This window comes from Bombina bombina, chromosome 1, assembly GCF_027579735.1.
Source record: "Bombina bombina isolate aBomBom1 chromosome 1, aBomBom1.pri, whole genome shotgun sequence".
Classification (NCBI taxonomy): Eukaryota; Metazoa; Chordata; class Amphibia; order Anura; family Bombinatoridae; genus Bombina; species Bombina bombina.
The window spans coordinates 1,246,179,484-1,246,467,841 of NC_069499.1; positions in this window are offsets into that span (position 1 = coordinate 1,246,179,484).

Genomic DNA, 288,358 nt, shown 5'->3' on the forward strand with positions numbered 1-288,358 from the left:
TTATTTTACAGGCAACTTTGTATTTATTTTAACCAGGTACAATAGCTATTAAATAGTTAATAACTATTTAATAGCTAAAATAGTTAAAATAATTATAAAATTAAAATATTACAACAATTTTAAACTAATTACACCTACTCTAAGCCCCCTAATAAAATAACAAAGCCCCCCAAAATAAAAAATGCCCTACCCTATTCTAAATTAAAAAAGTTCAAAGCTCATTTACCTTACCAGCCCTGAACAGGGCCCTTTGTGGGGCATGCCCCAAGAAATTCAGCTCTTTTGCCTGTAAAAAAACCCCACATACAATACCCCCCCCAACATTACAACCCACCACCCACATACCCCTAATCTAACTCAAACCCCCCTTAAATAAACCTAACACTAAGCCCCTGAAGATCTTCCTACCTTATCTTCACCATACCAGGTTCACCGATCGATCCTCGAAAGTGTTGATCCGAGCCCAAGCGGGGAGCTGAAGAGTGACGTCCATCCAGATTGAGCTTGCATTCTATTAGCTGTTCCGATCAGCCAATAGAATGCGAGCTCAATCTGATTCGCTGATTGGATCAGCAAATCGGATTGAACTTGATTCTGATTGGCTGATTCCATCAGCCAATCAGAATATTCCTACCTTAATTCCGATTGGCTGATAGAATCCTATCAGCCAATCGGAATTTGAGGGACGCCATCTTGGATTGATGTCATTTAAAGGAACCGTCATTCGGCGAGTAGGCGTCGGTTGAAGAGGATGTTCCGCGTCGGTTGGAAAGAAGATGGCTCCGTTCCGCTCCAGAAGAAAGAAGATTGAAGATGCGGCTTGATAGAAGACTTCATCCTGATGATGGACTTCCGACTTCAGCCCGATGATGGATTTCTTCAGCCGCCGCTTGGATCCAGACTTCAGCCCGAGGATGGACGTCACTCTTCAGCCCCCCACTTGGGCTTGGATCAACACTCCCGAGGACCAATCGGTGAACCTGGTATGGTGAAGATAAGGTAGGAAGATCTTCATGGGCTTAGTGTTAGGTTTATTTAAGGGGGGTTTGGGTTAGATTAGGGGTATGTGGGAGGTGGGTTGTAATGTTGGGGGGGGTATTGTATGTGTTTTTTTTACAGGCAAAAGAGCTGAATTTCTTGGGGCATGCCCCACAAAGGGCCCTGTTCAGGGATGGTAAGGTAAAAGAGCTTTGAACTTTTTTAATTTAGAATAGGGTAGGGCATTTTTTATTTTGGGGGGCTTTGTTATTTTATTAGGGGGCTTAGAGTAGGTGTAATTAGTTTTAAATTGTTGTAATATTTTTCTAATGTTTGTAAATATTTTTTTATTTTTTGTAACTTAGTTCTTTTTTATTTTTTGTACTTTAGTTAGTTTATTTCATTGTAGTTATTTGTAGACATTTTATTTATATAATTTATTGATAGTGTAGTGTTAGGTTTAATTGTAGATAATTGTAGGTATTGTATTTAATTAATTTATTGATAGTGTAGTGTTAGGTTTAATTGTAGATAATTGTAGGTAGTTTATTTAATTTATTTATTGATAGTGTAGTGTTAGGTTTAATTGTAACTTAGGTTAGGATTTATTTTACAGGTAATTTTGTAATTATTTTAACTATTTTAGCTATTAAATAGTTCTTAACTATTTAATAGCTATGGTACCTGGTTAAAATAAATACAAAGTTATCTGTAAAATAATTATAAATCCTAAAATAGCTATAATATAATTATAATTTATATTGTAGCTATATTAGGATTTATTTTACAGGTAAGTATTTAGCTTTAAATAGGTTATTTAATAAGAGTTAATTTATTTTGTTAGATAAAAATTATATTTAACTTAGGGGGTGTTAGTGTTAGGGTTAGACTTAGCGTTAGGGGTTAATACATTTATAAGAATAGCGGTGAGCTCCAGTCGGCAGATTAGGGGTTAATGTTTGAAGTTAGGTGTCGGCGATGTTAGGGAGGGCAGATTAGGGGTTAATACTATTTATTATAGGGTTAGTGAGGCGGATTAGGGGTTAATGACTTTATTATAATAGCGGTGCGGTCCGCTCGGCAGATTAGGGGTTAATAAGTGTAGGCAGGTGGAGGTGACATTGTGGGGGGCAGATTAGGGTTAATAAATATAATATAGTGGTCGGCGGTGTTAGGGGCAGCAGATTAGGGGTACATAGGTATAATGTAAGTAGCGGCGGTTTACGGAGCGGCAGATTAGGGGTTAAAAAAATATGCAGGGGTCAGCGATAGCGGGGCGCCAGAATAGGAGTTAATAAGTGTAAGGTTAGGGGTGTTTAGACTCGGGGTACATGTTAGAGTGTTAGGTGCAGACGTAGGAAGTGTTTCCCCATAGACAACAATGGGGCTGCGTTAGGAGCTGAACGTAGATTTTTTGCAGGTGTTAGGTTTTTTTCCAGCTCAAACAGCCCCATTGTTTTCTATGGGGGAATCGTGCACGAGCACGTTTTTGAAGCTGGCCGCATCCGTAAGCACCGCTGGTATCGAGAGTTGAAGTTGCGTTAAATATGCTCTACGCTCCTTTTTTGGAGCCTAACGCAGCCATTCTGTGAACTCTCAATACCAGCGGTATTTAAAAGGTGCGGCCAGAAAAAAGCCAGCGTTAGCTACGCACCCCTTTGGCTGCAGAACTCTAAATCTAGGCGTATGTGATGGATATACAAAAGAAAGGAACCTTCTCCAACAAACTAGACCCATAACCCAACTAGTTTCATTGGTTATTTAAGACATATATACAGGGAGTGCAGAATTATTAGGCAAATGAGAATTTTGACCACATCATCCTCTTTATGCATGTTGTCTTACTGAAAGCTTTATAGGCTCGAAAGCCTACTACCAATTAAGCATATTAGGTGATGTGCATCTCTGTAATGAGAAGGGGTGTGGTCTAATGACATCAACACCCTATATCAGGTGTGCATAATTATTAGGCAACTTCCTTTCCTTTGGCAAAATGGGTCAAAAGAAGGACTTGACAGGCTCAGAAAACTCAAAAATAGTGAGATATCTTGCAGAGGGATGCAGCACTCTTAAAATTGCAAAGCTTTTGAAGCGTGATCATCGAACAATCAAGCATTTCATTCAAAATAGTCAACAGGGTCGCAAGAAGTGTGTGGAAAAACCAAGGCGCAAAATAACTGCCCATGAACTGAGAAAAGTCAAGCGTGCAGCTGCCAAGATGCCACTTGCCACCAGTTTGGCCATATTTCAGAGCTGCAACATCACTGGAGTGCCCAAAAGCACAAGGTGTGCAATACTCAGAGACATGGCCAAGGTAAGAAAGGCTGAAAGACGACCACCACTGAACAAGACACACAAGCTGAAATGTCAAGACTGGGCCAAGAAATATCTCAAGACTGATTTTTCTAAGGTTTTATGGACTGATGAAATGAGAGTGAGTCTTGATGGGCCAGATGGATGGGCCCGTGGCTGGATTGGTAAAGGGCAGAGAGCTCCAGTCCGACTCAGACGCCAGCAAGGTGGAGGTGGAGTACTGGTTTGGGCTGGTATCATCAAAGATGAGCTTGTGGGGCCTTTTCGGGTTGAGGATGGAGTCAAGCTCAACTCCCAGTCCTACTGCCAGTTTCTGGAAGACACCTTCTTCAAGCAGTGGTACAGGAAGAAGTCTGCATCCTTCAAGAAAAACATGATTTTCATGCAGGACAATGCTCCATCACACACGTCCAAGTACTCCACAGCGTGGCTGGCAAGAAAGGGTATAAAAGAAGAAAATCTAAGGACATGGCCTCCTTGTTCACCTGATCTGAACCCCATTGAGAACCTGTGGTCCATCATCAAATGTGAGATTTACAAGGAGGGAAAACAGTACACCTCTCTGAACAGTGTCTGGGAGGCTGTGGTTGCTGCTGCACGCAATGTTGATGGTGAACAGATCAAACCACTGACAGAATCCATGGATGGCAGGCTTTTGAGTGTCCTTGCAAAGAAAGGTGGCTATATTGGTCACTGATTTGTTTTTGTTTTGTTTTTGAATGTCAGAAATGTATATTTGTGAATGTTGAGATGTTATATTGGTTTCACTGGTAAAAATAAATAATTGAAATGGGTATATATTTGTTTTTTGTTAAGTTGCCTAATAATTATGCACAGTAATAGTCACCTGCACACACAGATATCCCCCTAAAATAGCTAAAACTAAAAACAAACTAAAAACTACTTCCAAAAATATTCAGCTTTGATATTAATGAGATTTTGGGTTCATTGAGAACATGGTTGTTGTTCAATAATAAAATTAATCCTCAAAAATACAACTTGCCTAATTATTCTGCACTCCCTGTATAGATTACTGTTAGAATCCATAAACACTTCTACTGTTGTACAGGTGGCTGAAAAGTGGTCTAAATTGGTGGAGGAGGTAGTGGACACACCGCGTACAGACTAGCATAAAAACTCTACGTAAAGTAACTCTGTCTCAAGACTTGCAAGACTCACATTTTAGACTGCTACATCAAGCTTGCATAACCCCCAAGTTGTATCATAAATGGGCACCACAAACTGCAAACATTTGCCCAAAATGCCAGAAAGAACACCCTGACTTGATACACTTGCTGTGGTGATGTCCTCAATTGGTAAGATATTGGAAAACAACAGCATACTGGCTTAAAAATAAATGTAGTATTGACTTCACAGTAGACATTGAATCCATAATCTTTCTGAAATTACCGAAGGGTTTAAAAAGAAGAGATAAACTATTGGGAATGGTTTTATAAATTGCTAGAAGACTTGTATTTAAAACATGGAATTCCCCAACTTTACCCACTCTAACACAACTTAAAAATGATCTCCTTCACCAGATGACAATTGAATTATATGACTCAGTAGGTGACATGGCACATAGGACAGCTAGCTTTATGTATAGAACGGAATGCTATATACATAGTCTACATCAGCAATTACAAACACAGCTATTGTATCTTTTAAGAAATACAGAATTTATCCTAAACGCAAGACTTAGAGGAGAATGGTTGCTAAAATTTGATTAAATAGGTTTAATAATACGGATCCTAGAGAGGATTTCTTGTTTAAAAGGTTGCTATAAATAATAAAACATGGAATTCTCCAACTTTACCCACTCTGACACAACTTAAAAATTCTCTCCTTCACCAGATGACAATTGAATTATATGACTCAGTAGGTGACATGGCACATAGGACAGCTAGCTTTATGTATAGATCGGAATGCTATATACATAGTCTACATCAGCAATTACAAACACAGCTATTGTATCTTTTAAGAAATACAGAATTTATCCTAAACGCAAGACTTAGAGGAGAATTGTTGCTAAAATTTGATTAAATAGGTTTAATAATACTGATCCTAGAGACGATTTTTTGTTTTAAAAGGTTGCTATAAATAAATAATATCTCTGATATATCACTGGATTTCACAACTACTTGGTCAGAATCCTTTATTGTATTATGGTTTTATTTTAATTTTGTTTATTGTTTGAATTGTTTTGATTTGTTTTAAAAAAGTATAAAACTCAGAAGACATTGTTCCTTAAATATTAACCTATGACAAGGACTATTATGTACTTTACTGAGTACATGGTCACTACAAGCTTTGAGAACAGTTTCTAGTGTATGCAACATTAAATATTGTATTGTACTTAGGTGAATGTAATTTTTGCCAATGTCACTGAGATGATAAATAAAAATATATATATAAAAAAAGAATAGAATGGATTTGTTGGAAATAAGATGGGGAAAGGTGGATCGGAACCGTCTGCAGCAGATATAAAATGCGGGGTAAGATGGATATCTTTACTATTTGGTTTCTACCACACCATAAGAAGGGTTTAGATTTCCAAGTTTGGCAGTCTTTCTCTATATCTTTTAAGATAGGGGCATAGTTGGCCTGGAAGAGAGAGGACATTTTCAGAGTTAGGTTAACACCTAGATACTTAATATGGTTTTTAATTAACTGGTATGGACAAGTCTTAGAAAGCTCATCAAATCTTTTTGGGGTCATATTTATTTTTAAGATATTGGATTTTTGGTTGTTTATAAGGAAATGTGATAGGTCACTGAAACAGCAGAACTCCACGAGCTCAGACACGAGGGAATGAGCAGGATCAGTGATGGTCAATAAAATATCATCAGTATATAGACTTATTTTATAATTATTAGGCCCTATGGGGATTCCTTTGATATTATGGTTTGATTTAAGGTGAGCTGCCAGTGGTTATATTGCCAAGGCAAAAAGCAGTAGAGAAAGAGGGCAACCCTGCCGGGTTCCATTGTTGAGGGGGAGGGAATCAGATAGAATACTGTAAACTTTAACCTTAGCATTTGGGTTGAGATTAAGATTGAATATTCTATTAATTATCTTTGAGCCAAATCCAAAGTTCCTCAATGTCTAAGGCAAATTGAGCCTACCGAAGGCTTTCTCCACATCGGTAGAGACCAGGACCATCTCTATATTAGAGGTTGTCTCATAATCAATCATGGTGCACATGTACAACATAAGGTAAATGTTTACTAATACTCAGATTACGAGTTATGCGCGCTATAGGGTTTTTAACAAACGCAACAAAAGTTGTGTTATTTCACCCTTCAATAGCGCAGCCATTACAAGTTTTAAAACAGCGGCTTGTGCGTGCAATATGGGTGCGTTAAGCTCCATACCACACAAAATACAAGTGCTGCTTTGACGTTCTCGTGCACGATTTCCCCATAGACATCAATGGGGAGAGTAGGCTAGAAAAAAACACCTGCGATCACGGAATCAATATCTCCATAACGTAGCCCCATTGATGTCTATGGGGAAAAAGTAACGTTTAAGCACCTTAACATAAACCCTAAGTCTAAACACCCCTAATCTGCCACCCCCAACATCGCCGACACCTACATAATGTTTTTTAACCCCTAATCTGCTGCTCCCGATATTGCCGCCACCTAAATAAATCTGTTAACCCCTAATCTGCTGCTCCAGATATCGCTTCCTCTATACTAAAGTTATTAACCCCTATTCCCTCGCACCCCAACATCGCCCATACTATAATACATCTATTAACCCCTATTCCGCCGCTCCTCGAAATTGTCACCACTCAAAAAAAGGTAATTAACCCTTAAACCTCTTGCCTCCCCCATCACTACTACTAAATAAATTAACCCCAAAATCGCCAGCCTCCCACATCGCAACAAACTAAACTATTTTATCCAAAATAATAAAAATTATTCCTATTCTAATCCCCTTTAAAAAAAATAAAAAACCCAGCCCAAAATAAAAAAACCCTAATCTATAATAAACTACCAAGGGCCCTTAAAGGGGCCTTTTGTAGTGCATTGCCCTAAAGATAACAGCTCTTTTTCTACAAAAGTAAAAGACACACACCCTAACAGTAAACAAACACACAAAAATAAAAATAAAGTAAAACCATTTTGCTCTTTTATGAAATGCACAACCCCTAATCTAAAAAAAACACACCCCAAAACAAAACAAAAAATACACAAAATATCAAACAAATTATCCAAAATAATAAAAATTATTACTATTCTAATACCCATTTAAAAAAAACACCCCAAAATAAAAGCAACCTAATTTAGAATAATCTACCAATAGCCCCTAAAAGGGCCTTTTGTAGTGCATTGCCCTAAAGATATCAGCTATTTTTTTTAAAAAAAATACAAAGACTCACTAACATTACAAACCCCCACCCCTCCAAACTCACAAAATAAAAAAAAAAACTATCTAAAAAACCTAATCTACCCATTGCCCTGAAAAGGGCATTTGTATGGGAATTGCCCTGAAAAGGGTATTCAGCTCTTTTAAGGGTGCCCACCCTAAAAAAAACTCACCCCAAAAAAACCTTAAAAAAACTTAACACTAACACCACTTTAGGTACTTACAGTTGTTGAAGTCCTGCTTGAACAATCTTCATCCCAGTGTCTCCATCTTCATCCAGGAGGCTCCATCTTCATCCATCATGAGACCGGCATCTTCTTCATCCCTGCAGATACGGAGCAGCAATGCACGGAGGCGGAGGTCCAGGTGAAAGACCAAGGTGGAGGTCCAGGCAAAGGTATAAGGTGGAGGTCCAAGGCGGAGGTCCAGGCGGAGGTCCATCGATCTGATGTGGAGGTCCTCTTCATGTGATTGTCTACCACACACTAAGGATTGAAATGCAAGGTACCCCTTTTATACTGGGGGTACCTTTGCATTCCTATTGGCTGAAGAATTTAAATAAGCCAATGGGAGTTATGGCTGCTAAAAATTCTATTGGCTGTTCAAATCAGCCAATAGGATTTAAGCAGCTCTCATTCTATTGGCTGATTTGAATCCGCCTGGATGAAGACTTCTCGCCGCCTGGATGTCCAGATTCAGGAACTGTAAGTGGATCTTCGGAGGTTAGTGTTAAGATTTTTTAAACTTTTTTGGGTCGTTTTTTTTGTTAGTTTAGGGGTTGGGCTTTTCTTAAAAGAGCTTGTTAGGTGTTAAGAATTGTTAGGTGTTATTTTCAGCGGGGGAGTGTCAGTCAGCAGCCATATTCTAATCTACACCTTCACCAGGAACTGAATGGGTTACCTGATGAGATATCTCGGGAACAGAAATCAGACATGCAGCAAGTCAGTCTAATCACTGTTCTGTTTATTATAAGTTGTACAATATTTTATAGAAAATGGTTACAGCATATAGGGTTAAACAATGACGTATCATAAATGACACCATTTTACACAGCGGCCTAGATTTGGAGTTCGGCGGTAAAAGGGCTGTTAACGCTCCGCGGGTTTTTTTCTGGCCGCACCATAAATTTAACTCTGGTATCGAGAGTTCAAACAAATGCTGCGTTAGGCTCCAAAAAAGGAGCGTAGAGCATATTTACCGCAAATGCAACTCTCGATACCAGAGTTGCTTACGGACGCGGCCGGCATCAAAAACGTGCTCGTGCACGATTCTCCCATAGGAAACAATGGGGCAGTTTGAGCTGAAAAAAAACCTAACACCTGCAAAAAAGCAGCGTTCAGCTCTTAACGCAGCCCCATTGTTTCCTATGGGGAAACACTTCCTACGTCTGCACCTAACACTCTAACATGTACCCCGAGTCTAAACACCCCTAACCTTACACTTATTAACCCCTAATCTGCCGCCCCCGCTATCGCTGACCCCTGCATTACACTTTTAACCCCTAATCTGCCGCTCCGTAAACCGCCGCCACCTACGTTATCCCTATGTACCCCTAATCTGCTGCCCTAACATCGCCGACCCCTATGTTATATTTATTAACCCCTAATCTGCCCCCCACAACGTCGCCGACACCTGCCTACACTTATTAACCCCTAATCTGCCGAGCGGACCTGAGCGCTACTATAATAAAGTTATTAACCCCTAATCCGCCTCACTAACCCTATCATAAATAGTATTAACCCCTAATCTGCCCTCCCTAACATCGCCGACACCTACCTTCAATTATTAACCCCTAATCTGCCGACCGGAGCTCACCGCTATTCTAATAAATGTATTAACCCCTAAAGCTAAGTCTAACCCTAACACTAACACCCCCCTAAGTTAAATATAATTTTTATCTAACGAAATAAATTAACTCTTATTAAATAAATAATTCCTATTTAAAGCTAAATACTTACCTGTAAAATACATCCTAATATAGCTACAATATAAATTATAATTATATTATAGCTATTTTAGGATTAATATTTATTTTACAGGCAACTTTGTAATTATTTTAACCAGGTACAATAGCTATTAAATAGTTAAGAACTATTTAATAGTTACCTAGTTAAAATAATAACAAATTTACCTGTAAAATAAATCCTAACCTAAGATATAATTAAACCTAACACTACCCTATCAATAAAATAATTAAATAAACTACCTACAATTACCTACAATTAACCTAACACTACACTATCAATAAATTAATTAAACACAATTGCTACAAATAAATACAATTAAATAAACTAGCTAAAGTACACAAAATAAAAAAGAACTAAGTTACAGAAAATAATAAAATATTTACAAACATAAGAAAAATATTACAACAATTTTAAACTAATTACACCTACTCTAAGCCCCCTAATAAAATAACAAAGCCCCCCAAAATAAAAAATTCCCTACCCTATTCTAAAATACAAATATTACAAGCTCTTTTACCTTACCAGCCCTGAACAGGGCCCTTTGCGGGGCATGCCCCAAGAATTTCAGCTCTTTTGCCTGTAAAAAAAAACATACAATACCCCCCCCCAACATTACAACCCACCACCCACATACCCCTAATCTAACCCAAACCCCCCTTAAATAAACCTAACACTAATCCCCTGAAGATCTTCCTACCTTGTCTTCACCATACCAGGTTCACCGATCCGTCCTGGCTCCAAGATCTTCATCCAACCCAAGCAGGGGTTGGCGATCCATAATCCGGTGCTCCAAAGTCTTCCTCCTATCCGGCAAGAAGAGGACATCCGGACCGGCAAACATCTTCTCCAAGCGGCATCTTCTATCTTCTTCCATCCGATGACGACCGGCTCCATCTTGAAGACCTCCAGCGCGGATCCATCCTCTTCTTCCGACGACTAGACGACGAATGACGGTTCCTTTAAGGGACGTCATCCAAGATGGCGTCCCTCGAATTCCGATTGGCTGATAGGATTCTATCAGCCAATCGGAATTAAGGTAGGAATTTTCTGATTGGCTGATGGAATCAGCCAATCAGAATATAGTTCAATCCGATTGGCTGATCCAATCAGCCAATCAGATTGAGCTCGCATTCTATTGGCTGTTCCGATCAGCCAATAGAATGCAAGCTCAATCTGATTGGCTGATTGGATCAGCCAATCGGATTGAACTATATTCTGATTGGCTGATTCCATCAGCCAATCAGAAAATTCCTACCTTAATTCCGATTGGCTGATAGAATCCTATCAGCCAATCGGAATTCGAGGGACGCCATCTTGGATGACGTCCCTTAAAGGAACCGTCATTCGTCGTCTAGTCGTCGGAAGAAGAGGATGGATCCGCGCTGGAGGTCTTCAAGATGGAGCCGGTCGTCATCGGATGGAAGAAGATAGAAGATGCCGCTTGGAGAAGATGTTTGCCGGTCCGGATGTCCTCTTCTTGCCGGATAGGAGGAAGACTTTGGAGCACCGGATTATGGATCGCCAACCCCTGCTTGGGTTGGATGAAAATCTTGGAGCCAGGACGGATCGGTGAACCTGGTATGGTGAAGACAAGGTAGGAAGATCTTCAGGGGATTAGTGTTAGGTTTATTTAAGGGGGGTTTGGGTTAGATTAGGGGTATGTGGGTGGTGGGTTGTAATGTTGGGGGGGGGTATTGTATGTTTTTTTTTACAGGCAAAAGAGCTGAAATTCTTGGGGCATGCCCCGCAAAGGGCCCTGTTCAGGGCTGGTAAGGTAAAAGAGCTTGTAATATTTGTATTTTAGAATAGGGTAGGGAATTTTTATTTTGGGGGGCTTTGTTATTTTATTAGGGGGCTTAGAGTAGGTGTAATTAGTTTAAAATTGTTGTAATATTTTTCTTATGTTTGTAAATATTTTATTATTTTCTGTAACTTAGTTCTTTTTTATTTTTTGTACTTTAGCTAGTTTATTTAATTGTATTTATTTGTAGCAACTGTGTTTAATTAATTTATTGATAGTGTAGTGTTAGGTTAATTGTAGGTAATTGTAGGTAGTTTATTTAATTATTTTATTGATAGGGTAGTGTTAGGTTTAATTATATCTTAGGTTAGGATTTATTTTACAGGTAAATTTGTTATTATTTTAACTAGGTAACTATTAAATAGTTCTTAACTATTTAATAGCTATTGTACCTGGTTAAAATAATTACAAAGTTGCCTGTAAAATAAATATTAATCCTAAAATAGCTATAATATAATTATAATTTATATTGTAGCTATATTAGGATGTATTTTACAGGTAAGTATTTAGCTTTAAATAGGAATTATTTATTTAATAAGAGTTAATTTATTTCGTTAGATAAAAATTATATTTAACTTAGGGGGGTGTTAGTGTTAGGGTTAGACTTAGCTTTAGGGGTTAATACATTTATTAGAATAGCGGTGAGCTCCGGTCGGCAGATTAGGGGTTAATAATTGAAGGTAGGTGTCGGCGATGTTAGGGAGGGCAGATTAGGGGTTAATACTATTTATGATAGGGTTAGTGAGGCGGATTAGGGGTTAATAACTTTATTATAGTAGCGCTCAGGTCCGCTCGGCAGATTAGGGGTTAATAAGTGTAGGTAGGTGTCGGCGACGTTGAGGGGGGCAGATTAGGGGTTAATAAATATAACATAGGGGTCGGCGATGTTAGGGGTAGCAGATTAGGGGTACATAGGGATAACGTAGGTGGCGGCGATTTGCAGTCGGAAGATTAGGGGTTAATTATTTTAAGTAGCTTGCGGCGACGTTGTGGGGGGCAAGTTAGGGGTTAATAGATATAATACAGGGGTCGGCGGTGTTAGGGGCAGCAGATTAGGGGTACATAAGTATAACGTAGGTGGCGGTCGGCAGATTAGGGGTTAAAAATTTTAATCGAGTGGCGGCGATGTGGGGGGAGCTCGGTTTAGGGGTACATAGGTAGTTTATGGGTGTTAGTGTACTTTAGGGTACAGTAGTTAAGAGCTTTATAAACCGGCGTTAGCCAGAAAGCTCTTAACTCCTGCTATTTTCAGGCGGCTGGAATCTTGTCGTTAGAGCTCTAACGCTCACTGCAGAAACGACTCTAAATACCGGCGTTAGGAAGATCCCATTGAAAAGATAGGCTACGCAAATGGCGTAGGGGGATCTGCGGTATGGAAAAGTCGCGGCTGAAAAGTGAGCGTTAGACCCTTTAATCACTGACTCCAAATACCAGCGGGCGGCCAAAACCAGCGTTAGGAGCCTCTAACGCTGGTTTTGACGGCTACCGCCGAACTCTAAATCTAGGCCAGCATGAGTTAGAACAATGAAGCACAGTAAAACATAAGACAAATATTCATCCTAAGAAACTAATATTTTTTTAAGATAACAGTGTATCCGGGCACATCACCAAGGATATTTACAAGGCCATTCTCGATATACAAGTTTTCCTAACATCAGCATATTTCTTCACACCATAATAAGCTGTTATAATAAACTATAATAAACCATTCTTGACAAAATGGATGCCTATAGACAAAATGGTGTCAGTAATGCTAAGTATATTCTAACATACCACCCTTTTATTCTACCAGAATAACATACTATGAAAAGATAGAAAGAGAATATTTATGAATTTAAACAACCTTAGAGAGAGATTGCTGAGAAGTTGCATTGTGGAATAGAGAATGATGAGAAGCAGTGCTAGTACTGGTCATTTTGCTAATAAAACACACAATAAGTTTATATGTCAAAAATAAAGCAAGAATAATAAAAAATGAATGCAATACCCATTAAAACCTTCATACCAAGGGCTCCTAGGTAAGAACCCAAACCAAAGGACCAATCCATATCATTGAAGAGACATTTAGCTTGTTGACGTATTTGTGATTGAACTTCATGCAAATGATCAAGATCATAGTGTATTCTACCAGTGTTATTCATTAAACAAACACAGCAAGAAGAACCTTTGCACTTACACACTCCTCCTTCTACACCTAACAAATAATCTAGAGCCATTCTATTCTGGAGAGCAGTTTGAGTTATTAGTTCTTAGCACATAGTTAATGACTCTAGAGCATCTGAGGTGGCATTAAAAGCTGCATCTACAAGTGTTGTAAACAAATTAAGCTTATAATATAATTGCATCGCAGCTGCACTAGGAAACCAGGGCACAAAAGCTATTTCTGCATTAATAGACTTAACTGTGAGGCTGGAAGCTCTACGTGTGCGCAGTTTACCACTAGGGAGTGTTTCATGAATACTTAATGTTGGGGATATGTATCCTAAATAACAGGGTGACAGATGACTGCATGGTATAATTTTAACTGCCCATCTTTTGCAAAGCCAATAATAACCATAAGGTAACTTAATAAGGACAAGAAGGGAATCTTCTTCTTTTGGTTTCTGGAGAAGCACCTGTTTGGTTACCTATATTTCTATTATTATGCCAAAACCATTTACACATTTTTTTTTTATGTGGTTCAGTGTGATTGACAGTAAAGTATGCTGTATCTGGTGTGAGTACAACTGCCTCAGCTGTCACTGTCCACATTTCCCAATTAACATTGTGAGTAATCCAAGGTCTGTGAAAATCCTGTCACAATTTTATCAGGGTGTGAAGCATACTCAAACACTTTCTCCAGAGTCCGTAAGCTGTCAGAGTCAAGGTACAGTAAGGACAGGTTCAGAATCCGCTGCATACAGTGACTGAAAAGTGTCCCAGGGAGTGTCAACATGCAGTCCCCCCTTAGATTCTATGTTAACAGAAATTTGCATTTTAGCCATCAAATCCCGTCTCAAAAGGTTAACAGGACTATTGGGTATTATGCGGAAGGCATAAGTAAACCTTGTTGAAGGGCTGTCATTTGGATATACTTCTAAAGGGGGTGTTCTAGTACACATAATTGGGACTCCTCCAATGCCAACAGATTTTTCACATGAATTAGTTACTGGCCCATGGTACTCTCTAGCAGAAATGCTAGATTTTGTTGCTCTGGTATCTACCAAAATATCATGTGGGACACCTTGCACAACTAAAGACATTAATGGCAAATCTTTCCAATGGTAAGACAATTGAGCCATATAACATGTGAGAAGTTTCTTCTGCTGGCAATCCTAGAGGGTATTATTCTGATTATTGGAGGGATACTGAGTCCAGGATCTGGTATTGAGGAGCATTGCTGGGATTCTGGGGGGAGGTATTATTTCCATTACTTTGATAATTTTTAGGATGTGGGCAGTTTCGTTGCCAATAATCAGTAGCCCCACAATTCCTGCAAGGTCTGTCTGAAGAAGTGTTTACACCTCCTTTCCTATTACCTTTCCACTGAGATCTTCCTCTCCCTCTACCTCTAAAACATCTATTCTGTCCTCTTCCTCTCCTGTTAGCTGAATCATTAAACATATTCTCTACTCCTTTCTAATTACACGTACGGATGACATCTGCTTACAATTGCAATAAATCTCCTTGCATCTCCAAACAACATTCTTGTCTCCAACAGTCACTAAATATTTTTATAAAGTCAGACACCTGTTCACCTGGCCTCTGCTTACAAGCACCTGCCTTTGTGATATCTTTTCTATCACCATGCTGACTTTTAAAAAATGTCTCAATCGCCACCCACATTTCAGTCACAACTCTAGAATATCTCCACACATATTCAGTGCCATCTGGAATATCATACTTAGTGTCTAAGAATTTATACACATCAGGGAAATCTAAGTCTGCATATTTGGTAGTTACATTTAACAGAAACTGATAATCAGGACCACCCAGACACATATAGTTTGTGACCCTTTTAAGATACGTAATTGCTCCCATCAGGTGCTTCACAAGGTCAGGATATTTCAGTGCCCAATCCATCAAACGCTCTGAGTCAGGGGTCTAATCATGGTTTCTTTACCTATAGTTACAGAGCTTCTGTGACAGTTTCTGCTTTTTGTATGTCTGATCTCGTGTGTCAGGACTGACAGCTTGATCTTGGCTTCCCCCGTCCCCCTCCCTTTTAAGAGCGCATATTTATCTACCTGCACTGCTTTTGTCCTGAACAGAAACTGTTAACCCCTTCGTAGACACTAAAGATGCAATAGCATTCTCGTCTATCTGCTCTGCATCCCCTCTTTGTGCCTCTTTTAAAGCAACTAATGAGGGATACAGTACAGTCGGAGGAGCTTATGGAACCTCTGGATATGGAGGGGGCAAGGTGTTACAATCGGTCCAAAATGAAGCCAGTTTCACCCAAACCTCTCCACATTCTTTCATGTATTTCAAATCTCATAAGGGGTCTCCACCTGAGCCCTGATAAGCAGGATCCTTTAAACACATGCCCCTTATCATAGTAATATGCGGTTCACACAGAGAGCCTGTACAAGGGAACAGATTTATTTCCTGAGGATATACAGGGAGTGCAGAATTATTAGGCAAATTAGTATTTTGACCACATCATCCTCTTTATGCATGTTGTCTTACTCCAAGCTGTATAGGCTCGAAAGCCTACTACCAATTAAGCATATTAGGTGATGTGCATCTCTGTAATGAGAAGGGGTGTGGTCTAATGACATCAACACCCTATATCAGGTGTGCATAATTATTAGGCAACTTCCTTTCCTTTGGCAAAATGGGTCAAAAAAAGGACTTGACAGGCTCAGAAAAGTCAAAAATAGTGAGATACCTTGCAGAGGGATGCAGCACTCTTAAAATTGCAAAGCTTCTGAAGCGTGATCATCGAACAATCAAGCGTTTCATTCAAAATAGTCAACAGGGTCACAAGAAGTGTGTGGAAAAACCAAGGCGCAAAATAACTGCCATGAACTGAGAAAAGTCAAGCGTGCATCTGTCAGTTTGGCCATATTTCAGAGCTGCAACATCACTGGAGTGCCCAAAAGCACAAGGTGTGCAATACTCAGAGACATGGCCAAGGTAAGAAAGGCTGAAAGACGACCACCACTGAACAAGACACACAAGCTGAAACGTCAAGACTGGGCCAAGAAATATCTCAAGACTGATTTTTCTAAGGTTTTATGGACTGATGAAATGAGAGTGAGTCTTGATAGGCCAGATGGATGGGCCCGTGGCTGGATTGGTAAAGGGCAGAGAGCTCCAGTCCGACTCAGACGCCAGCAAGGTGGAGGTGGGGTACTGGTTTGGGCTGGTATCATCAAAGATGAGCTTGTGGGGCCTTTTCGGGTTGAGGATGGAGTCAAGCTCAACTCCCAGTCCTACTGCCAGTTTCTGGAAGACACCTTCTTCAAGCAGTGGTACAGGAAGAAGTCTGCATCCTTCAAGAAAAACATGATTTTCATGCAGGACAATGCTCCATCACACGCGTCCAAGTACTCCACAGCGTGGCTGGCAAGAAAGGGTATAAAAGAAGAAAATCTAATGACATGGCCTCCTTGTTCACCTGATCTGAACCCCATTGAGAACCTGTGGTCCATCATCAAATGTGAGATTTACAAGGAGGGAAAACAGTACACCTCTCTGAACAGTGTCTGGGAGGCTGTGGTTGCTGCTGCACGCAATGTTGATGGTGAACAGATCAAAACACTGACAGAATCCATGGATGGCAGGCTTTTGAGTGTCCTTGCAAAGAAAGGTGGCTATATTGGTCACTGATTTGTTTTTGTTTTGTTTTTGAATGTCAGAAATGTATATTTGTGAATGTTGAGATGTTATATTGGTTTCACTGGTAAAAATAAATAATTGAAATGGGTATATATTTGTTTTTTGTTAAGTTGCCTAATAATTATGCACAGTAATAGTCACCTGCACACACAGATATCCCCCTAAAATAGCTATAACTAAAAACAAACTAAAAACTACTTCCAAAACTATTCAGCTTTGATATTAATGAGTTTTTTGGGTTCATTGAGAACATGGTTGTTGTTCAATAATAAAATTAATCCTCAAAAATACAACTTGCCTAATAATTCTGCACTCCCTGTAATGATTCTGTCCAGCCGGACAAATGATCATAAATGGGAACAGTATAATATCCTCCTGCTATTCTAGTTACAAAATCTCTGGGAGTTTCATCTTTAACTGTCTTAAGGCTTGTAATACGTAAGGTATTCTGACCAGCCCTGGAAGGTACATCTTTAACAGTCTTGTACTTAATATTACATTTCTGAATCTCAGCATTTTTATTAACATTTTTGCTATGAGCAGACCCCATTTTCACAACACAATAATAGAAATAATTGCGCATTTCATTATTGCTGCTAAGCACAGCACAAATGAAAAAGCATCAAAGCATAAGCAATCAAGCAATAAGCATCAACAAGTACCAATTCAGCTCCAGTGATAGGTAAACTAAACTCTACTATATGGTTATATAAGGAAACTTCAACCCAGGTGAGACTTTAACTCACGCTAAAAAAATAGCGCTACCACTTTGCGCGAGGACTTGAACCACCGCAAATGTACGCTTACTTTTGCGCCTCAACTTGCGCTTCACTAGCAGGACTGAAACCTGTCTAGAGGAGTTTATACAAAGCAAGACTCAAACTTGCCACTTAATTGTGCCAGAACTGTAACCTATGCAAACCCTTCACCTCCACTGCAGGATAACTCCTTATACAAGGACTTTAACCCTTTATATATATATCACTAACACCAACACCATCAAAAATATTAGATTCAGATTCACAGAGGGAAAAGAAGAGTAAAAAAACACTTATCTACTTACCCAGTGTGAATCCCACGCTCTGACACCAGAATTGTTAGGTGTTATTTTCAGGATTTTTGCATTCTTCTACTTTAGGAGAGCAGCATGTACACTGCTTTGCAGCACCCATTTCTACTTTCATTACACAGTAGCTGCATGCAGGTAATGAGATGGGAAAGATTAAATACATAAAAAAAAACTTAACAATCTGGCTGTGGGTTTTTGAGAGGCCTGCTGCAGTGCTATTTAAATGGGCCCCCTTCACTTGGGCCTTGGTGCTACTACACCGGCTGCAACACTAGTAGCTCTTTCCCTGCTGGAGAATGGGTAATAAAGGGATTATCTATCTTTTTAAACAATAAAAATTCTGGAGTAGACTCTTCCTTTTACTTGGGAAGAGGAATAAAGTGATTTTCGCCTGTACATGTCAGAAATTTGAAGGTAAATTATCTTCTTTTTTATATAGAAATTTTCATGTGATATTTTTTTTATTACAGTGAGATTGTAAACTTTTGGTAAGAATTTAGAGGCTATAATCTTTTAATAAGGTAAACCTCATAACTTAGTGCTTTCATGATTTACAGTGTGTGCATAGTTAAAATCCTGATGTAGAAGATGATGATAAGTTGAGACTCCTTCTACGAGGAAATAATTTCCACACTGTTCTTGATTAGAGGAAAATGACACCCACCTTTTTTCTTTAATGATTTAGAAAGAGCATGCAATTTTTAACAACTTTCTTATTTACTTCTATTATCTAATTTCTTTCATGTAATTAGCAAGAGTCCATGAGCTAGTGACGTATGGGATATACATTCCTACCAGGAGGGGCAAAGTTTCCCAAACCTTAAAATGCCTATAAATGCACCCCTCACCACACCCACAATTCAGTTTTACAAACTTTGCCTCCTATGGAGGTGGTGAAGTAAGTTTGTGCTAGATTCTACGTTGATATGCGCTCCGCAGCAGGTTGGAGCCCGGTTTTCCTCTCAGCGTGCAGTGAATGTCAGAGGGATGTGAGGAGAGTATTGCCTATTTGAATGCAATGATCTCCTTCTACGGGGTCTATTTCATAGGTTCTCTGTTATCGGTCGTAGAGATTCATCTCTTACCTCCCTTTTCAGATCGACAATATACTCTTATATATATACCATTACCTCTGCTGATTTTCGTTTCAGTACTGGTTTGACTTTCTACAACATGAAGATGAGTGTCCTGGGGTAAGTAAGTAAGCTTATTTTCTGTGACACTCTAAGCTATGGTTAGGCACTATTCAAACATTTATTTGCCTTGACTCAGGATGTTCAACATTCCTTATTTTCAGACAGTCAGTTTCATACTTGGGATAATGCATTTGTTTCAATCATTTTTTTTTACCTTAAAAAAATTTGACTTTTTCCCTGTGGGCTGTTAGGCTCGCGGGGGCTGAAAATGCTTCATTTTATTGCGTCATTCTTGGCGCGGACTTTTTTGGCGCAAAATTTTTTTTCTGTTTCCGGCGTCATACGTGTCGCCGGAAGTGGCGTCATTTTTTGATGTTTTTTTGCGTCAAAAGTGTCGGCGTTCCGGATGTGGTGTCATTTTTGGCGCCAAAAGCATTTAGGCGCCAAATAATGTGGGCGTCTTATTTGGCGCTAAAAAATATGGGCGTCATTTTTGTCTCCACATTATTTAAGTCTCATTATTTATTGCTTATGGTTGCTAGAAGCTTGTTCACTGGCATTTTTTTCCCATTCCTGAAACTGTCATTTAAGGAATTTGATCAATTTTGCTTTATATGTTGTTTTTTCTATTACATATTGCAAGATGTTCCACGTTGCAACTGAGTCAGAAGATACTTCAGGAAAAATCGCTGCCCGGTGCTGGAGCTACCAAGCTAAGTGTATCTGCTATAAACTTTTGGTATCTGTTTCTCCAGCTGTTGTTTGTATTGCATGTCATGACAAACTTATTAATGCAGATAAAATTTCCTTTAGTACTGTTACATTACCTGTTGCTGTTCCGTCAACATCTAATTTTCAGAGTGTTCCTGATAACATAAGAGATTTTATTTTTTAAATCCATTAAGAAGGCTATGTCTGTTATTTCTCCTTCTAGTATACATAAAAGTCTTTTAAAACTTCTCTTTTTTCAGATGAATTTTTAAATGAACATCATCATTCTGATACTGATAATGGTTCTTCTGGTTCAGAGGTTTCTGTCTCAGAGGTTGATGCTGATAAATCTTTGTATTTGTTCAAGATGGAATTTATTCGTTCTTTACTTAAAGAAGTATTAATTGCATTTAGAAATAGAGGATTCTGGTCCTCTTGATACTAAATCTAAACGTTTAAATAAGGTTTTTAAATCTCCTGTAGTTATTCCAGAAGTGTTTTCTCTCCCTGATGCTATTTCTGAAGTAATTTCCAGGGAATGGAATAATTTGGGTAATTCATTTACTCCTTCTAAACGTTTAAGCAATTATATCCTGTGCCATCTGACAGATTAGAGTTTTTTGGGACAAAATCCCTAAGGTTAATGGGGCTGTCTCTACTCCTGCTAACGTACTACTATTCCTATGGCAGATAGTACTTCATTTAAGGATCCTTTAGATAGGAAAAATTGAATCCTTTCTAAGAAAAGCTTACTTATGTTCAGGTAATCTTCTTAGACCTGCTATATTTTTAGCGGATGTTGCTGCATCTTCAACTTTTTGGTTAGAAGCTTTAGCGCAACAAGTAACAGATCATAATTTTATAGCATTATTATTATTCTATAACATGCTAATAATTTTATTTGTGATACCATCTTTTGATATCATTAGAGTTGATGTCAGGTATATGTCTCTAGCTATTTTAGCTAGAAAAGCTTTATGGCTTAAAACTTGGAATGCTGATATGTCTTCTAAGTCAACTTTGCTTTCCCTTTCTTTCCAGGGTAATAACTTATTCGGTTCTCAGTTGGATTCTATTATCTCAACTGTTACTGGAGGGAAGGGAACTTTTTTACCAAAGGATAAAAAATCTAAGGTAAATTTAGGTCTAATAATCGTTTTCGTTCCTTTCCTCACAACAAGGAACAAAAGCCTGATCCTTCATCCTCAGGAGCGGTATCAGTTTGGAAACCATTTCCAGTTTGGAATATATCCAAGCCTTATAGAAACCTAAAGCCAGCTCCTAAGTACCCATGAAGGTGCGGCCCTCATTCCAGCTCAGCTGGTATGGGGCAGATTACGTTTTCTTCAAAGAAATTTGGATCAATTCCGTTCACAATCTCTGGTTTCAGAACATTGTTTCAGAAAGGTACAGAATTGGCTTCAGTTAAGGCCTCCTGCAAAGAGATTTTTTTCTTTCCCGTGTCCCAGTAAACACAGCAAAGGCTCAGCATTTCTGAAATGTGTTTCAGATCTAGAGTTGGCTGGAGTAATTATGCCAGTTCCAGTTCTGGAACAGGGGCAGGGGTTTTATTCTATCTCTTCATTGTACCAAAGAAGGTCAATTCCTTCAGACCAGTTCCGGATCTATCAATATTGAATCGTTATGTAAGGATACCAACATTCAAGATGGTAACTGTAGGACTATCCTGCCTTTTGTTTAGCAAGGGCATTATATGTCTACAATAGATTTACAGGATGCATATCTGCATATTCCGATTCATCCAGATCACTTTTAGTTTCTGAGATTCTCTTTTTAGACAAGCATTACCAGTTTTGTGGCTCTACCGTTTGGCCTAGCATCAGCTCCAAGAATTTTTTCAAAGGTTCTCGGTGCCCTTCTGTCTGTAATCAGAGAACAGGGTTTTGGTATTTCCTTATTTGGACGATATTTGGTACTTGCTCAGTCTTCACATTTTCGCAGAATCTCATACGAATCGACTTGTGTTGTTTCTTCAAGATCATGGTTGGAGGATCAATTTACCAATCAGTTCATTGATTCCTCAGACAAGGGTAACCTTTTTAGGTTTCCAGATAGATTCAGTGTCTATGACTCTGTCCTTGTCAGACAAGAGAAGTTTAACATTGATATCAGCTTGTCAAAACCTTCAGTCACAATCATTCCCTTTGGTAGCCTTATGCATGGAAATTTTAGGTCTTAGGACTGCCGCATCAGATGCGATCTCCTTTGTTCGTTTTCACATGCGAACTCTTCAGCTCTGTATGCTGAACCAATGGTGCAGGGATTACACAAAGATATCTCAATTAATATCTTTAAACCGATTATACGACACTCTCTGACATGGTGGACAGTTCACCATTGTTTAGTTCAGGGGGCTTCTTTGTTCTTCCGACCTGGACTATAATCTCAACAGATGCAAGTCTTACAGGTTGGGGAGCTGTGTGGGGGTCTCTGACGGCACAAGGGGTTTGGGAATCTCAGGAGGTGAGATTACCGATCAATATTTTGGAACTCCGTGCAATTTTCAGAGCTCTTCAGTCTTGGCCTCTTCTGAAGAGAGAGTTGTTCATTTGTTTTCAGATAGACAATGTCACAACTGTGGCATACATCAATCATCAAGGAGGGACTCACAGTCCTCTGGCTATGAAAGAAGTATCTCGAATTTTGGTTTGGGCGGAATCCAGCTCCTGTCTAATCTCTGCGGTTCATATCCCAGGTATAGACAATTGGGAAGCGGATTATCTCAGTCGCCAAACGTTGCATCCGGGCGAATGGTCTCTTCACCCAGAGGTATTTCTTCAGATTGTTCAAATGTGGAAACTCCCAGAAATAGATCTGATGGCTTCTCATCTAAACAAGAAACTTCCCTGGTATCTGTCCAGATCCCGGGATCCTCGGGCGGAGGCAGTGGATGCATTATCACTTCCTTGGAAGTATCATCCTGCATATATCTTTCCGCCTCTAGTTCTTCTTCCAAGAGTATTCTCCAAGATTCTAAAGGAATGTTCGTTTGTCCTGCTGGTAGCTCCAGCATGGCCTCACAGGTTTTGGTATGCGGATCTTGTCCGGATGGCCTCTTGCCAGCTGTGGACTCTTCCGTTAAGACCAGACTTTCTGTCGCAAGGTCCTTTTTTTCCATCAGGATCTCAAATCCTTACATTTTAATGTATGGAGTTTGAACGCTTGATTGTTGGTCAAAGAGGTTTTTCTGACTCTGTGATTGATACTATGTGACAGGCTCGTAAATCTGTATCTAGAGAGATATATTATAGAGTCTGGAAGACTTATATTTCTTAGTGTCTTTCTCATCATTTTTTCTTGGCATTCTTTTTGAATACCGAGAATTTTACAGTTTCTTCAGGATGGTTTAGATAAAGGTTTGTCCGCAAGTTCCTTGAAAGGACAAATCTCTGCTCTTTCTGTTCTTTTTCACAGAAGGATTGCTAATCTTCCTGATATTCATTGTTTTGTACAAGCTTTGGTTCGTATAAAACCTGTCATTAAGTCAATTTCTCCTCCTTGGAGTTTGAATTTGGTTCTGGGGGCTCTTCAAGCTCCTCCTTTTGAACCCATGCATTCTTTGGTCGTTATATTACTTTCTTGGAAAGTTTTGTTTCTTTTGGCCATCTCTTCTGCCAGAAGAGTCTCTGAATTATCTGCTCTTTCTTGTGAGTCTCCTTTTCTGATTTTTCATCAGGATAAGACGGTGCTGCGAACTTCTTTTGAATTTTTTACCTAAGGTTGTGAATTCTAACAACATTAGTAGAGAAATTGTGGTTCCTTCATTATGTCCTAATCCTATGAATTCTAAGGAGAAATCATTGCATTCTTTGGATGCTGTTAGAGCTTTGTGATATTATGTTGAAGCTACTAAGTCTTTCTGAAAGACTTCTAGTCTATTTGTCATCTTTTCCGGTTCTAGAAAAGGCCAGAAAGCTTCTGCCATTTCTTTGGCATCTTGGTTGAAATCTTTATTTCATCATGCCTATGTCGAGTCGGGTAAAATTCCGCCTCGAAGGATTACAGCTCATTCTACTAGGTCAGTTTCTACTTCCTGGGCGTTTAGGAATGAAGCTTCGGTTGATCAGATTTGCAAAGCAGCAACTTGGTCCTCTTTGCATACTTTTACTAAATTCTACCATTGTGATGTGTTTTCTTCTTCTGAAGCAGTTTTTGGTAGAAAAGTACTTCAGGCAGTGGTTTCAGTTTGAATCTTCTGCTTATGTTTTTCATTAAACTTTATTTTGGGTGTGGATTATTTTCAGCAGGAATTGGCTGTCTTTATTTTATCCCTCCCTCTCTAGTGACTCTTGCGTGGAAAGATCCACATCTTGGGTAGTCATTATCCCATACGTCACTAGCTCATGGACTCTTGCTAATTACATGAAAGAAAACATAATTTATGTAAGAACTTACCTGATAAATTCATTTCTTTCATATTAGCAAGAGTCCATGAGGCCCGCCCTTTTTTGTGGTGGTTATGATTTTTTTGTATAAAGCACAATTATTCTAATTCCTTATTTTATATGCTTTCGCACTTTTTTCTTATCACCCCACTTCTTGGCTATTCGTTAAACTGAATTGTGGGTGTGGTGAGGGGTGTATTTATAGGCATTTTAAGGTTTGGGAAACTTTGCCCCTCCTGGTAGGAATGTATATCCCATACGTCACTAGCTCATGGACTCTTGCTAATATGAAAGAAATGAATTTATCAGGTAAGTTCTTACGTAAATTATGTTTTTCTTCATTCTTTAGATATCCTTTGTTGGGAAGCATATATAGATAGGCTCAGTAGCTGCTGATTGGTGGCTGCACATAAATGCCTCATGTGACTGGCTCACCCATGTGCATTAAGCAAATCTAACAAAAATAAGCAAATTAGATTATATAAGTAAATTGGAATGTTACTTAGAATTGTATTCTCTATCTAAATCATGATTGAAAAAAACTTAGGTTTCATGTCCCTTTAAAGATGAAAATCTTGCAAAATGATGCAATGTGGGACCGATGGCTGAAAAAATAAATAATTATAATTACTTTTACAGTTGTAACAACTAAAATAAAGCCTTTGGAAAGCATGCCCAGAATACCCATTATGCCTATAATAAAATGGGATTACATGTTGTTTAACAAATATCACTGTGGTTTTGGAACATTATAGGTTAATTATATACATGTTAATTTGTATTAGCATGATACACTGTACAAAAATATCAATGCAAATAACTCAAATGTAATCTCTTGAGCTGCCTAATAGCCTTTCTATTTGCAAATTTCATTTGGATTATACATTTCTCTCCCGATAACATGGCTTTAAAAAAAAAAAAAAAAAAAATTCTGTATTTTTTTAAAAATCCTTGAAACACACAATGACAAAATAGGCCAAATCATAAAATTGAATATCTAGAGCAAATATGGGAAAGATTGTGATCAAACACACAGTGTTCTTAAAGTACAAGAATTGCTACATTTATCAAGCTGCAGAAGCTTCCTAACTTGTCCACCATAGAGATGATGGAGTTAAATCATTCAGAACTGATTTGTCCAAAATTATTGACAGGCCATGTTCTCTTGCTATTTGTTACTTAAAAACAGGGGGTGGGACTACACAAGCATATCAGAGCAGCAGAAATGATCCCTAACTAGGAACCTTGACAAATGTCCCTTAAAATTTTAGATATGACAATTTTTTTTGACCGATTTAAGCCTTCAGAATTGAAGCCATGGCCATTTTTGCTTTGTCTGAATATTCAGATAAGATTTTTGTACAGAACAAAATTTGTTGAATTGCTTAAAGACAACAGGAAACACATAAAACATTCTTTTTACAACAACAAAATCCCACTGCTATGTAATGCCAACAATTGAAAGATTCAGTGCTAACTGTGACATGAGAACATTCAGGAACTAGTGCAATTTTTAAAAGAGAATTTAAACAATAAATTGAAATTAAAAGTAAAATAAATTATTCATTACCTTTTTTTAAACACCCTATTGTTTCCCTACTTCTTACCTTTCACTTTCTACCAGAACAACCTTTCCATACCATCTTAATATTTTTTTCTTAAATCTCATATTCTTTTAAAACTCACTCATTCTAAAGTACTCACATTCCTTACTTTCAAACTCACCTGGTACATTCAAGTTTGTAGTTAATAGTTAATTCCATTGGACACAACTGCCAACAGTTCCCAATGATTTTTTAATTTAACTTATGATGACCATCACAGAGCAGGAAGGGCAGGAGCAGGAGTGACAGCAGCAGGCAGCAGACTTACTGAACTTGGTAGGCCTAACAGTACAGTACATATATAGTACAGTACATATACCTCATAAATACACCTTGAAGGGAGGAGGAGGAGGATGATAAACATGTGCTAGAGCCCCATGGACGCAGCGGCCAGCAGTTCCCTAAGGATTTGTCACTGACTGATGATGACCTCCACAGAGCAGGAAGGGCAGAAGAAAGAGTGTAGGCAGCAGGCGACAGACTTACTGAACTAAGTAGACCACACAGTATATAAACCACACAAATACACCTTTTAGAGAGGAGGAGGAGGACAACCATGTGCATAGAGTCCCTTGGAAACAGTGATCAGCAGTTAAATAAGGTATTGGCATTGGCAGATGATGACCACCCCAGAGCAAGAAGAGCAGGAGCAGAAGTGACAGCAGCATCACCAGCAGGCAGCATACTTACTGAACTAGCTAAGCTTCACAGTACAAAAACCTCATAAATATACCTACAAGGAAAGAGGGGGATAAAGAAGTACCTAGACTCCCTTGGACACAACGGCCAGCAGTTCCTTAAGGATATGACCACCACAAAGCAGTAAGGGCAACAGCAGGAGGGCAGTCAGGGGCAGCAGGCAGCAGACTTATTGAACTATTTAGAGCACACAGTACATAAACCTCAAAAATACACCTCCCGGAGTGGAGGACAACAAACGTGCTTAGATTTCCTTCTACTCAGTCGGCAGTTCCCTAAGGATTTTATATTGATGGATTATGACCACCACATAGCAGGATGGGCAAGAGAGGAGGCATCAGCAGGCAGCATACTTACTGAACTAGGTAGCCTTCACAGTACAAAAAAAAATACTTCTCCAAGAGAGGAGGAGGACAAACATGCTTATATTCCCTTCTATACAGTGGCCTGCAGTTCCCTAAGGATTTGGCATTGATGGATGATATGACAACCACAGAGCTGGAAGGGTAGCAGCAGGAGGGCAGTCAACAGCAGCAGACAGAAAACTTACTGAACTAGGTAGGTCACTGTCAGGATTCCCCTTAACACTTCCCCCTTCTCCTTTAAAAGCTTCTATTCAGCTGCAAACAAGTGCTTAGTAATTTGTTAGACAGACTAAAAGTGAGCTGAGCCAGAGCAGGTTAGAATCTTGATGCTATCTAGCACTTGGATTTCAACTGCATATATCTACCAGGAAGCTTGTTGTCACTATCTGGATTTACAATACATTCAAAGTCAGAGAAACAAGGATCTTTTACACTTGGGACTGTAAATCTCTTTTCTGTTCAGTGCAAAGCTTCAGCAAGCGTTCCCGGAGAATCCCTTTCCACTTTCACTTTGTCGGTTTATATTTAATCAAGCTCAATCTCCTTAATCCCTCCTAAGCACAGACTTGCTCATACCTAACTTACATTTCTGTGGAACTTCCTCCTGATCCTTTCTGTTTGTCTAAACCGGAGATCCGCAAACCGAGACACATGGGTCACATGACCCCCACTCTCAGCAGGTACTGAGCGGATCAGATGTTCCCTGCACAGATGGACTGCACACTGTATTGTTTGAAGCATGAGCTTGACACAGCACTCTGCACTTACCAGCTGACTAGACCCCCAGCTGTAACGGAGCATATCCTGAGATTGTACTTAGTCTCACAAACGACAGGCTGATAACCTACAGATTAGTTCACTCAGCCCTAACATCTCAGAAGAACACTCATGAGTAACATCTTAGCACACTTACTATATTTTAGTAGTCACCTTGATATACGCTCTCAAGCTATTCCTTAAAGGGCCAGTACCTTACAAACAAACACCTCAACCTTAATTAAGTGTCTCACTTTCCAGTGCATAAACTTCTCTTTTCCCTTACTCACTGAATACTAAACAAGTGTCAGTAATACTGAAGTATTGCTAATCAATCATCCACAATAATTTCACTCTCTGCTCATATCTGAACTTCCAACATTCTAAGGGAATTCAGTGGGCATAGTGATACAAACCTCATCTTTAGATCTACAGCTGTGTTCCAATCTTTCTGAGTTATTACATATTATTAAGCCATTAAAAAAATGGAACCAGTAGATCTTCCCCAAGTGGTTTACAGTCTTTCCCAAAGGGTTGATCAGCTTGGACAAAGTCTAAGGGAACTCCAACTTTAAAACCAAACGCTTTGTGATATCATAAAGGATACCATGACGAAGAAAACCACTGAAACTGAGATCCAACCAGAACCTCAGGTTTCACTACCTGACACTTTCTCAGAAAACCACAAATTATACAGGCAGTTTAAGAATTCTTGTAGTTTACTGTTCCAGTTAAAATCTAAGACCTACAGCACAGACAGAATCAAAGTTCTTACTATGATCTCCTTTCTGAGAGGTGAACCCAGGGTATGGGTAGATGATCCCATCCTATCATCTGTGGGCCAATTCATCCTAACCATGGATGAATTGTATCAGGATACCAACCTCCAACTAACGGCTGAGACCAACATGAGGAGTCTCCGTCAAGGTCGTCGTTCAGTAGAGGACTATATCACGGACTTCAAACAATACTCCACGGACTCCCTTTGGAATAATATTGCACTAAAAAAACAGTTCAGGATTGGCCTATTGGATGGCATAAAAGATGAATTGGCTCGAATCGACCAACCAGACACCCTAGAAAGTCTAATGAGACTTACTATCCAAATCGACCGAAGACTCCGCGAAAGGAGGACAGAACGTGGTAACCAGGATGCTCTCAGCTGACCACTCACTGCAAACTGAGTGAACCCTGTACCAAAGATTACTACAGAACCTATGGACATACAGTAGGTTTAATCCACGGACCCCTCACAGCGGAGGAACAGAACCGCAGAAGAACACAGCTATTGTGCATGTACTGTGCCAATCCAAATCACAATGTCAAAGACTGCCCAATACTACAGCAGAATAAGAGAAGTAAGTGCATACATATACATACTTCCTATCCCATACAAACAAACCCACTTACTGCCGTCTCTCTTTTATTTTACAGTGAGATCAAAACAGAGTGAAAACTGACGCCATTGTGGATTCCGGCGCCTATGGGAATTATTTACACAAAGATGTTGTAAATAGAAATAAAATTCCTATTGTGTGTAAGCAACAACCTGTATCCATTCGTGTAATTGATGGTTCTAACATCCACACAGGTCCAATCACACATCAAACTATACCTCTAAAGGTACTAACACCCACTGGTCATAAAGAGTACATAGCATTCGATGTTCTTCCCTCACCTCTGTTTCCCATAGTTTTAGGTCTCAGCAGGCTCCAACAACATCAACCCGTTATTGATTGGAAGGAGTTATCTATAGATCTCTCTTATGACTTCTGCAAGAGTACCTGCTATCTCCAATTACATTTGCTCCACCTCCCTGACTCAGAATTCACACTCCCAGAAGCTTACAGTGACTTTTCGAATGTCTTCAGTAAGAAAGAGGCAGAAACTCTACTGCTGCATCGCATATACGACTGCCCCATTGATCTCCAGTCTGGAGCTTTGGTACCTCACGGACATCTTTACCCTCTGAGTCAACCGGAGTTACAACATCTAAAGACCTATCTCGATGAAAATCTCCGAAAAGGATTCATAAGACCCTCCACATCCCCTACAGGAGCAGGGATGTTCTTCGTTAGGAATAAGGAATCGACACTCAGACCAATGATTGACTACAGAGAACTTAATAAGATGACAATAAAAAACAGATACCCCCTCCCGCTTATTCCAGAGCTCATGGAAAGACTTCAGCATGCAAAGATCTTCACCAAACTGGATCTACGAGGGGCATATAATCTAGTCAGAATTTGTGAAGGAGACGAGTGGCTTACCGCATTTCGAACAAGGTATGGTCTATATGAATACCTGGTAATGCCATTTGGGCTGTGTAATGCCCCTGCAACTTTCCAGTACTTTATAAATGACGTTTTCAGAGATCTTTTGGATGTTTGCATTGTGATATATCTCTATGATATTCTGATATATTCCAGGGATCTACCTGAGCATATCATACATGTAAGATGGGTACTCTCCAGGATTTGTACACATCAGTTGTATGCTAAACCAGAGAAGTGTGTTTTCCACACAGATAACATCTCGTTCTTAGGGTATCACATAAGTTCAGCTGGAATACAGATGGAAGAAAACAAGGTGCAAGCTATTAAAGACTGGACCCAACCAGCAACAAAAAAAGAACTTCAATGATTTCAAGGCTTTTCAAATTACTACCGAAAGTTTATAAAAAACTTCTCAAAGGTAGTTAGACCTCTTACTGCTCTTACAGGGTCCGCCCCCTTCCTCTGGAATGAAGAAGCCAACAAGGCGTTCACTGAGTTAAAAGACCGTTTTAACAACAGCACCAATTCTGCAATTTCCTAACCCGATGCTTCAGTATGTCTTAGAGGTGGACTCCTCTGACTATGCTATTGGAGCCATATTCTCACAACGGGAGACACCGGCTACACCACTTCATCCTGTAGCATTCTTATCAAAAATTCTATCCCCAGCTGAACGGAATTATCCTATTGGAGATAAAGAGCTCCTGGCAATAAAACGTTCCTTTGAGCACTGGAGACATTTGTTGGAAGGAACTAACCCCCCCAACGATCATCTACACTGACCATAAAAACCTGGAATACCTACAAAACAATAAAACCCTGTCTGCCAGACAGGTGAGATGGAGCTTATTTTTTGCACAATTCAATTTTAACATTATTTACAGACCAGCCAACAAGAACCGTAAAGCAGACGCTTTGTCCCGTAAAGAGCCTGTACCCAATTACCCTGAAGTAACTCAAAATATCATACCCATAGAACGATTCTTGGGAGTAACAACAGACTTAACTAAGGAATTATCAAAATCATTAAGAAATTATTCTGAAATACCCCATAATACAGTCACCCTTAAACATGATGGATTTTATTACCACAAATATAGGTTGTACATCCCAAGTATTCTCAGACCCCGGATACTACAACTTTTCCATGACTCTCCATTATATGGACATCAAGGAGTAAAATGTACCTTGGAGAAAACCACAAGGGGTTACTGGTGGTCAGGTTTGCATTCTTCAGTCAAAGACTACATCCAAACCTGTACCATCTGTACCACTTGCAAATCAGAGACTAAACAACCCTATGGACTCCTCATGCCTTTGGACATTCCTGAGAGACCATGGCACCAGGTCGGAATGGACTTTATAGTAGAGCTCCCTGAATCACAACATCAAAACACCATTCTAGTTGTTGTAGATCATTTCACGAAGATGGCTCACTTTGTGCCATACCACAAGCTTCCAACATCTTCTGAGACAGCAGATCTTTTTATTAAACACATTGTCAGGCTGCATGGACTTCCACCTATTCTGATTTCCGACAGAGGATCCCAGTTCACTTCACATTTCTGGAGACAACTGTGTAATTGACCATCAATTCTCAACATCATATCACCCACAAACTAATGGGCAAGTGGAACGTCTAAACCAGTGGTTGGAACAGTATCAAAGCTGCTACTGCTCTCATCACCAAACGGATTGCGCACAATATTTACCTATGGCCTAATTTGCTTTTAACAATGCCATAAATTCAACTACGAAAATATTTCCTTTGCAAATTATGGATACCACCCGTCCATAACTTTTGCTCCAGGGGTTGTTACCTCTTCCCCCCAGGTTGACTCAATGACCAATTAATTGTTAGAAAACTTCAAGATACTTCAGGAGAACATCCGAGACATGCATGCCAATCAAAAGAGGCAATACGATTTGAGAAGAAGAGAAAACCCTAAGTATACTATTGGTAGGAGGTGTGGTTGTCCACCAAAAACCTCAGCTTACACATACTGAGCAAAAAATTATTCAAGAAATTAATCGGACCCTTTTCTATAGCTCAAATAATCAATGAAAACACTGTTAAACTGGATTTACCAACTAATCTACATATCCACCCAACTTTTCTCTTTACTCAAACCAGCCAGAGACATAAGGGACTCCACTTTGGTACTGCCACCTATGCCAATTGCTGACCTGCCTGATGAATATGAGGTTGAAACCTTGTTGGATTCCAGATATCACAAGGCACAACTACAATACCTAATATGATGGAAGGGGTACACTAGCGAGGATGACTCATGGGAACCCTCAGCAAATATTCATGCACCTAAGCTGGTGGCTTTGTTCCATCATCATCATCCAGATCTTCCCCGGTCTCAAGCTGTGGGACAGCTTGCTTGAGAGGGGGGTCATGTTAGGATTCCCCTTGGCCCTTCCCCCTTCTGCTTTAAAAGCTTCTACTCAGCTGCAAACAAGTGCTTAATAATTTGTTAGACAGACTAAATGTGAGCTGAGCCAGAGCAGGTTAGAATCTTGATGCTATCTAGCACATCTAGTGCAAAGTTTCAGCAAGCGTTCCCGGAGAATCCCTTCCCATTTTCACTTTGCCAGTTTATATTTCATCAAGCTTAATCTCCTTAATCCCTCCTAAGCACAGACTTGCTCATACCTAACTTACATTTCTGTGGGACTTCCTCCTGATCCTCTCCGTTTGTCTTAACTGGAGATCCACAAACCAAGACACACAGGTCACATGACCGCCACTCTCAGCAGGTACTGAGCAGATCAGCTTTTCCCTGCACGGATGGACTGCGCACTGTATTGTTTGCAGTGTGAGCTTGACACAGCACTCTGAACTTACCAGCTGACTAGACCCCGGCTGTAACGGAGCATATCCTGAGATTGTACTTAGTCTCACAAGCAACAGGCTGATAACCTACAGATTAGTTCACTCAGCTTTAATGTCTCAGGAGAACACTCATGAGTAACATCTTAGCACACTTACTATATTTTGGTAGTCAGCTTGAGATACACTTTCAAGCTATTCCTTAAAGGGCCAGTACCTTACAAACAACCATCTCAACCTTCATTAAGTGTCTCACTTTCCAGTGCATAAACTTCTCTTTTTCCTTACTCACTGAATAGTAAACAAGTGTCAGTAATACTGAAGTATTGCTAATCAATCATCCACAATAATTTTACTCCCTGCTCATATCTGAACTTCAAAGATTCTAAGGGAATTCAGTGGGCATAGTGATACAAACCTCATCTTTAGATCTACAGCTGTGTTCCAATCCTTCTGAGTTATTACAGTCACACAATACATAAACCTCAAAAATACACATCCAAAGGAAGGAGGAGGACAAACTTGTGCCTAGAATGCCTTGAAAATAGCAGCCATCAGTTCAGTAAGGATTAGGTATTGACAGATTATGACCATCACAGGGAAGGAAGGGCACTCACTGGTCTTATTTTTTGCAAAAAATTCTTATATTTTATTCAGCATATTAGAATATACATTCCATCCACAAAGTTGACATTTTGGCTTGTAACTTAAGCCTTTTACAAGACCATATTATCTTATTCAGATAAAATCTGTTTGGCGTTCTAAATCGCCATTCTTGATGGAGCAAATGAGTGGCGATTTAGAACGCCATAGAGATTTTGCCTGAATAAGATAATATGGTCTTGAAAAAGGCTTAAGTTTCAAGCTGAAACGTCAACTTTGTGGATGGAATGTATATTCTAATATGCTGAATAAAATATAAGAAATGTTTTCAAATAATAAGACCTGTGTGTGCCCTCATATATTTGAAAAAGTTTGTGAATACTGGTATATAGTATATAGTATATACAGTAGATATACATATATATATATATATATATATATATATATATATATATTTATATATACTGTATATATCTAGACCTATATATATATATATATATACTGTATATATATATATATGTATATATATATATATATATATATATATATATATATATATATATATATATATATATATATATATATATATATATATATTGTGACAGAAAGTCTGGTTTGGTGAGTATATATTAGACAAATATTAATACATTTCACTTTACCATTTTGCTAAGAAACCCCAGGGAAGTGATTAGTGTTTTTTAGTTGTGAATAGCTTACAGCAGTTAAAGACAATTAAACTCTCCTAGGGTTTAAAAGGGAAGTATTTGGGACTTCTGTTTGGGGTGGAGCTTGGAAAACAGCATGCTCCAGGTCTGTGCGGTGACCAACCACCGCTGAAACTTCTACCCAAGCTTTTACACCACTTAACCCTGTGGCTATAGGGGGTTTTCGGTGTGGTGGTGCACACAGCCAAACCATTTGGCGGAGAGCTGGAAGTCCTAACTGGTTGCCAGGACGAATGCGTGACAGTTGAAAGTACCTGTCAGTGGCATAGACCCGGAGGCAGAATACCCGGGGTAGACCTAACCCTGTCACTGCGTACCTGTGTGTTGGCATCCCGGTACCGTTGGGCTACAAGCAGTTGCCGTGCAGAGGAGTGGACCAGATGCGCTGAGGACAGCTCCCTGAGGCATGTGACAGGAAGCCAGTGTAAACGTCATAGCCGGTGAGGTGGGAACGTTGCTTCGCGGAGGGATCCGTGTTGGGACCGACCGACTTCACCTGAATCAAGGCGAATTGCACAGCGCGGAGGGCCTGGCTCCTTTGGCCCGATTTGACCAAAGAAGCTGCTGGACATTAACCTTGGAGGGTGGCTATTGAGACGCAGTGAGGATATCAGAATTGGTTGCAGCCGCAAGTATTGCTTTCTTTTCTTTGCCCCCTTATTGCTACCTACATCTACAACGGGCTAGCTGGGCTGGAGCGGAGGAACTTTGATGTCCCAGGGGTAATTCATTACTACTTTGAAAAGGGGTTAATATTTGGTATGTCTTCAGAGAAATTGTAGTGCCCCTATATTGGTGTAGGTACTTGAAAGTTTGCTCGCTTGTTCTCCCTGGGACACTGCTTGTCTCCAGTATGATTGCTGGTAATTGTTTCACTTGGTAATGACTTTTCGCCATATCTAAATCTAAAGGGAACTTTAAAGAAGTTTAAAGAAACCAGAAAGTAAAGGAAAGAGGCAAGAAAATTGAAAAATAAAAAAGGGTTGGGAAATCCTGTAATGTGCTATTTATCTGAACAGGGTGCTATTTAAGGAAAATAAGAATCAATTTCCTCAAAGGTCGCAAGAATATCTCCCTGTTATATTTAAAAAGTGTATACTTTGACAAACAAATTCTATGTGTATGTATACTATTGCCATTTGCTAATGATCTAATCTATATAATTTATGTCTGCTAAGTTTTGGGTCAATTTAGAGTATGGTACATAAGCATTATTCCTACAAATGACAAATAACTGGCTATATTTATCTGTTCTGTTCTGGGCCTGGTAGGGATATTATACCTCTGTGATAACTCAGATAACTATCTAGCCTGTAAATGCTTTATCTGGCCTATTAGTATACAGGGGTTAAAAAAAAAAAAAAAAAAAAAAAGCTCAGCTATTGCTGGGAATAGCTTCTTAGCTACTTTGTTTAAAGGTCCTTGCTCATAAAACATTTCACTCAGTTTCTATATAAACTAGATAATATTCATTTTGGTTTTGAGAGCAAAACATCAACACAAAAAAATATAAAGGAGGGAGATCTTTTTTCATTGGAAGATTTTTCTTAGATAATCACATTGCTAGACTTATTTCACGTTTTTTCTTTTTTCCCCTAGACAAGGGGCACATTCTATATATTGGTATATATATTCACACACACATATATTTATTAAAAAGGGAAGCATTTATCTAGCTAAGTAGATTACAGCCAGGCAGGAGGCTGGCTGTACAAAATATGATGTACTAAGCGTTTTGCTGGATTTCTGTTTGCTGTTACGTTCTGTAAAGGGCATTTGTATTGCTGCAGACAATGCAGACAGAGATTTGCTGTTTTGGAAGCTTGTGCAAAGTCTGAATATGTTCCTTTTGCCTTACCTGTGAACAAACTGTATGCTGCTGTTAAAGTTACCTTGCTATTTTTTAAGAAAATAAACGCCTAGATTATGAGTTTTGTCGGTAAAGACCTGCGGGGCTAACAAGCTTTTTTTTTCCAGCGCTCCCTTAAGCCAACGCTGGTATTATTAGTTTTCTGAATGGCTTCGTTAGCCTCATAAAAGTGAGCGTGGAACCAAATCTAGCTCCACTTCAACCCTCAATACCAGCGTTGCTTAAGTCAGCGGTAAGCTGGAAAAATGTGCTTGTGCACGATTTCCCCATAGGATACAATGGGGCTGAGCTGACTTAAAAAAAAACTAACACCTGCAAAAAAGCAGCGTCCAGCTTCTAACGCAGCCCCATTGTTTCCTATGGGGAAATTAATTTTATGTCTACACCTAACACCCTAACATGAACCCGGAGTCTAAACACCCCTAATCTTACACTTATTAACCCCTAATCTGCCGCCCCCACACCTGCATTATATTATTAACCCCTAATCTGCCGCTCCGGACCCCGCTGCCACCTACATTATCCCTATGAACCCCTAATCTGCTGCCCCCAACATCGCCGACACCTATATTATATTTATTAACCCCTAATCTGCCCCCCCCCCATGTCGCCGCCACCTACCTACACTTATTAACCCCTAATCTGCCGACCGGACATCGCCGCCACTATAATAAATGTATTAACCCCTAAACCACCGCACTCCCGCCTTGCAAATACTATAATACATTTTATTAACCCCTAATCTGCTCTCCCTAACATCGCCGCCACCTACCTACAATTATTAACCCCTAATCTCCCGCTCCCAACGTCGCCGTTACTATAATAAAGTTATTTACCCCTAAACCTAAGTCTGACCCTAACCCTAACACCCCCCTAAATTAAATATAACATAAATAAAACAAAATAAATTTACTATAATTAAATAAATTATTCCTATTTAAAACTAAATACTTACCTATAAAATAAACCATAAAATAGCTACAATATAATTAAATAATTACATTGTAGCTATTTTAGGATTTATATTTATTTTATAGGCAACTTTGTATTTATTTTGGGGGTCTTTTTTATTTTATTAGGGGGCTTAGATTAGGTATAATTAGATTAAAATTCTTGTAATATTTTTTTATTTTTTGTAATTTAGTGTTTGTTTTTTTTGTAATATAGTTTATTTTATTTTATTGTATTTTAGTTTAGATAATCGTTGTTAATTTATTTAATTAATTTATTGATAGTGTGGTGTTAGGTGTATTTGTAATTTAGGTTAGGATTTATTTTACAGGTAATTTTGTAATTATTTTAACTAGGTAGCTATTAAATAGTTATTAACTATTTAATAGCTATTGTACCTAGTTAAAATAAATACAAAGTTGCCTGTAAAATAAATATAAATCCTAAAATAGCTACAATGTAATTATTAAATTATATTGTAGCTATCTTATGATTTATTTCATAGGTAAGTATTTAGTTTTAAATAGGAATAATTTATTTAATTATAGTAAATTTATTTTGTTTTATTTATGTTATATTTAACTTAGGGGGGTGTTAGGGTTAGGGTCAGACTTAGGTTTAGGGGTTAATAACTTTATTATAGTAGCTGCGACGTTGGGGGCAGGAGATTAGAGGTTAATAATTGTAGGTAGGTGGCTGCGATGTTAGGGAGGGCAGATTAGGGGTTAATAAAATGTATTATAGTGTTTGCGAGGCGGGAGTGCGGCAGTTTAGGGGTTAATACATTTATTGTAGTGGTGGCGATGTCTGGTCGGTAGATTAGGGGTTAATAAGTGTAGGTATGTGGCGGTGATGTTGGGGGGGGGCAGATTAGGGGTTAATAAATATAATGTAGGTGTCAGCAATGTTAGGGGCAGCAGATTAGGAGTTCATAGGGATAATGTAGGTGGCGGCGATGTCCGGTCGGCAGATTAGGGGTTAAATAATTTAATTATAGTGTTTGCAATGTGGGGGAGCCTCGGTTTAGGGGTTAATAGGTAGTTTATGGGTGTTAGTGTACTTGTTAGCACTTTAGTTAAGAGCTTTATGTTCCGGCGTTAGCCCATAAAACTCTTAACTACTGAATTCTAAATGCGGTTGGAGTCTTGGAATTAGAGGCACTACTGCTCACTTCTTCTAAGACTCGTAATACCAGCGTTAGCCAAATCCCATTAAAAAGATAGGATACACAATTGACGTAAGGAGATTTGCGGTAGCCTCGAGTCGCGGAAGAAAAGTGAGCGGTGAGCCTCTACCTGTCAAACTTGTAATACCAGCGTTAGATAAAAAGCAGCGTTGGGACCTCTCAACGCTGCTTTTTAAGGCTAACGCAAAACTCGTAATCTCGCCGATTGTTTTGAAAACTTTAACTGGATTGTCCTCTATTGCGTGGTTGCCAAAGATTCTTGTTACAACATATATATAAACAAAAAAAAAAAACATCAGGTATATGTAGAGATATGTATTTAAGAAAAAAAAGGACACCGGGTTTGTGCGATCTTTTGAGTGTTAGGATTTTTCCACTTTTTGCGCTCCATTGAAGTCTATAGGGGAATACGTTGATGCTGTTGCAATATTACAAGTTTGGCTTTTTACGTGCATCGGATTAGCACTCATGTAAGAACTTTTTACGTTCAACTTGTAATGTGCTTGTAATACGTACACTACCCGACACGCACAATAAGCTTATTACTAGAGGAGTTAACGCGTGAGCCGGAGAGATAAATAGCACTCCATTTATAATCTAGGACAAACCTGTTTGGCATTTAATGCCTGACTTGCTGTCCCTCACATCCATCATTTAGGAATACTCTGTCAGGATTGGACAGGGGAATTTGTACACATGAAAGGCCAGACTCCCTATACATTACTGCAAAATAAATTAGCTGGTTTGTCAAAAGATCTCAGCTCCTTCCCCCTTACGTGTATTTTTTGCCCCCTTTTTTGGTGCTAAATGTGCTGAACAAAAAATTAAACAAATGCCACTAACAAACATGAAAAATTTATTTACTTGGACATTTTGGTCCCCAGTCCATTCATCTAGTCTATGTGGAGGAATGGACGAAAGGGCCAAAATGAGGACGAATACGTATTCATCCAAAGCTGATTGAACATGTCTACTTGCTACAGATGTCCAAGCATTACCAGTGACACAATCAGGCATTATCATAATGTCTGATTGTGTCACTGAGCCACTGTAAATCATAGATGTGAATTTTGATTGTAATCCAGTTGTGATATTTTAAGGAGCATGTCTTCAATTAACTTTAATTAAACCATTTCACTCATCTGGACATGTAGATACATCATACAGTCATTGGCTCCTTGTTTCATTGTCTGTCAACCCTACACAGTGAACCAATCAGGAATTCTGTAACTAACCTAATACAGCATATCAAAAGCTATTCACAAAAAATAGGAAGGAGAATATAAAAGCAAGAGATTTTTTTTAAACAGATAAAATGTATGCTTAGTAAACATGTGGATTATCTAATTACATAACTGTAGATGTTGCTTTGACATTTTATGTGTATAGTTATATTTTAATAATTGATTTTATTATAAGCAAATACTATTAGCTCAGTATGAACAACTAGGACTTAGAGCACTTAAATTAAATGGAAAAACAACAGCACTGCTTTAGAAATCTAAATCATAAAATATATTATGCTGTAAAAGCAAATCCAGTAAATAAGCCTAATGTGTAGCTGCATGGTAATGTTTTATAATGTATATGTATGTTTATAAATAAAAAATCAAATAGTCCTTTTGCATAAAACAAATAGCTAGATCTGTCCTTCAACTCTTTGTTGTAATTATAGATATCATAAGCAAAACACACTTTTTCTCATTTGAGCAGAGGGTAAAATTCCTAGCATGTTAAGACATACAAGGAGCATATTCTCAAATGGATTATGGGAAATGTCTGTTTTAAAATTAGATTGATTAACATTTTGCTACAAAGGTTATATTCATGCAGAACTAGAAATCTGAAGGGCATCCATGTAAAATCGAAATTTGTGTAGTTTAAACACATATATGAGATGCACCACTAATTCTCTTCAGTATCAACACAAAATGGTGACCTTTGGTAATGCCCTTTGCTCTGTTTTAAAATAGAATAGAAATTTTACTCAAGCATGGATTCATACCCTTTAGAGAAGAAAATGCTTCAATGATCTGCCTCATCATCACCACCTGTCACCCATGAACATTTGCAGGAAATGTTGTGCTCTGAAAAAGGTGTAATTACCAATTTATCATTGTTATTTTATATTGACAACACAAAATCAATAAGCTGTTGTTATTAGAAATCATCTCCATTTTGAATTCCTTATTCCTAACACTAAAATTACCCAAATAATAGCCTAAGAAATAAATAAAATAAATCAATACAATAATAAATACCTAACTGTGTTTGTGTTTAATAAGTCATATGTTACCAAATACATACAATGTATAATAATGTTCTATAAATTATATAAATAGAAGAAATAATAATCTCAGTTAGCAATAGATAAAAAAAAATCCTAATAGTTAATTGTGAGGTGTTTTTGTTAAAATCATAAAATTGCCAAAATATATTTTTTCATTAACTCTTTTATCCTCAAAAACCCAAAAAGACAAATATTCTATACACCTGTTTGAGAATTCAGGGCACCATACAAAAGATATGCCCCTCTAGATTCCAAAAGCATTCTTGATTTATTGACTTTCTGAGTATGTCCTACTACTTACTGCTTTGGCTAGTATTAGATCTCTCTGCAGACATACCGCTAGATTTGGAGTTTTGTCGGTAACGACCCGAAAAACTAACGCCGGATTTTTTCTGGCCGCACCATAAAAATAACTCTGGTATTGAGAGTCCACATAAAGGCTGCGTTAGGCTCCAAAAAAGGAGCGTAGAGCATTTTTAACGCAGCTTCAACTCTCAATACCAGAGTTGCTTACGGACGTGGCCAGCCTCAAAAACGTGCTCGTGCACGATTCCCCCATAGGAAACAATGGGGCTGTTTGAGCTGAAAAAAAACCTAACACCTGCAAAAAAGCCGCGTTCAGCTCTTAACGCAGCCCCATTGTTTGCTATGGGGAAACACTTCCTACATCTGCACCTAACACTCTAACATGTACCCCGAGTCTAAACACCCCTAACCTTACACTTATTAACCCCTAATCTGCCACCCCCGCTATCGCTGACACCTGCATTTTATTTTTAACCCCTAATCTGCCGCTCCGTAAACCGCCGCTACTTGCATTATCCCTATGTACCCCTAATCTGCTGCCCCTAACACCGCCGACCCCTATATTATATTTATTAACCCCTAATCTGCCCCCCACAACGTCGCAGCCATCTACCTACAATAATTAACCCCTAATCTGCCGACCGCAAAGCGCCGCCACCTACGTTATCCTTATGTACCCCTAATCTGCTGCCCCTAACACCGCCGACCCCTGTATTATATTTATTAACCCCTAATCTGCCCCCCACAACGTCGCCTCCACCTGCCTACACTTATTAACCCCTAATCTGCCGACCGGAGCTCACCGCTATTCTAATAAATGTATTAACCCCTAAAGCTAAGTCTAACCCTAACACTAACACCCCCCTAAATTAAATATAATTTACATCTAACGAAATTAATTAACTCATATTAAATAAATTATTCCTATTTAAAGATAAATACTTACCTGTAAAATAAATCCGAATATAGCTACAATATAAATTATAACTATATTATAGCTATTTTAGGATTAATATTTATTTTACAGGTAACTTTGTATTTATTTTAACCAGGTACAATAGCTATTAAATAGTTAAGAACTATTTAATAGCTAAAATACTTAAAATAATTACAAAATTACCTGTAAAATAAATACTAACCTAAGTTACAATTAAACCTAACACTACACTATCAATAAATTAATTAAATAAACTACCTACAATTACCTACAATTAACCTAACACTACACTATCAATAAATTAATTAAATACAATTCCTACAAATAAATACAATTAAATAAACTAGTTAAAGTACAAAAAATAAAAAAGAACTAAGTTACAAAAAATAAAAAAATATTTACAAACATAAGAAAAATATTACAACAATTTTAAACTAATTACACCTACTCTAAGCCCCCTAATAAAACAACAAAGCCCCCCAAAATAAAAAATGCCCTACCCTATTCTAAATTACTAAAGTTCAAAGCTCTTTTACCTTACCAGCCCTGAACAGGGCCCTTTGCGGGGCATGCCCCAAGAAGTTCAGCTCTTTTGCCTGTAAAAAAAAACATACAATACCCCCCCCCAACATTACAACCCACCACCCACATACCCCTAATCTAACCCAAACCCCCCTTAAATAAACCTAACTCTAAGCCCCTGAAGATCTTCCTACCTTGTCTTCACCTCACCGGGTATCACCGATCGGTCCTGGCTCCGATATCTTCATCCAACCCAAGCGGGGGCTAGACATCCACTGAAGAAGTCCAGAAGAGGGTCCAAAGTCTTCATCCTATCCGGGAAGAAGAGGCGATCCGGACTGGCAACCATCTTGATCCAAGCGGCATCTTCTATCTTCATCCGATGACGACCGGCTCCATCCTGAAGACCTCCACCGCGGACCCATCTTCTTCCGGCGACGTCCAACTGAAGAATGACGGTTCCTTTAAGGGACGTCATCCAAGATGGCGTCCCTCGAATTCCGATTGTCTGATAGGATTCTATCAGCCAATCGGAATTAAGGTAGGAATATTCTGATTGGCTGATGGAATCAGCCAATCAGAATCAAGTTCAATCCGATTGGCTGATCCAATCAGCCAATCAGATTGAGCTCGCATTCTATTGGCTGTTCCGATCAATAAAAATTTTTTATTTTTTGTAACTTAGTTCTTTTTTATTTTTTGTACTTTAGCTAGTTTATTTAATTGTATTTATTTGTAGGAATTGTATTTAATTAATTTATTGATAGTGTAGTGTTAGGTTAATTGTAGGTAGTTTATTTAATTAATTTATTGATAGTGTAGTGTTAGGTTTAATTGTAACTTAGGTTACTATTTATTTTACAGGTAATTTTGTAATTATTTTAACTATTTTAGCTATTAAATAGTTCTTAACTATTTAATAGCTATTGTACCTGGTTAAAATAAATACAAAGTTACCTGTAAAATAAATATTAATCCTAAAATAGCTATAATACAATTATAATTTATATTGTAGCTATATTAGGATTTATTTTACAGGTAAGTATTTATCTTTAAATAGGAATAATTTATTTAATAAGAGTTAATTAATTTTGTTAGATGTAAATTATATTTAATTTAGGGGGGTGTTAGTGTTAGGGTTAGACTTAGCTTTAGGGGTTAATACATTTATTAGAGTAGCGGTGAGCTCCGGTCGGCAGATTAGGGGTTAATAATTGAAGTTAGGTGTCGGCGATGTTAGGGAGGGCAGATTAGGGGTTAATACTATTTATTATAGGGTTAGTGAGGTGGATTAGGGGTTAATAACTTTATTATAGTAGCGCTCAGGTCCGCTCGGCAGATTAGGGGTTAATAAGTGTAGGCAGGTGGAGGCGACGTTGAGGGGGGCAGATTAGGGGTTAATAAATATAATATAGGGGTCGGCGGTGTTAGGGGCAGCAGATTAGGGGTACATAAGTATAACGTAGGTGGCGGCGCTTTGCGGTCGGCAGATTAGGGGTTAATTATTGTAGGCAGGTGGCGGCGACGTTGTGGGGGGCAGATTAGGGGTTAATAAATATAATACAGGGGTCGGCGGTGTTAGGGGGAGCAGATTAGGGGTACATAAGGATAACGTAGGTGGCGGTCGGCAGATTAGGGGTTAAAAACATTTATTCAAGTGTCGGCGATGTGGGGGGACCTCGGTTTAGGGGTACATAGGTAGTTTATGGGTGTTAGTGTACTTTAGAGTACAGTAGTTAAGAGCTTTAGAAACCTGCGTTAGCCCAGAAAGCTCTTAACTACTGACTTTTTTCCTGCGGCTGGAGTTTTGTCGTTAGATGTCTAACGCTCACTTCAGAAACGACTCTAAATACCGGAGTTAGAAAGATCCCATTGAAAAGATAGGATACGCAATTGACGTAAGGGGATCTGCGGTATGGAAAAGTCGCGGATGAAAAGTGAGCGTTAGACCCTATTTTGAGTGACTCCAAATACCAGCGGTAGCCTAAAACCAGCGTTAGGAGCCTCTAACGCTGGTTTTCACGGCTACCGCCAAACTCCAAATCTAGGTCATATTTCCTTGTTTACATTTGTCTCTGACAAGCTTTCAGTCGAGTCTTCAAATAGTGATTGTCTTTATGGCCCCTAGAAAATAAAAAAATGAGGACATGGTAGGAAATATATCGACCTGCTAAAACAGAAATTAGTAAACTTCAAGGTAAAATGCAGAGGCAACTTCAATGTGGCAAATGCTGACTACTTCAGTTAGGCAGATATTGCCCATTTTGGGATAATAGAGCTTGCCATGTACTCTGTTCTCTGGAACCAATGGGTCTACAAACTGCAGGGGCAAAACTAACTACTTAAGGGTCAAAAAGTTTGGCTTGAGAACATAAAAAATGGCTTATTCATAAAGATAAAGCAGTAGCCCTCTTTAGGGAGTAGGAACTGGAAAAATGAAAGGAAAAAGAGAATACCTTTATGTTGCTTATTGCCTTTCTTAATTTAATGTTGTATAGCAGAGCTTAATGTCTAAAACACTGGACACATATTCTACATCACATCAAGGTTTGCCTCAAGTTTACAACAAAGTAGTTTATTTATGTAAGACCAATAGTTTTACCTATTTAAGAATCAGAATACCTGGACACATCTTTTAAAACTAAACCAAAACAATGATCCACTTCTGATATAAAATAAAGTACCATAACTAATGTGAACGTGTAAGGGGTATATTTATCAAGCAGCAGATGCTGCAATCTACCCCTGAAGTTTTAGGTCCCCTGGCCCTGAAACGTAAGTTAAGAAGCAGCGGTCGTAAGACCGCTGCTCCTTAACTTGTCTGCCACCTCTGAGGTGGCTGACAGCAAACAACCCAATCGGATACGATTGGAATGATTGACGCCCCCTGCTTGCAGTCGATTGGCCGCAAATGTGCAGTGGATGGTATTGCATAAGCGTTTCACACGAAATGCTTGTGCAATGATAAATGCAAACAGCGTGTGCTGTCAGCATTTTTTCAATGTACGCCCAACAGTTGATAAATCGGCCCCTAATCCTTTGTTTAGACTAAGATTGTCCATAAATGTACAGTGATAATTCACGTCCTTCTGCCATGCATATAGATTCTCATGCTTTAAAATGTTTTATTGGGAACTTTTTTATAGTAGAAAATGTACATGATTTTGTGTGTTTATGTGTAGTGTTTGTGTGTGTGTAGTGGTGTTTGGTGATTGTGTAGTGTTTGTGTGTGTGTAGTGGTGTTTGGTGATTGTGTAGTGTTTGTGTGTGTGTAGTGGTGTTTGGTGATTTTGTAGTGTTTGTGTGTGTGTGGAGTGTTTGTGTGGAGTGTGAGACTAGTGTTCTGTGGTCTGAGCATAGTGTTTGTATGGTGTGTGCCTGATGATGTGTGTACGTGTACACTTTGGGGCCGAATTATCAAGCTCGGAATGGAGCTTGATGCCCCTGTTTCCACTCAAGCCTTCAGGCTTGCCAGAAACAGCAGTTATGAAGCTGCAGTCTAAATACCGCTGCTCCAAAACTTGTCTGTCTGCTCTGAGGCTGCAGACATCAATCCGCCCGATCTTATATGATCGTGCTGATTGACACCCCTGCTAGCAGAGGCATTGCACAAGCAGTTCACAAGAACTGCTTGTGCAATGATGAAAGCCGACAGCGTATGCTGTCGGCATTTATCAATGTGCAGCAGACATGATATGATACATTGTATCATGTCCACTCGCACTTTCTTAAATCGGCCTCATAGTCTTTGGGTAGTGTATGTTTGTGTAGAAGCTGTAATGTTTGTTTGGTGTGTTTGGGTAGTGTATGTATGTATGTATGTATGTATACTGTTTGTTTAGTATGTATGTAGTATTTTTTTGCCTGTGAGTAGCTTGTTTTTAGTGGTGTGTTTGGTATGTGTAGTTATTGTGTGGTGTGTGTAGTGTTTTTTGTATTTTAGTCTCTGTCAATAAGCCCTATGCCTAAAGCAGCAGAATTTTTCTTGGGGGTGGAGAAGAATATTTTGAGAAGTAGTTCTATGACTTCCTACACCTATACTCTCCAAACAATGCATTTACTAAATTTATTTTAAAGTAATTATCTCTGGTTTTCTAAAGGGGTGCTTGAATAATCCATGTTTCACAGACAAATATAAGCTAAAAGTATTTGTTATGGAGTTTTTGGGGAAAAATGTTATGTAGTGTGTGTATAGTGCATGTGAAATCCACTGCAGTTGTTCAATGTCTTCTGACTACAAAACTTATTTATTTTAGCTGGTGGTGGGTTCCTACTGAGTATGCTAAGTGGATACCATTTATTAATTAATGAGTTCAGGTGTTTTACCACACCAATTGCTAACAGGTGGATAAAATTCAGCAAATAATCCATGACCATCCTGAGCCCAATAGTAGAAAATACACAAAATAATCAAACCGCACACAGAATAGTCAACACGCAACTAGGCTAAAAGCTTAAAAGTTAAGCGTTTGCTGCAATGGTAAATGCCGTAACAAACTCTTCACATTTGTTTTTAGTTGTCCACTTTTGGGTTTTATATAGGTGCATGGTAGTTAAACTGCTTTTTTTCAGATGCTAATAACTTGTTTAAATAATTTTTTGTCAAATTTGGTATTTTTGTGGGGCAGCTTAGTGACTGCAAATTGTCACTTTTTAAAGTACATTGGTATATTTAGCATTATTAATCGCAGAGAAAAGCTTCCTTTTCCTATCTCTTAACATTGAACATATTGCCTAAGATTTAAGAAAATCTGTTGAAGTTCTTTTTTTTACGTAAATTGGCATGCAGACAGCTTGTATTGAGAGGGTTTCTCTTTTTCATTTTTTGTAAAATTTGTGTGTTATTTTGGTGATAGGAGTTGTAGGTTAACTTTGCTGAATAAAGTTCAACAGTTGCTTAATAGACAATGTGTAGCCAATACAGCAATGTTTCATTAGGGAACTTAGGAAAGGCAAATATGACTTCTATGAGCAGAGCTAACTTTCAATTTGTAAGGGTGCAGGACAGTGGAACTTCATTCATGGCCAGAAAGCTAAGGAATTATTTATTTATTTTTAAAGTGACAGGCACAAACACAATGCACACAGACTTAAAAGAGACAACCCACAATGCACTCACACAGGCTTAGAGACAGTTCAACTCACATGCAATCAAATAAATAGGCACACATACAGGGAGTGCAGAATTATTAGGCAAGTTGTATTTTTGAGGATTAATTTTATTATTGAACAACAACCATGTTCTCAATGAACCCAAAAAACTCATTAATATCAAAGCTGAATAGTTTTGGAAGTAGTTTTTAGTTTGTTTTTAGTTTTAGCTATTTTAGGGGGATATCTGTGTGTGCAGGTGACTATTACTGTGCATAATTATTAGGCAACTTAACAAAAAACAAATATATACCCATTTCAATTATTTATTTTTACCAGTGAAACCAATATAACATCTCAACATTCACAAATATACATTTCTGACATTCAAAAACAAAACAAAAACAAATCAGTGACCAATATAGCCACCTTTCTTTGCAAGGACACTCAAAAGCCTGCCATCCCTGGATTCTGTCAGTGTTTTGATCTGTTCACCATCAACATTGTGTGCAGCAGCAACCACAGCCTCCCAGACACTGTTCAGAGAGGTGTAATGTTTTCCCTCCTTGTAAATCTCACATTTGATGATGGACCAGAGGTTCTCAATGGGGTTCAGATCAGGTGAACAAGGAGGCCATGTCATTAGATTTTCTTCTTTTATACCCTTTCTTGCCAGCCACGCTGTGGAGTACTTGGACGCGTGTGATGGAGCATTGTCCTGCATGAAAATCATGTTTTTCTTGAAGGATGCAGACTTCTTCCTGTACCACTGCTTGAAGAAGGTGTCTTCCAGAAACTGGCAGTAGGACTGGGAGTTGAGCTTGACTCCATCCTCAACCCGAAAAGGCCCCACAAGCTCATCGTTGATGATACCAGCCCAAACCAGTACTCCACCTCCACCTTGCTGGCGTCTGGGTCGGACTGGAGCTCTCTGCCCTTTACCAATCCAGCCACAGGCCCATCCATCTGGCCCATCAAGACTCACTCTAATTTCATCAGTCCATAAAACCTTAGAAAAATCAGTCTTGAGATATTTCTTGGCCCAGTCTTGACGTTTCAGCTTGTGTGTCTTTTTCAGTGGTGGTCGTCTTTCAGCCTTTCTTTCCTTGGCCATGTCTCTGAGTATTGCACACCTTGTGCTTTTGGGCACTCCAGTGATGTTGCAGCTCTGAAATATGGCCAAACTGGTGGCAAGTGGCATCTTGGCAGCTGCACGCTTGACTTTTCTCAGTTCATGGGCAGTTATTTTGCGCCTTGGTTTTTCCACACGCTTCTTGCGACCCTGTTGACTATTTTGAATGAAACGCTTCATTGTTCGATGATCACGCTTCAGAAGCTTTGCAATTTTAAGAGTGCTGCATCCCTCTGCAAGATATCTCACTATTTTTGACTTTTCTGAGCCTGTCAAGTCCTTCTTTTGACCCATTTTGCCAAAGGAAAGGAAGTTGCCTAATAATTATGCACACCTGATATATGGTCTTGATGTCATGAGACCACACCCCTTCTCATTACAGAGATGCACATCACCTAATATGCTTAATTGGTAGTAGGCTTTCGAGCCTATACAGCTTGGTGTAAGACAACATGCATAAAGAGGATGATGTGGTCAAAATACTCATTTGCCTAATAATTCTGCACTCCCTGTACAAAGCACATAGACAATGTACTTTCTTTTTAAAAGGACAACTCAATACAAACATAGTCTTAATGGTACAGATGCGCAAACACACACAGTCTACTTAGACTTAAAAGGAATAGCTCATATCATTCACATATAATCTTAAAATGGTTGTCACACACACATCTCACAGCCTTAAAGCACACCCAAAAAACAGATCATAACACACACAAACAATACAATTTAGTATGTGATATCCTCAATAGCTAAATGAATCATCAGGAAAAAAGATCAGGACTCCTACTGTCCTACATCTACAAATGGTGTGGGTCAATCTCTTTCTGTTAACGTTTGCTTCTAAGTCACACTTGTACTGTCATGATTGTCACTGTTAGTACTGTTAGTACAGGTGTCTTCATGACCAGGCTTTAAAATGGGATCTCGCAATCGTGAGTTCAAAAAGTTTCTAGTAAGACATTGTAAATTGGTGACATAATTCTAAGAAATGTACATATAGGTAAATGAGATTTGAGAGAGATTAGATGTCTAGTAGGTGCTACTGCTCAGAAAGCACAGGGAGTTAGATGTTGTTGTTCACCTAGGTTCAAATGATCTGGCTAGTAATTATGTTGTTTCTGGGCAAAAGGAACTTGTTTAGATTATGTGGCTTCATCTGTGTCTTATTCTGCTGTGTAACCTGGGAATGGACAGGAAGTAGGAAGAATGCAGCAAAGAACAGGATTTAACTGTTGGTTACAGATGAAGTGCAGAGAGAGAGAAGACATGGTATTGTTAGCCATCAAAGGTCTATTTAGCTTAATAGTAGAACCCTTGGGTTTTAAAGGGACAGGAGCACTGAGTACAGAATGTAAAGACTTAATAAGTGGCAATTTAAAATAGAGAAGGGGCATTGTATATATACTCAACTGCCCCCCAGAAAAAAACAAAATTGACATCCTAGTGTATTTAAGGATACAAAGACTACATTTAGGAGTAAGGCTGTGAATAATATAAGAAGGGGATGTATTGACTATGCAATGGATCTAAAAATCCAAGTAATGTTCTTTTTGCAATGTGAACAAATGCTCAAAGTTTAGTAAATAAATTACCTGACCTTACTGCAATAATGATTTGAGGTAAGTTGGATTTGGTATCTGTAACAGAGACATGGTAAAATTATTCTCATGACTGGGACACAGTCATACCTGGCTATCGCCTAGATTTAGAGTTCTGCGTTAGCCATCAAAACCAGCGTTAGGGGGTCCTAATGCTGGTTTTGGCCGCCCGCTGGTATTTAGAGTCAGTCAGGAAAGGGTCTAACGCTCACATTCCAGCCGTGACTTTTCCATACCGCAGATCCCCCTACGCCAATTGCATAGCCTATCTTTTCAATAGGATCTTTCTAACGCCGGTATTTAGAGTCTTGGCTGAAGTGAGCGTTAGAAATCTAACGACAAGACACTAACACCCATAAACTACCTATGTACCCCTAAACCGAGCCCCCCCCACATCGCCGCCACTCTAATACATTTTTTTAACCCTTAATCTGCCGACCGCACACCGCCGCAACCTACATTATCCCTATGTATCCCTAATCTGCTGCCCCTAACACCGCCGACCCCTACATAATATTTATTAACCCCTAATCTGCCCCCCCCCAACGTCGCCGTTACCTTACCTACAATTATTAACCCCTAATCTGCCGACCGGACCTCACCGCTACTCTAATAAATGTATTAACCCTTAAAGCTAAGTCTTACCCTAACCCTAACACCCCCCCTAAATTAAATATAATTTTAATCTAACAAAATAAAATAAATCTTATTAAATAAATTATTCCTATTTAAAGCTAAATACTTACCTGTAAAATAAACCCTAATATAGCTACAATATAATTTACAGGCAACTTTGTATTTATTTTACTACAAAACTAAATATCTCAAAACAGCTAGTAAGTCTAAATTAGTTATGGGTTTATACACTTACAGGTGAGATGAAATCAAGTATATAATTTTCCCCAATTATAATACCCATCAAACATAAAAATAAATTGATATCATCAAATTTAATATTCTCAATATTTTCACATTTTATATATATTTTTTATATATATATTTTATATACATAATTATTATATAAGTTTTCATTTCACATTAGTTAGTTTTCACTCTTATTTATTAATTAATAATTACACTGTCAAGATTAGTTATCACAATGTATTAAATTTATTAAATTCATTAATTATTTATTCGTTCATAATACCATTCAGGTCTTGTTCACAATATAGAGCACTGCTAGATACACACTTTTTTTTTTTTTTTTTTCCTTATAAATGATCTTTCACTAGAATGTAATATTTATTTATTTATATCTCATAATTAAAGTATTTGTTTCTGATCATTTTTTCATTTTTATATATGTTATTTATACTTGTATATATACTATATATCATTGATGCTTCACTTTTAATAAATGAGACTTTGCTAGAAATGGAGAGATAAGGATAACTTCAACAATAGAAAGGAGATATCCTTTTAAGAAAAAAACTGAGCACTCAACAAGGAGGAGTCCTAAACAATTACTCTCAATAAAAGGGGAACAGCAAGCAGTCTGAATCTATCTTAAAAAGGCTACATCAGCTGAAACGCGTTGATCCGCAACCTTGTGATTGTTTAAGTCAACATTTACATACAGAGCGCTCTGTTGATTTTGACTTGGGAACTTTTTTGACTACAATCCAAACTGCAAATGTAACATTGTTTCCTTTTCGGCTAACTGTGGATCTTAGAATCTGCAGATATCGTCGATACGCTTATCTACAAACCACCCAGTAATCCGTGTTTCCTATTGGATCAAACCATCACGTGACCCCGCACATGCTGCACATCCAAGCGAATCAGAGTACACGCTGGAGCGATACCGCTCATCTGAAAGGTAATCTCCTGTCCACCAAGGGTCTAAACGTGTGTACATCTTACTTACTACACTTGCACACGGAGAAGCATAACAGAAAATAGCTTCGTATTCTGGGTGAGTCAAACGAATTATCTATGACACAGATGTTTCTACTTGAATGCAGATTGTCCTTTTAGCCATCTACAAAGCTTTAACTTGAATGTTACATTGATTCAGCCAAACAGACTGACTTTGCTGCGCACCCTGCTTTTAACCGAACTTTTTTAGTTTTTTATCTGCATTTTCTACTAATTGAACTTTGTTCCTTTGGACTCATTATTTGAGCTCAAAACGGACTTTCTTTTCTTTTCAATCCATAATCCTTCATACCATCGGAGGTTTTATATTTTTTATTTCATATTTTTTATTTCATTTTTTACTCAACATATTATATGTTTTAGGCTAGTTACCTTGTATTAGGGTTTATTAAATATATATTTTATTTAACTTTCTTATTTTGTGAGCTATTCTTTGCTATTAGCATATGTTTATAATTACTAGCTCTATCCCATCCTCTATTGTAACATATTAGCAGCTTTCATTAGCGCTCCCTGTATTTGTGATTTTATAGCTATTATTTGGAGGTATCTTTGGAACTAACCTCTTTTTTTCAGGGTAGCCATATTTTGTGCTAATTTATAGACCTCCTTTTACCTTTTTTGTATTTATTTTAACCAGTACAATAGCTATTAAATAGTTAATAACTATTTAATAGCTACCTAGTTAAAATAATTACAAAATTACTTGCAAAATAAATCCTAACCTAAGTTACAATTAAACCTAACACTACACTATCAATAAATTAATTACATACAAATACCTACAAATAAATACAATTAAATAAACTAACTAAAGTACAAAAAATAAAAAAAAGAACTAAGTTACAAAAAATAAAAAAATTATTTACGAACATTATATAAATATTACAACAATTTTAAGCTAATTACACCTACTCTAAGCCCCCTAATAAAATAACAAAGCCCCCCAAAATAAGAAAAATGCCCTACCCTATTCTAAAATAAAAATTGAAAAGCTCTTTTACCTTACCAGCCCTTAAAAGGGCTTTTTGCGGGGCATGCCCCAAAGAATTCTGCTCTTTTGCCTGTAAAAAAAAACATACAATACCCCCCCAACATTACAACCCACCACCCACATACCCCTAATCTAACCCAACCCCCCCTTAAATAAACCTAACACTAAGCCCCTGAAGATCTTCCTACCTTATCTTCACCACGCCGGGTATCACCGATCCGTCCAGAAGAAGGTCCGAAGTCTTCCTCCTATCTGGGCAATGTCTTCATCCAAGCGGGGGCTAAAGAGGTCCATCATCGGGCTGAAGTCTTCATCCAAGCGGGGACTGAAGAGGTCCATCATCCGGCTGAAGTCTTCATCCAAGCGGGAGCTGAAGAGGTCCATCATCCGGCTGAAGTCTTCTATCAAGCGGCATCTTCAATCTTCTTTCTTCCGGCTCCATCTTCATCCCGCCGACACGGAACATCCATCCTGGCCGACGACTTCCCGACGAATGACGGTTCCTTTAAGGGACGTCATCCAAGATGGCGTCCCTCGAATTCCAATTGGCTGATAGGATTCTATCAGCCAATCGGAATTAAGGTAGGAAAATTCTAATTGGCTGATTGAATCAGCCAATCAGATTGAGCTTGCATTCTATTGGCTGATCGGAACAGCCAATTGAATGCGAGCTCAATCTGATTGGCTGATTGGATCAGCCAATCGGATTGAACTTGAATCTGATTGGCTGATTCCATCAGCCAATCAGAATTTTCCTACCTTAATTCCGATTGGCTGATAGAATCCCATCCATGAAGATGGAGCCGGAAGAAAGAAGATTGAAGATGCCGCTTGATAGAAGACTTCAGCCGGATGATGGACCTCTTCAGCCCCCGCTTGGATGAAGACTTCAGCCAGATGATGGACCTCTTCAGCCCCTGCTTGGATAAAGACATTGCCCGGATAGGAGGAAGACTTCGGACCCTCTTCTGGACGGATCGGTGATACCCGGCGTGGTGAAGATAAGTTAGGAAGATCTTCAGGAGCTTAGTGTTAGGTTTATTTAAGGGGGGTTTGGGTTAGATTAGGGGTATGTGGGTGGTGGGTTGTAATGTTGGGGGGGGTATTGTATGTTTTTTTTTACAGGCAAAAGAGCAGAATTCTTTGGGGCATGCCCCGCAAAATGCCCTTTTAAGGGCTGGTAAGTTAAAAGAGCTTTTCAATTTTTATTTTAGAATAGGGTAGGGCATTTTTTTGTTTTGGGGGGCTTTGTTATTTTATTAGGGGGGTTAGAGTAGGTGTAATTAGCTTAAAATTGTTGTAATATTTTTATAATGTTTGTAAATTATTTTTTTATTTTTTGTAACTTAGTTCTTTTTTATTTTTTGTAACTTAGTTCTTTTTTTATTTCTTGTACTTTAGTTAGTGTATTTATTTGTATTTATTTGTAGGTATTTGTATTTAATTTATTTATTGATAGTGTAGTGTTAGGTTTAATTGTAGATAATTGTAGGCAGTTTATTTAATTAATTTATTGATAGTGTAGTGTTAGGTTTAATTGTAACTTAGGTTAGGATTTATTTTACAGGTACTTATGTAATTATTTTAACTAGGTAACTATTAAATAGTTATTAACTATTTAATAGCTATTGTACCTGGTTAAAATAAATACAAAGTTGCCTGTAAAATAAATATTAATCCTAAAATAGCTACAATATAATTATTATTTATATTGTAGCTATATTAGGGTTTATTTTACAGGTAAGTATTTAGCTTTAAATAGGAATAATTTATTTAATAAGATTTATTTTATTTCGTTAGATAAAAATTATATTTATCTTAGGGGGTGTTAGTGTTAGGGTTAGACTTAACTTTAGGGGTTAATAAATTTATTAGAGTAGCGGTGAGGTCCGGTCGGTAGATTAGGGGTTAATAATTGTAGGTAGGTAGCGGCGACGTTGGGGGGGGGGCAGATTAGGGGGTAATAAATATAATATAGGGGTCGGCGGGGGTTAGGGGCAGCAGATTAGGGGTTCATAGGGATAACGTAGGTTGCGGCAGTGTACGGAGCTGCAGATTAGGGGATAATAATAATATGCAGGGGTCAGCGATAGCGGGGGCAGCAGATTAGTGGTTAATAAGTGTAAGGTTAGGGGTGTTTAGACTCGGGGTACATGTTAGGGTGTTAGGTGCAGACTTAGGAAGTGTTTCCCCATAGGAAACAATGGGGCCGCGTTAGGAGCTGAACGCTGCTTTTTTGCAGGTGATAGTTTTTTTTTCAGCTCAAACGGCCCCATTGTTTCCTATGGGGGAATCGTGCACAAGCACGTTTTTGAAGCTGGCCGTGTCCGTAAGCACCGCTGGTATTGAGAGTTGCAGTGGCGGTAAATTATGCTCTACGCTCCCTTTTTGGAGCCTAACGCAGCCCTTCTGTGAACTCTAAATATCAGCGGTATTTAAAAGGTTTCGGGGGGATAAAAGCACGTGTAGCTAACTTACCCCTTTAGCCGCAGAACTCTAGATCTAGCCGTAAATGTTTAAAAAACAGTAGGAAAAAATAAGGGGGTGGCTCTGTACGTAAAAAGAAAATATAAAAGTAACTGAAATTATAGAAACCAATGTCAATGTAGAAAAAGTTTTGGCCAACTATAGAAACTGAAGGGAAAACAGGTGTTTAGAAAAGAGGTAGTATTTAGGCCTCTATTGCTGGATGAAGGATTAGAACTGAATAAATTAAAATTACAATAAAGGGCAAGGTTATAGTAGTGGGGAACTTTAATATGCCTAATGTAGACTGGGAAGTACTAACAGTTGCTAAATCAACTTGATGTAAGCATATACTGGAGTCTCTTGAGCCAACACATAAATATGTATGTTTATAAGCATATACAAATATATTTACTGGGAACACACAGTTTCCATAGATCGCAATGTAAAGGCACTTTTAAGTGCTGTTTTTTCTAACACCCCCTACACGCTTCCTTTAGACCTCAAAAACTGCTTTTTGCAGTTATTTAAAAAAAAAAATAAAGATGCTATTATCATTATTTTTAAATAAAGTATATCACAATTGATTTTGGGGGAATTTGGTGGACATTCATAAAATTAACCAGAGATCTGATCTCTAGTTCATTTTATAAGGGCTAATTGCTACCGCAAGCTTGCGGTGCCAATAACCAGCCACTTGTAATGACTGTTTATTTATCGTGCTTCCGCAATTTGGCAAATTTGCCCATTTGTGGGCGCACAATAAATTTGCATTCCACTTGTAATCTAGGCCTCTATATCTAATATTTCGATAATGCAATATAAGATAAGTAATTCTCAATGTGCGCTAACCCGACACTGCATTTGACTTAAATCTTAAAACATTAATCACGTTACACATATTTTTTATTCCTATGTTCTTCACATAGAAATAGTTTTAATTTGTATTACTAAATATATATTTCTATACCTATCTGATAATGTTAATGTAAAATAGATACATATACCTATATATCTATAGGAATAGATATACAGGTATAGGTATGTACATTGATGCACAAGAAAGTCCGCAAACAGTTTGCTGAAGACAAGCAGACTAAGGCCATGGATTACTGGAACCATGTCCTGTGGTCCAATGAGACCAAGATAAACTTGTTCAGATGGTGTCAAGCATGTGTGGTGGCAACTAGGTGAGGAGTACAAAGACAAGTGTGTCTTGCCTACAGTCAAGCATGGTGGTGGGAGTGTCATGGTCTGGGCCTGCATGAGTGCTGCCAGAAAACACCCAGAAGTCCATTTAAGATACACAAAGTATAGTATTTAGCAAATCCCATAGACAATGTGGCTTTTCCTATCAATCACTGATTTCAATTAGGCATTGCTACATTGTTGTCCTACAGGTATGATCATCTGTAATGCACTACTTGAAGAACCTAATGTTAGGAAGCTGGTGCTACAGGACTCCCTTACCATAGGAACTAGCTCTTACTATTTAGTTTGGTGGAGGGCACAGTTTTCATAGGGCACTTTAAAGAGAGGCACATTTTGTACATTGAAGATGGATTAGTAAATTGAAAATTGAATGTGTCACTTTGTTTTATGTTTCCATTTGCTTCTTTTATTTTAATGTTTATCAACATTAATTTAATACCTCTCAGATACTTAGAGGAACAAACAGACAAAGAAAGAAAAAGAGAGACACACAGAGTAGGATAGTGAGATATGTTTTTTTCCTTCTCTGTATCTCTTTCTTTCTGGGGGTACTCCCTCTCTCAAATTCAAGGTTTCCCAGCTTTATTGGTATGTCAGCTCCTAGCTGTCCGGCAACACACCCTTTTTGCTGATAGAGTTTTTTTTAATCAAGTAATACACATAAATTCAATTATTTTGACTGATTTAAAAAAAAATCTATCAGCCATTAGAAAATATATATATATTTTTTTACTATTGGCTGATTAAAAAAAAAAATTCTGTTGGCCGATTTTAAAAAATTACAAAATCAGCCAATAGAATGCCAGCCCAGGCGGAAACTGACATCCTAAATTGAATGTGCTGCCAGACATCATGAAGATAGGAACCAAGAAAAAGAGGAGCCATTGTCGGAGGAGATACATTGCTGTTGAGTAGCTTTGCTGCCTGAGGGGACCCATCGCTTCCTCCAAGGAGTTATTGCCACCACCATGGAGGAGATATCGTTGGAGAGGACCACTGCTGACTTTGCAGAGACCCTTGTGGATTACAAATGTATTTTTCTGAATTTTTCTTTGTCCCTTTTGCTTTTGTTATGGTTTTATGTTGTTTTTTTTTTATTGCCAGGATCGCTGTGGCTGTACAGCTGATGAAGAAAGAAGAAATTAGTATATTTTTTTTGTCAAATTCCTCACCTAGATCAGTAGTAGATGTACAACTGATAAAGACTTCATAAATGTGAGCATAATGGCTTATGTCTGTAAATACATACAGGTATATAATACACATATAAATACATATGTACAGATATATAGACATATATTTATATATATATATATATATATATATATATATATATATATATATATATACATATTTAGACATGTATATGTATGTATGTATCTCTACAGGGAGTGCAGAATTATTAGGCAAATTAGTAATTTGACCACATCATCCTCTTTATGCATGTTGTCTTACTCCAAGCTGTATAGGCTCGAAAGCCTATTACCAATTAAGCATATTAGGTGATGTGCATCTCTGTAATGAGAAGGGGTGTGGTCTAATGACATCAACACCCTATATCAGGTGTGCATAATTATTAGGCAACTTCCTTTCCTTTGGCAAAATGGGTCAAAAGAAGGACTTGACAGGCTCAGAAAAGTCAAAAATAGTGAGATATCTTGCAGAGGGATGCAGCACTCTTAAAATTGCAAAGCTTCTGAAGCGTGATCATCGAACAATCAAGCGTTTAATTCAAAATAGTCAACAGGGTCGCAAGAAGCGTGTGGAAAAACCAAGACGCAAAATAACTGCCCATGAACTGAGAAAAGTCAAGCGTGCAGCTGTCAAGATGCCACTTGCCACCAGTTTGGCCATATTTCAGAGCTGCAACATCACTGGAGTGCCCAAAAGCACAAGGTGTGCAATACTCAGAGACATGGCCAAGGTAAGAAAGGCTGAAAGACGACCACCACTGAACAAGACACACAAGCTGAAACGTCAAGACTGGGCCAAGAAATATCTCAAGACTGATTTTTCTAAGGTTTTATGGACTGATGAAATGAGAGTGAGTCTGGTTTGGGCTGGTATCATCAAAGATGAGCTTGTGGGGCCTTTTCGGGTTGAGGATGGAGTCAAGCTCAACTCCCAGTCCTACTGCCAGTTTCTGGAAGACACCTTCTTCAAGCAGTGGTACAGGAAGAAGTCTGCATCCTTCAAGAAAAACATGATTTTCATGCAGGACAATGCTCCATCACACGCGTCCAAGTACTCCACAGCGTGGCTGGCAAGAAAGGGTATAAAAGAAGAAAATCTAATGACATGGCCTCCTTGTTCACCTGATCTGAACCCAATTGAGAACCTGTGGTCCATCATCAAATGTGAGATTTACAAGGAGGGAAAACAGTACACCTCTCTGAACAGTGTCTGGGAGGCTGTGGTTGCTGCTGCACGCAATGTTGATGGTGAACAGATCAAAACACTGACAGAATCCATGGATGGCAGGCTTTTGAGTGTCCTTGTAAAGAAAGGTGGCTATATTGGTCACTGATTTGTTTTTGTTTTGTTTTTGAATGTCAGAAATGTATATTTGTGAATGTTGAGATGTTATATTGGTTTCACTGGTAAAAATAAATAATTGAAATGGGTATATATTTGTTTTTTGTTAAGTTGCCTAATAATTATGCACAGTAATAGTCACCTGCACACACAGATATCCCCCTAAAATAGCTAAAACTAAAAACAAACTAAAAACTACTTCCAAAACTATTCAGCTTTGATATTAATGAGTTTTTTGGGTTCATTGAGAACATGGTTGTTGTTCAATAATAAAATTAATCCTCAAAAATACAACTTGCCTAATAATTCTGCACTCCCTGTATGTTAAAGCCCTTTGCCTGATTTTTTTTCTAACACCTGAGTCCTCATATCTTTGAGCCTTTATAACTTTTGTGTGCAATATTTTTTTAAATAATTTTTATTAGATAGTGTTATTTTGAGTGTAACTATACTTTGTAATTTATTTTTTATGTGTTTGGTGCAACTTTTTTGTTTCGTAAAACAGTTAACCAGAGCTCGGAAATCACGGCAATCATTCTAACGTGAATCATAACTGTGCTCAAGTGATTGCTTTTACTTTCATCTTGTCATAACAGCGGTAAGCCAGACGAGTACAAACATCCACAATAAACCCCTTATTGCTCGTGCGCAAATGTTTGCGCTCCACTCATAATCTGGCCCAAAATGTTTATTTGTGCATATATTTTCTGGCAAATGGGATTTACCATGGATTGGTGATACTAAGCTGTGCACTCATTTTTGCACGGTCCAGCGATACTGCTTATTGCTTCCCATGCTATCATTTGTGTGCTTCTTGTAATCTGGCCCTTAATTTGCATGCAGATATTTTAAAATACAGTAATTACTTTAAAAAACATATATATTAAAAAAATACATTATTATCCATTTAAATTTTAACTTCACATAGGGGGGCGGAGTCAACTGCCGTTCTGGAAAGTTGCAGTTGGTGTGGGCTCCGTAAAATTCAGTGCAAATTAGGCATATTTAAAGCGGATAAACGGTCCTAAAAGCATCAAGAGGACTCCCTGGGACAGCAACTACATTACTTGAAAGAATTCCTGTTGAGAACGAGAGGAATAACTGCAGGAGTGCCGCAAAAGTTTCAGCCGGAACCTTCTAATCGGCAACTACCAACTTACCCGGTCTGCTATCCACTACTTTAAGCTCCGGAGGGTTGGGGATCTGCTCCGGAGCTATACTTTTCGCAGAGGGACTTATCGGCGTAGAGAAAATACCCACAGCTCAGCACCTCACACTGACTTTCCTAAACCCACGTGACCTGTAGCCATATCTGCGACTGAATACATCGGCTGCGGGAAGGCCAGAGGTGACGTACCATTTGGACTCAGACACCGGTCTCAGATCAATCAGGTGAGAAGACAACCCACGCTACATCCACCTACACTGAGACGCACTTAGCCACCATTATAGGACTTGGGCCTAAGTAATCAAAATACCCTGAACAGACTGTGAGGCGGTTCTAGAGACTTGCTGACAAAACGCATAAGCACATAGCCTCACAGGGAGCATGAAGATATAAATTTCTCATAGCAGACCCTACACGGATCTTACTTGATTCTCAGGCCTCTGATGCCCGACTATTAAACCCTTGCTGCCACGGACACAGACGATCTCTGCTTGTCTCCCTAGCTGAGACTCAGAGGCCAGACTTATTACCTCATAGACTTTTGCTAAATAGGGATTCAGTACGACTAAACCAGGTTCCTGGTACCCAGAAGGACCACATAATACCCACGGAGCCAGTCCTAGTTGGTTCACCTCTGCACCTCTTCTATCTTTCAACAGGGCCCTAAGGCTTGGTAAACCTGTAACCTCACTGACCGCTAAAGCCGCGAGGCTAGTCTCTCCTCTCCCTTTCCCGCCGGCCCTTATTGCCTGCGGGTCATACTCCAGATACCCACTACCACATCGTCCATATGGGACAACTCCCTAGGGGAGAGACCCACAGCTCAGCAGCAGACACCTTTCCAGCTGATACAGATAACAGAGTCTTGTACCTTGGTTTAGAGAACTGGGGTCTATCAAAACCTGAGTCACCTCTTTCTCTTTGGAGAAACCAGACTACCACAGTATGTAAATTAATATATATAAAAGTTTTTACCCCTGCCAGTCCATGTGTTACCAGCAGCATACTTAAAACAAGCAGGTTCTCTCTGATAATAAGCAGATCCATTACAAGCTATATCTTACTGACCATATACTACAATGTCACAAGCTCATAAGTGAAAGCAGAAACCCCACACCACACCCAAAAGAACAGTTGTTGACCATTTTCAGCACCCAGTTAGACTGTCTCTCACGGGGTCAGAAGATGAATGCTCAGACACAGGAAGTTTCTCAGATAATCAGGAGGGCGCAGCTTTATCGTAACGGATTTCTCACCTGCCTGCAGCCGATAACCTTTCCAACAACTTGATGGACTCTATTAAATCACTATTGGCTTCTCACCATGACTCCCTATCGAAAAAATTTGATAGGTCCCATGCTGACTTGAAAAGAGACATTGGCATAATTGGAGAACGTACAGAAGCGGTAGAGCGCAAACAAGAAGATTTAACAATAGACCACTCTAACCTTCTCAGTTACTCACAAAACTTAGCTGGCCAAATTTCAGATCTAGAATTGAAACTGGCGGATCTGGAAGATCGATAACGCCGCAAAAACATCCATATTAAAGGGATTCCGGAGACGGTCCTACCAAAAGACCTAGAGACTTACATGCAAGACTTATTCAAGGCAATACTAGGGCCTACTTTGGGCAATGAAACCATTATTGATAGTGCACATGGGGTGCTTAAATCAAGGTCAGCAGACGAAGGAAAACCGCGAGATGTCATAGCCAGGCTCCACTATTATACATTCAGAGAAAAGATTCTCAGAACCCTAGCTTAAGATATGGCCCTGCCAGACAAATATGCTGAATTACAGATCTTCCCGGACCTCTCACCTCATACGCTTCAGCTTTGCAGGCACTACCAACCATACACCAGGATACTGAGAGAAAAGGGTCTTAAATATAGGTGGGGATTCCCTCTGAGACTTTTCATAACAACAGTCAACGACAGTCAACAATTCATAGCCTCCACCCCACAACAAACACGTGAACTACTTCAGAGATGGGAGTTAATCCCGACAGACCAAGAAGATCGCCTCTCCAGTTCTACCACAGATAGTGGCCTAAGGGCATCGGCACCAGCATGGAAACCACTCCCGCAAAGATCTGCTTCAATCTCAAAGAGATCTCTGGAATCCAGAGATCCACTCCAACCAGAGAACACATAGAGAAACTGCCCACAGCTTAGCATGAGACTTTTGACACTTATGTGGGGAATCCCCACGCAATTACAGTAAGAGACCCAGAATAACAGATGAAGATGGGTGAGATCAACAGAGTTTATATAGTATATAATGAATTGGTATCTTTATTAGATGCTGGAGAGCCTGGACACTGATTTCAGCCATATCTAGCTGTTGTTAACGTTGTTTTACCTACTGTCCACTATGATGTCACTATGCAATTAGTTGTTATCCACTGTAACCATATTTATTTGAAATTAAGAAATGTTTGAGATTTTTATGGATAGCTAAGAGATTCAGGGCAAACTGAATTCATTTTATTGTACTAGTTATTATTGTTACTGTTTAAACTGTTGACTACAATGTTATACCCTAGAGACCTGACTCAGCTAAATGAGGATTAAGTACCGACCAGCCTTCCCCTACCCAGAACCCGTGACTTTTACACAACCTCATGAAAGACATTATAGACCCCCCCACTTCTCTGAGATTAAGTGATACACTCCCTAAAGCCCCGACTTCAGGGTTCACATCTAACTGAAATAATACAGTACGGGACGTAATAGTAATAGATAACTGTAGTCTTAGAGGGGGGTCTGTACCCTGATACTGAGGATGTCTGACACTTTCTAACTGCTTTAAGCATAATCCCTCACTCACTTCTAAAAATAATGGTCCCACACAACATCCAACATCTGAAACTATGTCCCATAGAAGGCACCAGACTGTTGGAAGGGACTGAGTAACTAGGTTCCACTCTGGATCTCTCGTGAGAGATACTACAGCCCTAGCAGACTGGACAGAAAAATCATATAATTCAGATTTCAGTAAATAATGTCGACATGCACACTACAACTCATTAGCAACTGTTACTTAAGGGTAATGTCGACAGCTCTCTCCCCTTACCCCTCATCCTCTGTAATATTATAATATTACAATATGTTTTATACTTCCTTCCTGTTTAGACTACAAACTCTTACTTACTGCTCACTGTGTTGTTTATGTTATTAAGTATGCTATGTTTATATTATTGTTATTAGTATATAGGACTGGCGGGGAGCAAGGCTCCTCTCTGCTAATCTCTGCCCCCAACAATTTAGTTGTGCCCCTCTGGCTATATTCCAGATGGAACACTCATTGCGAAAGTGTATATTTATCACTTTTAAAATAGTCTTTAGGGCCCTCGAGACCCCTCCCTTGTGAGGATATTTGATTTATTAGATCTCCGCACCTGGCCACTAGAAGACCCTTACCTGATCTGCATATCCCCTTTTTCCTTCTAATCCCTACCCCCATTCCTACCTTTCACCTACTTTTAAAATGGCACCTGTTCGGTTGGCCACATTGAATGCACAAGGACTAAACTCCCCTACAAAAAGAAAGCTCCTAATGCACTACCTACTGACACATAAGATACATATCCTATTCCTCCAGGAGACTCATTTGCCTGGAAGTTCCCAGACCGTTAAGATTTTCCAGCACTATCCGGTATGTGAGATAGCATCTAATACTGAGGGGAAAACAAGAGGAGTTGCTATTTTAATTAGCAAAGATTTAACCTTTAAACTAGAGTATGTTGAAAGAGATGACGAGGGTCGATTCCTTATACTTGTTTGTTTACTCAATGAGACTCTATATATTGTGGTTTCTGTCTACACACCGAATTCTAGGCAAACACCCTTCTTGTGCAAACTAGTGACTCATGTTGACCAACTTAAAAGAGGACACTTGATAATTGGGGGGGACTTTTACATGGTATGGGACCCACTGAGAGACAAACAATCTACCCTAACGACACACGCAGACAGAAATATTTCCTCAACCTCCAATGCCTTCCATAAACTTATGTATTAGCATGGTTTATATGATGCATGGAGGTGCCTGGCACCCTCAGAGAAAGATTTCACACATTATTCTAAGGCCCACAATTCTTACTCGACAATCAATTATCTACTATGCGACTCGTGGTCCCTGGATAACTTTATTAACCCCAGCATCAAGCCATGTACGTGGTCAGACCACGATATGGTTTGCCTAGACTTCGTTAAACTACAGTCTCTGACTAATAGAACCCCTTGGAGACTCCCAGTGGCTATAAGATATTGAACTCCCTGAACTTACTAAGATCGTAAAAGAATTTCTGATGCACAACCATGATATGGGTGGCCCTCAAAGCTTACCTCCATGGGGACTTTAATAAAAAGACAGCACAGTATCGCAAGACGGGACACCAATCACTAGCTAAACTGTACGGAGATCTCCGTACACTCGAGAACTCCAACAAAGTACACCTTAGATCCCAGATAGCTCATCAGATAGGGCTTATTAGAGAGGAAATCTCCAGACGAGATACCCATTAAGTACAAGAGAACCTACACCGACTCAAACAAATATACTATTATAAAGGAAAAAGGGCAGATAGGCTATTGGCTAATAAGCTAATAAGCTTTGTAAACGTACACAACAGAGGAGTATAGCACTAATCAAAACTCACAGTGGGTCAGTTCATTCACCCAAGGAAATAGGAGCAGCATTCGCAAACTACTACTCTTCCCTCTATGACATTGAAGCCTCAGAGGCAATAGATAGAGCCATCCCTGATGACATCAGTAAGTTCCTAGAGGAACTAGCCCTACCCGCCCTATCTGAGGAAGCTAAAAGAGAGTTAGAGAAACAATTCACACTAGAAGAAGTTAAAGTAGCTATAGCTAACCTCGTGCCCCACAAAGCCCCAGACCCGGATGGCTTCACAGTCACTCTGTCTCCAATTTTACTTTGATTATTTGCGAGGGTAGCTGCCCAAGGTAGCTTCATTCCAGAATTCTTAGAAGCTAACATTATTGCAATACACAAAGAGAGCAAAGACCCAGCACTCTGCTCCAGCTATAGGCCCATTTTGCTCATCAATGTGGATGCCAAAATATATGCCACATTTTTAGCAAATAGGCTAAACAGACATCTGCAGACACTCATACATCTAGACCAGGTAGGATTTATCCTTAACAGACAGGGTTCAGATAACACCCGACGCTTCTTAAACATATTTACCAAAACCGCTGATCTGGGGCTATACCATGCTCACCCTGTCACTTGATGCTGAGAAAGCATTTGACAGGGTGACATTGGAATACCTGTTCCAGACTCTCTTAGCATTCGTTATACCAGACTTTTTTGGTATGGCGATTAGAGCACTGTATTCAAACCCTACTGCAGTTGTGAGGGGCCTAGGGTTCTGTTCTCCCAAGATAGAGATAAAAAATGGAACCCTTGCCCCACTCCTGTTTGTCCTGGTGATTGAGCCATTGGGGGCAGACATCAGGAAATGTACAGCTATACAGGGACTCCAGATACACGACACTATACAGAAATTGGCACTGTTTGCAGATGACCTTACGGTCTTCCTCACAGAACCCCTGAACTCCCTCCCTCCATTGCTGCTCCTTCTGAAGCGATTCGGTGAAATTTCTTACTACAAGATTAATGTAGGTAAAACGGAGGCATACTTCATTAACATTCCATCGAGCAAACGGGAGAAGATTCAACTTCTCTATTCCTTTAAATGGTCCACTAGAGGAGTTCGACATTTAGGTGTCTTGCTCTCTCATGTAAAATCTATAACTATCAAAGAAAACTATGAGACCCTACTGAAAGAGATTACCTCTGAACTTAATTCCAAGAGGTACGGAGAGATATCTTGGATGGGCAGAGTTGCAGCCCTCAAGATAATGATCCTCCCCAAACTTACCTATTTATTCTGCTGCATCCCCATCTCGATCCCAGCAGCCTTAATTCGGAAATTCCAAGCCCTATTTAACTCTTATACCTGGCACAACAAAAGGCCTTGGGTAGCTGCCCACATTCTTCAAGCCCCAATCGAGAGAGGGGTATAGGCCTCCCTAATATAAGGATGTATCCTGAGGCTGCAATGATAACCCATGCTTCAGCATGGAGAAACGACTTTCCCCTAACTATATGGAGAGATCTGGAGCAGGCTTCACTGCCAGCATATGTCACCTTGGAAGATCTGCTCTGGCTTCCCCTGCACTAGCAATCTAAAATCCACATTGCCAACAGTATAATTAAGGGATGTCAAGAGAATTGGGTTAAATTGTGGCACATCAAGCTTATTGCCCCACATCCCTCACCCATACATTCCATATGGGGACTGCTACTAGGACTACCTGACACACCTGACGGTTTCATATATATAAAGGAACAAGACAGGGATGCCCCCTATCCCCCCTTCTATTTAATATTGCTATAGAGCCTCTTGCAATTTTACTAAGAGAAACGATACAGGGCATAGATTTAGGGGATCAACGTATAGTACTCTCGCTCTATGCAGATGATCTATTACTGTTCCTACAAAATACTAAAAGAAACATCCCTATTGTCTTAGACATATTTAAACATTTTAGCTCCTTTTCTGGATATACGCTCAATTTGAGTAAGTCTGAAGTTCTATGGATAAATCAAAATAAAGATAGCTATAAGAAACTATAAGAGAATATAAAATACTTAGGAATTAATTTACATGCAAATCCAAATACCTGGTACAAGAATAATTATTCCATTTTTTTCTCAAACATAACTGAGAAATTACATAGATGGGTCTCATTTCCTATTTCCCTCTCAGCTAAAATTATGCTAATAAAATCCATTCTTTTTCCCCAATTAGTATATCTTTTTCAAAATTTTCCCCTCTTTGTTACCAATAAAGATCTAAAGTTTTTTAACAAAAATTGTACCACTTTTCTATGGAGTGGGAAAAGACATTGTCTATCTCGCACCAAATTACACCAATTACCAGAATTTGGAGGCTTTGCCCTCCCTGATATAAAATGGTATAATATTTCAATATTGGCTCGCTTCACCTTTGATTGGATTACAGATACCAATTACTTTACAAACCCTCTAATTGAGAGAAAACTAGTTGCCCCCCTCTCTCACTTAAAGCTGTTATCCACTGCCCGGTGACACAGTTACCAATAGATATTCAAAAAATATTGGTAATTCGCAATGTTATTTCAGCCTGGCAAAAATTGTGCGTTGCACTAGATATAGATTATCGAATATCTTCCTATCTTCCTATTAGAGGTAACAATCTATTTTTGCCGGGTCTGACTTCTGAAATTTTTATAAATTGGGAAGAGAAAGGGCTAATATATGTATCACAAGTGCTTGACAATTATTGTAAAATACGAACATTTGAATCTATCTTTCAAGAATACATTTTGTCAAATAAAAATTTTTAAGCATTCTTACAACTTAGACATTATATAAACGGATTTCAAAACATCAGACAAGATTTTAGGCAATTCCGTAAACTTAGAGATTATACTGTTCTCCATAAAAATGGCGTACATACTATTTCACTAATATACAAAATTTTAATGTCCAAACAGGGACAACTGGGTCTAGAAGCTGTAGTTGATATGTGGAGGCTCCACTTTCAGGAAATAACGTTAGAAAAAATTAAAGTTAGCATCAAACGTTTAAGAGAGGCCCCGATCCCTATCACCTGGAAAGAATCATACATCAAATTAATTAACAATTCATATATTACACCAAAAAAATTAGCTAAATGGACAGGTAATAAATTAGGAAATTGTTTTAAATGCAAGAAACCTAATGCTGATCTTCTACATTGTTTTTCGCTGTGCTCAAAAATTAAACAGTTTTGGTTCAAGGTAATTTATTGGCTTTCTAAGGTTCTGCATGAGAGACTTACTTTAGATATATATCAATTTTTTTCTTAAATCTTCCAAGACTATAGATACACTAATTATGATAGGTCGTAATCAAATTCTCAGGTACTGGAAAAAGAAGATAGCCCTGACAATTACATTGTTTAAACAAGCAGTTTAATCACAATGTTTAAACAACTAAATATAAATGTACTACAATATAACCAGGTTCAAAAAAATTTCAGTAAATGGCTTAACATTATCTTATATCAACCAAGTAATATACAATATTCGCTAACAAAATTTTCCATAAAACAGATACTTTTGAAACTTTGGTCTTGAGCAATATCTTCCCCCTTGCTTGGTACTAATAATGTGGATCTTATATATAGCGGGTGCAGTGTGGAGTGGGACGAGCAGGACCTCCCCCCCTCCTCCTTTTTTTTTTTCCTCTCTCTTTTCTTTATTATTATTATTGAAGACAGAATTGTTCTTGCTTTATTTTGTTATAAATGGTTAATCTCTCTTCCTTACTGTCGTTTCCTTCTGTATAAGGAGTTTTGTTAATGGGTAATCTTCGTTTGCTGAAATGTACTCTGTGCTCTGATATAAATAAATGATTTTAAAAAAAGGACTACCTAACACACACCTCAACACATGGGCCAGTACAGAAATAGTCTCCTTGAAATACTTTTACTGTAACAAACAGTTAAGACCACACACAGGTATGCTAATGCTGCCTATGCTGACCCCCAGGTTTCAGTTTGATCTACTGAGGAAACGGACCTTAATAAAGTCCTGGGGCCTCTTAGAGAACAAACTAAGATACCTTTCTCCCTGGGAATCGTGATGGGAGATGAATCTCCAACTGTACAAACCTCTTTCAGTATGCTATAAGTGCTTACTTGAGGAACTGATCCCCCCCAAACCAATACACATGGAGACCTGCACGCCAGAAACATGGAACAGGGCAATTAGCCTCACATAAAACACTACTCACTGCATTACCCTCTACGAGCTGTATTTTAAAATAATCACAAGATGGCACCTAGTGCCAACAAAACTACAGAAAATCTTCCCAGATCACTCACCAATGTGCTGGAGAGAGTGCGGAGAACTGGGGACCTCCCTTCATGTCTGGTGGACATGTCCAAAACTAGAAAGCTATTGGCACCGAGTGGAAAAAGCCTGTGATGATTTAGACTTATTGGAAACACTAAACCCGGCCCTTGCAATATTACACTTAGGGATAGACAAACTCCCCAAACCCAATCAAAGCTTACTCCTGTGCATCCTCACCTCCACCAAATTACTTATCGCTAGAAACTGGAAAAAGAGCCAACCCCCCAGATGGCAGGGAGTAGTCAGACTGGCCAATTAGACTGAAGGAGTAGCCAGGAGATGTGGCCCCCTTATTCCCTATTTCCCATGCAGTTTCAGAATTTAGATATCCCCTGATATGTGACTCTTAAACCCCCCTCCCCGCATAGATGAGCCAGGTGTGGAGGCAGCCAGACAGCCTCGCTAAGTAAATACATTTAGGTAGAAGAGAGATTTGTCATCTCCCTCCACTAGAGTTTGTAATACTGAACTGACAAGGTAACCTAGTAGACTAAACTGCTATTTCAAAGGTCATGCCTTCAATGTTTATTGTAGAACAGTCAGAAGGCCGAGTGAAAGAAAATATGTAAACCAAAGGTGACTTCTGTAAAAACAAGGTTTTTGCAAAGTTTATGTTTATCTGATTGCAACACTATGTCTCTATATTGTGTATTCTGTTTGTGTTGCATAAGATGTATAATTTGTATACAAGCTCAATAAAAAATGTTTAACTTCACATCTACGTTACTGGCATCACTACAGGGAGTGCAGAATTATTAGGCAAGTTGTATTTTTGAGGATTAATTTTATTATTGAACAACAACCATGTTCTCAATGAACCCAAAAAACTCATTAATATCAAAGCTGAATAGTTTTGGAAGTAGTTTTTAGTTTGTTTTTAGTTATAGCTATTTTAGGGGGATATCTGTGTGTGCAGGTGACTATTACTGTGCATAATTATTAGGCAACTTAACAAAAAACAAATATATACCCATTTCAATTATTTATTTTTACCAGTGAAACCAATATAACATCTCAACATTCACAAATATACATTTCTGACATTCAAAAACAAAACAAAAACAAATCAGTGACCAATATAGCCACCTTTCTTTGCAAGGACACTCAAAAGCCTGCCATCCATGGATTCTGTCAGTGTTTTGATCTGTTCACCATCAACATTGCGTGCAGCAGCAACCACAGCCTCTCAGAAACTGTTCAGAGAGGTGTACTGTTTTCCCTCGTTGTAAATCTCACATTTGATGATGGACCACAGGTTCTCAATGGGGTTCAGATCAGGTGAACAAGGAGGCCATGTCATTAGATTTTCTTCTTTTATACCCTTTCTTGCCAGCCACGCTGTGGAGTACTTGGACGTGTGTGATGGAGCATTGTCTTGCATGAAAATCATGTTTTTCTTGAAGGATGCAGACTTCTTCCTGTACCACTGCTTGAAGAAGGTGTCTTCCAGAAACTGGCAGTAGGACTGGGAGTTGAGCTTGACTCCATCCTCAACCCGAAAAGGCCCCACAAGCTCATCTTTGATGATACCAGCCCAAACCAGTACTCCACCTCCACCTTGCTGGCGTCTGAGTCGGACTGGAGCTCTCTGCTCTTTACCAATCCAGCCACGGGCCCATCCATCTGGCCCATCAAGACTCACTTTCATTTCATCAGTCCATAAAACCTTAGAAAATCAGTCTTGAGATATTTCTTGGCCCAGTCTTGACGTTTCAGCTTGTGTGTCTTGTTCAGTGGTGGTCGTCTTTCAGCCTTTCTTACCTTGGCCATGTCTCTGAGTATTGCACACCTTGTGCTTTTGGGCACTCCAGTGATGTTGCAGCTCTGAAATATGGCCAAACTGGTGGCAAGTGGCATCTTGGCAGCTGCACGATTGACTTTTCTCAGTTCATGGGCAGTTATTTTGCGCCTTGGTTTTTCCACACGCTTCTTGCGACCCTGTTGACTATTTTGAATGAAACGCTTAATTGTTCGATGATCACGCTTCAGAAGCTTTGCAATTTTAAGAGTGCTGCATCCCTCTGCAAGATATCTCACTATTTTTTACTTTTCTGAGCCTGTCAAGTCCTTCTTTTGACCCATTTTGCCAAAGGAAAGGAAGTTGCCTAATAATTATACACACCTGATATAGGGTGTTGATGTCATTAGACCACACCCCTTCTCATTACAGAGATGCACATCACCTAATATGCTTAATTGGTAGTAGGCTTTCGAGCCTATACAGCTTGGAGTAAGACAACATGCATAAAGAGGATGATGTGGTCAAAATACTAATTTACCTAATAATCCTGCACTCCCTGTAGTTTCATAGCACTGCCTCACTTTCTTCTCTCTCTCTCTCTCTCTCTCTCTCTCTCTCTCTCTCTCTCTCTCTCTCTCTCTCTCTTCCCCCTCTGTTTCTTTCCTCTCGATTTCTCTTCTCTGTCTCTCTTTAATCTGTCTCTTTCTCTCTTGAATCTCTATTTCTCTTTCCTGCTCTGTATCCCATAGTCTTTTTTGTATCCACTCCAAATTAATCTCTTCCCTTTCATGTGTATTTTCATCTTCTTTGTTTTAGTTACACCTCATACAAGTGTGTATGTGTGTCTCTCTGGTCTCATCAATATCTCTGTCTCTACTTCCTCCATCTATATTTTTCATTATTTTCATGCCTCTCTATTACAACCCGCTCAAAGTGACTTTCCCCCCCTACCCCAACTCTTCGTCTCTCTTTTCCATCTGGCCTTATGCTCTCTCTGAATATATGTCATCCCCTAGGATTATATAAAGTTTTAATTGCAGAGTTGTGTAAGAAATGTGAAAAGAGAAAGAGAACAGCACTCCTGAGATAGAACATAAGCTAGAATAACTTCCATGCCTGTTCATTTAAATTTGAAACTCAGGGTGCAAGTTCTTTTAGCCGTTCACTTTGACACTCCAGTTTTCATTGTCTCTGTTTTACCTGGGTTATGTTACCCTTATGTTGTTGCTTTCTGCACCATTTTTGTTTTTGTCCAACACTGGAATTTCAAATAAATGCACTAAACTGCTGCCGCTCGAGTGCTTCTCAAGTTTTTGTTTAGTTCTGATTGATCCGGGGCCAGAGTGAGCACGGAGCTTGCGGCAAAGGGCTGCAGTGGTATCTAGTCTATTGGAGCGCTGTTGGAGACAAGGGACAGGAACTCACTCAGACGGGGAGACGATCATGGAGTAGCAACACGTCTACTACTATAACGCCGTTGAAAACAAGAGGTATGATTCTATATCGAGTCTGGGGAGCTGTGTTACGGTCTTGTGTTTACATGCATACAGTGTGCTGTATTTAGTAACCCTAGGTCTGTTCTCCACTTATTACTTCACACAGAGGGGCGGAGGAACCCCGCTGTTGATTTAAGCGCCCACGCACAGGGGGTCAAGTGATTTGAACTTTAAGTGTCATTATCTGGATGGCTTTTTATCACTGCATAAGGAGAAATTAGGTGCTTTGTATGCCCTCATACTTTGGACATTTGAGCAGTTTGGATTGATACTTTTCCATCAGGGATTATTTCTGTGCAACACTTCTTTGATACTTATTCCCTCTGGACTGTTTCCACACCAAGCACTTTTTCCTCTTCACTTTTTTACTGCAAGTTCTTTTAGCACACTATGCCCCTTCACAGAGAAAAAATATCCTGTAGCATATCAGTCTGACCCTGCCCAATGACAGTCCAGCACCGAAATACCAGGCAATTCCTCTCTGAACAAGGGAAGCAACAACCCCAGACGATTGTTTCGGCCTTCTGTGGACCTCGTCAGTGAGGTTCAGTTGTATCTCTCTAAGGGCATGTGTGCATGGGCTCCACGTCTGGCTTACCCATTACTCTTAGGGAGACGCAAGAGTAATTTACATAAATGTGAAAAGAGAAAGAGAACAGCACTCCTGAGATAGAACATAAGCTAGAATAATTTCCATGCCTGTTCATTTAAATTTGAAACTCAGGGTGCAAGTTCTTTTAGCACACTATGCCCCTTCACAAAGAAAAAATATCCTGTAGCATATCAGTCTGATCCTGCCCAATGACAGTCCAGCACCGAAATAGCAGGCAATTTCTCTCTAAACAAGGGAAGCAACAACCCCAGACGATCGTTTCGGCCTTCTGTGGGCCTCGTCAGTGAGGTGCAGTTGTATCTCTCTAAGGGCATGTGTGCACGGGCTCCACGTCTGGCTTACCCATTACTCTTAGGGAGACCCAAGAGTAATTTGCATAAATGCGAAAAGAGAAAAAGAACAGCACTCCTGAGATAGAACATAAGCTAGAATAACTGCACCTCACTCACGAGGCCCACAATAGGCCGAAATATACGTCTGGGGTTTTGCTGTTTCTCTTGTTCAGAGAAGGATTGCCTGGTATTTCGGGGCTGGACTGTACTGTGAAGTCAGGGTCAGACTGATATGCTTCAGGAAAGTTCTTCTCTGCGAAAGGCACATGTTGAGCAAAAAGAGGCTGCTTCTAGGGTGGTAACTAGCCATAGAACAAGCTATTATGCTATTGTTTGTTCTCAGGTTGAGCGTTTCTCTCTTTTTATTTATGCAAAGAGTGGTGTAAGAGCCTTCATGCCTACCCCTGCCATCAGTCTTAAAGGGTGCTCCTAAAGCTGAAACTGAGGTTGGGGGTAGTGAGACCCAGAATGGAAGTGAGACTGCAACTCTTGATCAGGATATGGTGAACCATTCAGGAGCGTCATATGTGTATAGCTGCAAATCACCTTCTCACCTCAGAAACCTTAATGCCTTGTAGCTTTTGAGTGAATTTTAGCTATGTGATAAAACTTTTTGTGGAGGTAAAACACATATTTACAGGCAAGCATTAGCACAATAATAATATGCTCCAATCTATTATTTTTATTCCATTAGTGTTGAGATATAAACTGAAAGTTCTCTTACAGTGGTGTAGCCTATATACATTGTATGTTAACAGAAGTGTAAATAAACTTTTTTTATGCTGTTACCTCTTCCTGGCACAGGAAGCAGAAGCAGTGTAGTATAATAAAGACATAGGGGCATATTTATCAATATGGATGCAATCAGCCAATAGAATTGAAGTTCAATCCTATTGGCTGATCCAATCAGCCAATAGGATTGAGCCCGCATTCTATTGGCTGTTCCAATCAGCCAATAGAATGTAAGCTCAATTCTATTGGCTGATTGCATCAGCCAATAGGATTTTTCCTACCTTAATTCCGATTGGCTGATAGGATTCTATCAGCCAATTGGAATTGAAGGGACACCATCTTGGATGACGTCACTTAAAGGAACCTTCATTCTTCGGTCGCCGTCGGATGGAAGAGGATGCTCCACGTCGGATGTCTTCAAGATGGACCCGCTCCGCTCCGGATGGAAGAAGATAGAAGATGCCACCTGGATTAAGACTTCTGCCAGTCTGGATGTCCTCTTCTGGCCGGATCGGATGAAGATTTCTGCCCCTCTGGAGGTCCACTTGTGCCCGGCTGGGTGAAGACGTCTCAAGGTAGGGTGATCTTCAAGGGGGTAGTATTAGGTTTTATTAAGGGGGGATTGGGTGGGTTTTAGAGTACGGTTGGGTGTGTGGGTGGTGGGTTTTAATGTTGGGGGGGTATTGTAATTTAGTATAGGGTAGGGATTTTTTTTATTTTGGGGGGCTTTTTAATTTTATTAGGGGGATTAGATTAGGTGTAATTAGTTTAAAAATTTGTAATTTCTTTTTTATTTTCTGTAATTTAGTGTTTGTTTGTCTTTCGTAATTTAGTTTATTTAATTTAATTGCAATTAATTGTAGTTAGTTTAGGTAATTAATTTAATTATAGTGTAGTGTTTGGTGTAATTGTAACTTAGGTTAGGGTTTATTTTACAGGTAAATTTGTACTTATTTTAACTTGGTAGTTATTAAATAGTTAATAACTATTTAATAACTATTTTACCTAATTAAAATAAATACAAAGTTGCCTGTAAAATAAAAATAAACCCTAAGATAGCTACAATGTAACTATTAGTTATATTGTAGCTATCTTAGGGTTTATTTTACAGGTAAGTATTTCGTTTTAAATAGGAATAATTTAATTAATTGTAGTAATTTTATTTTTATTTTTTAAAATTATATTTAAGTTAGGGTGGTGTTAGGGTTAGGGTTAGATTTAGATTTAGGGGTTAATTCATTTAATATAGTAGCGGCGATGTTGGGGGGGGCAGATTAGGGGTTAATAAATGTAGGTAGGTGTCGGCGATGTTAGGGCCGGCAGATTAGGGGTTAATAAATTTTAACTAGTGTTTGCGAGGCGGGAGTGCGGCGGTTTAGGGGTTAATATATTTATTGTTTGCGATGTGGGGGGGGGCTTGGTTTAGGGGTTAATAGGTAGTTTATGGGTGTTAGTTTACTTTTTAGCACTTTAGTTAAGAGTTTTATGTTACGGCGTTAGCCCATAAAACTCTTAACTGCTGACTTTTAAATGCGGTAGGAGGGTCTACCGCTCACTTTTTCAAGCAATCGTAATACCGGCGTTAGGAAAATCCCATTAAAAAGATAGTATGCGAAAATCGCGGCAAAAAAAGTGAGCGGTACACCTTTACTTGCCTGACTCGTAATACCAGCGGGCGTTATAAAGCAGTGTTGGGACCCCTGAATGCTGCTTTTTAAGGCTAACGCAAGGGTCGTAATCTAGGCGATTGTTTGTTACAATTGGGGCTAAAAAGGGACACAGGGCCAGAGAGTGTTCAAACAATACAAATAAAGGTCAATCACTGTGGTGTAGCTATTGCAAGAGCTCAACACACAAAGATGCAAATTGCAGGAGCAAAAAGAGAGACAATGTCAGACAAGCAAAAGATGACGCAGACAACAGACACTCATTTGCTTTCAAAATTAAAGATAACCAACTAAATGGGATAATACCAAAAGGACTAATGGTTGATACAGGAGCAACATCCCATATAATTACTGATATTGGATAGTCTAAGAACTTTGACAAAACGTTTAAACCGGAGGAACATACAATGGAGCACGCACATGGGAAAAAGCAACAGGTGTGGCACTGAGAAGAGGCGATGCTGAGGTTTATCTACTTGACAGTGAGGGGAACCGAATGATGATCATACTGAAGAGTGCATTGTACATACCTACATACCCTTAAGTCATCTTTTCTGCAGAGACAGCAAAAAAAAGTGTAGCATCAGTTAACTTCCAGCAAGGCAGAAATGAACTCATTCATAAGAACAGTACCAAATACACAATCCAGAAATACAATAGACTTTACTATCTGAATACTTTTGTTGATAATTATGACAATTGTCATGGATGTTATTATATTCAAAGGTGGCATGAAATTTTAGGTCACTGTAATTATGATGATATTGCAAAACTACAAAATGTGGTAGAAGGAATGACAATTAAAGGTAAGATTGATAAGTCTAGTCTAAACTGTGAAGTTTGCACTCAAGGAAAATTTGTTCAGAGTAGGAACAGAGAACCTGATACCCGAGCCACAGCTACATTAGAGCTAGTACATACTGATTTAGCAGGTCCTATAGAACCACAAGCTAGAGAAGGTTTCAGATACACACTATCATTCACTGATGATTATTCTGGTGCAGTATTTGTATATTTTCTAAAAAAAAAAAAAGAGTGATGCAGTGTTAGCCACTGAAAGGTTTATTGTTGACACAGCCTCTTATGGAATCTTAAAATGTAGAAGATCGGACAGTGGTACTGAGTTCATGGCAAATAGTTTTAAGTCACTGTTAAGTAAGCAAGGCATAAGACATGAGACCTCAGCACCTTACTCACCTCATCAGAATAAGACTGCTGAGAGAAATTGGAGAACTCTATTTGAAATGGCAAGATGTCTGTTAGTTGAGAGTAAATTACCAAAAGACATATGCAGTAATGACTGCTGCTCATATTCGAAACAGATGCTTTAATAACCACTAAGCACAAACCCCTTATTACCTTTTGACAGGCAAAAAACCCAACCTTTTCTAAGATGAGAGTTTTTGGGTCAGAATGTTTTGCATACAAATATGACAGAAGGAAACTAGATTCAAAGTGTGAGAGAGGGATTTTTATTGGATATGACAAGAACAGTCCCTCTTATCTAGTGTTTTATCCAGACACTGGAAAGGTCCTTAAACACAGGCTCGTGAGGTTTATCACAAAGAAAGTTGTTTAAAGACAGACTGATCTGTTACATGGTGATGAGGATTGCCATAGGGAGGGCTATGCACCCACTAAACTAAAGACTAATCAGACTGAAATTAAGTACCTAGAGATAGTCCAAATATCTTTGAAGAGTGAGAACAATGGACAGGTAGGGAGTGACCATAGTACACGTTACTCTAAAAGAGACAGAAAAACTCTTCAATACTTGGAAGACTATGTTTCAGATTTTGAATGTGATGATCAGATACTAACAAACTAACAAACATTGATTATTGTTACAGAGTGTTTGATGTACCACAAACCTTTAAAGATGCTATGAGCTCACCTCAGTCACAGAATTGGTTTAATCCTATGACAGAGGAAATGGATTCACTGAGATAGAATGACACATTCACTTTGACCATTTTACCAGAAGGTAAACGTTCAGTGGGGGGGTCGATGGGTATATGCTTTGAAAAACAATGTTGATGGATCAGAAACACACAAAGCCAGATATAAAGGGAATTGATTACAAGGAAGTTTTTTCTCCAACTGCAAATATTACATCAGTACATATTTTTTTTTTCCAAATGCTTTATTGAAGTATATTCAAAATAAACAAAGTTGGTGAAAAGCGCATAACAAATAATCAACTAGATTACAAGTTTTGAGCGCTGTAGGGAAATTAACGACAGCCACAAAAGCGGCGTTATTTCACCTCCCTATAGCTCTGCTATTACAAGTTTGTAAAAAGCAGGCTTGTGTGGGCGATATGGTGGCGTTGAGCTCCATACTGCACCGAAATACAAGCACTGCTTTGATGTGCTCGTGCACGATTTCCCCATAGACATCAATGGGGAGAGCCGGCAAAACAGAAGCCTAATCCCTGTGATCGCGGAAACAAAAGCTCCGTATCGCAGCCCCATTGATGTCTATGGGGAAAGAAAAAGTTATGTTTATACCTATGATCCTAACATAAAAACCACGTCTAAACACCCCTAATCTGCCGCACTCGACATCGTCGCAACCTACATAATGTTATTAACCCCTAATCTGCCACCCTTAACATCGCCACCACCTAAATAAAACTATTAACCCCTAATCTGCCGCCCTTAACATCGCCGCCACCTACCTACAGTTATTAACCCCTAATCTGATGCCTCTAACATCGCCACCACCTACATTACAGTTATTAACCCCTAATCTGCCACCCTTAACATCTCTGCCACCTACATTACAGTTATTAACCCCTAATCTGCTGCCCTTAACATTGCTGCCACCTACATTACAGTTATTAACCCCTAATCTGCCACCCCTAACATCGCTGTCACCTACCTACACTTATTAACCCCTAATCTGCTGCCCCCAATGTTGCTGCCACTATACTAAAGTTATTAACCCCTAAACCTCTGGCCTCCCACATCACTAACACTACATAAATAAATTAACCCCTAAACCTAACCATAACCCTAACGTAAGCCTAAGCATAAGTCTAACCCTAACACCCCCTAACTTAAATATACTTAAAATAAAGCTAAATAAACCTTACAATTATAACCTAAATAATTCCTATTTCAAACTAAATACGAACTTATCTGTAAAAAAAAAACAAAGCGAGCTACAATATAACTAATAGTTATATTGTATCTAGCTTAGGTTTTATTTTTATTTCACAGGTAAGTTTGTATTTATTTTAACTAGGTAGACTAGTTAGTAAATAGTTATTAACTATTTAATAACTACCTAGTTAAAATAAATACAAATTTACCTGTAAAATAAAACCTAACCTGCCTTACACTAAAACCTACCATTACAATCAAATCAAATAAATTAAATTAATCAAATACAATTATCTAAATTAAAAAAACACACTAAATTAAACAAAATAAAACATAAAATTATCAAAAAAAAAACCCCAACAAATTACTCCTAATCTAATAGCCCTATCAAAATAAAAAAGCCCCCCCAAAATAATAAAACAACTAGCCTACACTAAACTGCCAATAGCCCTTAAAAGGGCCTTTTGCGGGGCATTGACCCAAATAAATCAAGCTTTTTTAAATTGGCAATAAAAATTACAAACACCCCTCCAACAGTAAAACCCACCACCCACCCAACCAAACCCCCAATAAAACTCTATCTAAATAAACCTAAGCCAATCATTGCCCTGAAAACGGCATTTGGATGGGCATTGCCCTTAAAAGGGCATTTAGCTCTTTTATGGTGCCCAAACCCAAAGCTAAAAAAAAACCCCACCCAATAAACCCTTAAAAAACCTAACACTAACCCCCAACGATCCACTTACAGTTTTCGAAGACCGGACATCCATCCTCATCCAGCCAGCTAAGTACTCATCCAAGCGAGCAGAAGTCCTCATCGAAGCCGGAAGAAGTCTTCATCTAAGAGGGCAGACGTCTTCATCAAAGCGGCCAGAAGTCTTCATCCAAGTGGGCAGCGGTCTTCATCCAGACGGCATCTTCTATCTTCATCCATCCGGCGCGGAGCGGGTCCATCTTCAAGACATCTGGCGCGGAGCATCCTCTTCTTTTGATCGTCGCTGGAAAATTAAGTTTACTTTAAGTGACGTCATTCAAGATGGTGTCCCTTACATTCCGATTGGCTGATAGAATTCTATAAAGGGGAAAAAATCCTATTGGCTGATCCAATCAGCCAATAGGATTGAGCTCACATTCTATTGGCTATTCCAATTTGGTTTGGTGGGTGGTGGGTTTTACTGTTGGGGGGGTGTTTGTAATTTTTATTGCCAGGTAAAAGAGCTGTTAACTTTGGAGCAATGCCCCGCAAAAGGCCCTTTTAAGGGCTTTTGGCAGTTTAGTGTAGGCTAAGGGTTTTATTATTTTGGGGGGCTTTTTTATTTTGATAAAGCTATTAGATTAGGAGTAATTTTTTTTTTATTTTTTGTGTAATTTAGTGTGTTATTTTGTAATTTAGATAATTGTATTTGATTAATTTAATTTATTTCATTTGATTGTAATTGTAGGTTTTAGTGTAATGCAGGTTTTGTTTTTATTTTACAGGTAAATTTGTATTTATTTTAGCTAGGTAGTTAGTAAATAGTTAATAAAATAAATACAAACTTACCTGTGAAATAAAAATAAAACCTAAGATAGCTACAATATAACTATTAGTTATATTGTAGCTCGCTTAGTTTTTTTTACAGGTAAGTATGTATTTATTTTGAAATAGGAATTATTTAGGTAATAACTGTAAGGTTTATTTAGATTTATTTTAATTATATTTAAGTTAGGGGGTGTTAGGGTTAGGTTAGGGTTAGGGTTAGGTTTAGGGGTTAATTTATTTATGTAGTCATATGGGAGGCCAGAGGTTATGGGGTTAATAGTTTAATTTAGTATATTTCGTTGTGGGGGGCTTGCGGTTTAGTGGTTAATAGGTTTATTATAGCGGCGGTGTGGGTGGTTAACAATATTTAAGTAGTGTTTGCGATGCGGGAGGGTGGCGGTTTAGGGGTTAATAAGTTTATTATAGTGGCAACGATGTCGGGGAGCGATGGAAGAGGGTTATTACATTTTAATAGTGGCGGCGATGTCCGGAGCGGCAGATTAGGGGTTAATAATTTTATTTTAGTATTTGCAATGCTGGAGGGCCTCGGTTTAGGGGTTAATAGGTAGTTTATGGGTGTTAGTGTACTTTTTAACACTTTAGTTATGAGTTTTATGGTACAGATTTGTAACGTTAAACTCATAACTACTGACTTTAGATGGTGGTACGGATCTTGTGGTTATAGGGTGTACCACTCACTTTTTGGCCTAACAGGCAAATTCGTAATACCGGCGCTATGGAAGTCCCATTGAAAAAGGACTTGTTTAAAAGTGTGGTACCGTTGTTGCGTGACGGCCAAAAAGGTGTTCGGTACACCTATACCTACAAGACTTGTAATAGCGACGTTGGGGAAAAAGCAGCGTTATGAAGCATAACGATGCTTTTTCACTCATAACGCTAAACTCGTAGTCTAGCTGATTGAGAGTTAAACATTTTAAAGTGGATCTTGCTGTACATTATTAGATAGTATATATCATACGCCTAGATTACAAGTCTTGCGTTAGCCTTAAAAAGCAGCGTTGAGGGGTCCCAACGCTGCTTTTTAATGCCCGCTGGTATTACGAGTCAGGCAGGTACAGGTGTCACTTTTTTTCTGTGATTTTCGCATACCGCAAATCCCCTTACATCAATTGCATATCCTATCTTTTTAATTTTATTTTCCTAACGCCGGTATTACGATTGCTGGAAAAAGTGAGCAGTAGATCCTCTCCTGTCCAGACTCCTACCACATTTAAAAGTCAGTAGTTTGAGTTTTATGGGCTAACGCCGTAACATAAAACTCTTAACTAAAGTGCTAAAAAGTACACTAACACCCATAAACTACCAATTAACCAATAAACCGAGCCCCCCCTACATCGCAAACACTTAACTAAAATGTTTAACCCCTAATCTGCCGACCGGACATCACCGCCACGTTAATAAATATATTAACCCCTAAACCGCTGCACTCCCGCCTCGCAAACACTAGTTAAATTTTATTAACCCCTAATCTGCTGGCCCTAACATCGCCGACACCTACTTACATTTATTAACCCCCAATCTGCCCTCCCCAACGTCGCCGCTACTATATTAAATGTATTAACCCCTAAATCTAAATCGAGCCCTAACCCTAACTCCCCCCTAACTTAAATATAATTTTAAAAAATATAAATAAAATTACTACAATTAATTAAATTACTCCTATTTAAAACTAAATACTTACCTGTAAAATAAACCCTAAGATAGCTACAATATAACTAATAGTTACATTGTATCTATCTCAGGGTTTATTTTTATTTTACAGGCAAGTTTGTATTTATTTTAACTAGGTACAATATTTATTAAATAGTTATTATATATTTAATAACTACCTAGTTAAAATAAGTACAAATTTACCTGTAAAATAAACCCTAACCTAAGTTACAATTTCACCAAACACTACACTATAATTAAATTAATTACCTAAACTAACTACAATTAATTACAATTACATTAAATAAACTAAATTACGAAAAAAACAAACACTAAATTACAGAAAATAAAAAAGAAATTACAAATTTTTAAACTAATTACACCTAATCCCCCTATTAAAATAAAAAAGCCCCCCAAAATTAAAAAATCCCCTAACCTAGGGTTAGACAGCGGCAGATTAGGGGTTAATAAATTTAATATAGTTGCGGCGACATTGGGGGGGCAGATTAGGAGTTAATAAATAAAATATAGGTTTCGGCGATGTTGGGGGCATCAGATTATGGGTTCATAAGTATAATGTAGGTGGCGGCGGTGTCCGGAGCGGCAGATTAGGGGTTAAAAATATAATGTAGGTGGTGACAATGTCGGGGGCGGCAGATTAGGGGTTAATAAGTGTAAGATTAGGGGTGTTTAGACTCGGGGTTCATGTTAGGGTGTTAGGTGTAGACATAACTTTTATTTCCCCATAGGAAACAATGGGGCTGCGTTAGGAGCTGAACGCTGCTTTTTTGCAGGTGTTAGGTTTTTTTCAGCAAGCTCAGCCCCATTGTTTCCTATGGGGAAATTGTGCACGAGCACGTTCAGCCAGCTCACCGCTGACTTAAGCAACGCTGGTATTGAGGTGAGATGTGGAGCTAAATTTTGCTCAACGCTCACTTTTCTGAGGCTGATGCCGGCTTGCAGAAAACTCGTAATACCTGCGTTGTCTTAAGTGAGTGGTGAGAAAAAATGGCTCATTAGCACCGCACACCATTACCGACAAAAACTAGTAATCTAGCTGATAGTTTGCATTCAAACTAATTTGATTTTTGCATTTATATATTTTTAGAAAATCTCCCTCCTTTCTCTTTCTCTCCCCTTTTTTCCTCTTTTCTCTAAATACTCTCAAAAGAGAGGAAAATAGAAAAAAAAAATCCTTTTTTATTTTTTAAGATTGCAGTGGTCTTTGTGTACACTAGTTGCATCATTGCTTCATCTTCTAAGGTGTGTATCTGGTTTAATTACTGAAGGGGGGTAATTATATCAATCTTTATGAAGGTTTGGGTGGGATAATTGGTGTTGTGTTTAGCTATCTCTGTTTGCGTTCAATCTCATTGTCATGTATTCATGTATTTCTATCTTACCTATTCTGAGAAAGTAATATCTATCTTGCGTAAGCAGGTTTTCTACTTATTGTTTCCATGATGAGATGTCTGGTACCTCGGAGGATTTCCATTTCTGTTGTATCAATATTTTAGCACTGTTGATCATGACGAATAGGACCGATTGTTTTATTTCATCGGATTTTATGAAATAACAATAAGCTTGGCTCTACTGGTATATCTGTTGATAGTGTTTTGTTGATGTATGTAATTATGTTTTGCCAAAAAGTACCAAATCTGTAGCAGCTCCACCATATGTGGAGCATATCCGCTGACTCACCACATCCCCTCCAGCAATGATTATTGGCGTTTTTATATATCTTTTGGAGGCGTACTGGTGTTCAGTACCAGCAAGATAGAAACTTGTAATTATTTTCTTGAATTTTGGCTGATACCAATGCTTTTTTGTGGATTTGGAATATTTTTGACCAATCTTTAGGGGTTATATCTATGCCTAACTCTAATGGCCATTTATGGCAGGATGAGGGAAGAGAGTCCGATTTTGTGTCTGTGAGAATCTTGTATAGAGAGGATATGGTGTGACAGGGGTAATGTGTTAGAGTGCAAAGATTTTTGAAAGTTGTTGGTGCAACATGTTGTGTTTTTGTTTGTGAGTATTGAGATTGTGAGTTAGCTGTCCCATTAGTGTATTGCCTGTTTTGTTTGCTACTTCTTGCTTGGTTTCCCTCTTGGAGCAATACTCTTCAATATTTAATCCCTTAGTTGTGGAGGGTCTGGATATTCCATTTTAAATTGCTGCAGAATGAGAGATCAGGATTATTAATAATCAGGATCAGAGGTGCAGGCCTTGTTGTAATGTGCGTACTTGTGTTCATTGTTGCATCTCATTGTGAAAAAAAGCTCTGAGAACAGTGGGTAATCCCGAATTTTGCCTGGCCTGTGTATTGGATGCAGCCAAGCCATCCATCCAACATTTTCTGTTTGTAAAATCTCCCTGTCCAATTGGATCCATTGTTTGTTATTTGAGTTATGGCTCCAATCTATTATTCTATGGAATAGTGTTGCCAATCTATATTGTGTTACATTTGGATTTCCCAAACCCCCTCTGTCTCTAGGCAAATATAGAGTTATTTTAGGATTTCTAGGTTTGATTCCATTCCATATTAATTTTCTATACATTACCCTGTAGATGATTGAGGTAATCTTTTGGCAGTGTTATAGGTAAAGTCTGTAAGACATATAGTATGCGAGGCAGAATGTTCATCTTGACAACATGAACTCTCCCTATTATTATTTTTATTATCAGGTATTTGTAGAGTGCTAACAGGTTCCGCAACACTATGAACATAGGCGGTATATAAAAACAATTACAGGGATCAAGTGGGTAGAGGGTCCTGCTGAGAGTTGCACTGTTGTAGTCAGCTCTTATGAAGGTGGACAACAAACAGCTGGGCTCATAGGCTTACATGCTATATGGTTTAAGGGGACAGCAGTGTAGATATGAAAGTTAGTGTAGGTTGTATGCGTCCCTGAATAGTAGAGTCTTCAGGGAGCACTTGAAGTTTTTAAAACTAGGGGAGAGTCTTGTGGAGCGAGGCAGATAGTTCCATAAGATGGGAGCCAGTCTGGAGAAATCTTGTAAATGGGAATGTGAGGAGGTAACAAGAGAGGAGGAGATTAGGAGATCATGAGCGGAGCAAAGGGGTCGGGAGGGAGAGTATCTGGAGACAAGGTCTGAGATGTAGGGGGAGCATTGCAATTGAGGGCTTTTTAAGTCAGAGTGGGAATTTTGTGTTTTATCCTGGAGGCAAGAGGAAGTCAGTGAAGGGATTGGCAGAGAGGTGCGGAAGATGAAGAGCAATGTGTAAGGAAGACCTAGGCAGCAGCTAGGGATACCAGAGAGGATGGAGTTGGAGTAGTCATGGCGGGAATGGATGAGAGAGTGGAATAAAATCTTAGTTGTGTCTTGTGTAAGGAAATGTCTGATTTTAGCAATGTTTTTTAAGGTGGAAGCAGCAGACTTTAGCCAAGGACTGAATGTGAGGAGTGAAAGAAAGATCTGAGTCAAGTGTGACCCCAAGACATCGGGCATGTGAGGTTGGGGTAATAATGGGGTTATCAACAGTTATAAAGACATGGGGTGTGGAGATTTTGGAAGAAGGGGGGAAAATAAGGAGCTCAGTTTTGGAGAGATTTAGCTTGAGGTAGTGAGAGGACATCTAAGATGAGATATGAGAGAGGCAGTTAGTGACACGGGTTAGCAAGGAAGGAGATAGTTCTGGTGCAGAGAGGTAGATTTGGGTATCATCGGCATACAGATGATAGTGAAACCTGTGGGACTTTATTAAGGACTCTAATGAGAAAGTGTAGATTGAGAAGAGAAGGGGACTCAGGACAGAGCCTTGCGGTACCCCAACAGAAAGAGATAACGGGGCAGAGGATGCCCCAAAGAAGGCTACACTAATGGTATGGTTAGACAGATAGGAAGAGAACAAAGAGAGAGACATGTTACAGATGCCAAAGGATTGGAGGGTATGGAGCAAAAGAGGGTGGTGGACAGTATCAAAGGCTGCAGACAGATCAAGGAGAATAAGTAGATAGAAGTGGCCTTTGGATTTTGCTGTAAGTAGGTCATTGGTAACCATAACAATTGCTGTCTCTGCAATTGCAGTGCAGTGGATCAAGTAGGGAGTGTAATGTAAGGAAATGGGATAGACGTGCATATACTAGTTTTTCAAGAAGTTTTGAGGCAAGAGGGAGTAGGGAAATAGGGGAGGTTGGATCGAGATAAGTTTTTTGAGGATAGGTGTGACTAATGCATATTTAAGAGATGTGGGAACTATACCAGTGCTGAGGGAGAGGTTGAAGATGTGTGAGTATAGGGGTAAGGGTAGAAGACAGGGAGGGGAGTAGTTGTGAGGGGATGGGGTCGAGGGGACAGGTAGTGAGGCGAGAGGGTAGTATAAGGGCAGAAATTTCTTCTTCTGTAACAGGGGCAAAAGAGCTAAATTTATGGCTATGTGGGTTTTGGATGATTGTGAGCTTTTGAGGGGGTGGGAGACCGGTAGTATGTTGAGAGCTGATTTCATTTCTGATGAAGTCGATTTTGTTGTTGAAGTAGCTTGCAAAATCTTGAGCTGAGAGAAAAGTTTTGGTGGGAGGTGGGGGTGGGCGAAGAAGTGTATTGAATGTGGAGAACAGACGTTTTGGGTTTGAAGAAAGAGTAAGAGATAAGAGTGGAGAAGTAATGTTGCTTATATAGATTAAGGGCAGAATAGTAAGAGCTCAAGATGAATTTATAGTGAAGAAAGTCAGCAGAACTCCGAGATTTCCTCCAGTGTCGCTCAGCAGTACAGGAACATCTATGTAGGTACCGCGTCAGAGCAGTATGCCAGGGCTGAGGCTAAGTGTATGTTTTCCGAGCTACGGTAGGTGGGGCCAGGTTATCAAGGGCCGATATAAGGGTGGAGTTATAGTGGAAAGGAATTAATAAGAATGGTGAGATATCCAACTCAGAGTTTAGGCCTGCTGGGCATAATGTATTACATTTATAAATATATTCTATTTCTTTCAATAGTAGATATTTATCTATGTTTTCTTTGTTTATATGATAGTAGGGGTTTTCTATCAGTATTTTTGCTCTAGTTACTGCTTCCTTAATGGTGGCTTCCTTATATCCTCTGTCTTTAAATTTATCAACTAATATCTCAATTTGATTTTCAAAATCTGACAACCTAGAACATTTTTTTCTGATTCTTAAACTTTGTCTAACTGGAATATTATTCTGACCCTATAATAGGAGATAAACTTTTACCTACACCAAAATTAATATTCAGAAAAACAAAGAACCTGAGATCCATGTTAGCACCGAGTGAATTCAAAAATAAAGTCAAACTAGGGAAAGCTAACAAGGATCATTTTGGGAATAAAATCTCAGGATTCTATTTGCCATGATTCTTGAATTCTTTTTATATCTGTGTCTAGAAGAGATATAGGTCTGAAATTTTAGGGTGGCGGGTAGTAGGGTACCGAAACGGGTCAGAGGATGTAGGCGCCCTACTACTCGCCACCTGCTTACCGCTATGTGAGTGTTCCGCTTGTTTTTACTATTTATTTCTAATAAATGATGAACTTTTAAATTGTTGACTCCTATTTGGGCTGTGCATGGTATTTTTGCATTAATACTCTACGGTGTGATTTTCAAAAATTTTACTCAGTTCCTCTTTTACCCAGGACGGCAACTGTTTAAAAAATTGAGAAAGGTGCCCGTGGGCATGTGTTAGCTATCAGGTTAGGCGTGCGTGTATTTATCCTCTTGTTTGTGTTTCTGAGGTGCTCTCCACCCAAGCATCCCAGGTTCTAAAGGTTGTGTGAGCTCTACGTATAGGGAATGGTGTTGACATTTTATCTTAAGGTTATGTTCCTCTGCTTTGTAATAGTATTCAGAGCTATTTGTAGTATTTTGCATCCCTATGTTTCTGTGCGATGTGTTAGCGATATGGGTGGTATCGGTAGGGTTGGTATTATTTTGTGTGTGTCCCTACTAAACTAATTGTAGTTTTTTGTGTGTTTGGTTGAATTCCTATAGGGGAACAGGTAATGAAAGTTGAGAAGGATAGAACAAAAAGTCTTTCAATACTGTTCATTTAACACCAAGACAAATTTAGAGTCTAATTAAATTGTTATACTCATCTGTCCAGCGTTAGATTAAATCTTCTTCTGTACAATGCCAGTTATAGCTGTGGGAGTCCATAGTTAATGGTTATGGTGCTAGGTAGTTGGAATGTCACCACTATGTCCCGTGGTGGTGCTTTTGTGGGTGGTTTGGCTCTAAAGGCTCTATGAGACCATTCCAATACAATGGCCTAGATTTGGAGTTTGGCGGTAGCCGTGAAAACCAGCGTTAGATCTCCTTACGTCATTTGCGTATCCTATCTTTTTAATGGGATCTTTCTAACTCCGGTATTTAGAGTCGTGGCTGAAGTGAGCGTTAGAAATCTAACGACAAAACTCCAGCCGCAGAAAAAAAGTCAGTATTTAAGAGCTTTCTGGGCTAACGCCGGTTCATAAAGCTCTTAACTACTGTGCTCTAAAGTACACTAACACCCATAAACTACCTATGTACCCCTAAACCGAGGTCCCCCCACATCGCCGACACTCGATTACATTTTTTTAACCCCTAATCTGCCGACCGCCACTTACGTTATACTTATGAACCCCTAATCTGCTGCCCCTAACACCGCCGACCCCTATATTATATTTATTAACCCCTAACCTGCCCCCCACAATGTCGCAGCCAGCTACCTACAATAATTAACCCCTAATCTGCCGACCGCAAAGAGCCGCCACCTACATTATAGCTATGTACCCCTAATCTGCTGCCCCTAACACCGCCGACCCCTATATTATATTTATTAACCCCTAATCTGCCCCCCTCAACGTCGCCTCCACCTGCCTACACTTATTAACCCCTAATCTGTCGAGCAGACCGCACCGCTACTATAATAAAGTTATTAACCCCTAATCTGCCTCACTAACCCTATAATAAATAGTATTAACCCCTAATCTGCCCTCCCTAACATCGCCGACACCTAACTTCAATTATTAACCCCTAATCTGCCGACTGGAGCTAACCACTATTCTAATAAATGTATTAACCCCTAAAGCTAAGTCTAACCCTAATACTAACACCCCCCCCCTAAATTAAATATAATTTTAATCTAACGAAATTAATTAACTCTTATTAAATAAATTATTCCTATTTAAAGCTAAATACTTACCTGTAAAATAAATCCTAATATAGCTACAATATAAATTATAATTATATTATAGCTATTTTAGGATTAATATTTATTTTACAGGTAACTTTGTATTTATTTTAACCAGGTACAATAGCTATGAAATAGTTAAGAACTATTTAATAGCTAAAATAGTTAAAATAATTACAAATTTACCTGTAAAATAAATCCTAACCTAAGTTACAATTAAACCTAACACTACACTATCAATAAATTAATTAATTAAAATACCTATAATTATCTACAATTAAACCTAACACTACACTATCAATAAATAAATTAAATAAAATTCCTACAAATAAATACAATGAAATAAACTAACTAAAGTACAAAAAATAAAAAAGAACTAAGTTACAAAAAATAAAAAAAATATTTACAAACATTAGAAATATATTACAACAATTTTAAACTAATTACACCTACTCTAAGCCCCCTAATAAAATAACAAAGCCCCCCAAAATAAAAAAAATGCCCTACCTTATTCTAAATTACTAAAGTTCAAAGCTCTTTTACCTTACCAGCCCTGAACAGGGCCCTTTGCGGGGCATGCCCCAAGAAGTTCAGCTCTTTTGCCTGCAAAAAAAACCATACAATACCCCCCCCCAACATTATAACCCACCACCCACATACCCCTAATCTAACCCAAACCCCCCTTAAATAAACCTAACACTAAGCCCCTGAAGATCTCCCTACATTGAGTCGTCTTCACCCAGCCGAGCCAAATTCTTCATCCAAGCAGAGCAAGAAGAGGTCCTCCATCCGGTAGAAGTCTTCATCCAAGCGGGGCAGAAGAGGTCTTCCATCCGATTGAAGTCTTCATCCAAGAAGCATCTTCTATCGTCATCCATCCGGAGCGTCCCTCGAATTCCGATTGGCTGATAGGATTCTATCAGCCAATCGGAATTAAGGTAGGAATATTCTGATTGGCTGATGGAATCAGCCAATCAGAATCAAGTTCAATACGATTAGCTGATTGGATTGATTGATAGTGTAGTGTTAGGTTTAATTGTAACTTAGGTTAGGATTTATTTTACAGGTAAATTTGTAATTATTTTAACTATTTTAGCTATTAAATAGTTCTTAATACATTTATTAGAATAGCGGTGAGCTCCAGTCGGCAGATTAGGGGTTAATAATTGAAGTTAGGTGTCGGCGATGTTAGGGAGGGCAGATTAGGGGTTAATATTATTTATTATAGGGTTAGTGAGGCGGATTAGGGGTTAATAACTTTATAATAATAGCGGTGCGGTCCGCTCGGCAGATTAGGGGTTAATAAGTGTAGGCAGGTGGAGGCGACGTTGTGGGGGGCAGATTAGGGGTTAATAAATATAATATAGGGGTTGGCGGTGTTAGGGGCAGCAGATAAGGGGTACATAGGGATAATGTAAGTAGCGGCGGTTTACGGAGCGGCAGATTAGGGGTTAAAAATAATATACAGGGGTCAGCGATAGCGGGGGCGGCAGAATAGGGGTTAATAAGTGTAAGGTTAGGGGTGTTTAGACTCGGGGTACATGTTAGATTGTTAGGTGCAGACGTAGGAAGTGTTTCCCCATAGGAAACAATGGTGCTGCGTTAGGAGCTGAACGCGGCTTTTTTGCAGGTGTTAGGTTTTTTTTCAGCTCAAACAGCCCCATTGTTTCCTATGGGGGAATCGTGCACGAGCACGTTTTTGAGGCTGGCCGCGTCCGTAAGCAACTCTGGTATCGAGAGTTGAAGTTGCGTTAAATATGCTCTACGCTCCTTTTTTGGAGCCTAACACAGCCATTCTGTGGACTCTCAATACCAGAGTTATTTTAAAGGTGCGGCCAGAAAAAAGCCAGCGTTAGATACGCGGGTCGTTACCGACAAAACTCTAAATCTAGCCGATAGTTTGACGAGTTTCTGGTGCCTTTTATGATTCTGAAGAGGTCTTGTAGATAGCCTTGTATTGCTGTGGGTTAGACGGATTTAGGTACTCCTCTTATTCGCAAGTTGTTCCTGCACCCTCTATTATCAAGGTCTTGCATTTTTTCTATAAGATTGTGGATGATTTCTTTTTGATTATAGGTTAACTGCGAAAGATGTTGGATATCCTGTGTAGCAGTCTTATGGCTTTCTTCTAGCATTGATACTCTGCGGTCAACTTTTTTAATGTCTTTTTTCATAATTGAACATGTCAAGCATGTCAGACATAGCGGTTTTTATGTCATCTTTTGTCGCTAGCAGTTTCAAGTCAGCTTTTGTTATTTTGTTGGAAGAGCAATGGTCTGCTGTGTTATGTATTTGCGCCTCTATTGTTGAAGTGGTCACCAAAACAGAGGTTAAAGGACAGGGAGCGATGGGTGAAGGGCCTTCAGCTTGTTTAAGGTATTGATTTATTGATCATTTTTGTTTTAGCTAGCATTTCTAGTTTTTGTTGCTTTTGTGCTGGCATAACTGCATGGGATTTTAAGTGATTGCTTCAGGTTACTTAATATTGTGGCTGCTTCTATTTGTATTATAAAGACCTCAATACTTCTTAATCTGGAATGATTGTATTTCAGATGGAGTATATTTTTTTGTTTCCTTTTTTCTTTTTTTTCTTTTTTTTTCTTTTCCCTTTGTCAGGCAATTGTGTCTTATTAGCCCGTGGAGTGAAATCTATTTGATGTTGTCACTTTTAGTGACCAGTATTGGTTGTCGTTTTTATAGTGACAGCTGCAGCAATGTTTCTCTATGAGAGGCCTTGTTTTAGTTATTTATGACTGCATCACACTTTTGTTTTTAAAACTTATGTTCAAATATAAGATCTGCCACAGTGGTTAGCGATATGGAAATTTTAAGAGAGTTATTTTATGTCTTGAGCACTCTGTAGATGTTTGGTTTATGGTTTGTCAGCCTAGATGTTTTAATCTGTGATTCATATACTGGCTAAATGACTTCATTGCCCCTTATGCGATCTGGCATCCGCCCTTATAGTTAACTTATGGTGCAGTCTACATTAATCTGTGGTTGCAAAGTCTCTTTTAGTCTTAGCACTATCTGGAGTTGAGTGCTGGTCATCCCGGGTGTGTTGCGCAGCGGTTTGAGGGTTTTTTGCGCCTACTCTCCTTCAGAGCGTTATGTTATTCCGTGTGTTAGAGCCTGAAACTAGTTGATGTGGGATATGGCGGACCGGCGTATAGGCCCAGCCCTCATGCTTAGCTCTGATGTGTTGCCTCTCGACTGCCACAAATACTTGCTTACTCGGTCTGTGGGTTTATTTTAGTTGAGGGAGCTCCTCTGCTCCGTTTGCTGTATTTTACTGCCTGATAGTTAGGCTGTAGATGCCGGTCGGGGGGATCCAGGCCTAGGAGCTAACTTGCTATGCGGCCATTACTCAGTGCAGACAAGCCCCGCCTCCCAGTACGTATTTTTATGCAACTTGCAGCACAGTATGAGTTACTTCTTCACCAGATGGATGTGAAAATAGCCTACTTACGTGCCTGAATTGATTATGAGATTTATGTGGAACAACCTGTAGGATTTGAGGTAAAGTGCAAACAAAATGAGAAACTAGTTTTAAAATTGAACAAGTCATTGTATGGTCTAAAACAATCAGGTAGAAATTGGAACAAGATGCTGCATGATTATTTAAATGAGAATGAGTTTGAACAAAATCCAGCAGACCACTGTGTATATGTCAAACAATTTGTACCTGATAGAGTAATACTGTTAATATGGGTTGATGATCTAATTTTCGATGCCAATGAAGAAACAGTACTCAATGATGTGAAGAAAATGCTTACGGCAAAATTTAAGATGAAAGATCTTGGAAGGATCAAACATTTCCTAGGTATTAATTTTGAATGAAGTGATGGTTTGGTAAAGATGAATCAAAAGAGATACATATCAAAGATTCTGGAGAAGTTTGAAATGACAGATTGTAAATCCAGATCGACACCATGACTACCCCAACCTTATGTCTCTGCACCCTAAACCTGTAGACTGTGAGCTCTCCGGAGCAGGGCCCTCTTCCTCCTGTACTAGATTTGTTTTGTTTTGTTATGTTTTGTATTTTATCACAAATCTTTGTCATTGTATACCCCTATCATTGTACCCAGCGCTATGGAATTTGGCGGCGCTATACAAATAAATGATAATAATAATAATAATAATAATAATAATAATAAAGTGAGCAAAAAGCAAAAACTGGACCAAAATGATCACAATGTTCCCATAGATGCAAGAAATATTGAGAGATGGTAGGTAGCTTGCGGTATGTTATGACCTGTACAAGGCCAGATTTAAGCTGGTTGATCAGTAAACTGTCACTATACTTATCAGTGCCAACAGAGCAACATCTAACCACAGCTAAGCATTTGATGAGGTACTTAAAGCATACTTTTGACTATGAGTTGTGCTACAGAAAATGTAGTGAAAACTTGAAACTCGAGGCATATAGTAATGCCGATTGGGCCTCAGATGTGAATGATAGGAGGAGTGTGACTGGATACTGCTTCAGTCTAACCAAGAATAGTCCACTGATTGCATGGAATTCAAAGAAACAGCCCACAGTAGCTTTATCTACATGTGAAGCTAAATACATGGCATTGGCTTCGACTACACAGAAAAGCCTGTACCTTATGCAGTTACTCAAAGAAATGGATAAAGGGTCTCATTATGAACCAATACAAATCTTTGGAGACAATCAGAGTTCAATTGCTCTTTCAAGGAATCCCGTTTGTCGTCAGAGATGTGAACACATTGATATCAAGTATTACTTCATTCGATCAGTGATCAGTGAAGGAAACATAGTTCTTGATTATTGTCCAACTGACAAGATGGTAGCAGATGTTATCACAAAGCCTGCAAAAAAATTCAAGTTAGAAACGTTTTTGAGTTATATGTCTGGAATGTAAGTCATGTAATGTATGAATATGTTTAAAAGGGAAACATGCATGTGATGTATGAATATGTTTAAAAGGGAAACATGCATGTGATGTATGAATATGTTTAAAAGGGAAACATGCATGTGATGTATGAATATGTTTAAAAGGGAAACATGCAAAATAAAACACTTGAGAGCAAGTGGGGGTGTTGAGCTATAAACTGAAAGTGCTCTTACAGTGTTGTAGCCTATATATATTGTATGTTAACAGAAGAGTAAATAAAGTTAATTTTATGTTGTTAACCTCCTCCTTCCTCCTGACACAGGAAGCAGAAGCAGTGTAGTATAATAAAGACATAGAAGCAAGAAGTGCCTTTGTGATTTTTCCTTCATCTTTATATACAATTAGTTTCTATATCTGATTATCCTACCCTAATAACAGAATTGCAACAATTAGTATGTCCATTTAACTTGCTAAAAAAAAAGTAGCTATATATTGTGTTTATTGTCTACATTGATAGTATTAAGGATTAGGCATTTTTTTATTTTTTTGCCTCCTCCTGAAAAAAATCCTGTGGATGCTTATGCGAAAGCTTTTTTTTCCTTATATATATTTTTTTCTTTATTAATACATGACAGGTTCTTTAAGAATTGGTTTAAGATTTACTGCTATTTATGCAAACACTGTAATGCACACATTTAAATGTTCCTTTTAATAAGATCATATGCATTTACAGACTCAGCTAGAGCACTTTCTTACAAGCTAGAAACAATAGCATAATTAGCAATAACTGAGAGCTAATGCAGAATGTTTCGATATAATTCTTTTTCATAAATAAATGTGACAACATAAAAATAATTTAGTGGTTGCAAACATATTATCCAAAATGATTTGCAGTCATATCATTACTGATACAAACACTGCATAAATACTCAAACGATACATTAGAAACAGTAATACTGTGGTCAGAAGTTTCAGAAGTTTCCAGCTATGACTCACTTTTACCCTAGCAGAGGAACAACACATTCCCTTGTGATTTAAATAGCTCTGCTTAGCCCTTATTGATTATTTGTCGGGGAAGCATAAAACAGATCTCTTTCTAGATAATACTTTATGGCCATATGGAGAGAAACTTTCAGTGCCAAAGAGACTGAGAACAAAGCTGTTCCTTAGGAACATAATGAGATAGAACTCTGATTTAATGTCAAAGTGCCATCTCCAGTCATTAGACATACGTTTGAGAGCAGAAGGATTGCATGTGTTTTAAGGGCTTGCATATATAATGGAAAAACTACAAGTTGGTGAGAGATAAGATCATCTAATAGTTTCTTTCCTAGTCTATAGCCTTAAAGTAATAAACATTTTTTAGTTTTCTTGTAGGTATTTGTATATATCTTTTGCATTTGTTCTCTATCTAATATTCTTTTTTTATGTACTATTTAACTCCAAAACCTTTCTTTCTTTCTTTCTTTCTTTCTTTCTTTCTTTCTTTCTTTCTTTCTTTCTTTCTTTCTTTCTTTCTTTCTTTCTTTCTTTCTTTCTTTCTTTCTTTCTTTCTTTCTTTCTTTCTTTCTTTCTTTCCTTCTTTCTTTCTTTCTTTCTATCTTTCTTCACAACATTTTGCAGTCACTATTTTTTTCACCAAATTGCATAATCAGGTCTAGTCAATCATACTATGGCCTCTAGTTATCAAGCCGTCGACTTTCTTGCATTCGACGGCACCAATACGTTCGCCTAAGATAGTCTAACATCGCTGCCGCGGACCTGAATACGTTCTCCAAAATTATCAAGAAAGCTGTCAAAAAGCCGCGTACCAAGTACGGAGTGATGAGCAGCGGACTGTTGTTAACTAAGAGTCATTGATCTTGCTGCTCTTCGGCTTATTCAAAGCTTTCTTGGTACCCTGTCACTAAGCACCCACACTATACTATACTGTTTTACCCACTATACCACCGCTCCCGGACCCTGCTGCGCCTAAATAAAGTTATTAACCCCTAAACTGCTGCTCCCAGAGCCCACCGCAACTCTAATAAAGTGTTTAGCTCCTAAACCGCTGCTCCCGGAGCCTACCGCAACTCTAATAAAGTGTTTAACCCCTAAATCACCGTTCCCGGAGCCCACCGCCACCTGCATTATATGTATTAACCCCTAAACCGCCGCTCCCGGACCCCGCCGCAACTAAATAAATTGTTTAAACACCCTAAATCGCCGCCACCTACATTATATTTATTAACCCCTAATCTGCCCTCCCTACACCGCCGCCACTATATTAAATTTATTAACCCCTAATCCTAAATCTAACCCTGACACCCCATAACTTAAATATAATTTAAATGAATCTAAATAAATATTACTATCATTAAATAAATTATTCCTATTTAAAAATAAATACTTACCTATAATATAAACTCTAAGATAGCTACAATATAACTAATAGTAACATTGTAGCTATTTTAGGATTTATATTTATTTTACAGGCAAGTTTGTATTTATTTTAACTAGGTACAATAGTTATTAAATAGTTATTAACTATTTAATAACTTCCTAGCTAAAATAAATACAAATATACTTGTAAAATAAAACCTAACCTAAGTTACAATTACACCTAACATTACCCTATCATTAAATGAATTACCTAAACTAAATACAATTAAAAGAAAAAATACCAAATATAAAGAAATGGTAATAGTGTGCGCCCGAAGTAAAAAATAAAATGAAATATATAAAATGTAATATTAGCAAAATCAGAACAAAATGACACAAGATGAACTCATATTATTTGATTAATCTTCATACAGTGTAGGATAGTGCAATTATTTGAGATGTGCCTCTAGGTGAAATAACCAAAGTAAAAAGTGTGTAAATTGCTTTGCAATATGTTTAGAAGACTCCTATGCATAAAAGACCAAGTTTATAAGAGATGTGTACGTGTAAGTGCACCTTTGTGCAGGGTGTCCAAAAAAAAACAATTATAAAAACAAAAATGGTTGAACAGCGAAAATCAAATCAAAACAAACATATATGGAACATATGTAGTATAAGCTCTAAGATATAAAAAATAAATATAAAAATAAATGGGGAGGCTTATCGTGATAAGAGTCCCAGAAGTGGTGATAGAAGTGGATAACTGAAGTCGACAGTGTATCTGGAATCAAATGCTGAGAATCTTTGTCAAATCAGTAAAAGTGTTCCAAAACAAAAAATGTTCAAAGTGCAAACGGCAGCTAGTCTTGGCGGTGTCTGATCAGGACCCAATATCTAGAAATGGTAAAAAAGAAGACAGCGCCTCATTGTGCAAGTAGGTTTCGTATGCAAAATTCACAGTGAAGATGAAAACAAATGGAAATATACTCACAAGAGTATTGGCACCCTTATTGAAAGTGGTGCGAATAAGCAGGCTGACGTTTTTGCAGCAGTCAGTACGCTGTGCCGGATGGCATCCGAGATCCCAGGTGGACGGCTGTGGGCTCTCCTCAGTGAATCGAATCCAAATCTTGAGTAGCTGTGCTGTCAGAAGAAACAGCGTGCAGCTGCTCTTTGTATGCAATCAATGCTGCAAGGTGGAAATAAGCAAAGAATCCTCGGCAGAGCCAAATTCAATGGAAATCTATGCTGGTAGTGAAATAAGCTTGGCAAGCTGCAATAAAAAAGCCAAAGGATACAAGGCTTTGTATAAAAAAGTAAAAACACTTTATTTGTGATGAGCTTTAACGCGTTTCTCGGCCATAAGCTCCTGGCCGTTTCATCAGAAAAGGTATATGACACAAATAGTACAACTCATTTAAAAAGCCTGCCAAGCAAAATGATTGGTCAACGTCAGACCAATCACAGACAATGATCAGATACATAAACACAATTGTACAAACAATAGTAATGCAAGCAGTATATAGAATACGATCTGTATCTAAAATCTATGTAACAGTTACAGATTGTATCCGGCCCTGAGTAACAATGTCTTTGTCCTAAAGGGTATATTTTGAAAACATTTTAGAAGGAATACACAATGTTTAATAAAAGTAGAATATATGATATATCCCATCTTCTCTTATGCTGGTAAGACAAAATTATGCAAGTGTTTAGTAAAAGTAGTTAGAACCAAGTTATGCAAGTTTTTGGTCAAAGTAAGATAAAGGATATATCCCGTATTCTCTTATGCTAGTAAGACCAGGTTGTGTCCTTGTGTACTTTCTATTATGTGTGTATTAAAAGCAACTTTATATGCCTTAAAATAAGCAAATATATATATATATACACACGCTAGCCTCACAAAAATGTTATTCCAATCTGTCTCATGTAGCGCAGACCAACATGGGAGAGGGCATTCCTATTTTCTAAAATGCATCCGGGGAACAGATGAGCTTTCACTCATGGACGCCGTATTAGACATCTCAGTGCGTAAGGAATCTGTAATATTATGTGATATGTTTTAAATGCAATATGTTCTAACTATACTAATGTATGTATGTATGGAAGAGATTATGTGTAATAACCTTGAATGAAAATAATGAATTTAGATTTCAGAAATGTAGATAGTTTGTATTCTAATGCAACTTGATACAAGGTACACTCTCATAATTGTAAATCCCAAGTGGTGATATAATGATCATGGGTATAGAAAATAATAATGGAGAAGACCATCTAACTGAAGACAGCTAAATCTAAATTTGAGTTCAGACCCAATGGGTGTAAAGTTTTCAGTTTATGGATCCAAAAAGTTTCCCGGATCCTTAGCTGGATAATTCTATTGTAATCTGTCGAGGGTAAAATATAATCAATAGGATAGAATTTAAAGATATCAGGATTTCCCTTATGTTTGTTTAAACAGTGTTCCGGAATGCTGTGTTTAATCTTTTTTTTGGGACAATTTTTACAATTGCGCCAATGCTCACCCCAGCGCACCTTGGCCTTCCTCGAGGTGCGACCTACGTACTGTATTCCACAACAGCACTCTAAAACATATACTACATAGGTAGAGTTACAATTCATAAATCTGTTGATATTAAAAATTTCCCCACTTACATAGGACTGGAAGGTCTTTCGCCCAGAAGTTATGACTTTGCATGTATTGCACTTCTTTTGTCCACATTTATATACTCCTACTCTTTTGAAAAAAGAAGAAAAAGAAGAAAAGGGAGAGATTTTTTGCTGTTTATTTGTAGATGGTGTGTTGGATATAATGTGTTTGACTTTTTTGCTAGGTGCCAACTTGCTTCTAAGTGTTGGTGCTCTAGTATAAACAATTTTAGGGTATTCACCCGAAAGAGTCTTTAAAACAGGGTCCCTCCTGATAATATGCCAATGTTTATTAATGGCCTTCTGTATTTGCATGTAATTCGAATTGTATTGTGTTATGAACAATGGTTCTGAAGAATAATTTTCCTCTTTGTTTATAATTGGTTTGTCCTTGCTCAACAATTTCTCCCTATCTAGATCTCTGACTTTGCTCAAACAATTATCTAAAAGATCAGAAGGATAGCCTTTTTCAGTAAATCTCTCATATATTATATGGCTTTGTTCTTCAAAAGAATTGGAATCTGAACAGTTACGTTTAATCCTTTCAAACTGACTGTACGGTATGTTGGATAACCATTTTTTATGGTGGTTACTCGTGTAATCTAAATAACTATTACTGTCAACTTTTTTAAAAAATGTTTTGGAGCACAGATTGCCATCTGTGTCCCAACTTAGGGTCAAGTCTAAAAAATCTATCGTTTCTGGATTAATGGTGGCTGTGAAAGTAAGGCCCATATTATTGTTGTTCATGGATTCTGTGAATGTATATGCTGATGTCTGGTCGCCCTTCCAAATAAAAATCAAATCGTCTATATAACGGCCATAGTGCACCAGATTCGCCCCTGCTGAGGAGTTGTAGATGTAAAGTTCCTCATAAATGCCCATGAAAAGATTGGCAAAGCTGGGGGCGAATCTGGTGCCCATGGCCGTCCCTTTTGTCTGCAAATAATATACATCCTGATAAATGAAATAGTTGTGTTTGAGAATAAACTCAATACACTCCAAAACAAATTCTCTCTGTATTTTTGGCATATATAAATCACGATTCAAAAAGGTAGCTGATGCTTGAAGACCCAATTGGTGTTTTATGTTTGAATATAATGCGCTAACATCACATGTGATCCATATGAGGTCACCTGTATTTTTGATATTCTTGATTTTATTTAGTAGGTCTGTGCCATCCTTGATGTATGAGGGCAGGCCTAAAACATATTTCTGCAAAATAATATCGACATAATAAGATAAATTATAAGTGAGATTATCAATGCCAGCAATGATAGGGCGACCGGGTGGGTTAATTAAACTTTTGTGGATTTTAGGTAAGTGGTAGTAATGGGCTACACTTGGGTTACTGACTTTCAGGAAACTGAATTCATTTTTATTGAGAATATTGTTTGCCGCTCCTTTATTGATTAGAGATTGATAGAGTGTGAGAAACTGTGCAGTAGGATTGTGCGATAGAACTTTGTAATATTCAGTGTCTTTCAAAATTCTATCTGCTTCTTTTAAATATTCTGTCAGATCCTGGATAATGATCCCTCCCCCCTTATCGGCATCACGAATGATAATATTGGGATTGTTGGCAAGGGACTGTATGGCTGAGTTGTCACTCTGTCTTTTATAGAAGCTCTTTTTAGAGTTCTTCTTTTTGATTTTTTCAAAATCTTCCAGAACTAGGTCCTGGAAAACTTCTATATAATGATTGTGCCCGGGAGGGGAGAAAGAGGATTTTGTCTTAACATTAGTGTGTATTATACTCTCGTATAAGTGTGTCGTGAAGTTGTCAACAGTACTGTATATGGTGGGAGTTCCATTTCCATAATCCATGGTGTCTGTAAGAATACAGACTGTGTTTTTTTCTTCTGGATTGTATTTTTTTATATTCTTTTGTGCAAAGTATTTTTGGAGTGCTAGTTTTCTAGTGAAGCGATTAAGATCGACAAATAGGTTAAAATTATTGTGTGGATTAGGTGGGCAAAAGGAGAGACCCTGTTTTAACACCCTTTTTTCATGAATGGTAAGATTATGGGATGACAAATTAAATATACCCTTTTCTAATTGTGATTCTTTTTTCTTGGTGGTAAGGCCTCGGCCTCTTGACCCTCTTGCTCTGTGTAAAATGGTCTTTTTCTGTTGTTGTAATTTTTCTGTTGTTTTACAACAACAGAAAAAGACCATTTTACACAGAGCAAGAGGGTCAAGAGGCCGAGGCCTTACCACCAAGAAAAAAGAATCACAATTAGAAAAGGGTATATTTAATTTGTCATCCCATAATCTTACCATTCATGAAAAAAGGGTGTTAAAACAGGGTCTCTCCTTTTGCCCACCTAATCCACACAATAATTTTAACCTATTTGTCGATCTTAATCGCTTCACTAGAAAACTAGCACTCCAAAAATACTTTGCACAAAAGAATATAAAAAAATACAATCCAGAAGAAAAAAACACAGTCTGTATTCTTACAGACACCATGGATTATGGAAATGGAACTCCCACCATATACAGTACTGTTGACAACTTCACGACACACTTATACGAGAGTATAATACACACTAATGTTAAGACAAAATCCTCTTTCTCCCCTCCCGGGCACAATCATTATATAGAAGTTTTCCAGGACTTAGTTCTGGAAGATTTTGAAAAAATCAAAAAGAAGAACTCTAAAAAGAGCTTCTATAAAAGACAGAGTGACAACTCAGCCATACAGTCCCTTGCCAACAATCCCAATATTATCATTCGTGATGCCGATAAGGGGGGAGGGATCATTATCCAGGATCTGACAGAATATTTAAAAGAAGCAGATAGAATTTTGAAAGACACTGAATATTACAAAGTTCTATCGCACAATCCTACTGCACAGTTTCTCACACTCTATCAATCTCTAATCAATAAAGGAGCGGCAAACAATATTCTCAATAAAAATGAATTCAATTTCCTGAAAGTCAGTAACCCAAGTGTAGCCCATTACTACCACTTACCTAAAATCCACAAAAGTTTAATTAATCCACCCGGTCGCCCTATCATTGCTGGCATTGATAATCTCACTTATAATTTATCTTATTATGTCGATATTATTTTGCAGAAATATGTTTTAGGCCTGCCCTCATACATCAAGGATGGCACAGACCTACTAAATAAAATCAAGAATATCAAAAATACAGGTGACCTCAAATGGATCACATGTGATGTTAGCGCATTATATTCAAACATAAAACACCAATTGGGTCTTCAAGCATCAGCTACCTTTTTGAATCGTGATTTATATATGCCAAAAATACAGAGAGAATTTGTTTTGGAGTGTATTGAGTTTATTCTCAAACACAACTATTTCATTTATCAGGATGTATATTATTTGCAGACAAAAGGGACGGCCATGGGCACCAGATTCGCCCCCAGCTTTGCCAATCTTTTCATGGGCATTTATGAGGAACTTTACATCTACAACTCCTCAGCAGGGGCGAATCTGGTGCACTATGGCCGTTATATAGACGATTTGATTTTTATTTGGAAGGGCGACCAGACATCAGCATATACATTCACAGAATCCATGAACAACAATAATATGGGCCTTACTTTCACAGCCACCATTAATCCAGAAACGATAGATTTTTTAGACTTGACCCTAAGTTGGGACACAGATGGCAATCTGTGCTCCAAAACATTTTTTAAAAAAGTTGACAGTAATAGTTATTTAGATTACACGAGTAACCACCATAAAAAATGGTTATCCAACATACCGTACAGTCAGTTTGAAAGGATTAAACGTAACTGTTCAGATTCCAATTCTTTTGAAGAACAAAGCCATATAATATATGAGAGATTTACTGAAAAAGGCTATCCTTCTGATCTTTTAGATAATTGTTTGAGCAAAGTCAGAGATCTAGATAGGGAGAAATTGTTGAGCAAGGACAAACCAATTATAAACAAAGAGGAAAATTATTCTTCAGAACCATTGTTCATAACACAATACAATTTGAATTACATGCAAATACAGAAGGCCATTAATAAACATTGGCATATTATCAGGAGGGACCCTGTTTTAAAGACTCTTTCAGGTGAATACCCTAAAATTGTTTATACTAGAACACCAACACTTAGAAGCAAGTTGGCACCTAGCAAAAAAGTCAAACACATTATATCCAACACACCATCTACAAATAAACAGCAAAAAATCTCTCCCTTTTCTTCTTTTTCTTCTTTTTTCAAAAGAGTAGGAGTATATAAATGTGGACAAAAGAAGTGCAATACATGCAAAGTCATAACTTCTGGGCGAAAGACCTTCCAGTCCTATGTAAGTGGGGACATTTTTAATATCAACAGATTTATGAATTGCAACTCTACCTATGTAGTATATGTTTTAGAGTGCTGTTGTGGAATACAGTACGTAGGTCGCACCTCGAGGAAGGCCAAGGTGCGCTGGGGTGAGCATTGGCGCAATTGTAAAAATTGTCCCAAAAAAAAGATTAAACACAGCATTCCGGAACACTGTTTAAACAAACATAAGGGAAATCCTGATATCTTTAAATTCTATCCTATTGATTATATTTTACCCTCGACAGATTACAATAGAATTATCCAGCTAAGGATCCGGGAAACTTTTTGGATCCATAAACTGAAAACTTTACACCCATTGGGTCTGAACTCAAATTTAGATTTAGCTGTCTTCAGTTAGACGGTCTTCTCCATTATTATTTTCTATACCCATGATCATTATATCACCACTTGGGATTTACAATTATGAGAGTGTACCTTGTATCAAGTTGCATTAGAATACAAACTATCTACATTTCTGAAATCTAAATTCATTATTTTCATTCAAGGTTATTACACATAATCTCTTCCATACATACATACATTAGTATAGTTAGAACATATTGCATTTAAAACATATCACATAATATTACAGATTCCTTACGCACTGAGATGTCTAATACGGCGTCCATGAGTGAAAGCTCATCTGTTCCCCGGATGCATTTTAGAAAATAGGAATGCCCTCTCCCATGTTGGTCTGCGCTACATGAGACAGATTGGAATAACATTTTTGTGAGGCTAGCGTGTGTATATATATATATTTGCTTATTTTAAGGCATATAAAGTTGCTTTTAATACACACATAATAGAAAGTACACAAGGACACAACCTGGTCTTACTAGCATAAGAGAATACGGGATATATCCTTTATCTTACTTTGACCAAAAACTTGCATAACTTGGTTCTAACTACTTTTACTAAACACTTGCATAATTTTGTCTTACCAGCATAAGAGAAGATGGGATATATCATATATTCTACTTTTATTAAACATTGTGTATTCCTTCCAAAATGTTTTCAAAATATACCCTTTAGGACAAAGACATTGTTACTCAGGGCCGGATACAATCTGTAACTGTTACATAGATTTTAGATACAGATCGTATTCTATATACTGCTTGCATTACTATTGTTTGTACAATTGTGTTTATGTATCTGATCATTGTCTGTGATTGGTCTGACGTTGACCAATCATTTTGCTTGGCAGGCTTTTTAAATGAGTTGTACTATTTGTGTCATATACCTTTTCTGATGAAACGGCCAGGAGCTTGTGGCCGAGAAAAGCGTTAAAGCTCATCACAAATAAAGTGTTTTTACTTTTTTATACAAAGCCTTGTATCCTTTGGCTTTTTTATTGCAGCTTGCCAAGCTTATTTCACTACCAGCAGAGATATCCATTGAATTTGGCTCTGCCGAGGATTGTTTGCTTATTTCCACCTTGCAGCATTGATTGCATACAAAGAGCAGCTGCACGCTGTTTCTTCTGACAGCACAGCTACTCAAGATTTGGATTCGATTCACTGAGGAGAGCCCACAGCCGTCCACTTGGGATCTCGGATGCCATCCGGCACAGCGTACTGACTGCTGCAGAAACGTCAGCCTGCTTATTCGCACCACTTTCAATAAGGGTGCCAATACTCTTGTGAGTATATTTCCATTTGTTTTCATCTTCACTGTGAATTTTGCATACGAAACCTACTTGCACAATGAGGCGCTGTCTTCTTTTTTACCATAAATACAATTAAATACAATAAAATACAATTAAATAAAATTATCTAAAGTACAAAATAAACAAACACTAAATTACAGAAAATAATAAAATAATTACAAGAATTTTATACTAATTACACCTAATCTAATCCCCCTAATAAAATAAAAAGCCACCCAAAATAATAAAAATCCCTACCCTATACTAAATTACAAATAGCCCTTAAAAGGGCCTTTTGCGGGGCATTGCGCCAAAGTAATTAACTTTTTACCTGTAAAAAAATACAATACCCCCCAACATTACAACCCACCACCCACACACCCAACCCTATTCTAAAACCCACCCAATCCCCCCTTAATAAAACCTAACACTAACCCCTTGAAGATCACCCTACCTTGAGACGTCTTCACCCAACAGGGCAGAAGTGGTCCTCCAGGTGGCCAGAAGTCTTCATCCTATCCAGGCAGAAGAGGACCTCCAGACGGACAGAAGTCTTCATCCAGTCGGCATCTTCTATCTTCATCCATCCGGAGCGGAGCAGGTCCATCTTCAAGACATCTGACGCATCCTTCCAGGCCGACGACTACCCGACGAATGAATATTCCTTTAAATTACGTCATCCAAGATGGCGTCCCTTGAATTAAGGTGGGAAAAATCCTATTGGCTGATGCAATCAGCCAATAGGATTGAAGTTCAATCCTATTGGCTGATCCAATCAGTCAATAGGATTGATCTAACATTCTATTGGCTGACTGGAACAGCCAATAGAATGCAAGCTCAATCCTATTGCTGATTGCATCAGCCAATAGGATTTTCCCTACCTGTCATGTCTCCAGGTACATAAAAAATAGATTTGTAGCTTTTTCCAATATTTAACAAATATAGCTTTGAATAAGTTAAACTCATGGAATAAAGCAACTTAATATTAGTAATTGAAAATGATTTGTGTAAATAAAAAATAATACAGAGTGGGAAATCTGAGGAGAAAGATTCTTGAAGTAAACTCACTCAGAATAATATTTGTCTTACAAGAAACAAGCTGTATTAATGACAAAAAATAATACACTCTGTGCGCACAAGAGAAAAATAGGAGACAAAATGGTGAGCAAAAAGATAGAAAAATAAGAATCCGCTATATATGAGATGTAAACTTGAATTAACAAAATATACTTTGTAAGTTACAAGATGATCTTATTTGAGGCAAAAACAGTTTATGAGCTGAGGAAGTTTGTACCTGATCGGAGACTGAAATGTATCGAAGACACAGCTGGGAAGCAGCGTTAATGATTATGCAGCGTTCACTGAACAGGTCAGAGAGGAGAAAGCTGCAAGATGTGAGTGCTGTACGGCTCCTGAGATACAGCGTGTGAGATGACGTCACAGATTCAGGCTGTAAATTACGGCAAGGGATAAATACCTTGGAGAAGTAAGTTTTGGAAGATATAATCACTTGAGATACACTTTGAAAGTGAAAACTTGATCCAACGTAGATGATTCTCAAAAATTAGTTAAAGGCTTGAAAAAGTAGAAACGGAGGAACAGGAAGTTCTTCAGAAACACAACTTCAATAATCAAGCATTAAACAGGTGTGTCTGATATCCTTTTATAGGTGAATAGTAAAGGTGGACAAAGGGATTTAAGGTGGAATCATGACAGATCCCCCGTCTCAAGGCGGACCTCCTGGGAGCAGAGACCCAGGTTTGGAAGGGTTGTGAAGATGAAATTCATGTAAGAGCTCTGGAGCGTGAATATCACGTAGAGGAATCCAAGAGTCTTCTTCAGGACCATATCCCAACCAACGGACCAGATATTCAACCCGTCTCCAACGTTTGCGGGAATCCAAGATCTTTTCCACCTCAAATTCAGACTGATCTGCACACAAATCCGCATCAGAGGAATCATTCCCGGGTAGTGAGTCTAGTGTACCAAAATAAGGTTTCAAGAGAGACACATGGAAGGAAGGATGAATACGTAGATGAGCTGGCAAATGGAGAACGACTGCATTAGGATTCAGGATTTTCTTAATTTTGAAGGGACCTATAAATTGGGTTGTCAATTTTTTGCAGGGAACTTTCAGTTTTATATTTTTTGTGGATAACCATACACGATCTCCAGGTTTATATGATGGGGGAGGTATATGTTTCTTGTCAAAATAAAACTTTTGTTTATCTTTTGCAGTCTCCAGATGTTTTTTCAATAAAGGTATGGAGTTTTTCAGTTCAGTAATATATTCGACAGCATAGGGAGAAGATGAGGTGATGTTAGAAGTAGGTATTGTTCTCGGATGATAACCATAAGAAGCATAAAATGGTGTCATTTTAGTAGAAGTGTTAATCGAATTATTATAAGCGAATTCCGCCATTGGTAGCCAGTCTGACCAATCATCTTGAACTTGAGATATATAACACCGAAGATACTGCTCTAATGTTTGATTTAGTCGTTCTGTCAAACCGTTAGACTGCGGATGAAAAGCTGTTGTGAATCTGGGGGTGATCTTCAATAGACGACACAATTCCCTCCAGAATCTGGAGGTGAACTGAGTTCCCCTATCTGTAACTATTGAAAGTGGTAGACCATGTAATTTTACGATATGGTTAATGAAACAGGTAGCAGTGGTTGTTGCAGAGGGTATCTTCTTAAGTGGAATGAAATGTCCGATACGAGTAAGGTGATCAACGACTACGAGGATACAGGTATAATTCTTCGAAGGTGGTAACTCTACAATGAAATCCATTGATATCATATGCCAAGGAGTGTCAGGTATTGGCAGAGGAGTCAACAAACCGAATGGTTTATGCGAAGGTCGTTTAGTTCGGGAACAAACTTGGCAGTCAGTGATATGGCTACAAATATCTTGTTTCATTTTCGGCCACCAATATTCTCTATTCAACAATTCATGGGTTTTAGTAATACCCGGATGTCCTGCTAATGGAAGATTATGGAAATGATGAAGTAATTGTTTTCTTAATGTTGGTGGTACATACAGAAGTTTGTGATAATGATATAAACCAGTCTTTGAATCTTTAGTACAGATTGAAGGGATTGTGGAATCTTTGAGTTGAGCATGTAGTAGATCAGAATGGAATGAGGTAATAGAGGCTAAGAATCTGTGAGTGGGTATGATATTTTGTGCCTCTTCCTTTTCAGGTACATTCTGAAAAGTTCTGGATAGAGAGTCTGCTTGAGTGTTTTTTGATCCTGGACGGTAGTGGATGAGATAGTTAAAGCGATCTAGAAAAAGGGACCATCGGACCTGACGTGAAGATAAAGTTTTGTTTTTCTTTAGGTACTGTAGATTCTTGTGATCTGTAAGTACTAAAAAAGGTTTGGATGTGCCTTCAAGAATATGCCTCCAATGTTCCATGGCAACTTTTATTGCCAAAAGTTCTAGGTCACCCACAGAGTAATTCCTTTCTGCTGGAGTCAAGAGTCGGGAATAAAAGGCAACAGGATGGTTAACTTGTGATCCAATACGTAGTTGAGACAAAATTGCCCCAACACCAACATTTGAGGCATCAACTTCCAAGGTAAAATCTGCATCTGGATCAGGAAGCTGTAAGATGGGAGCTGAAGTAAAACATTTTTTCAGATGTTCGAAAGCTTCTTGTGCTTCAGTAGTCCAACAAAATTTAATTTTTCCTGTCAATTTAGTTAAGGGTTGAACTATGGAAGAATACCCCTGAATAAATCTTCTGTAAAAATTGGAGAAACCAAGAAACTTTTGGAGAGATTTTAAATTGGTAGGGACAGGCCAATCCAAAACAACCTTTATTTTGTCAGGATCCATTTCTATGCCAGTTGGGGAGATGATGTAACCCAGAAATTTGATTGTCTTTACATGGAATTGACATTTCTCTAATTTAGCATAAAGATGATGCTCTCTTAACCTCATTAAAACCCATCGTACGTGTTTGATGTGATCAGTTATGTTCTTAGAATAAATTAAAATGTCATCTAGATATATCACTACGCAGATATCTAATAAATCCTTGAATATCTCATTTATAAAAAACTGAAAAGTTGCTGGAGCATTTGTCAAGCCAAAAGGCATGACATTGTACTGATATAAGCCATAACGAGTTTTAAAAGCTGTTTTCCACTCATCCCCTTTCCTTATGCGTATGAGATTATACGCACCTTTCAAATCTAGTTTGGTAAAGATTTGAGCATCAGTTAATCTTTCTAAGAGTTCAGGGATGAGTGGAAGTGGGTAGCGATTTTTTACTGTAATTTCATTTAAACCCCTGTAATCTATAATAGGACGTATAGTACCATCTTTATTGGTCACAAAAAACATTCCAGCTGCTGCTGGAGAAGTGGAAGTGGATATAAACCCTTTTCTTAAATTTTCATCGAGATATTCTCTAAGGTATTGTAATTCTTTATTAGACATAGGATATATTTTACCAAAAGGTATGGTGGAATTAGGTTTAGTGTCTATAGGACAATCGAATGGCCTGTGTGGTGGTAGATTTTCTGCCTCTTTAAGATTAAACACATCTGAAAACTCAAGGTATTCTGGGGGTAATTGAGGTTGTATGTGGTTTATAGAGATTGTAGGGTAGCAAGTACTGAGATGTTTATTGTATATTATTGGTTACCCAATCAATACTTGGATTATGCAGCTGCAACCAAGGGTATCCTAAAATGATAGGATGGATAGAGTTAGGTAGTATATCGAATGTGATATATTCAGTATGTCCATTACCTGTAGTAGTGAGTAGTGGAATAGTGTGGTGTGTTATTGGACCTTTTTAATGAGTGGAACCATCAATAACTTTGACAAGAATAGGGAATTGCTTTAACACTCTGGGTATTTTATTTTTTGTAACATAAGTTTGATCCATGAACATGCCAAACGCCCCTGAATCAATCATGGCCTCATTCAGCAGAAGATGTTGATCCCACTGCAAAGACAATGAAATGGTTAAGTGTGATATCATTTTAGAATTAATTTGAGGGTTAACTATCAATATCTTACCCCTCGTCTGGCGTATTAGAGTTGGACAAGTGGACACTGTGTGGTCTTTGTTTCCACAGTACATACAAAGATTTAAACTTCTTCTTCTTTGTTTTTCTTCATATGTTAGAGGACCCTTAATTGTGCCAATTTCCATAGGTACAGGACTTGAAGATGGTTGTTGTACATGTGGTTGATGGTACTTCTTTGGATATGGTTCAGGTGGTACCTTTTCAGCACGGCGTTCCCTGAATCTCCTATCCATTGAAATAGAGATCTTTATGAGAGACTCAAGTGTGTCTGGGAACTCAATACGAGATAACTCATCTTTCAAATGTTCTGATAGTCCCAGACGAAACTGGTTGCGTAGAGAGACTTAGTTCCACTGAGACTCCGTAGCCCACAGTTGAAACTCAGCGACGTAGTCCTCAACTGGCCGTTTGCCCTGCTTAAGTGTTCTTAAGTTATTTTCAGCAGTGAGTTGGGTGTTGCGGTCCTCATACAATAAAGCCATTGCGTTAAAGAAATCTTCCAGTGAACCTAAAATGGGATCATTAGTCTCAAAAAATTTGTCAGCCCATAATCTGGGTTCCCCACTTAAATATGAGATCACAGTACATACTTTTACTCTATCAGAATAATATGTTTTAGGTTTCATAGAGAACATGAGTAAGCATGCATTGCGAAATTCACGGAAGCGAGTGCGTACACCAGCAAACACACTTGGTGGGTTAATCTTTGGTTCAGGGTGTTCAGCTGCCTTTTGTGTAATAAAGTCATTCATAATACTTTTCAAAGTGTTGTTTTCATTTTTTAATTCTGTTAAACCCTGAGCTAATATCTCCACCTTTTGATTTAAACTGGTTATTTCATTTGCCATTGCTGCAGGATCCATGTTTAAGAGTAACTTTATATATTTTTAAGGCTTGATTATTCTGTCATGTCTCCAGGTACATAAAAAATAGATTTGTAGCTTTTTCCAATATTTAACAAATATAGCTTTAAATAAGTTAAACTCATGGAATAAAGCAACTTAATATTAGTAATTGAAAATGATTTGTGTAAATAAAAAATAATACAGAGTGGGAAATCTGAGGAGAAAGATTCTTGAAGTAAACTCACTCAGAATAATATTTGTCTTACAAGAAACAAGCTGTATTAATGACAAAAAATAATACACTCTGTGCGCACAAGAGAAAAATAGGAGACAAAATGGTGAGCAAAAAGATAGAAAAATAAGAATCCGCTATATATGAGATGTAAACTTGAATTAACAAAATATACTTTGTAAGTTACAAGATGATCTTATTTGAGGCAAAAACAGTTTATGAGCTGAGGAATATAATGTAGGGAGTGGTATACACAACTGCACACCACACCCTTTAGGGTGCGCCTCCCTATTACCAGAGATAAAAATAAAAATAAAAATAAAAATAGAACCTAGACAGATAACAATGTACTAAAATATTAAGCACTAAATACAAACAGTTGCACAGGATAGAACACCAGAACAGTGAACTATACAGTAGGTATAGGTATGTAAATGTCCATTCATCCAACAAGTCCCACTATATGGAGGCAGCACTCTGTCAAAGGATGGTCGTCCTGATGGTTAGAAACTGCAAATAGAAGAACACAGAGGCGCCACAATGGCCCAGTACCACCAAAACAGAGAGATAAGTGTACAGAAGGCACTATATATACTCACAAACATGGAGCACCCAGATGGTGCTAATGGAGCAGGCTGAAACTTCACAGTAGTCCAGCTCACTGATAGACCTCCAAATAGATCCAGTCGGTGTTCCCTGAAGGCTTAGGCCTTAGATCCTATGCCTAGAAAAGGGAGAGGCAAACCAACATGGCCTAGTATTGTTTGAGCCCAGGGAGAATAAAACCCTAATGGGTATACTCACAGGAGATAAAGCACCTCCAGGTGCAGTAACAGCAAGCTGGAACCACAAGTCGCCCAGTAGACAAACCACAGCAAGCAGTCCTCGACTTCCAGTAGTATAACGTTTTATGGGAGAGGGCTATATATAACCCCACAACATGTTATTGGGTCAAAATACCACACAAGCAAGTGTATAAAAAAGTAAAAATCTTTAATAACACAGCGACGCGTTTCTCAGCCGCCTACGGGCTGTTTCATCAGGCTATAATAAAACATTAAAATATACACTTGCTATATACCATATTGAAAAACCTAAAAAATTATCTAATTGGACAGTCAATTGAAGTTTCAGCCAATGTGTGATCATTCTCAATCAGTAACTATGGCAGCAATTTAGTTAGTATTCGGGTGGATAGGTATAGCCAGGTGTGCACCTAATTAGCAACCTGACACACCCCCTAGCTTCCAGCCCCTGTTACTAATTGTTACCATAGTAACCACATAACAGTACATACACATTCAAAGTTTGTCTAATACACATGACACATCTACATTTGATTAGCACAAAGGAATATTAACAAGTACCCAAATGTTCATTTGATACCCATCTCAAGAATAGTACTTGTGAGAGGGTAATGTGTAACCGGACACCCTGAAAAATAATCTGGAGCACGTATATGATCTATATGTGCCTTACCAGCATAATATTGATAGTATCACTAGCCCCACATGAGAACCTTTGTTGGATTCAAAATGTGAAAGAATGTTAAATCTGTGTATAGGAATAGTGATCATCGTATAGTGAGTAGTGTGTAAACAGAGAGCTTTCGTTATGAAATTCTACATATCTTAGCATGAATGCTTTCTTAACATGAATACCTTCTTAAAATTGGTAGATCTTGTAAATGTACTTATTTCCATAACGATCTTTTAGTGCTGCAAGACATCTGTTTGCCCGATTACTAAATCCTACTTGATATTTGTAGATGACCCGAGACGCCTTCAGTTGCGTCTCACACTCTCACTGTGTCATGTGACAGTGTTTGGGAATTACGGAGCTTCCTCCAATCGTTCTGGTTGCTCTAAAGGGAGTGTGCACCCACTCCAATGAAAATGCATGTTATGGGAGGGATTATCATCGAATATTAAATAACAAAGAATATTATAATATCCTCTGTGGTGACCCTACCCCCAGCTTTTTTGAACAATTAAATAACATTCTACAGAAGGGTGTCAACATGGGTATCATGTCCAAAAATGAGAGAGACTATTGTCTCCCTAAATATCCCTGCACTGCTTTCTACTATCACCTGCCCAAAGTCCACAAGGACCCTGTAAAACCTCAAGGCAGGCCTATAATTGCAGGCATAGGGAGCCTCACTGACTCACTATCAGCCTATATAGATCAATTTTTGCAAAAATTTGTGATTACTCTTCCTTCCTATATTAGGGATTCCACTGATCTATTGATCAAATTAGAAGAAGTCAGCCTTAATGAACACTGTTGGTGGGTAACCTGTGACGTAGGAGCCCTCTACTCAAACATCGAACATGAAATAGGTACTAGAGCAGTGAGGTCCTTTTTGGAACAAGATATGTACATGCCTGTACAACAAATAGACTTTACTATTCAACTGATCAACTTCATTCTCAAGCACAACTACTTTCTATATCAAAGTAGATATTATCTCCAAATCAAGGGGACGGCCATGGGCACCAGGTTCGCTCCTAGCTTCGCAAACCTATTTATGGGTTGCTTTGAACAAGCTTACATTTATGACACCCACTATGGAGCGAACCTGGTGTTCTATGGCCGTTATATTGATGATCTGCTATTCATTTTCAAAGGGTCAGAAGAGGACATTAGGGGATTTATAGATCATTTGAACAATAATACTTTTGGGATTTCTTTTACCCATAATATAAAAAAAGAAGAAATTGAATTTTTAGATCTTGTTCTGGGGAAGACACCAGATGGTAAGGTCTCCTCAAGAACTTTCTTCAAAACGGTTGATTGCAACAGCTTTCTCCATTATGAGAGCAATCACTATAAGTGCTGGAAGAACAATGTCCCATATGGACAATTTAGGAGAATCAGAAGAAATTGTTCCACTTTGGAGGATTATGATTCACAAGCCACAATAATTGGCGAAAGGTTTCTTGAGAAAGGTTATCCACAGGACCTAATAAATCGCGAAACTCTCAGGGTGAGGAATGAGGATAGGTCAGGCTATTTCATTAAGAAACATATACATCAAGAAGCATTCAAAGAATGCAATCCGCCTTTATTCATCACTAAATATAACTCTAATCATCACCAGATCACTAAAATTCTGAACAAACATTGGTCAGTTCTAAGAAACGACCCCACGCTTAAGAAAATTATAGGAATCAAGCCAAAAGTGGTGTTTAGGAGAGCACCTACTCTTAAAAATGTGCTAGCTCCCAGCAAGGTGGTTAGGGACAAGCACACCTCCACTAACGGTGGGCTTACCAACCCATGGGGTGATGTAATCCCCGGAAGTTCTGTTATTCCCAAAAACAGAATATCCAAATGTTGTAGGAAACGGTGTGGGATGTGCAGCTTCATATCCCACAAGGCTACTACTTTCACATCACATACCACGGGGGAGTCATTCAATATTAAAGGATTTTTGACATGTGAAACATCTTTCGTCATATACCTGCTGAATTGTAAATGTGGGGTCCAATATGTTGGACGTACCTGTCGCAAAATCAAAAAAAGATGGGGGGAACATGCCTATAACATCAAAAAGCATTCCAAGTCTCATAGTGTTTCTAGACATTGTTTAATTTATCATAAAAAACAAAAGAACCCTATGAGCATTGTACCTATTGAGGCGATTTCTAGATCATTCCCTAACTCCTTCCTTACTCTCAGAAAAAGAGAGACCTTCTGGATTAAAAAACTACAAACTTTACAGCCAGATGGTCTCAATGAGAACCTTGATATGGCGGCATTTTGATAACTGAACAAGCTATGGTGCTCCTGTTCCACAAGTATTCTCCTCTAATGATGGGTTGTGAGATTTGTTTCTATAGCTACCAGTATGTTGTATGCTTGGTAATGCAATAACTGCCATCATTCAAGGCTAGATAAATATTGACTCACAAATTGTCAATTCTCTGTACATATATGCTAGTTAATTCTCAAATCTCAAACATATTTTATTGTATTGATATAGCTAGATCACTACAAGCACCTTATAAGGTCTTATCACCAGTCATTCAATATATTTGTTTTCTCGTTTAATATTTTTTAGGCACAATGTTAGTTATAATGACACACCACCTATACTCACTTATTATAAGTATTATACACTAAGGTCTCCATTAATAGTTTATAGTGAATTTACTATAGGTATCACCTGAGGTATTATCCAAACTTTACCAATAAATATGTCACTCACTGGCACTGCACTACCTACAATATCAGATTATCACAGTTCACTAATCCCAACTTATTTGGTTAGGGTTTATAAATGTATATATAGATAAAAAGATTAGTTTAGAGGCCACAGAATGTCCAAGATTTTCGATTGTAAGGATAACTGAACCACACTGGTCACATACTACTGGGTCACTAGCATATGGTCGACACATTAGTATTTTATACACTACATTATAACACTCTCTCACTTAGAAATACACAAAACATAAAGTTTTATAATCACTTCCTTCTAAGCAATCACTATCACTATTATACGATTACAGTGGGATCGCCACTGTTAGGATCCCATTAGCAATCTATCTTTTCTTTTTTCACTTTATTTAATATTTTATATCTAGTAACAAGACACTTTTTCCTTCGTGAGTCCAACACGATATGGGCACTTTACTGAGGTCAGGACCTATAATGTCTTGGCTCATTGCAAAGGCTCTCTAGGGCAGGTAAGCACGCCGTACATGCCCACTGACCAATAGGAGCAGAGCAAATGGGAGGTGTGCCGTAGGAGTGGGCTGAAGAGATTTCTCATTTGCGTTCCCATCTCTGGGGTTAACACGCATGTCAGTTTAAAAGGAATAGGATCTGATCAGATGATAATCCCTCCCATAACATGCATTTTCATTGGAGTGGGTGCACACTCCCTTTAGAGCAACCAGAACGATTGGAGGAAGCTCCGTAATTCCCAAACACTGTCACATGACACAGTGAGAGTGTGAGACGCAACTGAAGGCGTCTCGGGTCATCTACAAATATCAAGTAGGATTTAGTAATCGGGCAAACAGATGTCTTGCAGCACTAAAAGATCGTTATGGAAATAAGTACATTTACAAGATCTACCAATTTTAAGAAGGTATTCATGTTAAGAAAGCATTCATGCTAAGATATGTAGAATTTCATAACGAAAGCTCTCTGTTTACACACTACTCACTATACGATGATCACTATTCCTATACACAGATTTAACATTCTTTCACATTTTGAATCCAACAAAGGTTCTCATGTGGGGCTAGTGATACTATCAATATTATGCTGGTAAGGCACATATAGATCATATACGTGCTCCAGATTATTTTTCAGGGTGTCCGGTTACACATTACCCTCTCACAAGTACTATTCTTGAGATGGGTATCAAATGAACATTTGGGTACTTGTTAATATTCCTTTGTGCTAATCAAATGTAGATGTGTCATGTGTATTAGACAAACTTTGAATGTGTATGTACTGTTATGTGGTTACTATGGTAACAATTAGTAACAGGGGCTGGAAGCTAGGGGGTGTGTCAGGTTGCTAATTAGGTGCACACCTGGCTATACCTATCCACCCGAATACTAACTAAATTGCTGCCATAGTTACTGATTGAGAATGATCACACATTGGCTGAAACTTCAATTGACTGTCCAATTAGATAATTTTTTAGGTTTTTCAATATGGTATATAGCAAGTGTATATTTTAATGTTTTATTATAGCCTGATGAAACAGCCCGTAGGCGGCTGAGAAACGCGTCGCTGTGTTATTAAAGATTTTTACTTTTTTATACACTTGCTTGTGTGGTATTTTGACCCAATAACATGTTGTGGGGTTATATATAGCCCTCTCCCATAAAACGTTATACTACTGGAAGTCGAGGACTGCTTGCTGTGGTTTGTCTACTGGGCGACTTGTGGTTCCAGCTTGCTGTTACTGCACCTGGAGGTGCTTTATCTCCTGTGAGTATACCCATTAGGGTTTTATTCTCCCTGGGCTCAAACAATACTAGGCCATGTTGGTTTGCCTCTCCCTTTTCTAGGCATAGGATCTAAGGCCTAAGCCTTCAGGGAACACCGACTGGATCTATTTGGAGGTCTATCAGTGAGCTGGACTACTGTGAAGTTTCAGCCTGCTCCATTAGCACCATCTGGGTGCTCCATGTTTGTGAGTATATATAGTGCCTTCTGTACACTTATCTCTCTGTTTTGGTGGTACTGGGCCATTGTGGCGCCTCTGTGTTCTTCTATTTGCAGTTTCTAACCATCAGGACGACCATCCTTTGACAGAGTGCTGCCTCCATATAGTGGGACTTGTTGGATGAATGGACATTTACATACCTATACCTACTGTATAGTTCACTGTTCTGGTGTTCTATCCTGTGCAACTGTTTGTATTTAGTGCTTAATATTTTAGTACATTGTTATCTGTCTAGGTTCTATTTTTATTTTTATTTTTATTTTTATCTCTGGTAATAGGGAGGCGCACCCTAAAGGGTGTGGTGTGCAGTTGTGTATACCACTCCCTACATTATAGTTTGTTATAGGTCAACATTAGGGGTTGCTGCATCCTTCACATCTCATTTATATATTTTATATTTTATATTTTATATCTTAGTTGGTCACTATTAGAGTTGTACATCCTAATATGTTATCCTCATCTGAGCGAGCCAACAGGAGGGCTACCTCAGAACTTACTGGTACTGACCCATCCAACCCTCCAATGTCTCTGCAATCTTCCTTTAACAAACTTGAAACCCTTTTGAAAACGGAACATAGACATTGGTGGGATTTGGATACCCTTAAGAAATATAAAAACAAAAATCAAATACCTAGGGGACTTAGGATGTTCAAAAACTGTTCATTTAAAAACAATGAAGAGGTACTTAAGGATTGGGAAAATGCTCTTAACACTTGCTCCATGACACTAATTGATATTTTGATCAAGCACAGACAAACACTTGTTGATGAAGTGGGGTCTGAGATTGATCAACTACAAAAAGATATTGATATATATAAATCATCTCCCCTATATGAGAACCTGAGAAAGGAAACATATGATAAAGCCGATGAATATCAACATCTAATTATTTCTAACAAAAACAAAAAAATGGAGAGGGATAATGAGGACTATTCTAAAGGGGAAGTATATACTTATAATCGGAACAATAGAACGCCCAGGTCCAATGTCAATACCAATACTACAAGTTCCAACAGATCCAATTCTAGTGGGGGCTGGCAAACAGTAGCCTATAAGAACCGGTTTGCTCCTCATTATTATTCACATGGCGGGGGACCACAAACTGACCATAGAACGAACTCAGCATCTAATTTCTCACCACATACTAACAATCATAGCTATAGCAATCAATCCCATCACCAACCATACTATAGGAATAGGGAACATATCCCTGCCAAACCTCACTTTTCCAATAGGCCTCATACACCTCAATCATCCTCATATCATCGCACCAGCTCATATAATGAACAGTTTAAGGATAGGAATAGTGAGTCTGGTGAACAGTTTAATCATAGAAATAGAGAGTCCAATTCTTCCACTTATCACCCTTACAATAGGATTAATAATACACACAATGGCACTACCAATCACAACACTTCCATGCCTACTATGCACTTTGACAAAAGAGGCCCCAATTCTAATATAGAGCCTCATGATACCGATCAAAGAGTACAACACAATTATGAACATCCTAACAGATACCAGGCATTGCAGAATATAGGTGATGTTAATAATACCAGTGGTACTAACACCAATTCACAAGTATCTTTTTTAGGGGTGGATCATTATCCGAGGGACCCCCCAGTCTGGCAAGGGCCTTTGGGACCACCCCTTTCACAAAGGCTAAAAAGACCATTCGGAAACGAGGAACAAGAGGCAAATCCATCGCCCGCAAAAAGGAGAAACTAGAAAGGCTCAAAAAAGGTATTTTTAACTTATCATCACATGTTCTCACAGAAGACGAAATCAGAGTCTTGGGAAGGGGTCTGTCTTTTAGCCCTTCTAATCAATTTAAGGTCTATGAAGTCTTTGTTGATGTCAATAGCTATATCAGGAAATTAGCTTTGCAGAAATATTTTGCAGACAAAAAAATCAAGAATGATAATCTCAGGCCCATCACAACAGACCTAATGGACTCCCATCTCAATGAAGGTTTGATTACCTACGAACCCCATACACTTATGGAGGATCTATTTGATGAGTATATTCATACTAATCTTAGGCCCAAATCTACCTTCATTCCACCTAAGAACAATGGTAATCACATTGAAATATTTGCAAACCTGGTGTTGGAAGACTTAGACAAATTGGCAAAAAAACAAAAAAAGTTAAGGTATAAAAATAATCTGAATCCAAATGAAAGAAAAGCTCTCGCCAGGCTAATGAACAGATCCGACCTGGTGATTAGACAGGCGGACAAGGGGGGCGGCATAGTCTTACAAGATATGCAAGACTACCTACTGGAGGCCAATCGAATATTAAATAACAAAGAATATTATAATATCCTCTGTGGTGACCCTACCCCCAGCTTTTTTGAACAATTAAATAACATTCTACAGAAGGGTGTCAACATGGGTATCATGTCCAAAAATGAGAGAGACTATTGTCTCCCTAAATATCCCTGCACTGCTTTCTACTATCACCTGCCCAAAGTCCACAAGGACCCTGTAAAACCTCAAGGCAGGCCTATAATTGCAGGCATAGGGAGCCTCACTGACTCACTATCAGCCTATATAGATCAATTTTTGCAAAAATTTGTGATTACTCTTCCTTCCTATATTAGGGATTCCACTGATCTATTGATCAAATTAGAAGAAGTCAGCCTTAATGAACACTGTTGGTGGGTAACCTGTGACGTAGGAGCCCTCTACTCAAACATCGAACATGAAATAGGTACTAGAGCAGTGAGGTCCTTTTTGGAACAAGATATGTACATGCCTGTACAACAAATAGACTTTACTATTCAACTGATCAACTTCATTCTCAAGCACAACTACTTTCTATATCAAAGTAGATATTATCTCCAAATCAAGGGGACGGCCATGGGCACCAGGTTCGCTCCTAGCTTCGCAAACCTATTTATGGGTTGCTTTGAACAAGCTTACATTTATGACACCCACTATGGAGCGAACCTGGTGTTCTATGGCCGTTATATTGATGATCTGCTATTCATTTTCAAAGGGTCAGAAGAGGACATTAGGGGATTTATAGATCATTTGAACAATAATACTTTTGGGATTTCTTTTACCCATAATATAAAAAAAGAAGAAATTGAATTTTTAGATCTTGTTCTGGGGAAGACACCAGATGGTAAGGTCTCCTCAAGAACTTTCTTCAAAACGGTTGATTGCAACAGCTTTCTCCATTATGAGAGCAATCACTATAAGTGCTGGAAGAACAATGTCCCATATGGACAATTTAGGAGAATCAGAAGAAATTGTTCCACTTTGGAGGATTATGATTCACAAGCCACAATAATTGGCGAAAGGTTTCTTGAGAAAGGTTATCCACAGGACCTAATAAATCGCGAAACTCTCAGGGTGAGGAATGAGGATAGGTCAGGCTATTTCATTAAGAAACATATACATCAAGAAGCATTCAAAGAATGCAATCCGCCTTTATTCATCACTAAATATAACTCTAATCATCACCAGATCACTAAAATTCTGAACAAACATTGGTCAGTTCTAAGAAACGACCCCACGCTTAAGAAAATTATAGGAATCAAGCCAAAAGTGGTGTTTAGGAGAGCACCTACTCTTAAAAATGTGCTAGCTCCCAGCAAGGTGGTTAGGGACAAGCACACCTCCACTAACGGTGGGCTTACCAACCCATGGGGTGATGTAATCCCCGGAAGTTCTGTTATTCCCAAAAACAGAATATCCAAATGTTGTAGGAAACGGTGTGGGATGTGCAGCTTCATATCCCACAAGGCTACTACTTTCACATCACATACCACGGGGGAGTCATTCAATATTAAAGGATTTTTGACATGTGAAACATCTTTCGTCATATACCTGCTGAATTGTAAATGTGGGGTCCAATATGTTGGACGTACCTGTCGCAAAATCAAAAAAAGATGGGGGGAACATGCCTATAACATCAAAAAGCATTCCAAGTCTCATAGTGTTTCTAGACATTGTTTAATTTATCATAAAAAACAAAAGAACCCTATGAGCATTGTACCTATTGAGGCGATTTCTAGATCATTCCCTAACTCCTTCCTTACTCTCAGAAAAAGAGAGACCTTCTGGATTAAAAAACTACAAACTTTACAGCCAGATGGTCTCAATGAGAACCTTGATATGGCGGCATTTTGATAACTGAACAAGCTATGGTGCTCCTGTTCCACAAGTATTCTCCTCTAATGATGGGTTGTGAGATTTGTTTCTATAGCTACCAGTATGTTGTATGCTTGGTAATGCAATAACTGCCATCATTCAAGGCTAGATAAATATTGACTCACAAATTGTCAATTCTCTGTACATATATGCTAGTTAATTCTCAAATCTCAAACATATTTTATTGTATTGATATAGCTAGATCACTACAAGCACCTTATAAGGTCTTATCACCAGTCATTCAATATATTTGTTTTCTCGTTTAATATTTTTTAGGCACAATGTTAGTTATAATGACACACCACCTATACTCACTTATTATAAGTATTATACACTAAGGTCTCCATTAATAGTTTATAGTGAATTTACTATAGGTATCACCTGAGGTATTATCCAAACTTTACCAATAAATATGTCACTCACTGGCACTGCACTACCTACAATATCAGATTATCACAGTTCACTAATCCCAACTTATTTGGTTAGGGTTTATAAATGTATATATAGATAAAAAGATTAGTTTAGAGGCCACAGAATGTCCAAGATTTTCGATTGTAAGGATAACTGAACCACACTGGTCACATACTACTGGGTCACTAGCATATGGTCGACACATTAGTATTTTATACACTACATTATAACACTCTCTCACTTAGAAATACACAAAACATAAAGTTTTATAATCACTTCCTTCTAAGCAATCACTATCACTATTATACGATTACAGTGGGATCGCCACTGTTAGGATCCCATTAGCAATCTATCTTTTCTTTTTTCACTTTATTTAATATTTTATATCTAGTAACAAGACACTTTTTCCTTCGTGAGTCCAACACGATATGGGCACTTTACTGAGGTCAGGACCTATAATGTCTTGGCTCATTGCAAAGGCTCTCTAGGGCAGGTAAGCACGCCGTACATGCCCACTGACCAATAGGAGCAGAGCAAATGGGAGGTGTGCCGTAGGAGTGGGCTGAAGAGATTTCTCATTTGCGTTCCCATCTCTGGGGTTAACACGCATGTCAGTTTAAAAGGAATAGGATCTGATCAGATGATAATCCCTCCCATAACATGCATTTTCATTGGAGTGGGTGCACACTCCCTTTAGAGCAACCAGAACGATTGGAGGAAGCTCCGTAATTCCCAAACACTGTCACATGACACAGTGAGAGTGTGAGACGCAACTGAAGGCGTCTCGGGTCATCTACAAATATCAAGTAGGATTTAGTAATCGGGCAAACAGATGTCTTGCAGCACTAAAAGATCGTTATGGAAATAAGTACATTTACAAGATCTACCAATTTTAAGAAGGTATTCATGTTAAGAAAGCATTCATGCTAAGATATGTAGAATTTCATAACGAAAGCTCTCTGTTTACACACTACTCACTATACGATGATCACTATTCCTATACACAGATTTAACATTCTTTCACATTTTGAATCCAACAAAGGTTCTCATGTGGGGCTAGTGATACTATCAATATTATGCTGGTAAGGCACATATAGATCATATACGTGCTCCAGATTATTTTTCAGGGTGTCCGGTTACACATTACCCTCTCACAAGTACTATTCTTGAGATGGGTATCAAATGAACATTTGGGTACTTGTTAATATTCCTTTGTGCTAATCAAATGTAGATGTGTCATGTGTATTAGACAAACTTTGAATGTGTATGTACTGTTATGTGGTTACTATGGTAACAATTAGTAACAGGGGCTGGAAGCTAGGGGGTGTGTCAGGTTGCTAATTAGGTGCACACCTGGCTATACCTATCCACCCGAATACTAACTAAATTGCTGCCATAGTTACTGATTGAGAATGATCACACATTGGCTGAAACTTCAATTGACTGTCCAATTAGATAATTTTTTAGGTTTTTCAATATGGTATATAGCAAGTGTATATTTTAATGTTTTATTATAGCCTGATGAAACAGCCCGTAGGCGGCTGAGAAACGCGTCGCTGTGTTATTAAAGATTTTTACTTTTTTATACACTTGCTTGTGTGGTATTTTGACCCAATAACATGTTGTGGGGTTATATATAGCCCTCTCCCATAAAACGTTATACTACTGGAAGTCGAGGACTGCTTGCTGTGGTTTGTCTACTGGGCGACTTGTGGTTCCAGCTTGCTGTTACTGCACCTGGAGGTGCTTTATCTCCTGTGAGTATACCCATTAGGGTTTTATTCTCCCTGGGCTCAAACAATACTAGGCCATGTTGGTTTGCCTCTCCCTTTTCTAGGCATAGGATCTAAGGCCTAAGCCTTCAGGGAACACCGACTGGATCTATTTGGAGGTCTATCAGTGAGCTGGACTACTGTGAAGTTTCAGCCTGCTCCATTAGCACCATCTGGGTGCTCCATGTTTGTGAGTATATATAGTGCCTTCTGTACACTTATCTCTCTGTTTTGGTGGTACTGGGCCATTGTGGCGCCTCTGTGTTCTTCTATTTGTATTATGAGCTGAGGAAGTTTGTACCTGATCGGAGACTGAAATGTATCGAAGACACAGCTGGGAAGCAGCGTTAATGATTATGCAGCGTTTACTGAACAGGTCAGAGAGGAGAAAGCTGCAAGATGTGAGTGCTGTACGGCTCCTGAGATACAGCGTGTGAGATGACGTCACAGATTCAGGCTGTAAATTACGGCAAGGGATAAATACCTTGGAGAAGTAAGTTTTGGAAGATATAATCACTTGAGATACACTTTGAAAGTGAAAACTTGATCCAACGTAGATGATTCTCAAAAATTAGTTAAAGGCTTGAAAAAGTAGAAACGGAGGAACAGGAAGTTCTTCAGAAACACAACTTCAATAATCAAGCATTAAACAGGTGTGTCTGATATCCTTTTATAGGTGAATAGTAAAGGTGGACAAAGGGATTTAAGGTGGAATCATGACACTACCCTAATTCCGATTGGCTGATAGAATTCTATCAGCCAATCAGAATTCAAGGGATGCCATCTTGGATGATGTCATTTAAAGGAATATTCATTCGTCGGGTAGTCATCGGCCTGGAAGGATGCTCTGCGTCGGATGTCTTGAAGATGGAGGGTAGGGATTTTTATTATTTTGGGGGGCTTTTTTATTTTATTAGGGGGATTAGATTAGGATTAATTAGTTTAAAATTATTGTAATTATTTTATTATTTTCTGTAATTTAGTGTTTGTTTTTTTGTACTTTAGTTAATTTTATTTAATTGTAATTAATTGTAGTTAATTTTGGTAATTAATTTAATTATAGTGTAGTGTTAGGTGTTAGTGTAACTTAGGTTAAGTTTTATTTTACAGGTACGTTTGTATTTATTTTAGCTAGGTAGTTATTAAATAGTTAATAACTATTTAATAACTATTGTACCTAGTTAAAATAAATACAAACGTGCCTGTAAAATAAAAATAAACCCTAAATTAGATACAATGTAATTATTAGGTATATTGTAGCTAGCTTAGGGTTTATTTTATAGGTAAGTATTTAGTTTTAAATAGGAATTATTTATTTAATGATAGGAATATTTATTTAGATTTATTTAAATTATATTTAAGTTAGGGGGGGTTAGGGTTAGACTTAGGTTTAGGGGTTAATAAATTTAATGTAGGTGGTGGCGGTGTAGGGGGGTCAGATTAGGCTTTAATAAATTTAATGTAGGTGGCGGTGTAAGGGGGTCAGATTAGGGGTTATTAAATATAATGTAGATGGCGGTGGGGTCCGGGAGCAGCGGTTTAGGGGTTAAACACTTTATTTAGTTGCGGCGGGCTCCGGGAGAGGTGGTTTAGGGGTTAATAAGTATAATGTAGGTGGCGGCAGTGTAGGGGATGCATATTAGGGGTGTTTGGACTCGAGGTACATGTTAGGGTGTTAGGTGTAGATGTTCCCATAGGAATAAATGGGATATCGGGCATCAGCGAACATAAGCTTTCACTGCTGTCAGACTCCCATTGATTCCTATGGCATCTGCCGCCTCCAGGGCCGGAATAGTGGCGAGCGTAACTGCTAGTTTTTTGATAACTAGCAAAAGTAGTCAGATTGTGCCGAACTTGCGTTCGGAACATCTGTAGTGATGTAGGGTTCAAAGATATGAGGTCTCAGGTGTTAGAAAAAAAAAATGCAAATGATTTAACTTTGTGATACATACATACTGTACATACACATGTCTAAATATGTGAATGAATATATATATATATATATATATATATATATATATATATATATATATATATATATATATATACATTTCAAAATAACAAGAGTACTGCATTGAGCAATGATACTTTTTTATTGGACTAACTATACATTTATAAGTTGACAAGCTTTTGGAAGAATGTCTTCCTTTTTCAAGACTGAAGCAAAACTGACCATCTACAGTATATATATATTGTTTTTTTTTTTTGCGTTTTCCATAAAGTCCATGTATGTTCTATGTATTTTAAATAGATATTCCTATATATATATGAATACATATCTATACATATAGATTATGTATATATATATATTCACTCACCAGCCACTTTATTAGGTACACCTGTTCAATTGCTTGGTAACACAAATTGGTAATCAGTCAATCACAAGGCAGGAACTCAATGCATCTAGCAATCTAGACAGGGTGAAGACGACTTGCTGAAGTTCAAACCGAGCATCAGAATGGGGAAAAAAGAGGATTTAAGTAACTTTGAACATGGCATAGTTGTTGGTGCCAGACGGGCTGGTCTGAGTATTTCAAAAACTGCTAATCTACTGGGATTTCCGCGCATAATCATCTCTAGGGTTTACAGAGAATGATTTGAAAAAGAGAAAATATCCAGTGAGTGGCAGTTGTGTGGATGACAATGCCTTGTTGATGTCAGAGGTCAGAGGAGAATGGTTAGACTGGTTCAAGATGATAGAAAGGCAACAGTAACTCAAATAAACACTCGTTACAACTCAGGTATGCAGAATACCATCTTTGAATGCACAACACGTTGAACCTTGAAGCAGATGGATTACAGCAGCAGAAGACCACACCGGGTGCCACTCCTGTCAGCTAAGAACAGGAATCTGAGGCTACAAATCACACAGGCTAACCAATAATGGACAATATAAGCTTGGAAAAACGTTGCCTGGTCTGATGAGTCTTGATTTCAGCTGTGAGATTCAGATGGTAGAGTCAGAATTTGGCATAAACAACATGAAAACATGGATCCATCCTGCCTTGTATCAACGGTTCAGGCTGGTGGTGAAAGTGTAATGGTGTGGGAGATATTTTATTGGCACACTTTGGGCCCCATAGTACCAATTGAGCATCCTTTAAATGCCACAGCCTACCTTAGTATTGTTGCTGACCATGTTCATCCATTTATGACAACAGTGTACCCATCTTCTGATGGCTACTTCCAGCAGGATAATGCACCATGTCACAAAGCTCAAATCATTTCACACTGATTTCTTGAACATGACAATGAGTTCACTGTACTCAAATGGCCTCCACAGTCACCAGATCTCAATCCAATAAAGCACGTCTTCACCCAACAGGGCAGAAGTGGTCCTCCAGGTGGCCAGAAGTCTTCATCCTATCCGGGCAGAAGAGGACCTCCAGACGGACAGAAGTCTTCATCCAGTCGGCATCTTCTATCTTCATCCATCCGGAGCGGAGCAGGTCCATCTTCAAGACATCTGACGCATCCTTCCAGGCCGACGACTACCCGACAAATGAATATTCCTTTAAATTACGTCATCCAAGATGGCGTCCCTTGAATTAAGGTGGGAAAAATCCTATTGGCTGATGCAATCAGCCAATAGGATTGAAGTTCAATCCTATTGGCTGATCCAATCAGTCAATAGGATTGAGCTAACATTCTATTGGCTGACTGGAACAGCCAATAGAATGCAAGCTCAATCCTATTGCTGATTGCATCAGCCAATAGGATTTTCCCTACCCTAATTCCGATTGGCTGATAGAATTCTATCAGCCAATCAGAATTCAAGGGATGCCATCTTGGATGATGTCATTTAAAGGAATATTCATTCGTCGGGTAGTCATCGGCCTGGAAGGATGCTCCGCGTCGGATGTCTTGAAGATGGAGGGTAGGGATTTTTATTATTTTGGGGGGCTTTTTTATTTTATTAGGGGGATTAGATTAGGATTAATTAGTTTAAAATTATTGTAATTATTTTATTATTTTCTGTAATTTAGTGTTTGTTTTTTTGTACTTTAGTTAATTTTATTTAATTGTAATTAATTGTAGTTAATTTTGGTAATTAATTTAATTATAGTGTAGTGTTAGGTGTTAGTGTAACTTAGGTTAAGTTTTATTTTACCGGTACATTTGTATTTATTTTAGCTAGGTAGTTATTAAACAGTCCCTTCCTCTGACAGAGGAAGGGACTGTTATTGTCCCGAAACGTCACTCGTTTGAATTAAAGTCTTTTGTCACAGTTGGAATCGTTCAGTGAGTGCTTCTTTGCTACAGTTTATCTATTATCTTACAGCACCCTGACAAGTTGCATAAGTTGGTGAGAGTGCACTTACACCATCACTTGAAATATATATATATATATATATATATATATATATATATATATATATATATATATATATATATATATATATATATATATATATATATATATATATATATATAAATATATATTCACATATACAAACAAATAATTTATTGGTATTACATGAAAGACAGGGGCCAGCAATCATCCACTCATTCAACCAAACAACATACACACTGAGAAAGAAGAAAAAAAAACATAAAAAAAGATAGATAAACCCCCAAGGCATCCTGAGGGGGAGTGACTGTCATCACCTATCATGTTGGTCATAAAATTAACATAATAACTAAAACGTTCATGACACTTCAAAAAATGTTCCAAAGATGAATTGTTGTCATTAATATAAGCAGGTTTATTTATATTCAAATGAACTCATTATCTGACTTTACAGTTCATGACATTTTATCCATATGTAATTCATGAAGGCACCACAGCTTCTTCACACATGAACTTCAGAAGCAACAATTAGTATATATTAAACCAGCTTTAAGATGCCTGTATTAATAGCACTCAGTCAGTATGCCTTCATGCACAATAGTTGAGGGAAATTAGACATTCCAGATGTGCAAATATTATTAGCAGTTAAACTGTTAATCCCCTGTACAGCATACAATAACGCTCTGCTCCAGAGTATATATATTCAATATGAAGCTTGTACAACTCCACTCTGCAGTGTGATATCATCCCCTTCTACGGAACATAATACCCATCTGAACTGGCATAAATGGCATAAAACATTCACATCAAGCACCGAATACTTGCTCCTGGTCCAATGAACTGCATCATCTGTATAATCCCTTAGGGATTCATGGGGGAAACCATACTGCCATACACGTGAGTAGCATCTCAGACCACTTGCTAAGGTTGAAGATGTCAGCAAAATTCTGACCCGCATTTCGGGACTCCACCCTTTCTCAAGGAGTATGATAGGTAGAATTTTGCTTAGGTGTTTATACAGATAGAAACAGAGTTTAATTGGTTCACACAAATGCACAGTCCACCTATAACTCACACACATGCACACTCCACCCATAACCACTCCATCATTAAGGTGGAATTGTAATATCCCTTTCATACAACGTTGTGTATACATTCCTAATACAACCTTAAATAATTTTAATCCATAATATAGCATAGTGACTAGATTATCATACATTTTCCATAATCACAAAAGCTTGTACATATTAAAATATATATGAATAGAGATTATGTTATAAAAAACAACCAACTCTCCACAGCCTTCCAATCTCATATAATGTTACCTTGGTTTAAGCCCTTGGTTGACAATGTGTCAAGTCTCCTAATCCACCGAGCTTCCTTTTTAAACAGAGGCTTCTGTCTATCTCCCCACGTCTTAGTGGGGGTACCCCATCCACTACCTGAAAGCGGAGTTGACTCTTATTATGTGGTACTATAGTAAAGTGATGTGCCACTGGAGCATCCTCATCCAAATTACCAATTGCAGCCTTATGTTGTCTTATTCTGTCCTTGGCGCATTGGGTTGTCTCACCAACATATACCAAGCCACAAAAGAATTTAGTCCATGCAAAGAAATGCACAACCGGGAGCTCGTTTTGTAAAAAAAAAACAGTATCCTTTATTTAACTGCATTAAAACAAGCCTGAAAAGCGTCTCCAAATCCAGACCATCTGCCGGCACAATCCAGATGTTTGTGGATCAGTGTAAGATTTAGAGACGCTTTTCAGGCGTGTTTTAATGCAGTTAAATAAAGGATACTGATTTTATTACAAAATGGACTCCTCGGTTGTACATTTCTTTGCATGGACTATATTTGCCTGATATCGGGTAGAGCTTAGAGAATACAGCAAACTGGGACAAGGGATATTTTTATAACACCGGAGAAGGAATTTGGCTACAACACCGGAGTCTACCCTGAGGAGGAGAGGTGAGCAGTGGACTGTTTATTTACACTTATGTTATTTCTCACTCTCTGTGAATCGTGGTCAGACTTATGTATTTATTTGTTTATGGTGACACTTGACTTTGGATGTTGATGATCCAAAGTCAAAGTTTCTATTTGAAAGGGTATACTTCTTGATTTACACATAAGCATTTAATCACATTCGCCTAGATTACGAGTTTTGTGCTAAACAGGGTGCGAAAATAACGCCCAAAAAGTTACATTATTTCACTCTCCATAGCTTTGCCATTGCGAGTTACTGAAAAGCCTCCTTCTGCTGTGCCTTATGGTGCGTAAAGCTCCATACCGCACAAAAGCCTAGAGCTGATTTGACCTGCTCGTGCCTGCTTTCCCCTCATAGACATCAATAAGGAGAGAGTGTTTGGAAAAAATATAAACACCTGAAGTGCGGAATGAAGATCTCCATAAAGCAACCCCATTGATGTGTATTGGGGAAAGAAAGTTATGTTTAAACCTAACACCCTAACATAAAACCCTAGTATAAACACCCTTAATCCACCACCCCCAACATCGCTGACACTATATAAAGTGAATAACCCCCTAATCTGCCGCTCCCCGACATCGCAGACACTAAATATAGTGATTAACCCCTAATCTGCCACTCCCAACATTGCCGCCACTAAATAAAAGTAATTAACCCCTAAACCTCCGGCCCCCCACATCGAAAAATACTAAATTAAACTATTAACCCCTAATCCTAACACCCCCATAACTTTAAATTCAAATTACAATATAACTATATTTAAATAAATATAAACGTACCTGTGAAATAAAAATAGACAACTATAACATTAAACTATAAATTAACCTAACCTCACTATTCTAATAAAATTAAAAAAACTACCAATTAAAAATACTAAATTACAAATTTTAAAAAAGCTAATCATACGAAAAAATGTAAAAAAATCTAACATTACAAAAAAAATAAACACTAAAATTATGAAAAATAAAAAACACTAAGGTTACATAAAATAATAAAAAAAATATCAAAAATAAAACTAATTACACCTACTGTAATAGCCCTAAAAAATTAAAAAAATCCAACCCAAAGTAAAAACACCCCCAGCCTACAATAAACTACCAATAGCCCTTAAAAGGGACTTTTGTGGGGCATTGCCCTAAGTTAAACAGCTCTTTTACCTGTAAAAAAAATACAAATAATACAAAGTCCCCCCAACAGTAAAACACAACACCCAACCAACCGCCAAAAATAAAAAACCTAACTCTAAAAAAAACCTAAGCTACCTATTGCCCCTTGCGTTTGTATTGGTATAGCCCTTAAAAGGGAAAAAACACCCCAAAAAATGAAAAAAAAAAACCCTTAGTTTAACCCCATAAAATCTACTCACGAGTCCTGAAGTCCGGACATCCATCTTCACCCAGGCAGCGAGAAGTCTTCATCCCGGCGGCGCGGAGCAGAGCTATCCTGGAAGCCGATGCCATCCTGCGTGGAGCGTTGGTCACCACCGTACACTGAAGCTTCAATGCAAGGTAGCGGTTTCAAAAGGGTGTACCTTGCATTCCTATTGGCTGATTTGATTCTTCAAATTCAAATCAGCCAATAGAATGAGAGCTTCTGAAATCCTATTAGCTGTTCAAAGCAGCCAATAGGATGAGAGCTACTGAAATCCTATTGGCTGTTCAAATCAGGTTTTTCATTTTTTTACAGGTAAAAGAGTTGTTTAACTTAGGGCAATGCTCTACAAAAGGCCATTTTAATGGCTATTGGTAGTGTATTGTAGGCTAGGGGGTGTTTTTAATTTGGGGGAGCTTTATTATTTTTTTAGGGCTATTAGATTAAGTGTAATTATTTTTATTTTTGATAATTTTGTTTATTATTTTTTGTAATCTTAGGGCTCCATGTACGAAGTAGATCCGCTGCCCGTGTGTAGCGGAGGCGGGCGGACAGCTTTGCGAGTTAAGAAGCTGTCCGCCCGCCTCTTAGTACATGGAGCCCTTAGTGTTTTTTATTATTTGTAATTTTAGTGTGGTTTTTTTGGTATGTTAGATTTTTTTAATTTTTTGTTGGATTAGTTTTTTTAAATTTGTAATTTAGTATTTTTAATTGATAGTCTTTTTTAATTTTATTAGACTTATAAGGTAAGGTTAATTTATAGTTTAATGTTAGGTTTATTTTAATTTCACAGGTAAGTTTTTATTTATTTAAATATAGTTATATTGTAATTTTAATTTAAAGTTAGGGGGGTGTTAGGTTTAGGGGTTAATAGTTTAATTTAGTGTTTTGCAATGTGGGGGGGCTGAGGTTTAGGGGTTAATAGGTTTATTTAGTGGCAGCGATGTGGGAGGACAGATGTTTAGGAGTTAATAGGTTTATTTAGCTGCAGCGATTTGGTAGGCCGAAGGTTTAGGGGTTTATAGGTTTATTTAGTGGCAGCAATGTCGGCGAGCAGTGGTTTAGGGGTTAATAACTTTATTATAGTGGCGGCGATGTTGTGGAATGACGGTTTAGTGGTTAAAACATTTTTGTTTTGCAAAATCCATAACTATTGGTCCCAGATGGTGGTATTGATTGTGTCAGAATAGGCTGTACCGCAAGCATTTTAGCCTGAACGCATAACCTGTAATACCGCACGCTATGAAAATCCCACACTCAAATTAATTTTTTTGAGTGCGGAGTAGACGTTGCGTTACAGGCTAAAATGCTTGCGGTATAGCTTATTCTGACACAATCAATACCACCATCTGGGACCAATAGTTATGGATTTTGCAAAACAAAAATGTTTTAACCACTAAACCGTCATTCCACAACATTCCACAACATCGCCGCCACTATAATAAAGTTATTAACCCCTAAACCAAAAATATTTATTTATAAAATAATTTACCAGGAAGGATACACTGAGATGTCTCTCGTTTTCAAGTATGTCCTGGATGAACTATATATATATATATATATATATATATATATATATATATATATATATATATATATATATATATATATATATATATATATACATATATTATTTTTACCAAAAAAATATATAGATGTTTGTATGAATAAATAGAACATATACTTCTATGTGAAGAACATTGGATTGTAAAATATTGATATTTTCATGTTGGGTTTGTGCTCTTGAGAAAATGTGATTGAATTTGCGTGCGAGTAAGGGTGTTGTTTTTTTTCTCTACTTTTTGGCTTTATTGAAGTCTATGAAGGATTTACAAATTTATATTGCACTTATGTATAAACCGATGACAATCTATTTTTTCCCTAGGGACGCCTAGGGAGAAATATATTTTTTATGTTTTTGCTGGATGTGTGAAATGAATGAGGATTGATGTCTATGGGGTGAAGAAAGTTATGTTTAAACTTAACACCTTAACATAAACCCCTAGTCTAAACACCCCTAATTTGCCACCCTCAACATCGCTGACACTAAATAAAGTGAATAACCCCCTAATCTGCCGCTCCCTGACATTGCAGACACTAAATATAGTGATTAACCCCTAATCCGCCACTCCCAACATTGCCGCCACTAAATAAAAGTTATTAACCCCTAAACCGCTGGTCCCTGACATGGCTGCAACTAAATAAAATTATTAACCCCTAAACCTTCGGCCTCCCACATCGCCTCTACTAAATAAACCTATTAACCCCTAAACCTCTGGCCCCCCACATCACAAAACAGTAAATTAAACTATTAACCCCTAATTCAAACACCCCCATAACTTTAAATTAAAATTACAATATAACTATATTTAAATAGATATAAACGTACCTGTGAAATAAAAATAAACAGCTATAACATTAAACTATTAATTAACCGAACCTCCCTATTCTAATAAAATAAAAAAAACTACCAATTAAAAATACTAAATTACAAATTTAAAAAAAGCTACTCATACGAAAAAATGTAAAAAATCTAACATTACAAAAAATAAACACTAAAATTACTAAAAATAAAAAACACTAAGGTTACATAAAATAATAAACAATATTATAAAAAATGAAACCAATTACACCTACTGTAATTGCCCAAAGTAAAAACACCCCCAGCCTACAATAAACTACCAATAGCCCTTAAAAGGGACTTTTGTGGGGCATTGCCCTAAGTTAAATAGCTCTTTTACCTGTAAAAAAAAATACAAAGTCCCCCCAACAGTTAAACACACCACCCAAACAACCCCCTAAAATAAAAAACCTAACTCTAAAAAAACACCTAAGCTACCCATTGCCCCTAAAGGGACGTTTGTATTGGCATTGCCCTTAAAAGGGCATTCAGCCCCTTTACTGCCCTTAAAAGAGCATTCAGCTTTTTTACAATTGCCCAAAACCCTAATCTAAAAAAAAAAAAAAAATTTATAAAAACCTAACACTTATCCCATAAAATCTACTCACGGTTCCTGAAGTCCGGACATCCATCTTCCTCCAGGCAGCGAGAAGTCTTCATCCAGGTGGTGGCAACTTCATCCATCCCTGGAGCATCTTCTATCTTCATCCCGATGTCGCGGAGCAGAGTTATCCTGGAAGCCGATGCCATCCTGTGTGGAGCGTCCTCTTCATACGGTCACCACCGTACACTGAAGCTTCAATGCAAGGTAGCGGTTTCAAAAGGGCGTACCTTGCATTCCTATTGGCTGATTTGATTCTTCAAATTCAAATGAGTCAATAGGATGAGAGCTTCTGAAATCCTATTAGCTGTTCAAAGCAGTCAATAGGATGAGAGCTACTGAAATCCTATTGGTTGTTCAAATCAGGTTTTTCATTTTTTTACAGGTAAAAGAGCTGTTTAACTTAGGGCAATGCCCTACAAAAGGCAATTTTAATGTCTATTGGTAGTGTATTGAAGGCTAGGGGGGGTTATTTTGGGGGAGCTTTTTTATTTTTTTAGGGCTATTAGATTAAGTGTAATTGTTTTATTTTTGATAATTTCATTTATTATTTTTTGTAATATTAGTGTTTTTTATGTTTTGTAATTTTAGTGTTTTTTTTTGTTATGTTAGATTTTTTTAATTTTTCATAGGATTAGTTTTTTTTAATTTGTAATTTAGTATTTTTTTGGAAAAGATCAGTTTTAATGATTGTAATGAAAAAAACATCACCTTTCTTGAAAGCTAAATAAAACATTCCAAAACCCCCACAGTTCAAACTAATTTTATGGCAAGGGGTTCTAGGGAAAGGACGAACAGAAGAGGGGAGAGTGGGCAGCCCTGCCTAGTACCGTTACGTATTTCAAAAGGCTCTGAGAGAGTGCCATTGACTTTCACTTGCGTGGTGGGATTAGAATATAAAGCCCAAATTTGATCGATAAATTATATGGGGAATAAAAAATTTAATAAGGGTAGTTTGAAGGAATGTCCAATCTAATCGATTGAACGCTTTTTCTGCGTCTGTTGAGAGATATATGGAGGGGATTTAAGAGTCTTTAATATAATCTAAGAGATTGATTATTCTGCTTATATTATCTTTGGCCTCTCTGTTTGGGACAAAACGACCTGGTCACTATGAACCAGGGCTGGTAGGAATTTATTTATTCTGTTGGCCAGTATCCTTGCATAGATCTTTGTGTCTACATTAAGCAACGATATGGGCCTGACATTTGCTGGTTTCTCTGGGGGTTTACCTGGCTTTGGGAGGACAGAGATATGCACCTGAAGCATAGTATCCGGGAAAAAATGTTTGCCTGATGTATAATTGAATAAAGTTAATAAATATTGGGTTAATTGAGTTGCAAAGGTTTTGTAATAACTGTTCGAGAAGCCGTCTGGGCCCGGGGCTTTATCAGGTTTTAAGTCTTTAATAGTATTTGTTATTTCAGAACTAGTGATGGGGGTTTCCAGGCTCTTAGCCTCCTCAGGTTTTAGTTTGGGTAGCAGAATGTCTTTTAGGTATGTCTCGCAGAGCAGCTTGTGCCGGGCAAGTGATCTTTTGGGAAAGAGATTATATAATTTATGGTAGAAGGACTGGAAAGATTTACTAATCCACGGTATGTCCTCTATCTGTCCCCCCTGCTCCTGTGTGAGGGCATGTATATATGTTTTTAATTGTTGCTTTTTTAGAGCTCTGGCCAGCATTTTGCCAGCCTTGTTTCCTTCTCCCTAATATTTCTGTTTCAGATATAATTGGTGTTTTTGGGTTTCAAGTTGTAGATGATTGTTTAATTTATTACGCTTATCCTTTAATGAGTCCCATAAGGACTGGTCAGAAGGGTGTAGTTTCAGCAAAAAATCCGCTTCTATTACTTCTTGGGCTAGGGTGTTGTATATACTAGCAGTTTGTTTACGCTTTTGGGCTTTCAATTTAATAAGTTCCCCTCTAATATAAGCTTTATGTGTTTCCCAGATCGTTGTCGTTTTCATATCAGGAGTGTTGTTTGCGGTAAAATAAACATCTAATTGCATAGAGATCTTTTCTACTAGCAATGGGTCCATTAATAAGGAGTCATCTAGGCTCCACATAAAAGGTTTTAGTGGAATTGAAGGCCAGCATATTATACATTCTACCATAGAGTGGTCGGACCACGAGGGTTGCTTAATGTTGACTTGTTTAATGAGTGATAAGGCCAGATGGTCCACTAGTATGTAATCTAATGCTCTATTGATCGCACTCAAACACACTGTGATAGCTTTGCACTTTAATACAGAGTACTCCTGTGATTATAGTTCAGATTTGAGTACTGCTCCAAACAATGTAACAATATAAGTGTAAACTTTTGTGTGTATGAAAACTCTAATCCACCTTTTAGTAGAGAACATATGAGCACGAATTCTAAATGTATATTGTGTCAATGGTTAAATGCTTCAAAAATCGGTATATTTATGTATTAAAAAGATTACCTTGTATCCGCTATATGTCTCTACGTGGATGGTAACGAGGCTCCTTGTAGTCAGAAATGGAGACACTCCTCAGTCTCTTGAAAAAGGAATCCTGAATTATGAAGAAAAGATCTGCTACGAGGAAAACACATTCAGCCGCAATAGTTGCAAGTAAAAGACGACTTTATTAAAAGTCTAAGTGAAGACCAGGTACATACAAGCTCGGGAGAGAGCACAAAGAATGAAACGTCCGACGCATTTCCTGCCCAGAGGCACTTCGTCAGGGACTTATGCAGAGTAAAACACTTGGTTCTTTTAAACATATAGCACTTCCTGTTACGTATGCTTACCTGTGTTACAGCACACCTGTTGTCATTCATTAAGACGGGCAGTTTGCGCTCTTGGTCTAATCGCATTCAGCTTGTCCGCGCATGCGCCACGGATAACCCACAGGCATATAACCAAATCTCTGTATATAAATCTTGTATCGCCAAGTGCCGCTGTCTGTCTATTAGCTGCCTGCGAGAAGACCAAGAAGCATCCACCTATTGCTGCCTATCCAATAATAGGACAGATAAAACAGATGAAGCAAATATGTGACAGTTCATTAGAAGTTATGAACAAGCTTATACGTTTATAGAACATCAAACAAAATGTTAAAAATTCTTTTGAATTAAATCAAAATGCTATTCTTTACTGCAATCTAGATCTAATTCCATATTGCTTATTAAATTTGTTAGATCATATACTGAGAGAAGAAAACTAACAACTATCCCCATGTATAGAACGTGACCAAAAACAATCACACTATATTATGTATGCATTATATCCCATCTTTAAACTATCAGTTCTATATTATCAATGTTTCCTCAATATTGAAGCTGCTCAATACAAGCCTTGATTGGTTTAACTCAGTATCACTGTATATATATATTTGTTTAAACTGTATCACATATGTTGTTATTCCAATCAACATTCCACCTGATGTTGACTCCAAACTAAATATCTAGCCTCTTATTTCATTTCTCATGTTTTATTTCTTTGGTTTTTTTTAAATTAATTTTTGTTTTTTATGTTTTATTTATTTATTGTTTAAAGTTTGTTTTTAATTTTTTATTTTTGTTTTTTGTTTTTATTTTATTTAAATATATTTTATTGGTTCCATTTTATGTGTTGTATCCTTCTTATCTTCAAAAAAACCCAAATATCCAAATGTTATGAACTATGTGTTACTTATATACTAATTCGTAGTGTGGTATACCTAAATCTCTTATTCAGAATCCATTTGTTCTGAAACTCTTTATTAATGTGAGTAAAAATAATAATAAGTGACCTAAATACCTAAAGTGTAAACAGTGATGGTTAAAGTGAACAATATTATACTATTATTATTATTGTGTGGAAAAAAAAACCTTAATTCATAAACATTTACTTCACCTACTGTTTCGAGCAATTGTGTCTGAAAACTTATTACTAACAGTTTTAAACTAACCAAAAAATTACTGTAAGTCAATATTAACGTGAACGTGACTAATCTAATTAGTAAATAAAGATGAAATGAAATTTCCATTTATGAAACAATGTTATTACTGATAGATGTTTGTCAATATTAGAAGTCAATATTGACGTGAACGTGACTAATCTAATTAGTAAATAGAGATGAAATGAAATTTTCATTAATGAAACAATGTTATTACTGATAGATGTTTATCTCACTGAAGAAGAAAGTTCCTAAATACTTGTATAATGTATGTCTCTAATATATTAATATGTACTTATATTTAATTATTCTCTCTTCTTATAAGGCTCTAAATTAATTGTTATTGTTGGTCTTCTTCGTTTTAAATTATATACTGATTTCCATTCAAATTTAGGTATTTGTGGATTGTCACATACATGGGGATATCAAATACTCGGAGTTTTAAGACTATCAACTTACTATACCAATACTGCTTCAATTCATAATCATAGATGATGCAGTAAGGTACATGGTGGGTTAGTTAATCCTTACTAGATCTGGACATATACTTTCCTACATAGGATTACCTTAATATACAAAATATCTAAGAGCTGTAATTTTATTTATCCCTAGTGGGACCCCTGTAGATAAATTAAAAATCCAAAAAGCCTCTTTCCTATTTAATACAGCTAATCTATCTCCCCCTTTGACACTGTTAATAGCTATATCAATACCTTGAAACCCTAACACTGTACCTATATTATTATCATTTATAGGCATTCCCATGGTACTGAAGTGTGCAGCAAAATGTTTCGCTATTGGTGTTTTAGGGGGGTCTTGCTTAATAGATAGCAAATGCTCACGAATTCGGTCCTTGAGTAATCTTGTGGTTCTGCCTACGTATTGTTTGTGGCATAAGTTGCATGTAATTAAGTAAACCACAAAATTAGAATGACAAGTCATCCTATGTCTGATTTCAAAGGTTTTACCTGTAACAGTTGACTTAAAATAATCACCTGAAATGACAAAGTCACAATTTTTACACGGTATTCTTTTGCACTTAAAAAATCCAGTTTGACTTTGTAACCATGTAGCTGTCTGTTTTTTGGAGAAATCCCTTGTTAATTGATTTCCAATCGTTTTAGCTCTCTTACTGACACATCTAATTCCCTGTTTCTTCACTACCTCTTGTAGGAGAGTGTCCTTTTCCAGAACTGGTATGTATTTTCTTATGATTTGATTTATATGTTCAAACTGTTTACTATCATTGGTGGTAAATGTGATTGGGCCCTCTGAATGATGTTTAAAATGTTGAACATTTCTTTTATTGCGATTCTTATTACTATCTTTCAATAGTTCTTCCCTACTCATATTTTCTACTGCTTTGCTGGTCTGTAAAAGGGTGATTCTATCATATCCCCTAATGATAAGACGATTAGACAGAGAATCAGCTTGTTCCCTGTACATATCTAAATGGGTACAATTTTGTCTGAGGCGCATATATTGCCCCTTAGGAATGGCCCTTTTTAAATGAGTAGGATGATGGGAATCAGCCCAAAGTATAGTATTCCCTGAGGTAGATTTTCTGAAAGTTGATGTGGTAATCTTATGTAGCTCAAAGTCTAATTTTAATTCAATGTCTAGAAAGGATATGTTAGTACCTGACACTGTATATGTAAATTTCAAATTTTGGTCGTTATAGTTCAGATATCCAATAAATTCTTTTATTAGATCTATTCCCCCTTTCCAAATAATTATCAGGTCATCAATGAACCTGCGCTATAATTTAATATGTGATTTAAAAGGGTTATCATCACAAAAGATTTTTATAAGTTCGAAATCCGTTAAATACAAATTCGCATATGAGGGGGCGAACTTTGCTCCCATGGCTGTGCCTTGGTTTTGAACATAATATTCCCCTTCAAACGAGAAACAATTATGGGAAAGCAAAAATCCCACCCCCTCACATACGAATTCAATGAATCTGCCATCAAAGTCAGTATACAATTCTAACATTTGCTCTAAAGACTTCAAACCCTGATGATGCGGGATACAGGAATATAGCGAGGCGACATCTATCGTTAGTAAGATGTCGCCCTCGCTTATCTGTATGGTATCCAGTAATCATAAAACGTGTTTCGTATCCCTCACATATGCAGGAGTTATCTGGACTATTGGCTGGAGTATAGTGTCTATGTAAGGACTTATGTATTTTCAGCAGGTGTTTAAAGACCCGTATCACTGGGAAATCTAGTTTTAAACTTTCTGCCGTCTGTGTTGTAATGATGCCTCTCCCTACATAAAATTTGAGAAATCTTTCTAGTTCTTGGGTGAACTTCTTAATTGGATTAAATGTAATTTTGCGATATGTTTCTGCATCACTCAACTGTCTCAGTGCTTCCTGAGTATATTGGGACCTATCCTGCACAACTTATCTCCCTTATCTGAATTTAATATGACCAACTTGTTGTTTTTTGTAGTTTCTTTAAAACCCTCTGTTCTTTTGTTGTACGTAATCTAATCTGGAGTAACTCCTTTGTGGGTTGGAAAAAAAGGTATAGTCCCTAGTATGGGGATGTGTGTATCTCCAAGCATCATGGAGTGTGAGGGTTTAAAAATGTCCCCAGATATTACGAAGGGCATTGTGGTTTAAACAAATAAGTGGGTTTGAACTGTCTACCTCGGGGACTAAAGCTATATTCAGGTCTCCTGCAACTACAAGAGGGCCTATAACTAAATCTATGATTTTATTAGTGATGCAGGAGATAAAGACTTGGCCTGCATTAGGGGCATAGATATTTATTACGGTTATCGGTTTACCAAACAGTAACCCTGAGATTCCCAGATAGCGTCCTTCTTTGTCTCTGTCTAAATGGATAAGTTTAAAAGATAAAGATTTATGTATCAAAATACTAACTCTGTTTGTCTTTTTTTTTCATTTGTGCTGTGATAATGTTGTGGAAAATGGCTGGTGAAGTACCTTGGAATCTTATGTACTTTAAAATGTGTTTCCTGTAGCATTATAATTTTTCCTCCATTTTTCCGGAGATCATGGATTCCCAGGGTTCATTTATTGGGGCAGTTAAATCCCTTCACATTTTATGTGATTATGTGAATATTTTGCGGGGAGTTGTGTGTCATCTTAATTGTGTATGGATGTGAGCATTATGTTGTACAGGTTTCGTCATACAAATAAATAACATTGCAGGAATATCGGTCTTAAAGGCAATCCCTCCTTGGAAAACAAATACATAAAGTAAGAAGATAAACATAACATTATTCAAAACTTGGTGTACACAACAGGTGTACAGATGAACATGTGATAACATCATTCTAAAAGTAGGGAAAATATCCCCTTTTGGGCAAAATTATTAGCCTAAGTATGATTGTCTCTAATAAGTCAGGCTATAACTTTGGCAAGTCAAGAACTATTTGTCAATAAATTTGGAAATAAATTATGACCAAAGATATATGCAATAATGAACATTAGTAACATGCAAAAATAACCTTTTTTTGAAACTCAGAGAGGAGCAACAAGGTCTGAACCACAGTTAAGCATTTGTACACAGCCCTTTACAGGGTATATTACCATCCTTCAGAAACAGGCTTAGTTTTCTTGCTGTCTCCTTGTGTAGACTTCTTTGCAGGAACTCTTTGCCATTCAGGCCTCTGAGGAAGAGGTGGTGGGTGGTGTTTTTCTCTGGGGAAGTTGTGTTGTGTTGGGTCCTGAATAACAGGGGGTGAGATGTCCAAATCATTGCATATTCTTCCAAAATCTTCTGGTGTGTTACAAACCCATCTTCTCCCTTTCCAAACAACCTGCAGGTTAAAGGGATGACCCCACCAATATGGGATGTTATGCTGCCGTAGTATGGACATCGACGGGCGGAAATCCCTTCTTTTCTGCAGTGTCCTCGGGGTCAGGTCTTCAAAAAGTTGTAGAGAGTCTGTCCTGAAAGTGACAGGGTGTTTTTCCCTTGCCTTCTTCATGATATTCTCTTTGATTGGGTAACAAGTCACCCTTACTATGATGTCCCTTGGCGGTTGGTCTCCTAGAGGTTTTGCTCGGAGTGCCCTGTGGAATCTGTCCAGGGCAATGGTGACTTCAGCATCTTCATCTGTCAGGCCCTGCAAGTAATCCTCAAGGGCATCAGGAGTGATGGTCTCTGGGACTCCCCGTATCCTGATGTTATTGCGGCGACTTCTATTTTCTAAGTCGTGAACTTTGTTCTCCAGCTGTATGATGGTCTCTGCCTGCTGTGATATCTGCGAGTGAATGGAGGTAAAATTGGCATTGAGTAAATCTGAATCTCTTCCCAGCTTTTCAACCCTTTGGCCAAACCTCTGCCAAATCCTTTTTTTATCTCCGAGATTTCTTCTCTGATACATTGCTTTACCTGGCAGACAAGTTCAGAAAGTCTTTTTTAGAGGGGAGAGATTTTAGAAGTGCTCTAGGTATTGATATGGCTGAATCTGTGGTGTCATCCTCTGACTCCGAGGATGGTGAGGAATCCCTGTGGTTGAAGACTGGAAGTTTTTTTGTAAGTTTTGAGGAGCTTCTATATGATTAAAAAAGTAATTCACTGTTGGTGTAGAGGAGGGAGGTTTTTTTAACTTGTTTGTCCGTTTTGTTCCCTTTTTTGGGAGACATGTTCATTAAGAAAATAAGTGAAGTGACCCTATGCCCACCTCCAGGCAAGGCAGAGCCCCCTGCAGGTTCCTATTACTGGAAAAAGAGTGGATCCGCAACTATTTCTGTGTTGGACTGGATCAATCTTGGTTTCAGATTAATGTTTTGAGTAAATCTCGAACAGTGAGAATGTTCCAGACCCATAGACCAGTGATTTCAAACCCCTCTGCCACTTGTATAGTTATAGTTATGGGAGACTATGCGTTATTTTCAGCAATGGGAGACAGTTTGATTCCCCTTTACCATTTGCTTTCAGTTTGTGTGAGTGACGTAGCTGCGGTTTTCAGAAGGCCAGAGTTGCGCAGTAAATATTTGTGGAGGCCTATTATGACATTTTTATGGTGCTTCATTTATAGTAGATGGATTGTTGTAGATAGCCAAGATCCCCCATTTCAGACTCAGCAGGTATGTACATTTTTGCAGCCAAGCCTCTGTCACCACAGACCCCCCCATAGTGTTATAAGTTATTGCACATAGCAATCCCCGGGCCACAAGTCTGAGTATCTTTTTATTTTTGGCATCTGGTGTTGCGTGATGAGTTCCTTCGATTAGGAGCTATGGTGATTGGTAGCTCTCAGTAATGCTCCTCCATAGCATGTTCTCATGCCCCGGACTGCATTCAGATCATCCACGTGTCTTACTCTGTTCTTTGGGAGGTCCGTGGGTTCCGGTCTCAATTTTTACAGGGTGATGGTCTCCTGGTTTACATCGCTGTACACTGCTATCGTGCCCCACTGCTTCATGCGATAGAAAACAGGGGGTCTACGGCCACAGAAGCTCTGAACTGTAAGTTTTGCCCGTTAGGGTTCCAGGAGCTCACTTGCGTGCAGCCTTCTCCATCGAGCGCTGGCTCCGCCCCCTGTAATTTAGTATTTTTAATTGATAGGTTATTTTTAATTTTATTAGACTTATAAGGTTAGGTTAATTTATAGTTTAATGTTAGGTTTATTTTTATTTCACAAGTAAGTTTTTATTTATTTAAATATAGTTATATTGTAATTTTAATTTAAAGTTAGGGGGGTGTTAGGTTTAGGGGTTAATAGTTTAATTTAGTATTTTGCAATGTGGGGGGCCAGAGGTTTAGGGGTTAATAGGTTTATTTAGTGGCGGCCATGTGGGAGGCCGGAAGTTTAGGGGTTAAAAGGTTTATTTAGTGGCAGCGATGTGGGAGGACAGAGTTTTAGGAGTTACTAGGTTTCTTTAGTGGCGGCGATGTGGGAGGCCAGAGGTTTAGGGGTTTATAAGTTTATTTAGTGGCGGCAATATCAGCGAGCGGCGGTTTAGGGGTTAATAACTTTATTATAGTGGCGGCGATGTTGTGGAATGGCGGTTTAGGGGTTAATACATTTTTGTTTCGCAAAATCCATAACTATTGGTCTCAGATGGTGGTAATGATTGTGTCGGAATAGGCTGTACCACAAGCATTTTAGCCTGAACACATAACCTGTAATACCAGCGCTATGAAAATCCCACACTCAAATTATTTTTTTTGAGTGCAGAATGGACGTTGCGTTGCAGGCTCAAATGCTTGCGGTATAGCTATACCGACACGACTCGTAATATGCGTTTCTGGCCATTCCAGCGTAATGTCCATTTTTTTCAGCGTTAAATGCCGTACCGCACCATAATGCAAAACTCGTAATTTAGGTGATTTACAATAAATTTAGAACTACCAGAAAATATTTATTTATAAAATATTTTACCAGGAAGGATACACTGAGATGTCTCTCGTTTTCAAGTATGTCCCGGATGAACTATATATATATATTTTAACCAAAAAATATATATACATGTTTGTATGAATAAATAGAACATATACTTCTATGTGAAGAACATTGGAATGTAAAATATTCATATTTTCATGTTGGGTTTGTGCTCTTGAGAAAATGTGGTTGAATTTGTGTGCAAGTAAGGGTGTTGTTTTTTTTCTACTTTTTGGCTCTATTGAAGTCTATGAAGGATTCACAAATTTATATTGCACTTGTGTATCAACTGACAATAATCTATTTTTCCCTAGGGACGCCTAGGGAGAAATATATTTTTTATGTTTGTGCTGGATGTGTGAAATGAATAAGGATTGCTTTGGAACCTCTCTTATATAGATTTTATTCACATGTAGTTAATAAATCTGCATTATAGATTATTGTGGTGTGCTGAGTATAATTGAAAATGTATACATTTGGGTATATTAGGTGATAACATTCTTGTGCACCCAATTTGAGATATATATCTGTATTGGATTCATATTTATATCACCTTGTTTGAAACTATTAGAGTGGTGCTGTTACCTTATGTTATTAATGAATATGTTAACGTGTTGACCATCCTTAAAGTTTTGCTTTTTTCACTCGTTGGGTAAGAGTGCAAGCGACAATTTGTTACTTTCAACTTGTAATATGATGTGTGCAAAAAGCCAAAGTCTAGTGGAGTTAAAGTGTGAGCTAGAGTGCAAATTACCACTGCACTCATAATCTCAAGTCAAGGAAATGTGTTCAGAGTGGGGTTGTTCCATGGAAACAGTAAGAGCTGGATAGATTAACAACAAATAGAAGTGCTCAACCAGGCACTAACAACAGCTCAATAGCTTGTCCTCTGGCAAATTGACACCCGGGAACAGCCTCTTTTTTCCCAATTGTGCTTACACAGAATAGAACTTTCCTGAACTGTTTCAGTCTGTTCCCACCTATACAGGTCAGTCCAGCCCCAAATTACTAGGCAATCCTCCTCTGAACAAGGTTTTGGCAACCCCATTTGATCATTTCGGCCTTTTTTGGGCCTCATCAGTAAGGTGCAGCCATATACCTCTAGGCATATTGGGCAGGGAGTCCACCTCTGGATTCCCCCTTGAAACTTAGGGAGACCCCAAGAATCATATTTAATATATAAACAACAAACAGAAGTGCTTAACCAGGCACAAACAACAGCTCAATGGCTTTTACTCTGGCAAATTGCCACCCGGGAACAGCCTCTTTTTGCCCAACTGTGCTTACACAGGAGAGAACTTTCTTGAAGAATATCAGTCTGGATAGAGTAACAAGTCCACAGAACCATATAGATCCTTTAAATCAAAAGATTTATTAAAGCATAAAACAGACAGACATGTTGCAACATTTCAGGATGACAGTTCCTTAATCATTCCTATTGCCCCATCTACCTGTGTCTAATTTATAGGTACAAGCCGCCAATCATTATCTTGTGTTTATTAACCCCTTAATGCATTATACATAGCATTATACTGCCACCTAGTGATAACATTAAAATCAACTTACAGAACAATTTCATTTAAAATAACACATTAATGTGTTAAATATTTCATATACACTATACCAATTACTCTAAATTAGAATAACAGCGTAGAAGACATAATGTTTGACAGAGAAACTGGAGAAACAGATGTAATTCATATACCTAAAGGAAAACTGATAGATACAATTCTCTATTTAAACCCTTAGGGTTCATTGTATCCAATTTATGGATCCAAAATGCCTCCCTTTGTTTTAAAAGGTGTTCTCTACTGCCACCACCCTGGGGTACTTCAATCTGATCAATTATTTGCCATCTAAGGACTAGTTTCCATTGAGGTGGTAAACTGTAGAAACTTTAAAAATCTCTATAGACGTTAATGGAGATAAATTATTTTATCACCGGTTTCCACACAATTTACCACCTCAATGGACAAAAGCCCTAAATTGGCTAACCTGGCATCAACATTCTACAAAAGGATATGCAACAGGGGCCTGTTTATCATTTTTTTCTAATATTAGACACTTGTGTTGGTTGAGTCTTTCTCTCATCTTACGTTTCATTTCACCTATGTAAATTTTTAAACAAAGGCATTTAATCAAACATATACAACATATTTCGACTCACATGTGTAATAAGACTTCAATTCAAATTTATGACCACTCCTTGGGTGAACAAATTCATGGCCCATAATGAAAGAGTAAAAATGACTACAACCTAAACAGGGATATCAACCAATATTCCTCTCAGTTATATACAGTATCTCACAAAAGTGAGTACACCCCTCACATTTTTGTAAATATTTTATTATATCTTTTCCTGTGACAACACTGAGGAAATTACACTTTGCTATAAAGTAAAGTAGTGAGTGTAAAAAACAGTGTTCATATATAACAGTGTTCAGAGAGGAAAAAGTGGTCTTTTTAGACACTGTCATATAGAAGCAAGGAACAGAATTAAAACTGGATATACATTGTAAACCAACTGATCGTAATACTTTGCTTAGATATGACAGTTTCCATCACTCCAAATTAAAAGATTGTCTCCCACTTAGCCACCTATTGAGAGTGGATAGGATAGTAAGTGATACAGAAATTTAAAAAATCTAGATTGTTTGAAATGGGGAAGAAGTTTCTGTCTAAAGGATACCCTAGTGAGTTGATAAATAGGGATACTTATATTATATGTAATAATAGGGATAAAAGGAATACTGCCAAGCCAGTGAATGAAGATAGATTAGTATTTTATTTCCCAATATTATATAAACAGTGAGAGGATATCACTTATTGCTAGAAAACATTGGCATATGTTAAGGGAGTGTAACAGAAAGATTACAGCTTTGCAAAAAAATTCCAATGATGGTTCACAGGAGAGTAAAGAATTGAAATGACATCTTGATACAATCTGATCTAGGTTCTAGATGTAGTAAAAAGGGTGATGTAGGAATCACTGAGAGGATGCAAATGCAGTTGCAGACAAGAGCTCACTGCTAGCTCTAAAGCATATCCAACAAACATTGTGTCCACAGCACTTGCTTAGTAATATTCACCTTTATTCAGGGTACAAACAAGCAACAATTCAGGCAGTACACCCTTAGCCATGCCAATGATGACATGACTAAGTGTGTACTGCCTGAAACGTTACTTGCTTGTTTGTAACCTGAAAATTACCCTTGAATAAAGGTGAATATTACTAAGCAAGTGCTGTGGACACAATGTTTGTTGGATATGCTTGAGAGCTAGCAGTGAGCTCTTGTCTGCAACTGCATTTGCTTCAATCAGTGGATACTGCTGGTTTCTACATATTGGATAAGTGCTATCCCTGTGTAGTTTGTACTAGTTTTAACTGTGTCATTAAGGGCAGTGAATTTGATCACCCAAGAAATGATCATGAATTTAAACTGAAGTCAAATTATGCATATGAATCGACATTTGTTGTATATTTTATTAAATGCCCTTGTTAAAAAATTTACATAGGTTAAACAACATGTAAGTTTAAAGAAAGACTCAACCAACACAAGTCTAATATTAGAAAAAAAGAAAAAAAACCTTGTAGAATGTCACTTTGTAGAATGCGCACACCAGATTAGCCAATTTAGATGGCAAATAATTGATCAGATTGAAGTACCCAGGGGTGTTGGCAGTAGAGAATGTCTTTTAAAACAAAGGGAGGCTTTTTGGATCCATAAATTAGATGCATTGAACCCTAAGGGTTTAAATAGAGAATTGGATCTATCAGTTGTCCTTTAGGTATATGAATTGTATCTGTTTCCCCCAGTTTCTCTGTCAAAAATTATGCTTCTACGCTATTATTCTAAATTAGAGAATTATGTATAGTGTATATGAAACATTTAACACATCACTGTGTTATTTTAAATGAAAGTGCTCTGTAAGCAAGTATAATGTTATATATAATGCATTAAGGGGTTAATAAATCCCATTATAATGATTAGTGGCTTGAATTGGCTCTATCAGTTGTCCTTTAGGTATATGAATTGTATCTGTTTCCCCCAGTTTCTCTGTCAAAAAATTATGTCTTCTATGCTATTATTCTAAACTAGAGTATTATGTATAGTGTATATGAAACATTTAACACATCACTGTGTTATGTTAAATGAAATCGCTCTGTAAGCAAGTATAATGTTATGTATAATGCATTAAGGGGTTAATAAATCCTGTTATAATGATTGGTGACTTGAACCTTTAAATTAGCCACAGGTAGATGGGGCAATATGCACGATTAAGGGACTGTGATCCCGAAACGTTGCAGCATGTCTGTCTGTTTTATTCTTTAATAAATATTTTGATTTAAATGATCTATATGGTGCTAGGACTTGTTAATATATCTTATGATTTAAGATGGAGGTCGTCAGCTGGTTTAATTTGCGCCATCCTCATTGAGGTGAGAATCTGATTGCTTTTAACTATTTGGATGTTTTAGTCTGGATTGGGCAGAGTTGTGCATGTTCTGTGGACAGAGCTGGGAGATCTGGGGTATGTGACATGTCTTGAAACAGCAGTTTTTAACATGTATTATTTACTTTTGAATGTGTGCTTTAGCATACATTTTATTGTGATTCACATGTTAAATGCTTTCTTTTCATATTTACTTCATTCTGAGCAAAGCTTTGAAATCTGTTCTGTAAAGCATTATTAGAGGAAAAATCTAGCTCTAACAATGCAGTAAATTGTCTTCCTAAATTAGAAAAGAAAAATGTATGACTATGCAGCAATCACAATATGAGGTTTCAAAAGCACTGAGATCTGCACCCTAAGTGTGTGCTCATATGTCTATTTTGAAGTTACAAACCTTTAAAAAAAAATATTTTTTACTATATTATGAAAATATTTTAAATATCCAAAAAAAATCACCTAAACTCATATTTTAAAATTGGGATCTTAGTCACACAATATGGCCATATTTTGCTTAAGCCAGTCACCAACTTACAAGGTGTCCCAATGTTGACTGGTCCTAACACTGCAAAGTGATGCCTTTCTGGGCTTTAACATTCCTGCTTTAATTATGCATCTAAGAATGAGCCTCTCTGGCTTTATACACACCTCCAATGTACTATAATGAGAGCACCTGAGCAACTTTTGTAAGGTGTGCAGAAACATTTGTATTTAAAGGAAGACTAACCATCTTCATGGTTTCTAGCATGCCACCCCACCCAGTTGCTCAGGTGCTGCCATTATAGTACATTGGAAGTGTGTAAAAAAAAAAGAGAGGCTCATTCTTAGATGCATAGTTAAAGCACGAATGTTACAGCCCAGGAAGGCATCACATTGCAGTGTTAGGAGTCGGACCAGTCAACATTGGGAGTCACCTTGTAAGTTGGTGACTGGCTTAAGCAAACTATGGCCATATTGTGTGACTAAGATCCAAATTTTAAAATACGAGTTTAGGTGATTTTTTTGCAATATTTGAAATGTTTTGATAATATAGAAGTGGATGTGCAGCAATATTTTTTTTTTTTTTGTATATATATATATATATATATATATATATATATATATATATATATATATACAGTATATATATATATATATATATATATATATATATATATATATATATATATATATATATATATATATATATATATATATATATATATACATACATACAATATCTCACAAAAGTGAGTACACCCCTCACATGTTTGTAAATATTTTATTATATCTTTTCATGCGACAACACTGAAGAAATTACACTTTGCTACAATGTAAAGTAGTGAGTGCACAGCCTGTATAACAGTGTAAATTTGCTCTCCCCTCAAAATAACTCAACACACAGCCATTAATGTCTAAACCGTTGGCAACAAAAGTGAGTACACCCCTAAGTGGAAATGTCCAAATTGGGCCCAATTAGCCATTTTCCCTCCCCGGTGTCATGTGACTCATTTATGTTACAAGGTCTCAGGTGTGAATGGGGATCAGGTGTGTTAAATTTGGTGTTATCGCTCTCACACTCTCTCATACTGGTCACTGGAAGTTCAACATGACATCTCATGGCAAAGAACTCTCTGAGGATCTGAAAAAAGAATTGTTGCTCTACATAAAGATGGCCTAGGCTATAAGAAGATTGCCAAGAACCTGAAACTGAGCTGCAGCATGGTGGGCAAGACCATACAGCGGTTTCACAGGAGAGGTTCCACTCCGAACAGGCCTCATCATAATCAACCAAAGAAATTGAGTGCATATGTTCAGCATCATATTCAGAGGTTGTCTTTGAGAAATAGATGTTTAAGTACTGCCAGCATTGCTGCAGAGGTTGAAGGGGTGGGGGGTCAGCCTGTCAGTTCTCAGACCATACGCCGCACACTGCATCAAATTGTTCTGCATGGTTGTCGTCACAGAAGGAAGCCTCTTCTAAAGATGATGCACAAGAAAGCCTGCAAACAGTTTGCTGAAGACAAGCAGACTAAGGACATGGATTACTGGAACCATGTCCTGTGGTCCAATGAGACCAAGTTAAACATATTCGGTTCAGATGGTGTCAGGCATGTGTAGTGGCAACCTGGTAAGGAGTACACAATCTAGTGTGTCTTGCCTATAGACAAGCATGGTGGTGGGAGTGTCATGGTCTAGCTCTGCATGAGTGTTGCCGGCACTGGGGAGTTACAGTTCACTGAGGGAACCATGAATGCCAAAATGTACTGTGACATTGCTGAAGCAGAGCATGATCCCCTCCCTTTGGAGACTGGGCCGGAGGGCAGTATTCCAACATGATAATGACCCCAAACACACCTCCAAGATGACCACTACATTGCTAAAAAAGCTGAGGGTTAAGGTGATGGACTGGCCAAGCATGTCTCCAGACCTAAACCCTATTGAGCATTTGTTGGGCATCCTCAAACGGAAGATGTGGGAGCGCAAGGTCTCTAACATCCACCAGCTCTGTGATGTCATCATGGAGGAGTAGAAGAGGACTCCAGTGGCAACCTGTGAAGCTCTGGTGAACTCCATGCCCAAGAGGGTTAATGCAGTGCTGGAAAATAACGGTGGCCACACAAAATATTGACACTTTGGGTCCAATTTCGACATTTCCACTTAGGGTTGTACTCACTTTTGTTGACAATGGTTTAGACATTTATGGCTGTGTGTTGAGTTATTTTGAGGGGACAGCAAATTTACACTGTTATACAGGCTGTACACTCACTACTTTACATTGTAGCATAGTGTAATTTCTTAAGTGTTGTCACATGAAAATATATAATAAAATATTTACAAAAATGTGAGGGGTGTACTCACTTTTGTGAGATACTGTGTATATATATATATATATACTGTGTATATATATATATATTTATATATATATATATATATATATATATATATATATATATATATATATATATATATATATATATATATAAAAGAAGCTGTTGCTGTACACAATGACCTTGGCAAGATTTTCTTCAGCTATTGATATGATATTAAGACAATCATTCTTTGTCAGATCTCTCAGTATCATTCTATTTGATTTATATATATTTATAAACAACCACATTCTGTTTGATTTATTTTCCTTTATCATTGTCTTTTAAAGTTTTCTGTCATGAAACACTGGACGCTAAATAATGTATCTGTCACAGAGAGATTACTTGCAAAGCAGTGAAAACCCACTGGCATCAGGTTAAAAAAATATATGTGATGTAATTTGAACAAAAGTTAATAAATATTTTATTTAACTTACATATTAATTATAAAACCAATATACTAATAGATATGTAAGAGGTAACAAGAGTGATCAAGACAGAGAGGTGACAATTACATTTTATCATGCAGTTAGAAGGACCATGAAATGTAATATGTACGTAAGAAAACAACTTCGTATCACACAATATGTTGTTATTTAACTTCTTTTTGCATGCTGTAAGTTTGATTAGATAATTTGACAGATACAGAGAACTGTGCAAGCATTAAAATATACTAAATGAATAGTAAATGCAGGCTCTTTTAATTATCTACATTAAAATCTCTGAATTAGAGGGGGGGAGGCTAACCATCGTGCTGAACAGACGCTTATGTGCAGAGCTCAAGGCTTCAGCCTACTACAAATTTAATAATAAGTTAGCTTTTTGTTCTGAAACTTCTCCATCCTATAGTGGGAACTGTTTGGGCACTTTATTTAGCATAATAGCTGAGCCTGGCAGCAATACACTGCTTCAAATAGCAGTTTGGCTCTCTGGGAGTGGCAACCGCCTAACGACCTACCAGCCTACAACGTCTACACCCACCTTCATCTGCCTACGGTCGCCACTCTGGAATGCTGGGGATCCGCTCCGAAGTCACAGTGGACAAGCCAGAAGGAAGGTGTGAGCCTGGAGACATGGAGAGCTGGGTGCTGAGGTTACGCCGCTGCCTAGCGATCCTGTGGCCTTGTTTGTCCGGAGTAGCCTGAGAAGCGGGTCGGATTCTGGAGGTCACCTGAGCAAATAATCTGCAACAGTTTGGACACTGGAAGGACTGTCAGTGAATGCTGCATCGGAATCTTGACTCTGCGGCCTACACAGAAACTCCGGAGTTACCGGACGCCAACTGCACAATCGGCTTGTGTCTGTCAAGAATAGGCCCTCTTCATTTGGGCTCCAGAGACCTCTCTGCTTTCCTTAGCTGGAGCTATCTAGAGAGCCGTGGTCTTCAGAGTGTTGGTAACTCTGATTACTGGGTGAGACATACTTCACCCTCAAGACCCTAACCAGAGGCCAGCTTCTGTAACAAGCTGTGTTCACATTCACTGCCTTCATATTCTGGATTAGATCTACTCCATTAAAGCTAATTACATGCCTCAGATGGTGTAGCTTTGGGAAACCTGAAACCAGTTTCTCCCCAACCTCGGGGGCTATATTTTACTGTCTTACATTAGGGTCTCACAAAAGCCTCCCACCTGGTTTTTAAAAATACAAAAGTTTGCTTTCTGGATTTACCTGCCTAAGTATATCACTTTATTTTAACTTTAGGGACCCATCACGCCCTGCAGCAGTTCTTGTTACCTGGGATTCTTCTCTTACATAAGCAGAACTGGTCATTCACAGAGGACTACCATTTCTGCTACATTTATTTATCACATGTTGTGTGCTGTGGAGATATAAGCTCTGCATGATAATTTATTTGCCAAGTTACATAGACTGTTATTTTTGGTATTGAGGTAAACTTATAATTATATTGTATTGCTGTTTATTTTGATCTGTAACACACATGGATCTGTCCCTACTGGGATTGTTTATAAGTAACTTAATTTCCCTCTTACTTGCCCCCCCACCTCCTCATTTTCCGTATAGCTTGTCTAGGTGGGTCACTTCCCCTTTCCTTTTCCCCTTCCGTTAGGGTCATATCCACCTATTTTCTGAGGCGGGGTCAGGCTCCAACCCTGGTCTCCTTCTACTTCTCTAACATATTTATATATTGCATCTCATGTATTATGTGTGTTACTCTTGGTTTCACCTCCCCATATGCTGGTCTTGAGCCAGGCTGGTTTGGGGAACTGAGCCTGAAATCCCCAACTATACCCCTCTTTTGTGTTGGATGTACTCTTGCCTTATAGTGTGGAGGTTGAACCAACGACTTATGTAAGCGAAAAAAACAACACATCATATACATTTATTGTAATTTTATGGTTTGTGCTCTGACCCTGGTTTGGGGTTCAGTTTCGTCCCCTAGCTTAATTTAAACCAAACTCACTAATTCTCAGATTTTTCCCTTCACGCGACTCTGGGTCTGCTTCATCTTGCCCCTGTAGTAAGTCTCTGTCCCACTTGAGTCCTTCTAATGTTTTTATGTAAGGCTTGTTAAAATAACATGAGGTAGAGGTACCAGAGAGATGCCATCCAGCCCTGCTCTAAAGTTATATGTGTAATTTCTGTTTTTATGCATTTATAGACCGGATTCATTGCCTTGACAGCTGTGTGCATACGATTGGAAAGCATCATAGTTCCCTGTGAGTTTAATTGCCTTGGAACTGGGCGTCCTTTAAGATGCCTTATTCTGCTAGGAAGTATCCCAAGACCACCCGTATGTCCAAGAAGACAGTTTATGACCACTTTACCCAGCCTATTAAAGAACCAAACATGGATGCTCATAGAGAACTGATCGATCTGGACTCACAAGAGGAGGAGTCCCAGTCTAGAACGCACTCTACCATTTCATCCCAACATTTCATCAAAGAATCTACACTTAAAAAAATGCTGGCTATGCAGACACGGTCCATAACCCAGGAAATCCAATGCAGCTCTGCTGAACTCAAGAAAGAAATCTCTGAAATTGGAGAGAGAGTGGATGCGTTGGAGTGCAAAAAGAATGATATTGCTGTGGATCAGTCAAGCCTGCTTTCATACTCAGATTTCACAACTGGAGTTTAAATTGGCGGATGTGGAAGACTGGTCCAGATGCAACAATTTATAATTCAGGGGCATCCCAGAATTGGTCTCCCCAGCGGAACTACATGACTACTTGCAAGGAACTTGTGGGCTCTCCTGAAGGTCTGACGGGCACCAAGGAGTGAGCCCACAGAGCTCTTTGTTCCAGAGCTGTGGCACCGGACAAGCCAAGAGATGTGATTGTCTGCTTTCATAGTTTTCTGTACAAGGATAGACTGATGCAAGCTGCCTTTAAGAAGCCATCCCTCAATGAGAGATTTAAAGATGTCCAACTCCTGCCTGATATCTCGGCCCATACCCTCCAACAGCTCCGACAGTTCCAGCCTGTCACTACCATTCTCCGCAAAGCCAACATAAAATACAGGTGGGACTACGCTACTAGACTTATCATCATTAAAGTTAACCAAACGTTTGTGGCTTCCTCCATCTCTCAGGGACTCTCTCTCCTTATGTCTTGGGGTCTCGATTCTGAGCCTCCACCTTCACAAATGTCTACTCACCCTAAACTACGCGGTTCTGCGCCAGAATGTATAGCAAAAGATCAAAGATTAAAACGCCCTAGGATGCACCAGCCTCAGGACTCTATCAGAACTCTAGGGGGCACTGCTTGATTCCTTCAGGTAGGGCCTACATCCTGAGTGAACTAATCCACTCCCCCACTTATTTGAGAGAGTAGTTTGATAATCTATTCTCTCTCCTGGACTTCTTTGTGTCTTTATTTATGTATGTATGCATTTGTTGTAAAGTTTAGTTTTTTCTCTTTTATCTTGAGGTTAAAATTACATTTATAATAATGTTTATTATAGAACGGGGCTGGCACTGCTGGTCCCTATCCTCTCTGCTCTTTGGCATTTTGTCCCCCCCCCCCACTTAGAAGCCCACACTAGGGTTCCTCTGAGGTGGACTATTTCCACCACACATTTCAGATGCTTTTCTAGTGTATTTGTTACCCCGCCCCCCCTTCCCTGTGTCCCCACCCCCCTCTCTCTTGCATAGCTAGACTTCACCTACATTTTCAGTTTAGTTGTAACCTAACATATTGATATGTCAACACTAAGAATCCTAACCCACAATTCTAGAGGCCTTAATTCTCCACATAAACGCAGCTTACTACTGAACTCCTAGCTCACAAGTTTAGCAACCTAATGTCCTACCCCTGGATACTATGGTATCTGGAGATCTTTCCACCCCAGAGACAAACATTACACACGCTATTCAAATTCACACAAACTGTACCCCAGACTTGACTATATTTTTTGTTCGGCTGACTTACTGAACTTAGTTAAACAAGCCAATATCTCTCTGTGTGCTTAGTCTGACCATGACTATGTCCTCGCTGATATCCTCTCAGCAAACAACTCACATTCTAGGGCCCTTTGGTGCATGCCTCATCACCTTCTGTCCGATGTCCTGTTTAGAGAAGAACTCCACAGAGACATCACCCATTTCATACAGACTAATGAAAACGCACTAGTATGAGATGACACTTTATGGGGGGCCGCAAAAGCCACCATCAGGGGACTTATGATTGGAAAACAAGCACATCTCAGAAAACAAGCTGGCTTTTCCCTGTCACAAGCCCACATAAAACTCAGAAACTTGGAAACACAAAACCGGAATACCCCTTCCACATCACTAATACTCCAAATTACCAACATTAAAAAACACATTTTCCAAATTGAACCCCGCAGAACACAAATCAATCTAACTAAAATAAAACAACTGTTTTATTATACAAGCAATAAAGCAGACACCCTGCTGGATAATAAAATTAGCAACAGAGTAGGCTTGTCACGCATTCACCACATACATTATTCAGATTCACTTCTCAAACTCCCATCTCAAATAGGCAGCACATTTGCTAAGTATTACTTGAACCTGTACAACTTGGAGTGGTCCGAAAAACCTCAGGCAACCCCCCCCAAAAAAAACATCTGCACATTCCTGGACTCACTTAATCTCCCCACACTTTCATGTGAGCAGCATGACTCACTGTTTTCTCTTAAGGAAATCAAACAAGTCATTAAAAATCCGAAACCTTTTAAATCCCCAGGCCCAGATGGTTTCCCGGTAAATTTTTTTTTTTTTTTATATATTATTTTTATTTATTACAAATCATTTGATACACATACACATGTATTCAGGCAAAAGAATGAAACATACAGTACAGAATCCCTAAAAGCACATTGCTAAACAACAGGTCTTAAGTAGTACAAATGCACTATATTGTCCAGTGGCTAGTACTTATTTCTTGCATATTCCGGATCACATAGTTGTAATTGTCTATATTTCTATTTATAAGCCACAACTATAACCTTACAGCCTGAACTACTTTATCAAGAATATACAAATACAAACTAAGATTGGTCTAACACATGGTTCTAACTGCAGTATATGTGCAAGAACTAACATATAAATGAAATAAGCATGGTATCCAGTAGTGTAACAACAACAGAAAAAAAAAAGAAAAAAAACAAATCATATCAAGACAAAACATGTGTACTCAGTATTAACATGTACCTTCATTTCTTGTGGCTTCAGGAGGAATGATCTATGTTGCCATTACCAAATTGTATGTAATATACTAATATTGATCATTTAATACTAGGAGACACTAAAGGGTTTGTTGCCTATTCTTTATTATTGTGTTTGTATGACTCCCATAAAAATAACATATCCTCATATAAATCCAGATTTCCAGCTTGAAGGTAATAAAATCTTTCAAGTATGATATTCTAATCTACCAATCTCCTCCAGTCATTGGTGCATGGAGTTTTGGGTGTCTTCCAATATCTGGGTATCATTTGTTTGGCCACATTTACCAGTATATGAAATAGTTGCCTCCTTATTTTGCAAGAAATTTGGGGGGGTTTTAGTAGCAGGGTTACTTCTGGGCTATGTATCAATTGAGTGTGTAGGACTGAATTTATTTCTGTATATATTTTCCCCCAAAACACATTGATCAGGGTGCAGTCCCACCAAATATGTTTCATGTTTCCTATGTGGTTTCCACATCTCCAGCACAAGTTTGAGCATCTTGTATATATAAATTTGAGTTTAGCAGGGGTCAAATACCACCTCATCATTACTTTGATATTCGTTTCTTTTGTACCAGAGGAATGCGCTGATTTCGTTAAATTTCTAAACCATTTATACCATTCCTCAGATGTTATGTTTATGTACGATTCCCTTTCCCAGCTCTTCGTGTATGTTGGAAGATTGGGAAATTTATTTTCTAAGACCATTTTATATAAGGTAGAGATTGACTTTTGGGATTTCCTGTTGTGTACGCATGTTTGTTCAAATTGAGTGAGGGGTCTAAGAAGGTCTGGTTTACACCTGTGTGAATAGATAAAATGTCTGACTTGGTGGTATCTAAACCAGGAGGAGAAAAATGGGAGTTCAAGATTTTCTATTTGCTGTTTGGTTTTTAACTTACCCTTCTCTAGAAGGATAAAGATTGGAATCTGGGAGATATACACTGGGTTTGGGGGTTGTGGAGGTTTGATGCCCGGGGGGGAATTCCTGGTTAAATAGAAGTTTTGTGAGCGGGGAGTATCTAGTAGATATTTTTTTGTATGATTTTAGAATGTGTAGCCAGTCCCTCCAAGTTTCATTCGATATTGAAAGTGCAGAAAGGGCCTCTTGTTTAAAAGCTGGAATATCCCAGCAGTAACTCCCTATGTTCTCTACACCTGCCATATAGCTTTCTATCTGGATCCAGCCTTTGGAATTGTCACCCTGGAAGTTGTACCACTCTACTATCCTCTGTAGGGAAATTGCCTGCTTGTAAGAGCCTATATGTGGCACCCCAAGACCACCCCTGGCCGGGATTGCATATATTGTGCCTTTATTAATTCGTGGGGGCCTACGGTGCCAAATGTAATCGTTCATGATCTTTTGTAAAATATCTATTTCTTTTGAAATGTTTGAGATAGTTACGGTTTGTAACAAATAAAGAGCTTTAGGTAAAAGGACCATTTTGGCAGCCTGGATACGCCCCAGCCAGGAGATGTTCTTCAACAACCAGGAGGAGGTCAGCGAGTGAAATTCATTAATCAATTCCCCATAGTTAAGTTTACGTGTACTATTTAAGTTAGGGGTTAGATAGATACCTAAATATCTCAAATATTGTGTTTGGGCTTTCATAGGACATTTTGCTTTAATTGCTTCCAGGGATTGCGTTATAATATTTATTGGTAGAAATTCTGATTTTGACATGTTAACTGAGAAATTGGAAACCTCACCAAATTGGAATAGTTCTTGCATGGTATGTGTTATAGAGTTTATGGGGTCTAGTAGGGTTAACAACAGGTTGTCCGCAAATATTGCTAGTTTGTGTATTCTTGTGCCAACTTTTATTCCATGTATACGAGGGTTAGCCCTGATTTTAATGGCAAGGGGTTCAAGGGATAGTATAAACAGTAGTGGGGAGAGTGGGCAGCCCTGCCGCGACCCATTTCTAATTTCAAAGGTATCTGAGAGGGACCCATTTACCCTAACCTGAGCTGTTGGGTTGGAATATAAAGCTAAGATTTTCCTTATAAAGGGGGTAGGGAAGCCAAACCGTCTAAGCGTCTCGTCAAGGTAAGTCCAGTCCAGTCTGTCAAAAGCCTTTTCGGCGTCCGTTGAAAGAAAAATAGCTGGGGAGTCTGTTTTTGTGACATATTCAATTAAGTTAAGAACTTTGAGGGTGTTGTCCTTTGCCTCCCTATTGGGTACAAAGCCTGCCTGATCTTGATGTATCAATAAAGGTAATATTGTGTTTATAAGAGAGGCTAGGATCTTAGCATATAACTTAAGGTCAGTATTGAGCAAGGATATTGGACTGAAGTTAGCTGGAGTGTCCAGAATTTTCCCTGGTTTTTCCAATACTGTGATTTGGGCTTGGAGCATAGTGTCGGGAAAGGGGAGATTATCCGAGATAGAGTTAAATAGTACTGTTAGATGGGGAGCTAATTGTTTAGCAAAGGTTTTATAATAGAGGCCTGAGAAGCCATCTGGCCCTGGTGCTTTATTGGGTTTTAAATGTTTAATAGCCTCAAGTACTTCCTTGATAGAGATGGGCTGAGCTAGAGTGTCCTTGTGTTCGGGGGATAATTGTGGTAGTATTACTTGGTTTAAATATTGGTGGCATTTTTGGGAGTGTGTCACAGCGTTCCTCTTTGGGAACAAATTATACAATTTGTGATAGAAGGCCTTAAATTCAGCTGCTATGGTGTGTGTGTCTTCTACATGTTTGCCTGCTTGGTTTTTAATCGAGTGTATATACGAATTTCTTGTCTTTTTTTTTAGGGCTCTGGCCAACCAACGTCCAGATTTATTACCCTCCCTATAAAATGTCTGGTTGAATGTCAATAATCATTGTTGAGTAGCAATTTGAAGCATCTTATTAAGTTGATTCCTTTTAACATTTAAATTGTCTAATATTTGGATATTGTCTGTGGATTTTTTATGGAGGAAATGTAATCTCGAAATTTCCTTGGCTATGGTCATATGTTCTTCCCTTTTTAGCTTGGCTAGTTGAGCTTTAAGTTTAATAAGTTCTCCCCTGAGAGTGCTTTTGTGGGCTTCCCATATGGTCGTGGTATTTACATCTGGGGTGACATTGATTGTGAAATATGATTTAATAATTTTCGCTAGATCTTTAACCCTTTTTTTCCCCCTAAGCAAACACTCATCTAGCCTCCACTGGAAGGGTCTAATGGGAGCTGAAGGCCATATCATTTTACATGAGACCAGGGAGTGGTCTGACCAGGTGGTGTGGATTATATTTGCTTCTTTTATATAGGAAAGAACCATATGGTCCACAAAAATGTAGTCCAACCTAGAGTAACACTTTTTTGGACTAGAAAAAAAAAGTGAAATCTTTTTTTTGTGGGTTTAAATACCTCCACGTGCCATGCACCCCCAGTGATTTGAAATTATGCCAAATATTTTCTAGATGTGGAGTTTTACCTCTTGTATCCAGGTTGGTACAGTCTAACGTGGGATTGAGGGAAACATTTAAATCTCCGGCCATAACCAAAGAACCTTTGGAATTGTCCAGTATTTTATTAGTGATATGTTGAATAAATCTGTGTTGGTGCCTGTTGGGGACGTAAAAATTTACTATTGTGATAGGTTTACCAAAAAGGAGTCCCGAGAGACACAAAAATCTACCCTCTTTATCCTGTTCAATATGGGTTTTAGTGAATGGTATAGACTTATGTATTAATATCCCCACTCCATTAATTTTTTTTGAGGGATGTGTGCTATGGAAGTGCTGAGGATAGTATGATGAGAAAAATTTGGGGATGTGATTGGATTTAAAATGGGTTTCTTGGAGTAGTAGGATGTGCCCCCCTTTTTTGTGTAAATCTAGAAGTGCCATTCTACGTTTGTTAGGGCAGTTTAGACCCTTAGTATTTTGTGTGATAAAATTTAGCACCTGGGGTGCGTTTCTACTCTTGCATGTCATTGACCAAGTTTCCTACAGCTACTTTCCTACCTGGGTGTCTGTATTTTCCTGACTTATAGTTTAAGTACAAGAACCTGAAAGTACACAGAAATAAAAATAAAAAAAAAATAGTAATACCAACATATTCTAATCCCTTCAAATGAAAGGAGAAATAACATTAGAACATACATCAAGAGAAAAAACATCTCCTAACTGGCTAAGAACAAAATTTAGCAATCAGAGAGTTAAACGTACTCAGTAACTTAGAATCACAATATCATTAGCAATATGTATTATTTTTTTTTATTTTTTTTTGACTAGCTGTTCGACATTTTTGTATTAGGTTTCAAATACAAACCATCAGATGTTATGAGTCCCTCAGTTGGGTTTACCATAAAGAGCATCTCTATGAGTGAGATGAAATGCGGAAAAGTCCCAGTCACCCCTTTTCGGATACTGCAGCCTGGCTGTTCATGGTGTTTCTTCTCGTCTTCCTCTGCTGAACCCGCTGCCATTCTTTTCTCTGTGGAAGGGGTGTGCCTCCCAACTCCGCCGTTCGATGCTTCAGGGTGGATTGACTCTCCCCCATCTCTGGAGTTGTGATATCCAGGTCTTTACAAACAATCGGAATGTCACTTGGGGAAGTGCAGAGGAATCGCCTACCTCTCCACATAATAGACAGCTGGAAGGGAAAGCCCCAACGATATGGGATATTCAGTTTTCGTAGTAATGTGGTTAGGGGTTTAAGTTCCCTTCTTTTAGTGAGTGTTCTTTGCGAGAGATCTGCAAATAGTTGGAGGTCTGAGTTTTCAAATTTGATGGGTTGATGTTCCCTGGCCAACTTCATGATCTCTTCCTTTATTTGGAAATTTGTGATGCGGACAATGACGTCCCTAGGAGGCTGTGAGTCAGCCGGCCTGGGACGTAGAGCCCGGTGTGCTCTGTCAAGGTCAATTTTAATGGGTTCATCATTTTTTTAGAAAATTAAATAGATCTTGTAGGTATTGCTCCAGGTCTGGTGTATTAATGGATTCTGGGACCCCCCCTTATTCTGATATTATGTCTACGTGATCTGTTTTCTGCATCATCAATTTTTTCTTCTAAATCATGAATTGCAGTGACTTGGCCATGTATAATGTTGTGCAGATCAGCAATAGCTAGGGAGTGAGTGTCCTGTGTGTTTTCTACTATTTCCACTCTGTGTCCAATATCTGTTTTTTTAATTCGCTGATCTCCTCCTTGATGCAATACCTTACTTGAGAAATTAGGTTGGTAAAGTCTTTTTTAGAAGGCAGTGACTCAAATAAGGCTTTGGGAACAATGATGTTGTCTCTTGTAGCTTCTGCATCAGATTCAGAGGAGGAAGAGGCCTCTGCAAAATCCTGTTCTTCTAAGGCATTTATTGCTGCAGATTTAGCTTCTAATGTCTTAAAGAAGTTATTTACAGATGGTGTTTAATGGCACTTCTGTTTGGGGCCATTGCCCTTTTTTGATGGCTTTTTAGGAGACATATCTAGCCTCTGTTGTGAGCAGGGATGTAAGATTTTTAGTGCGTAGTAAATTTGCACTATATTAAATTTTTTGGCCTCAGCTGCGTGTTATCTCTGTCTTGCGTGTCTAAAACAAATTCTCATTGTATGATGGGGAGGTCTGAGAGGTATATTGCCATGCAAGGCTATTTTAGTATGGGGCCCCAGAAAGAAAGGTGTGTAGAATTATATTGCATCTTGATTAGTGAGTTTCGCTTTGCAGCCACGTGTGCGGCGATAATGGAGGCTGTGATCTATGACCTTATATTGGTCTCACCAGATGTGCTGAGATTGTGTGGCCACTTAGTCCCCATCTGTCTCACCTTTTTGACTAGCTCCGATCTCGGCTCTTCATGTCTTTGAGCGCGGTGGATATAATGAGCTGCGGGACCACGTGACACTGTGATTGCCGAACAGGCCTCTGGTGCTGTAGCCTTAGCCCATCCGTTATTTACCGCTTTCTTGTCCTTTTTCACCTTCCTGGGTGTCTGCTGAGCTACTGATGTGTAGCGTTGTAGCTGATCGCTGCTGTAGTAGTTTTTAAGGGGTTCTTAGCCAGTCCCCAAACATATCTTGTTACAATTCCAAAGTGAATTGACAAAATACATTTGGCAAAGCAAACCACCCAGAGTGGCCACAAAATACTCAAAAACCCCAAAAATTCAGGGGGCTTGGCATCGCCTTCTGCGATTAGGTATTATGAGGGTGCTATGCTCACCCATGTTGCTCAATGGGGTGTTCTAATTTGACTCGGATGTAGTTTGACTAAGAAACAACTTAAGGCATCCTTGAACTATATTGTCTTGCAAGTTCAAGTAATTTGCCTAATTATAAATGTAGTCATACTTTTCTGCTATAGTTTTTGGCCCATTACTGATATCAGGACCTTGATCCAACGTAGCATCAGACATCTAATTATCCCAGATGCTATCATTGTCATATACTATTGCTATATATAATTTGTAAGTTACTATACTCCTTAATTGTTATGATGTTAATTATGTTTTTGTTGTCTATATTTAGGGTGAATTTATACTATATAATTTTCAGCAGGCCATGTTTCTAACACCCGCCGTATACCATGATTGTGAGGACATTAGTATCTAGTAGAGTGTCTGTATCTTTAGCTATTTAATACGATTTTATAAGGCTCAAGTACTGTACTGTTCATAACATTTTTACCCTTTTAATTAGTGACACATTGGTCATAGGCGATATGCATTACATAAGTTTGTCAAGTTTGTGGTGGTTCTTCATCTACAGTTGCAAGAAAAAGTATGTGAACCCTTTGGAATGATATGGATTTCTGCACAAATTGGTCATAAAATGTGATCTGATCATCATCTAAGTCACAACAATAGACAATCAGAGTCTGCTTAAACTAATAACACACAAAGAATAAAATGTTGCCATACATTGCTGATACTATGAGCCCCTTTTTCTATCTTAGTACCTTTAGTTTTTAACATGTGTGTATATAGGCCCTTAAAAATACCTATGACGGTCTTGATAGCAAATGGATAGCCAGCAAAAAATAGATTATTAGTCTCTGATAAGGTCTGTTTGTACCAAGTTATTCTCTGGCTTCACATTTACTATATACTATATACTATATATACTATATAGGTATAGATCCTCCTCCAAGATTTACAAGTTTGTAGTGCATTTAGATTTACACTAGCTGATTAAGGCTCCTAACTATCTCACTCAAATTTTGAGATATTACATATTCTTCATTTTACAGTAATTTCTCTTATGTGCACTAATGTTGGAGCAGTATTATAGAGATGTCCCCAGACACTCACCTAAATCTGGTGTGATCTGGACTTGGTTTTGAGATTTATTGACCTAAAGATTCCTGACTTTTGATACTTGTTATGTTATATGGTATGTTTTGCTCTCACTATGTTTGCCTTCTAGGATTTTCAATGTTTATACTGCACTATTAGGGTTATAGACACGTTGGATATTGATACCCACTTTTTATATCATGTCACTTAATATTCTTAGACATGGTTTAGTGTATATATTTCACCCTCATGGTGCTCAGCCACTATTATAATTAAGATGCACTTAACATAATAGTTTCCTCAGGGTATCTTTCTCATAACTACAACCAGTGTATATATTATTGCTGCTGCATGTTTAATGTGTTTTTATTTCACATACATTTAATCACTCTTCCACCTCCTCCAAGATCCAGCTGGAAACCTAGTCTTTTCTACTTTGTTTTGCAGTTTCTAAGCTCTCTTCATCAATTAAATACTACCCCCCTCCCTATATAAACATTCATTTATCACATGTCCTAAGCGGTGCTTACCCACTGTTAATTATTTGCTACTATGAAGCCCAAAAGCGGCTGCCAATCTGGCTATCATATGTTTTTAAAAAAATTTGTGACCAAATGTCCCATAAGCGGCCACCCAATTAGTAAGCCAATTAAGCTATTATATTTACAAAATAAAGGTTTGAGAAGCTTACTTGCTGTCATTCATTGTTGTGTCTTCTTTTAATTTTTTTTTTTACTTTTCTTATTTCTTTACAAATAACAATGTTTATTGCACAATGATATACATGTCCTTACTGTTATAAGGCTATCATTGTATGTTGTTTTTTATTGCAAAACCTCAATAAAAAATTATTTAAAAAAAAAATGTTCTTACATTGTATCACCGTCCTAGAAACTTATATCAAAATTCTTTTAAAAGGGCATAGGACCCCCGTCAGGCTTGCCAAGATGTTCCTGACATCCTCTTATAAATGCTGGTGACTTTGTGGGGAAATAGGATTCAACCTACATGTTTGGTGGGACTGCCTGAAGCGGGCACCTCTATGGAAGGAGATCACCACTCTACTTAACTCGCTCAACATTATATTGACTCTTACCCCGGCACAAGCTCTGCTGCATATTTTCTATGAAACGATCATTGAATCATCGGGCAGATTGATGATCTATATCTTAGCTGATACTTGACTCTCCATTGCCTGAGATTGGAAAATCTTTACAAATCTCAAGACAGATTGGAGACTTATTTGGAGAACTGGGATAAATGGCTACACAGATAAGTACATCCACCAGTTTCTAGGATTTTTAGGGACCCAACTAACTCTTAAAACAAAAGGAACTCTTTTTATATTCCCCTGCAGCCCCCCCCCCCCCTTTTTTATTTTCTCTATCTCCCCCCCCATACCCCTCTCAACCCTCATTACGTATCATAAATCATCTCTACTATAAGAAATATACTAATAGGCGAACACATAAACACCCCCATTATTTTTCAGATCTTGCAATCAGAATAAAGATCCTGGCCAGCAAAACATCAATCCGCTTACCATACCCAGACACCCTAGTCTCTATACTCTATTATCTTCTTGGGTACATCATTTTAGAGATAGATACATATGCTCATCTTGCTTCCCTCCCTACACATCAGGTATGTGTTTCCTATCCAACAGAATGTTACTGCATATATGACAGGATGTTACTAATATATGAAACTTGTATTGTTTTTCTTGGATTCTTCCTTTATTGTCTATTTATGATGATGTTGCAACACATACTGGAATTCTTTTGTATGCTCAAATCTGCTGTTTCTTATAAAAAAACGAATAAAGTTATTTGAAGGAAAACAAAATATATATTTAAAGTAATCTACTGTTACAGGTTTAATAAAAAAAAACTCACAATATTTTATTCACATAATTTCTTATGATTATAAAAAACACAAATTTTGAGCTCATAATCGCCCAAAAAAACAAGACGGAATGGCAATCCCATTCACGAAGATGGAATTGTAGGCAGAAAATCTTTAAAAACATTAAAGTATTGTAAATTAGTCATAAAAATACAAGTATGAAAAAAAAACAAGGCTAAGATTTTCATTTTCATGTTTCCTGCAAATCTTGTTTGCTGTACAAGATATCACGTATATGCTTATTAAAGGGACAGTCTACTCCAGAATGTTTATTGTTTAAAAAAATAGATAATCCCTATATTAACCATTCCCCAGTTTTGCAGAACCAACATTGTTATATTAATACACTTTTTACTTCTGTGATTACCTTGTATCTAAGCCTCTGCAGACTGCCCCCTTGTTTCCGTTCTTTTGACAGACTTGCATTTTAGCCTATCGGTGCTGGCTCCTAGGTAACTGCATGAACACAATGTTATCTTTATGGCCACATAAACTAGCACTGTCTGGCTGTGAAAAACTGTAAAAATGCAAGATAAGAGGCAGCCTTCAAGGGCTTAGAAATTAGCATATGTTTTTTGTTTAGCTTTCAACAAAGAATACCAAGAGAAAAAAGCAAATGTCATTATAAAAGTAAATTAGAAAGTTTTTTAAAGTTGTTTACCCTATCTGAATCATGAAAGTTTAATTTTGACTAGACTATCTCTTTAACTCCTAAAGGAACAACGACTTACAGGGTACGTCCTACAAAAAAATGTCCTTAGCGATCAAGGACGTATCCTGTATGTCATTGGTATCTTCAAGCAGTAGAAGCGATCTTGATTCCAACCGCTTTCCTGTTATTGCAGTGATGCCTCGATATTGAGACATCCTGCAATAACATTTTCTAGCCATCCGATGCAGAGACACTCTGTGGCCCTCTCTGCATCGGACATCGATGGCCACGATCGTTGGTGGGTGGGAGCCAATGTGGGAGGCGGGTGGATGGCCATCAATGTCGGGTTGTGCATCAGAGGGGAGAGGGATCAAGTGCGGGGCCAACGGGGGGCGCGCACATGCACAGGGCAGGGGGCAGGCGCGTGCACGGGGGCGGGAGCGGGTGGGAACCGCTACACTATGAAACATTTTTGCACACAAAGTGAGAGAGAGGAGGTAGGGGATTTTGATCTAAGGGATCTGGGAGGGGGTGGGGGTTGTTTATTGAGGGGGGGAAGCTAAACTATAGAAAAATATAGAAACCCCCCCAAAAAATGTTTTATTTGATTGCATTTGGCAGGGAAATGGTGGCATGAAATATACCAAAATGGGCCTAGATCAATACTTTGGGTTGTCTTCTAAAAAAAGTATATACATGTCAAGGGATATTCAGGGATTCCAGACAGATATCAGTGTTCCAATGTAACTATCGCTAATTTAAAAAAAAAAAAGGTGGTTTGGAAATAGCAAAGTGCTAATTGTATTTTTTGCCCTGTAACTTGCAAAAAAAGCAAAGAACATGTAAACATTGGGCATTTCTAAACTCAGGACAAAATTTAGAAACTATTTAGCATGGGTGTTTTTTGGTGGTTGTAGATGTGTAACAGATTTTGGGGGTCAAAGTTAGAAAAAGTGTCTTTTTTTTCCATTTTTTCATCATATTTTATATTTTTTTTTATAGTAAATTATAAGATATGATGAAAATAATGGTATCTTTAGAAATTCCATTTAATGGCGAGGAAAACTGTATATAATATGTGTGGGTACAGTAAATGAGTAAGAGGAAAATTATAGCTAAACACAAACACAGCAGAAATGTAAAAAATAGCCTTGGTCCTAAACGGTCAGAAAATGGAAAAGTGCTATGGTTTAAGGGGTTAAATACATTTACACAAGTTAGTTTCTGGCACACCCACTACAGACTATTCAATAGAGGTTTGAATATAGGTTTCATGGATTTAGACCATGTTTTCAAATAGTGTCTTTAGCTATTTTCAGAGTGTATTCCACATGCTAAACATAATATAATTATTCCAAATTGTCATGGAATACAAATATTTTGAAAATGCCAATTTTTCACTTTATCAACTACCATTAGTTGTCAAATTCAATAAGTGAAAAATAGTGCAAAGATACTGTTGAAAAGTATTGAGAAAATAGATTGTGAATGCTGATAAAGTTGGCTTCTTTTTATCCAACTTACATTCGTCTAGATTTAGAGTTCTGCGTTAGCCATCAAAACCAGTGTTAAGGGGTCCTAACGCTGGTTTTGGCTGCCCGCTGGTATTTAGAGTCAGTCAGGAAAGGGTCTAATGCTCACTTTCCAGCCGCGACTTTTCCATACCGCAGATCCCCTTACGCCAATTGCGTATCCTATCTTTTCAATGGGATCTTCCTAACGCCGGTATTTAGAGTCTTGGCTGAAGTGAGCTTTAGAACTCTAACGACAAAACTCCAGCCGCAGAAAAAAGTCAGGAGTTAAATGCCGGTTTATAAAGCTCTTAACTACTGTGCTCTAAAGTACACTAACACCCATAAACTACCTGTGTACCCCTAAACCAAGGTCCCCCCACATCGCAGCCACTATAATACATTTTTTTAACCCATAACTTGCCGACCGCACACCGCCGCAACCTACATTATCCCTATGTACCCCTATTCTGTTGCCCCTAATATCGCCAACACCTACATAATATTTATTAACCCCTAATCTGCCGCTCCCAAAGTCGCCGCAACCTACCTACACTTATTAACCCCTAATCTGCCGACCGAACCTCGCTGTTACTCTAATAAATGTATTAACCCCTAAAGCTAAGTCTAACCCTAACACTAACACCCCCCTAAGTTAAATATAATTTTTATCTAACGAAATGATTTAACTCTTTTTAAATAAATTATTTCTATTTAAAGCTAAATACTTACCTATAAAATAAACCCTAATATAGCTACAATATAACGAATAATTATATTGCAGCTATTTTAGGATTTATATTTATTTTACAGGCAACTTTGTATTTATTTTAACTAGGTACAATAGCTATTAAATAGTTATTAAATATTTAATAGCTACCTAGTTAAAATAATTACAAAATTACCTGTAAAATAAATCCTAACCTAAGTTAAAATTAAACCTAACACTACACTATCAATAAATTAATTAACTAAACTACCTACAATTACCTAAAATTAAATCAACTAAACTAAATTACAAAAAAAACACACTAAATTACAAAAAATAAAAAAATACAAGAATTTTAAACTAATTACACCTACTCTATCGCCAACACCTACATAATATTTATTAACCCATAATCTGCCCCTCCCAACGTCGCCGCTACCTACCTACACTTATTAACCCCTAATCTGCCGACCGGACCTCGCCGTTACTCTAATAAATGTATTAACCCCTAAAGCTAAGTCTTACCCTAACACTAACACCCCCCTAAGTTAAATTAATTTTTATCTAACGAAATAAATTAACTCTTATTAAATAAATTATTCCTATTTAAAGCTAGATACTTACCTATAAAATAAACCCTAATATAGCTACAATATAACAAATAATTATATTGTAGCTATTTTAGGATTTATATTTATTTTACAGGCAACTTTGTATTTATTTTAACTAGGTACAATAGCTATTAAATAGTTATTAACTATTTAATAGCTACCTAGTTAAAATAATTACAAAATTACCTGTAAAATAAATCCTAAACCTAAGTAACAATTAAACCTAACACTACACTATCAATAAATTAATTAACTAAACTACCTACAATTACCTACAATTAAATCAACTAAACTAAATTACAAAAAAAACCCCACTAAATTACAAAAAATAAAAAAAGAATACAAGAATTTTAAAATAATTACACCTACTCTAAGCCCCCTAAAAAAATAACAAAGCCCCCCAAAATAAAAATATGCCTTACCCTATTCTAAAATAAGAAGTTAACAGCTCTATTACCTTACCAGCCCTTAAAAGGGCCTTTTGCGGGGCATGCCCCAAAGAAAACAGCTCTTTTGCCTGTAAAAAAACATACAATACCCCCCAACATTACAACCCACCACACACATACCCCTAATCTAACCCACCCAAACCCCCCTTTAAAAAAAAACTAACACTAAGCCCCTGAAGCTCTTCCTACCTTATCTTCACCCAGCCGGGTATCACCGATCCGTCCAGAAGAGGGTCCGAAGTCTTCATCCTATCCAGGCAGAAGAGGACATCCGGACCGGCAGACATCTTGATCCAGGCGGCATCTTCTATCTTCTTCCATCCGGCACGGAGCGGGACCATCTTGAAGCAGCCAACGCGGAGCCATCCTTCTTCACCGACGGACTAACGACGAATGAAGGTTCCTTTAAATGACGTCATCCAAGATGGCGTCCCTCAAATTCCGATTGGCTGATAGGATTCTATCAGCCAATTGGAATTAAGGTAGGAAAAATCTGATTGGCTGATTGAATCAGCCAATCATATTCAAGTTCAATCCGATTTGCTGATCCAATCAGCCAATCAGATTGAGCTTGCATTCTATTCAGCCAATCAGATTTTTCCGACCTTAATTCGGAATTCGAGGGACGCCATCTTGGATGACGTCATTTAAAGGAACCTTCATTCGTCTTTAGTCCGTCGGTGAAGAAGGATGGCTCCGCGTCAGCTGCTTCAAGATGGTCCTGCTCCGCGCCGGATGGAAGAAGATAGAAGATGCCGCCTGGATGAAGATGTCTGCCGGTCCGGATGTCCTCTTCTGCCCAGATAGGATGAAGACTTCGGACCCTCTTCTGGACGGATCGGTGATACCCGGCTGAGTGAATACAAGGTAGGGAGATCTTCAGGGGCTTAGTGTTAGGTTTTTAAGGGGGGTTTGGGTGGGTTAGATTAGGGGTATGTGGGTGGTGGGTTGTAATGTTGGGGGGGGGTATTGTATGGTTTTTTTACAGGCAAAAGAGCTGTTTTCTTTGGGGCATGCCCCACAAAAGGCCCTTTTAAGGGCTGGTAAGGTAATAGAGCTGTTAGCTTTTTATTTTAGAATAGGGTAGGGCATTTTATTATTTTGGGGGGCTTTGTTATTTTTTTAGGGGGCTTAGAGTAGGTGTAATTAGTTTAAAATTCTGGTATTCTTTTTTTATTTTTTGTAATTTAGTGTTTGTTTTTTTTGTAATTTAGTTTAGTTGATTTAATTGTAGGTACTTGTAGGTAGTTTAGTTAATTTATTTATTGATAGTGTAGTGTTAGGTTTAATTGTAACTTAGGTTAGGATTTATTTTACAGGTAATTTTGTAATTATTTTAACTAGGTAGCTATTAAATAGTTAATAACTATTTAATAGCTATTGTACCTAGTTAAAATAAATACAAAGTTGCCTGTAAAATAAATATAAATCCTAAAATAGCTACAATGTAATTATTCGTTATATTGTAGCTATATTAGGGTTTATTTTACAGGTAAGTATTTAGCTTTAAATAGGAATAATTTATTTAATAAGAGTTAATTTATTTTGTTAGATAAAAATTATATTTAACTTAGGGGGTATGTTAGTGTTAGGGTTAGACTTAGCTTTAGGGGTTAATACATTTATTAGAGTAGCGGCGAGGTCCGGTCGGCAGATTAGGGGTTAATAAGGTAGGTAAGGTAGCGGCGACGTTGGGGGCATCAGATTAGGGGTTAATAACTATAACGTAGGTGTCGGCGATGTTAGGGACAGCAGATTAGGGGTACATAGGTATAATGTAGGTGGTGGCGGTGTACGGAGCGGCAGATTAGGGGTTAATAATAAAATGCAGGTGTCAGCGATAGTGGGGGCAGCAGATTAGGGGTTAATAAGTGTAAGGTTAGGGGTGTTTAGACTCAGGGTTCATGTTAGGGTGTTAGGTGCAGACTTAGGAAGTGTTTCCCCATAGGAAATAATGGGGCTGCGTTAGGAGCTGAACACTGCTTTTTTGCAGGTGTTAGGGTTTTTTTCAGCTCAAACTGCCCCATTGTTTCCTATGGGGATATCGTGCACGAGCACGTTTTTCAAGCTGGCCGCTACCGTAAGCAACGCTGGTATTTAGAGTTGAAGTGGCGGTAAATTATGCTCAACGCTCCCTTTTTGGAGCCTAATGCAGCCCTTCAGAGAACTCTAAATACCAGCGTTATTTAAAAGGTGCGGGGGAAAAAAACATGCGTAGCTAACGCACCCCTTTGGCAGCAAAACTCTAAATCTAGCCGATTGAGATTGTGATTGAGGCCTTAATGTTTATTAAGGATTACAGGTTAAATATAGTGACTCTTTATGAAGAAGCGGGTTTTGTAATTGAATTGATACTGTTTCATATACATTTTTTATTTATATATGTAGATACAGACATACATACATACATACTGATAGATAGATAGATAGATAGATAGATAGATAGATAGATAGATAGATAGATAGATAGACAGACTATAATGTAAGAATTAGGTGTTTTCTTAGAATGCACTATAAACAAAATTCTATCAAATCAGGGCTTTCCCTTTGTGTGCTTTTGTTTTTCAGAAGCATTTTATATTATGATTTCTATATTGCTCCTCTAAACTGGGAAAAAGCACCTATAAGATTATAAAATATTTAGTGCACACTTAAACCATCTGAAAAGCAAGCAGCCAGCATGAATGAACACAAGTTACAAATGTCTTGCTAAATTAACCTAACTCTGCAAATTCACATAATATTTAAATGCTACTGCAGGGATTTTATTTAATGCTATATTATTCTTTCAGAGGACTACAGTATAAAAGGAGTATTATTGTTCTAATGATCTCTGATATTTAGTAGGAAATGTAGTTTTTTTTAGATTGACATTTAAACATTCCTATTGTCTCTCAAGCTTTTATTCTTTGCAGAAGGATTTCCATACATCATTATCAATTGGTGCATAATGACAATGTAATGATAGAAAAAAAAGACATTTTATTTGTAACAAGAAGGGAAAATGGCACATAAAAAGCATACAGCTGGGAATATCAAAGACAAACCAAAACCCTTTGGATTGAAAAAAAAAAAAAGTAATCATTTGAAAATCATGTTTTTATCACACACATACACAAAAAAAGTCCCTAATGGTATTATCTTTGCTAGTACCGACACACTGTGTTTTCATTATGTAGCTGTCACATTTCATTAGAAAAACACACCTAGGTCAAGGATAATTTTAGATATCTTACATTAGTATTCAATCTGTCAAAGCTCTATTTTAAAAATGATGTTTGATGTTAACGTGCATTAAGCCAGGAATGAAACAGGTACACATGACAAAATGCTCAATTCTTCTTTCTTAAAGTTTTGTACGGCGTAAACAAATAAATAATTGCTGTAGAAGATTAAGTAAAAATAAAAGATTGAAACTAGTTTTCTTTCATTTTGTATTTTAACCACTAAACTTCTGTTTCTATGCTAGCAATATGTCCTGATGCCTGTTCGTCCTGTTTATGAGCATTTCTCTGTCAAACCACAACTTCAAAGAACATTATACGACTCTGATTTGTTAGAGCATGTAATTTTCACTTTATTGATCATAGACATGTGTTTTACCTAACAATGCAGTTAAATAACTAGGTAAAGTGTTGATAATGAACCACAATCATTTTAACTCCAAACTAGGAAACTGATGGTTTATCAGTGAGGAGTAGCAGTTGCACTACCAGCGAATTAATTTTACTCCTTCACCCAAAAACACATATATATATGTTTTGCGATACTTTGCTCATCGTACCGCAAGATGTATATACGTCTGAGCTTCAGGAATCTCCAGCAGTCTTGGCTGGTAAGTTACGGCTTAGAGCTGGAGTTCCTGAGCTCCAGGCACCTGCCCACATATGGAACCGAAGCATGATCGGTTCTCCGGTTCCATATGAGGGCAGATACTAAATCGTTACAGACGGTGACACTGTCTGTTTCATTTTCTGTAACAATTGTTGCTGGTGCCAGCAGGAGGTGTTGGTGGGAGCGCAGGAGGCAGGTGGGCAGTCCAGAAGAAGGGGGGGGGAGAAGGGAGTGGGAGGGCCGTATGCTACAGAAAATAAAAATAAAGGTACAGGGAGGGATGGGGCAGCTACACTACAGAAAAATGGGTGTGGGAAGTCTCTAACTAGCAATCACAGAAGGGGGAGGTGGTGGGACCACTAAACTACAGAAAAAAAAATAAATAAAAAAAATACATAAAAAAGTGTATGATAGGTAGAGCTGCCAGTACCTAAGATGGTGGCACTAGTTAGAGGAGGGAGGTTTAGAGAGCTGTTTGGGAGGGATCAGGGAGGTTGGATCATAAGGGGGTATCCTACCCTGCAGAAATGAAAACATTTTTTAAAAATAATTTAATAAAAAAAACAAACGAACAAAAAAAACTTACATTTGTATATTGGCAGACATAAGATGGGGGTGACCAGTGTGTGTGTGTGGGGGGGGGGGGGTGGGAAAATAACTGTTTGGAAGGGATCAGGTAGGGATCTGGGTGTGGGAAGTGTCAGTGGGAGGGTAATTTCTACACTAAAGCTAAAATTAACATTTTAAGCTAACTAATTAACCCCTTCAAAGCCATATACCAGTATGTCAGCTATTTCTGAGCAAAGGAGATCTCAGAGAAGCTTTTACAACCATTTGTGCTATGATTATACAAGCAGTATGTAAACAATTTCAGTGAGAAATCCAAAGTTTGCGAAAATTAACAATTTTTTTTATTTGATTGCATTTGGCGGCGAAACGGTGGCATGAAATATACCAAAATGGGCTTATATCAGTACCTTGGATTGTCTACTTTAATATATATATATATATATATATATATATATATATATATGTATGTATATATATATATATATATATATATATATATAAAAATTAAATATACCAGCACCGCTAGTATAATCACACTAAGGTCTAATACACAGAAATATAACCGTGTTCTCCAAAAAGAGATACACCTTTTGTGTAGTGCATGGTAAGGGTTAATATGTTTGGATAATTAAATAAAGAAAAAGAACCCTTTTAAATCCAGCAACAGACCATATATTTTCTATGTATAAACCACATGACCAAAGTAGTGTAAATAAAAGAGACCCTAACACAGTATTATATGCCACATAATTTTTATATAAATTTTCTTAAACAACATAATAATATCCCCCCAAAATTAGGAATCTAATTAGTTCATGTATTAAACAACCTGGGTTGTGATGATGACTCTTTTAGATCCATTAATAACAATTCCGGTAAATTAATGTCCCATGATTATTCTGTGATGCATGAATTGTATATATTGTGTAATCCAAACAGAAGGAAACGTTAATGCAACTGTCCCACTATGCCAGTAGATCACTCAGGTAATAACTTTTGATGTGTCAGTTCGTAACCAACTTGCAGGCAAATATTTATATCACTTCAGTGTTATACATTAATGTGAATGACAGTTCGCCTTTACGTTACCTTGTTTCAGCATAACTTCAGTGCTTCTTTATTACCTTTAGCGTGAATGGCTATAGGGTGGTAATTTGTTACCTGCTCGTTGCTCCTTCACAGAATATTGGGTTTAAGCAAACCGGACCAGATATCGAGTCACCGGATAATTCTGCTTCTCCAAACAAAGGCTCTTTAGGTGCTCTGCACGCCTTCGTTATAGCAATAGGAGATACAGGATTCCTGGCGTGGGGAGATTTCTCAGCGGTGCTCAGCTGATTGCACCGCTGTGTTCAAACAAGCAGCTATGCGCGTTTCACCCGTGCTTACTACAGGCTTCTTCCGGCTGTATGTGATTGGAGCTTTACCTCCATTCATTTAAACAGAATGCTCCGCCTTATTTTTGTGTATTACAAACATTTTATAAAGCTCCCTGGTGAAATGCATTACTAAATATTGACAAATTGTTGCCTAAGATAAGCAATATTATGGATACATATATATTTCAATCAATTTGATATTAAACTATGTTTCAATCTTAAATTAATGAAACATTACAAGTGCTTTATGTTCTCTCTGCGAGGATCAAACAAGAGGGACTGTTTATTCACAATTCCAACATTTTTTCAAATTGTGTTGCCAAATCAATTTATGGATATTCTAATGTTGATAAACATTTCTAGAGTCTTCCAACCCAATTCAGAAAGATATTTATTTTGGATTTAATAATCTTTGGATCATTTTTTATATACAAAAAAAAAAAATTCTCACTTATTTTTGTGTATAATAGTTGGAGTTTATGGTATTCATTTTGATTTTAAATTTAATTTAAAAAATTTTATTTTAAAAATAAAAATAAAAATAAAAATAAGATTAATTAAAATTTATTAATCACCCAAAAATGATCCAAAATGAATCTCTTCATTCAAGCCAAGAGGTTTTAAACTCTTTAAGTTAAATATCCACTTGCTTTCTTTACGCAAGAGGATTTGATCAAGATTTCCTCCTCTACCTTTTAGGTCAATCATTTCCAGACCTCTAAATTTCAGTAAATTTTTGTTGCTTCCATGGCATTCCAAAAAGTGTCTAGCCACACTACTTGTTTTGATGCATATGTTTTTAATGTCCCTTTTGTATTCCTTGATCCTTTCTTTTAACTCCCTATAGGTTTTACCTATGTAGTAAAGGGGGCAATTACATAAGACCATATAAACTACACCTTTACTTTTACAAGTAATGTGACCTTTTATATTATGATAGGAGCCAAATCTGTCACAAAAATTCCTCCCTATCAGCATATTGTTACACACTGAACAGTGAGAACATTTGTAGTTACCATCCTTTCTTCTGTTTAGCCAATTTTGTGTATCTTTAGTTTCAAAATGGCTACTTACTAATAGGTCCTTTAAATTTGGCGATCTCTTGGCTGTCATTAGTGGAACCTCACCTACAAATTTTCCTATAGATTAATCTATCCAGAGTATATGCCAATGTTTCTTTAGAACTGCACAAATATCTTGCCATTTATTGTTGTATGTTCCTATGAATCTAACCAAGGAGTTATCTTGTACTTTCTCTTTCGGACCATATAGTAATTCATCTCTGTTTATATTTTTAGTTTTGGCAAAAGCTTTTTTTTAAACATTGTTGAGAGTATCCTCTCTGTTTTAATCTATTTTTAAGAAGTTTTGTTTTGTAAATTGTTCCGAATCTGTGCAATTTCGTTTGTGTCTCAAAAATTGACCATATGGAATATTTTGGATCAATTTCATTGGATGATGGCTGTCAAAAGATAACAATGCATTTCCTGCAGTTTCTTTGCGATAAGTAGCTGTTTTTAAGTTATTATTGACATTCATAATTCGCAAATCTAGGAATGTTATTTCCTCTTTACTGTAGGTGTAGGTAAATTTTAGGTTTCAATCATTTTTATTTAATTTATACATAAATTCAATAAGTTTCATCTCTGTGTCCTCCCAGAGGAGGAACACATCATCGATGAATCTTAACCATAGGGAGATACTATCATTTGTCATTTCTACACTGTTCAGTATGCAGTCATTTTCCCATTTACCTAGATAGAGGCAAGCCAAACGCAGAGCCATCCTTCTTCACCGACGGACTAACGACGAATGAAGGTTCCTTTAAATGACGTCATCCAAGATGGCGTCCCTCAAATTCCGATTGGCTGATAGGATTCTATCAGCCAATTGGAATTAAGGTAGGAAAAATCTGATTGGCTGATTGAATCAGCCAATCATATTCAAGTTCAATCCGATTTGCTGATCCAATCAGCCAATCAGATTGAGCTTGCATTCTATTCAGCCAATCAGATTTTTCCGACCTTAATTCGGAATTCGAGGGACGCCATCTTGGATGACGTCATTTAAAGGAACCTTCATTCGTCTTTAGTCCGTCGGTGAAGAAGGATGGCTCCGCGTCAGCTGCTTCAAGATGGTCCTGCTCCGCGCCGGATGGAAGAAGATAGAAGATGCCGCCTGGATGAAGATGTCTGCCGGTCCAGATGTCCTCTTCTGCCCAGATAGGATGAAGACTTCGGACCCTCTTCTGGACGGATCGGTGATACCCGGCTGAGTGAATACAAGGTAGGGAGATCTTCAGGGGCTTAGTGTTAGGTTTTTAAGGGGGGTTTGGGTGGGTTAGATTAGGGGTATGTGGGTGGTGGGTTGTAATGTTGGGGGGGGTATTGTATGTTTTTTTTACAGGCAAAAGAGCTGTTTTCTTTGGGGCATGCCCCCACAAAAGGCCCTTTTAAGGGCTGGTAAGGTAATAGAGCTGTTAGCTTTTTATTTTAGAATAGGGTAGGGCATTTTATTATTTTGGGGGGCTTTGTTATTTTTTTAGGGGGCTTAGAGTAGGTGTAATTAGTTTAAAATTCTGGTATTCTTTTTTTATTTTTTGTAATTTAGTGTTTGTTTTTTTTGTAATTTAGTTTAGTTGATTTAATTGTAGGTACTTGTAGGTAGTTTAGATTAATTTATTTATTGATAGTGTAGTGTTAGGTTTAATTGTAACTTAGGTTAGGATTTATTTTACAGGTAATTTTGTAATTATTTTAACTAGGTAGCTATTAAATAGTTAATAACTATTTAATAGCTATTGTACCTAGTTAAAATAAATACAAAGTTGCCTGTAAAATAAATATAAATCCTAAAATAGCTACAATGTAATTATTCGTTATATTGTAGCTATATTAGGGTTTATTTTACAGGTAAGTATTTAGCTTTAAATAGGAATAATTTATTTAATAAGAGTTAATTTATTTTGTTAGATAAAATTATATTTAACTTAGGGGGTATGTTAGTGTTAGGGTTAGACTTAGCTTTAGGGGTTAATACATTTATTAGAGTAGCGGCGAGGTGCCCGGTCGGCAGATTAGGGGTTAATAAGGTAGGTAAGGTAGCGGCGACGTTGGGGGCATCAGATTAGGGGTTAATAACTATAACGTAGGTGTCGGGCGATGTACCAGTATGTCAGCTATTTCTGAGCAAAGGAGATCTCAGAGAAGCTTTTTACAACCATTTGTGCTATGATTATACAAGCAGTATGTAAACAATTTTCAGTGAGAAATCCAAAGTTTGCGAAAAATTAACAATTTTTTTTATTTGATTGCATTTGGCGGCGAAACGGGTGGCATGAAATATACCAAAATGGGCTTATATCAGTACTTGGATTGTCTACTTTAATATATATAATATAATATATATATTATATATATATTATATATAGTATATATATGTATGTATATATATATATATATATATATATATAAAAATTAAATATACCAGCACCGCTAGTATAATCACACTAAAGGTCTAATACACAGAAATATAACCGTGTTCTCCAAAAGAGATACACCTTTTGTGTAGTGCATGGTAAGGGTTAATATGTTTGGATAATTAAATAAAGAAAAGAACCCTTTTAAATCCAGCAACAGACCATATATTTTCTATGTATAAACCACATGACCAAAGTAGTGTAAATAAAGAGACCCTAACACAGTATTATATGCCACATAATTTTTATATAAATTTTCTTAAACAACATAATAATATCCCCCCAAAATTAGGAATCTAATTAGTTCATGTATTAAACAACCTGGGTTGTGATGATGACTCTTTTAGATCCAATTAATAACAATTCCGGTAAATTAATGTCCCATGATTATTCTGTGATGCATGAATTGTATATATTGTGTAATCCAAACAGAAGGAAACGTTAATGCAACTGTCCCACTATGCCAGTAGATCACTCAGGTAATAACTTTTGATGTGTCAGTTCGTAACCAACTTGCAGGCAAATATTTATATCACTTCAGTGTTATACATTAATGTGAATGACAGTTCGCCTTTACGTTACCTTGTTTCAGCATAACTTCAGTGCTTCTTTATTACCTTTAGCGTGAATGGCTATAGGGTGGTAATTTGTTACCTGCTCGTTGCTCCTTCACAGAATATTGGGTTTAAGCAAACCGGACCAGATATCGAGTCACCGGATAATTCTGCTTCTCCAAACAAAGGCTCTTTAGGTGCTCTGCACGCCTTCGTTATAGCAATAGGAGATACAGGATTCCTGGCGTGGGGAAGATTTCTCAGCGGTGCTCAGCTGATTGCACCGCTGTGTTCAAACAAGCAGCTATGCGCGTTTCACCCGTGCTTACTACAGGCTTCTTCCGGCTGTATGTGATTGGAGCTTTACCTCCATTCATTTAAACAGAATGCTCCGCCTTATTTTTGTGTATTACAAACATTTTATAAAGCTCCCTGGTGAAATGCATTACTAAATATTGACAAATTGTTGCCTAAGATAAGCAATATTATGGATACATATATATTTCAATCAATTTGATATTAAACTATGTTTCAATCTTAAATTAATGAAACATTACAAGTGCTTTATGTTCTCTCTGCGAGGATCAAACCAAGAGGGACTGTTTATTCACAATTCCAACATTTTTTCAAATTGTGTTGCCAAATCAATTTATGGATATTCTAATGTTGATAAACATTTCTAGAGTCTTCCAACCCAATTCAGAAAGATATTTATTTTATTTATTTTGGATTTAATAATCTTTGGATCATTTTTTATATACAAAAAAAAAAAATGCTCACTTATTTTTGTGTATAATAGTTTGGAGTTTTATGGTATTCATTTTGATTTTAAATTTAATTTAAAAATTTTATTTTAAAAATAAAAATAAAAATAAAAATAAGATTAATTAAAATTTATTAATCACCCAAAAATGATCCAAAAATGAATCTCTTCATTCAAGCCAAGAGGTTTTAAACTCTTTAAGTTAAATATCCACTTGCTTTCTTTACGCAAGAGGATTTGATCAAGATTTCCTCCTCTACCTTTTAGGTCAATCATTTCCAGACCTCTAAATTTCAGTAAATTTTTGTTGCTTCCATGGCATTCCAAAAAGTGTCTAGCCACACTACTTGTTTTGATGCATATGTTTTTAATGTCCCTTTTGTATTCCTTGATCCTTTCTTTTAACTCCCTATAGGTTTTTACCTATGTAGTAAAGGGGGCAATTACATAAGACCATATAAACTACACCTTTACTTTTTACAAGTAATGTGACCTTTTATATTATGATAGGAGCCAAATCTGTCACAAAAATTCCTCCCTATCAGCATATTGTTACACACTGAACAGTGAGAACATTTGTAGTTACCATCCTTTCTTCTGTTTAGCCAATTTTGTGTATCTTTAGTTTCAAATTGGCTACTTACTAATAGGTCCTTTAAATTTGGCGATCTCTGGCTGGTCATTAGTGGAACTCACCTACAAATTTTCCTATAGATTAATCTATCCAGAGTATATGCCAATGTTTCTTTAGAACTGCACAAATATCTTGCCATTTATTGTTGTATGTTCCTATGAATCTAACCAAGGAGTTATCTTGTACTTTCTCTTTCGGGACCATATAGTAATTCATCTCTGTTTATATTTTTAGTTTTGGCAAAAGCTTTTTTTAAACATTGTTGAGAGTATCCTCTCTGTTTTAATCTATTTTTAAGAAGTTTTGTTTTGTAAATTGTTCCGAATCTGTGCAATTTCGTTTGTGTCTCAAAAATTGACCATATGGAATATTTTGGATCAATTTCATTGGATGATGGCTGTCAAAAGATAACAATGCATTTCCCTGCAGTTTCTTTGCGATAAGTAGCTGTTTTTAAGTTATTATTGACATTCATTAATTCGCAAATCTAGGAATGTTATTTCCTCTTTACTGTAGGTGTAGGTAAATTTTAGGTTTCAATCATTTTTATTTAATTTATACATAAATTCAATAAGTTTCATCTCCGTGTCCTCCCAGAGGAGGAACACATCATCGATTAATCTTAACCATAGGGAGATACTATCATTTGTCATTTCTACACTGTTCAGTATGCAGTCATTTTCCCATTTACCTAGATAGAGGCAAGCAAATGTAGGGGCACAACAAGTCCCCAATTGCTGTTCCCAGATTTTGTGATAACATTTATCTTTAAATAAAAAATAGTTATGTTTCAAAATGAAGGAAAGAAGTTCCATTACAAAATCAGTATGTTTGTTGTATTCTTGTCCTCTCTGAATTAGAAAGAATTTGCTTGCCTCTATCCCTTTGTCATGGGGGATGCTTGAATAAAGAGCTTCCACATTTATTGCAACTAAAATAGTCTTTGAAGATATAGTTATGTCATTTAGTTTTTTCAGCACATCAAGAGTGTCTTTCACATAGGATGGCAAACTTAATAAGCTAGGTCTTAGGCAGAAATCAACATATTGTGAGATTTTTTCTGTGAGGGATCCCATGCCCAAAATGATTGGGCGTCCTGGGGGTGGAAACTTTTTTTTATGAAGCTTTGGTAAGCAATAAAATGTAGCTGTTATTGGATATTTAACATAAAGGAAATCAAATTCTTTCTGGTTTATAAGACCCTCATCTTTGGCTCTTAATAATATGTGTAACAATTTTTCCCCATATATTCCTGTAGGGTTGAAACGGAGTGTTCTATATTGATTAATGTCCCTCAATAATCTATGGCATTCTTCAATATAGTCTTTTGTATTTAGGACCACCACGTCCCCTCCCTTATCAGATGACTTAATGGTAATTGTAGTATCTGTTCTGAGTTCTTTTAGAGCTTCCCTTTGTTTTTTAGTAAGATTGTCCAATGTCAGGTCTCCACTTTTTAAATGGTCTATATCTCTCTCCACAAGTTTTACAAAGTTGTGTATCAGTGGTATACTTGAAAGAGCTGGCATGTATTGAGATTTTTTCTTAAAATCACTATATCCTATAGATCATTCTTCAATTATTGTGGGAAGACCTGTTGTTTCCTCTTCTAATTCTTCTAGGGCTCTTAAGCTCTGTTTCTCATGCATATTTAGAACTGATCTCTCTGATTTGTTTTCAAATGTTTTCTTTAAAACAATTTTGCGAGCAAAAAGATGAAGGTCTTTAACCAAATCGAATTTGTCCATTCTATTTGTTGGTGAGAAAGTTAAACCCTTTTCTAAAACCTCAATTTGTGATGTTGATAAAGTTTTTTTTTTTATAAGTTCACCACATTAACCATTAGGTGTTGTTCTTCCTCCTCTGTCTGAGTGGATATCTGCGTCTGCCTCTGTTTTCTATGTTTCCGCCCCCCTCTCCTGTATTTGTGGGTTTGTGACCTAAAAAACTCTTTTGTTGTTCTCTATATGATCTCTGTGATTTAGTGTCATCCCCACTAGATGCTTCTGCTTCAGAGCCACTTGAAGCGCTATATGTGTAATCATACATTTTATAGTCCTGATAATCTTGCCAGTCTCTTTGATATTTATTTTTCTTTCTAAATTTAATTGAGTCTTGGATTTTTCTTAATTCAACTTTTGCTAACCCCATTAGTCTCTCATATTCATCTTTGCCTTTCCAAATATCCACATAATTTTTTACACTTATCAAGTCTTTTTCTATTTGTTCTAGTCTCAATTTGTTCTCCTCTATCATTAGATTCATCCAGTTTATTGAGCATTGGGAGGCATATTCATCCCATTTATTTTGAAAATTATCTAAAAGTGGATTATCTAGATTAGCACCTGGTCTTTTTCTAATCCTAAATCCCCTTGGGATCATTTTTGCCTCCACATATTTTTCTAAACTGGATATTTCCCATTTTAGTTTTTGTTCCTTGAATTATTATTATCGGTTATTTGTAGAGATTCCACAGCGCTAGCTTTTTCTTATAATCTTTAAAAGATTTATATATATTTGGATTATCTGAAGAGCTTACAGTATTTTCCCCCACATTTGTTGGGATTGAAAATGTGTCATCAACATCATATTTCCACTCACTATCATTTAATTCAGCCATTGTAAAATCCCTGCAGAGAAAAGCAAATCCCACTATATTTTACACCTGTGTCAGGCTCCTATAACACCTCCTAAGGAAATAATTGAAATTTAGCATGCCCGGTATAAACTAGAAAGACCACTAAACATAGTCAGATTTGTAATAAAATTAAATATACCAGCACCGCTTGTATAATCACACTAAAGATCTAATACACAGAAATATAACCGTGTTCTCCATAAAGAGATACACCTTCTGTGTAGTGCACGGTAAGGGTTAATATATTTGGATAATTAAATAAAGAAAAAGAACCCTTTTAAATCCAGCAACAGACCATATATTTTCTATGTATAAACCACATGACCAAAGTAGTGTAAATAAAGAGACCCTAACACAGTATTATATGCCACATAATTTTTATATACATTTTCTTAAACAACATAATAATATCCCCCCAAAATCAGGAATCTAATTAGTTCATGTATTAAACAACCCGGGTTGTGATGACGACTCTTTTAGATCCATTAATAACAATTCCGGTAAAATAATGTCCCATGATTATTCTGTGATGCATGAATTGTATATATTGTGTAATCCAAACAGAAGGAAACATTAATGCAAGTGTCCCACTATGCCAGTAGATCACTCAGGTAATAACTTTTGATGTGTCAGTTCGTAGCCAACTTGCAGGCAAATATTTATATCACTTCAGTGTTATACATTAATGTGAATGACAGTTCGCCTTTATGTTACCTTGTTTCAGCATAACTTCAGTGCTTCATTATTAACCTTTAGCGTGAATGGCCATAGGGTGTAATTTGTTACCTGCTCGTTGCTCCTTCACAGAATATTGGGTTTAAGCAAACCGGACCAGATATCGAGTCACCGGATAATTCCGCTTCTCCAAACAAAGGCTCTTTAGGTGCTCTGCACGCCTTCGTTATAGCAATAGGAGATACAGGATTCCTGGCGTGGGGAGATTTCTCAGCGGTGCTCAGCTGATTGCACCGCTGTGTTCAAACAAGCAGCTATGCGCGTTTCACCCGTGCTACTATGGGCTTCTTCCGGCTGTATGTGATTGGAGCTTTACCCTCCATTCATTTAAACAGAATGCTCCGCCTTATTTTTGTGTATTACAAACATTTTATAAAGCCCCCTGGTGAAATTTATTACTAAATATTGACAAATTGTTGCCTAAGATAAAAAATATTATAGATACATATATATTTCAATCAATTTGATATTAAACTATGTTTCAATCTTAAATTAACAAAACATTACCAAGTGCTCTATGTTCTCTCTGCGGGGATCAAACAAGAGGGACTGTTTATTCACAATTCCAAAATTTTTTCAAATTGTTGTTGCCAAATCAATTTATGGATATTCTAATGTTGATAAACATTTCTAGAGTCTTCCAACTCAATTCAGAAATATATTTATTTTATTTATTTTGGATTTAATAATCTTTGGATCATTTTTTATATACACACAAAAAAAATTCTCACTTATTTTTGTGTATAATAGTTGGAGTTTATGGTATTCACTTTGATTTTAAATTTATTTAAAAATTTTTATTTAAAAAATAAAAATAAAAAATAAGATTAATTAAAATGTATTAATCACCCAAAAATGATCCAAAATTAATCTCTTCATCAAGCCAAGAGGTTTTTAAACTCTTTAAGTTAAATATCCACTTGCTTTCTTTACGCAAGAGGATTTGATCAAGATTTCCTCCTCTACCTTTTAGGTCAATCATTTCCAGACCTCTAAATTTCAGTAAATTTTTGTTGCTTCCATGGCATTCCAAAAGTGTCTAGCCACACTACTTTTTTTTAAATTTCCTTTTTTTCTTTATTTAAATCCAGCAAAGTTTAAGAAAAAACATATCAATAAATGAAAACATACTTCAAGACTTTTCCAAATCTTATCTTTTTGCACCACGCCAGGGTCAAAGCATTGTACATCACATAATCTCATAACAAGGAAAACAAAATTCTATACTTTAATTAGTAATTTTCTCAAAGAATCGAATTTAACTGCTGGATTTTAAATTCTTCTTTATCCCCTGGGCGGGGAGGACAACACATAGACAACACATAGACAAATAGACAGATAGACAACACAACGAAAAGGGGGGGAAAAAAAGAAAAAAGGAAGAGGAGAGACAAAAAGAAGAAAAAAAACCTCCCAACTCCTCCACCCCTCTGCAGCCACCCACTGTTTATTTTCAAAGACCCTCAATCCATGACTGTGGAAAAACATCTAATAATGTCAATTCAGCAAAACTAATTGATTGCAAAAATGGGTAAAGGAATCCGTTTTTGAAGTGGTCTTGGGTAAGTTAGAATAACTGGAGACCATTTCCATATGAAGTTCTTAATCCTCTTTTCTGACGCATTCTTAAGATGGTATGATTCATATACTATTTGTTCCTGGATATATTTAAAGATCAAAGCTAGCCCTGGTACATGCTTAGCCTTCCAATTTTTAAGCAAACAGCTTCTAACCACTAATATAATAGTATTAAGACTATTTCTAGTACTATTACTAATAGTATTTTGTGAAGGAACCAAGAGCAAGACTTCCTCCAAAGACAATCCTATCGATACTTTGTAATAGTTTATTAAACCAAAAATTATCTTTAACAGAAGCTGTCTAACTCTAGGACAAGACCAAAACATGTGCCCTGTATCCGCTTTATTATAATACAGCGTGGACATCTGCTAACCATTGTTATATAAAACTTAGATAATCTAAGAGGAGATAGATAGACATTATTAATCAACTTCATATGAGATTCCCTCATGCCCATTAGAACTCTACATTTATAAAGAGAGTCAAAACTCTGTTTAATTTTTTATGATCCATTGTAGGCATTAATGAAGACCAAGAATTACAGATATTATCCAAATATACCCAAGCTTTGTTTATTCAACATGATATCATATAACAATGAGATCGATGAATCTCCTGCCAAGAATTTTTTAATAGAGAGTCTAATATCTGACCAAGCAATTGATAATGGAAACAGCCAATTTTGTGACAAGAAAAAATGGCGAATTTGGAAATATGCAAACAAATTCGCCTGGGGTAGCTCATATTTATTAAACAAGATCGACACGTAATATTTGACAGTTTCCATCTAATAACTGATTCACAGAAACTAACCCTTTTTGAGCCCATTCCTTAAATACTTCCTGATACATTCCAGGTAAAAACTAGGGCCTAGATTTAGAGTTTGGCGGTAGCCGTGAAAACCAGCGTTAGAGGCTCCTAACGCTGGTTTTAGGCTACCGCCGGTATTTGGAGTCACTCAAAATAGGGTCTAACGCTCACTTTTCAGCCGCAACTTTTCCATACCGCAGATCCCCTTACGTCAATTGCGTATCCTATCTTTTTAATGGGATCTTCCTAACGCCGGTATTTAGAGTCGTTCTGAAGTGAGCGTTAGAGCTCTAACGACAAAACTCCAGCCGCAGGACAAAAGCAGGAGTTAAGAGCTTTCTGGGCTAACGCCGGTTCATAAAGCTCTTAACTACTGTACCCTAATGTACACTAACACCCATAAACTACCTATGTTACCCCAAAACTGAGGTCCCCCCACATCGCGCAACTCGATTAAAATTTTTTAACCCCTAATCTGCCGACCGCCACCTACGTTATACTTATGTACCCCTAATCTGCTTGCCCCCTAACACCGCCGACCCCTGTATTATATTTATTAACCCCTAACCTGCCCCCCTCAACGTCGCCGCCAGCTACTTACAATAATTAACCCTAATCTGCCGACCGCAAAGCGCCGCCACCTACGTTATCCTTATGTACCCCTAATCTGCTGCCCCTAACAACCGCGACCCCTATATTATATTTATTAACCCCTAATCTGCCCCCCTCAACGTCGCCTCCACCTGCCTACACTTATTAACCCCTAATTCTGCCGACCGGACCTGAGCGCTACTATAATAAAGTTATTAACCCCTAATCCGACTTACTAACCCTTTCATAAATAGTATTAACCCCCTAATCTGCCCTCCTAACATCGCCGACACCTAACTTCAAACATTAACCCCATAATCTGACGACCGGAGCTCACCGCCTACTATAATAAATGGATTAACCCCTAAAGCTAAGTCTACCCTAACACTAACACCCCCCTAACTTAAATATAATTTAAATCTAACGAAATTAATTTAACTCTTATTAAATAAATTTATTCCTATTTAAAGCTAAATACTTACCTGTAAAATAAATCCTAATATAGCTACAATATAAATTATAATTATATTATAGCTATTTTAGGATTAATATTTATTTTACAGGCAACTTTGTAATTATTTTAACTAGGTACAATAGCTATTAAATAGTTAAGAACTATTTAATAGTTACCTAGTTAAAATAATAACAAAATTACCTGTAAAATAAATCCTAACCTAAGTTATAATTAAACCTAACACTACCCTATCAATAAATTAATTAAATAAAATACCTACAATTACCTACAATAAAACCTAACACTACACTATCAATAATAAATTAAATACAATTTCTACAAATAACTACAATTACATAAACTAACTAAAGTACAAAAAAATAAAAAAGAACTAAGTTACAAAAAATAAAAAAATATTTACAAACATAAGAAAAATATTACAACAATTTTAAACTAATTACACCTACTCTAAGCCCCCTAATAAAATAACAAAGACCCCCAAAATAAAAAAATGCCCTACCCTATTCTAAATTAATAAATTTAAAAGCTCTTTTACCTTACCATCCCTGAACAGGGCCCTTTGCGGGGCATGCCCCAAGAAAATCAGCTCTTTTGCCTGTAAAAAAAACCATACAATACCCCCCCCCCCAACATTACAACCACCACACACATACCCCTAATCTAACCCAAACCCCCCTTAAATAAACCTAACACTAAGCCCCTGAAGATCTTCCTACCTTGTCTTCACCTCACCGGGTATCACCGATCGGTCCTGGCTCAGATTGAGCTCGCATTCTATTGGCTGATCGGAACAGCCAATAGAATGCAAGCTCAGTATGATTGGCTGATTGGATCAGCCAATCATATTGAGCTCGGCATTCTATTGGCTGATCGGAACAGCCAATAGAATGCAAGCTCAATATGATTGGCTGATTGGATCAGCCAATCGGATTGAACTTGATTCTGATTGGCTGATTCCATCAGCCAATCAGAATATTCCTACCTTAATTCCGATTGGCTGATAGAATCCTATCAGCCAATCGGAATTCGAGGGACGCCAATCTTGGATGACGTCCCTTAAAGGAACCGTCATTCGTCGGGAGACGCCGGAAGAAGAGGATGGATCCGCGTCGGCTGCTTCAACATGGAACCCGCTCCGCACCGGATGGAAGAAGATCGAAGATGCCGCTTGGATGAAGATGTTTGCCGGTCCGGATGTCCTCTTCTTGCCGGATAGGAGGAAGACTTTGGACCCTCTTCTGGACTTCTTCAGTGGATGTCTAGCCCCCCGCTTGGGTTGGATGAAGATATCGGAGCCAGGACCGATCGGTGATACCGGTGAGGTGAAGACAAGGTAGGAAGATCTTATTTAAGGGGGGTTTGGGTTAGATTAGGGGTATGTGGGTGGTGGGTTGTAATGTTGGGGGGGTATTGTATGTTTTTTTTTACAGGCAAAAGAGCTGATTTTCTTGGGGCATGCCCCGCAAAGGGCCCTGTTCAGGGCTGGTAAGGTAAAAGAGCTTTTAAATTTATTAATTTAGAATAGGGTAGGGCATTTTTTTATTTTGGGGGTCCTTTGTTATTTTATTAGGGGGCTTAGAGTAGGTGTAATTAGTTTAAAATTGTTGTAATATTTTTCTTATGTTTGTAAATATTTTTTTATTTTTTGTAACTTAGTTCTTTTTTATTTTTTGTACTTTAGTTAGTTTATGTAATTGTAGTTATTTGTAGAAATTGTATTTAATTTATTTATTGATAGTGTAGTGTTAGGTTTTATTGTAGGTAATTGTAGGTATTTTATTTAATTAATTTAATTGAAAGGGTAGTGTTAGGTTTAATTATAACTTAGGTTAGGACTTATTTTACAGGTAATTTTGTTATTATTTTAACTAGGTAACTATTAAATAGTTCTTAACTATTTAATAGCTATTGTACCTAGTTAAAATAATTACAAAGTTGCCTGTAAAATAAATATTAATCCTAAAATAGCTACAATGTAATTATAATTTATATTGTAGCTATATTAGGTTTTTTTTTACAGGTAAGTATTTAGCTTTAAATAGGAATAATTTATTTAATAAGAGTTAATTAATTTTGTTAGATTTAAATTATATTTAACTTAGGGGGGTGTTAGTGTTAGGTTTAGACTTAGCTTTAGGGGTTAATACATTTATTAGAATAGCGGTGAGCTCCGGTCGGCAGATTAGGGGTTAATAATTGAAGGTAGGTGTCGGCGATGTTAGGGAGGGCAGATTAGGGGTTAATACTATTTATGATAGGGTTAGTGAGGCAGATTAGGGGTTAATAACTTTATTATAGTAGCGCTCAGGTCCGCTCGGCAGATTGGAGGTTAATAAGTGTAGGCAGGTGTCGGCGACGTTGAGGGGGGCAGATAAGGGGTTAATAAATATAATATAGGGGTCGGCGGTGTTAGGGGCAGCAGATTAGGGGTACATAGGGATAATGTAAGTTGCGGCGGTTTACGGAGCGGAAGATTAGGGGTTAATAATAAAATGCAGGGGTCAGCGATAGCGGGGGCGGCAGATTAGGGGTTAATAAGTGTAAGGTTAGGGGTGTTTAGACTCGGGGTACATGTTAGAGTGTTAGGTGCAGACGTAGGAAGTGTTTCCCCATAGGAAACAATGGGGGCTGCGTTAGGAGCTGAACGCTGCTTTTTTGCAGGTGTTAGGTTTTTTTTCAGCTCAAACAGCCCCATTGTTTTCCTATGGGAGAATCGTGCACGAGCAAGTTTTTGAGGCTGGCCGCAGTCCGTAAGCAACTCTGGTATCGAGAGTTGCATTTGCGGTAAAAATGCTCTACGCTCCTTTTTTGGAGCCTAAGCAGCATTTTTTTGGACTCTCGATACCAGAGCTTAAATTTATGGTGCGGCCAGAAAAAAGCCTGTGTAGCGTTAACAACCCATCTACGCCACCAACTCCAAATCTAGGCCTAGGATTACCTATAATAGGTAAAAATTCAGAAAATGAGAAATATATCCAGGCATTTACAAAACTTTTGCCAGGCAATAATTATATTTTTAATTGTAAAAAGTCCAGATACATTCTGAGGTAGCTTGCGTACCGGCAAATGCAAGATGGCCTTTAAAGAAAATGGAGTGATTAAAAAGGTTTCCAAATCTTCTGAAGAAACAATATTAGTTCCTGCGAGCCAGTCTACCGCTATTTTAACCATTGGCACTTACATTATATAATTTAAGATTAGGGAGAGCCAGGCCAAGCCGATTCAGATTTTTGCATTAATCTAAAAAGCGATATACAGGTTTTTTATTATTCCAGATAAATCTAGAAAACTGTGTATAAATCTTCTTTAAGTCTTTATTTAAGATGAATAATGGAAGATTCTGAAGGGGATAAAGAAGACGAGGGAATATGATAGATTTTATTAGATTAATCTTAGCCATAATTGACAATGGAAATACCGCCCATATCTGAAGATCTCTTTCAATTTTTTGAAACAGGGATTCAAAGTTTGCCTTGTACCATTGAGACGGATTTTTGTGCAAAACTAAACCCAAATACTTAATAGTGTCAACCACCTTAAACGGTATATTAAATATAGGGGAGATAGTACCTAAACACATTAACTCACTTTTTTCTAAATTAATCCTGTACCCAGAGAAGGAACTGAAATCGTCAGAGCTTGTAAGATCACCAGTATGGATTGCTGACAATTAGCTAAAAAGATCAGAATGTCATCTGCATACAGTAACGTTTTGAGTTTCTGAGGGCCCATCTGTACTCCTATTAAGATATCCCTAAGGCGAATCGCCAATGGCTCAAGCGCAATGTTGAATAACAATGGCGATAGGGGACACCCCTGTCTGGTACCTCTCTGAAGAACTATCTTAGGAGACAAAGATCCATTAATAAGCAAGAAAGATATTGGTTTTGAATAGAGTTTAGATATAAATTGTACAAAGTTACCTTTAAACCCGAAATTATCTAATGCCTTGAATAGATACTGCCATACAATTGAGTCAAAAGCTTTGACTGCGTCTAATGACAAAATAGCAACATCTTGCAATAGGGGTTTCTTACTATTTTGATCTATATTCCAAGCATAATCCAGAAACTTTATAAGCTTACGGATATTTTTCGTAGAATTTCTGGCAGCCATGAATCCTGTCTGGTCAGGATGGATAATTTTATGGAGGCCCATTGAAAGCCTAGAAGAAATAATAGCCATTAAAATCTTGTAATCTGAATTAAGCACAGAAATTGGCCTATAAGATGCTGGATCTTCCGGATTTTTACCTTTCCTTTAATATCAGGGATATGTTAGCTGCAGAGAAAGAACTCGAGATAGTATCATCAGCCGAAAAATAGTGATTAAACAATTTTTCCAAAATTGGCAGAAGATCTTCACCAATACATTTATAAAGCTCTGCTGGCAGCCCATCCGGCCCTGGTGCTTTGTTTAGTTTAAGGTTATTTATAGCATTTCTTATTTCATCTATAGAGATGGGTGCATTAATTGAGGTTAAATCGTCCACCTGTATTTGAGGCATCTTTATCTTAGTCCAAAATATTTCTTGATTCAACGCATTTGATTTCTATGCTGGAGTAAGTTGCTGATAATAGGAAAAAAAAACCTCAGAAATTTCTCTAGATTCGGTAAAGCGATCATTACCAGTCTGAATAGCAAGAATCTCATTTTTTTTTCCTGATTTTAGTTAACCTAGCAAGATGTTTAGCTGAGCAACCATGGAAGCCTTTAAATTGCAAACTAATTTTGACTTCCTCCTCTAGTGATCTTTTCTTTAAAATATATCTCTTTCTCTCCTATTATCTAGATACTTCCTCCAATTAAATTCTGTACGATCTGAACAATATTTTCTGAAAGAATTCCTCACTTTATTATTAATCTGGACTTCCCATGCTCTATTTTCTTCTTAACTAAGCTTATATAGGCCTGAATTTCTCCTCTAATCACCGTTTTATAACGCCTCCCAAAATATTTCAGGTTTTTCAAAATAATTCATATTATGAGAACAATATTCCTGCCTCACGAACTTCAATTTGTAATGAATCTAGGGTTAGACATAAATATCTAGGAAAAAAGAATCTAGGTATATGGGCCCTATTTTCAGTTATTGAGAGAAATAATGAAATGATCGCGTGGTCAGAATATTATAATTTCTCCAATCTCCGCCTCTAATTTGTGTACAGCAAGAATTTCAGAAGTTAAAAAGAAATCTATTCGAGAAAATGTTCTATGAACTTTTGACTCACATGAAAAGGCCTGTATATCCGGATTCTTGATTCTCCACACATCAAACCAATTTTAACATTTGACAAAATTGTTTCAAACATTTTTGCATTTCTATAATATTGTATTCTATTTTTCTTAGAAAGCCTATCCAACGTAGGACATAATGTTGCATTAAAATCTCCTCCTAAAATAACAGCTTCTGAGATAAAAGGAGTTAGCCTTACTCTTATTTCCTCCCAAAAACGCTCTAGGAAAATGTATAGGTGCGTAAATATTACATAAAACAAAATTTACATTTTTTATTTGAATTTGCAACAAAATAAATCTAGCGGCTGGGTCTATTTCTACATTAAGAACCTTATATTCTAAATCTCTATGTATAAGAATCACTACCCCACATTTTATAGTGCTCCCAGATGAGGAAATAACTTTCCCCACCCATTTAATTCTCAATTTAGCTGCCTCTTGTGCATTCATATGTGTCTCTTGAAGAAAGACAATATCAGGTTTATTTCTGGCTAATGTTTTGATAATCAATTTACGCTTACTAGGGGAGAAAATACCCCCTACATTCCATGACAAGAATCTAATTCCTTCAGTCATCAAAAATCTTCAAGAGATATACTATATACAGGGTTTATTAAAACAAATATATACTGGAGAGGGTGCACAGGGGGGGGGGGGGGGAGAAAGAAAAAAAAAAAAAAAGAAGAGAGGGAGAGGGGAAAAAACAAAAAGACAAGACAACAAATTCAACCTAACAGAAACATATGTGCTAATAATACTGACCTCTTTACAGAATAATATAGCTTCACTGAAAAACTATAATAAACAACTATTCAGCACCTAAATACTTCCTGATTTCAGTGACATCATTAAAGATTAATTTAGCGTCCCCCTCCTCAACTAGAATATGAGCCGGGTATAGCAGATGTGCTTTGATACCTTTTTTGATTAATTGTGTACAATATGGGGCCATTAATCTCCTTTTAGAAGAAGTCTCAGATGAGAAGTCTTGGAATAACAAGACTTTGTTATTTCCACATATAAAGGGGGATCACTTTTTTTATAACATTTTAACAGTTCAATTTTGTCTTGGAATTTTAAAACTTGACTATACACAACCTATTTTTTACAAAACCATCTGAGCCTGATCTTTTGGGGCCAAGCCTATGTGCTCTCTCAATTATAAGTGGGTAACATATGAGTTGGCATCCCCACTGCTTGAGGTAAGGTATAAGAAATAAAATTTTATTAAATCCTCAAATTCAGGGCTTTCAGGGAGGCCCAACTACCCTAATATTATTACGCCTGGAGCGATCTTCCAATATCCTCCAGGCGAAGCTGCATATTTTTAATTTTAGAATCTTGTTTTATAGATTATAGATTCCTGTACAATCATTTGATCCTCTAAATCAGAGATTCTGCTTTCAGCTTCTAGCAACCTAGTTGAAAACTGTCTGTCTTCAGTAGATAATGTAGTTATTTCCATTGAGATAGTACCTAATTCTTTTTTAATAGACTCGAATTGTGGTGAGAATTGGTCAGTTAACTTAGAGATCAACACTTGATGATCTATTGAGACCCCAACAGCATCATTTAGACTATCAGCACTGGAATCAGTTATTCTACTTTTCTTATCTTTTGCTTTCACTGGCATTTTTGGAGTGAATTAATTTTCACCTGGGTGCAGAATTTTTCCTTTTAACAATCAGAAAAAAAAGAGAAAGAAAACGTGAAAAAAAATAAAAAATAAAAAATAACAACCAAAGAAAAAACAAAAATACACACCTGTGAATGGTGTAAATGAATAATTTAGATGTAGTACAGAGTAAGGAAGCTATAACTGCTTTGATATTGCTCAACCAAAACCTCAACTTGTGCCCGTCTAAGGGGTAAGTGTTTTTTGTTGTTGTTTTTTTTTTAGAGATATCGTGAAAAAAGAAAAAAGAGCCAGTGATGTCTAAATAAGTAAGATCTGACCAGTTAATTAGTGTATTCCTGTGATATATCTTATTCTCAGCTAGTCTAAATAAAAATATCAAGATATTGACTGCAACACATTCTTCTCTTCGCAAAAATGATCAAGATTCAATTAAACTAATCATAGTCTAAAAATCAATACAAAGAGCTTATGCCTATTATTATGACACAGATATGCAGTTTAAATATATAATCTAAGTATAATGACCTTACAATTCCATTCTCAAGGATAGTACAACCTTTAAATATACAAGGCACAATATTCCAAGACTTATGTATCACTATATAGAATACTAAACACATCAGGGGAGCCATATAAATAAGAATTTTTTTTTTATTTATTTTTTTGTGATAACTGATCTATGAAGATAGCTTTGTAAATTTGAAAAGCAGAAAAACAAATATGTACAAAAACGGCAAGAAAATTATGCAGCTTTAAACAACCTGAAAAGGGACCCCTCCTAATGCAGATGCAATAGCATTTGACACAGTAAATATAGAAGGCTTATAATTGTCCCACTGGAGCTTTTATATGAGGCCCCTGATAACTCCAAAAAAAAAAGGCTTGCACAGTGGAATGTTATATACCCTAATGTCAATCTTTTCCCAAGTAATGTATTTCAATGTTAATGCTCAGTCCCCATGCAGGAAATAACAGCGATGACAGTCTCAAACTGAGCAGCTGGAAAAGACAGCCATTACCACTTTTTAATAACTCTCCATCATCAGAGCGTGCTACTACTATACCCTAGGGGGCATTATCACCCCACAACGGGTATTGCAAAAAGGTCCTGTGTTACTCAGGAGATGAAATGAACCTCACCAAAGGACAAGATACTCATCCACAGCACTGCACCTGCTCCGCACTTCTCTCTCTAACCAGCTCTCCACGTTGTGGTGTCTCGCAACAGCAGGCCGTTCAGGCAGGTAAGACACTCTTCCTATTCTGGCGGGAATGCCAGAGATCTGTTTCCAGCCACAGAATTTTATGCGGCTCTTGAATTTATGCTAGCGCCGTAGCCTTCGGCCCTCTCAACTGCGGCAGATTACCGCACCATGCAGACTACTGATGTATATCACGCTGGGGGACGGCCTCTGTAAGTTGCGCTATATCGGGTGCTGGTGATGTCTTAGCCGGAGCGGTAACTTGTAGTTTCAGCTTAGCAGTTCTATTGGGTTGCGGCTCTGGCGAACAAGCCGAAGATTCTGCCTCTGTGAACTTCCACCTGCGCTGGCGACTAGACTAGCCCAGCTACCTAGGGTGCAACGGCACCGACAGCGGTAGTAGCGACAGGGGGTTTAGCAAAAGAACAGGTTGCTGCTACTCCATCATGCACGCCATGCTCAGCGTACCTCTGGTTTCCACAGCTCCTCCCATCCGGAAGTTCCACCCTCAGCCACACTACTTGTTTGATTGCATTTGTTTTTAATGTCCCTTTTGTGTTCCTTGATCCTTTCTTTTAACTCCCTATAGGTTTTACCTATATAGTAAAGGGGGCAATTACATAAGACCATATAAACTACACCTTCACTTTTACAAGTAATGTGACCTTTTATATTATGATAGGAGCCAAATCTGTCACAAAAATTCCTCCCTATCAGCATATTGTTACACACTGAACAGTGAGAACATTTGTAGTTACCATCCTTTCTTCTGTTTAGCCAATTTTGTGTATCTTTAGTTTCAAAATGGCTACTTACTAATAGGTCCTTTAAATTTGGGAATCTCTTGGCTGTCATTAGTGGAACCTCACCTACAAATTTTCCTATAGATTTATCTATCCAGAGTATATGCCAATGTTTCTTTAGAACTGCACGAATATCTTGCCATTTATTGTTGTATGTTCCTATGAATCTAACCAAGGAGTTATCTTGTACTTTCTCTTTCTGACCATATAGTAATTCATCTCTGTTTATATTTTTAGTTTTGGCAAAAGCTTTTTTTTAAACATTGTTGGCAGTATCCTCTCTGTTTTAATCTATTTTTAAGAAGTTTTGCTTCAGTGTTAAATTGTCCGAATCTGTGCAATTCGTTGTGTCTCAAAATTGACCATATGAAATATTTTGGATCAATTTCATTGGATTATGGCTGTCAAAAGATAACAATGCATTTCCTGCAGTTTCTTTGCGATAAGTAGCTGTTTTTAAGTTATTATTGACATTCATAATTCGCAAATCTAGGAATGTTATTTCCTCTTTACTGTAGGTGTAGGTAAATTTTAGGTTCCAATCATTTTTATTTTATTTATACATAAATTCAATAAGTTTCATCTCCGTGTTCTCCCAGAGGAGGAACACATCATCGATGAATCTTAACCATAGGGAGATACTATCATTTGTCATTTCTACACTGTTCAGTATGCAGTCATGTTCCCATTTACAGAAACAGATACTACAATTACCATTAAGCCATCTGATAAGGGAGGGAACGTGGTGGTCCTAAATACCAAAAGACTATATTGAAGAATGCCTCAGATTATTGAGGGGACATTAATCAATATAGAACACTATGTTTCAACCCTACAGGAATATATGGGAAAAATTGCTACACATATTATTAAGAGCCAAAGATGAGGGTCTTATAAACCAGAAATAATTTGATTTCCTTTATGTTAAATATCCAATAACAGCTACATTTATTGCTTACCAAAGCTTCATAAAAAAAAGTTTCCACCCCCAGGACGCCCAATCATTTCGGGCATGGGATCCCTCACAGAAAAAATCTCACAAATATGTTGATTTCTGCCTAAGACCTAGCTTATTAAGTTTGCCGTTCTATGTGAAAGACACTCTTGATGTGCTGAAAAAAACTAAATGACATAACTATATCTTCAAAGACTATTTTAGTTGCAATAGATGTGGAAGCTCTTTATTCAAGCATCCCCCCATGACAAAGGGATAGAGGCAAGCAAATTCTTTCTAATTCAGAGAGGACAAGAATACAACTAACATACTGATTTTGTAATGGGACTTCTTTCCTTCATTTTGAAACATAACTATTTTTTATTTAAAGATAAATGTTATCAACAAAATCTGGGAACAGCAATGGGGACTTGTTGTGCCCCTACATTTGCTTGCCTCTATCTAGGTAAATGGGAACATGACTGCATTACTGAACAGTGTAGAATGACAAATGATAGTATCTCCCTATGGTTTAGATTCATCGATGATGTGTTCCTCCTCTGGGAGGACACAGACTTGAAACTTATTGAATTTATGTATAAATTAAATAAAAATGATTGGAACTAAAATTTACCTACACCTACAGTAAAGAGGAAATAACATTCCTAGATTGCGAATTATGAATGTCAATAATAACTTAAAAAACAGCTACTATCGCAAAGAAACTGCAGGAAATGCATTGTTATCTTTTGACAACACTATCTTTTGTAGGTGAAGGTTCCACTAATGACAGCCAAGAGATCACCAAATTTAAAGGACCTATTAGTAAGTAGCCATTTTGAAACTAAAGATACACAAAATTGGCTAAACAGAAGAAAGGATGGTAACTACAAATGTTCTCACTGTTCAGTGTGTAACAATATGCAGATAGGGAGGAATTTTTGTGACAGATTTGGCTCCTATCATAATTTAAAGGTCACATTACTTGTAAAAGTGAAGGTGTAGTTTATATGGTCTTATGTAATTGCCCCCTTTACTATATAGGTAAAACCTATAGGGAGTTAAAAGAAAGGATCAAGGAACACAAAGGGACATTAAAAACAAATGCATCATAAAAGTAGTGTGGCTTGACTCTTTTGGAATGCCATGAAAGCAACAAAAATGTACTGAGATTTAGAGGTCTGGAAATGATTGACCTAAAAGGTAGAGGGAAGGAAATCTTGATCAAATCCTCTTGCGTAAAGAAAGCAAGTGGATATTTAACTTAAAGAGTTTAAAACCTCTTGGCTTGAATGAAGAGATTCATTTGGATCATTTTTGGGTGATTAATACATTTTAATTAATCTTATTTTTATTTTTATTTTTTAAATAAAAAATTTTACATTAAATTTAAAATCAAAGTGAATACCATAAACTCCAACTATTATACACAAAAATAAGTGAGAAAAAAAAAAGATTTTGTGTATATAAAAAATGACCGAAAGATTATTAAATCCAAAATAAATAAAATAAATATCTTTCTGATTGAGTTGGAAGACTCTAGAAATGTTTATCAACATTAGAATACCCATAAATTGATTTGGCAACACAATTTGAAAAAATGTTGGAATTGTGAATAAACAGTCCCTCTTGTTTGATCCCCGAAGAGAGAACATAAAGCACTTGTAATGTTTCGTTAATTTAAGATTGAAACATAGTTTAATATCAATTGATTGAAATATATATGTATCCATAATATTGTTTATCTTAGGCAACAATTTGTCAATATTTAGTAATACATTTCACCAGGGGGCTTTATAAAATGTTTGTAATACACAAAAATAAGGAGGAGCATTCTGTTTAAATGAATGGAGGTAAAGCTCCAATCACATGCAGCAGGAAGAAGCCCGTAGTAAGCACGGGTGAAACGCGCGTAGAGCTGCTTGTTTTAAACACAGCGGTGCAATCAGCTGAGCACCGCTGAGAAATCTCCCCCACGTCAGGAATACTGTATCTCCTATTGCTATAACGAAGGCATGCAGAGCAACCTAAAGAGCCTTTGTTTGGAGAAGCGGAATTATCCGGTGACTCGATATCTGGTCCGGTTTGCTTAAACCCAATATTCTGTGAAGGAGCAACGAGCAGGTAACAAATTACCACCCTATGGCCATTCACGCTAAAGGTAATAACGAAGCACTGAAGTTATGCTGAAACAAGGTAACATAAAGGCGAACTGTCATTCACATTAATGTATAACACTGAAGTAATATAAATATTTGCCTGCAAGTTGGTTACGAACTGACACATCAAAAGTTATTACCTGAGTAATCATAGTGGGACACTTGCATTAACGTTTCCTTCTGTTTGGATTACACAATATATACAATTCATGCATCACAGAATAATCATGGGACATTAATTTACCGTAATTGTTATTAATGGATCTAAAAGAGTCGTCATCACAACCCGGGTTGTTTAATACATGAACTAATTAGATTCCTGATTTTGGGGGGATATTATTATGTTGTTTAAGAAAATTTATATAAAAATTATGTGGCATATAATACTGTGTTAGGGTCTCTTTATTTACACTACTTTGGTCATGTGGTTTATACATAGAAAATATATGGTCTGTTGCTGGATTTAAAAGGGTTCTTTTTCTTTATTTAATGATATATATATATATATATATATATATATATATATATATATATATATATATATATATATATATATATATATATATATATATATATATATATACAAAAAAAGAAAAAGTAAATGTGTAATATACACACTGACAATGTAAACTGTGCACACCAGATAAACCAAATAAATCACTATAAATGAGTGAATTTGAAAATAACTCTTTTTCTAAGAGGAGCACAAAAGAAAAAAGTCTTATCTTGAAGTTGTTATCCAATAGACTGTGAGTCTGAGCAGAAACAGCTGCTTATGGGTAAATCCTCCTATATCTGGTTTAGAGTTCAAAAGCAAAGTGTATCCAATCTGAAAGATAAGCGCTCAAAGAAGCTTCTCATAGCATAGTCTGTTTATTAAAACAACATATAAAAAAAAACTTCCAAAGAAACCCCCTGAAGGTTGGTAGTCACGCATGAGACCTCAATCATTATGAGGTAAGTGGTAAATGTGTCCACCCCACGGGTGTAGTAATCCACTGCCAACCAGGGAGTATTTCAATCAACTGTGTAGAAGCTGGCAGGTATGTATGTTCATTTGGAACAGTCACTTTTCCTCATCAAATTCACTCTGAAGTCGTCAAGTCACGACAGTGTTGCAAGAGGATAAAAGGTACAGTACATACCCTGGATAGTTGAAACGCTACTAACTAGTTACAAAGTAGTGAGTATGACAAACAATGCTGCATGTGTGTAGCAAACAGCGTCCTGCACTGTGGCGTAAGGTGGGCGTCGCCTAACACATTTCACAGAATAGTTCTTCGTCAGAGGCTTTGTGAACACCCACCATGCCTGCTGCTCTATTTGAAGGAAAAAGGCAGCGTAAGATCACGCCTCCACCTACGTCACAGTCTAGGAACCCAGAGAGCTTTTTGAAAATTTGACGATTGAGAATACTGATTCATTTCATACAAAATTCCTAAAAACACTTTCTAAGTTCATAATAATATAAATAAACATAAATATATATGTATAAAAGCTATTTGAACCTAAATAATAGTCATTTGATAACAGTATATTCAAATGTCTCTATTACATAAGTTAGATTCATCATTAAGTTTAATACAGAACACATATTAAATTCCATAACTTTGTTTAAAAGATAAAATTTTATTCTAAAAAATGTGTTTCTTAGAAACAGAAACTAGCTAATAAATTGTTTTTGCGCTACATAGATTTGGATTTCTTAAAATAATGATATTAAAGATAACCTATTTTCAAATAAGATATAGAAAAATAGAAAAAAGGGGGGGGGGATGATATATATGTTTTTTGATAAATACTACTGGTGAATATATAATTACTAGGATAACATTTTTTTTTTTTAATATTTAAGACCTTAAATTTCAATGAAGATATATCCACCCCCTTTTTTTCAATTAAAACCCCATATAAATATTCTATACTCTACAATCAGTATGTGGCCAGATTCTATATGTATGTTTGTATAGACAAAAACTGACATTTAATACCTAATGTTCTCATTTCTATGCACAGACTGAGAGGTTTTCTTAAGATGCTAAGGATAGTTACACTACAAAGGCCTGGATGTCTACTTATCGATTCATCCCTAAGGGCTCTAATGTTTGCAGTGTATGTATCCAGTATGTCTCGCGGTTGTCTTACTTTAAGCAGTGTGTTTCCTCTTCTTCATCTAGAAACACCTGCTCTGATGCCCTTAAATCTAAGGCATGAAGGATCATTTTTTATGTACTTTTCTGAAATGATCAGTGACTCCATGAGATATATCCTCCTTTTCAATGTTTTTAATGTGTTCCAATATTCTCCTCTTAATGGTATCTTTTTGTTCTCCCTATGTATTGTATTTTGCATGAACACTCTAAAAGATAGACAATGAATTTAGATTGAAAATTCATTTGGTTATTAATTGATTTTTTAAACAATTAATACTAGAGGGGATATTCTTGTTATCACTAGTTATTAGAGGATAAGTTTTATATTTAGTTAAAAATAGGTTCTTTTTACTTTTTTTCTTTTTTTCATGTTGTCATACTTAATAGATATGCTCTATCTATTTTCTTAGATTGCATATACCCCTTCTCATAGTATATTCAGGGTATCCTTTTGCTCTAAATCTTTTTTTTTTCAATTTATCAGCTTGTTCAAAGTTCTCAAGAGATGAGCAATTCCGTTTTACAAGCTGGAATTGGCCGTAAGGGATATTTTGTATCCACATCTTATGATGGCCACTAGAAGCATGTAAATAGCTATCTGGAATCGGTAACTTTCCGATATAAGGAAGTCATTATATGCTCATTTTTATGTGTTATAATACAATATCCAAAAATTCATATTTCTAACTTTTCTGTTTTTTTAGTAAATTTCAAATTAAGATCATTGGTATTCCACGTATTTGAAAAACTGTTTCTATAGAGCTCTCATCCCCCCTTCCAGATAATTATAATTGTTGTCTATAAAACATTTCATAAGACGACATTATCCTTAAATGGTTGTTGTTCCAAAATATATAGGTCTTCCCATGAACCCATATATAATTTGCATAGTTGGGGCAAAGCGTGTGCCCATCGCCAATGCCCCACAACCTGCAAATAATATTCTTTTTGATATAAGAAAATTATTTTTTAATATGAAGCCTATGGAATCTAACAAGAATTTCTTGTGTATAAGTGATAAATGGTCATGTTTTTCAAAGACATGTTTTACACTCCCCTATCCCTTTGTCATGTGGAATACACGTATATAGAGAGGCCACATCTAAGGAGATCCATCTATAATCGTCTTTCCATGGAATATTTTCCATAATTGTGAGGATGTGTGGAGTATCTCTAACATAAAATATTTGAACCAACACTAACGGTTTAAGAAATGAGTCCACATATTGGGACAAGTTGCAAGTCAAGGAATCAATGCCCGCTATAATTGGGTGACTCTGGGGTCTTTTTTGATCCTTATGGATCTTTGGCAAATGATAAAATGCTGCCACTTTGCACTTATCCAAAAAAAGAAAATCATATTCCTCTTTTTTTATAATTCCCTTACTTAAAGCTTGAGTCAGAAGATCTTTTAACTCTCTTATAAAAATATTTGTAGGGTAATTTTTTAATTTAATGTATGTATTTGTATCATTTAAGATTGTTCTTGCCTTAAGGATATAATCTTCCCGGTCCTGCACTATAATCCCTCCACCCTTATCAGCTTCCCTAATGATTATAGTTTGATCATCAGTGAATCTCATAAGAGCTTATTTTTCAAAGGAATATAGATTTGACTTTATCCTTTTTTTCTTCCTTGAATTTTATACAGATATTGATTAATTCTTTCTCCACCAGTTGATAAAATACTGGTATATAATTACCCTGTGATTGCACAGGGTAAAAGATGGACTTAGGTTTAAATCTACCATAGTTAACACCCTTTCTATTCTACTCTTCTAAATTTTGGAGAAGGTCAAACGTGTATTTATCTAGACCATCTCTACAAAATTCTTCACCCAAAAATTCTGTTTTAAGAGATATTAAATTATTTAAACTTTCAATATCATTTTCGTTGAGATTTATAGCATTTATTTTATTGTTTTTCTCAAAATGTCTGGTTAATGTTAGCTTAAGGATAAATCTATTAAGATCTATAAAAAGATCAAATTCATTCAGGCCTGTAATAGGGGTAAAGCTCAGTCCTTTTCTTAATAAACTTAATTCTGCTGATGTTAAATCCCTTTTTGATAAATTAATATCTTTCTATTCTGGACTATAATCTATTTTCTTCTTTTGATTAGAAAAACAATTATTCCTCCTAGCTGTACTCATCGGACTCTATAGGTCTTTTTTGTCTTATTGTTTTTGTCATATAGTGTGTTATTGGAGGAGTGTCCCAAGACCCTTCTGTTGGTGGTTTGGTTGATCTTTCGGATCTTTCTAAAAAAGGAGAGGGATTAGAAGAAGTGGCTCCATAGTTACCTTTATTAGAGTGTGTTAAATGAGTATTTTCTTTTTTGTTATTAAATGTTATTTTTTTATTTTTATATTTATTATCATTATGATTATGTCCCTTAGAGTTTTCTAAGAAATAAAGGCCTAGATTTGGAGTTTGGCGGTAGCCGTGAAAACCAGCGTTAGAGGCTCCTAACGCTGGTTTTAGGCTTCCGCCGGTATTTGGAGTCAGTCAAAAAAGGGTCTAACGCTCACTTTTCAGCCACGACTTTTCCATACCGCAGATCCCCTTACGTAAATTGCATATCCTATGTTTTCAATGGGTTCTTTCTAACTCCGGTATTTAGAGTCGTGTCTGAAGTGAGCGTTAGAAATCTAACGACAAAACTCCAACCGCAGAAAAAAGTCCGTAGTTAAGAGCTTTCTGGGCTAACGCCGGTTCATAAAGCTCTTAACTACTGTGCTCTAAAGTACACTAACACCCATAAACTACCTATGCACCCCTAAACTGAGGCCCCCCCACATCGCCAACACTCAATTAATTTTTTTTAACCCCTAATCTGCCGACCGCCACCTACGTTATACTTATGTACCCCTAATCTGCTGCCCCTAACACCGCCAACCCCTATATTTTATTTATTAACCCCTAACCTGCCCCCCACAATGTCGCAGCCAGCTACCTACACTTATTAACCCCTAATCTGCCGTCCGCACACGCCGCCGCCAGCTACATTATAGCTATGTACCCCTAATCTGCTGCCCCTAACACCGCCGACCCCTATATTATATTTATTAACCCCTAACTGCCCCCCACAATGTCGCCTCCACCTGCCTACACTTATTAACCCCTAATCTGCCGACCGCACCGCTATTATAATAAAGTTATTAACCCCTAATCCGCCTCACTAACCCTATAATAAATAGTATTAACCCCTAATCTGCCCTCCCTAACATCGCCGACACCTAACTTCAAACATTAACCCCTAATCTGCCGACTGGAGCTCACCGCTATTCTAATAAATGTATTAACCCCTAAAGCTAAGTCTAACCCTAACATTAACACCCCCCTAATTTAAATATAATTTTAATCTAACGAAATTAATTAACTCTTATTAAATAAATTATTCCTATTTAAAGCTAAATACTTACCTGTAAAATAAATCCTAATATAGCTGCAATATAAATTATAATTATATTATAGCTATTTTAGGATTAATATTTATTTTACAGGTAACTTTGTATTTATTTTAACCAGGTACAATAGCTATTAAATAGTTAAGAACTGATCGGATCTTGCCCACTCCGCACCCGCCCGGCCATGCCCACTCCACCACACGACGCTAGGTTAGTTGGAAGGCCAGGTGTGTTTTTCCTCACGCACAGTCTCTACTGCGCATGACAGCTTCGGACAGACACACGTAGCCTTTTATTATATAGGATTCCCCAGTTTTGCATAACCAACATTAATGTGTTATATTAATACACTTTACCTGTGTCACCTTGTATCTATGCCACTGCCCTACTTATTTCAGTTATTTTGACAGACTTTTGCATTTTAGACTATTAGTGCTGGCTCATAAATAAACTTCACAGGAGTGAGCACAATGTTTATCTACATGGCATACATGAACTAGTACTGTTTAAACTGTTAGAAACGGTAAAATGCCACTGAGATAAGAGTCAGCCTTCAACAGTATAGAAATCAGCTTATGAGCCTACAATACCAAGAGAACAAAGCAAAGTGCATGCCCTATCTGATCATGAAGGTTACATTTTGAATTGACTGTCCCCTTTAATTATATATTTATACCACTTTGTAGCAACACTAAATGAGGGACATGTGTCCTTATAACTTGCATTTTTAGTCAGTAAAGGTGTTTTTTTATTATTTACCAGAAGTATTTTGCTCTTTAATAAAATAGCATTAAAAAGGCACTAGTATTTTTAATTTCAAGTCAAATCCTCTTCACATGGTATCATACCTCACATTTGCCAGAGACTTTCTGAATGGAGAGTCTGAAAGCTTAATAATCAGAGAGGTCTAGGGGCAGATTTGGGTGGAGAGTGGCAGAGCTAGACCTGGATGTTTGCACAGATTGGGCAAGGATTGAGCAGGTTAGGGACACAGCTAGGTTGTTCTTGCAAACCAGGATATTTAGAAGATCCTGGGAAATGCTAAGGCATATTGGATATAGCTCCAAACCATCGGCTAGATTACGAGTTTTGCGTTAAGGTAAAAAAGCAGCGTTATCAGGTCCTAACATTGCTTTTTTAGCCAGCTTGGTATTACGAGTTTTGCAGGTTTAGGGGCTCCGCACACTTTTTTGGCCTTAATGCAATATAAACTTTCGAAAAAATTTTTAAAGGCTTTTTTCTATGGGACTTCCATAGCGCCGGTTATTACGAGTTTGTCCTGGGAGGCCAAAAAGTGAGCGGTACACCCTCTACCGCCAAGATTCCTAACGCATTTTAAAGTCAGTAGTTATGAGTTTTACGCTACAAAGCTGTAGCATAAAACTCATAACTAAAGTGCTAAAAAGTACACTAACACCCATAAACTACCTATTAACCCCTAATCTGCCACCCTTAACATCACTGCCACATACATTATACTTATTAACCCCTAATCTGCCACTCCGGACATTGCAGCCACCTACATTATAGCTTTAAACCCCTAATCTGCTGCACCCAACCGCCGCCACCTACATTATACTTATTAACCCCTAATCTGCCGTCCCCAACATCGCCACTATTCTTAATTTATTAATCCTTTAAACCTAAATATAACCCTAACCCTAACACCCCCTAACTTAAATATAATTTAAATAAATCTAAATAAAATTACTATCATTACCTAAATTATTACTATTTAAAACTAAATACTTACCTATAAAATAAACCCTAAGCTAGCTACAATATAACTAATAGTTACATTGTAGCTAGCTTAGGGTTTATTTTAATTTTACAGGCAAGTTTGTATTTATTTTAACTAGGTAGAATAGTTACTAAATAGTTATTAACTATTTACTAACTACCTAGCTAAAATAAATACAAATTTACCTGTAAAATAAAACCTAACCTAAGTTACACTAACACCTAACACTACACTCCAATTAAATAACTTACCAAAATTAAATACAATAAAATAAATTAAATACAATTAGCTAAATTACAGAAAATAAAAAACAAATTACATGATATTTAAACTAATTACACCTAATCTAAGAGCCCTATCAAAATAAAAAAGCTCCCCCAAAATAAAAAAAACCCTAGCCTAAACTAAACTACCAATAACCCTTTAAAGGGCCTTTTGCGGGGCATTGCCCCAAAGAAATCAGGTCTTTTACCTGAAAAAGAAATACAAACAACCCCCTCAACAGTAAAACCCACCACCCACACAACCAACCCCCCAAATAAAACCCTAGCTAAAAAAAACTAAGCTCCCCATTGCCCTGAAAAGGGCATTTGGATGGGTATTGCCCTTAAAAGGGCATTTAGCTCTATTGTGGCCCAAAGCCCTAACCTAAAATTAAAACCCACCCAATACACCCTTAAAAAAATCCTAACAGTAATCCCCGAAGATTCACTTACCAAGAGAAGTCTTCATCCATGCGGCAAGTTGTCCTCAATGAAGCCGGCAGAAGTAGTCCTCCAGACGGGCAGAAGTGGTCCTCCAGACGGTCAGAAGTCTTCACCCAGACGGCTTCTTCTATCTTCATCCTTCCGATGCGGACAACGGCTCCATCTTCAAGACATCCGGCGCAGAGCATCCTCTTCAATCGACATCTTCTTGCTGAATGAAGGTACCTTTAAATGACGTCATTCAAGATGGCGTCCCTTAGATTCTGATTGGCTGATAGAATTCTATAAGCTAATCGGAAATAAGGTTGAAAAATCCTATAGATCCAATCAGCCAATAGGATTGAGCTTGCATTCTATTGGCTGATTGGAACAGCCAATCGAATGCAAGCTCAATCCTATTGGCTGATTGGATCAGCCAATAGTTTTGAAGGTTAAATCCTATTGGCTGATTTTTTTCAATCTTTTTCAACCTTAATTCCGATTGGCTGATAGAATTCTATCAGCCAATCGGAATCTAAGGGACGCCATCTTGGATGACGTCATTTAAAGGTCCTTCATTCAGCAAGAAGATGTCAATTGAAGAGGATGCCTCTGCACCGGATGACTTGAAGATGGAGCCGCTCCACGGTCGGAAGGATGAAGATAGAAGATGCGTCTGGGTGAAGAGACTTCTGACTGTCTGGAGGACCCACTACTTCTCCCAGTAAGTGGATCTTCGGTGGTTAGTGTTAGGATTTTTTAAGGGTGTATTGGGTGGATATTATTTTTAGGTTAGGGCTTTGGGCATCAATAGAGCTAAATGCCCTTTTACGGGCAATGGCCATCCAAATGCCCCTTTCAGGGCAATGGGGAGCTTAGGTTTTTTTAGTTAGGGTTTTATTTGGGGGGTTGGTTGTGTGACCCCTTTAAGGGCTATTGATAGTTTATTTTAGGCTAGGGTTTTTTTTATTTTGGTGGGGGGGCTATTTTATTTGATAGGGCTCTTAGATTAGGTATAATTAGTTTAAATATCTTGTAATTTTGTTTTCTTTATTTTCTGTAATTTAGTGTTTTTTTAAATTTAGCTAATTGTATTTAATTTATTTAATTGTATTTAATTTAGGTAAGTTATTTAATTGTAGTGTAGTGTTAGGTATTAGTGTAACTTAGGTTAGGTTTTATTTTACAGGTAAATTTGTATTTATTTTAGCTAGGTAGTTAGTAAATAGTTAATAACTATTTAGTAACTATTCTACCTAGTTAAAATAATACAAACTTGCCTGTAAAATAAAAATAAAACCCGGGAAGTTAGCCATCGAGTTAAGCAGTCGCATAACAAGAGAGCCTCTGTGTATTGCACATTGTTAAAGCAAAATATTTGTATACATTGACCCACATCAGAAGCCCTAAACCATAGCTGGACTCAGAGAAATAACAACTGGACATTTAGAGATGACCACTACACTCAAAATGGGTGATTGGGAAAATGGGCAGGTAGACGCCAAACCTTACTCCGGAGACAGGGGACCATCACCCAAGCCATAACTACTGGGGTATGTAACAGCTCAAGTGCAAATGCTTCACTAAAGCCTTAGAACAATGGCAACACTAGACCATACCCCGGGTAGGACCTAACCCTAACCCCACAAGCTGCAACTACCCTGGGGGCACTATTGACAGCCTGGGGGAACATTGGTAGAGATAAAAGGAGACAACCTATAAGCAACACAGCTGTGGCGGGGAACGGCTGCCATATTTATTGAAACTACGCAGTAGAACTTTACAACGTCAGCTCCAGTTTGCTGCAATTCAGACACTTTACGCTGAGAACAGAAACACAAGACACATACTCTTAGGGTTGTACCCTGCCCAACTAAAAAAACAGATAATAATATATACTGACTGAGCTTCGTTTAAGGTAACGACTGAGGGACTGGAGAAAAGAAAAGAAACATTTGACAAACAGGGGAGTGAATAATCGAACTGGTAACTTGCTTAACACACCTCAGTGAAAGTCCTACAACCTGTTTTGTCCTGAGATCTCCCTCGCTGACCATCACACACAACAATTAGAGTAATTCCAATCTGAAACTTGCTCTCCCCCCTTCCCTTTCCAGCTGTTCGGTGACAGTTTCGGCTCATACTCCAGCACCATTTCCGTGATCGCCCCTGTGAGGTCAACCTCCCGGGGGGGGGGGGGGGTAGTGAGAAGCTAAAAAAAAAGAGAGACTCTTACAGAAGAATAACAGAATCTCCAATTAAAAAAAAATTGCCAGGGAATAAGAGCCCCAAAGCTTGAAGTCCTGAAGATGAGAGACTAAAACTTATTCACTTGGGGAAGTCAGAGCAACTGAGATATTAAGAAGTACTTGGGAACACAAAGGCAAACCCCACACCCTGACTCACAATACAATACAGAACTGTATAGAGCCAGGATACGTGGTGGAGAAAATATCTGAGATTTATAGCGAGTTGCTACAAATACTCCTGACTGCCCTTCAAAAGTAATATTACAGCAATCAACAACAAGGCATCTCGTATTCAGACTTAAATGTCTTACCAGAAGCAACTAGAAACCACAGGATGAAGGTGTAGTGATGAAGTTTCCAAATGACCTGAGCAGGTGACACTCTAATGACCTCTAAATAATCCAACTAAGCCAGCAACTTCGATACTCCTGTTACTGCGGAGTCCCTTCAGCCAGTGGACCCCATTCCATCTCCTGAACTCTTCATACTCTAAATTTATCAAATAGACCAAGGAAGACATGATAAATATGAAAAGCATAAGTCACTCAGTTAAGCTAAATTAAGAGTGATGGAAAAAAAATATATCCTACAAAAGAAAATATAAAACTAAGAACAGTCAGAAATGAAGGAAATCAGCCCCCATAGACTCCACTATCAAAGAGCTGCTCTCACAAATCAAAATGATGTTCCAAGAAGAATTCAAGTCAGCTCTATCGGAGTTGAAGAAGGACATCAGAGAAATAGGACATAGAACATCAGACATAGAAGACAAGTTAGACGAAACTATCTGGTGAAGTTCCACAATTACAAACCACCCTTCTGGATCATTCTATTACATCAGAAAACTTGAGGACCAGGTAGATGATAAGATCGAATTTAAGAATCAGAAATCTACCAGAGAACCTTCAAAAATTTACCAGAGGATGTAACCAACCTGTTCCACTAGCTGGCTCCAGAAATAGAGATCCCGATGTTGCTCATGAACAGAGTCCATAGGGCCCTTACAAAACCAGTTCAATCAAATACAAGGGATATCATAGCGAAGTTGCAATTATTATCACATTAAAAAACTATTAAAAGCTGCCAGAACGACCCGTAACCTTACTTATGAAGGTCATGAGATTCAGATATTCACAGACCTCTCACCAATAACTTTAGAATTAGAAGGGAGATGAAAACCTGGTAGTCCAAATTCTCATCAAGGAAAAGATTAAATATCAGTGGAACTTTCCCTTCAAACTCACATTTGCATACCAAAAAGGAACCCACTCCTGTTCTTCCGATGAAGAAGGTCTGCAATTGCTATCACAATTAAAGATAATCTCGGAAATTTCGGAGACAAGACCTTTCTCAAAACCACAAGATAAGTCCTGCAGAAAGAATGGTCACAAATAGGCAGAAATGGGAAACCAAAACAAATCCAAGACAGGATCCAATTTAGAGCCAAGCCGCAAAGAACCAAACAGAGACAATACCCCCTTCTCCAATATGCAGGATGATTCTATCCATTGAAATACCACTTAAAGAGAATTACCAAATCACTATCCTTTTGAGTTATTGCATTATACATGTTTTATTCACAGACCTCCGCTGTAGCGTAATGATGTTTACCAGTGTTGGTACAAATGGCAGATAGTGTGTCTGAAAATATCTACCGCCGTAGCGGTTATACTTGCGTTGTTTGAGAGTCCCACTATCGCGGTGCCACACCTCCAGGGCGTGCTCCTCTCGCCTCCTTCTTAGTAACCTTTAGTTTGCAGTTGTTCACAGACTCCAAAGTTGCTACTATCTTGAACAATTCCGCCAGATTCTTTGTCTCATGGAGTTCCCAACAAACACTCCAGCCAGCTACGCACGTTTCACCCCTAAGGCTGTGGGGCTTCTCTTCCGGCTCCTAAATTCAATCAGCTTTATTATTATTATTTTTAATTTTATGTTTTTGCATCCAGCTGGTAGAGATATTTTCATAGTGCACTATGATCGGAATTGTTTAGAGTACCCTTCAGGTTTGCTAAATATTACTCTCATAGGTTTTTTCCAATAATTCACTCCTTTTAATGCTCCCTGGTTGCAGCAATTGATTGATGTTCTGATATTCACTATTTCTTTATGCTTCTATAGGGTTTATCACTTTAGAATTGCTTATTTCATTACATTTTTTAGGATTGGTTAGTGGCCTGGACAGGAGAGGCTCATTGGGGTGTAGTTATCAACGTGTCAACTTTCCCTGCCTTCGCCCGGCCCAATACGCCCGCCTAAGCTCGCCTCCACATCACCCGCCGCGGACCCTGAAAAAATCCGCCTAAGTTATCAAATAACGCTGTCAAAAAGCCGCGGGGCGATGAGCAGTGGACTGTGAGAGTTATCACTCATCGATCTCGCTGCTCTTCGGCTTTTTCCCAGCTTTATTGCTAGCCCTGTCACTTAAGCTCTCACACTATACTATACTGTATCTACCCCCTATACCGGCGCCCCCGGAGCCCCCCGCAACTTAATAAAGTTACTAACCCCTAAACCGCCGCTCCTAGACCCTGCCCGCAACTCTGATAAATGTATTAACCCCCCTAAACCGCCGCTCCTAGACCCTGCCGCAACTCTGATAAATGTATTAACCCCTAAAACCGCTGCTCCCAGACACCCGCTGCCACCTACATTATAACCTATTAAACCCCTTATCCTGCTCCCCCCTACTACACCGTCGTCCACTTATAATAAATTTATTAACCCCTATCCGGCCCCCCTTACACCGTCGCCACCTATAATAAATTTATTAACCCTTATCCTGCCCCCACTACACAGCCACCACTGTAATAAATTTAATCAACCCCTAAACTAAGTCTAACACTAACCCTAACACCCCCCTAAATTAAATAAATCTAAAATAATATTTCTATTATGAACTAAAATAATCCTATTTAAAACTAACTACTTACTTTTAAAATAAACCCTAATATAGCTTACAATATAAATAATAATTTATTGTAGCTATCTTAAGGATTTATTTTTATTTTACAGCGTAACTTTGTATTATTTTAGCTAGTTAGAATAGTTATTAAATAGTTTATTAACTATTTAATAACTACCTAGCTAAAAGAAATACAAAAATTACCTGTAAAATAATCCTAACTTAAGTTACAATTAAACCTAAGACTACACTATCATTAAATTAATTAAATAACTTACCTACAAATAACTACAATTAAATACAATTACATAAAACTAACTAAAGTACAAAAAATAAAAAAGCTAAGTTACAAAAAATAAAAAAAATAGGTTACAAATATTTTAAAAATTTACAATTTTTAGCTACTTACACCTAATCTTGGAAGATGACATGGCCCCGGATGGAAGAATCTTCAGCGCCGCTTGGAGGATCACTTCATCGGATGGATAGATTTCTTTCAGCGCCCCTTGGATGATGACTTCTGCCGCTCCGGTTCTCCTCTTCAGTTCCATCGCTGCTCAGCTGAGTGAAGACGACTAAAGGTAGGATGATCTTCAGGGGATTAGTGTTAGGATTTTTTAAGGGGGGTTTGGGTTAGATTAGGGTATGTGGGTGGTGGGTTTTAATGTTGGGGGGGGGGGTTGTATTTCTTTTACCTGGTAAAAAGAGCAGAACACTTTGGGGCATGCCCCCACAAAAAGGCCATTTTAAGGGCTGGTAAGGTTAAAAGAGCTTTGAACTTTTTTAATTTAGAATAGGGTAGGGCATTTTTTATTTTGGGGGGGGTTTGTTATTTTATTAGGGAGCTTAGATTAGGTGTAAGTAGCTTAAAATTGGTGTGTAATATTTTTAAAATGTTTGTAACAACTTTTTTATTTTTTGTAACTTAGCTTTTTTTTGTGTACTTTAGTTAGTTTATGTAATTGTATTTAATTGTAGTTATTTGTAGTTATTTTATTTAATGTATTTAATGATAGTGTAGTGTTAGGTTAATTGTAACTTAGGGTTAGGATTTATTTTACAGGTAATTTTGTATTTCTTTTAGCTAGGTAGTTATTAAATAGTTAATAACTATTTAATACACTATTCTAACCTAGCTAAAATAAATAGAAAGTTACCTGTAAAATAAATATAAACCCTAAAAATAGCTACAATGTAATTATTAATTACATTGTAGCTATCTTAGGGTTTATTTTACAGGTATTTAGTTTTTAAATAGGAATAATTTATTAAAGTATAGTGTAGTGTTAGGTGTAATTATAAACTTAGGTTAGTTTTAGTTTACAGGTACATTTCTCTTTATTTTAGCTAGGTAAGCTATTAAATAGTTAATAACTATTTAATAGCTATTGTACCTAGTTAAAATAATTGAAATTTGCCTGTAAAATAAAAATAAATCCTAAAATAGCTACAATATAATTATTATTTATATTTAGCTATATTAGGGTTTATCTTTATAGGTAAGTATTTAGTCTTAAATAGGATTACTTAGTTCATAATAGAAATATTATTTAGATTTATTTAATTAATATTTAAGTTAGGGGGGGTGTTAGGGTTAGTGTTAGACTTAGGTTAGGGGTTAATAATTTTATTACGGTGGCGGTGGTGTAGTGGGGGGGCAGGATAGGGGTTAATAAATGTATTATAGGTGGCGACGGTGTAGGGGGGGCAGATTAGGGGTGTTAATAAATTTATATAGGTTGTGTCAGGGTCAGGGAGCAGCGGTTTAGGGGTTAATACATATATTATAGTTGTGGTATGCTCCGGGAGCGGCAGTTTTAGGGTTAATACATTTTTTATAGTTGCGGTGGACTCCGGGAGCGGCGGTTTAGGGGTTAATACATTTATTATAGTTGCGGTTGGGCTCCGGAGCGGCGGGCTTTTAGGGGTTAATAATGTATAGAGTAGCTTGCGGTGGGCTCCGGGAGCGGCGGTTTAGGGGTTAATATGTATAGAGTAGCTTGCGGTGGGCTCCGGGAGCAGCGGTTTAGGGGGTAATAACTTTATTTAGTTGCGGCGGTGTAGGGGGACAGATTAGGGGTGTTTAGACTCAGGGTACATGTTAGGGTGTTAGGTGCAGACATCTCCCATAGGAATCAATGGGATGTCGCTATGGTCAGACTCCCATTGATTCCTATGGGATCCGCCCGCCTCCAGCGGGTGGCGGATTGAAAACCAGGTACGCTGGCCGGAAAAGTGCCGAGCGTACCTGCTAGTTTTTTGATAACTAGCAAAAAGTAGTCAGATTGTGCCGCACTTGTGTGCGGAACATCTGGAGGTGACATAAGAATCGATTCTGTGTCGGACTGAGTCCGGCGGATCGAAGTTTACATCACAAAATTCTACTTTTTGCCGGTCTCTAGCCTTTGATAACTAAGGCGAATCAGCCTCGCCACAAATACGCTGCGGAATTCCAGCGTATTTGAGGTTGACGCTTGATAACTATCCCCCATTATCTCTACATTTGTGAATAAAAATGTTCTACTTTCCCCTTGCACCAAAGGTCTGATAAGTACTAAATATTTGGACCTTTGTATACTACCCCTTTTATTGGTAAAACTGATAGTGCTGACAACAACCCTCTCTTTTTTTATACATGTTTTATGTTTGTGTTCTTCTTTTCTTGCTCTCAAGGTCACACCTGTAAATTATCCAGTCCCCCCCGTCCTCCCTTCCAAAACCTCACTTCACCAGGCTATATTACTATCCATCTGGACACTGATTCATGCACCTACCCTACTCACTCTCCTCCCCCATGTCCCTAACCCATAATCCTTATCAGGTCATTTTGAAATGTTGAAATAAAAAAAAAAGGTAATACTATAAGGTCACTGCACCATTGCAAGTTGCTGATGACAGCGACAACTTATATTGTTTTGTTTGATGTTGTATTGTTTATAATATGTTTACCTATGATGTTGGAAATCCAACATGATGTTTTTGTGTTTGCACAGTTTACACCCTACCAAGATGGAGGTCATCTTAGACAGCGCATGAATAACTTTGGGTTGACAAGCACCAAATGGGTAACTGAAGTGAGACTCTTCTCACTCCCACTACATACCACACAACCTATTAGAGGGGATACACTAGTAATATCTTATGGGAATTAAAATAGTATCAAACAACGTTAGAGGATTGAACTCTGACATTAAGAGAAAAAAGGCCATAAGTGAGTATAAGTCCCTGAAGGCTCATATAGTTATGCTCAATGGTAACACATTTCACCATCCATTCCACACCTAAGTATTGGGATAAACTCTTTACCACACAATACCACGCAATAAAAAAAAAAAAAAAATGTGGAGGTCTCATTGCTATTACACGCATCAGTTGAATTTTCAGGAAGAAGAGGTGGTTAGAGACAAAGAGGGCAGATTCCTTATTGTTAGAGGGATAATCCTCAACACACCAATTCTTTCAGTTAATGTATATGCCACTAATAGTGATCAGGCTGCTTTTATTTCAAAACTTACCAAACACCTCATACAATGGTGGAAATACAAAACAATAATTGGAGGAGATTTTAACCTGACAATCAATAATATACTAGACAGATCCGTAACCGATAACAGCTCATGAGTAGGACCTAGAGCATCCCAAAATATTCTTAGTGACTTTCTATTAGATCAGAATCTTATAGATGGATGGAGATCCCTAAACAGGAATGTAAGAGACTACACATATTATTCTGCGGTTCATAACACACATTCTAGGATAGACTAAGGGGGGTAGTTATCAAGCCGTCTACTTTTCTGGCTTCGCCGGCCCAATACGTCCGCCTAAGCTTGCCTACCTTCGCCGCTGCGGACCTGAAAAAATACGCCTAAGTTATCAAATAAAGCTGTCAAAAAGCCACGGGGCGATGAGCAGCGGACTGTGACAGTTATCACTCATCCGATCTCGCTGCCCTTCGGCTTTTTCCCCAGCTTTATTGCTAGCCTGTCACTAAGCACTCACACTAAACTGCACTGTTCTACCCCCTATACCGGGGCCCCCGGAGCCCCCCGCAACTAAATAAAGTTACTAACCCCTAAACCGCCGCTCCTAGACCCCGCCGCAACTCTTATAAATCTATTAACCCCTAAAACCGCCGCTCCTAGACCCTGCCGCAACTCTTATAAATGTATTAACCCCTAAAACCGCCGCTCCTAGACCCTGCCGCAACTCTTATAAATGTATTAACCCCTAAAACCGCCGCTCCTAGACCCTGCCGCAACTCTTATAAATGTATTAACCCCTAAACGCCGCTCCTAGACCCTGCCGCAACTCTTATAAATGTATAACCCCTAAACCGCCGCTCCTAGACCCTGCCGCAACTCTTATAAATGTATTAACCCCTAAACCGCCGCTCCCGGACACCGCTGCCACCTACAGTATACCTAGTAACCCCCTATCCTGCCCCCCCCTACACCGTCGCCACCTATAATAAATTTATTAACCCCTAATCTGCCCCCCCTACACCGTCGCCACCTATAATAAATTTATTAACCCCTATCCTGCCCCCCACTACGCCGCCGCCACTGTAATAAAATTATTAACACCCTAAACCTAAGTCTAACCCTAACCCTAACGCCCCCCTAACTTAAATATTAATTAAATAAATCTAAATAAATTAACTCTTATTAACTAAATGAATCCTATTTAAAACTAAATACTTACCTTTAAAATAAACCCTAATATAGCTACAATATAAATAATAATTATATTCTAGCTATCTTAGGATGTATATTTATTTTACAGGTAACTTTCAATTTATTTTAACCATGTACAATAACTATTAAATAGTTATTAACTATTTAATAGCTTACCTAGCTAAAATAAAGAGAAATGTACCTGTGAAATAAATCCTAACCTAAGTTACAATTACACTTAACACTACACTATACTTTAATAAATTATTCCTATTTAAAAATAAATACTTACCTGTAAAATAAACCCTAAGATAGCTACAATGTAATTAATAATTATATTATAGCTATCTTAGGATTTATATATTTATTTTACAGGTAACTTTGTATTTATTTTAGCTAGTTAGAATAGTTATTAAATAGTTATTAACTATTTAATAACTACCTAGCTAAAAGAAATACAAAATTACCTGTAAAATAAATCCTAACTTAAGTTACAATTAAACCTAATACTACACTATCATTAAATTAACTAAATAAACTACCTACAAATAACTACAATTAAATACAATTACATAAACTAACTAAAGTACAAAAAAAAAAAGCTAAGTTACAAAAAATAAAAAAAAATAAGTTACAAACATGTTAAAAATATTACAACAATTTTAAGCTACTTACACCTAATCTAAGCCCCCTAATAAAATAACAAACCCCCCCCAAAATAAAAAAAATCCCTACCCTATTCTAAATTAAATAAATTTCAAAGCTCTTTTACCTTACCAGCCCTTAAAAGGGCCATTTGTGGGGGCATGCCCCAAAAAGTTCAGCTCTTTTGCCTGTAAAAGAAAAATACAACCCCCCCCAACATTAAAACCCACCACCCACATACCCCTAATCTAACCCAAACCCCCCTTACAAAAACCTAACACTAATCCCCTGAAGATCATCCTACCTTGAGTCGTCTTCACTCAGCCGAGCCACCGATGGAACTGAAGATGACATCGGCCGGATCGAAGACTTCTTCAGCGCCGCCTGGATGATGACTTCATCGGATGGAAGATTTCTTCAGCGCCGCTTGGAGGATTAACTTCTTCCGCTCCGGATGTCCTCTTCAGTTCCATCGGTGGCTCGGCTGAGTGAAGACGACTCAAGGTAGGATGATCTTCATGGGATTAGTGTTAGGTTGTTGTAAGGGGGGTTTGGGTTAGATTAGGGGTATGCGGGTGGTGGGTTTTAATGTTGGGGGGGATGTATTTTTCTTTTACAGGCAAAAGAGCTGAACTTTTTGGGGCATGCCCCCACAAATGGCCCTTTTAAGGGCTGGTAAGGTAAAGAGCTTTGAAATTTATTTAATTTAGAATAGGGTAGGGATTTTTTTTATTTTGGGGGGTTTGTTATTTTATTAGGGGGCTTAGATTAGGTGTAAGTAGATTAAAATTGTTGTAATATTTTTAACATGTTTGTAACTTAGGCCTAGATTTGGAGTTCGGCGGTAGCCGTCAAAACCAGCGTTTAGAGGCTCCTAATGCTGGTTTTGGCCGCCCCGCTGGTATTTGGAGTCAGTGATTAAAGGGTCTAACGCTCACTTTTCAGCCGCGACTTTTCCATACGCAGATCCCCCTACGCCATTTGCGTATCCTATCTTTTCAATGGGATCTTTCTAACGCCGGTATTTAGAGTCGTTTCTGAAGTGAGCGTTAGAGCTCTAACGACAAAATTCCAGCCGCCTGAAAATAGCAGGAGTTAAGAGCTTTCTGGCTAACGCCGGTTCATAAAGCTCTTAACTACTGTACCCCTAAAGTACACTAACACCCATAAACTACCTATGTACCCCTAAACCGAGCTCCCCCCACATCGCCGCCACTCGATTTAAATTTTTAACCCCTAATCTGCCGACCGCCACCTACGTTATACTTATGTACCCCTAATCTGCTGCCCCTAACCCCGCCGACCCCTGTATTACATTTATTAACCCCTAACCTGCCCCCCACAACGTCGCCGCCAGCTACTTAAAATAAATTAACCCCTAATCTTCCGACCGCAAAGCGCCGCCACCTACGTTATCCCTATGTACCCCTAATCTGCTACCCCTAACACCGCCGACCCCTATATTATATTTATTAACCCCTAATCTGCCCCCCTCAATGTCGCCGACACCTGCCTACACTTATTAACCCCTAATCTGCCGAGCGGACCCTGAGCGCTACTATAATAAAGTTATTAACCCCTAACCCGCCTCACTAACCCTATCATAAATAGTATTAACCCCTAATCTGCCCTCCCTAACATCGCCGACACCTAACTTCAATTATTAACCCCTAATCTGACGACCGGAGCTCACCGCTATTCTAATAATTGATTAACCCCTAAAGCTAAGTCTAACCCTAACACTAACACCCCCCCTAACTTAAATATAATTTACATCTAACGAAATTAATTAACTCTTATTAAATAAATGATTCCTATTTAAAGCTAAATACTTACCTGTAAAATAAATCCTAATATAGCTACAATATAAATTATAATTATATTATAGCTATTTTAGGATTAATATTTATTTTACAGGCAACTTGGTATTTATTTTAACTAGGTACAATAGCAATTAAATAGTTTAAGAACTATTTAATAGCTACCTAGTTAAAATAATAACAAATTTACCTGTAAAATAAGTCCTAACCTAAGTTATAATTAAACCTAACACTACCCTATCAATAAAATAATTAAATAAACTACCTACAATTACCTACAATTAACCTAACACTAAACTATCAATAAATTAATTAAACACAATTGCTACAAATAAATACAATTAAATAAACTAACTAAAGTACAAAAAATAAAAAAGAACTAAGTTACAAAAATAATAAAATATTTACAAACATAAGAAAAATATTACAACAATTTTAAACTAATTTACACCTACTCTAAGCCCCCTAATAAAATAACAAAGCCCCCCAAAATAAACAATTCCCTACCCTATTCTAAATTAAACAAGTTACAAGCTCTTTTACCTTACCAGCCCTGAACAGGGCCCTTTGCGGGGCATGGCCCCAAGGATTTCAGCTCTTTTGCCTGTAAAAGAATAAATACAATACCCCCCCCAACATTACAACCCACCACCCACATACCCCTAATCTAACCCAAACCCCCCTTAAATAAAACTAACACTAAGCCCCTGAAGATCTTCCTACCTTGTCTTCACCATACCAGGTTCACCGATCCGTCCTGGCTCCAACATCTTCATCCAACCCAAGCGGGGGTTGGCGATCCATCATCCGGTGCTGAAGAGGTCCAGAAGAGGCTCCAAAGTCTTCCTCCTATCCGGCAAGAAGAGGACATCCGGACCGGCAAACATCTTCTCCAAGCGGCATCTTCAATCTTCTTCCATCCGGTGCGGAGCGGGTCCATCTTGAAGCAGGCGACGCGGATCCATCCTCTTCTTCCGTTGTCTCCCGACGAATGATGGTTCCTTTAAGGGACGTCATCCAAGATGGCGTCCCTCGAATTCCGATTGGCTGATAGGATTCTATCAGCCAATCGGAATTAAGGTAGGAATTTTCTGATTGGCTGATGGAATCAGCCAATCAGAATCAAGTTCAATCCGATTGGCTGATCCAATCAGCCAATCAGATTGAGCTCGCATTCTATTGGCTGATCGGAACAGCCAATAGAATGCGAGCTCAATCTGATTGGCTGATTGGATCAGCCAATCGGATTGAACTTGATTCTGATTGGCTGGATTCCATCAGCCAATCAGAAAATTCCTACCTTAATTCCGATTGGCTGATAGAATCCTATCAGCCAATTGGAAATTCGAGGGGACGCCATCTTGGATGACGTCCCTTAAAGGAACCGTCATTCGTCGGGAGACAACGGAAGAAGAGGATGGGTTGGATGAAGATGTTGGGTTGGATGAAGATGCTTGGGTTGGATGAAGATGTTGGAGCCAGGACGGATCGGTGAACCTGGTATGGTGAAGACAAGGTAGGAAGATCTTCAGGGGCTTAGTGTTAGGTTTATTTAAGGGGGGTTTGGGTTAGATTAGGGGTATGTGGGTGGTGGGTTGTAATGTTGGGGGGGGGTATGGTATGTTTTTTTTTAAAGGCAAAAGAGCTGAAATCCTTGGGGCATGCCCCGCAAAGGGCCCTGTTCAGGGCTGGTAAGGTAAAAGAGCTTGTAACTTTTTTAATTTAGAATAGGGTAGGAGTTTTTTATTTTGGGGGGCTTTGTTATTTTATTAGGGGGCTTAGAGTAGGTGTAATTAGTTTAAAATTGTTGTAATATTTTTCTTATGTTTGTAAATATTTTATTATTTTTTGTAACTTAGTTCTTTTTTATTTTTTGTACTTTAGCTAGTTTATTTAATTGTATTTATTTGTAGGAATTGTGTTTAATTAATTTATTGATAGTGTAGTGTTAGGATAATTGTAGGTAAATTGTAGGTAGTTTATTTAATTTAATTTATTGATAGGGTAGTGTTAGGTTTAATTATATCTTAGGTTAGGATTTATTTTACAGGTAAATTTGTTATTATTTTAACTAGGTAACTATTAAATAGTTCTTAACTATTTAATAGCTATTGTACCTGGTTAAAATAATTAAAAAGTTGCCTGTAAAATAAATATTAATCCTAAAATAGCTATAATATAATTATAATTTATATTGTAGCTATATTAGGATTTATTTTACAGGTAAGTATTTAGCTTTAAATAGGAATAAGTTATTTAATAAGAGTTAATTTATTTCGTTAGATGTAAATTATATTTAACTTAGGGGGGTGTTAGTATTAGGGTTAGACTTAGCTTTAGGGGTTAATACATTTATTATAGTAGCGTGAGGTCCGCTCGGCAGATTAGGGGTTAATAATTGAAGGTAGGTGTCGGCGATGTTAGGAGGGGCAGATTAGGGGTTAATACTATTTATGATAGGGTTAGTGAGGCGGATTAGGGGTTAATAACTTTATTATAGTAGCGCTCAGGTCCGCTCGGCAGATTAGGGGTTAATAAGTGTAGGCAGGTGTCGGCGGACGTTGAGGGGGGCAGATTAGGGGTTAATAAATATAATATAGGGGTCGGCGATGTTAGGGCAGCAGATTAGGGGTACATAGGGATAACGTAGGTTGCGGCGGTTTACGGAGCGGCAGATTAGGGGTTAAAAAAATATGCAGGGTGTCAGCGATAGCGGGGGCGGCAGATTAGGGGTTATTAAGTGTAAGGTTAGGGGTGTTTAGACTCGGGGGTACATGTTAGAGTGTTAGGTGCAGACGTAGGAAGTGTTTCCCCATAGGAAACAATGGGGCTGCGTTAGGAGCTGAACGCTGCTTTTTTGCAGGTGTTAGGTTTTTTTTCAGCTCAAACAGCCCCATTGTTTCCTATGGGAGAATCGTGCACGAGCACGTTTTTGAGGCCGGCCGCGTCCGTAAGCAACTCTGGTATCGAGAGTTGCATTTGCGGTAAAAATGCTCTATGCTCCTTTTTTGGAGCCTAACGCAGCATTTGTTTAAACTCTCGATACCAGAGTTAAATTTATGGTGCGGCCAGAAAAAAGCCCGCAGAGCGTTAACAGCCCTTTTACCGCCAAACTCCAAATCTCGGCCTTATTTTTTAATTTTTTGTAACTTAGCTTTTTTTTTTTTTGTACTTTAGTTAGTTTATGTAATTGTATTTAATTGTAGTTATTTGTAGGTAGTTTATTTAGTTAATTTAATGATAGTATAGAATTAGGTTTAATTGTAACTTAAGTTAGGATTTATTTTACAGGTAATTTTGTATTTCTTTTAGCTAGGTAGTTATTAAATAGTTAATAACTATTTAATAACTTTTCTAACTAGCTAAAATAAATACAAAGTTACCTGTAAAATAAATATAAATCCTAAAATAGCTATAATATAATTATTAATTACATTGTAGATATCTTAGGGTTTATTTTACAGGTAAGTATTTATTTTTAAATTGGAATAATTTATTAAAGTATAGTGTAGTGTTAGGTGTAATTGTAACTTAGGTTAGGATTTATTTCACAGGTAAATTTCTCTTTATTTTAGCTAGGTAAGCTATTAAATAGTTAATAACTATTTAATAGTTATTGTACATGGTTAAAATAAATTGAAAGTTACCTGTAAAATAAATATAAATCCTAAGATAGCTAGAATATAATTATTATTTATATTGTAGCTATAATAGGGTTTATTTTAAAGGTAAGTATTTAGTTTTAAATAGGATTCATTTAGTTAATAAGAGTTAATTTATTTAGATTTATTTAATTAATATTTAAGTTAGGGGGGCGTTAGGGTTAGGGTTAGACTTAGGTTTAGGGGTTAATAATTTTATTACGGTGGCGGCGGCGTAGTGGGGGGGCAGGATAGGGGTTAATAAATTTATTATAGGTGGCGACGGTATAGGGGGGGGAAATTAGGGGTTAATAAATTTATTATAGGTGGCGACGGTGTAGGGGGGCATGATAGGGGTTAATACATTTAATATAGGTTGCGGCGGGTTCAGGGAGCGGCGGTTTAGGGGTTAATACATTTATTATAGTTGCGGTGGGCTCCGGCAGTGGCGGTTTAGGGGTTAATATGTATAGAGTAGCTTGCGGTGGGCTCCGGGAGCGGCGGTTTAGGGGGAAATTTGTATAGAGTAACTTGCGGTGGGCTCCGTGAGCGGCGGTTTAGGGGTTAATCATTTTATTTAGTTGCGGCGGTGTAGGGGGGGGACAGATTAACGGTGTTTAGACTCGGGGTACATGTTAGGGGGTGTTAGGTGCAGACAGTTCCCGTAGAAATCAATGGGATGTCGGGCAGCAGCGAACTTGTACTTTCGCTATGGTCAGACTCCCATTGATTCCTATGTGATCCGCCGCCTCCAGGCTGGCGCTTTGAAAACCAGGTACGCTGGGCCGTAAAAGTGCCGAGCGTACCTGCTAGTTTTTTGATAACTAGCAAAAGTAGTGAGATTGTGCCGCACTTGTGTGCGGAACATCTGGAGTGACGTAAGAATCGATCTGTGTCGGACTGAGTCCGGCGGATCGAAGTTTACGTCACAAAATTCTACTTTTGCCGGTCTCGAGCCTTTGATAACTAAGGCGAATCAGCCTCGCCACAAATACGCTGCGGAATTTCAGCGTATTTGAGATTGACGGCTTGATAACTAGGCCCCTAAATATTAATAAACCAATTTATGATACCACTTCTATCTTCAGTGAATATACTAAACTGCTCATGGTCAGACCACTCAATAGTAGAGTTGACTCTTAAAGGACTAATTAATCCCAATAGACTGCGATCGTGGTCCCTGCACTCCAGTTTACTAAAAGATACTCTCTTGCGTCAGAAGCTCCAGCAAGATATATCTGAGTTCCTCTCAATTAATGAGGATTCTACTTAAAACCCAATCTACACTTGGGGTGTTCACAAGCTATATGGAGAGGTATCTTAATATTAGAGTCTAATAAATTAAAAAAACAAGATAAAGCTAGAATAACAGAATTAAGGGGGGAAATTGCTGAATTCTATCAGCCAGTCGGAATTAAGGTAGAAAAAATCCTATTGGCTGATTGGATCAGCCAATAGGATTGAAGTTCAATCCTATTGGCTGATCCAATCAGCCAATAGGATTGCGCTCACATTCTATTGGCTGATTGGAACAGCCAATAGAATGCAAGCTCAATACTATTGGCTGATTGGATCAGCCAATAGGATTTTTTTCTACCTTAATTCCGATTGGCTGATAGAATTTATCAGCCAATCGGAATTGAAAGGGACGCCATCTTGGATGACGTCACTTAAAGGTACCGTCATTTAGTGTTAGTCGTCGGAAAGAAGAGGATGCTCCGCGTCGGATGTCTTGAAGATGGATCCGCTCCACTCCTGATAGATGAAGATAGAAGATGCCACCTGGATGAAGTCTTCTGGCCATCTGGAGGACCTCTTCTGCCTGGATAGGATGAAGACTTCTGCCCGTCTGGAGGACCACTTCTGCCCGGCTGGGTGAAGACTTCTCAAGGTAGGGTGATCTTCAGGGGGTTAGTGTTAGGTTTTAATAAGGGGGGTTTGGGTGGGTTTTAGAGTAGGTTTGGGTGTGTGGGTGGTAGGTTTTAATGTTGGGGGGGATATTGGATTTTATTTTTACAGGTAAAAGAGCTGATTACTTTGGGCAATGCCCTGCAAAAAGCCCATTTAAGGGCTATTTGTAATTTAGTATAGGGTAGGGATTTTTTTTATTTTGGGGAGCTTTTTTATTTTATTAGGGGGATTAGATTAGGTGTAATTAGTTTTAAAAAATTGTAATTATTTTTTTATTTTCTGTAATTTAGTTTTTTTTTCCGTACTTTAGTTTATTTAATTTAATTGTAACTAACTGTAGTTAATTTAGGGAATTAATTTAATTATAGTGTAGTGTTAGGTGTAATTGTAACTTAGGTTAGGTTTTATTTTACAGGTAAATTTGTACTTATTTTAGCTAGGTAGTTATTAAATAGTTAATAACTATTTAATTACTATTCTACCTAGATAACATAAATACAAAGTTGCCTGTAAAATAAAAATAAATCCTGAGATAGCTACAATGTAACTATTAGTTATATTGTAGCTAGCTTAGGGTTTATTTCTCTTGTAAGGTGTATCCAGTCCACAGATCATCCATTACTTGTGGGATATTCTCATTCCCAACAGGAAGTTGCAAGAGGACACCCACAGCAGAGCTGTAATATAGCTCCTCCCCTAACTGGCATACCCAGTCATTCTCTTGCAACTCTCAACAAGCAAGGACGTTGTAGGAGATTGTGGTTAAATATAGCTAGTTTATTTTCTTCAATCAAAAGTTTGTTATTTTTAAATAGTACCGGAGTTGTGCTATTTTATCTCAGGCAGTAAATAGAAGAAGAATCTGCCTGAGGTTTCTATGATCTTAGCAGGTTGTAACTAAGATCCATTGCTATTCTCACATATGTCTGAGGGGATTACACAGATGAGGTAACTTCAGCGAGAGAATGGCGTGCAGTTTATTCTGCTATCAGGTATGTGCAGTTATATTTTTTTTCTAGAGATGGAAAACACTAGAAAATGCTGCTGATACCGGATTTATGTAAGTTAAGCCTGAATACAGTGATTTAATAACGACTGGTATCATGCTTACTCCCAGGGGTAATACCCTTATGATATTTACAATATAAAACGTTTGCTGGCATGTTTAATCATTGTTATATATGCTTTGGTGATAAAACTTTATTGGGGCCTAGTTTTTTCCACATGGCTGGCTTAAATTTTGACTAGAAACAATTTCCACTGTTGTAGTATAAAAGTTACAGTTGGTGCAGTTAAAATTACAAACTGTGACATCCAGCTTCCCTCAAAGGCCCTCTGAATGCTATAGGACATCTCTAAAGGCCCAAAGGCTTTCCAAAGTCGTTTATTGGGGAAGGTAGGGCCACAGCTTGCTGTGGCAGTTGGTTGTGACTGTTAAAAAAACGTCTATTTCGTTTTTTTGATCCGTTTTTTGAACTAAGGGGTTAATCATCCATTTGCAAGTGGGTGCAATGCTCTGTTAGCCTATTATACACACTGTAAAAATTTCGTTTGATTTACTGCATTTTTTCACTGTTTTTCAAATTCTGACAAAATTTGTTTCTCTTAAAGGCACAGTACCGTTTTTTATATTTGCTTGTTAACTTGATTTAAAGTGTTTTCCAAGCTTGCTAGTCTCATTGCTATTCTGTATAAACATGTCTGACATAGAAGAAACTCCTTGTTTACTATGTTTAAAAGCCATGGTGGAACCCCCTCTTAGAATGTGTACCAAATGTACTGATTTCATTTTATGCAATAAAGATCATTTTCTGTCTTTAAAAAATGTATCACCAGAGGAATCTGATGAGGGGGAAGTTATGCCGACTAACTTTCCCACGTGTCAGACCCTTTGACTCCCGCTTAACGGACTCACGCTCAAATGGTGCCAAGTACATCTAGGGCGCCCATAGCGTTTGCTTTACAAGACATGGTGGCAGTCATGGATAATACACTGTCAGCGGTATTAGCCAGACTACCTGAACTTAGAGGTAAGCGAGATAGCTCTGGGGTGAGACAAAAATGCAGAGCATACTGATGCTTTAAGAACCATGTCTGATACTGCCTCACAATATGCAGAAGCTGAGGAAAGAGAGCTTCAGTCAGTGGGTGATGTTAATGACTCAGGAAAGATACCTGATTCTAATATTTCTACATTTAAATTTGCGTGTTGCTTAGGGAGGTTTTAGCTGCTCTGAATGACTGTGATACCATTGCAGTGCCAGAGAAATTGTGTAGACTGGATAAATACTTTGCAGTGCCCGGTGTGTACTGATGTTTTTCCAAATACCTAAAAGGTTTACAGAAATTATTAATAAGGAATGGGATAGACCAGGTGTGCCGTTCTCTTCCCCTCCTATTTTTAGAAAAATGTTTCCAATAGACGCCACCACATGGGACTTATGGCAGACAGTCCCTAAGGTGGAGGGAGCAGTTTCTACTCTAGTAAAGCGTACTACTATCCCTGTCGAGGACAGTTGTGCTTTTTTTTTTTTAGATCCAATGGATAAAAAATTAGAGGTTACCTTAAGAAAATATTTATTCAACAAGGTTTTATCCTACAGCCCCTTGCATGAATTGCCCCTGTCACTGCTGCTGCGGCGTACTGGTTTGAGTCTCTGGAAGAGGCTTTACAGGTAGCAACTCCATTGGATGACATACTTGGCAAACTTAAGCTAGCCAATTCTTTTATTCTGATGCCATTGTTCATTTGACTAAACTAACGGCTAAGATTCTGGTTTTGCTATACAGGCGCTCAGAGCGCTATGGCTTAGATCATGGTCAGCTGACGTGACTTCAAAATCTAAGCTACTTAACATTCCCTTCAAGGGGCAGACCCTATTCGGGCCTGGTTGAAGGAGATTATTGCTGATATCACTGGAGGAAAAGGTCATGCCCTTCCTCAGGACAGGTCCAAATCTAGGGCCAAACAGTCTAATTTTCGTGCCTTTCAAAACTTCAAGGCAGGTGCATCATCAACTTCCTCTAATAATAAACAAGAGGGAACTTTTGCTCAATCCAAGACGGTCTGGAGACCAAACCTGACATGGAAAAAAGGTAAGCAGGTAAAAAAGCCTGCTGCTGCCTCTAAGACAGCATGAAGGAACGGCCCCCTATCCGGGAACGGATCTAGTAGGGCGCAGACTTTCACTCTTTGCCCAGGTGTGGGCAAGAGATGTTCAGGATCCCTGGGTGTTGGAAATTATATCCCAGGGATATCTTCTGGACTTCAAAGCTTCCCCCCCCAAAAGGAAGATTTCACCTTTCACAATTATCTGCACACCAGATAAAGAGAGAGGCATTCTTACACTGTGTACGAGTCCTCCTAGTTATGGGAGTGATCCATCCAGTTCCAAAGGAGGAACAGGGACAGGGTTTTTACTCAAATCTGTTTGTGGTTCCCAAAAAAGAGGGAACCTTCAGACCAATTTTGGATCTAAAGATCTTAAACAAATTCCTCAAAGTTCCGTCGTTCAAGATGGAAACTATTCGTACCATCCTACCACTGATCCAGGAGGGTCAATATATGACTACAGTGGATCTAAAGGATGCTTATCTTCACATTCCGATACACAAAAATCATCATCGGTTTCTCAGGTTTGCCTTTTAAGACAGGCATTACCAGTTGTAGCTCTTCCCTTGGGATTAGCTACAGCCCCAAGAATCTTTGCAAAGGTTCTAGGGTCACTTATGGCGGTCCTAAGGCCGCGGGGCATAGCAGTAGCCCCTTATTTAGACGACATCCTGATACAGGCGTCAAACTTCCAAATTGCCAAGTCTCATACGGACGTAGTACTGGCATTTCTGTGGTCGCATGGGTGGAAAGTGAACGAGGAAAAGAGTTCTCTATCCCCACTCACAAGAGTTTCCTTTCTAGGGACTCTGATAGATTCTGTAGAAATGAAAATTCACCTGATGGAGTCCAGGTTATCAAAGCTTCTAAATTCCTGCCGGGTTCTTCATTCCATTCCGCGCCCTTCGGTAGTTCAGTGTATGGAAGTAATCGGCTTAATGGTAGCGGCAATGGACATAGTGCCGTTTGCACGCTTACATCTCAGACCGCTGCAACTATGCATGCTCAGTCAGTGGAGCGGGGATTACACAGATTTGTCCCCTCAACTGAATCTGGACCAAGAGACCAGGGATTCTCTTCTCTGGTGGCTATCTCGGGTCCATCTGTCCAAAGGTATGACCTTTCGCAGGCCAGATTGGACAATTGTTACGACAGATGCAAGCCTTCTAGGTTGGGGTGCAGTCTGGAACTCCCTGAAGGCTCAGGGATTGTGGACTCAGGAGGAGTCTCTCCTTCCATTAAATATTCTGGAACTAAGAGCGATATTCAAGGCTCTTCAGGCTTGGCCTCAGTTAGCAACTCTGAGGTACATCAGATTTCAGTCGGACAACATCACGACTGTAGCTTACATCAACCATCAAGGGGGAACGAGAAGTTCCCTAGAGATGTTAGAAGTTTCAAAAATAATTCGCTGGGCAGAGATTCCCTCTTGCCACCTATCAGCTATCCATATCCCAGGTGTAGAGCACTGGGAGGCGGATTTTCTAAGTCGTCAGACTTTTCATCCGGGAGAGTGGGAACTCCATCTGGAGGCATTTGCACAACTGATTCATCGTTGGGGCAAACCAGAACTGGATCTCATGGCGTCTCGCCAGAATGCCAAGCTTCCGTGTTACAGATCCAGGTCCATGGATCCCAAGGCGACACTGATAGATGCTCTAGCAGCGCCCTGGTCTTTCAACCTGGCTTATGTGTTTCCACCGTTTCCTCTGCTCCCTCGACTGATTGCCAAGATCAAGCAGGAGAGAGCATCTGTGATTCTGATAGCACCTGCGTGGCCACGCAGGACCTGGTATGCAGATCTAGTGGACATGTCATCCTTTCCACCATGGTCTCTGCCTCTGAAACAGGACCTTCTACTTCAGGGTCCTTTCAACCATCCAAATCTAATTTCTCTGAGGCTGACTGCCTGGAGATTGAACGCTTGATTTTATCAAACCGTGGCTTCTCCGAGTCAGTTATTGATACCTTAAGACAGGCATGAAAGCCTGTCACCAGGAAAATTTACCATAAGGTATGGCGTAGATATCTTTATTGGTGTGAATCCAAGGGTTACTCATGGAGTAAGGTCAGGATTGCTAGGATATTATCTTTTCTCCAAGAAGGTTTGGAAAAAGGATTGTCAGCTAGTTAAGCGTCTGGCAGATGTTCCAGACGTTCAGGCATTTTGTCAGGCTTTAATTAGAATAAAGCCTGTGTTTAAACCTGTTGCTCCACCATGGAGCTTAAACTTGGTTCTTAAGGTTCTTCAAGGAGTTCCGTTTGAACCTCTTCATTCCATAGATATCAAGCTTTTATCTTGGAAAGTTCTTTTTTTGGTAGCTATTTCCTCGGCTCGTAGAGTCTCTGAGCTATCTGCCTTACAATGTGATTCTCCTTATCTGATTTTTCATACGGATAAGGTAGTCCTGCGTACCAAACCTGGGTTCTTACCTAAGGTGGTTTCTAACAAGAATATCAATCAAGAGATTGTTGTTCCATCCTTGTGTTACACAATTTGGATGTGGTCCGTGCTTTAAAGTTTTACTTACAAGCTACTAAAGATTTTCGTCAAACATCTGCTTAGCCTATGAGACTGCTGGACAGCAACCTCCTGAAAGGATTACAGCTCATTCCACTAGAGCTGTGGCTTCCACTTGGGCCTTTAAAAATGAGGCTTCTTTTGATCAGATTTGCAAGGCGACGACTTGGTCTTCGCTTCATATTTTTTAAAAATTTTACAAATTTGATACTTTTGCTTCTTCGGAGGCTATATTTGGGAGAAAGGTTTTACGGGCAGTGGTTCCTTCCATTTAAGTTCCTGCCTTGTCCCTCCCTTCATCCGTGTACTTTAGCTTTGGTATTGGTATCCCACAAGTAATGGATGATCCGTGGACTGGATACACCTTACAAGAGAAAACACAATTTATGCTTACCTGATAAATTTATTTCTCTTGTGGTGTATCCAGTCCACGGCCCGCCCTGTCATTTTAAGGCAGGTAATTTTTAAATTTAAACTACAGTAACCACTGCACCCTATGGTTCCTCCTTTCTCAGCTTGTTTTCGGTCGAATGACTGGCTATGACAGTTAGGGGAGGAGCTATATTACAGCTCTGCTGTGGGTGTCCTCTTGCAACTTCCTGTTGGGAATGAGAATATCCCACAAGTAATGGATGATCCGTGGACTGGATACACCACAAGAGAAATAAATTTATCAGGTAAGCATAAATTGTGTTTTTATAGGTAAGTATTTAGTTTTAAATAGGAATTATTTATTTAATAATAGTAATTTTATTTATATTTATTTAAATTATATTTAAGTTAGGGGGGTGTTAGGGTTAGGGTTAGACTTAGGTTTAGGGGTTAATATATTTATTATAGTGGCGGGCGTCGTTGTGGGCGGCAGATTAGGGGTTAATAAATGTAGTTAGGTTGCGGCGACATTGGGGGTGGCAGATTAGGGGTTAATAAATATAATGTAGGGTTCGGCAATGCTGGGGGCATCAGATTAGGGGTTAATAAGTATAATGTAGGTGGCGGCGGTGTCCGGAGAGGCAGATTAGGGGTTAATAAGTGTAAGATTAGGGGTGTTTAGACTCTGAGTTCATGTTAGGGTGTTAGGTGTAGACATAAATGTATTTTCCCATAGGAATCAATGGGGCTGCGTTAGGAGCTGAACGCTGGTTTTCCTACAGCCGACTCTGCCCCATTGATTCCTATGGGGAAATTGTGCACCAGCACTTTTTGCCAGCTCACCGCTACCGTAAGCAGCGCTGGTATTGAGATGAGATGTGGAGCTAAATTTTGCTCTCCGCTCACTTTTTTGCGGCTAACGCCGGGTTTAAAGAAACCTGTAATACCAGCGTTGTTTGTAGGTGAGCGGTGAGCTGAAACTGCTCGTTAGCCCCGCAAGCCTTACCGACAAAAACTCATAATCTAGCCGATAGTTAATACACTTAGTAATAAAAATAAAGAACTAAACCAGTTACTAGATAAAGAAGCGATACATGCCATCAAACTTTTAGACACACAATATTATTTATATGGCAACAAGCCTGACAAAATGTTGGCAAATAAGTTGAAAAAAATTACCCGACATTCTTCAATCCCACAAATACAACAAACTGATGGTTCAAGTACTAATGACCCTATAAAGATAGCTAACTTGTTCGCAGATTTTTATAGCGCCCTATATAACATTACCCCCTCTACATATGAGCGAGACAAAGAAATAGAATTTGATAAATTCTTAGAGACATCTTGGTTACCAATGATATCAAATAAAGATAGAAACCTATTGAATGATCCAATATCCCCCCAGGAAGTTTGATCAGCAATTAAAGATATTAAGAGAAATTAAACCCCAGGACTAGATGGCTTTCCGGGATCCTTTTACAAGGATCTCCAACCGATTCTTATACCACAACTAGTCAAGTTGTTCAACTTAATTATGCAAGGTCATGACATACCCCCAGCTATGCTCCTTGCACATATTTTGGTAGTACCTAAACCCGACAAAAGTCCCCAATATTGTCAAAACTACAGACCCATATCACTTATTAACCAGGATATTAAACGTTTTAATCATCAAGTTAGTGCATACAGACCAAGAAGGGTTTATTAAGCTAAGTGAAGTCCCAGACAATACCCGTAAAATAATAGATCTCTTGAACTACATGCAAAATAAATCTGTGCCTTCTCTGTTCCTGGCCCTGGATGCAGAGAAGGCATTTGATAGGATCAACTGGAGCTATTTACATACCATCCTAAATAAAGTAGGCATAGTGGGTCCCTTCCATACAGCAATATCGAAACTATACTCAAACCCAGAAGCATTTTTAAGAGTGGCAGGATATCAGTCTAAATACATACAAATTCATAATGGAACAAGATAGGGGTGCCCACTGTCACCACTCCTCTTTGCCCTCAGTATAGAGCCACTAGCGACTAAAATTAGAGATAGTGTTGATATAGCAGGGATACAAGTTGGGTCATGAGATTATAAAATATCATTATTTGCGGATGACATTATCCTAACGCTTACCAAACTGCTTATGTCACTGCCACCTCTTTACGTCACTATCCAAAAAATTGGAATGTTATCAGGATATAAGGTCAATGAGGATAAATGTGAAGCAATAGGCATTCATCTACCAGACCAAACAAAAAAGCTTTTGGAGATTAATTTCTCATTCAAATGGCCCAAAAAACCACTAAGATACCTAGGAATTAATTTTATGGTTAGATCAAATAATTTATAGAAAGAAAACTATACTACAATGTTTAATCATAATAGAAAATTAATGCACAAGTGGACGAGGCTTAAAATATAATTATTTGGCAGAATTGTCACAGCCAAGATGACAGTCTTACCCAAAATCCTGTATTTGTTTTGATCTATGTCACTAACAGTACCAATAGTGGAGTTGCGGAAGATCCAGAAAGATATGTTACATTTTATATGGCAGGGCAAAGGAGCGCTTATAAATAAACAAGTATTGTCCAGATCTCGGAGGGAGGGAGGGAGGGATTGGAGTCCCAAACATGATATCATACTACTATGCTGCCCGTATGGCTCAAACTCTACACTGGGGTAAACCTATAGGAGAGAAACAATGGGTCCAGCTAGAAGCCAATCTTATAGGTACTGACCAGATAGACAAAATTTTATGGGCGCCTAAAAAAGAGAGACTACATAGAAAGGATAGTTTTATAGCCATAGAGCATACTATACAACTATGGGACACGCTTACTCACAAGTTTGCTTTACTTAATCGACAATCTAAGCTAACTCCACTAATTATCTTAGGATCACCAATGGAGGAAGCAGTAGGAACAAAATGGTCAAAGAAAGACCTGTACAGAATAGCAGACGTTTTAATACATAATAAACCTATTTATTATGAACATTACATAAATCTAAATGATTCTATTATATGCAACTGGTATCGAGAATAAGGGAGGTGATGGGAGGAGACTTGGGCGGTCCAGATACCTTGTTCAAGGGGATCTGCTTATCCAAGCATAATATAAAAAGTACAATTTCCAAGCTTTACTTAATATTTAATACCACTATCAAAGTTGATAAACCAGCCTTCATGATTAAATGGGAAAGGGAATTAAACAATAGCTGGCCAGTTCAGCAATGGGAAGCAAACCTTCATGGCATTCTCAGTGAACGCAGCCCTAAAGGAAAATTATCTGAAAATAGCTTACAAGTGGTATATATACCCAACAAGGTTTCATAATACTCCAGAGGCAGAAAGCAATCGCTGTTACAGGGGATGTGGAGAGGTAGGCACCTACCTTCACATGTGGTGGAGTTGCCCTAAAATTAGGGGCATATGGGAAGAAACCAATAGATTTCTAAATAAACTTCTTACAAGAGACATAACCCTTAAACCTGAGCATGTTCTTCTCCACTTTCCAAATGAAGGAATATTAGAACAGCATCGTAAGTTAGTAGAATTGATTTATACCATAACTAGATAGGGTATAGCCAAAAATTGGAAATCAGACCCTCCTCCCTTTGTATATATCTTACGTAAATTAGAATACCATTACCATAGAATGGCAATCATAGCAAATTTTAGATAAAGAAAACCATTTTATTGCAGAATGGGAACCTTACATTATGTTCTACGAGAAAACCATTAGGGAACGAGGGGAGGAAAGGTCTGGAACACTTGATTGAGAGATCCCATAACTAACGAATTGAGGGGGATATGAAACAAGATTTATTCTGGTCTGGATGACTTTCATTGGGCTGTATTAATGGATTTCTCCAGAATCAAACAATATTTCATGTATAGCTGTGCAAGGTTAAGTTGTGTTATGTTATATTATATTTATTTGTATTCTTTATTTTGTTTGTTTGTTTATATTACTATACACTTAAAGATAACACGTTTTTATCCAAAAAATATAAGGGGGGTAAACCCCCCCAAAAAAACAGAGCTTATTCTATGCCAATTAAACACAAAGGACTAAGTTATATTGTCTTGATGAGATATTGTATTGTCTTTATATTTTTCAATAAAGCTCTTTTGAAACAAAAAATAAATAAAAATAAACCCTAAGCTAGATACAATGTAGCAATGTACAATGTAATGTTTTTTTTTTTTTTTTTGTACTTTAGCTAATTTTATTTAATTGTATTTAATTGTATTTAATTTAGGGAATTAATTTAATTATAGTGTAGTGTTAGGTGTAATTATATTCTAGGTTAGGTTTTATTTTACATGTACTTTTGTATTTATTTCAGCTAGGTAGTTATTAAATAGTTAATAACTATTTAATAACTATTGTACCTAGTTAAAATAAATACAAACTTGCCTGTAAAATAAAAATAAACCCTAAGCTAGCTACAATGTAACTATTAGTTATATTGTAGCTATCTTATGGTTTATTTTATAGGTAAGTATTTATTTTTAAATAGGAATAATTTAGGTAATGATAGGAATTTTATTTAAATTTATTTTAATTATATTTAAGTTAGGGGGTGTTAGGGTTAGGGTTAGACTTAGGTTTAGAGGTTAATAAATTTAGAATAGTGGCGGCGATGTTGAGGGCAGCAGATTGGGTGTTAATAAGTATAATGTAGGTGGCAGTGATGTCCAGAGCGGCAAATTAGGGGTTAATAAGTATAATGTAGGTGGCAGATTAGGGGTTAATAAGTGTAAGATTAGGGGTGTTTAGACTCGGGTTTATGTTAGGGTGTTAGCTGTAAACATAAAATGTGTTTCCCCATAGGAATCAATAGGGCTGCGTTACTGAGTTTTACGCTGCTTTTTGGAAGATGTTAGACTTTTTCTCAGCTGGCTCTCCCCATTGATGTCTATGGGGAAATCGTGCATGAGCACGTATTACCAGCTCACCGCTCACTTAAGCAGCGCTGGTATTGGAGTGCAGTGTGGAGCTCAATTTTGCTCTACACTCACTTCTTGCCTGTTAACGCCGGGTTGATTAAAACCCGTAAAACCAGCGCTGCAGGTGAGTGGTGAGAATAAACTGCAAGTTAGCAACGCACCCCTGTTACCGCAAAACTCGTTATCTAGTCGCATGATAGTTTTGCAAAACTTAAATGGATAAAAACAGAAAGTATGTAAACTAATAAATATGGAGCTCATGATATTAGTACTTTCACTTAAAGGGATCCTGAAACTATAAGATATTATGTACTTTATTATAATTACCAGTGACATTTGAGCATCTGCTCTGCATACTAGATGCAACTGATCCAATTAATGTATTTCATTGTGCAGACTCTAATTGCAGATATTTATTTTATCAGCTCAAATAACTGCTAAAACTTTATTAAGAGAATAAGCTCAGTTCAGGTATGGTTCAGACATTTATTACATCCAAAATATTGGATCATATTTAAAAAAAGAATAATAGTTACGGTTTATTATTTTTCTAACATTATACATCATTGTCATATTTAATTTTTGCTTCATTAAAGTGTACAGCAAAAAAATAAACCCTAGTATCACTGCTGCAAAACAAATGCAAGAACTGCTATATATTATGTTTAAAGAAAATAAATATTATTTCAGGTTTCTATTCTAGTACTATTGTTTAAAATATTATCGGCTAGATTATAAGTGGCGATCTAACGTTAGTGCAAGTGCTATTGAAATAGCACCTGCTTTAACTTGCGGCAATATTACAAGTTGAAAGTAAATATAACCACACAAGCTGTAAAATGTTCTAAATAGTCCATAAAATATATATCTATATTTTTTACATTATGTTTAATAACTTATTATATATATATATATATATATATATATATATATATATATATATATATAATATTTCAACCCTTTAAGATTGCAAATTTTTTATGTGCGCTAACCCAACCATGTTAAAATTGGAATTGTGACACATACTTTCCTGTCATATTTTCTTCCCATAGAAAATAATAAACTTTTTTATTATTAATATATATTTCTATACATATCTGATACTGTTCATGTAAAATACATATGTATAGCTATATATATGAAAAAAAAAGCTACAGTGCCACAGAGTTTTTTTCGGCATCGATAACACCAGTACCCCCACTCCCAAAACCACCAATAGTGGCAGATCAGTCCTGTGGACTCCAGGGATCACTTCAGAGCGTGGTTTTGCTGGTTTGATATGACCGCGGCACCTAGACTCTTTACAGCAATGCTGTCTCCCGGCACCATACTGGAAGGGTCATGTGGTGTGACGCATCATAAAATAGCTGATAGCCAAGACGCATAAAGAAGCCTACATAATAGCTGATAGCCTCTACAGAAGCCTGCACAAGAGGCGGTTTGCAGATGCCGTTTTCAGAACATTATCACTTGGTTAGGCCTCAGTGACTGCAAGTATATGAGGGGCTTATCTCTGCCTGTAATATATGGTGGGACATGGCAACTACATAACAAATATATCAAAGCTAACATTCAAATGGGAACTTATCTCCAACATAATGTTTAGAATGTATCATTCTTATTTATGCAACTGATCACTGAAAAGCTACACTTGCATACCTATGGCATAGCACAAACACCTCTAAGCTACTATATTACTGAATCTCTGAGGGGGAAAGAACTGCCAATTGCACAAGACTCTCACTGCTGAAATTCTATCTCTCCTCAAGCAAATACCCACCATTTGATGCTGGTGGGGCCTTTTTAAATCTTATCCTTTTTGAAATCTAAGGAATATTACATCACCCAGAACATTATACCTTTGCCACTTTATATTATACTATACTTTTCCTCATCATGGTCTCTAGAAAATCCTCTAAAATGGACAGAACTGACAAGCACTGCAAGGGTTCCCAGACCACTGTCCACAACATGAAGGACTTTCTCCACCCTCTAGACAATCTGGCTTCAAACTCCCAAAAAGCACCTTACAACAATAGGGAAGTGGGAGGTGCTGGCCCATGCTCCTCTACAATAGAAACAAGAAAAACCCTCTTACAATCAGATATCAGATTTTTTTTGTATAAACAAAAAAACAAGGTTACAACAATGATTCATATTGTACATAATGAGGTTGGATCCAAGTTACAAAGACAATGTATTGTAATTAAGTTCCCCTGTATTCAGAATTCTCTGAACATTTCAACAAAGTGGTGATATTTGTCAGTAGATCCTCTTCTTGTCTTGTGCTGAGTGATTTTTTGTTTTTATTTTTATGTTCATTTCCATTAAATGTTTTTTGAGTATAAGCAATTATATTTTAACATTTCAAACATCAAGAATTATGCAAGGTTTTGCCTTGCTTTCTGAAGAAAAACAAAGAAATTTCACTTTTGCACAGTCAATCTTGGTTTCATAGTAAAATCCAAGACAGGTTCCGTAAGTATTACAACTATAATCGAATAAAAGTGGAATACTATCTATATGTCTCTGGTGGGGGGTACAGTAAGATGGGGTTAAAAAAGGGAAGACATGAGGCGGAGCCAACTAGCAAAGTGATCGAATGTACATCTCTGGAGCTCCTCATCTATAATCACATATAGTGGTATTTTTAATATATAGGGAACCTCCTTTTATATATTATTCTGCATTTTTATCGAATTTACACTGATATTTATGTACAGAGAGAGATAACTGTGAGCTCTACAGATAAACGGCTCCTAAAACCAGTGCCAAGTACCTTACTACAAGGGCGCGAATCGCCATTTTGGCTCAGAATGGAGTCTTTAACTAGATGGGAGGCCACAACGGAGCAAGCACTTCAAGCCTACTATCAGGAGATAAAGAATGACTTAGCCATTATGATAGCCATAAGATCGAGAGGCATTTGAGCTTACAGCCCATCTTCCTCTACAAAGTACCGTCGAAGACACATCAAACTCCACTGATGGACTCACTTCTAGTTCCGACCTGGAGGAACTACCTAACGGCTCACAGAAGGACATGCCAGCCTCCAGTAATCGGAGGAAATATACAGCGGCCTCATTTAGACTGATCGATACTGGGCTTCAGCTCTGTCATACAGAACATCCTGAGAAGTTTTGCCCCTGAGTAATCAGCCGTTTACCGAGAGCTTCTATGGCTCCTATCTCATCCACGGGTGGCTACCTAACACCTGGATTGACAAACGCTCGATTCCTGAATGCTATTGTGATGCATTTTCTCAGAGCGCTTTCAGCGCTATCTGTGCTGCCTTAGGAGCTCCAAATGGACTATCGAGGTTGTTGTGGGATCCAGGACAGTCAGACTGTATCTATCTACTGAGACTGTGGTACCACTTTGGGGCCATACACGCTTCCATAAACTGTATGAATGATGTTTTTGTACTTTGTTATTGACAACTGAGGACTCTGTGGGATTTCTTATCGATATTTGGCCATGCTGCTATTTTTCTCATTGTTGATTGCCTCACTTTGTAGCCCATGATTGTGCTTACGATATATTTTTTCACACCTTTGCCACCAGCAATCCACAAACCTTCTTTTCCAAAGTTTTGTATTGATACTGGTACTGTTTTTCCTATAAACTAACCGCATAAGATGGCATGAGTATAGGTTATGGCCGAGGCACTGATTTGTCATTATGTGTATATAACTATGTGTGTTTGAGTGCCGTGGCCTAGTTATTAGATTTATTTAGTGCTTCATACTCCCTATCCACTGCAATATTGTCTTTATGATTAGATGTCCCAAATACTAGTAAATGTTCCCCTTACAAGGTCCAATTGTTTAAGCTGATCCTTGTTTTGAGATAGGAAACCCCATCCCCACATACTCCCCCTAAAATAGGCTATATAGTTTATTGCAAGGCAATCTCTTGTGCTCTTTTCTTTTTGTTTTCACAGTTATAATATATAGATAGTATTTTCCAAGTGTCTTCTTGAAAGAGGATAGTTAGATATGTTCACATATGGTAGAATATTAGACACCTGCAAACCTGTTTTTCTTACTATGTGGTGCATTATATGCTATCTTTTGGACCAGTAAGATTTAGACTACTCAAAGGGCTACTTACCCTCCATTACATAAGACCCACAGCGCTATAGTCTGTGTATTTTGTTAAGGTAACCCTTATTACAGCTAAATATATGTAATACAGCATAGCATACTAAAACACACTTGCAGCTTACTTTAAACTCTCTTCCATAGGATAATAACCTCACCTCCCGCATTATATACCATCATAGCCTACCCTAAATGTTTAAGTTTTCATTTGAGTGAACAATGTTTACATTTCACTATGGCCATCATTATTTAATAGTCTATGAGGTATATCCACTTGCTGAGCTAAACATTTTAACATTGAACTCAAGCCTGACGCAGGACCAGACCCCAATCCCTTTTTTGCTGTTTACTACAGTGATCCCAGTGACTGGCCTGACTATAGATACATATCCATTTCTTTTACTACATGAGACATGCAGTATTATGGTCATTATGTTTGGTATATCTACCTCTCAAGTACTTGGTGAGTCAGGTGATGTGTTATTGTTTTACTATTTTATTGATTTACTTTTATTCTTTTAACTGTGTGAAGTGCTTAGGTATCTGCATCAAAGGTTGTATTTTCCTCTAGTATATAGCTATAGCTTGTAAATAGTAACAAGTCTTATATAGTGCTCTCTAGGATATAAGTACAGCCTGTGTATAGCAACAAGTCTAATACAGTGTCTCTAGTATATTGGTACAGCTTGTATAGCTTGCATGTAGTAACAAGTCTGATATAGGACCTCTAGTATATAGGTAACGCTTATGTATAGTAACAAGTCTAATACAGTGCCTCTAGTATATATCTATAGCTTGTGTATAGTAACAAGTCTAATACAGTGCCTTTAGTATATAGCTATAGCTTGTGTATAGTAACAAGTATAATACTGTGCCCTCTAGTATATAGGTACAACTTGTGCATAGTAACAAGTCTAATACAGTGTCTCTAGTTAATAAGTATAGTTTGTGTATACAGTAGTAACCAGTATAATACAATGCCGTTAGTATATAGGTACAGCTTGTGTATAGCAACACGTATAATTCAGAGCTTCTAGTATATAGATACAGCTTGTGTATAGTAACAAGCCCAATACAGTGCCTCTAGTATGTAGATACAGCTTATGTATAGTAACACGTCTAATACAGTGCCCTCTAGAGTATTGGTATAGCTTGTGTATAGTACCAAGTCTAATACAGTGCTTATATAGGTACAGCTTGGATATAGTAATAAGTATACAGTAATACAGTGCCTCTAGTAAATGGCTACAGCGTGTCTAGTTGTCCTTTTCTTCAGCCCTTGCTGAGCATGTTTTCTCAGTGCTAGTGTTTCCATTGTTTGTATGTATTAGAGACCACATTTGTAGCATTATCTCGTGGGCCTCAACGTGCGCTGTTAGCAAGTAGTGGTATCTTTCTAGTTGTAGGGTTAGTTTCATTTTTGCTCTCCATTCTAGTATTGTAGGGATGGTAGTTGTTTTCAATAAATTGGAATTAGGTTTTAGCTCATTCTAGCATTAGTATAAGGAATAATTTTTGAGTTTTGTTTTGGAATTTGAAAGGGAATTGGAACAGTAATTTTTCAGGCGTTTTAGGGATATCTAGTTCAATAATTGTGCATATGTCCCACTATATGTGTGCTAATGTTCCGTCAATCCCACAGCCTCTCCAGCATTTGCCCGTGGTTGCTGGGTAGATCAGATTTAATCTGTTTGGAGTGAGGTTCCATCTACTTAATAGTTTGTAGTGGGATGTGTGTGTGTGTGTGTGTGTGTGATGAGACTGAGACACTTTTCCTGAGTTTGAACATCTTTTTCCATTCTTTGGTTGAGAAATTTGTACCCAGTTCCCTATGCCGTTGTGTAGTATATTGTGGGAGGGTGTTTTCTGATGGTATGAGAAGGAGATTGTAGATTATTGAGATGAGATGCTTGGGTGTGTGTGACATTGTGCAGAGTTTTCCAAAGGGTGTTGTGTCTCTGGTGAGTAGATGTTTGTGTTTGTGTGTGCTTAAGTAGTGTTGAATTTGTGAGTATGCAAACCACGATTTGGCTATGGATGGATGTTCTTCCTGCAACTCCTGTGGAGTTTTAAGTCTCCAATGTCTAAGTAGATTGCTTATACATGCAGAGGTAAGTTGTGATTGACTTATAATGGTGTCATGTGTGTGTGAATGGTAGAGATATGTGAGCTTGTGTGGGTCACCCTGTCTCATTCACTTAGAAGTTCATCCAATAGTGGTAAATTTAAAAATGTTGGGGGGGGGTCTATGTTTTTTATCTGTCCAGAATTTTGTGGCTATGTTAGTCATATGAATTGCATTAGCAGTTATCTGTTTCCAGTCTTTGTTTATTGCTGACATGACATCACTCCACCACTTTCTGGAACAGCACAGCTCTTCTGTAAATTTGGATGTTGGGTATTCCCAGGCCACCATGTTCCTGGGGTAGATATAGTGTTTGCCTATTAACCCTTGGTCTAATACCGTTCCAAATATACCCCTCAATCAGTGACTGAAACTAAGCTATATAGAGTGTTGGAGGGCGATGGGCACCGTTTGAAGTAAATACAATATTCTTGGCAGAACGTTCCTCTTGATAAAGCCCACCCTGCCAAGCCAGGAAATTGTTTTATTTTTCCATTTGGACAGATCTCTGATTATTTTTTTTTTTAGACAAACATCATTTTTTTCAAAGACCTCTGAGGGGGACAATATAATTTTGATGCCTAGGTATTTTAGGGTGTTTTGTTTCAATATGAATGGGGAGTGGTTTCTAAGCCAGTTTTGGGTTGTTTGGGTTAATTATATGCCTAAAAGTTCTGATTTTGAGAGGTTGAGTAAAAAGTTAGAAAAGTCACTATATATTGTGAATTATTTTAATATGGCATTGATGGATGTCTCTAAGTCTGTGATGGTTAGTAATAAGTCATCAGTATACATGGCTTTTTGAGTTTCTATGGGCCCTGTCCAAATTCCCTTTATCATTGGGTTATGTCTGATATTACTGGCCAGGGCTTCAATAGCAATGGCGAATAATGCAGGTGACAAGGGATAGCCCTGCCCGGTCCCGTTTGAGATGTAGAAAGTGTCGGATAAGATGCCATTGACTTTTATTTGTGCATTTGGTTTTGAGTACAGGGCAAAAACCATCTTTAAAAATGTGTCTCCGAACCACATTTTTTCATTGTTTCTTGTAAAAGAAAGTCCAATTTACCCTATTGAATGCTCTCTCTGCGTCTGATGACAGCAGAGCAAGGGGTATCGACTGCATTTTGGAGTGGGCTAAGAGTTGCATAATCTTTAGGGTTTTATCCCTTGCCTCCCTGCCAGGGATAAAACCCACTAGATCAGTGGAGATTAGCATTGGTAGATGTCTATTTATTCTGTTTGCTAAAGCTTTAGCTAAAATCCTAATGTCGCTATTAAGTAGGGAAATGGGCTTATAGCTTTCTGGTTTGTCAAGCAGTTTCCCTGATTTGGGTAGTACTGTGATATATGCTGATAGCATGGAGTGTGGCTACAGAAAATGAAGAGAAACAGAGGGGCGCCTCATGTGTAGTATCGTCAAGTGAAGACACAGAGCAAATAACAGTATAGCTAAATGAGTACTCACATACTCCAGGAGCACACTTATGTGCTGGTAGGGACAGGCTGCAGATTTGTGAAGGTGTGACAGCTCACCAATACAACAACACTCTCAATGCTGTGATGATGGAAATGGAGTGAAGACACAAAAAGGAAGCACTACATGTGCAGACCATTAAAAATATAACCAACAGGATTTTCTTAGTTGTATAAATGGGTACTCACATACTCCAAAAGCACACCAATGTGCTGGTAGGAAACAGCTGCAGATTTAGGCAGGTGTGGCAGCTCACCAAAAGGTATGGTCTCTTGATGTTTGTAATGTTGTTATACAATGGGCACAGTAATCCAAATGAACTGCACCAGGTATCAGGAATACCTCTTGTATATTAATGAAGGCAATAGGTAGGTAGAGAGATCCACTCAAGAGTAAAAATGCAAGTATTTATTAAAAACAAAAGTTAAAAAAAACAACACAACAGTTGTTATAAGAAGTGGATAAAAGGGTTACCAATATTACCCCAATAATTGCAACGCGTTTCTTGGTTTAAAAACCGTTTCATCAGGCATAGAATCATGGAGTGTGGGAGTGTCCCTGTTTCAGATAGTTCATTAAATAGGTTTTGTAGGTAGGGTAGTAGTATGAGGAGGAATGATTTGTAATATTTGTTGCCCAGTCCATCCGGTCCTGGGCTTTTCCCATGTGGGAGGTCTTTAATCGCATCGGTTATATCTTCTTGAGATAGTGGGGAATCTATATTGTTAATATCGTCCTCTGCTAGTGAGGATAGTGTTGTGTGGGTCAGGTAGTCCTGTATTTTCTGGGTGATAGTGTCCCCTTTTGTGGATTTAGATATAGAATTACCTTTAAGGTTGTATAGTTAACCATAGTAAGTGCTATGCTATGTTGTAACTATTTTGTTTGGTGTTTATTTATCTTTGATAGTGTATATATGTGTTTTTGATTGCTGGTGCTTAATTTCTCTTGCTAGAAGTCTGCATGCTTTATCTCCCCCTTCATAGAATTTTTTTTTTAAGTTTTAGAGCAGTACATTGATTCTCCTTATGTAAGACGGCTTTGAATTTTAATCTAGTTTGATTAAGTGTGAGTTCTAGGTTTGGAGCTGTCGGGTCTTTTTGTGTTTTTCTTTCAGGGTATGTATATTCGGGAGTATAGAATTAGATTTTTCTCAGTATCTTTTAACTAGTTTGGATTTATGTTTGATGAGTATTCCCCTGAGTACGCATTTGTGTGCTTCTCACACTGTGATGGATGGGAGGTTGTCCTGTGAGTTGATGGTAAAATATTCAGTCATGGAAGTCTCTATATCTATTCTTATCTCAGGGTTGTCAAGAAGTGTATCATCAAGTTTCCAAAGGAAAGGTGTAGTTTTTGTGTTTGGCCAATTAATTTCGCATGAGACAGGGGCATGGTCTGACCAGGTTATAAGGGAGATAGTACTTTGTGTAATGTATGAGACACCATGTGAGTCGGTGAACAAGTAGCCAATGCATGAGTATTTTTTGTGTGGGTTTAAGTAAAATGTAAAGTCCAATTCTGTGGGGTGTATGGTTCACTAGATATCGTGTAAGAAGAGACCTTTGAGGGTAGTGTTAATCTGTTTCAATATGTTATGTGGGGCGCTTGATTTCCAATTGGATGTGTTAGTGCATGGTATCAGAGGTACATTAAGATCACCCCCCAAAAAGAGAATGCCTTTAGTGACTTCTTGAAGTTTTCGTGAAAGGGTTTTGATAAAGTGGTGTTGTGTTACATTCTTGGCATTAGCTTACCATACAGGAGCCCAATTATTATAATATACCTGACAGGTCCTGACTTCTTTGTCTTTTTCAATTTGTATAAGTTTTAATGGGAGTTTGGGATGGATGAGTATACCCACTCCATTTTTTTTACATGGGCCTGAGGAAAAAGTAAGCAAGTAGATATCTGTGATTGTCCTATTTGCGTTCCTTTGTTTTGGCAAACTGCATTTCTTGGAGGAACACAATCTCTCCCTTCATTCTGTGTAATTCCCTAGACACTATGGAGCTTTTATCGGTTTGTTAAGGCCCTTAACATTTACAGCTATTAGTTTGATCGGGTGAGCTCTATCTTTTAATTGTGGTGATGATATTTTGTCATTATGTGGTAAAGCCTGGGGTCACCACCAGGTGAAATATAAGTTGAAGAATTGGGGAGGGGGGTCTGATTGGTGGTTAGGGAAGGGCAATGTGGGTGTTAGGTTTGAACTTGTCTTGTGTAACAATTACAGTATTTATCTGTGGTAAAGAGTTATGTCTGTCTAAAACAAGAATAAAGAAAAAAAAGAAAAATAAAGACAACAATCTTTGACAATATCAACTGTGCAAAGTACAAATTCTATGAAAAGAAACTAGAGGGATGTGTCCTGCTAGGCCCTTAGATAATATAAAGTATAGGGCAACATAGAGCAGCTTTAACTGAATATAACAAAAAATATGTGGTTATCCCAGTGTTCCTACTGTGCACGCCCATTGTAGAGCTAGGACATAAGGGGGATTCGACATTTGGTAATCATAACTTATAAGCAACAATATAACTTTAAAGAGAATTTTAACTTTAAGCAGTCACAACTTATTTAGGTGTATACAAATCTGCTAGTAGTTTGTTGTCAGCTAGGGGAGGTCGGTGTGGTAGTTCTGTTCTGTTGGGTTGCGTGCAGATTCCCCATCATGAGGGGATGTTGGAGGTGCAGGTGGTGTGAGTCCCAGAGTGCTGCAGAAAGATTTAAGATCCTCTATTACTCTGAAGATAGCAGTTGAGTCTCCATTTGAAGAGATGATACTTGTTGGGAATCCCCAGCGATAGGAGATTTTGTGTTCTTGTAGGACATTTGTAAGAAATGTAAGGTCCCTCCTTTTCTGTAGGGTAGTTGGGCTTAGGTCGGAGAAGATTTGTAGTGTGTGTAATTGGGTGTTTCTTCCTGCTGTGTTTCAATATTTCTTCTTTTTTTATAAAGTTTAGTACCTTGAGGATGACGTCTCTTGGGGGTGCTCAGGGTTTAGGACGAATTACCCTATAGGCCTTCTCTATTTAAATGACAGCAGATGCTGGTGTGCCTTTAATGGTTTGAAACAGGTCTTGAAAATATCCTTGGAGTGCTGACGGGTGTATAGACTCTGGTATCCCTCTGATACACAGATTATTCCACCTGCTGCGGTTGTCCAAGTCTTCCACTCGGTCCATTAGGCTGTGTACCATATCTGTGTTATATTATGTGATAGAGGAGGATTCTTAAATTTATTTGTGGATACTTTCATGTGTTTATTCAATAGTAGTAACTCTATGTGTGAATTCATTGACATCTTTTCGGAGTTCACTAAATAGATTTTTAACCTCTGCCATTATTCCTTTTATATCCTCTTTTGAGGAGAGTGACTTGAGGTCTTCTTTTGTGACATATTATGATGGTAGGTCAGGCAGACCATGTGTCTGCATGGATGTCACTTGTCATGGTTTTCGGTGTAAAGGAGTAGTGTCCTGATCAGTGGCATCAGGTGTTTTAAGGTAGTGATTCATGTTTCTGGATTAAGTATTTTGTCTGCTTTTGTGGATTTATTTTGGGGCATTCCAGAATATGTATATGGTGAGAGTATGAGGTCTTGTAACTCCTTCTTTTATCAAGGAGAACATGTGGGTATAGCTTTATCAGTGGGTCTGATGTATTTTAAGTATTGTCAGTTTTTGAGAAAATGAAGTATGTAGTTTCTCCTTCAGTGTTTTTTGTGAATTTATTTGTGTTGTTCAAGCCTCCTCTTCGTATGTGCCTTTTCCACTTTGAAGGCCTATTCACTAACCACTACTTCCTCTTCTTCCTATCCCCTTGTAAAAGTTGTGTCTGGCTATGGAGTGTGTTAGCGGGCAATTTACTTACTCATCTGCCTCCTGCTTAAAGATTTATCACTGATGTCTCTTGTGTAGCTGTCTTCTGGGGCGTCTTCTTGCTGTTTGGTATGGATAGGTATGCAGATGCTGTGAATTGTGCGATGCACTGTGACTGACGTGGGTTTGCGGCCTGTATTTGCGGTCCGTGCTGCGCACTCCACCTGTTATAATTATCCGATCAGCTCCAGATTTGCCTTAGATGCTCTCAAAGTGTTTCCCTCGATGTTCATTTACCCTAGGTGATTGGAGATTGTGAGCCATTACAGGTTGCAGGAGCTCTAAGCAACTGTGGACATCTTCCAGCATGGCCAAGCTCCGCCCCACAGATATCAGCTTTTTAACTACTAATTCTTCACTACTAACTCAGGTTCGAAGAGATATTAGCGACCTGAAAGGAGCAGAACACAAACATGCTGAAACAGAAGTTCTCACCAGATAACTCTATCAACAGAGCATAACTATCTCCTCTCTTCAGGATCGCATAGAAGATCTAGACAATAGGGGGAGAAGACAGAACCTCTGCATCTACAGAATGCCAGAAGCAGTTGGGTCTACCCCAGCTTAAATTCATATCTCCAGATACTCTTCTCCAATCCAACAGGTAGCACTGCCGAAAGGAAGTTCAGTCTGACCAGGGCTAACTGCGCCCTTAGACCCCCACCCAAAGAGTCAAACTTTGCCAGAGACATTATCATGCAGTTTACTAACTATAAAGACAAAGAAAAATTCTGGTGGCTGCAAGGAAAAAAACACTGAATACAACTTGAAGAGCCTCCTATACAGATATACAGACCTCAGCCCACTTACATTGAAAAAAGAAAGGAGACCAAATTCCTTAGAGCCCACCTGCAGTCATTGAATATTCCTTAAATATAGGGATTCCCTTTCTGCCTAAGGGTAATGAAAGAACACAGTCTATCATGTACCGTTTACCAGAAGACTTGGAAGATTTCTGCAAATGACTGAATATAACACCCCCTCCCTTCCTAGTCTCCAGGATGGAGAGGGAGACATTGTGCCCTAACCATTAGACATCCAAGATATACCCCCTTAAATAGGGTACTTTCTCTCCTCCAATGCTATTATTGGAGATGAGAGATAGACTCTACACCAACCCATAAGGATAAAGAGCCTCCGCATGAACTGGTCAAGTCCTCTAAATATAGTTTGACGTACTGTTAAGTACCTTCATAATAGTTTAATAATAGGTACAATCCCATATAGAACATTAACCTTAGCCTTTATGCCTTACCCCCATTATGTCTCCTTGAGTTGAGTCAAGTCGCAACCCATTTATTCTTATTCTAAATGTTTGAAATAGTTTCTCCTAGTCTGAGAAAATTCATATAAGTAGAATGACTGTTCTTTGCTTTATTCTTATATGTTTTGTTTTATTTTTATTTCAGGATACTGGACCCTCTCCTCTTTTTACTTCCTTTCCTTTTCTGATCCTACTCTTCCATTACACAGCACATACACAATAGAGGCATAGCATGTAAGATCTCACCTAAGGTATGTACAATTCACATTACATTCCCATACACTTCACCAGGTCACTATACACCTATCTTAATTGAGGATAAACAATCACATTACTAGTGAGCTTCTCTTATTAAATTATACAAGTTCACATGAATCAACACAAATGTAAAATAATAACCTAAAACGTAAAGGGTTTAAATTCTTTCACTAAAAGATCCATATCCTGGTTCCATAGGTGCAGCAGGGGTATTATTTTTGTCCAAGAAACCCATTTTTGTGAGGCTGTGGCACTCAGATGCTCCTCCTTTGGGGTTATTTACTTCCACACTGAAAAAAAAGCGGTTAGTATCCTGTTTCACAGACACATATTCTTCCAACTAATTTCACAAAGTCAGTGTGATGAGGGAAATCTCCTTATCCTCACAGGACTTTTTTTCAACTGCTCAGTCACCTTGATAAATGTTTACACACCTAATGCTAGGCAAGCAGCATTTTTTCGTAAAGTGGCTGACAAAATATTAAAAACTGCTAAAGGAACAGTAATTCTTACTGGAGACTATAATGTTGCCCTAGAGTCCTATTGGGAGTATTCTCTAAGACATATTACTATTCTAGTCTCTTCATTAAAGTGTATAGCTTCTAAATTGCAGGTACTCTACTTAATTGATGCTTGGCTCATACAGAACCCCAACACTAGAGACTTCACTTTCTATTCCCATCTCTAGGCTGGATTAACTTTTTATTGACCAATTGAGTCTGTGCCTTGTGTACTCCTCTAATATTCAGGGTACACCCTGGTCTGACCACTCGATGGTCAGTATTTAACTTACCTGCCCATCAGCACCATTATCCCAGTTTATTTGATGACTGGATTTGACACTTCTTAAAAAACTGATAATCAATGGAAAAATGTCCCAATCCATTAAAGAATACTTCTCCTTTAAACAAAACTCCCACCTGAATTACACATTGATTTAGTATGTACATAAAGCAGTGATCTGTGGTAAGTTGCTAAAACAGAAAGCTTTACTAATAAAAAACATATCAAATCTTGTTATGCAATCTACATGATATCGAAACCCAACACAAGAAAGCCCCAAAAGATGAAAAAACATCTCCAAACAACTACAAACCTCTAGATTAATCCTAAATAACTTTTTTGAAAAAGAAGCACATAGAGTGCTTTACTATATCAAAAATTGCACTACTAAAGGGCAATAAAGTTGGGACATTACTAGCAAAAGCATTGAGGTGGGGGGGGGCGGGTCCGAACACCGACCAAGATGGCTGCTTTTAATTTTAGCTGACTCTGGGAGCTGATAGATCCGTTGCCTATCGCTTCTCAAATTTATAATCCAAACCTGGAATTACAACTAGCTTGTTGATTAATATCTGAAGAACGGATTTTTGTGTTTTTCAACTTTGAATTCCAGCCAAGCAGACCGGAATAGATGAGGAACGCAGCGGAGGCCTAGTAACAGACCTGGCTCCTCATTTACCCTCCCTGAGTCCTGATATGTCAGGAATGACAGCCGTATGTGCTGTCCAGTTCTATTGTTGCTAAATGGGGAAGTTGATCTAATTCAGGGACGCTCAATTTTGGATCAGCCGTTGGATACTTTAGAGCCGAAGATCATAACTGCTAAGCTAAAAACCCTGCAAGCTTCACAAGACTATAATGGCGGCCTCCTGTTGTAGTGAGGGGATCATGGATGCAATTGACCGGTGGGAGAAAGAGGCACAAAAGACCCTAGCGGACCACTTTGCAAGATTTCAGCGAGACCTGCTTGATCTACTTGGCCCACACCTGAAAGGAACCGTTACACAGAGTGCTTTTAGCACATTGGGGAGCTTTCACGAGCTGAAAGAGGGAGACCCAGGAAAGCTAGTTCCGGCTCCGTTAGATTCGAGAGTCACTCTAAGGGGAACAGCTGGGCAGCAAAAGAAAGGTGCTGCACAGCCTATCGCAACATCGGATGGCTTGTTGGAAATACCTGCTCTGCTGCACTATACTGAGACAAGCCGGGACTCACAAACAAGAGGTGTCGAGGTGCGCGGGTGCCTGCGCCATGTCCCTCTTCTGTTGGGAAAATCCTGGGAGCTCCTTCCACATCTTGATGGTAATATACCCATTCAGCCAAAAGATCGTACAGCTATATGTCGACTGCAATTTGGGAACGCAGCTGACGTTGGATCTTTGTCCCAGAGAACTGGTGTGGGCTAAATTTTGTGCTATTTAGCGTGACAGTTACGGATCATGCCTCCAAAAGCTGTCATAGGACTAGTAACACCCATAGTAGAAGTGTCCTTTCCTTATGGCGACTAGACCAGTCAGATTACGTGCAAACCCACCCTACTTATGTTCATTCCCTAAGATGTGCACTATATATGTACTCTATGCTCCACGACTTTTGTTCTCAGTGGACACAGGCTCAGGGGCTTAAATTGGACGAAAGCTCAGTTATCCTTTATATGATAATACTGTATGTCCAATCACTGTGGGACTGCCTGTCTGAGCTTTCTTGAATTTGTACACTGCATAATCTTTATATATGAAAATTGGATAAGTGGACATCTACAGCTGAGCTCTACATAATGCTCTGATTCATAGGTTTCCTAATTGCCAATTGTATATCTACATACATGTTTCTGTCTGCCACTTGAAAATCTAGTTTAGGACAGGTTATAAATTCAAGTAGTAGGTTAGCTATATATATAGTTTTATTATTGAACTAACATACTGGCATATACCTGCAGCATAGTTCCTAAATGCAAAAAAATTGTTCTGTGAGCAAATTGAGCAAGTGGCATAGTGAGTTTAGGGTGGATTCAACGCCCACATATACTGCTCCTAGACCAGTGGGCAGGAAACTTTTCATATATAGCATGATATATGTAAAGTAAGATATTGTAACGTTAGATCAATCCACACTGCATATATGCTCTTACTGGACACCGGAGTACACCACAAGACCCACTGTGTTTTGGTAAATCAGACCACAATAGTTTATCTTACTAACTGCGATCAGGGGGCAATAAGCTACCTACGGCCGAGGTGGCAGGCCCTCAGACCTTAAATTAAAGTTACCATAGGAAGTGGTTTGTAGAAACATAACTGTGGAATAATAAGCAGGCAGATTTTTGTACTAGCATTATGCTTCCATGATATAGTGATCCAGAGCCGTGACAGACACATGTCTCTTAATTTGCATATATACCCCTATTCCCTGGGCAGACTTTCTCTCCTGCCCTATCTAGCACAACACTAATGATCCTAGTATTACATTTACACTGTATAACACAGCACACTTAGTTTTTTCATTAAGGTTCATAAGATGGTGTCCTATAATATACTATAATATGATGTAGCATAAATAATTACTATGGTCATGATTCACAGTCCTTTGCTACGTTTTATACTATGATTTTATTATCTCAAATCAGTTGTGTATATTTCGGGTCCAAAAGTGGCCCATTTTGTTATTTGTTTCCCCTAAAATTCCCTGTTATGTCTAATTTTTTTTCATGAGGTCCAAGAGAGGCCTCCGTTGTTCACAGAGGGAAGTCATTATGTGTGACTTTATATCATATTTCAAGGGGACTCCCCTTAAATAGAAAACCTGAGGTTGTTGTATATTTATATAATTGGATGCTTAAATATGGGTATATTGTTATATTTATGATGTATACCGACTGGTGATTACCCTATGTTTCTGAAACCAAGTTTTATTATATTACTTCTAATATCTGATGTACATGATTGTGTAATTGTACTTGTTAACAACCTCAATAAAAATTAAAAAAAAAAAAAAAAAAAAAAGCATTGAGGTGGAAAACGTATAACCTATTCGTAAATAAGATACTAACGCCAGACAATTTACCCGTGTATGATTGAATAGGAATAGCAAAGATCTTTTGAGGCATATTATAAAGATGTAAATAGCTTAACCCCCATTAGCATGGATGACACTCTGAACAACATAAATAATTACATAGTAGAAGCGAATATACCAGCATTAGAGCAGGCTATCAAATAAATCCCAGTCTCCATTCAGGAGGTAATTAACGCCATAGATGCAATGTCTAACAATAAAAGTCCAGGGCCAAACAGCTACTCCACGGCTTATTATAAACAGTATAAACACATTTTGGCCCCACACTTGGCTAAATTATTTCAATCACTTGACAATCAGGGTAATCTTTCCATAGACATGATGGGAGCATACCTCAAGTTACTACTTAAACCTGACAAAAACCAAGCTGAGCCAGGTAATCACCGCCCTTTCTCCATCCTAAACACAGGCGCAAAAAATAGTCCTTTTTTTTACCCACACTGGTACATGTGGATCAAGCAGAGTGGTCATGAAAAATACCATTAGGGTTTTACACCTGATGGAATACGCTTATAATCTTGTAACTGGCCTGGTCTCTACTGATACAGAAAAGGCCTTTAATAGGCTTAATTGGTACTTTTTAAGGTCAGCCCTGAAAGTGTACTGTTTTGGTCCACAAATAATTAACAGAATGTTTGGCCTTTATGCTGCACTATCAGTACACATTAAAGTAAATGAAATCCTATCTGACTCGTTCCAGATAAAGAATGGCACAAGGCAGGGATGCCCCCTCTCCCCAATCTTATTCATCTTAGCTATGGAAGCTTTAGCTGCCCACATAAGGCAAAATGCACATGCAAAAGGAGTGCCTATCGGAGCTAATGAATATAAAATAAGCCTCAATGCAGATGACATCCTCCTCACCCTTACTTCGTCCTACTCTTTTCTGGCTTCTCTAACAGAAGAATTCCAAAAATTTGGCAATTTTTCCCATTTTCTCATAAACAACCAGAAATCAGTAGTTTTAATCATTAACATGAAGCCCATCCAGTTCAAAGCCCTCACAGCCATATACCCTTAAAAACTACAATCAGAATCTGTTAAATATCTTGGACCTACACTAAATTCTCTGCCAACTATAAACCCCTTTATTCTAGGATCCAAAATGATTTTAAAAATTGGCTAAATAATCTGAAAATTCACAGACAGTAATCAGAGCAGGGCAACAGGAGAAATGTTTGGAGATATCAGAAATGTGAAGTATGAAATTCAGGAAACTAGAGAGACAGGAATTTAAATGGTGATATAAACAGAGGAGGAAATACGTATAAATATTTGAGGCTATGGACAAATGAGAGATGCAATAGGGCCAACTTAAGTTATTGGGAACTCAAGCAACAAAATATGTGAATGAGAGATGAAATTGAGTTTCTAAAGAAACAGCTGATAGAGCTGGAGTGCTGAACTTGAATCATACATTTTTGTTTATAAGCATGTTTGTTTGCAGTGCATTTTTTATGTCATGTGTACTTTTAGTTTTAAGTTCAATGAATAATTTTAAGTGTTTTTATAATTAAGTTTTACATATGCCAATATTTAGAATGCATAGTAAATCGATGCATTTTCTTTCTAAAAACAAAATAACAGATACCTCCATTGTATAAAATGTATCACAATGGAGATGTAAAATGGGGCATTAGGCCAAAACAATATATGGCATAAAGGGGTAAATAAATAATCATATAGGGCAAGCAACATACGTTTAAATAATGGAGCAAAGTGGGATGATGCAATGATAGAGGCACATCCTAACTTGAAGTTAATAAATGTCAATGTGGTTTCTACTGCAGATGAAGTGTTGTAGTGTGAAGTAAATATATGCCTGGTTTTAATCTCTGTTTATTCCTTTAAGGGTCCTGAAAAAACTAAGTAGTTCAAAGAGAGGCGATTAGTAAAGCAAGTGCAAGGACCAGATGCCAAAAAAATGACCACAAAGAATTTCAGTGAACCATTATAACTTTTGTTTTACAGGTACAATTCACATTTTATTAATAAAGATTTTACTATACACATACCCATCTAGTGTACCCACACTCAAGAACTCATACATTAACTATTCCCCCCCCCAATTTTATGAAACATTGTATAAATGTTTCTAATGGGATTTAGCATAGGATTTTGTTTTTCTATGTATAATTTTGAGTGATTTTTTTAAAATGAATTGTATAAAGTTAGACTTGGAATTGATAGTCCTAGAAAAGTAAAGAAGAGCTTGTATCACTGAGGGAATGATATTCCGAAGGGATGGTGGGAGAATTTTTCACTCCCACTGTATTCTTCTGTACTAGTTGGTATAACTTGAGCAACATAGGAGAAGAAAAAGTGAGGGAATATGGTGACATAGCTTACAGATTTTATTCCTGGAATACTCACCTAGCTATTATTAAAATACCTTCCCCCCAGATACACCTTTGTCTATTAGCTAGGTATTTAATATTGGTTTTAAAGACTCCCATTAACCCCTTAATGACCACAGCACTTTTCCATTTTCTGTCCGTTTGGGACCAAGGCTATTTTTACATTTTTGCGGTGTTTGTGTTTAGCTGTAATTTCCCTCTTACTCATTTACTGTACCCACACATATTATATACCGTTTTTCTCGCCATTAAATTAACTTTCTAAAAATACCATTATTTTCATCATATCTTATAATTTACTATAAAAAAAATTATAAAATATGAGGAAAAAATGGAAAAAAACACACTTTTTTTAACTTTGACCCCCAAAATCTGTTACACATCTACAACCACCAAAAAAAAACATGCTAAATAGTTTCTAAATTTTGTCCTGAGTTTAGAAATACCTAATATTTACATGTTCTTTGCTTTTTTTGAAAGCTATAGGGCCATAAATACAAGTAGCATTTTGCTATTTCCAAACTACTTTTTTTCAAAATTAGCGCTAGTTACATTGGAACACTAATATCTTTCAGGAATCCCTGAATATCAATTGACATGTATATATTTTTTTTTAGAAGACATCCCAAAGTATTAATCTAGGCCAATTTTGGTATATTTCATGCCACCATTTCACCGCCAAATGCGATCAAATACAAAATATCGTTCACTTTTTCACAAATTTTTTCACAAACTTTAGGTTTCTCACTGAAATTATTTACAAACAGCTTGTGCAATTATGGCACAAATGGTTGTAAATGCTTCTCTGGGATCCCCTTTGTTCAGAAATAGCAGACATATATGGCTTTGGCATTGCTTTTTGGTAATTAGAAGGCCGCTAAATGCCGCTGCGCACCACACGTGTATTATGCCCAGCAGTGCAGGGGTTAATTAGGGAGCTTGTAGGGAGCTTGTATGGTTAATTTTAGCTTTAGTGTAGTGTAGTAGACAACCCAAAGTAATGATCTAGGCCCATTTTGGTATATTTCATGCCACCATTTCACCGCCAAATGCGATCAAATAAAAAAAAAACGTTAAATTTTTCACAATTTTAGGTTTCTCACAGAAATCATTTACAAACAGCTTGTGCATATGACTTTGGCGTTGCTTTCTGGTAATTAAAAGGCCGCAAAATGCTGCTGCGCATCACACGTGTATTATGGCTAGCAGTGAAGGGGTTAATTAGGAAGTTTGTAGGGAGCTTGCAGGGTTAATTTTAGCTTTAGTGTAGAGATCAGCCTCCCACCTGACACATCAGACCTCCTGATCCCTCCCAAACAGCTCCCTTCCCTCCCCCACCCCACAATTGCCCCCGCCATCTTAAGTACTGGCAGAAAGTCTGCCAGTACTAAAATAAAAGCTTTTTGGGGGGTTTAGGTTTTTTTTTTAAAAAAAATTATAATTATTCTGCTGTATAGGACCCCCCTTAGCCTCCAACCTCCCTGATCCCCCCCAAAACAGCTTTGTAACCTTCCCTATCTGCCTTATTGGGGCCATCTTGGGTACTGGCAGCTGTCTGCCAGTACCCAGCTTACACAAAAAAGTGCTTTTTTTTCTTAGTTTTTTTTTTCTGTAGTGTAGCTTCCCCAAACTCCCCCCCCCCCACCACAAACCCCAACCACCTCATTGATCGTTTTTTTTTTTCAGTTATTTTAAACTGATTGCACCTTTTTCTGTAGTGTAGCGGTTCCCACCCGCTCCCTCCCCGTGCACGCGCCCGCCCCCGCCCTCCCGTGCACGCGCGCGCGTCCGTGCGCGCCCCCGGGCATCCCCGCCCACGATCCCGCCCCCCTCCACATCTCCAGGGCCATCGATGGCCGCCACCCGCCTCCCGGTAATGCTCCCACCCACCAACGAAGGAAGCCACCGATCTCCAGTGCAGAGAGGGCCACAGAGTGGCTCTCTCTGCATCGGATGGCTTCAAAAGGTTATTGCAGGATGCCTCCATATCGAGGCATCACTGCAATAACCGGAAAGTAGCTGGAAGCAAACAGGATCGCTTCCAGCTGCTTTCCACACCGAGGACATGCAGGGTACGTCCTCAGGCATTAACTGCCTTTTTTTTGAGGACGTACCCTGCTCGTCCTCGGTCGTTAAGGGGTTAACTTTAGACTGGCATGTGATAGGCCAGACCCTTTTAAATTGAGAATACAATTGGGAAACACTCTCTCTCTCTCTCTCTCTCTCTCTCTCTCTCTCTATCTCTCTCTTTTCCTGCTCTTGCTTAAGGATGGTTGATTTTGGACAAAGTGAGAAAGCACTCATTAGAGAATTTGGCTATATTCCTGGGATAAAATTATGTGATAATTTTAGAAGTGTTGCACAAATTGGAGTTGTGGTAGCTAAAGTTGCCCTGTATTAATTATTTGGACGGCTTTGCTGTAAAAAATATAAGTGTATATATATCTGTAAATATATTCCGCTTATTACAACATATATTGATTCCTAATAAATTCTTTGGAAATAACGAAGACCCTTTAATATTAATAACCACAGGCCGTATTCAGGTTATTAAAATTACGTTACTACTTAGAATTTGAAATATCCGGCAAACAATCCCAATTAGCCTTCCTACATCATATATCCAAAACCTGCCATCTCTCCTCAATACATTTATATAGGAAAAAATCAAATCTAGACAAAGGAGGCATGAGCGTCCCCTCCATCCTAACATACTTTCATTTGAATATATTGTAAAGGGTCTTGGAATGGCTTATTCTAGACTTGTTCTCTTGCCTCTAAGCCTTGGCTGCTTCTCTCTATTTGTGTGTGTATACACACCTTGCATTACCTTTCCTTATCCTGCCTGCAGCACTGGGGGCTGAACTCTGGTTATTGCTTTGCCTGTATCACCTGTGCTCATTCACAACCTGTCAGTTAGGCTTACCTTGGACTTCCTACCAATTAGCATAACATTATTTGGCTATATAACCCTTCCTTTTCCTGTGATCATTGTCAGTTCTTTCTTTCATGTTTCCTGTTTCTAGTTTAGGTGTCTTTGTTCCTGAATCCCCACAACTGACCCTGGCTTGTGACCCCGGCTCTGTTCTTCATTTACTCCCACCCCTGGCTTCCTTTCATTTCAGCAATACCTTGACTACTCTCTTGGATTTACCCTTGTTTGTACAGAATACTCGGATCCTTGTTTTTTGCACACAGCCCCCGTGCATTTATTCACAGCCCAGGTGGTTTTCTTACCTGATCACTTTGGGCTGTAATATCTGTGAGGGTGAACATATATCTCTGCTACAGACTCCAATCCAGGTAAGACCTTTACAATTACAAGTGGAGTGCTAATTTATCACGCACCCACAAATGGGCAAATTTACTTTTTTGCGGGCATATGATAAATAACCAGTCATTACAAGTAGCAATTAGCACTCACATTTTGTTTTAAATGCCCCCCAATTGCCCCAAAATACACTATGTAGTGCTTATTAAAAATAAAAAATATTAGCATTTACCAAAAAATGCACAAAGAAGTTATTAGCGGTTAAAATTGAGGTGTATGTGGTTGTGGCATGTCACTGAAAAGTGCCTATACATATATATTTGTGTTAATATGTTAATAAACACATATTAACACATAAATCTATATGTATATAATCATATACATATTAGGGATGGGCGAATGTGTAAATTTCCGAATTCAAATGTTAGAACGAATGTTATTACCGAAATTCGAATTACAAATCCGAATTTTGATACGAACAAATATTTTTAAAAAATCTATAATTGAATGCTATTTACAGTTTTCGAATATCACTTTCGAATTTGAATGTTTATAATTAGATTGAATGTCCACCTTCGAAATTTCGAATTTAACATTCTATTTAACAAATACTATTCAGAAGTTCAATAGTTCATGTGGTAGGGAATCTAGTAAATTGATACATAATAGATACAAATATATAAATTTGAATGTTTCTATTTCGATTGAATATTGCATAATTCGAATATTACATTTAAATAAAGCATTATAGAAATGCTATTACAAATATATACATTCAAATTTTTCTAATTCAAATACTGCATAATTCGAATATTACATTTAAAGAAAGCATTAGAAATACTATTCCAAAAATATAAAATCGAATTTTTCTAAACAATTATTTTCTAATGTAATCGTAAAATTCAAAACCGAACATTCGAACTTCGAATGTTAGAATGTTATGTAAACATTAAAAATTGTATTTGAATGAACGAATGTGTTAAAATGTGTTTCATTTTTCGAATGTTGCGAAACATTCGGCCACCCCTAATACATATACTGTATATTTACATTTGCTGCCCATCGCTGCGCCACTTACCCCTTTTGCTGCACAAATTACCCTCTTTGCTGCACTAGTTATCATGCCATCTCAAAGCATTGGAGCCTTTAGAAGTGTGCTCTCAACTCCGTGTTCGCATTGCACCTAACATAATACCAGCGCACGTTTACGTTCATTGGTATTACAAAGTGGAGCACAAACATCGCTTTGGCGAAAGTGATATTTTCCACTTGTAATCTGGCCCTTTATGTACGAATATATGTGTTTATATATATAAATATATATATACGCGCAACAAACATTAGAACACCCCTGGGCATCACTTAAATGTTGAATGACAAATGATTTAGAGTTGTATCACCTTACAGTAATTGCATTTCTTTTAAGTTGAACAGTAGGCTATTGGCTCTTATGTAAAAATGAAAAAAACTGTTTAGATTTACTACTCAATGCAACAAAAGTCAGTACACCTTTCATTACTGAGAGTCAAATCTTTAATTTTTTCAATACTTTGTATGTCCACCTTTATTTTTGATGACTCAAACCTCCTTGGCATGGAGATTTTCTGCCAACTTTTTAGATGCTCTTTTAGGGGATGTCTTGTTCTACCTTTCTTTTTAAAATACCGCAAAGGTTTTCTATTGGATTCAAGTCGGGTGACCTACTTGTCCAGGTAATAGTTTTTACTCTTTTCTTTTTTAGAAACTCTGTCATGATTTTGGCATTGTCATTTGGTTTGTTATCATGCTGGAATATTCTTCTTCTGCAAGAGAGAGACAGGGAGTCATCTTGTCAGCCAGCATTTTCGTATATCCACAAGCATTCATGATGCCATCATCTTGGCTCAAATACACACAACTCCGCCATCTTCTACAGACCTCCCATTCAGATGTCCAGAAAGATTCTGGAGGGGACTCTGTACATTTCTCTACCTACATACACGCAGAAATGGCAGGAGGAGTTAGGGATAGATATCTCCCACCCAAAAGTGGCTTAATTATTTTCTAATCTTAAAAAATGTCCTGTTCTTTGCTCTTTGAGGGGATGTAGGTGAGGGTGTGACTCCTCTAGGCTATCTGTACTGCAAATGGACTTGCCCAAAAAATATACTATTACTTCTCTATTAAATAATAAGTAAGATGCATTCATTTCTGGTCTATGTATACACATTCAATTAGCATTAAGAGCTCTAATGATCATCAATCACTAGCTTCACAATCTGATATTCAATTAAAACACCCTCTAGTATGTTAAAAAAAATAATATATATATATATATATATATATATATATATATATATTAAAATTTATTAGCACAACTTAGTGCATATATATTACTTTAAAAACAATAGTGATGACGCCGGTGTCTAGATTTTAACACTTGATATACATGGTTCATTTCAATAATACATTTGCAAAAGCATTTATAACATATGCTACAGCATATAAATTCCAATGGATATAAAAAATGAATTAATTAAGCTTGATGTTATATACTAGTAAGGAATATCTAAATCGCCATATCAAAACTCAAATTAGGAGCGGTCATTGAAATTGTTAAGCCTAATCCTTGTTTGTACTTAAAGAAAGTTCCTTTTGGCTAGATTATGAGTTGTGCATTAGGGTTAAAAGCAGCGTTGAGAGGTCCTAACGCTGCTTTTTAACGCCCGCTGGTATTGCGAGTTTTGAAATGACAGGCTCACCGCTCACTTTTTTGTCCAGACTCGCAAATACTGCAAATCCACTTACGTCAATTGCGTATCCTATATTTTCAATGGGACTTGCATAACGCCGGTATTACGAGTCTAACCAAAAGTGAGAGGTAGACCCTCTCCTGTCAAGACTTGTACCGCATTTTAAAGTTAGTAACATAAAACTCTTAACTAAAGTGCTAAAAAGTACACTAACACCCATAAACTACCTATTATACCCAAAACCGAGGCACCCCCCCACATCACAAACACTAAAATAAAATGTTTAACCCCTAATCTGCTGAACCGGACATCGCCAACACCTAACTACATTTATTAACCCCTAATCTGCCGACCCCAATGTCGTCGCCACTATATTAAATGTATTAACCCCTAAATCTAAGTCTAACCCTAAACCCCCCCAAATTAAATATAATTACAATTAAACTAAATCAAATTTCTATCATTAACTAAATTATTCCTATTTAAAACTAAATACTTACAGATAAAATAAACCCTAAGCTAGCTACAATATCACTAATAGTTACATTGTAGCTAGCTTAGGGTTTGTTTTTATTTTACAAGCAACTTTGTATTTAATTTAACTAGGTACAATAGTTATTAAATAGTTATTAACTATTTAATAACTACCTAGTTAAAATAAAGAAAAATGTACCTGTAAAATAAAACCTAACCTAAGTTACAATTATACCTAACACTACACTATAATTAAATGAATTACCTAAACTAAATATAATTAAAAAATATCTAAAGTACGAAACCCCCCCCACTAAATTACAGAAAATAATAAAATAATTACAAAAATTTTAACCTAATTACTACACCTACTCTAATCCCCCTAACAAAATAAAAAAGCCCCCCAAAATAAAAAATGACCTACCCTACACTAAATTACAAATAGTCCTTAAAGGGCCTTATGTGGTGCATTGCCCCAAAGTAATCAGCTCTTTTACCTGTAAAAAAATGTACAATCCCCCCCAACATTAAAACCCACCACCCACACAACCAATCCTACTCTAAAACCCACCCAATCCCCCCTTAATAAACCTAACACTAACCCCTTGAAGATCACCCTACCATGAGACGTCTTCACCCAACCGGGCAGAAGTGGTCCTCTAGATGGGCAGAAGTCTTCATCCAAGCCGGGCAGAAGAGGTCCTCCAGACGGGCAGAAGTCTTCATCCAGACAGCATCTTCTATCTTCATCCATCCGGCGTGGAGCGGGTACATCTTCAAGACATCCGATGTGGAGCATCCTCTTCTTTCTTTGTCCGACGACTGAATGAAGGTTCCTTTAAATGACGTCATCCGAGATGGTGTCCCTTCAATTCCGATTGGCTGATAGAATTCTATCAGTAAATCGGAATTAAGGTAGAAAAAATCCTATTGGCTGATCCAATCAGCCAATATCCTATTGGCTGATCCAATCAGCCAATATGTTTGAGCTGGCATTCTATTGGCTGTTCCAATCAGCCAATAGAATGCAAGCTCAATCCTATTGGCTGATTGCATCAGCCAATAGGATTTTTTCTACCTTAATTCCGATTGGCTGAGAATTCTATCAGACAATCGGAATTGAAGGGACGCCATCTTGGATGACGTCATGTAAAGGAACCTTCATTCAGTCGTCGGACGAAGAAAGAAGAGGATGCTCCGCGTTGGATGTCTTGAAGATGGACCCGCTCTGCGCCAGATGGATGAAGATAGAAGATGTTGTCTGGATGAAGACTTCTGCCCATCTGGAGGATCTCTTCTGCCTGGCTTGGATGAAGACTTCTGCCCGTCTGGAGGACCACTTCTGCCTGGTTGGGTGAAGACATCTCAGTGTAGGGTGATCTTCAGGGGGTTAGTGTTAGGTTTTTTAAGGGGGGATTGGGTGGGTTTTAGAGTAGGGTTGGTTGTGTGGGTGGTGGCTTTTAATGTTGGAGGGGAATTTTTACAGGTAAAAGAGCTGATTACTTTGGGGCAATGCCCTGCAAAAGGCCCTTTTAAGGGCTATTTGTAATTTAGTGTAGGGTAGGGCTTTTTTTATTTTGGGGGGCTTTTTTATTTTGTTAGGGGGATTAGAGTAGGTGTAATTAGTTTAAAAATCTTGTAATTATTTTATTATTTTCTGTAATTTAGTGTTTGTTTTTTTCGTACTTTAGATAATTTTTTTAAATTGTAATTAATTGTATTTAGTTTAGGTAATTTATTTAATTATAGTGTAGTGTTAGGTGTAATTGTAACTTAGTTTAGGTTTTATTTTACAGTTAAATTTGTCTTTATTTTAACTAGGAAGTTATTAAATAGTTAATAACTATTTAATAACTATTGTACCTAGTTAAAATAAATACAAAGTTGCCTGTAAAATAAACATAAACCCTAAGAAAGCTACAATGTAACTATTAGTTATATTGTAGCTATCTTACGGCTAGATTTAGAGTTGGGCGGTAGCCGTGAAAACCAGCGTTAGAGGCTCCTAACGTTGGTTTTTACCGCCCTCTGGTATTTGGAGTCAGTCAGGAAAGGGTCTAACGCTCACTTTCCAGCCGAAAATTTTCCATACCACAGATCCCCCTACGCCATTTGCGTATCCTATCTTTTCAATGGTATCTTCCTAACGCCGGTATTTAGAGTCGTGGCTGAAGTGAGCGTTAGAAATCTAATGACAAAACTCCAGCCGCAGAAAAAAAACAGGAGTTAAGAAGTTTCTGGGCTAACGCCGGTTCATAAAGCTCTTAACTACTGTGCTCTAAAGTACACTAACACCCATAAACTACCTATGTACCCCTAAACCGAGGCCCCCCCACACCGCCACCACTCTATTAAATTTTTCAACCCCTAATCTGCCGCTCCGTACACCGCCGCCAGCTGCATTATCCCTATGTACCCCTAATCTGCTGCCCCTAACATCGCCGACCCCTATATTATATTTATTAACCCCTAATCTGCCCCCCCAACATCGCCGCTACTTTACCTACACTTATTAACCCCTAATCTGACGACCGAACCACACCGCTACTATAATAAATGTATTAACCCCTAATCCGCATCACTCCCGCAACAATAACCCTATAATAAATAGTATTAACCTCTAATCTGCCCTCCCTAACATCGCCGACTGATTGGCTGATCCAATCATATTCCAATCAGCCAATCAGATTGAGCTCGCATTCTATTGGCTGTTCCGATCAGCCAATAGAATGCGAGCTCAATCTGATTGGCTGATTGGACTATTTTAGCTATTAAATAGTTATTAACTATTTAATAGCTATTGTACCTGTTTAAAATAATTACAAAGTTGCCTGTAAAATAAATATTAATCCTAAAATAGCTACAATATAATTATAATTTATATTGTAGCTATATTAGGGTTTATTTTACAGGTAAGTATTTAGCTTTAAATAGGAATAATTTATTTAATAAGAGTTAATTTATTTATTTAGATTTAAATTATATTTAACTTAGGGGGGTGTTAGTGTTAGGGTTAGACTTAGCTTTAGGGGTTAATCCATTTATTAGACTAGCGGCGAGATCCGATCGGCAGATTAGGGGTTAATTATTGTAGGTAGCTGGCGGCGACGTTGTGGGGGGCAGATTAGGGGTTAATACATATAATATAGGGGTCGGTGGTGTTAGGGGCAGCAGATTAGGGGTACATAACTATAGTGTATGTTGCAGTGGTATACGGAGCGGCAGATTAGGGGTTAAAAATAATATGCAGGGGTCAGCAATAGCGGGGGCGGCATATTAGGGGTTAATAAGTGTAAAGTTAGGGGTGTTTAGACTCGGGGTACATGTTAGAGTGTTAGATGCAGACGTAGGAAGTGTTTCCCCATAGAAAACAATGGGGCTGCGTTAGGAGCTGAACGCTGCTTTTTTGCAGGTGTTAGGTTTTTTTTCAGCTCAAACTGCCCCATTGTTTTCTATGGGGGAATCAAGCACGTTTTTGAAGCTGGCCACGTCCGTAAGCAACGCTGGTATTTAGAGTTGCAGTGGCGGTAAATATGCTCTACGCTCCTTTTTTGGAGCCTAACGCAGCGATTCTGTGAGCTCTAAATACCAGCGGTATTTAAAAGGTGCGGGGGGAAAAAAGCACGCGTAGCTAACGCACCCCTTTGGCCGCAGAACTCTAAATCTAGCCGATAGGTTTTATTTTATAGGTAAGTATTTAGTTTTAAATAGGAATTATTTAGTGAATTGTATTAATTTTATTTAGATTTATTTAAATTAAATTAAAGTTAGGGTGGGTTAGGGTTAGACTTAGGGGTTAATAACTTTATTATAGTGGTGGCGATGTTGGGGGCAACAGATTAGGGGTTAATAAATGTAGTTAGGTTGCTGCGACATTGGGGGCGGCAGATTAGGGGTTAATAAATATAATGTAGGGTTCAGCGATGTTGGGGGCAGCAGATTAGGGGTTCATAAGTATAATGTAGGTGGCGGTGGTGTCCGGAGTGGCAGATTAGGGGTTAATAATATAATGCATATGTGGGCGATGTCGGGGGCAGCAGATTAGGGGTTAATAAGTGTAATATTAGGGGTGTTTAGACTCGGGGTTCATGTTAGGGTGTTAGGTGTAGACATACATTTTATTTCCCCGTAGGATTCAATGAGGCTGCGTTAGAAGCTGAACGCTGTTTTTTTGCAGGTGTTAGGTTTTTTTCAGCCGGCTCTCCCCCATTGATTCCTATGTGTAAATCCTGCACGAGCATGTTTTACCTGCTCACCGCTACCGTAATCAGCGCTGGTATTGAGGTGAGATGTGGTGCTAAATTTTGCTCTTCGCTCACTTTTTTGCGGTTAACGCCGGGTTTGTTAAAACCCGTAATACCAGCACTGTCTGTAAGTGAGTGGTGAGCATAAACTGCTCATTAGCACCGCACCCCTGTTAACGTAAAATTTGTAAGCTAGGTGTTTATTTTTTCAAAAAACACATTCTCGTGTGATATAGCTTGTATAGTATAGAAAGTCCTTATACAGAGATCTTCAATATATAAATTATTCCTTTACTGTGCGGTTTGCAAGAAGAAATATAGAAGATGCAATTTAGTAATGGTAGCTACAATGTCAGTATAACGTGATATTAAATATATTAAGCCACAAATGTTGCTATATTTTTTCAACAACTGTTTAACTTTATAGGTCGATAGCGTTTACTGTGATTTGGGTGTAATCACTGTTTCTTCGGCTTCCTCCACCAGCCTACACGCTTCTGTGCTCAGATGATGCGTTTGTTGTAACCAATCGTTGGTGATTTCTAAGAGCGCACACTCTTTTCAAATATACTTGTTTTCTTCAAACTCCTACCGCTTCGTTCTTAAGTAAATTTTCAATGCTGCAGTTATGGGACTTAATCCAGGATCTCGGTCTGGTGAATCCGGAGCTGTGAAATGGAACGTCTACGCGTTTCAGCTGCTCAGAGCCTTTGTCAAGATGATCCTTCTTTCATGCTCCTCCTTTATATAGGGCTAGATGTTAACCCTTCATTCGCTTTGATTGTGGCTATATTCTTCTTTCAGGATAATTTGGGCTATTTTTATCTCCAGGATAATGGCATAAGATTATTCATGTTCAGCTTTGTTCTTAACCGCTCTTTGTAATTATCTTATGTATTAGTCAACAAACTGCTCCTTTATTTATTTAATTATGAAATAACTGATTAAACAAATAAAGGAGCAGTTTGTTGACTAATACATAATATAATTTTTTGTGCCAAAGTACAAGCAAACATTTTTTATTAGATTGCCATCTATAGAGTTTGACATTATGTTATGTCCTTTGTATGAACTGTCAGAGAAACTCTAATTTCCATTGATAACCCCTTTGCCAAGTCTGAAGCACTTGCCCATCTGTTTTTCGCAACAACAGTATATTGTATAAGTGGAGCACTGTCCGTGGCATCCTTTTAGAAGGATGGCCACTGTGGCTCTGATTAGTGATACTATGGCTCATTCTATACCTCCTGATTACTACTGTAACTGAGTATCGACTGATTTTTAGTTGATCATTGATCTTGCTGTATCCTTTTCCATCTTTGTAAAGTCTTACAACCAGATTTGTTAGTCCCTCTGGCAATTTTTTTTCCATGTGGAGCCATGATGCAGACATTCAGATAGACACAGCCCTTAGGTACAAATTGAAAAAGTTCTGGTGTTACAGGTCAATTTATAACCATGTTCATGCAATTAAGCTAATTGGAAATCACAGGTGTACTAAATTTTGTTTCACAGATCACAGGTTTTTTAACTTGTGTGTCAGTGATCACAGTCATATTCACTTTTGTTGCGCTGAGCTAAAGTATGTGTTTCTGATTGTTCATAAGAAGAAGAAGAACTCTACTTTTCAACTTATAAATAATGCAATTATTGAGAGATGATATAAATTTAAATCCTTTGACATTTACATGATATTGCACTGGAGTGTCCTCACTTCTGTTGAGTGTATATATATATATATATATATATATATATATATATATCATCTATATGTCTAATCTATCATCTATCTATCTATCTATCTATCTATCTATCTATCAATCTATATATATATCTTTATCTATATCTATATCATATACATATATGTATGTATATATATATATATATATATATATATATATATATATATATATATATATATATATATATATATATATATATATATATATATATATATATATATATATATGAAATAAACAAGTCCCGTACTCTCTGCTGTGAAAGCATAAACTTCTTTAATTGAACTGTGACGTTTCAGGGTAGTTAGCCCCCTCCTCAGACAGATAACAAAAATAGTGCAACTTACTCCCCTAAAATTCCCTCCACAATGTACTGTGAATGCTAAACACCTGCAGCTTCTCATCTGCGCAACTGAGCATGCTCAAAGATAACTACGGTGGCTGCATTGGGACAAACAACTAAAAGCAAAGTTAAAAATGGAAAATGCCTGAAATTACAATGTTACAATGTTTATATAAACAAAAAAACAAAAATGTAACCTAAGTAGCCCTGGTATATGTGATAACTTGTCTTCACAATATGTAACAAAACTTAGCAAAAACAAAAATTGGCTAAAAATAAATATTATATCTTAACTACTGAGGGAAATAAATAAGATGTTACTTACAAAAAAAACAGGCAAGTAATGAATAGCAAGTGTAATTATGAAATCCATACCCTGTAGCAGGACATAATTAATTTGACCAGGGAGACAAAGAAACCTACCTACCACAAAAATTGCTTTAACTAGGTGTGAATATGTCAAAAAGACATAAAAATTATGAATACAATCTTAATCATCCCTGTATAATCTAATAACTGACAGACTCAGATTAGAATGAATTTATGGCTAGCTGTACAACACAATATACTATTACGTGTAAAATATGTACAAACAGGATCATTACAAGAAACATTGCATATCAAAATGGGTATTAAGGCCCCTAGGTATTAAAGTATCTAAGGTGTAAATCCACCTGGTCTCTTTTTGCAACAACAATTTGGCCCTATTACCCCCTCTCAGTAAGGGAGGGACGTGATCAATGATCACATATCGCAAATCAGCCACAGTATGTTTGACAGACAAAAAGTGTCTAGCCACTGGCTGAACACTTTCACCAGTGGCTAGGGCAACACGTATGGATGCCCTGTAATTGGCCATACAGGTGCGTAGATCATCATTCATTTTGCCAATGTAATATCTGCCACAGCAACAGTGCAGCATGTACACTATAAACTTGTTAGTACATGTGATTCTGTGCTTAATGGCATAGCATTTGTTGTACCATGGGTGGACAAAATGGGTGGTTTGTACCAATCCATTACAGGTAGTGCAAGCCATACACTTAAAACAATCATGTTTAGGCTTCCCTAACCAAGCCTTGTTGGTATAACTTTGGACATTGTCAGGACACATCAAGTAGTCCCTCAAAGATCTTGAATGTTTATAACCAACCCTGTGTTGATAATGTGCCACATCTGTGTTGATAATGTGCCAATTCTCCTGTAGAATACTGGGTGTTTGCCACTTGTCAGGAGAATATGTGGTCACGAACGTCATCCTTGAAGCCACATAAGCTGTGTCTTTGCTGGTTCTCTTTATAAATGCTTCAGCTTGTGTCAATGTGGACATAGTAGATTTGATATCCTGAATGGTTTTATGGTTATATCCCCTTTGGATAAACTTGTTCTCCATTTCCTGTAGTTGTTCCAACTTTTTACTTTCAGTACTGTTGTTCCGTACCACTCTCTTCAATTGGGAGATGACCTTTTAAGGGCTGGTGGATGGCAGCTCTCAGCTCTTAAGATGGAGTTCCTATTGATCTCCTTGGTGTTTAGAGTAGTCTCTAGGCGATTACCATTCTTGAAGATTAACAAATCTAAAAACTCAATAAAGGTATCAGAAGCATTCATTTTGAATTTAAAGTGTTCACTTGATCCGTTTAGTTGGGCAAACCAGTTATCCAACTCATGTCTGGTGCCTGTCCAAATGATACACAAGTCATCTATATATCTCTTGAACATCCTGATGTTTGGGTCACAAAATAGATATGTGTCAAATAGCTCAAATACTGCCATAAAGATGTTGGCATATGATGGGGCCATATTCAACCCCATCGTCGTTCCAGAAATCTGTAAGTAAAATTTCTGTTCAAAACAGAAATAATTACATTCCAGGCAGAATTCAAGAAGACGTAATATTACCTCCACAGGTGGACCCACATATGGGTATCAATTTAAATGTCTCCTTGTGGCATCCAGGCCACCTGTATGAGGAATGGCAGTATACAACATGGTGACATCCAGTGTCACCAGTAAGTCAGTATCAGTGATCGTCATATCATCCTGTTGTAGAATCTTAATCATTTCAATTGAATCTAATAGAAATGCTGGGATGTTTCTTACTAAAGGCTGTAGTATAGAATCCACATAGATAGCGAGGGATTGTAAAACAGATCTATGAGGAGAGACGATTGGTCTCCCCAGAGGTTTCAATTGATTTTTATGTACCTTAGGCAAGGTGTAGAGGATAGGAGTTATCGGGCAATCTGGGAGTAAATAAGACGCTAGTGTTTTATCAATCCAGCTTTGTTGTTCCAAAGATTGTGTGTAATCATCACTCTCCTTCTTCAATCCCTTTATAGGATCTCCAGGTAAGGCTGTATAGGTCTTGCTGTCATTCAATTGAAGCAAAATTTCCGACCTGTAAACATCATAGTTCATAACTACCAGAGCACTCCCCTTGTCCACTTCTCTTAAAACAAGTTTAGGATTGTTTCTCAAGTCCATCAATGCTTTCCACTCCTTTCCAGATAGGTTTTTATGTATTTGAGGTTGATTCAAATGGATGGCTGTTGTAAGATCATGTTTTGTCAATCTGGAGAAGGTGTTAATAGTAGCATTCTGGCTTTTAGGATCAAAATCACTCTTCTTTCTCAGTGTACTTCGCTCCATAGTACTATCTTTAAAGAATTATTTTAAACTTAAATTCCTTTGGAATTTATAGGTCTTAATCTTCAAATCAAAGGGATCAGTTTTGGTGGTATTAGTGGCGTATTTATGTTTTGTGCTGCCCTAGGCACTCAAAATTCTGCTGCCCCCCCTCAAAGGTTTTAGGACTTTTTTTTCCACTTAATATTTTTTTTTGGGTCATTGTGTATAATGTTTTTGTTTTGTTTGTTTTTTTAATAACAATTAAAAAGAAAATGGGCTAGCAAAACACTTTCATACGGGTGGGTTGAATTGCATGCATCTCATACCATTTTCTTCCTGAGAGAAGGGAGAGAAAAGAAGGGGAGTAGAAAAAAGGAGAGAGAGAGAGAGAGAGAGAGAGAGAGAGGGGAGAAAAGTGGTGAGGCAAAGAAAGGAGTGAAAGAAGGGAGCAAGGGAGGGAGTTTAGAGAAAGAGGGAGGGAGGGAAAGAAGGGAGGGAGTTGAGGGAGTAAGGGAGGGTGAAAGCGAAAGAAGACAGAGAGGAAGGGAGGGAAAGAAGAATACACTTTGAAATAATCACTGCCCTTTACATGCAACAACATACCATGTTTACCATTATTCAAGTAATGAAACTTTTTAAGTGTTCGTTTCCTATTTACTCTATAGGTTCATGAATGCAGAGAAAGCAAGCTATTAGTAGCTAACATACATTAGCACTGAGAGTTTTTGATTAGACATCACGAGCTGATCTAAGCAGTGCACCGACGCATCCAGTCTAGGGTAGACTATGCACATTGGTCTCGCCCTCTAATCCTGTATCAGAGCTGTCAACAGTTAATAGGGTTCTAGGTTTAAATACCTGTTGTTGTCTAGATCTACTGTATCTTCTCTCTTCAGGCCCCAAGGACCACTTATATAACCTTTTCTCCCTGTAGTCAGAGATGACCGCCTCCCACTTACGTTATTTAAACGTTACCAATTCCTTCTTATATTCAACTAGCTGTGTTTTCAATTTGCCCAGCCAGTCCTCATCCTTATTTGATTCTAGAATCAATAAATTTTGTTGTTCGAATTGGGATATTTCTACTTCACATAGATTAAGTTGGCATTTGGTCTCTTCAATGACTAACAGTATTAAATCCAATAAACACTTGTTTAGTATTCTGCACACTTGTTACAGAAACTGTTGTTATTTCTTCCAACTGTGGGAATATTTTTGATGCAGAACTCCACAGTACATTGTGGAGGGTATTTAAGGGGAGTAAGTTGCACTATTTTTGTTATCTGTCTGAGGAAGGGGCTAACTACCCTGAAACATCACAGTTCAATTAAAGAAGTTTGTGTTTTCACAGCGGAGAGTGCGGGACCTGTTTATTTCATTTGTTTACTTTTCCTACCCAGAGCACCCCGGAAGTTGGAAGTTTATTGTGTGTGCAAATTCCCTGCTTGATGTTTTCCTATTGATATACTTGGGACTACCTTGCACCACTTTATTTTCATTTTCCCCTGTACTTGGACATTTATGCTGACTATATGGTAAGTCAGTTATTCTTTGTTTTTTAACAAGTATGGAAAATGCACCTGTAAGTGATTTGATACCTGAACAAACTGAGGAGGAAATTCAGGGGTCTAATGTTTTCCAATTCTCTGATGATGATGCTGTTAGAATAAGGTTTGATTCAGTAGCTATTAAAGAGAAAAGAGAACAACGGGCATATCTCTTTATGCATCTAGTTAAACTGAAAAAGCGCTGTATTGATTTAAAATTGCATGGAGGGTATCTTTCAGAATACCACCTTAAATGTTTTATTCCAAGAGGGTTCTGCATTAAAAATATTCCCACAGTTGAAATAAATAACATCAGTTTCTGTAACAAGTGGTGCGGAATACTAAACAAGTGTTCCTTGGATATAATACTGTTAGTCATTGAAGAGACCAAATGCCAACTTAATCTATGTGAAGTAGAAATATTCCAATTTGAACAACAGAATTTACTGATTCTAGAATCAATTAAGGATGAGGACTGGCTGGGCAAATTGAAAACCCAGCTAGTTGAATATGAGAAGGAATTTGTAACGTTTAAAGAACGTAAGTGGGAGGCGGTCAACTCTGACTACAGGAAGAAAAAGTTATATAAGTGGTTCTTGGGGCCTGAAGAGAGAAGATACAGTAGACCTAGATGACAACAGGTATTTAAACCTAGAACCCTATTAACTGTTGACAGCTCTGATACAGGATCAGAGGGTGAGACCAATGTGCATAGTCTTCCCTCAGGTACTACACAAGGTGTTACCACCAGATCGTCAAAAAACTACGGTGGAGAAGGATACGCCGAGGGAAACAGAGGAGCAAGAAGGAGAGGGAGGCCACCATGCCCATGGAGGAAATAGAGGAGAATATTAATAAATTAAGTAACCATATGTTTTTTGACCAATGAAGAATGTACGGTTCTATGGAAAGGGTTCTCATTCATACCTACAACCAAAACTGATACCTCTGATTTGGAGATTGAGACCTATAAATTCCAAAGGACCTTAAGATTAAAATAATTCTTTAAAGATAGTATTATGGAGGGAAGTACGCTGAGAAAGAAGAGTGATTTTGATCCTAAGAGCAAGAATGCTAGTATTAACACCTTCTCCAGACTGATGAAACATGATCTTACAATAGCCATCCATTTGAATCAACCTCAAATACATAAAAACCTATCTGGAAAGGAGTGGAAAGCATTTATGGACTTGAGAAACAATCCTAAACTTGTTTTCAGAGAAGCGGACAAGGGGGCTGCTCTGGTAGTTATGAACTATGATGATTACAGGTCGGAAATGTTGCTTTAATTGAATGACAGCAAGACCTATACAGCCTTACCTGGAGATCCTATAAAGGGAATTAAGAAGGAGATTGATCATTACACACAATCTTTGGAACAACAAGGCTGGGTTGATAAAACCCTAGCATCTTATTTACTCCCAGATTGCCCGATAACTCCTATCCTCTACACCTTGCCTAAGGAACATAAAAATCCATTGAAACCTCTGGGAACACCAATCGTCTCTGCTCGTGGATCTGTTTTACAATCCCTCGATATCTATGTGGATTCTATACTACAGCCTTTAGTAAGAAAAATGATTAAGATTCTACAACAGGATGATATGACAATCACTGATACTGACTTACTGGTGACACTGGATGTCACCAGTTTGTATACTGCCATTCCTCATACATGTGGCCTGGATGCCACAAGGAGACAGTTAAATCGATATCCATACCTGTGGAGTTAATATTACGTCTTCTCGAATTCTGCCTGGAATGTAATTATTTCCGTTTTGAATGGAAATTTTACTTACAGATTTCTGAAACGGCGATGGGGTCAAATATGGCCCCATCATATGCCAACATCTTTATGGCAGAATTTGAGCTATTTGACACTGATCTATTTCGTGACCCAAACATCAGGATGTTCAAGAGATATATAGATGACTTGTGTATCATTTGGACGGGCACCAGACATGAGTTGGATAACTGGTTTGCCCAACTAAATGGATCAAGTGAACACTTTAAATTCAAAATGAATGCTTCTGATACCTTTATTGAGTTTTTAGATTTGTTAATCTTCAAGAATGGTAATCGCCTAGAGACTACTCTAAACACCATGGAGACAGATAGGAACTCCATCCTAAGAGCTGAGAGCTGCCATCCACCGGCCCATAAAAGGTCACTTCCTATCTCCCAATTGAAGAGAGTGGTATGGAACAACAGTACTGAAAGCAAAAATTTGGAACAACTCTAGGAAATGGAGAACAAGTGTATCCAAAGGGGATATAAACGTAAAACCATTCAGAATAAGATGATGTTCATGACCACATATTCTCCTGACAAGTTGCAAACACCCAGTATTCTAAAGGAGAATTGGCACATCATCAACACAGATGAACGCTTACCCTTTAAGAATACCATCCATCCGAAATACCATCCATCCGAGGGTTGGTTATAAACGTTCAAGATCTTTGAGGGACTACTTGATGTGTCCTGACAATGTCCAAAGTTATACCAACAAGACTTGGTTAGGGAAGTCTAAACATGGTTGTTTTAAGTGTATGGGTTTCACTACCTATAATGGGTTGGTATAAACCACCCATTTTGTCCACCCATGGCACAACAAACGCTATGCCATTAAGCACAGAGTCACATGTACTACCAAGTTTATAGTGTACAGGCTGCACTGTTGCTGTGGCAGATATTACATTGGCAAAATGAATGATGATCTACGCACCTGTATGGCCAATCACGAGGCATCCATATGTGCTGCCCTAGCCACTGGTGAAAGTGATCAGCCAGTGGCTAGACACTTTTTGTCTGCCAAACATACTGTGGCTGATTTGCGATACATGATCATTGATCACGTCCCTTCCTTACTGAGAGGTGGTAATAGGGCCAAATTGTTGTTGCAAAAAGGGACCAGGTGGATTTACACCTTGGATACTTTAATACATAGGGCCTTAATACCCATTTTGATATGCAATGTTTCTTGTAATGATCCTGTTTGTACATATTTTACATGTAATAGTATATTGTGTAGTACAGCTAGCCATAGATTCATTTTAATCTGATAGTCATACTCTGAGTCTGTCAGTTATTAGATTATACAGGGATGATTAAGATTGTATTCATAATTTTTATGTCTTTTTGACATATTCCCACCTAGTTAAAGCAATTTTTGTGGTAGGTAGGTTTCATTTGTCTCCCTGGTCAAATTAATTATGTCCTGTTACAGGGTATGGATTTCATAATTACACTTGATATTCATTGCTTGCCTGTTTTTTTGTAAGTAACATCTTACTTATTCCCCTCAGTAGTTAAGATATAATATTTATTTGTAGCCAATTTTTGTTTTTGCTAAGTTTTGTTACATATTGTGAAAACAAGTTATTTATCACATATATCAGGGCTACTTAGGTTACATTTTTGATTTTTTTTGTTTATATGAACATTGTTACATTGTAATTTCAGGCATTTTCCATTTCTAACTTTGCTTTTAGTTGTTTGTCCCAATGCAGCAACCGTAGCTATCTCTGAGCATGCTCAGTTGCGCAGATGAGAAGCTGCAGGTGTTTAGCATTCACAGTACATTGTGGAGGGTATTTAAGGGGAGTAAGTTGCACTATTTTTGTTATCTGTCTGAGGAAGGGGCTAACTACCCTGAAACATCACAGTTCAATTAAAGAAGTTTGTGTTTTCACAGCGGAGAGTGCGGGACCTGTTTATTTCATTTGTTTATTTTTCCTACCCAGAGCACCCCGCAAGCTGGAAGTTTATTGTGTGTGCACTTATCAAAAGAAAATGTCTGGACAGAGTCTCACCCTCTTAGCCTCTCAAAATAAGACTGATATCTCCCCACTCAGTCAAAAGAAGTTAGAAAAAAATGGTTAAATAAGTGGCGCTAATTAAACAGCTGAGGGAATAGGCTTGTGTAGTAACAAGTATGTATATAAGAATCAATACCATGTATCACAATTGTATCAATATAGTTCTATATGTATAGAAAATACACAGAGTAGCATAAAAATGTATATAAATGTTTATTTGATAAAACGATATTTGAATAACCTAATATTTTTCAATTGACAAGTTGTGGCAACAACTAAAACTAAAAGAAATATAAAATCAATTTATGCTGCTTAAGATAATGTGATAATGAAAACATATAGTTATGCTAATCATACTATAAAAAACATCCTAATAATTAATTCACAATATAAATGTTAACTGTAATATGAAAAACTTAAAGTGCAATAAAAATTCTGGGTTTGCAGAAAAAACTATGAAAATTCCGTATACAACAGCTTATGATAAAAGCATAAAATGGGTGGTTTGAGGAATGTTCATACGTGATTTATAGTCCTTTGGACAAGGATTTCCTTTATGCTGTGATAAAAAGTTTCAAAAAGATTCAAAAGATTCCGTTTAGGGTGTAGGATAAATGTGCAGGAAAGTTCCCTGTTATATGTACTGCGTCTGACTCCGTGAGTGACGGTTAGTGTTAACTGTTAAAACATTATAGTTCTGAGAGAAACTCTGCAGGCAAGATTATTCAACAATCTGTGTAGATATAAGTTTCCTGCTAATCTGCCGTTCTGAATATAAAGAGGTGTACGAGATGGTTCTCAGTGATGTGCACTACGTGAAGCTCCGTGAACAAGTGCCTTTATCATGCCTTTACTCATTGTGCTGAAACGCGTAGAAAGGAAATTGTGGAGTTGTTCACATCATATCTCTATTCTGTTACCCATCTATCGATAGCACCTAAAGAGATCCAGGAGGGTCCAGGAGAACCTAAGTAACTGCAGTCATTTCCGTCAACGAATTAGCTGAGAGGCTAACCAGAGGACCAAGGGCTGTAACAGACAGTGAAGCAGCTGTGAGTACTTCCGCCACGCATACGAATCCACGCTGGCCGGGGAGCACAGCAAGGTAAGCCTGTCTAACAGCTGAAAATTCACATTGAATGTTCAAGAGCGTTACCTGCAAAGTTTTTCTTCAGAACCAAATTGTTTCTTATTCACAATTGTTCACGGAGCTTCACGTAGTGCACATCACTGAGAACCATCTTGTACACCTCTTTATATTTGGAACGGCAGATTAGCAGGAAACATATCTACACAGATTGTTGAATAATCTTGCCTGCAGAGTTTCTCTCAGAACTATAATGTTTTAACAGTTAACACTAACCGTCACTCACGGAGTCAGATGCAGTACATATAACAGGGAACTTTCCTGCACATTTATCCTACACCCTAAACGGAATCTTTTGAATCTTTTGAATCTTTTTGAAACTTTTTATCACAGCATAAAGGAAATCCTTGTCCAAAGGACTATAAATCACGTATGAACATTCCTCAAACCACCCATTTTATGCTTTTATCATAAGCTGTTGTATACGGAATTTTCATTGTTTTTTCTTCAAACCCAGAGTTTTTATTGCACTTTAAGTTTATCATATTACAGTTAACATTTATATCGTGAATTAATTATTAGGATGTTTTTTATAGTATGATTAGCATAACTATATTTTTTCATTATCACATTATCTTAAGCAGTATAAATTGATTTTATATTTCTTTTAGTTTTAGTTGTGGCCACAACTTGTCAATTGAAAAATATTAGGTTATTCAAATATCGTTTTATCAAATAAACATTTATATACATTGTTATGCTACTCTGTGTATTTTCTATACATATAGAACTATATTGATACAATTGTGATACACGGTATTGATACTTTTATATATATATATATATATATATATATATATATATATATATATATATATATATATATATATATATATAAATATACACACACACACATACATACGTTCATTCATACATATACACACACACACAATGGCTTGTAGCTACTACTTTTACAAATGAGTATTTGGTGAAAATTAGGCCAAACCGAATGAACCAATGAACTGATCTTGAATGAAATGACAGAAATTAAACAAACAAATATGTTGTCAAAATTAAGCCAAACCGAATGAACCCATGAACAAATCTCGGATGAATTAATAGATGATTTTTTCTTTCCTTGCCAAATAACTGCTCCAAAACAATCTAGTACCAAGTGACTAGGAACTAAACAGTAGTGGAAAAAGCAGAAAAAGGCCACAATCATTGGCAGTACCACAAAATTTGTAATTTTTTGGAAAAGTGGACCATTTTTGTATAATATCAAATAGAGATCTAGATGCTGGTTTCAAGCTTATTTAATTACAGGAAAGTGTGCAATTGTGTAAATACCGATATTGTCATTTATTTTGTATATTTTTTGTGATTTAAAGGGACAGTATACACCAATTGTCATATAATTGCATGTAATAAACACTACTATAAAGAATAATATGCACAGATACTAATCTAAAAATCCAGTATAAAACCGTATAAAAACTTACTTAGAAGCTCCCAGTTTAGCTATGTTAAAAAGGAAGCTGTAACACCCACTGCATGTGGGAAATTGCAGACACCCCCACCTCCCCCTCCTCTGCATATGAAAATACTCTTTACACAAATAGGAGCAAGCTGGATTAGGTATACATCAGTATTCTCCTAAAACTTTGGGGCTTAATTAGGAGTCTGAAAATCAGAGCAATGTTATTTAAAAATAAGCAAAACTATACATAAAATGGATCATCTACAAAACATTTTTGCAAAGAAACATCTAGTGTATAATGTCTCTTTAAGATAAATGTATTATCTGCCAATGAATACACTTTCTGCAGCTGTAATGCATACACTAAATGACCTTCATATTCCTGAAAAGCTACTTAATTCATAACAGAAAAACTCTGTGTATTTTAAATATTTAAAACAATGACAATGAGTACAACATTACATGTAGTGATATGGCAAGAGCAATACTGATCAAAAGCATTGTTTACATATCAATCTGAGTGTATTCTATTTGAAAACATATAAATGAAATAATGTTTTTTTTCTTAGTAACAAGGAAGTTAGTAAAATATAGTGAGCTAGTTTTAATGTGGAATGCAAAATTATATATTCCTGGCAGGAACACATTGCAAAATCACTAAAGATATAAGATTTTGAACATGTTAGGCTGATGTGATTCTATCTGACTATACACTGAGGATACTCAACTACAATTAACCGATATGCAAGAGGAAAGATACTCAAATGAGAAATCAATTGTATATTGTACATTGTCAGGGAAGTAACTGTGAGGAGAGCTGTAATTAGGGAGTAAGAATAAAAATAATGTATATCCTTTATTAAATATCTGCAAATGTTAAATAAGCACTTGGCCAATGTTGATACTGCTGCCTATTTGTGATGCTGGTGTATTGGAAGTAAGCTTTCTTTACATTTAACAAAACATGGTGAGAATCAATGATTAATTCTGAGAATTCCACAGAAAAACAAATTAGTTTTTTACTTGAGCATTTTATTAGTGTACTCGATACAATTGGTGTTTTGCTCGGTGATCTGGGGACACTGTTGCTTGCACTGCTTCTGCTAAAATGTTAATATGAAGGCACGAAAATATAAACAGTATGGGCTGGCATTTCCTTTGAATTGTTAATAGGTTTTGGGGTCACAACAGATTTGTGGGTTCAACAATAATAAAATGTGATTCAATTTTCCTCCAATATAACCCCTGGAGCTTGCATGTTAACAAGGCTTTTTGGAAAATTTAAGCAATTGACATTCGAATTTTCATCAATTAAAAAAGACAAGTCAATTCATTTAAATTAAAAATTGTCTCAGCTTATTAGAGATTGACATTTACTTTATTAATTAAATAAGACCACCAAAAGAGAGACATAAACCCAAGTAGACTGACAACAACACATATAAAAATTCAGTAAATAGCGTATAATCTAGGATCAGGTAATTAGATGCTTGACAAGAATAAGTAGCCCCCACCATGTATTTATTAGCTGCCAGCTAACCAATGATTGTTTTATCAGTCACTAAGATATGTGGTGCGTATATGGAAACTCAAGTTTAATATGCTACCAATATGATAACAAAATATCAGACAAGAACTGGCTAAAGGTCTTTCCTTTCATGCAATATATGTAGTAGAAATCTTATACATATCACAAAAACATGCAAATACATTTTAGAGAATGTCAGATGCTACTCTAGATATAAGCTAGATTGCGCAAACCATTCCTCCTATATCACTTTGTATCGTCAAGTCTATTTTATTATTATTATTTTTTATAATTTTTATTGAGATTTCAACAAACAGAACAAAATAAAAGTGCATTGAAAGTACATAAAATGTCATTCAAAATACCTAAGCATCGCATTTGTAAATATGTAATACAAGATTACACACAATTAAACCTCAGTTTCCAAAGATAATAAAGGAATCAATCAAAACACAACAAGTTTTATAAACATATATACAAGACTATAATAAGATCCACAGTCTAAACTCCAAATAAAATTTACCCTTTTCTAGCCATTTGGGGACACCCTGCTAAGCAATGTCCATGAAAGAAAAAGTTACACAAACCAATTTAAAAGGGTACTTATGGAATAACTTACTGTGATTTATATAACAAACAATAAAAAGAAAATTAGGTTAAACCACCACCATACAGATTTTCTTAGTACCAGACTGCTATTTAATAATAAACTTATGCGTGAGTAGAATGAATATAACTATATCAAGCTAGATCTTAAGCTATCCACTTTACCATTTAGAAGAGAGAGAGAGGTAAGAAAATGGAGGGATATATTGATGTTCATAGATAAGTATAACCCCCATAATCCAAGTAAAGAAAAAAAACTGACATATTCAAATAGCAGATATCTAGGTACTTGATGTCAAGTCTTCCAACATTGCCAAACGTTCCCCTTGCATAGGTCTCTTACATGTCATAATTCCAAATTATTCCTCCAGTTCTGGTAGGCAATAAATTATACCTTGAACAGAATGGACTAAGGATTTGTGCGGAGACACCATAGGATGACGGTGTAGTTTCCCCCATCTTTTTAGACAACTATCAAATTAGAAACCCCCTGAAGGATACAAGCATGTTTTAGAAAACATATCAAATCATCTAAATATACCCCAGCTGGCAGAGGCTGCTCGAGCTGCCTTTATTTTAATGAATCTGATTTTTCTGCCCAAGCAGCTATACGAGAGAGCATTATCATATCATTATACACTGGGCACCGACAGCCCAAAACAATTCGAAGGCTTCTGTAATTGATTCAAAGAGACTCTAAGAGGATGTTCTTGACAAATAAAATTTGAGAAAACTGACTGAAAATGATTAATTATATACAGTAGGTAGGTACCTATAATGGGAAGACTATTTTAACTGACATTATCCTGCCTATCTATGAACTCTCATGAAAAGTCCATTTGTCTGTTTGTTTTCCAAAAGTCTGCAGTAAGGGATCATAGTGTGAAAACCTTTCCAACCAGTAGGTTAAAAATGAAGGTAATATTTAATTACAACAGTTCCGATATATATTCACACATTTAAAAACACTCCTCCAGTGCGGTAATATTACTATTATAGTATGAATGAATTGTGTTGTAACTAGAATATTGTTATTGATATATTGATAGAGAGGAGGATGTTACATAAATTCTTGACATCAACAAGTACTGTGTCTTTAATAACTTTGATCAATCACTCAGCATTTGCTACCAACTTTGTTTTGAAAAATAATTCAACACAGTTACAATACTTAAAAAGTACTAGGAGCGTAACCATTTTGTAAATACACCCTTCTCTAGAAGAAGGTTTTTTAACACTAGTTTGTTATTTTAAACTAGTTCAACATTGTTTACATTTTAGAAATAAAAACAACTGGAGGGCAGTTAAAATACAGAGAGTTCCCTGATGCAGTCGCATTTCACATACGCTTCCTCAGAGGGGAGCGTATGTGAAACGCGACTGCGTCATGGGACTTTCTGTATTTTTAACTGCCCTCCAGTTGTTAATTCTAAAATTTAAACAGTGCTGAACTAGTTTAAAATAACAAACTTCTGTTAAAAATCTTCTTCTAGAGAGGGGTGTATTTACAAAACTGGTACTCTCCTAGTACTGCTAGCACTATAAGTATTGTATCTGTGTTGAATTATTTTTCAAAACAAAGTTGGTGGCAAATGCTGAGCGATTGATCAAAGTTATTTAAAGACACAGTACTTGTTGGTGTCTAGAATTTATGTAGCATCCTCCACTCTTCCAATATATCAATAACAATATTATAGTTAAAATACAATTCATTCATACTATAATAGTAATATTACCGCACTGGAGGAGTGTTTTTAAATGTGTGTGTGAGCAGCAAGAAGCTGTTTCTATTTTTTGCTGCCTTTTTTTTATTTTCAAATCAATTAAAGGTTATATTTTAATGAATTAATTATTCTAAGATACACAGATAGTACATAAAAGCAAACCTCTTTTTTGGAGCATACGCTTCCTCAGAGGGGAGCGTATGTGAAACGCGACTGTGTCATGGGACTTTCTGTATTTTTAACTGCCCTCCAGTTGTTAATTCTACAATTTAAACAATGTTTAACTAGTTTAAAATAACAAACTTCTGTTAAAAATCTTCTTCTAGAGAAGGGTGTATTTACAAAACCGGTACTCTCCTAGTACTGCTAGCACTATAAGTATTGTAACTGTGTTGAATTATTTTTCAAAACAAAGTTGGTGGCAAATGCTGAGCGATTAATCAAAGTTATTTAAAGACACAGTACTTGATGGTGTCTAGAATATATGTAGCATCCTCCTCTCTATCGATATATCAATAACAATATTATAGTTAAAACACAATTCATTCATACTATAATAGTAATATTACCGCACTGAAGGAGTGTTTTTAAATGTGTGTGTGAGCAGCAAGAAGCTGTTTCTATTTTTTGCTGCCTATTTTTTTTATTTTCAAATCAATTAAAGGTTATATTTTAATTAATTAATTATTCTAAGATACACAGGCCTAGATTTAGAGTTCGGCGGTAGCCGTGAAAACCAGCGTTAGAGGCTCCTAACGCTGGTTTTAGGCTACCGCCGGTATTTGGAGTCAGTGATTAAAGGGTCTAACGCTCACTTTTCAGCCGCGACTTTTCCATACCGCAGATCCCCTTACGTCAATTGCGTATCCTATCTTTTCAATGGGATCTTTCTAACGCTGGTATTTAGAGTCGTTTCTGAAGTGAGCGTTAGAGCTCTAACGACAAAACTCCAGCCGCCGGAAAATAGCAGGAGTTAAGAGCTTTCTGGGCTAACGCCGGTTCATAAAGCTCTTAACTACTGTACCCTAAAGTACACTAACACCCATAAACTACCTATGTACCCCTAAACCGAGGTCCCCCCACATCGCCGCCACTCGATTAAAATTTTTTAACCCCTAATCTTCCGACCGCCACCTACGTTATACTTATGTACCCCTAATCTGCTGCCCCTAACCCCGCCGACCCCTGTATTACATTTATTAACCCCTAATCTGCCCCCCTCAACGTCGCCGACACCTGCCTACACTTATTAACCCCTAATCTGCCGAGCGGACCTGAGCGCTACTATAATAAAGTTATTAACCCCTAATCCGCCTCACTAACCCTATCATAAATAGTATTAACCCCTAATCTGCCCTCCCTAACATCGCCGACACCTAACTTCAATTATTAACCCCTAATCTGACGACCGGAGCTCACCGCTACTATAATAAATGGATTAACCCCTAAAGCTAAGTCTAACCCTAACACTAACACCCCCCTAACTTAAATATAATTTACATCTAACGAAATTAATTAACTCTTATTAAATAAATTATTCCTATTTAAAGATAAATACTTACCTGTAAAATAAATCCTAATATAGCTACAATATAAATTATAATTACATTGTAGCTATTTTAGGATTAATATTTATTTTACAGGCAACTTGGTAATTATTTTAACCAGGTACAATAGCTATTAAATAGTTAAGAACTATTTAATAGTTACCTAGTTAAAATAATAAAAAAATTACCTGTAAAATAAGTCCTAACCTAAGTTATAATTAAACCTAACACTACCCTATCAATAAATTAATTAAATAAACTACCTACAATTACCTACAATTAACCTAACACTACACTATCAATAAATAAATTAAATACAATTGCTACAAATAACTACAATTACATAAACTAACTAAAGTACAAAAAATAAAAAAGAACTAAGTTACAAAAAATAAAAAAATATTTACCAACATAAGAAAAATATTACAACAATTTTAAACTAATTACACCTACTCTAAGCCCCCTAATAAAATAACAAAGACCCCCAAAATAAAAAATTCCCTACCCTATTCTAAATTAATAAATGTAAAAGCTCTTTTACCTTACCAGCCCTGAACAGGGCCCTTTGCGGGGCATGCCCCAAGAAAATCAGCTCTTTTGCCTGTAAAAAAAAACATACAATACCCCCCTCCAACATTACAACCCACCACCCACATACCCCTAATCTAACCCAAACCCCCCTTAAATAAACCTAACACTAAGCCCCTGAAGATCTTCCTACCTTGTCTTCACCATCCAGGTATCACCGATCCGTCCTGGCATCCGGTGCTGAAGAGGTCCAGAAGAGGCTCCAAAGTCTTCCTCCTATCCAGCAAGAAGAGGACATCCGGACCGGCAAACATCTTCTCCAAGCGGTATCTTCGATCTTCTTCCATCCGGTGCGGAGCGGGTCCATCTTGAAGCAGCCGACGCGGATCCATCCTCTTCTTCCGTTGTCTCCCGATGAATGACGGTTTCTTTAAGGGACGTCATCCAAGATGGCGTCCCTCGAATTCCGATTGGCTGATAGGATTCTATCAGCCAATCGGAATGAAGGTAGGAATATTCTGATTGGCTGATGGAATCAGCCAATCAGAATCAAGTTCAATCCGATTGGCTGATCCAATCAGCCAATCAGATTGAGCTCGCATTCTATTGGCTGATTGTAGGTAATTGTAGGTAGTTTATTTAATTAATTTATTGATAGGGTAGTGTTAGGTTTAATTATAAGAGAAAGAAGCACAGAGGCGCCAACATGGCCTAGTAACGTCACGGCAGTCAGATACAAAACATCAGCAGGATAGGAAATATACTCACAAGCGTAGCGCACCCAAATGGTGCTATTGTGGCAGCCTGGAACATCAAACAGTGGTCCAGCTCACTGGTGTCTCCAGCCAGATAGAGATGATCCTTGGCGAGGGCCTATCCTATGATGCCTATAAGGGCAAAAAAGGCACACACATAGCCCAGTAACGTTTGTACACCAGATATAAAAGGATTCAAGGTTGTACTTACAGGAAACAAAGCACCACCAGGTGCAATATCAGCAGTACTGGGACCTCTCAGCCGCCCAGATAGCCTGAGGAAACAGCCTGTGGTGGCTGAGAAACATGTTGCTGTTTTTAAAATAAAAGTTTTTAAATATACACTTGCTTTATCACAATTATTCTGCTCCTGTTTGGGGGCAGAGTGTGTGTGCTAGTTCTATCTTCCAAAGTGATGATTTTCTGCATCCTGCAAATTGGATTCCACAGTCCACTGGGCAGCTGAGAGGTCCCAGTACTGCTGATATTGCACCTGGTGGTGCTTTGTTTCCTGTAAGTACAACCTTGAATCCTTTTATATCTGGTGTACAAACGTTACTGGGCTATGTGTGTGCCTTTTTTGCCCTTATAGGCATCATAGGATAGGCCCTCGCCAAGGATCATCTCTATCTGGCTGGAGACACCAGTGAGCTGGACCACTGTTTGATGTTCCAGGCTGCCACAATAGCACCATTTGGGTGCGCTACGCTTGTGAGTATATTTCCTATCCTGCTGATGTTTTGTATCTGACTGCCGTGACGTTACTAGGCCATGTTGGCGCCTCTGTGCTTCTTTCTCTTATAGATCACGCCACACCAGGATGACCGTCCTATGACAGAGAGCTGCCTTCTTTCTTTTGGATTATTCTTTGTGTGGACATTTTTGTTATTTGATTATACTAATATCATCTGGGTCCACTTGTGAGCATATCATCTCTAATAATCTGATATATGTGTGCTAGGTTTATTGTATATTCTCTTAATTATCTGTATATATCTGCTTACTGTTTGCTGCTTATTGTTAGTGCCCCCTAGGAGTGTGGTGTATGTTTTATATGCACCACCCTCCTTATATCTTAGGTTTAATTATAACTTAGGTTAGGACTTATTTTACAGGTAATTTTGTTATT